General features: G+C 32.2%; 3 protein-coding genes, 1 long non-coding RNA gene and 2 other non-coding genes across 9 annotated transcripts in view; 4 read left to right on the forward strand and 2 right to left on the reverse strand.

Annotated features, from left to right (window-relative positions):
• Window positions 1–22,645: 22,645 nt before the first annotated feature.
• LOC118183822 (uncharacterized) lies at window positions 22,646–105,209 on the forward strand. The gene is made up of 6 exons (XM_035353432.2): window positions 22,646–22,724; window positions 29,638–31,912; window positions 39,080–39,261; window positions 40,599–40,762; window positions 45,181–45,355; window positions 104,600–105,209. The coding sequence occupies exons 2-5, from the start codon at window positions 29,685–29,687 to the stop codon at window positions 45,265–45,267; spliced, it is 2,661 nt and encodes an 886-aa protein (XP_035209323.1). The 5' UTR covers window positions 22,646–22,724; window positions 29,638–29,684; the 3' UTR covers window positions 45,268–45,355; window positions 104,600–105,209.
• TRNAR-ACG (transfer RNA arginine (anticodon ACG)) lies at window positions 48,808–48,880 on the forward strand. Its single transcript has one exon. It is a non-coding gene; the product is annotated as a tRNA-Arg (tRNA).
• Window positions 52,912–145,255, reverse strand: LOC118183821 (uncharacterized). Of its 3 annotated transcripts, none has more exons than XM_035353430.2 (12): window positions 145,025–145,255; window positions 102,465–102,548; window positions 89,192–89,380; window positions 83,793–84,092; window positions 79,035–79,220; window positions 75,441–75,530; window positions 70,269–70,457; window positions 64,848–67,538; window positions 62,223–62,408; window positions 60,830–61,141; window positions 56,775–57,230; window positions 52,912–53,358 (listed from the first exon to the last, which is right to left on the reverse strand). In XM_035353430.2, exons 1-12 carry the CDS (start codon window positions 145,095–145,097, stop codon window positions 53,243–53,245), a joined length of 4,872 nt encoding a protein of 1,623 aa, XP_035209321.2. In that variant the 5' UTR covers window positions 145,098–145,255; the 3' UTR covers window positions 52,912–53,242. The 3 variants fall into 3 exon arrangements, with proteins under 3 accessions (XP_035209321.2, XP_035209320.2, XP_035209322.2); XM_035353429.2 differs by having other exon boundaries at window positions 56,775–57,233; window positions 145,025–145,254; XM_035353431.2 differs by lacking the exon at window positions 89,192–89,380 and having other exon boundaries at window positions 56,775–57,233.
• Window positions 74,045–74,117, forward strand: TRNAA-AGC (transfer RNA alanine (anticodon AGC)). Its single transcript has one exon. It is a non-coding gene; the product is annotated as a tRNA-Ala (tRNA).
• On the forward strand, window positions 112,758–140,322 carry LOC118183823 (uncharacterized). Its single transcript, XR_004757294.2, has 3 exons — window positions 112,758–112,884; window positions 136,465–136,637; window positions 139,908–140,322. It is a non-coding gene; the product is annotated as an uncharacterized LOC118183823 (long non-coding RNA).
• A 79,968-nt stretch (window positions 145,256–225,223) lies between the features above and the next one.
• LOC118198349 (uncharacterized) overlaps window positions 225,224–288,358 on the reverse strand; it is a 212,911-nt gene continuing 149,776 nt past the window's right edge. The window contains exons 3-18 of one of the 2 annotated variants that reach the window (XM_085822107.1): window positions 287,596–287,640; window positions 287,114–287,308; window positions 283,777–283,821; window positions 281,631–281,819; window positions 276,242–276,298; window positions 273,488–273,673; window positions 271,000–271,476; window positions 269,435–269,626; window positions 255,223–267,267; window positions 247,724–247,912; window positions 238,668–243,095; window positions 236,249–236,320; window positions 234,861–234,899; window positions 231,973–232,152; window positions 231,674–231,790; window positions 225,224–227,876 (exon numbers count right to left, since the gene is read on the reverse strand). In XM_085822107.1, the coding sequence (XP_085678233.1) occupies window positions 227,698–227,876; window positions 231,674–231,790; window positions 231,973–232,152; window positions 234,861–234,899; window positions 236,249–236,320; window positions 238,668–243,095; window positions 247,724–247,912; window positions 255,223–267,267; window positions 269,435–269,626; window positions 271,000–271,476; window positions 273,488–273,673; window positions 276,242–276,298; window positions 281,631–281,819; window positions 283,777–283,821; window positions 287,114–287,308; window positions 287,596–287,640 (18,635 nt within the window). In that variant the 3' untranslated portion in view covers window positions 225,224–227,697. The remainder of the gene's footprint in view (window positions 227,877–231,673; window positions 231,791–231,972; window positions 232,153–234,860; window positions 234,900–236,248; window positions 236,321–238,667; window positions 243,096–247,723; window positions 247,913–255,222; window positions 267,268–269,434; window positions 269,627–270,999; window positions 271,477–273,487; window positions 273,674–276,241; window positions 276,299–281,630; window positions 281,820–283,776; window positions 283,822–287,113; window positions 287,309–287,595; window positions 287,641–288,358) is intronic. The other variant, XM_085822108.1, reaches the window with a different exon arrangement.

Below are 288,358 nucleotides of genomic sequence, written 5' to 3' on the forward strand. Positions count from 1 at the left end.
TTAAAAACAGCCCGCCGGTAGCCGATAATGCAATTAAAATCTGGTAGTTCGACTTAGATTTGAATACTGATGAAATTTCAGAAAACCTTCAGAAAATCCAGTTGCGTGTTCAAGGCAAAAATATCTGGATGTTCGAATCATATTTTACTAAAGTTTTTAATTCAATGCAGTGTGTCAAATACTCCAATGAAAAGGCTTATGTTAAAGGAAAAGATACAAAAAATAACATCGACTGCTCTTCAACTGAAAGGTTATACACATTTAAATTATGTCACAGAATGTCATACCATATCATAAGTAAAGAACAAAAGATGCCTCAGCCGAATTTTTTGAAGATTAAAGAATTCAGTCCAAAGAAGTATTTGCATATCAGCTAAAGATATTTTCAGTGTTGATGAAACTAGTCTTATCTTTCATTTCATGCTTTTAAAATACTTAGCCTGTAAAAACGTGCAGTATTATAGTCAAAATTGTTTCACCATTTTACTCAGACTAACTATTGATGAAACGGAAGGCGATAACTCTACTCATTAGAATCTTATAAAAATAAAGCTGTTTCAGAATTGTATGATACATAGCGGTGGTGTGGTGGTGGTGTATTTAATTATGGCAAAGCACACTAGGGCTATCTGCCAAAGGGGAGGGATGCCTTCGTGGAGGACTTTCTAAGGGAAACTGGCTCGTATACACGTTACACATGGGGGAAAACCACGAAAACACCCATGCACAACCAGCCCGTTCGCAGGATTCGAACCTCGGACCGAACTACCAGTGTTCAGCGACTTTACCGCTCGTCCGCTGGTGGGCCTGATATGTAGCGAATATGAAAGGGAGGATGATTGCGGATATGTTTGCAGAAGAAAGTCCTTAAACCTTCTAGGAGCTATAAGGCATTATTAAGGCATGAAGAAAAATTTTTTTTTCTTTTAGCCCAAAAAAGCCATTAGTCTCGAAACATTATTTTGAGTTATTTAACTTTAATGCATTGTTTCACTTTTTATTAGAGTCTATTGTCATTCGAAAAAATGTAAATTATTTATCTTCCAAATTTAAAAAGCAATAGATGCAGTTCTTGAGAATATTATTTTTTTACTTATGAATCTGAATCAGTTAAAAAAAATGCATTAAATTTATGATACAGCTAATTAAGAACATTTAAATATTTTTATAGAATTACGTTATGTACACAAACATTTTTATCCCAAATAATTATTAGTTTAAAAACACGATTTTGCGTTATTTCACTTTTCCAGTCAATTGTCATTCAGTAAAATATAACATAATTATCTTTCAAATTTAATCTGTCTGTTACTGATTAACAGACTGGGTTATTTAAAAACAATAGTTGCACGTTTTATAAGTTAATAATTTAATTAAAAATTTAAATTTTTAATCTGATTGATTTAAATAAAAATGCATTTAATACACTATCTATTTAATTAAAAGCAAATACTGTAAAATTACATTATTAGTCCAAAGGGATTTGAATCCCGAAGGACTATTAGTTTCGTTTTGGCATTTTGCGTCGGACTCATAAATGTCGGTTCACTTTTCAAACTGTTGCCACAAAATGTTAGAGTCCTGCATTATATTTGAAGAAATTAAATAATGAAAAATCTGCATAAATGTATGTATATTTCTCGTATTGTGATAAAACAACGGTACATAGAGTCATCGAATTTTGAATAACGTAATCCTCCAACGAATATGAGCATGTGGAAGACCAAATTTGAAATTTGAAATTTGTTTTATGATCGATTTCCTATTTTTTAAAACTTTGACGAATTTTTGATTAACAAACTCAAGGATTTCAAAGCGAGCAATGGCAACGTTGTGCAGAAAAAACATTTTTATCTCCAGCGCGTGAGTCTCTGTATCGGAAATTCTAAAGATATGCTCGTTTTAAAACTATTTTGCGATATTGCTGTTGCACCGGATCTTATGGTTTAAGTGCGAGGAACATGATATTTAATAAAGAAAGGTAACACACAAAATGTTAAAAAACGCCCCTTTGGACGTAATTTAAAATCTGAAACATTTCAGATTTTTTTTTTTTTTTTTTAAATATTTTTTTCACTTTTCCAATATCCAGAAGATATATAACGTTACCAAGTTAATCTAAATGCATTTTCATCTAATATCCCACAAAATGCTTTTATATTCTACCTGGTCCATCTCAAGGTATAATCTGAACTAATAAACTCTATTAAACTTTCAATGAGCCCTTTTGGGCGAGCGTTAAGATCTGAAACCGTTCAGTTTTTTAATTATTATTATCCTAGGTAATTTTTTCTTATAAATATATATAATATATATAACTTGTCTTAAGGCTTAAAAAGAAAAAAAAAAAAAAAAAAAAAAAAAAAAACAACAACAACAAGAGAGTTGTCAACGATACAAAAAATTTTTATTACAGGAAATAGAGTGGTTTTGCGTAATTAATGGGATTTTTGCTGTTGTATACATACTGATAATTCGTCAAACCTTGGCTCATAATTCGTTAATTTGAGCGCAACGCATGCAGCACTCAGGTTATCTGTCAATCTGTTTCTTGTGTCGCATTTGATATAATTCAAAGCTGAAAACAGCTCTTCACACGCCTAAGATGATCCAAACATCTCAGCGATGCGTTGTGGCATCTCAGCGATGCATTGTTTAATTTTGTTCTTATTTGGAAAGTCGTGAAAAAGGGAATTACTCCCAGACAACATAACCTCTTTGATTAAATCGCCATCGAGTGCGGTTTACCATATTTTGCCAGGCACAGTGAAATTTGAATGCTGTCCATTGTTAGATGGTTTGTTTTAGAAATATAATTGCAAAAACCAACTTTCTAGTAATTATAATTCCTCAATTTCTCTTCAATAAACACTTTCCGTTCAGCTTCATCAAGTTCGACGACAATCTTATGGTTGGTGTTAAAGTGCAGTCTGATACTAGATGTACGACACACAACACTTTCTCCGCACAGAATGCATAACGCTCTCCTATTGTGTTCAATAACTCCAAATGATTGTGTCCAGGTCTTTTGAAATGATCGTTCACTATCAATGTTTAATTTTGCCTTTTTTGCTGGAGTCATTTGTGAAGGTTCAAGACCTGGAGTATAAAAAAGCGCAAAATTTAAAAATGAAGTATTAAATATAAATAGATCATATACTAAAAAGAGGTAGCATTATTAGCCAATAGTAAGGAACTGGATTTTCACGAATCAACAATCTATGGCTGCAGATTCAACTATGAACAGGGGACAGCAGTAACCGTTAACCCGGACATCTCGTTGTTAAACTTCTAACTTTAGATTTCATATGCTCCTTTTCGGCTTTATTGAGTTTATTTTGACTGAGCGCATATGAATAAACTTGGTTTCCTACTAATCTTTCGTGTTTTGCTAAATTATCAAATTGCATGTTTTTACATTATATTTGTACATTCTGTTTAAGATATTAAATCAAAATTGTTCATGAGTTACCTCCAAATGCTTAGATCTGAAAACTGGAATCTATTTAATAATGAAAGTATAAAACTCACCGGCACTCTGTAATAAATTTGAATTCGTTTAGCAAACATTAGCTGCTTCAACTTTGTCGTATTCATGTAGCAAGTAATATGGATGGCCCAAAGAATTGAAATATCATAAATTGGGTCAGTAAATATGTACATCATTTCTATGACGATATATGAACATCTTATATCAAGGTTTCGGCTCTATGCCAGTGGCATCATGCGATAAGTAAGTAAGCGAAACATTCAAGAACAGAATAAAGCACTTATTTAAATGACATAGTATCAGTTTATTGTGATTATTGATTAAGGATGTAATATTTTAGTCGCGTGCCGACTGTTGATGCTCTGCGTGCCGACTGTGGTACGCGTACCATAGGTTCGCTATCACCTATCTAGACTCTTAAGGAACACCATGGTAAACTATTAGAGATGAGTAATATGTGTAGCACAAAAAGCTTTTCTTCACGTGTAATATGTAACTGATAAATAATTTAATGTTTCTGTATTTATGACAGAAAAAGAGTTGTGACTGGCTGATATAAAAGAATCACAACTCACGAGAGAAAACAAAATGGTAATTAAATTATTCTGAATTATTTTTACAGGAATGAGTATCACGTTTCATGGTAAGATGAACATTTTTAGAATTCTAACAGTAGCAAAAAGATAACATTACTCTTATCAAAGCTAGTTTGCGTGACTTTTATTTATTAGATTATAAGTGATAAGCAAGCAGTAAATTGTAATATTTTTTTTTCGATATCAGCTGTTGAGTAAAGTCCTTTCTGAACTTGAAGGTCATGAAATGGGCATTTATTGCTTCAGGTTAATAGGCTTTAATAATCTTATGTAAGGCCCAATTCATTTCAGGAATTAAGCCAAACGATAATAATGAAGAATTAAAATATTTCGTTCGTTGTAAAAACACTGGTAGCAAAAAGTTTATTATTTTTATTATTTGAAATCTTAATATTGAGGTTTAAGTCTTATCAAATAATGACGATATCCATTTCATTAATTTCAAAACTGTTAAATATGGCGGAAAAGTAGACTTTGGTCGATGATTTGGAATAAGCTATGTGTTTTTATTAAAGGTTTTTAAGTTTCTGTTAAACTAAAGGGAAGTACCACGCTTTATGCAAATCAAGCAGTTATAACAAGTTAGAAGAAAAAGGATCATCTGATGTCGGTTACAATTTTTTTCGTTTTCAGCTAACACCAGAAAGTAAGCTCAGTCGACTTCCGATTAACCAGGGTCATATTGGAGACGACGTCTACGGTTAACACTAAGTCATGGTTAATCCGATTAACAGTTAAACAAATGCAGGAAAGAGGAATGACCCATGCTAGAATTAAGATGCATTTTCAAGCAGTTTAATTTGGAGAATAAATTTATTATGTCAGTTAAATTAGCATTTAGAACACTTTTCAAAACAGAAAAAATAATGGTTTTGTTCTGCAGTACTTTTGTATTTCGATGTATACGAATCAATGGGAAACAGAAGCATAATGGCCGTACATTAAAACTATATTGGGATTTTAACAACATATTTTACAGTACGGTTTAACATTGTTTATATCTTCCAGATTACGCACAATTAAATTACGTACTGTTACTGTTTTACTGTTATGCACAAAATCAGTTCATAAATATGACATTACTGATATGATTCAACATGATTATTACTGTTTTCCTTCGCATATTCTTCTTCTTTTTGTATTTCCTAAGGGAATTTTGTCTTATTCTGATTGTTAATGACAGTAATTTTTTCATCATTCTGCAGTAAACAAGCTTTATTTTTGTAGAAAACTTGGTTAATCTGCCGCTGGTTAAACAACAGTTGACTATATATTGTTCTTTTTCAGCACTGGCCTATCTAAAATAAGGTACTGATTTGTTTCATTCATCGATAGTTAATTCCTTTTATTTTAATTTTTTGCGTGCACCTACTTGTCATAAAATCTTACTCCTAAAACAATTCTTCAAGCATGACTAAAAGGATTTATTTATTTGGTAGTTGAAACATTATTATCTAGGAGCTGTCCATTACTTTCTTTTGCGACCTTGTTCCGCCAATATGCAATTTTCAGCTTTTACATTGTTCCTTATGAAACAGTTCAACATGAAACTGCTTTTACTGTTTTGCAAAGAATTGTGTTTACAGGTAGTGACACATTTACGATTTCTTCTATCATACTTAATTATTTTAAAGTAAACTTTTAATTAGAAAACTGAAATATTTTTGTTTATCAATTAAATCAAACGACTACAAATGTCTCTTAATGAATCTGTTGACCTTCAGTGATTCATTTTTGCTGACTTTTCAGTGAAGTGACTCACCATTGTTGGCGTTTTCACAGAAATGAGGGAGCCATTTTAAAGTTGTATTAATTTTTTCTTAGTTTAATAAAAGTCTAACGGGAGAAATAAATCCTACTTGGATGGTACACTAAAGTGACGAGACGTTTATGATGCCAATATACGACGAAAGGTTTTGGCAACTCTTCCCTCCCCCAGGGAAAAAAAATTTTGAAATAGGATTTTGTTGTTTCAAGCAATTATTATTCTTATTTTTTTATTTAAGATACTCATATATTACAACGAAACCACCCCAAAAGACCTTATTTCAAAATTATCTGTCCAAAGAGTTTCTAATTTATGTGAAATTTATTTTCTTAGGTAGCATAATTATTGATAATATTAAACATTAATACTTCTTTACATATTTTTTTAGAAATTTTTTGTTTTAAGAAATATTCAAAAAAAAAAAAAAAAAAAAAAAAAAGAAAAGAAAAGAAAAAAAAAGAAAAAAGAAAAAGTATTAGCTTTTGCAAGTTAAGCTTTCTTGCCAGTATTTACATTCTACATTATTCAAACTATGAACAGTTTAAAACTCTTCAGACAATTTAATTTCGTTTCCCACTTTCGAACTGCCAAACTTGCTGAAACAGAAATTCAGAAATTCTTCCACAAATCAACCTTTTGTGAGGCATTTTCTGGAACTTATTCTAAGGCAGCACATTGCACTAAAATGCCGACCTGTTCTGCATAACTTTTACGATTTAAAATATGCTCGTTTCATCGCATACAAAAATATTAGAAAGTTACCATTTGCTTCAGTTGAGAAGTATTTACAAAACATCTTTGCTGAAAGAAACATTACACGTAGCAAAGAATATAAAGTACACGAATGGCTGCAATGGAGAAATTAAATAACACAATACAAGACGAAAAGAAAAAGATTTCATTTCCTGCATTTAAATGAATAGTTAAAATTTTTGTTTTACAGATTTAAGCCTGAAGTAAGAGACATGCTGAAAAATTGCATATGATGCAAGATATTCCTTTAGAGTGGAATACAAGTAATTATGATTTGCCATGATCTTAGGATTTTAAATTTATGTATTTAAATATGTTTTTTCATAAAGTAATTGAAATTGAATTCAGAAGAGCTTCCGTTAGCTAGTGACTGAGTAATGAAATCGTTGAACACTGAAGTTTGATATGGGTTCAAATTACGTTAAACGGGCTGGCAAAGCAAAGTATACCTTATAGAGACATTAGGTATTTTGGAAGCTGGAGACTTGAAAAATGAGCAACTCCTTCGCCGGGAATCGAACCAAGGACCTCTGGAATACGCGCCCAGCGTGCAGACCACCACACCACGAAGGCGTGCTAAAAAGGCGGAAGAAATACCTTATAACCTTATAAATTTGTTAAATAAAAAAAACTGCAGATAGAAAAAAGGTTAAAAAGGAAACATATTGCATATCTTAGCGCTATTCCAAGACTGTCTAGGTACTGGAGTTGTAAAATTCTTTATATAAAATGGATTCTAAAAACTTGAGAATATAAAGGTATGAAACTTTGATATTTCACAAAAAATGACGCAATCGCTTACTTATTTAATACAGATGCTCATAGAGTAGAAGATGTAGTGCACTGAATTGCACTGCATTCAACCGTGTTCAGAATTAAGAGAATTTGCATATTTTGGCAATGTTCTACGAAATATACTGAACGAAAGGTACGTACTACACTTTCAAACAAAAGATGCTAATTGTTAGTGTCGAATACGCAAGCGTGGGTGAAATATTTAGAAAAATAGTTGTTCTTCGTTCGCTCGCACTTTTCGGCGCCTTTTTTTTTAAACAAATTTGCTAAGATTGAAAAGCAGATGGTTAAAATGAGTAGCCACCGATGTTCTAAGAATGGAATCGGGTAGAGACGCGTTGGAAGAGGCTTGAAAATAACGCCTATCACAGTGTTCAGCTTATGGACATTAGATCCGTCGGGAGAAAGTCTGTGAGGAAGGTTTCCAAAAACCATGACTTTCAGTGAAGCTCGATATTTTCCTGTTTCAGGGAGGCGTAAATGGAGTGTAACAACTTTTCAGCTCTCTCCATGACCATTCAACGGACACAGAAAGCCGAATTCATTTTCAGTCAGGAAGCCAGCAGACTTCAAGGGTTATTGATTCCAGAGCGCTACCGAAAGAAGTCTGTTTGAAAGAAGACCTGCTGTTTGTGTACCTCTTCTTTCTGAGTATGATAAACCTCGCTTAGCATGGTGCAGTGAACACCGACTCACCAGCATTAGTGAGAGACTGTTCTCTTCAGAGACCTGATTCAGCTTAACTATAAATTCTGGATATACTCTCATTTAGAAGGAGCCAGGGATTTCTTACCTTCCTCCAGCAAAGAAAAGGACCAGTATGACAGCTGAGGAAGACATCATACTGGACGAGCGCATAGAATTTTATGCCTGACAAAAAAATCTGTGATTGCTTCGAATTATTGAGAAGTGAATTTACAGCCCTATGTCCCCCTTTTCAAAGCTCAGTTGGCCCTCAGTTTATTTTTATGGACGAAAATGCTTGTCTTCGCAGGCTTATCTCCTATATAATTTTCTGGAAAAGAATGATATTAACTGGATGGATTGACCAGATAGATTTCCAGACCTAAGCCTGATACTACATGCCTGCAATGCTGTTGGGAGTGTAACTGCAACTTCCCAGAGCCGTCCATGATCGTAACTGCAGAGGAGGTTAGATTGCCACAGTGTATCATAAACTGCCTAATTTAATGCTAAAATATGTTCCCTTTTTAATCTTTTTGCTATCTGCACTTGTTTTATTTATCAAATTTATACGCTATACTTTGCTTTGCCAGCCCGTTTGCCGGAATTTGAACCTAAATCAACCTTAAATGTTCAACGATTTCATTGCTCGGTCACCAGCTAGCATTAAAATCATAGGATCATGGTAGATCATAATTTACGATTATTCTTAGTTCTTTTTACCCGTATTTCTTTACCTGTTTACAAACCGGGAATGGTGCTAAGCATAATGTTATCAAGGTGATCAATATTAGGTTTTTTTTTTTTTTTTTGTGTGTGTGGGGGGGGTAACCGTGTTCTGTAAAACAAGACCAAGGAGCATTTGCAGTCATCCGAAATATATTGTTTTGAAATAACTTAGGATAACGACTGACAGAAAGAGATTGTATCATATTTTAATAAATAAGCTGAATATCCGAACAATATACTTAGATTACCTTGAAAATATTTCCGAGTTTTCATCTAGAAGCGCACTTAATGGGACTAAATATAAGTGGTAAATTATATTTAAGCGATTTTTCAATTTTTACATAGCAGAATTTAAAGTAATCGAAAGCCATCAAAAGATCATAGTCATTAGCTTGCATAGGCGACAATTAAAAAAAAATTCTTGTTTACCAAACTTTGTAGTCAGATTAAAATATGGAAAATTTTAAGAACTGAGTAACTTTGAGAATCATTTCAATTTTGATCTAAAACTATTGTTTGACATTTTAGCAATAATTTGCTGGAATTCGTTGAAAGAGTACTTAAAGGATACTTATGTCTGAACTATAAGAAAGTTTATAATTTGTGTCAGAGATAAAAACACAAAGAAGCTTGTATTAAATGGGAGATTTTCTCAAATTCTCTTCCTCTGATAAAGATCAACGATCATATTTAGTAGGATAATACAGTTGTTTTTATAATAGAATATAAACTGGTCAAAAGTATGCCAAAACAGTTTTTTTTTTTGATGAACCTGCCTGAAGTCTTAAAAATAGAAACTAAAAGTAACTTAGCTTTAATATCTTAAAGGGATTTCATTGCATATCTTGTTAAGTGAAGAAAAACACAATTATGAAACACTTTCTCGAAATGTTTAATTCATTTTGCGATTTGCATATTTAACAGCTAGAAAAGGATTTGTCTCGGTTTGATTCTCAGTGCTTGTTATCGTCAACAATACTTTTTAAGAAGCACTCAAGTGTGTGTTTTTTTATTGCTTCGCTCAATGAAGCGCAGATATCTGAAACTTTTTTTTAAATGATAATAAATACCACGAAAAAATTCCATAACTAAATGCTTTGAATTTCTATTTATCAATGCGAAAAATACAGATAAATTTAACATGACATTATGGCGTCCTTTTAGCGAGCTGTGTGCTTTGTATGCTGATCTTGCAACATTATTCACCAACTTGTGACTTACTTTGAAAGTTCAAAACTGTTCACACTGAGAAAATAAAATTGTTTGGTTCTGAAGGTGATTTAGTTTATTCCAAATTTAGAATTTTCCTGTTTCTTAGGTTACCAGGATGGTTTATTAAGAGCTCAATATTTCTCAGTTTGTTGGTAGCTGAAAATTAGCTTATTCATTCAAATGAAATCTGTTCATTTTATTATAATTTTTAACTTCATTATATAAAAAATTTCAGTTAAAAACAACTGTATCTTATGAAACCTCAAGAATGAAGATTCCCTTTGGAAGCACATATTTCAAACTTTTCTTAATATTCTCAGACAGGAATTCATTAATGCAGACGCATGCCTCTGTCTCCACTTTCAAGGTAACCTCCAAATAATTCTGTGATATTTAAAATATGCAAAATTTTAAATAATTGTTTTTAAGTTTTAATTTTATAAAATTAGAAGAAAGAACAATTTTTTTTCCTGCGGCGGTTTCTAGCCATTTTTAGGCTTTCACCACTACAAAGGTCGGAAGTGGTGGTCATTTTATTATGGTGGCAACCAAACAGGCGGCACCGTTAACTCATATGAACGGACAGACAGTTTATATCCACGTCTTCTCGAGAATTCGAGCCCGGGCCATTTGGAATCTCAGTAGGCTTCCCTAATCACTTTACCGTCTGGACGGCAAAACAAAATTTTCAATTTAAACAAAATTACATTTTTCTTTAAAAAAACTTGCATTTCAGTGCGTTATTTTCTTATACTCTAACTGCCGTATAATATTGTTATGTTAAAGCTTGATTCATAAACTAATTTATAGTGTTAGGGTAAATATTTTACCATATTTTTATGCATATGAATTGTAGACAGTATTTCCTTTTGGCGTTTTCGGAAATGAGATCCTATGAGCTGTGATATTCTGTGGTTATCTGCTCAGCATTAATGTCAGACGTATGGCTATTTACTGTACTTAGTTGCAGGTTCGTAGCTAGAGGGGGGCAAGGGGGCATCTGTCCCCGGGCGCAGAATAAGAGGGGCGCCAAATTGATGTTATGAAATTTTAGAATTAAATGTTTTCCATCCTTGGCAAGCAGTAGGGGGCGCGAAATCTTTAGTTGTCCCTAGGCCCTAGGCTAGCTACGACTCTGCTTAGTTGTTGCCTCTGCTTGGAGCTGGGTCAGTAAAACGTTTTTTGCTTTTTATTACTATGTATTACAAGGAGGTGATAGAAAAGAGCAAGCTTTTAAGTAATATTTCTTGAAATTCTTTAAAAAATTTGGGAAAACATAATTCAAATATAACTAAGAAATGTTTAAATATTAAATTTATTTTCAAATCAAGTTAATTGAAATCTTAACGATTTACAGCTTATTATATAATTATGAGTAGAATATAATTCAAAAGGAATACTAAAAGTACTCGAATATAACAAATGATTTGACATGGCTAGCTGATGACCTTACGCCAATTCCATGTGCTTCAAATAACAACGAGTTTTAAGCAAAAGACTGTCATTTGGAACTGGTTAAAGCTCCCTGTTATTTGGAAGTGGTCAATCTTTTGGAAATAATATCTAGATTTTATGACCCAATGTTAATTATAAACAATACTCATTTTTTATTATTTTATTCTCCCATACAATGGAAAAAGATTGCCTGCTCATGTACACATGTGCTCATGTTCTAATGCTTTGATGTGAAAATACCACATCGCTCGTAGTCATATGGTGTTTCAGATTCACAAATCAGTGACTTAACGATCACAAAATTTTGAAAAGCAGCATATCATTAGAATTTACGTAGTATGTTAAGTGTTGGTAATTATTTTTTTCTGGTCTTTTCCCAGTTTTTGACAGTAGTGTTATAAGGTATTTCTCCGACTTTCCTAGCGTGCCTTCGTGGTGTAGTGGTCAGCAAAATGAGCCGGTATTTCAGAGGTCCGTGGTTCGATTCCCGGCGAAGGCGTTGCTAATTTTTCATCTTGTCTGCTTTCAAAAATTACCTAATGTCTCTACAGTGTACAGAAAAAATGACAGTTTATTTGTCCTTTTAGCTTTTTTTTAAAATTGAACAATACTTTCTTTTCACTTCTGCCACATAAAATGTGAAACCAAAATCTTTAAAAGCAGCACATCTTTAGAATTCCAAAATTAGAGTGTTGAATGTTGCCATAACTTCTTTTTTATTTTCTTTGTATTGTTTATATTTATTATATTATCCCTTTAAATCTTTAAATATAATACATAATGAAAACACTTGGTGGCAGCCTTCTTTTATTTGAAAAGTGATTAGATATAGTGAAAATGACATAAGGGACACAAAATTGAGGATTGAGGCAAACTTCTGTTTTGTCAATTTAAGCCAAAATCTAATGTGAATCTCATCAATTTAAAAATTTTGAATATTGGAATTGAAAAGTTTTGGATTATATTTAAATACAGTTTTTTGTTAAAAACTATTATTAGTTTCAAGCAAAATACCACTTCTTCTTGTCCTTTAAAACCTGTTGTGGGCTTCATGTAAAGCAGCACTTCCGGTTGTCCAGTTTTAACCGAAATCTAATCAATTAGTTATATGAATGCTGAAAATTATACAGAAAATGGAAATTTTTGAAAGTTTCATATAAGAATTATCATGGAGAAACTATTGTCTCACAAATACACGCAACCATCATTTAAAATAATACAAATTATGTTGTGAATATTCTAATTCGTTATTATTCAATGAAAACTCACTATTGAAATTTTTGGCTGGACCGCTTTCTTTGCTTATTTATGTAGATTGGTGGCAGATAAAAAATTAAAATTCTTCGCTTCCTGGAAATGCACGTCTATTTGTCAGCAGCTTTCTTTTGAGCAGACTTACAGAAGTATTCATATAATTAGAAGCATAACAACAGGGATTAAATAAAAAATAAATATAAACACATTAAAATTTTGTGATCATAATTTATCATAATTTGCATACATTTTATTGGGTAATCAACGAGATGGTTGAGTTTTTTTTTAAACTGGTACAGTTCATCAATCATTGGGATTATCTTATAAGGTGCAGTTGCAAGTCATTTTCATAATTTTGTTATTAAAGCAATTAAAGGTGGTAAATTAGTGTCGAAATTAATTAGTAACAGCCAACTTAGCAATTTTGTTTCTAGATCTAACCATTTTTGAAACTCTAATGGTTTTTCCGCTTATCACTGAGGGATACACGCATACGCTGAGGATAACTGGTGCAGCCACAGACAAACACCGCTTCTCCTCCCCCCCCAAAAAATGAGTAAATGGCCAGATGTTGCAATTTAATGTATTTTTCGGGGGTGACCAAACTCACCGGTCATTTAGCTATCTCATCACGGAGATTGTTGCCCAGGATACAGGACGATTGATGTTATTCTAGCGAGAAAAGGGGAAAGATATGCACACAAACTATTAAGTCTTTCGCGGAATCCGAACTCGCACTTTGGAATTCAGACCAGCAGTCAGCTTCCACTAACCATTATACCATCCAGGAACATTAGACGTACAAAATAATGAAAATGAAAAGAAATTCAATGCGAGTATTTTATTTAAGTATTTTGTTTAGATATGTTCGTATTCTGTTCCGATGTTAAATACAAGTTATTTTCATTTATACCAAGCTTTCTCCGTTTAATAATAAGTGGCTAATTTTAGAGACAAAAAATGAAAAATTTGTATTTTACTTGTTAAGTACATTTTAACATTAACTGAAGAGACGATATAGAAATTATGAACCAGTTTGTTGTTTTTCAGCTCACGTGCTAATAATTTACTTCGATCACCGAAGTACGGTTTCTATCCTATAATTTAATTTTTCCAGATTACGCAAAAATATAGCACTCACTTCATTTTTAGCAAACTCCGAAGGAAAATATGTGGAATTCTGGGAATAATTTTAGAAGGTAATAAAATTTCGTGGTGTAATGGCCAGCACACTCGGCGCGTATTTGAGAGAGTCAGAGGTGTGAGTCCCGGCGAGGGCATTGCTCATTTTTCACGTCTCTCAGCATAAACAATCCTAATGTCTCTACAATGGCGCATGAACTAGAAAGGTGGTGGATGATCATTCTTCACCACCAGGATTTGGCGAATGGGTCCCCTAATCCCCAGTCGCCCTTTAAAAGGGGGGCATTTAAGGTATTTCTCCCACCATCTTAGCACGCCTTCGTGGTGTAATGGTCAGCATACTCGCCGCGTATGCGAGAGGTCCGAGTTCCGGCGTTGGTATTGCTCATTTTTCAAGTCTCCTGCTTCAAAATAACCTAATAGCGCTACAATTTTACTCCTTGAAGTAAAGAATATATGCTAGTCTACTCGAAATGCATAGCACTTTTTAAATAAAACTAACAGAAATCTAGCGTTGAATTTTACCTAATTTTGAATTTCGAATATTCCAGATATTCAATATAATAATAGCCTGCAGTTTAATGTGAGACAACTACAAACTACAAAACGTAATATTTGACAAACGTATCAGATTTGTGTTTTCATTACAAACATCGGAGTCCTTTTTACTAAAATTTTCAAACAAAATTGAATTAAAAAAATTCTTTCTGAAATTATAATCATTTGAAGCGATGTTAGAAGTTAAACTCAAAAGCGAAGACGAATTTGGCCACTTTGGTGGTAATTTTTAATTTTAGGCCATTATAAATTTCGGTTATTCAAATTTACAAAAATTTACTTTTGGATTATTATGTCGCGATTGCGTTCAAAACATTTCTGTGCGTTTATTAATACCTTTGTTCTCTTTTACTATACAAATTAATAAAGCAAGATAAGTTTTTAAGAACAAAAATAATATTTTAAAGAAATACAAAGAATTACCTATTAGTAGTTCATCAGAATGGAAAATTCCATTTATCAGGAAATATTTAACGTTGTTCCCCGTACAGGAAGAGAGACGTGGGAAAGCAAAATATAACTTTTTACAGCCTTTATAAGTAATCACAAGTAACACAAGTCATTGGTAGTAATAGGGAAAGATGGCTGAGCCTTGTTTGGAGAAGCCCGGAAGATAATCCTACTGATATCTTGACGTTCAAAAAACCTGAGAGATCTCGAGCTAAAGGAAGACCCCCCAACTATATGGTTAGATGACATTAAAAAAGACTTTAAAACTTACTTTAAGACTTTAAGACTTTAATAAAAAAAGTCTAATAGAAAGATGCTAGATGGAGAGCGTAGTTGAGGCAGCCAAGGCCTGTAAGTAGATGTACTTTTTCAGGAGAAGTTAACATTGTTAGCTAGATCTTAGTTGTTGACCCAAATTATAAAAGATCAAGAAATAACTCTTAAATGAGAGGGAGATTCTTATTATATTTCTTGTTATCTCTACACTTTAATCTGCAATCTCTACAAAGCCCTAAGACAGTCAAAATATGTCAAACTCACTACCTCGTGGAGGCCAAATGGTCATCAGTATACATTACTGTGAGCCGAAAAAGAAAACAAAATTCGTACTTAATAATGTATTAAAAAACGAATAAATATGAAAAATCTTACCTAATTCTGTGGTTCTTAAAAATATAAGAAACGCAAGAAAATCTGGGTAGTAGGTGGATACCAGTTGCTCCTTTCCCGCCACTGGAGCTGTTCTTGCAACCAGCTTCCGGCTGACTGGAGACATATTGCTCCCAAGAGCGATTTGCAGAACAGAGAACTACCTTGGATTTTCGCTGGTGACTTGCTCACTTTTATTCATGAGAAAATTTGTTCACACTGACACTGACACACGTACAAAGAAGATTGAAATTACGTAGGATGAAAATTCGGGGCTTTCTTTGAACCATATAAGCAAGTATTTGCGAACTCCCACTTTATTAAAATTTTACTTTAGATTTGTATCGTCCTGAATTTCTATTAATTCCGTTTGTAAATGGCATACATTTTCTCAATGGTAGCTGAAAAAGGGACAGAAAACATAAGTTCATCTTCGATAGATGTGATATCATGGAACAGACTTCAGAGACTAAAGCTTCTCGGGCCACCATAAAACAGGCTCCCTTGAATCTGTTTTGTACTTAGCATTAAATAGGAAGTCTTAGAAGACTGCTTTTAACACAGTAATAATTTGTGTTCTAAAGTTTTTACCTGATCGTGCTTGTTCGTAATAATTAAATCTTTTATCTGCAGTTTCAAATTCAAATCTGACAAATATTTCGTAATATCACTTGTAACAAAAGAATTTCTTAATCACAAAGAATCCTTCAATAAGTTGATATTTTGTTCCTCGATTTTAAAGTGTGATTAATATGATCTCTCAAGTTCCAGGATTTTTAGAGAAGTGAAAGAAGACAGCCCGCGCACTTTTATGTAATAGGGAACTCCAAAATATTTGCTTTCTAAATCTTCTAAGAAACAGAAAATTGTCATTAGTTTAAACCATGAGATCTTATGAAGTTGATTGCTTTTTTACCGGTTTCATAATATTATCTGTGTGAATAATGTTTGAATATAACTCTTTTTAGTGTATAATGCTAGTGCATAATTTGATGCTTTGGCTGTCATCTCCAACAATACATATCTTCCATAGACGGCAGCTTCGCTTTCTTCACCTAATTTAGTAAACATATCATTTTGTCGCTTCAGTCCTGCTTTCAGTTCATCCAACTTTTTTTCCTTATTTGTCGCTTGTACTAGTCGTATTTATATCTGTTTTGCTGATATAACTGTGTAGGTACACTGATGGTAGATTTACTCATTAAGCATAAAATTTTACTTTTCTATTCAATACAAAAAATACTGCAATTCGATTGCTTGTAAGAATCTGTGATGTGCATTGACAATTTTTCGTTTGCAACTACTTAGTTCGAATGAAACATAATACTCAAATGAAAACTGTGCAGAAACTAGTAAACGTATCAACGTAATAATTGAACTGCACTGATTGTATTGATTGCTGTAATGAACTGCATCGGCAATGAATCGAAATATCTGAATAGCACTCGACATAAATTTACTGTAGAATTTTTGGAAAGAGAATGTAAGTTTCGGATCTTGGCACAGGGGAGGGAACACAACTATAATCATATTGATAAAAAACTCACCAACATGCCGGATGTTACGCACTGGTTGCGCATAAAAAAGTCATCAGAAATTTGCATATAGGTAAATTATGCTAAAGGATTCCTATGACCCACAATTACAAAGTGAGCAATGATGTAAGCTCACTTATCTGACGAACACAGTATATATTTGGAAAAAGACCGTCTCGAGAGTCTTTTTGAGCTGCCGAGCTGTATATAAGTTTCGATATTCTTTGGAATTCCAGGTTTTATTAGTACGATAAATTTGTAGTTCTTATTATTTTCTCAGGCTGAAACGGCAGCAGCATATAAAAAGAGGTAAGGTCCGCGAGATTTACATCTTTACTCTAATGAATCAACTGAAGACAACAAATAGAAGTCACGATACTGATTGGTGACACACTATGAATATGTCGATATACAGGAAAGTAATTCTTTGCAATTTCCTGATCAATGCCATATATAAAATAGATTATTTCCTGGCAAAAGTTCAGAATTCACTTCCATGTTCAGGATAAGTTAAAAATATGGCTATACGTTCGATCGCAGTCTTATGACTAAGGGAAATAAAATAGTATTCCTAGAGAGATAAATCTTCAAGCTGAAAAATAATGTGCAACAATAGTAAACAGAATAATTTCATTTTTTGAAACTTCTGAGTGTCCCAAACGCTTGCAATCCCTACCGGCATTGCTGCACCAGTACTATTGTTAATTCTTCAAGGAGATTTCTCTTGTGGATGTTTCCCATCGTAAGCGGCAATTTTATCCATTTTCTATAGTCAAAAACAACAGTGCTGCACTGAAATTATGTCTTTTCAATCTTATGGCCTCAGGATTCATTCTGATAACGATAAGTTACTAGCCAAATCATTCTGAATAATAACTAGTAAAGGGTCAATTATTAGACAAGTGTAATTGCAGCTTGGATTGCAGACTGCAGTTGCAGATTGAAAATACATGTAATTATATTGCTACTGTAACTTGTTGCTGCAAGTTCAACTCAACCTTGGCAAACGGGATTAAGCTTGAGTATTTTGCTGTTATTTGAAACGAAACAATAAAGTTTAGAATTTAATATACCGTTCACCATTTTCTCCTGTTATATACTCAGATCACAGCTGTGTTTTTACGTTTCTTGGCTAAAATGTCAAATGATGTCTGCAGATGTGCCATATTTCTGACCCATTTTATATTTGAGTCAAAACTGAAAACAGTCAAATTATTGGCTTGATAGTTCATACATTTTGTCTGAATACGCAAATGCAACAAAATGACTAAATTCAATACACTCATGATTACAAGTGTATATTTACATTTGACACGAAAATAAAAAATACTAAGAGTTGACTTTTATGGAATCCAAAGCATGCAGCCATTAGTGATGTTAAATTTATTGGAGATAATAGTTCATTGACATCAAATCAAGTCCACAGACACTTTCTTTTAGTGGCATTTTTTTTCTAAATTCCGAACGAAAGTCATAGCTCTGAAATGTTTGAATTATGCGACGCATTCTGTTTTAAGTGTTAACCTTAGATTTGACCTTTTCTCTGCACTAAAGAGTTAACTAGAAGGAAAACACTAATACATATTCCTGACACGTTTAAGTTTTTAAGCAAAATGTCTGATGTCCGCATCGTAGTCAGATCCGTGACCAAAGCTCTGAATCATTGATGATGTATATTATTTAGAGCCTGAGGGATTCTCGAGAAGGAGACGTTTCATTTTTACTTGATTTTTATTGCTATGTTGTAGCTTATCTTTTTCCCTTTCGGTTGTCATATAAAATATAAGAATGAAGTTCAAAAATCAATGTCAAAACATGGCAACCAATAAATAAAATAAACATTAATGGAAAATAAAGAGTTGTTGACACTTGTAGCTATATATCATTTGTCACTGCGCAGGAATCTAGGCTTTTAGCTTGAACCAATGAATAAAGAAGACGCCATTTAGTTCTTTATTTCTGCGGTAGATATAGTTTTTTTATAATACAAGATAATGATTGCATAGAAGAAGGTCTTGGCATGACTGAAGGTTAAGATACTTAAAGTTCTATGTGACTATAAACTTACGAGAAATGAGATCAACAACAGCGAGCTATTTAAAAAACAGTAGAACATCTTTCATTTTTCGAAGTTATTAACTCATAATTATAATTGCGAATTAATAATGCAACTTTAATCTTCAAATTGCAACACTACTGAACAAATTCGAATAATATGCTTCAAATTTTTGCATCTTGTGAAGTGCCCGCCAAAACATCTTGTTTCTTTATAAAGAATCCTTAAATAGTAACTGATCAAAACTCATTCATTCGATTTAAAAACTGTAAAGCAAAGCAAAGCATTGTATTAACTTTTAATAAATTATTAGAATATACATCTTAACGTTATTAGTGTTAGAAAGGCCTGCTTTACAGAAGTTCCAGAAGGAAAGCTGGATCAGACGACAAAAAGATATGGAAACCTTGTCTTTTCACACAAATAGTTTAGAAGTTTTGAAACGTTAGAAATGCATTATTAATATTCTCATGCAGCTTTGCGTTGAACAAAAACCACCGGCCAAGTAGTGGGATCTAGCCGCAATTGTGGTTGACCATGTCCTTTAGAATTCTTCGGTAACGAATGACGATTGGCAATCGTTGCCAAAATTTCCGCCAGCGTCAACGTTATAATACGTAAGTACTAAATGTTATTCTACGTTCTGCGTGAAAGAGAATCGAAAGCTGTAGAAACTACAAAAGGCAGTTTTTGGTCTTTAATTGAAGTTTTTAACTCACAGACATAAAACAAAACTTTGATTGTTAATTTTCATATTATGAGTATTTTAAATTTTGAGGAAATATATGTTGAATCTTATAACAGTCTTAGATATTTAGTTAATTTGCTGAACAAAAACCTAAGAGACGTAATGAAATTAGAAACTCATGAACGGACGCATCAATTTTTAATAAATATTGTCATTCAAAAGTTAGGCAAAGAAACAAGAAAACAGTATTAAATGAGTTTAACGAATTACCCAGTTTTGGAGAGTTCATGGACTATTCAAAGAAACGGTCCTAGAAACGGTGTGTTAGAACATTTTCATGGTGCTCTATTATAGTCACTAAAAACTAAAACTTCTTGAATAAAAGCAGAAATTTCATGTTAAAATCAAAGAATTATTCCTATATATTATATAAAAAAATCCCATTTTGTTTATAATTGTTCTTTATTTTTAAAAATTACTCCTTTGAAAGGATTCCATATTCTTAAAAGTACATGCATTTTGTATAAATTGTTTACGTAAGGAAAATTACATTATTAAATTAAATTAGTGACAAACATAAGCTTGCTTTATAGAAATCGAAATATTATTGTCGCTTGTGCCAAGGAAAGCACAGTTGTTTATTGTCTGGGTCTGAAAAAAATAGTCACTTGGTTGGAAAAACTTCGTCAGAGTATATCTCGCCAACCTCGCAGTCAGGGACCTTCCCCTTTCTGACACTGTAGCTGCTCGTTATACGCAAAGAATAAATAATCCTAAGTCAGCAGAAGGAATGAGCAATCCGAATCCAACCGAAGTGGTACAGAGTTTCATTTTTTTAAAAATAAAATACCAAGAAAAACAGTTCTGACTGCTCAAATGGAATAGTGGTCTGTTAAATTGAAACAGTTCTGTCTACAGTACCGAAGGGCCGTCGTTAGAATCCAGGAGAAGGTATGGATATTTGTATATGCATAGTGGCTTTGTGGCATGGGGGCACTCTGAATATATGACGAGCTGAAAGTCCTCTCGTGTGGTTTGTGGTAAGAAAAGAAGAGTGGAAGATCTTCCGATCTACACCCCCAGGGTGCTCATCTTCAAAGTTGGGGTAGAACTGGGCAAAACCGTACTCTCATATATATGGTGCTCCAGGCTCTTACCAACGATAGGTGTAATCTTATACTCTTTGCTACGATGAATTTCGTGGGGTTCTTCTTCTGATTCAGAGAAGAGAGAGCAGTCACAATGATAACAACGATTCTACTCCCTAAATAGCCATCTTTAAGGTTTGATCACTGATACTGAAAGACAATGTTAGTGTAAGAGTGATGCTTGATAGTGCATCTTCTTCGGATTTGATGACCTTGCAGTTTGGTTCTGCTCTAGGCTTTGTTGAACAAAAGATAAAGATTCGTGTTAGTGGTTCTGAGTATCAAATGGAAAATAAATGATGCTCTTATTAGCAATTAATGATTCTTTTACTTCAATAATAGATTTTCTTGTCGTACCTAAAATTACATGCTTTGTTTTTGATCGGGTACTGATCCTGAAATTAAATATTTAAATATTCCAAATCGTTCTTCATTAGCCGATCCAAATTTTGATAGCTTGGAAATATAGATACGATTTTAATGCCTGAATTTTTCTATCAAATAATAAAAGATGATAGAAAACTTGGATCTGAAAAATTAAAGTTTATAAATACTGTATTTAGCTAGATTGGCGTGCATTTCCCTACTGAGTGAAATAGTCGGAACTGACAGTATAAAACTTTCTACTAGAGTCTACAACTTTTAATAAAGATAACATATGAGAAGCCAGACAGTTACATGATTCTAAACATGGAAGTTTACCAATCATCAAAGGTTGAAAAGCCAAGTTTTTGCAAGTTTTTTATATATCATTCACTTCAGTGGTCGAGATGTTAAGTGAACTTATATCTCCAGTAGTAATTTCAGGAGCTCGAAAAGGACAAATTCTCTTCGCCTTCAAAATCTCAGTGGTTATCAAACCTGAAGAGGCCTTTAAGATCTCCTTTCCCTTCAAAACAAGCTAGATACACAATATTGCTCACAACACAACTGTGGTAGTAAATATCCTGAAACTATAAGGCGACCCAAAATTAGTATAAAATAATACAGTATTAATCGTAAACAAAACTTTTAAGTCGAGAGAGGACATTTTCCCACCATTGCGGTAATTGTTTTCTCAGATTTTTATAAATCCTTCGGGATGAAAGAAGTTATTTAATTATTTATAGGCTGAAGATGTATTACAATTAAAAAAATAACTCCAAACGTACTTGAGTACGTACTCAAAACTGAAGAATATTAATAATTTTGGCTCATTTTCCATTAATAAATAAAAACGTTCTTCGAGATTTCTTACTTCACTACTTTCTTCACAATAAACATGAACATGTTTCAATTTAACAAGCGTTTTCCCTCTTTGCCAAATATTAAAATCAAAAACTTTAGCAAAATACGACATACACCGATTAGATTTTTCTAGTGTTGGCAGCGTAGCCTCACTAATAAAAAATCAGTCTTTCAGGTCTGGTTTTCTAGTGAGACTAATCCAGATGGGATTTAGGTCTAGTCATTCGGACGGAAATTTCTTGTTAAAGCTCAGTTTTGAGATGCAAATATATTATTACGAGAAACATGAGAGAATTGATTTCCTAAATTACTTTAAATCAGTTTATTTATAATAAACTATTATATTATGAATATAAAATATCCCCACGTGCGAAATCGACGCATGAAATAAAATTGCTCATGACTGTATTTAAAGCAAAACTTAATTTTAACCGCAGAAATAGTCATGTAAATAAAACAGAATATAATTCATTTTCTTAATTCGACTTCAGTTTCCATCAGAACATGAATTTAAAATACAGCATGAATAAATGAAGTAAGTTTCCTCTCATGGCATTTACAATTTTTGAACCTTGATTTGCTTATTCGTGTTTAACTGTATCAATGAAATACTTAGTATAAAAATAATGCATGAAAAACAGCATCTCGGAGTATTGTAAGTTGGTGAAATTTGTCCTTTAAGTCTAGATTCGGTAAGAGATGCCAAATCTGGTATTTAATATCTATTCTTTGATATTTACAGTGGCTAACATTTGCTTTCGTACACTTATAGTTTTGGAATTTACTTGCATAGCTCTTGTATTAAGTATTAAAACATAGATTTCAAATTATATATATATATATATATTCTCCATGTTAAATTTTGCTTGTCGCAAAATAAATATCATCAAAATATTTCTTATAATAAAAATAATTTGTTCTAAAAACATAATTCAGTAACTCACATAACAGTTTGGACGCTTGTAGTTTTGTTGAAATGCTTCGATAAGGAATGTTTCTTGTTATAATTCTTTGTTTTAGTTTGAAAACACAACACAAGATTTATCGTCTGCATTTTTAAATTTTTACTTGTTTGACAAAATATATTAACAGGTCCATATCTGAAGTCAAGATGTCAACATGCAACAAATTAACGAGTAAATGTATTAGACATTTAATAATTTATCTTTTTAAACATGGTAAAAGTATTTGAAATATGCAAAAAATCCTTTATGTAAAACGTTTAATTATTGTTGATGTAATCAAATGATGCATGTTCAAAACAGTGGAATTGTTGAAAATGCACCGAAGTCTGCATCACATTCCAAGCTAACATGAAAGATTCTCAGATTTATCCTGTAAAAAAAATAAGACTTAAAAAATTAGTAGTGTAAAACGTTCAGCAGATTTAGAACGTCTGCCTAAAAAAGTAATCCTAAAACTTTTAGAAGAGTCATTTAGGGCACATGGATGCAAAAGCGACCAGCAAGAAGGAAATTCTTCGTTAAGAAAATGAGGAAAATATATCTGGCATTCGGAAATTCTGTAGTAAAGAAGTTTTATCATATTGAAGGCACATTATATTTGCATAAAAGTCAAAACTGGGTCTGATAGGCGAATTAATATTTGAAAAAAATTGAATGAAAAATTGAATCTAAGAAATCTTTTGCCTAATGTTACGCACAGGGGTAGAAGTCTAATGGTCTGGGAATATTTCACTGCACTGGGAATGAAAAATTTAGTGTTTATCGAAAATAATATGGAATAGTATAAATATATAAATATTCCTAATGAAAATCTGAAAGAAAACTTGGAATGCAAAATACATTCAATGCCTATCAAAGTTACATTTCTAAACATACAGCCATAAGCGTTCGCTTTTAGTTATTATACACTTGTCCAGAAGAAAGCTTTTCCATATTCTCCAGACTTGAATGCTATGGAACATGGATGGAGTAAGTTGAAGAAATCAACAACAAAACATGGTACTTCTTCGAAAGCTCTACTAAAGTAACTCTTGCGGAAGAACGGAACAAAATGGAAAATTGACAAGCGAAAAAATTAGTTGAATACGTGGCCAAAGCTTACGAAAAGTGTAATTTTAGCTAAAGAATAATCAACAAAATATTGAACGTCCGCTATTCTTACGTTTTTATTTAAATATAAACTGTTTATACGGAGTATCCTAATACTTAACGTGAATTCATTTTCAGAACTTCTTAAAAAAATTATTATTTTTTTGCCAAGAACATATGGAATGATCCTTTTTAAAATAAGCAGGTTTTAAAATAGATGATGAACAGTACATGTGAGAGGAAAATGAAGTGATTCTGCTAACCTTTAATAAATAATATTTTTAAATAAAACTGAAAAGAAAAAACCCACAATTTTCCGAAAGTAAATGCGAGTCACTGTATTTAACATGGAAAACTTTGATATTTAATTTTTTGTTTCTTTTTGAGATGTTATAATACACCATATCAGCAAAAGTTCTTATACGGCCTTTAATTTCGTAACTGTTGATCATACACTCATACATCCCTTTTTAAAACCTCTTGAAGTGATACAGAAATTTATACATTCGTATTTTTTAATTAAAAAAGAGAAAGATAATTTTGTATAAAATATGAAATTTAGCTCTGCATACGCTTCCTTATATTAACGAAAAAGTTAGACTTATAAAAAATCTTATGCGGACACCCCATGATTTCCTTGCACGGCCTATTAAATTATACGCATTTTTTTGCTGTACTTCATTTAAACTTTTTTCTTCGATTTCATTGGAGATATATTTCTCAATCAATTGAGTTTTCACTTCGCGGCAAGGCAAAAGTACATAAAAACTCAAGGCATTTTCCTTAAAAATTTTAAAATATGGAAAAAACTCAGACACCAAATACACTTAAAAAGTTTAAAAAATTGGTTTGTAAAATAAAAACTAGAGTTTCTACGCAAAAAAAGCAATTCAGTCAGCGAACTAGAAGACAGATTTTTCGATGCACAAAATTGAAAGTTTGCTTTTGGTCCCACTAGGCTAAAAGGCGCTGAAGTTGGTACACAAACTGATTTAATTCACTATTTTCTAGTAAGAGTTTCAAATGTAAACAAATCGCGGCCTTGATAGGCTAAGCCGCCACTTTTAAAACAAAAAATACGAAATTTACCGACATATAAGAATAAAAAAATAAGCTCACCGATCCGGATAATAGAATGGACATATATACGTTTGGTGCGGCCGATTGCAACTAAAGGGTGGCGCACAAAAACATGTTATAGCAGCACCATATACCAAATTTCAGCATTCTAAGGCTACCTCGTTTTTGAGTTATGTGAGACACATACATATTTACATAAGTATACGTAGATATAGACGTCCCGAAAAAAATCTCTTCTGAATTCATTTTCAATCCATTTTGCAATTTCTTTTGAGAAAAAGAGTTCTTTATTCTAATCGTACGTACAGTTGTCACGCTATATTCGAGAGCGGTAAAAGGGATATTTTCGTTGAAATATGATACCCGAAAATTTTCACGATTACAATACATGCTTTACTTCGAACAAGAAAGTGAAAATGAAACACAAAACGTTGATTCCCGTTTGAAAAAAATTGAACGAGGTTTTTTATTTTTCACAAACTTTGGCCCTTTTGACCCCATTTCGGCTTGGATAAATAAGTCAGTTAAAAAATAAATTAGAATTATTCGAGATTGATTTTTTTCCGTTCAATGTCATTTAGTGATATTCTTTTTGATTCACTAATGCGTAACATTGTTTAATTTATTATATTATTCTTTTAGCCGAAAAGATTTTCGTATAAGTAATTGACTTTAATATTTATTTCTTTAGAATAATAATCTAATAATTATACATAAAAGTCATAAAACAGAAATATTTCTTGCTTGATTAATTATTAAATAAAATTATGAATTGGCTATGTGCCACTACTAAAGCCTGATACTGTTTTTTAAAACACGAATTCTATTCTATTACATTCTGTGAATAAGACCTTTTTGAAACAATTTATGTTTGTCAATATGTTTTACGACAATCTGTATAACAATGCTCTTCATTTGATCTAGTAACATCAGAAACAATTCTCTAAACTGGTATTTCATTTTTAGTTGCGAAAAAATTGCAAACATTTTTCTTTTCAATTTGTGCACGACCCCTGAATATGATATGAAACTTTAAAATTAAATATATCACTCAATTTTTGGGCCTTCTGGAGTCAAACGTTTTACGTTTTATCTCTTAGTATAAAGTTTAACATGTTAAAGAGAATCGGGAGACGTTACAAAGTTAGATTTGACAACCTTATAACGTATTTCTGCCGCCTTCGCGGTGTAATAGCCAGCACACTCTGCGCGTTTTCGAGAGGTCCCAGGTTCGAGTTCCGGTGAGAGCATTGCTCATTTTTCATGTCTTCTGCCTCGAAATAACCTAATGTCTCTACAACCTTTAACACGACTGAACTTTTTTAAATTTAATTTTTGCAATTAGATGCATGTCTAGGTTCAATAATTGCGATTATTAAGGACGTATAATAAATTTTGTGGACGCTCATTTCGTGCATTGGCAAAATGTTTCCAAAATTTCATTAACTGTACCCTTACCTGAAACTAATGAAAGTTTCTTATGCTTATTCTCTCCAATAAAAGCCTTTTTGCAGATTTTCAAACCGCAATTTGAATTATTAAATAAATTGTATGTAATCCTATTGAAATTACGAAATATATCCTGAGATTGGCAACTATTTTGTGAAATATGCCATATATTTTCAAAAATTTTCAGAAGGATAATTTTTCAGTTAGTGCTACTGAAACTGCTATTTGATAAATAATTATCAGCAATGATTATTAACATTTCTCAACTTGCTTTCATGAAAATATTGTCGACTTAAGAAAATCAATTTAAGTAAAAGTTTTGTTTGATTTTTAGGCAACCGATATCTATTGATAGGGATTCAAGGACAAGTGTTCTCTATTTTCAGTTTCCTTGAATTTATTACTTATTATACGTTTTTCTAAAGGTAAGATACGTTCCGAGATCGTATCTTACCTTTAGAAAAACGTATAATAAGTAATAAATTCAGGGAGTTTACTTTTTCTTCATTTGTTTGAGATTTCGATGATTATTTTACTGCGTATCCAGCAATGTTAAAATCCCATGTAGTTATTCACATTTTTATATATCATTTCGATCCAGTTAAAGTTTATATATACTGAGAGCTACAAAGCTAACCAAAAATTTAAAAATTTAATAATTCGAAACCTATACATAGTAGTACGATGTGGTGTTCGCAAAAATACACAGAAAGATATGGAATTTGTTTCCTAACAATAGTTTGTAAAGTGTAACCTCTCTAGTGATAAAATATTTAAAATATTATTGAGAGCATAACGGTTTGTAATCGATTGAATGCACACAGAATCAATGATAGCTTGATAAAATTTATTTTACCAAAAGAGACTTTACAGCTCTGGAACTTTCCACAAAAATACAGGTACAGCTCCTCTTAGCATGACAGAGCATATTCAGCAGTTACCATTTCAAACTACTAAGAACACAATGGAAAGTGTGTCTAAAAAGCGAAGCTCGCACAGTCACTCAAGCCTGAGAATTCAGCTATGAATTAAAAAACTGAAATTTGACGCTTTCTCCGGTCTTATATGGTTTTCGCCCGACCGTCGAGAAATTTTTAGCACCTTCCATTTCTCGAAATTATTTGAAGGCATATACGGTTAAAGTTACATACAGGGATCAATTACAGTTATTCAATTACAGTACCAATTACAATTATATAGGCAGTCGCCAAGTTTGGCAAGATTTGGAGATTGCTTGTCAAATATGGCAGCAAAATTTAGCCGCCGAAACCATCACCAGCTGCGCTATATATAGCGAATTTAGAGAGATATTAGACATTTACCTCAATGTTTAATAGACTAAACACTGTAATCTTATTTTTGCGACAGAGATTTGTCTCTTAAGTCTTTCCTTGTTACATTGTACAAAATATACTACTATTTCAATAAATTATTTACATATATACAAAATTCGTAACGATAATTTTTAAAAATATTTTATTTTCAGAGTAGTTACATTTTTTCCAGAGAGTTGGTGTTTCAGTTATGACAAATGTTCATGAAAGAGGGCAGGACACTTTGGAACGCAACTAGAATTACAAATTATAAATATTCATTACGATGACAGTCACTCTTGAGAATCTCCATCAGACATCGCGCGATTCCTTGCACAGTATCGAAGAGGATTCAGTTGTACTTTCTGTCACACGGTAGTGAATAACTTCTTTCAATTAGGAGGCAGTAACATCCGAAGATATATTTACACCTGTGACTTTAAGTAGTCTCATAACCAAAAGCAACAAATTGTGAGGTCTGTAGATCTTTGGTGGTAAGAACGACTAAGAATAAGTCATCATCGAATGCCGGTACCAATGATTAAGCAGAACCTGTATAGAGGCACTTAATTCCTCATTAATTTTACACTGTGGAGCATTTGCCTCTTTTCGAAGGAGAGAATAAACTTCTCGAATGTGATAGAAACAATTCGAAATGCAGCTGTGAACTTCAAATTAGAGGACTTGTACTGAAATGTAGTGAAGTCCCACTACGCTTTCATTTTTGGTTTATGCAAAGAGATTTCACAGTCACGTATGAATTCTCTCTCGCTCAGATGCGGCGGTTGTGTGCTTTACATTTCCATTATATAAGCAAAAAATACATTTCCAGTGAACTGATAAGGGACTCGTTTGATAGCATTATTTTCTATCTGTTGAATAGCCCAGGTTTAAAATCCACGACGTCTCTTAATATTGGTTGGTTTGCTTTTCTGATTATACTGTATTTGTAAGAAATGATCTGAGCATTTATCACATCATCGCGAACGAAATACCACTTTTCGGATGACCTATAGCGTCACTTGTCGCTGAAAAAAGCAATTAATCAGGTAGACTAGAAGATTTTAATTAATCAGGTTATAAAATCTTTCGTTATTAAAAAAAACTCGCGCTTTTCTGTGAATTTTTGTGAAAACCTCATCACGTTACGGTCTATTTTTTTATATCTTTTTTTCGAATCATTGAATTTTTAATTTTCTCCTACTTTCACCAGCCATATAGTTAGTTTATTTCTTTCTGTAAATGAATAATTTTCATTTTATGAGCTTTAAGTAAAAATACTTATTATGGGAATTAATTTATGAATTAAATCAATTTTAATTAAAATGATGCATTTCTTTAAATTTTTCAATAACAATATTATTTATTTATTTACTTTATTTTTAAAATTTTGACATGTTAGTGAGAATACATTTTTAAGAATCGATTTTGCTATTAAAATTATTACTCTTTATTTTTAAAATACTTAACTTTTCTATGGCATTTTTATTTCGATTTCAGATTATTCATTGCTTTGAGAAAAATCCTCATATTTTTTAGTTTTGTTTTTCAGGTTGTATGTAAATTTCAAAAACCCAGAGAGAAGAAACTTGTACTGAAATGAAGGTTTTGTTCCGTAGATTTGGATATTATTTACTATTTGTCTGCCTGCTACACATTCAGCAGTTTGAGTGTGAAAATGCAACAGAAGTTAGCAATGACACGCTACGAGACGTACTGCCAAATAAAAAATTAGTTGATAAGTTCAGATCTGCAACTTACGACTATGAAAAACATGACGCGGTTTCGAAACGTGATTTGAAGGACTTCGATGCACCAGATAAAATTCTTAAGACATTACCTTTTGACAGAAAGTCTGATAACCTGTATATGATAAATGATAAAGATTGGTTACCTCATAATAGTGTTATTGATAAGTCATCTAAGAGAGCTGGAAATATTGAAGTTTATCCACACAAATTCTTCAAAGAACCTATGAATTTGTATCCCTACTCAGCCGAGGACAAAGAAATGACAAATAGTATGCAACGACCCCAACCGAAGTTTGATGACATGAATTCGTTCAGAGAAATTCTCACTGTTCTTCCTACGGAACTACGAATAGATAAAATTGTAAATAACTGGTTGCCTGTCTATAGACCGTTGATGAGAAGTGAAGAACGAGCAGGCAAAGTTGATGCAGTAGTTAATTTAGATGATAAGCTTCAAATGCAAAGCAATTTAAAAAATGATTTAAAAGGTGCTCTAAATAACAATGGTATAAATAGTTTTGAAGTAACTCCAGTTACACCAAGACATTTTCTTAGTTTCAAAAGCATGGAATTGAATTATCCAAGCAACGCAAAAGGCAATGACCGCAAAGACAATAGTTTAAGGAACGGTCAGCCCATTGCCTACAAAGAGCAAAATTCTTTTACTCATGGAGAACAGCAGAAACCAGTTAGGCTTTCACAAAGAACAGCTAACGATCTTGATCGCAATACTAAGAGTTTAAAATCTTTCCATTCTAATAAAGAACCAAGAAATATTACAGAAATAGAAAGTCTTAAAATTTCCAGAAACATTGTACCAGCATCATCAACCATTCTTGACTCCATCTTTGCAGAAGACCCTTCAGTTAAATTCGTTGAAAAAGTTGGAAAAGAAAATTACGAGCTTCGCACTGATGACGCTAAATTAAACTCTTTTTTAAAACTTCCAAGTGTTAAATCTCCGACTGTGTACTTCTTTGATCCGCAGTCTTCCTCTAAAGACAATCCAGAAAGTAACAAAACCAATTTTAGAAAAATGGCAGTGAAGAAAGATATTGATAAATCAAATTATGTACTTAGAAATCTTAATATTAGTAATGAATTTAAAGCAGTTGTAGCTTTTAAAGATTATCCATCTAAGTTCCATAAAGAGTTCGTTCACTTCAATTTTGCCTCAAATGAGTCTACTGAAAGCTCAAATAATATACAGAAACTATATTCGAGATTTAATGATATAAATTCATTCCAAAATTTGCGTTCAGTTTTTCAGTTTGATCCAGTAGTGAATAACTTTTCAAAAATTCGGCTTCAGAACTTAAGACTGCCAAACCGAATTCGTTATTTGCATAAAAAATTTGGTATTGTAACTAATTTTAAAGGTAAACCACACATACATGGAACAGTAAGGGAAAATTTGAAAAATACGGAAGATAACGATATTGATAGTAATCTTCCCTTTAATTCTATAGCTGACGATAAAATTCAGGATTTGAAAGATAGAAAAATACATTATTTAGGCCCTTCAAAAGACAGTAATCGTAAAGAAAATTTAGAAAGTTTTCAGACGAATTCATATGGCATGCAAAATTCTTTACATTATAGTAGTCAGAATCAACCATTTCTTTCCAGTCACCCTAAGCGCAGCAATTTGAATAATATGCCTATTGCATATTCATACACAAAACCGAAAGATATCGGAAATTTTAAATACGTTTCAAATAATACCATAAGCTTCATCAGCTTACCGGAAAATATCAAATCTATCTTTAAAGAAAACCTTTCATCTAAACCTGTTGCAGTACCTGCAGGAGAAAGTTTTGAGCCAATTAACAAAGCGGACCACTTCGATTCGAATTCAGGGATTCCGCATGATAAAATTGACACTATGTCTCTTGGTAGATACTTCGCTGATCCCCATGTTAAACATCCTGTCTCCGACGACCATGCAATAGGTCACCTAGGTAATACCAAGAAAGTTCCGAGGGACGAAACTTCTGGTGAAAGTGAGAGCAGAGGGAACAAACTAGCCATGGGAAAATTAAGTTACATTGCCAACAATAAAATCTACAATAAAGCGTGAGTTACCTTCATTTAGTTTATTCACATATTTTTATACTTTTTATTTGCACAGAATGATAAAAAAACGTCAAGAATGAATTTTTTTTTTAAGATTTGAATTTTACTAGGCAAATAGGAGGGTGAATGAATAGAAACAAAGTTTGAATAAAAGGTAATGGCAATACTTCGATAGTTCTGAAACGACTTTAATATCATAGGCGCAGACATTTACAATTCCTTCCAACGAAAGTGCTTGCCATATTTAACACTTTCTGCCAAATCACGTTATCATGACTTCCAGTTTTGTTGATGCTCTTGAGACTTCCTAAGGTACAGATAACCTTCTGTCTACTTTAATGTTGAAATGGATCTCCAGCAGTGGCTCCTTCATTTTAGCGAAGTGACCATAGTTGCACCTACTCTTTATCGGATAAGTATGGAAATTTGTGACGCGCTGGCATCAAGACACTGCAAACTGTCATGGATGATGATGGGATTCTGCGTCCAACACTCAAGAAAAAGTGACGAATCCCATCCTTCTCCATGACAATGTGCACTGCCGTCACAGAATTCAAACTCTAGAATCCCGCTAACTTCATGGCTTTGAGTTCGTGTTACTGTTAAAAAGAATAGGAAGGTATCCGTGCTTTGGCTGTGGAACATCAACAGAAGAGGACATACCGATGGTGTACGATGCCTTCCAGAAATTTGGCAGAGGATTTTTGGTAAACATAGGCGATTAGATTTTAAATGTTTGCATCGATGGTAATAAAATTTTTTAACACTATCGAAGTGTTGCTACTGCTTTTTAACGAAGCATTGAGAAAAAAAAATTAATATCCCCAGTACCTCAATCCAAGCACCATTGATTCTGCTTGTTAAATCTCTAAATCTTTGGTCATGAAAGCACACGGAATGCCCTCTAAGCTACTGATCTAATAAGTGTAATGTAATGCAGTACCAGTTTGTAAAAATTTTAATGATTATTACAACTAAACCATTAATAGCATTTCATGCTGACACGAATAAAGTAGTTTTAGTAATTAGATCACTAAATTATTTTCCAGATTCTTCAGGGTTATTTTTAGGTTTTCTGTTTAAAATATATCCAAGACTTACTGTTAAGTATTTTTACAGTATCTCGAAATAATGAAAAGCCAATTTGTCAGGAGTTTGGTAATGGTTTAATTGCAATAATTATTACGATTATTGCAATTAAATCATTAGCAAACTTGCTTGTTGATAGGAATATAGTAGTTTTAGTAATTAAATAATAAATTTATTTTTCTGAAACAGAGTTCTTAACAGTTATTCCCACAACTTCCATTTAAAACAGATACTAGATTTATTATTAAATATTATTATATCATCTTCCCCCCCTTCTTCTATTTTTTAGAATATTAAATGTAATTTATGCCTACTGTGCCAGCTGTGAATATGTATTTATGTCATAAGCTGTATAAGGTATTTTCTCCCTTCTCTTCCTATGCCTTCGTGGTGTAATTGGAAGCGTACTCGACGCGTATTCGAGAAGCCCTGGGCTAGAGTCCCGGCAAGAATATTGCACATTTTCATGTTTCCTGCATTTCAAAAAAATAATAATAACTTCGTGACTCTACAGTGGCGCTCGAACTAAAAGGTGGTGGATGATAATTCATCACCATCAGGATTTGGAAATTAGGTCCTCTAATTTTATGTCGCTGTTTAAAAGAGAGAGTATATAAGGTACATTTCTCCCTTCTTTCCGCATGCCTTCGTGGCGTAATTGGAAGCACACTCAACGCTTATTCGAGAAGTCCAAAATTCGAGTTCAGGGAAGGACACTGCACACTTTTGATGTTTCCTACAACAGCTGAATTCAGAATTACAAAACCAGGCGTTACGAAAATGACGAGATCAAAAAAGAATTCTTTTTGTGTAACTAATAATAAACTAAAAAGACAACTGTTGTATAATCATCAAAGCTCTGGTCTTTCAAACTGATTATTGCATGTAATACTGTGTTACTATTTAATAGCTCTCATATAATAATAGTTTCAAACTCTTCCAAAAAGAAGACATCTCGAAAAAGAAGTTCAAAACATGGCCTGGTTAAAGTTATGAATACTTATAACCATTTTGTACACAGTTTATTCATAATAACAGGCTTTCTCTGCGTTTCAAAATACTTTATTTTGAGCATTTTTACTGACAAATAGAACTCATCAATTCAATGCAGAAGTTACTCTTTCTGTCTTATTTCGTCATATTTAGTAAATTCGAATTTTTTAAAACTTTTCTTTTGTATAGATAAATTACGTCCTTCCGATTTCTCAAGCGTTAGCAAGTGGTATACAAGTGTTTCAAAAAGTCTGCATGGTTAAACTGCGTGGTTAAATTTCTTTTGAGCGAGTGACTGCAGAAGCATATTTTCAGTTCCAGAAATGATATAAACATAGTAGAACTTCAAACACCTGAACTAACGCAAACCACTGCCCATTTGCTATTCCAAAATCCTAAATACGCTTTATTCGATAAATATTTATTTTCTGTAATGCAAGTGCAAGAATTTTATTTTTTCGCTTTGCTTTATGTTATTTCAACACAGACTATATAATTAAAACATATTAAGCTCAGAAATACAAATTTAAGTGTCAAAATAAAGCGACGCACATCTAAACACTCATAGAAAGTAATTGCCTGAAAATGAAATATTTCAATGAAATAATGAAATATTGAAATACAAATTTCTTGATATAAAAGGAAAATTAGTCTAACATCACCATATCTATAAATCTATTTTAAGAAGAAAAATGCTTCTTTTATGTCTAAAACTCATTGAAGCGGGCCTATATTCTTAATGAATAGGAACTGGAGAATTAAACTGAACTATTTGCATCTGAAGTGCAGTACTTTATAGTGACAACTTTCCTTCGGATGTTAATATTGCAGCATTTCTTCAAAAATGCATTATTTAGACCTTAAAAAGAATTTTAGCCATTGCTCTTGAAAATTAGTAGCTAGTTCATTTTAAGATGGGGAAGAAAAGAAGTAATTTTTAACTCTTTTATTAGAATACTTCAGAGAGATTATATAATATAGAGATCAGGAAGTCGTGGATCCATGAAAGATGTTCAAACTTACTTTTATGTTCTCCATATTATTCTATCACCATTTTTGTATTGTTCTTTCATGTTATTTAAATCAAATAAAAAGTTAAAATATGAATGAATTAGTGTTATAATATTAAGTAAGTAAATTAATAATAAACTTAATTATATTTGTCTTAGAAAGGAGAACAAGCGATTTCGATAATCGAAGAGCCTGATATCTGAAGTTCGGATTATCAGAATTTCAACTGGGATGTGTTCTCCCAGGCTATGGTAGTTTTAGTCATGTGACTCCTTTTAATAAAACTAGTCCAAGGAAACGTTTTCTTAGGAGTTCAGCTGTTTATAGCAGATAATTCCTTAACGATTTTATTTGGAAAATCCGAGTCTGTAATATGCAGTACAGGCGCTGAAATAATTTTCAAAATTATTATTCTCCGAATTTCTTTCTTCCGATTAAAAAAACGTCGAAAACGCACGAGTGAAGAGATGATGCTGAAAAAACATTCTGTAAAGTAAAGGAATTTTTGTATTTAGTATTTCTGTTAATAGGATTTTGAAAGTCATATATCTTCACTTTTCCCTGATAGAAAAGAGAGACATATTTTAGACATTTATATCGGAAAACTAACGTAAGGACGTAAGCTTATAGATGTTTTGTCCCTTGAGGAGTAAGTGCCAAATTTTTGCAAGGTTTTAGTGAGTACAATGTAAATAAAGCTGTTCGTATTATAAAACTTTATGTTATTTACTTCCTTTCTTAGATTAATAGGTAATTGGAAAACCTTCCTTATGATTTCCAGATCACAGTTCTACAGTTCCTTGTTTCGTTCGGGGTGTAGTCCTTAATTTAATATTAGAAATCGCACAATTACTGATTTTTCAACTGAATGTAACAGACATACATACATATGAAAAAAGTTGTATTATTGATGAATACAGATCGAAAGTAAAAGATAATATTTCGAGAATAATTAGATGTTAAAAAAAATCAAACATTATAACAACTGATTCAAGTGGTATTATTTTACTGGTCTTTATTGGTAGCTACTATCAGTAATACGCTTATGTAATTTTTTAAATGCTGGTAATATCGGTAATTGTAAAACAGGTAAAGTAATTCCCATCCTTAACTTTTCAAATAACAAAGAAACCCCTCTACATAAATTGATGCATTTCTACTGTTGATGCATTCTGCATTAATAAAAACTGTTGTATCATGTTACTATATATTGATGTGACCTTGTTAGATGATACTAAGAGTTTAGAAACAAATTCAGTGCTTTTCAAACGAATCTAGAATTATTTAAAAATGTGTGCTTTGCTGATTTGCAAAGAGTTAATTTAATAACCGTTAAAGAGTACAGAAAATTTACTTTTGCCCTTTTTATTTTATTGTATTTTATTTTATTTATTTATTTAAGAAAAAATATACTTTTTACAAACTTCGCGAAATCCAAGGTCTTAAATTACGAGTATTTTTAAAGAAATTATTTTTTAGCATGAAAAACAACAAGAAAGCATTTAAATAACAATTTTAAAAAGTACTTAGTGAAAGTTAGTAATTTCTTTATTCATTTATAAATCTAGTATTTCAGAATTTTGATCCTTGAACCTGAATAATAACTAACTCTTAATTCAAACTTTACTTAAAATACGTACTGATTATATTTATTAATATATTTAAAAAGTTGTTTAAAAATTTGTCATTTTCGTAGATATTTCGTTGAGCTGCCATTTCTGGGTCCTGGTTCAAATCCCGAAGAAGGCAGGTGCTTGTAAGTGTAAAGTGCCACTGCAACATAACCGACACGAAAAATACTGGCTGGGATTGAAGTGTATGGTCACTACGGTGGAGAATACCTGTAGGACTAATGGTGAAATTAAATGTTCCGCGTTCTTTGTCGAATCAGCTTGAAAATCTGAGAATTCTGCGTTAATTTACTCCATTAGATTTTTGTGACCAGTCTCTCTGATACTACATCACCTACGAATTATCTCTGAAAACAATGTTCTCAACTGTTAGGAACTTCACTTATTAAGATACTCCGGGTAAAGAGCTACACATAGGTACTCCCTACCCATGACAGGCTTTGCCAGCGGTCATCTAAATGAAATTCTTATGTCCCGCCCTTCTGTTCTACTAGAGTTGTTTTGCATTTAAAAACTTATCAAAGAAGCGGAATGGAATTGTACCGTTATATTCACAATAATTTGCAAATTTAAATCCGTTAATAAAGATGTGAAAATAAAGACAATAACGATGCTAGAACTAACGATATATTATTAGAAGTATTATAGTATACTCTCAAAAGCAACGGGACAGTCTTTCGCCATTCTACTCTTATAGCATTTTATTATTATTTTTATTCAAAATGTCAACCTTGTTTCTGAAAATAACTGCTGTTATTTCATAAATAAGTTTGCAGGTTAAATCAATTTAGAGGGCTTACAGTCCGTTAACTGTTAGGTTATTTATTTAATAAAATTTCACGCAATAGGAACATAAGGAAAAACTTCGTTTCCTAGTATATACAGAAATAGTCTGTATGAATTTATTTGCATTCACGTTTCTGAATTTTATTTATCTTATAACATTCATATTCTAAACTGCATACATGTTTTCACTGTAAGGTATTTTCTCCCTCCTTCCATGCATGCCTTCGTGGTGTAACGGTAGCACACAAGGCGTGTATTCGAGAGATCCAGATTCAAGGGCATTGCTCATTTATCATGGCTCTTGGATAAAAATAAGAAGTGGTAGTAAAAGGTAGTGGATGATTATTAGTAGTGGATGGCACCAGGATTTGGCGATTGGGTTCCCTAATTATCAGTCGCCCTTTAAAAGGAAGAGTATATAAAGTATTTTATCCTTGCTTTTTGCGTGCCTTCGTGGTGTAACGGTTACACATTTGGCGCGTATTAGAGAAGTCTAGGTTCGAATCCTGGGGAGGGCATTGCTCATTTTTCATGTCTCCCACTTCCACAAGTAACCTAATGACTCTACAGCACCGTAATGTTTCTCATAGTATATAAACATCATACACTAGGTTGGCTCCAAAATCGGTATGGCTAACACATCACGGGCAAAGATAAACGCTGTTGCTCTGCATTATTTTATTTCAGAACTGTAATTTTTTAAAGTAAAAGCAAAACACGATTTATTAAATAAAATATGCAATTTAATTATAATACTAAACAACTATTTTTCAAAATATATGATTTATTCCTCAATTGATGCTTACAGTATATATAGCAGTAGTAAATCCCCAGGTTCGAATACTGCGGTAGGCTTGGTTATTTGTTAGTGTATAATGTTTGTGCAACATGGGGGCATTTATAATACTGTCGAGTCATAAATCCTCCCTAGAAGTTTAGTTATAGGGGAAGAGGAGTGGCAAACCCTCTGATCCGTCCCCTGGCATGTTCCCCATCAAAAACTAGACAGGGCTAATCGATCGTTCCTTGTGATGCACCTTGGGTATCATTCAAAAACCACAATAGTAGTAAGTTACATTCATTTGTAAAAACACTAACCTTTGTAATACACAAAGATTAAATAAAACAGATAAGTTATAATTTTTATATTAAATTTTATTTATTTTGCGAAAATTGTTCAGATTTTTTACGTCTGTTATATTCTGTATTTAATAAGGTATAAGCTGCTGCACTGTTAATTATGTATTATTACTTACTAATAATCCTGTACATCGGCCTATAATCTCATGATAGTTATGCAATACCTTTATTATCACGAGTCGTTTAATGAGAAAGCTGATACCATTCGCTTCACTTGTAAGCGGCTCTAATGACTTGTCTTATTTGTCCATAAACCTAACTTTAATTGTTATTGATTCTTTTTCTTTCTATAAATAGTAAGTCCAATAATAATATATTAATAAAGAAATCTATGTTCCAACGCATATTTAAAATTGTTTTTCTAAGTTTTCAATTCAAAATAAGTATGAAAAAAAAATTCGACATTGAAACTTTTCTATAAGTGCGTTTTTAAAATGCATGTAAGATAAATTATGTAGGAGGAGAATGCTAAACACATACACACACATAAAGAATATAATATGTATTTTTTTCAAAGATTGCCACCTGATTTAAGCGTTCCGTGGTTTCTGTATATGAACTGCAGCAGAGATCGATGTATATTCACCAATACAACAAATGAAGCAGAATTAATAGACGAAGGATGGGTCTTACACAATTGTACTTCTAGCGGTTGCAGTGAAATGTATCCCAGACCTTCTTCGATTCGAAAAATTTTAGGTGAGTAACTGCAGACTTAACCAAGTATCATAGTAATTTTTTATGTTGTGCAAATATCTGAAGAATTTGAATAATTCGAGTTTATTTCAAAAAAATAAACTCATTGTAATATACATATTTACACATTCAAGATATTATTATATGATGAATCTAATTATCCTCTACATTCTTTGTGCAGATGTGTATTTCTTAATTTTACTTAAGGTGATAGGTATAAGCTGACGGCAAACTTAGTGCCTGATTGGTCCCTATTTTTTTACGGTGCAATCAATCAATAGCTTATCATGTCAGCTGGGCGGTGTATAATGGTTAGCGAAGGCTGCTTGCTAGCTCGAAACTACCGATGTGGTTAGGCTGCATGTGGGTGTCCCTCCTTTGCAATCTCGCGACCTTCATACCTTGTGGTACATCCCAGAGTCATATTGTCTGTGAGGAGTTAAATGACCGAGGAAGTTGGCCATTCCCGACGAATACTTTTGAGCAAGTGTGCAGCCGTAAGACGAATAAAAAATCTTTTCATGTCGTATGAATAGTTTGTTCCGGAAATTCCGAAACTGAATCTTCGAGTGGACTGTTCATTCCGTCAGCGTGGTGCTTCCGCCTTCATGCAGTCTGTGTAAGAGAAATATTAAATGATTCATTTGTTGCTAGGTGGAAAATCATGTTTTCCGATACAAATTGAGTGGCCACCCTAGAATTTTGTTCTTTCGTCAATTAAAACTCATTTGAGGGCGATTATTGCAAAAAGAAAAAAAAAATCCAGGCAACTGAAGAATAAACAGCTGTTGTTTTGGAGGCATTCACAAGAATAATAAAGCCTTATGCAGAAAATATGACATGTGTTTTATCCATATGTATTGCGACAATTATGATCTTCACATTCGTACACTGGATGTTTGATCATCAATCAGTGTCAGTCATCAGAAGTTATCCTCGGGTAGGCAATATATTTAGAGGATCATTTTGTAACAAACCACAAATTCCATTTTCGAGAAATGTATTTTAAGAATTCGAAAGGAGATTTTGTAAAATAATTTATTTCTGGTTTCAATAGAAATCGAGTCCGCAGCAAATTATTTTAAATAGCTAACGCAATGTAATTTTGTTTTTATTTTATTTATACATCGAGTTTAATTAGAAATTTTCTATAACATTATACTGTAAGAAAACTTTTTATTGTAAAAATTATATTGTTCTCGAAGTCAGATAAAGAATGCATTAGTAAACAATATTAACAAGCATTTTATGCTACGAAAGTTAAATATAACACATGCTTCCTGAATAATATTTACTCACATATTTACTTTAACTGTTGATATTGCTATGAATTTTTGCAGGTCTCTCTCTACTTATGCTCTTCTTCTCTGTGATAGTTATAGCAGGTTTTATCTTAATTTTCTATTACTGTCATCACATTCATTTACCTAAAAGTGATCCCAAACTGGGAATTTTATCAACCACTTTGCAAGAGAGTCCAAGTGAAGAACTATTAAAACTACTGGTAAATATGCCTTCTTTTAGAATTAATATTTTATGAAAATTTCTTATTTTGCAAAAGACGAATGTCATATAGCCTCAATTTAAAATATTTTATGTTTTTTACATTTCATTTAAATTTTATGTTGAATTCTAATAATTTATAGAATCCTCCTATTAAAATTATGAATTGAATTATAATCTTGGAAATAAATTATCAGATTTATTATTTTTAGAAATGAAATTATAAATCAAAAAGCACTGTTTTGTAGATAGGAAAACCGATTTCGAATTTCAAATTAAATGAAATGGTCTTAGATAAAATGTTTGAAATACATCAATAATAACCAATAAATCAACGAAATAAAAGCGAAGATCAGGCTGACAATAAATTTTGCCAAACGTATATTCCGGCGCACAACGCGCAGTTTTAATACAAAAAAAAAAAAAAAAAAAAAATGAGATCGATATTTAGGGGTGCGCGTTATACGCCGGATATAAAAAGGATAGATTTAAAAATAAGGAAAAGATGAGGATATAAAAAATAGATCGCTACGTGTACCGAAATGCTGTTTATTTAAAAGGCATGACATACCTTTTGAATTTAAAAATTTTCGTTTTCGGATAACATAAAAAGTTGTCATATTCGTCTTTCGTTATTATTCAGACAAATCACCGAATTCTGTTTCATCTTCACTATAATACTCTGGTCTATTACTCTGGTTCATAACTAAATAATCATTTTCCATTCCATCCATATTGCTAAATAATGGTTAATGAAGGCTGCTTGCTAGCTCGAAACTAAGGATGTGCTTAGTGGGTGTCCCTACTTTGCAATCTTGCGGGCGTCATACCTTTTGTAAATCCGTCATACCTTTTTCATACCGTTTGTATACATTTTGTAAATAGCTTTTGAATTATATCGGATTTAATTTCATTCAATGCTTTTATTATTCATTCACACACTACTTCTAGACTGGCATGACGTATTTGGCCTCTGTTTGTAAATGTTTTTTCATCTTCTAGCATCCACGTATTCCGCTGTCGTTTTAAATTTTCTTTGAATGATTTATTGATACACACATCTAAAGGCTGAGCTAATGGTTTTAATCTTTCTGGAGTAACTACCATGTATGTATTTCAGCAATTTCTCGTATAATTTTCGTATAATCCGTTAGATAGGATTTGAACATGTTCCAAACTAAAAGACTTTCTGGATTATTTAAGGCAACAGAAACGCTTTTGTCAAACAGTTCTTATCTACATTTTCACACCGTTCTCTTTCATCTCTACTTTCTACTGAATATGAATGAAAGTACCATTTGGGAAATTACATTTCGGTATCATCTTTCTTTTAAAAATAACCATGGTTTTTTTTATTTTGTACCATTCGTTAAGCAGAAAAACACTACGGTGAGGGCAGATTTTGTGAGCTGTTATTTTTATATGAACTAATTTTTGTTTCTTTCACATCAATTGTTTTATTTCCTATCAAATCAGACATTTATGGGGTTTATCCATATTTCCAGTATGTGAGAGTAAATATATATATATATATTTTTTTTTGCCTTCGGAAGCCAATAACCTATTTCTGGAAACATATCGATTTGTTGTCCAAATCTTTCTGAAGTGTTTGCGAAATTTTTGTTTTTTTCTCGTAGAGCTGAATTATTCCATGCCATGAATCGACTACGCCAACTCAAAGTTGATTTAAAATTTTCATTTGCATTTGCATTCCTTTTTACCTACTTTAAGAAAAATAAACGTACGCTTTTTATTGTTGTAATTAATCCATTCTGGCGATTGTCCGGAGCCCAGTTCGTAACACTTTCTTCTGGAATAGGATATTTCCTTACTTCTTTATGTAAAGCACATTTATTCTTTGGCATATTAATTATTGCGATTTCATTTTTATTCCACTCATGTATGGTGTTTTCACCAGCACCGAATATCCTTGTTGCAGCACGATTTCCATTTTCTTTAAGAAACTGAATGACGTTTTTTTGTATTTCAAACCAGCACTGTGTTTGTTTCGCAAGAGCCATATTTGCTTTTAAAAGAAACACTAGACCAGATGTGTTTCAACTACAGAAAGTGCGATTTACTTCGAAATCGATGCTTCAAATGACTACAGAAAGAGAAAACATCTGACTCTTAATTCCGCTAATTCATTAAGTTCGGAAGCGCATTCTTACCCCAAATTAAGTCCCCCCTTTTCGAAACCTATAATAACATTCTTGTGCACACCTACAATGAATACAACACACCCTCTTTACAAATTACTTACTCCTTAAATCCACACATATTGTTCCTCTTATCGCTTTGTCAGTTCAATGTACCATTGTTCAAAAGCATGGAAAAAATCTTCGAATGAAAGACTTCAAAAGATAAGAGAATCGCGCTTGTATCTTTCAGATTTCTTCATAAAGAAAAGGGTAAGCGTTATATAGCGAATGTACCTAAAAATTAAAAAATATGAGCTGAAATTATTTTTGCGCGTTATACACCAGTGCATGTTATATGCATGTTATATGGTAATTATAAAATTGGGAAACACTGGTTTAGTGTTTAAAATAAAGCTAGGAGTTTTTAATGTCATTTAGAGACAAAATGTACGGTGTATTAATATACATACCTACATAAAACGTTCAAAAATAGTGATTAAAAATTTTATTACATTAAATAATAATACATATATATTTAAAATAATTCAAAATAAGAGACAGAAATTTAGGAATACAATATTAAAATTATGCTTGGAAGGGTTCATTAAAGATGGTGCATACAAACTAATGTTTCTATGCATCTTTACTGCAAATATTTTAATTGTCAGAATATTCCTTATGCTTTATTTAATATTTACTGAATTTTCCTATTCATAATGTTGAATCTATCTTTGTAAAATTCACAGCACTATTTTGGAAAAGTTCATAACTGGAAATATTATGTCAAGGTTAAATACTTAAGGAAGTAAAATTTGTAGTCATCTTTTTCTCAGTATTGTGTATATGTATAGACTCACGTCTATTTAAATATTCAAATTTCTTATTCAGAATCTAGTTTTCAGTTGCTTGTCATTTTATTTTTCTCCAAATAAGAACTTATTTGACTTTAACTATTTCTAAGACAGGAAGATTGAATTTGCAGTTTCAAGGATTAGGATTATTTCGATCAATGGTTCTCAACCCTTTTTTCTCCATCATCATTGTTATAAGATCATTTCTCATACTCGAAAAATTTACATATATTTATTGTATTTAGTATGTATATTTATTATATTTAGTTAATACAACATATTATATTTAGTTAGGTTTAGATGAATTTTTCACGTTTGTTAGAAATGACAGAGTTAGAAATGACAGTTTAGAAATGACAGTTAAACAGCAAAAGACAAAATGTTGATAAATACTAAAACCTGAATAAAAGTGGTAAAATAAAAACAATTCTAAACTAAAATTAAATACTTAACAGCTAAATAGAAATCACCACCCGGGTGGAATTGCTCCCTGGTTGTGAACCCCCGATTTAGATTTCATTGTGAAAAACTCTAGAGCTATCTGCTTAAGAGAAGGACTGCTTTCGAGAAGATTTAGAAGAGTAACTCGTGAAAAAAAACACGAAGATTCCCATAAAACCAGTCTTTTCATCGGTATTTTGAACCCGAATCGAACTAATAGTGCTCAAAAGCTTTTCTGCTCGGTCGCTTGTGGCTTTAAGACAAGAAGTGAGAATTTTATTTACTTATATTATTAGCATTATATCACAGCAAAGTACCTAAGTATGTAAGCTATAACTTTAACAACTTTATTTTGCAGTAACTCTTAAGGTCTACTTTTAAATATGGTTATTTTCTCTTTTTGTATTAAAATATTAATGTGATTGTAACAAAGGTTTCTGAATCGCGTCATTTCAAAATGAATCCTTATCGTACATTTCTTACATAATGCTAATGATGCGTGCACTCACAGAATGGCAAAAGCGAAATATAAGCATTTCATCCAATAATAATTATAATATATTTGCTAAACAAAATCGTGATTAAGTAACGAAAACATCCTAACTTCGCTATTTTTAATCTGTTACTATCTTCATATTATTTTACCTTTTTTTTTCTCTCTAAAATATTGACTGCCAAATAGTTTTTATTCCAATTACATTACTTTAAATACGTTAAAAGTACACATGTAATTAATGAAGAATCGGTTCGCGTCTTGCGACAATTAAACTGCATATGTTTATTTCAAGAATGCTCTTTGAAATAAAAAGAATTCTGTAAACTGGCCATGATTCCGGCTTCAAAACAGGTAAGGGCAGACAGGTAAGGGTTTTTATTACGTTTTATGTACACTTTTTAGTGTTGCGTTTCAGTCATTTACATTAAATTTTCTCTGTCTCATATATTTCTGTTTCATATCATATATATCAAAATTGTTTTAATTGTAGAATCTGCACAGTGAGGATGAAGAAAATGTTTTCCACCCGAATGAAAAGTTTCATGTGAAAGACAATGTTGAGACTCCTGCAAAATGAACCCTTCGGGAGATAATAATGAAATCAATATGTGAATAAATAACATTTTTGCTAGAATGGCCTTTTATCCAGATCTCTTCTATATTCCGTAAGCGTAGCTCTTTTATTTATTTGTTAAACTTACTTTTGTGAATTTACCTTGATGTAAAATTTCAACTATTTTGTTAAATGGAGTTAAGAACCAACTTTTATATTTATGATCTTGTAGTATTTCCCACTGTGTGATTCTAAGTTACAATTAAAAGTGAAGAATCCTAAGAACTAGTAAGCGAATAATCGCTTGAGTTCCTGAGACAGTGAATAAACTTGGAAAGGGTTAAAAGCCCCTTTATTATTCAAATAAGATTTAACAGAACTCCGTCTTGGAGTTGTACAATAAAGCGGACACTCGGGCTTGAACTTCAGAAACTAAGAATTAAACTAAACTAATCTTAACTAAAGAGATATAGCCGAAGCTATCAAAATTCTAACAGAGTTGGCCCCTTATCGCTAACTGACTGCGAAGCTATCAAGGGCCTAAAGTACGGCAGAGCGTAATAATAGCTTACGAGAGAGTAGCCTAAGAAGGAGGGCACGTGCAGCCAGAATATCTGGTATCTCTCTCACTAAGACTGTTGAACTTCGCGGTTAAATACCGCTCTTCCTCATTAGCATTCAGACGTGATTCTAAAACTACGTTCTGGCCTGAAGTGGTAAGTTGAAATTAAGAAGCGATAGGAAAATAAGTTTAACTCAAAATTTAATTGTTAATAAAATCAACATAATCCTTACAATCTTTATCCTTTACGTTATGAGAACTGTGGCATTTCTAAGTGCTTGAGTTCAGAGGAAAACATTTAATAAAATTATCCTTTAGTAAAAATTTTCTTTTCAATAAAATCATAAATTATAAAAGTTTATAAACAAATTTGCCAGAGGTTGCTAAGGGAAATCTATGGAAGAAACAACAATACCAATTGGAAAGGAAGTACGTGAGTAGCTACACTAAGAAAAGCTACACGTGATGGTAGCGGAAGCAGGTATAGCAGGATCTGATAGAAAAAAAGTTTTTAATGAGTTGCGATCGCCAAGCATTCGTTGCGTACGAGAATCGAAATCGCGAAACGGACTCACCATTAAAGGAACAGCGAGGTGTAACTCAGCATGTAAGAAGAAAACGTTCTTGTTGTTCTTGTACGCATTTCAATACACCACCTTTCGCCACCATGAACCTTCGTTTCGATGAAGTGAGGCGATGCCTACTTCTTATACCGTATCTATGTATTTCGTAACTTTCCTTATTAAGACTACTCAGCTGGTTATTAAGACTGCCAGTCTTGTTACTGTGGAGTGCATGCCAAATAAAAAATAATAATAATAATAAAAAAAAAACCACCTTTGCATTCTTTTTATCAGATAGTTTATTTTAATGAGGCCTGGAAATTTACTTTTAATCGGGCCTGGAATCCGTATTTTGCCGTTTGTTCCAAGCTTTTATGGCTTCTAAATTCTGCTGTCCGTTGCAGACGTATCAGTTGCACCGGTACGTTGGCTAAGAGGGAAAGAAGCCTATCGTTGGCTAAGGTCAAGGACACCTTTTAGCTGACAGTCCAAATTTGCCCATTTCCATCCAGTTTTGACCAAGACCATTTCGAGGTACAGAATAAAAGACTCCCGTATCCCTCTTTTTTCAACTTTCAACCACTCAACTGGACTTTCGCTTAAATGGACTTTTGGTGCCACACTGCCGCCAAAGACACCTTTGCATTCTTTTACAAACAACTATGCTTTCTCAAAGATTGCCAGTTTTGGTTAATAGTATGTTCTACTTTTACTACAATCAAACCATTCGAGATTTCACTAAAAAAATAATTGTATTATAACTACAAAATTATACCATATAATATTCGTACATTTCTGTGTTATGTGAAACAATTAGTGATTTTCCTTTATGCAGTGCTTAATATTGATTATGCCATGCCAATGTTTCATATGGAATACATGAATCAATGTAAGTTCATCCATTTATTTATTGAAACGTAAGGCAGACTGAGACAATAAAGTAGATCTTTTGGTTGCTTTGTCTACAATATTTCAATAAAATCTTTCTCTTCAAACTTCCCAACGTTTAAATAGATTATTACATATTATGGTGTTGCTATATCCGTTGAAATTCGTCTCACTTTCGTCTTTCAACGGATAGACTGGCAAAAAGAAATTATCTTAGTTTTCTTTAAGTTTAAAATAAATTTGCAACAGATTCTTTTAAAATACCTTCTACTACGGCCTCTTCCCTCTCAGGTGGATAGCCGTAGTATATTTTACTTAATCGTTTGATTACTAAATTTTTGTTTTATGGTTAAAACTATATACTTGCATTCCTGAATTTCATTTAAGAAATTTCCGGTTAAGTCAAATACAGTTAGTTTAAGTTCTTTAAATTACATCTCTTTGCCCTGATTAAGCTAGGGTAAGCCTATGATTAATAATCGATATTAAGTAATGAAAAATTAAATAATTAAATTTATTCAAGCAGTTTACTGTTTTAAATATTATTTGATTCGACGCGAAAGGACCGCTAAAACTGTAACAGATAATGCTAAAAAAATAAAGTCACTTTTCATTACTATAACTAAGACACAGGTAAAAACATTGTTCGTGAAATAATTACGTATACTACTGAGATACTAAAAAGTTTAAAATCAGGAACTTCATATCCGACTTATATCATAGTCGAGAATAAATATGAATTACTTAAAAGTTTTACTTACATTATTTAATAAAAATGATAATAAAAAATTTGATAATTCAGTCTTACACCGACGGTCATGAAAAAATATGTGTGCATTTCAAGAGAATTTGGCGCTGGAGTCCCTCATCTTCAAGAAACAAAAAATAAAAAATATATAGTTGTGCCTATTTCGTTTAAAGAACGTACATTTTTTAACAAAGCATACATCGATATAAGTTTAAATTTTGATTTTCATATTGAACGGCTTATTCATATGCTAATGAAAATAATATTAATATTTATTTTCGAGTAATTCAGATATTTGGATTATGCCTCCACGAGTTTTATAACTAATTAGCTGAAGTATTTCTCATTTTTATAGTTAAAACTTACAATTAAATCTTTTTACTAGTTTAGAAACATTATTGAAGTAAAATATTAACAACTAACTAAATATCTGCGAATATTGTTTGTTTATTTATTTTTATTTTATTTATTTTTCGTTTGTCCATGTTTTAAAATAAGATAAACTTTACATACATGCAAAGTTAGATAATTAAAAAAAGATAAAGTAACTAACTCTAAGATAAGTCTTTCCATGATTATAAATTTCAAATATTATACATAATTACAAATTCTAAAAAACGATGTGGTTTTCCCCATGTGTAACGTGTATACGAGCCAGTTTCCCTTAGACAGTCCTCCACGAAGGCATCCCTCCCCTTAGGCAGATAGCCCTAGTGTGCTTTGCCATAATTAAATACACCTACACCAAAAAACGATGATGCAAGTAATTCTATCCAGTAAGCATAAAACGCAGCTTGTTGTGAGGGCCAGTGGCGCAACGGATAACGCGCCTGACTACGGATCAGGAGATTCCAGGTTCGAATCCTGGCTGGCTCCTGGTTGTCTTTTCGCGCAAGACAAGGACTCTTCTCTTTCTTTCTCTTCGTAAGTAACATTTTGCTTAGGGAGAAAAGAGAATTATTATTTCATTTATTTATTCTTCTGTTACAATTTTTTCTTCTTCTGTTGCATTTAATGCACTTAGCAATAATTTGCTGACTAAGAGGTGTTTGTTTAACTGCCGATAATAAGTCAGTTATGAATACATCAATTCGGTTACCCCATTATTTTAAATGTTAAGTTACATCTATTTTGGCTAACTACATTCATAGACGATTTCGCTAAAAATAGATACTAAAAAAGTGAAAGGGGACTTCAGTTATCAGAATTCTAAACATCCAGAGTTCCAGTTATCTGAAAGGCTTGTTCTTTTTTTTTTTTTTTTTTTTTTTTTTTTTTTTAAGAATAAATAAAACTGAAATTGTTGATTTATTTACATGTTCCAAACTCTTTTAATTAATAGAAAAAGATAATTAAATAGAACATACATTTTTTTATGGAGCTGTTAAATTAATTTGGATTATTGCATATGATGTGTAAATAAGTTTACAAATTTCGATGAAGCTGTTAAATTAATTTAGAGTTTTGTATACTATATGTAAATAAGTTTACAAATTTCGGCAAACATGTAGCCTATAAACATTAATCAGAAAAGAATTATTTTTTTCAATATATAGGATTATATGTTTTGTAGTCATAAAAATGCTCTTTCTCTAACGGAACATGGTGACATACGTGCTAATGTTGCTTTCTCATAGACATCAAATCGCTTTTTTTTTCCCCTTATGGATTTTTTACTTACAGAATTTCAAGTCAGGAACTTTTCACTCTCATCAGGTTTTAATGTGGGTTCAAATGAAGTTCCAGACCAGAGCTATTTTAATAGTTGTGTATCTGGATAACAGCTATGTATCGCTGTAATGTTTATTATATGGCTAAATTTTATTGTTATATATCACTAAAATAGGTATGACCTAGTTTAATTTGAAAATTTAAATGGAGGCAGGTTATGAATTTTATAAATGGGGAAATTAAGAACAGTTTCTTCTTAAACTGCTGTTAAATAAAAATCAGAAGAGGATTACTTACTTAGTTTTTCATTTGCTTAGTTTTTGAAGATTATGTAAATAAATTTGATTTCAATATATTATTTTGGTTGAAGCAGAAGAAAGTTACGTTTTTAAGCAAATAAAATAATTTAATTTCTTTCAAACTGTCAAGTAATTTATGTTTTTGTTTTGGTTTTGGGAAGCATAAATATTTTTTAAGCTGCGTATTCTTTGCAGATATAAAATATGATAAACTAGAAAATAAAAGATAAAAAAGTAAAATTTTGTTATTTGCATTACAATAAATAATAATGGGATTTACAAAGAAAATATAACCCAATTCTTTCGCATTTTTTGAATATTCGAATGGGTTGTAATTCTAGTTAATTCAGTTAGAGGAAGCTGTATAATATTTACAATAAATAATGATGGGATTTACAAATAAAATCTAACCCAGTTCTTCCGCATTTTTTGAATATTCGAATGGGTTGTGCTTCCAGTTAATTCAGTTATAGGGTTAAGAAGCACCAATAATGAGGATGATTACAGTAATACATTATTTTTACTGGAGATCATAGTAAAAATTATAGTATTGTATTCAGAGATATTATGTTAAAAACAAAGTTATAATTTTACACAAATCATCGTAACATCGGCTTCGTTAGTACACTAAGTTGTATTTGCCAATGCATAGTTGCTAGTCCTGAAAAAACATTTCTTTAAAACAGATAAATAATATTTGAAAATAAATAATTATGAAATTCAATAACCAAAAAATCTAATTTGGAATTTTTTTTCCAATTTTTTGATTTTTGGAATCGTATGGTTGGCGTGACAATACTGCAAATCCCTATAACTCTTAAATCAAAGCTGATGTGACTGTACGTAGAGTTAAGACATTCAACGACAGAGAGCAGTTTCAATTCAAAATTATGATGGAATAATCTTATAATCATAATAATGGAAGATAAATTACACTTATTACGATCTAGGAGATAAAAACTGTGAATTTAAGTTTATTGTGAACCACCAATAATGAGGATGATTACAGTGGTACATTGTACATTATTTTTATTGGAGGTCATAGTAAAAATTAAAGATTAAACCGCTAACATAAGTTCAAAAGGTTAAAAATTAGTATAAACTCAGTCTCTTTTTAACATCATGTTGTATTCTATTTCTTTAACTACTCATTATTATACGAAATAAATCATTCAGACTTGTAAGATGAAAAGATTTTATTTGAATACATACAATGATAATGAAAAACAAATAGGACTATATACATTTAAAAACATATTTTGTTTAATTAATGTCGAAAGAGGTTATATGAATTTACTTACTAAACTTTTCCTAATTTAATGACTTTCTTTCCATTATCAATTAATGAAATTTAATTTTACATGAAGGGATTATTAGAGTAAACCACAGATAGTTAACAGAAGTTGATATGTCTCTATGTGTGATAATAAATATTCATAAAAAATAAAAGTGTTAATAAGTTACAGAAATTAGAACTTTTCTAAAATAAACTATACATACTGTGTTTATAACCAGTACGCATTCTAAAAGCAAAACTAAGAGTTCTAAACAAATGCAAATTTGAAGCATGAACAATGTCATAAATTTTTATTTCTTAACGAATTTACCAATGCATAAAATACAAAATAATAAATTAATTTTAAGGCAAAGATGTCTGTAACAGACTAAATATGCACAATATATGAGCAGTTGATAAATGAGAAGGTTGATAAATGAGAAATCTGGAAGAAAACTATTGTAATCAAATTTAGGTGATTGTCACATTTGAATATGGATTATAATTATGAACATAAATAGTTTTCTTTTGTATTGAAAAAAATAATTATTCTTTTTAAGCATTTGAATTCGTGTTTTTATTCCTATTATGGATAAGTGTACAAAAATACCTCATGTTATGTTTCAGTTTTAGTTAAACCTACTGTCTCTACATATTTTTTTTTTTTTTCGATTTTTTTTTTAAATTGAAGAACTCGAATCTTGTGATTGTCTTTCTTTTACTAAATGTATTAATAGAATCAGAAATGTATTAACAAAATTTATTAGAACATCATAAAAGTAGATAAAGCATGTAGAACACTTGATTTACTGGAAACAGCAAGCGCAAGCAATGGCAAATCCGTTGTAGACAGGATGTAGCTAATATTTCTTTTACACATCGTAAGAAAATACTGAACAACTATAGTGATAACTTTTATGATAAGTATATTAGTTAATAAAAATCTGAAATTTTATGAGATCCTGATTTATAAGAAGCGAGATATGCTAATGTAATATTATGTCAACATATTAGAATATATTCTTACAAACCGAAATATATGTATAAAAATGTGACTTCTTACAATCTGAAATTCGTATTTAATTTTATAATAAATAAAAAAATTAATTAAAATAATTCTCGAATTCACGCTGTATAAATTTCATTAGGTAACAAATGCTCAATATATTTAATCCATGTTACTAATTTCATTCGTTAACATGGACTTTCATGAATTTATATATTTGTAAGGTTTTTAATTACTTAAAAATTTAACTTTCAGGATAACGGAACAGAATATGGAATCCGAAGTAAGCACTTAAAACATTCTAATCAATTAAGATAAAATGAGTCTTTATTTTAAAATATAAAATTTCAGAAGCGTTTTGCTTTCCTGCCTTTTCTTTTTAATAAAAGATAAAAATAGCACAGCATGTAAGAGTCATATAAATATATATAATAGACTTCTGACAGATAAACTTGAAATGAAGGTATTACATTTCTCCAATTCTTCTAAAGCAAGATTTAGATGCCATAGTATTTTTTCAAGTAAAGAAAGAACTATAAACAATAACGCATCTGCTATTGCATAATGAAACAGCTGCAAAAATTTGAACTATTGAACACAATGAAGGAAGGCATGAATAAATATAAAATGTAAAATAGTATCTTGTAAAACAAAGTATTTCACACATCTTTATTTGTAAACTGCTAAAAGGGTAGGGAACAGAAATAAGCCGTTCAACAATTGTCTCTTCGATAGTTAAAACCAAGGTGTCCAACCATTCATTATTTCTACAGATATAATACAATTTAAACGGCAGTTAATAAATTACCCAATCATCCAGCCTCGCTAACGGACATTTTAATTTCAGAATCACAGTTTTGTTCAGCGCGTGAAGCACGCTCTGAGAACAAGAAGAAGCAGTATCCAAACAAAGAATCTCTAAGAGATCCTTAGAGATTCTTTGATCCAAATGCCATATGTCTCATTTCAAATAGTCGTGTTTCTTATCAACAGGTGGCGTTACAGGCAATTCCGTCCGCCGAACAGATGCAATCACTGCACTTTTTACTTAAAACTGTTACCTTGTCATTTATTTTGTAATATTTTCCGTAGACATTGCAACCTGTACAAAGAAAGAAAAATTCTGTGGTTACGTAACTGCATTTGTAGCTTTATATTTTAAATATTTAATACATGTAAAGGCAGACTAGAAATAACAAAAGGCAACATTTTTAAAATAGTACAACATGAATATTCGATCAAGTGGAAAAAAAAGTAAATGGAGAAGTTTATGAAATACAGTAAAAATAAAAAAATAATAATAACTTTTACTACTTACATTTTGAATTTTTTTGGTAAAGATACAATTATCAATAATAAAAGGTACCTTGAAGCAATGACCTTAGAATTTCTCAAATGTAAGCCAATACTTTGACGCATTGCGTTTTTTTTATTAAGCTTTTGTTTAGTTAAACATAGCTAAATATCGTTTTGCTCATTCTATAGTGGTCGAAATTTTATTTCTTTAAATGCAACTACTGCAAATATTATTCGAATGTCAGGCAAGTATTGCCCAGTACATTCCGAAATTAGTTGTAGAGTTTAAAAGCTAGTGTACGTAAGAAGTACGTGAACTTATTTAATAAATAACATGATTACGTTGAAATTGTAAGGCACCTAAGTAGATTATACGTATTTATGAACCAAAATTCAAAATTTGAATTTATATTCGTTATTCGATTTAAGAGACTTGCTTTATTATTTATCTAACATTTTCATTCATACAGAGAATTAAATATTTATGAACATAGGACTGGATAATTATATCAAATGTTTGATTCATTCATTAATCAAAGCAGTTTGTAAGCAATTATTAAAAACACACTTCAAAGGAAATCTCTTCCAGGACTATTTGTTCAATTATTTACTTCTTGGGGGCTTCGTGTCCTGGTAAAATAGAAAGTTTTATCAATTCAGAGAAATAATATCTGTCGCAAGCCTTCAGCACAAGTTATTAAGTACACACACACACACACACACGAAAAAAAATACATGCATACGTATTAAATAATTAAATCTTGTATTTATCAAATAAGTTTCCACATGGAGTTAACAAGTCCCCCCCCCCTATCATTTAGCTTTGTCACTTTATAGCTCATTTTAAATATAATATTTTATGTTCGATAATGCTTTAATTTCTTAGACTAGCGTAATTTCTCAGTTTAAAATTATTTAAATCTACATACCGTGATCAGACTGTAATTTTTTTCTTTAATCCTATGATTTTCATGCTCTGAAATATTTCCTTTACTTCTATGACGTGTTAGACTATAATCTTAGTTTTGTTTTCCTTTCCTTTGTCACTATATGCAACTTTCGTAACGACTTGCTCTCTTTGGCAAACACATTCTGTACTAAAAGTTCATAAATTCAAAACTAAATGTTTAAACAAAATTAAAAGGAAAAAAAAAAAAAAAAAAAAAACATACAGAAAATGACTTATTATACCTTTCAATCAAGTTTATAGCGTTCTATTCTATGAACATCATTATTTGACGATAGCCATAGTAATGACTAAAAATCTTAACAAGGCTAAAGATGTTCTGAGAATGTTTTTAGCTGGCTTGCTGATGATGTTATAAAGAACTGAAAGGGCTATTGATGTACAGACATTTTCTGAGTGTATTTTTATGACACTATAATAGTCACAGCATTTTTGAAAGACGGTATTTGCGGTAAGGAAATATTTTGAGTGTTTTTTTAGAATTTTTTTTCTTTTAACACGAATATATTGTATTTATTTATTTTAGTGCAGAGAAATAGAAGATGATTATATTTTATTGATCATAGAAAATGATTAGATGAATTTTTCTCCATAGAATGAAGGGAATAAGTGCAACAACGCTTTTGTGATATTGCCCTGAACAAGCCCTGAACAATACTAGACTAGAATAATTTATTAATATTAGAAATTAACTTAATTTTGCTTTAAGATGCTTTTCAAAATTTAATTCGATTTACAACCAAGGGGACTATTGTTTGGAAAATATCGTTTGGGAAAATATCTTTTGGAAAAAAGGGGAGAATTCAGTAAACTGACGATCTTTTCATTACTGCTCTAAGGACATACAAAGGTATCCTATTAAATTTTCCAAGGAATATAAATAAAAATGTTTTTTAACCCGGAACATCTTTCTACAAACCATGGTTATTCACAAAATGCCTTACTAACAACACTGTGCCACATTTATAACTTTTACTGATAGTTTTGAAACCACATCCATTTATTTTTTATTTTAAAAATTAGTTTAAATAATTTATATTAAATTGCTATTTTAAAACTCAGTTTTTTTAGATTTAATTTCAACTGAATTATCTCAGAATTAGATAATTTTATTTATATATGCAACACACAGGTTTTAGTTTTTTATTATTTTTAACATGTTTTTCTTGAAATCTTTCACTAACTAAAGTTTTTGTTTAATATTTTTAAAATCTTCATTAATTTCTTTTGTAACCAGTTTCATTTAATGTTTCAGAAATGAAGGAACAGTAGGACAGTGATCTTCTTTTCCACATTCTAAGCGTTACTGTTTTCCATGTTAAAAATATTGTAAATGAAAGGGGACAGAAAATGGATTGAAATTTAGTGGTTTTTCTCATCAATTTAAATTGTTAATTCGATAGCCATTTTGGGAACAGCAAATGGTATGCTCAGCAGAAAGGCTCCGATAACAATAGAGCAAAGCGTCACTATATAAGGTTAAACTCAATTCTGCTGATACTATGCTACTCTAAACTTGGAAACCCAGCAAAGGAATTTTTTTTTAAGTTTCTAAAAGTCTCTCAAAATGCTGATTAAACACAACAGTCAAATAAAATAACTAAAATTTACTGCTGACTTTAGTTTGAAGTAAAATTAAACTTAACACAAATTTATTTCAGTTCCTAACAGGAATAGACAACACGTAAACACGAATTAAGTACAATTATTAATTTCTCTCTGCATCTAGTTCAGTAAATAAAAAAATATTATTTAAAATACAACAGCAAAAGGTAAATTCACCATTTTAGAGAATAACTGCACATGATGGGAATAACCAGAAGGATTAATTTAAGGTTATTTCTACCTTAAGTCTAATTTTTAGACTTAAGGGTCAATGCCATTTGAAACGTCTCTTTTTTGCATATTCTGTTCAATACAAATGAAACTGTAAGGGTATAGGACATATTTTAACGTAAGAAAGATATATTTATCAAAATAAACTTTGCTATCATTCTGAAAACAAGACTGATGGTTTTCGTTTCTAGTTAAAATATGCATTCATTAAGAATTTCTTTAGAAAATACTTTAAAAACAGGGGAAATTGTTTCTAAAGCTTCTTCAATGTTAAAATCTTTCAACGTGGTACGTATTATGCGAAAAAATTTAACATTATCGTAATAGGAAAACATTTGGAAGTTTGTGAAATAAACTTGGTGGGAAACCGTGTTTAACGAGTTTTACTCTATATTATACTGTAACTTCGTACCACATACCTGAGACCTTAAGATTGCCTCCTAGTTCAGCAGGCAAGTCTCCCAGAACGATATTAGGCATTGTCTCCAATTCATCATCAGGGGAAATCGTGGAGCCTGTTGTTGATTGCACTGTTGGAATGATGGGTAATACTGTGCTTATATTTGCATCTCCCGAAGGAGACAAGGCCACCTTTGATGGAGGCAGAGTAACTACTTCGTCCAAAATCTTTCTGACTCCACTGGAATTATCATGGATTCCTGATTTGTTCTTTGAAATGTTTTCTTTTTCGCTCGCAGTGTGGTTGAAGATAGGCTCTAAAGACTTGTTTGTTGTCATTGTTGTGGTTGTGGTAGGTGCAGAAGTAGTCCCACTGTCTTCTGTTGTTGCTAAGATGGGTGAAGGACTCGCAGTTGCTGCATCGGAGATGATGGTGGTGATTATTGCCGAAGAGGTGGTAGTAAGTTCCACATGAGCTGCTGAACGAGAAAAAACATTTTAGTTTATTTACTGAGCTAATGAAAGTGTTTTTCTGACATTATAATATACGTATTAACGGTTTTTAAAACATCATTTTCAATGAAGGGGGAAAGAGATCTACTGTTATGCGACAAAGTGTGGATAGATTTATTATTAGAGCACGTAGACACAGAAATTTAAGAATAAATAAAATTAAACAAATGGTTTGCTCAAGATCATAGAGAAGCTGAGAATATTAAGGAGAGAAATACAGAAATAGCTGTTTAAATAAATAGCCGAGAAGCTGATTGTGTGCTGGAAGTTATCTGTCTCTTGAAGGATAATTTTATGGAGGATATTCTGAACAAATTTAATTGATACTTTACATTAAACTTGAGGAAATTATGTAACTTTATACGAATTCTGTCTATTTCACTGAAGTTCAACGTAAAAGAAATCAACATTGATTAGGGCTCTAATCGTTCATTTGCTCATGGTAGGCAGCTTCTTGATGAGTAGAAGAAATGACCGATGCGGATTAAGTTAAAAATAATGTTTTTCGAAATGTTTCTGGATAAAAAGGGCTAACACAAAAATAATTTTTATATTAGAATACTCGTGTTATGAAAAGAACCTTTAACCATCAATTATTTTTGTGCCATATAAACGAAAGAAATATATTTCTTTCATGAAATTAATTAAACCGAAACCTTTAGAAACTGAATTTTTCTAAGATCTTTTGCTGCGGAGAAGCTTTAACGATATAAAATCAACTGTCGATTGATAAGGGGCGGGTAATCAGATTGCGGACTAAACAGGCCCCACCTTAAAAAAAGGTTAAATTTATTATTATGGAATATATATATTTTATTATAATTATTTTTTATTATGAAAAAAATACTATCACAAACTATTAGCGTAAAAACAAACCTCTGCAGGTAATTATGTAAAGAAAAAGAAAAATGGTTGCATTCCCAATATTGATAGCAGATGATGTTACAGTATTTGGAAACTGTCTTTATCAAAAAGAGAACATAATTAAAAATTACACGTAATCCTGAATATATAAATATCGTTATATCTGTTATTAAAAATAAATTTCTTATTTGTGAAAGAAATCAAGTATACAGTCATTAAAATCTGTTTCACACTAGCTCTTATCAAAATACGAGAGTTAGGCAAACTAAAAACATTGTTCTTTTTTGATTTGAAAAGTATTATTTTTGTTTTGAATATCGGTTTAATTTACATAACTAAATGAAATTATTTTGAATTTTTTAAATTAACTTGCTTGCTTCGTATAGCAAATTTATAAAAATAGCGATATAAATTATTAATTTTATTTTCTTGCTTCATATGGTTAAATTGCTTGAAAATACAGGTAAATTTATTAAAAGTATTTTTCTGTTAACTATGGACTATTCCTGTTTGCTATGATTTTAACCATCCTAACATAGTAGTGATCTGGGTTAACCATGGATGTCGTTCCCGGTTAATAGAGGGTTGACTTCATAATGAATGCTGTAAAAGCTGTACGTTTTAGCTATCAGGATATTTATTTATTGAAAGGAAGATCAGATAATTAGCAATCTCAATGTCAAGTAAAAATGAAGTTTAGATGCAGTGTTTATTGTTTTAAAATGAAGAATCTATGAGTATGCAAGTTCGACGCATAGCGCAGAGACTATAAAGTCCGCGTCATGCGGCCCCGATATTTGGTTATCAAGAGCTTTGATATTTGGAATGTATATTGTTCAGATGATGAAGGAATGCACCTCGAATTCCAAACATTTCAAAAAGCTATTTCGATTTCTTTCGTTTAACGTTGAAATAACTTTTTGTTGATAATTTTGCTAAACGAGTAAACCGAAATTCTTAGAATTTCACTGTTTAAACCATCGGGTATAATGAATAAAAATCTTTTTAAATGAAGTTTATATTGAAATTTTAATGTAAATTACCGATTTCGGCGAATTTTCAAAAATCCTCGATATTTTCAACTATTTTATGTCTATTTTTTAAAACTTCCATCATCCCAAAACGCATCAGCTATAAAGGTTTTGAAATTTTTACAGATTACATAGCAGAGATGATCAGATGTAATGTGAGTAAAACCCGCATGGTGAAATTCAGGGAAAGTTCGAGAGCGCAAAAAGATATTCCGGAAACATCTGATACTTTTATGCAAAGAAATTAGATAAATTAATTACATTCTTTTGAACATTACGTAATTTTAGTTTACCAAATTTCATACATATATTTTATTTGTATAAGAGCCGTACCACTAGCTCGCGAGGGCCTCGCTTGTCCACCTCTGTCATATAGCAAACTCCTAGTCCTCTTTTAAAACAAGATCGTTAAAAAGATTAATTAGTCAGTTTTTCTAGAAAACTTAAAATATTCTGAAATATAATTTAAGTAGAAGGAAAAGTTTCTATTCTTCCTTGGACATCATATGTTTCCTCTTCTGAGCATGACTTCGAAGATATGATGTCAGTATTCATGCACTATTATTTTTCGTATTTTTGCGTACGCCCAAAGGGGAGTTTTTTTAATGTTTTGTAGGTTACCTTTATTTATTATATATCATGTTCTTCGCACTTAAACCATAAAATTCAACTCAACAGCTATATCGCGAAAAAGTTTTAAAATGAGCATATCTTTAGAATTTCCGATGCAGTCTCGCTCGTTGCAGATAAAAAGTTTTTTTTTTTTCCCGTACAGTGTTGCTGTTGCTCGCCTTGAAATCGTTGAGTTTTTTAATAAAAAATTCGTTAAAATGCTACAAAATATGAAATCGATAATAAGACAAATTTCAAATTCCAAATGCCCATATTCGAGTCTAGATGTACGTTATTCAAAATTTGATGGCTCTAAGTACCGTTGTTTTTTTATCACAATGCGAGAAACATACATACATTTATGCAAATTCGTCATTATTTGATTTCTTTAAATATAACACAGGGCTCTTATAGGATCTAATGGTGGCAACAATTTGAAAAAAATGCATCGACATTTATAGTGAACCAACGGAAAATGTCAAAACGAAATTAATAATTCTTCTGGGCTGACGACCTATGGGTAAAAAAAGGCAAAGAGAGAGAAAGACGTTTCGAATTTACTGGCTATCAATTATAATTTTTTTCAATCTTATAAATTATTTACATGCATTTTTTCAGCATTTCATTTTAGAAGTTAATTTTTTTAATTTTATTGTCTGAAGTAATATTATAATCTCTTTTAAGACTTTCAAATTTCAAAATCCAGAAAGTTATCTGATATGAATTTTTGAAACTTTCTCGGGTTATAAAACAAATTCTTTTCCTCTTTTAAAGCAAGAATGATAAAAAATATTAATTAGAGTACGTTTAGAATTTTGTTTTCAAAAGCAGTTTGCGTGGCCAGCATTCTATTTGGCACTGATGGCTAAGCCATGAAGAGGCTAGTTCCTAAAATTTTCAGAAAAATTATGCGAGTATTTAGCATGTGCAAAATATGCGAAGAATTTCAGAAGGGAATAAACATTATTATAGTTCAGAAAAGTTACAATATTTAAGACATATCTTTAAATAAATGAATTACTAAAAAAACAAATAAAATGAAAGTAATTTTTTACCTTGTTCTTCAGACGACACAGGAGCACTATTACTCTCAGCAGCTTTTACAACTGTATTATCTTCAGGTAGTTTTACACTTTCTTCATTCTTTTCCGAACTAAAATCCTGGTTGTTTGAATTCTCTTCTATCTTTTCATTTTCCGATGTTGGTTGCTCTATTTTATGAACCTTATCACTTGGTCTTACAATAGGACCATGAGGTAAAGGTTTCCACTGATTGTCCATTGTGATAATAGGAGTTTGAATTTCTTGACTTGTTGGCTCAGGAACATCCATTCCGCGTGGTATTTCCTCGGAGTCTGATTTTATTCCTGTGAATAAAAAAAATTCAAATGATAATTAGTATGCTGATTCATCTTTATGCCTTAAAAATGAATCTCAGAATTGCAAACCTTTCAATAATCCAAATAGTTTAATAGGACTTAGCAACAAGAATATAAGCAAATATCTCTGTTTTGATGTATAATTAAGATGCACTCTTTAAGATTTAATAACTTCTATTGTTTTATTCTCGAAGTCAGTAATGTTTGTTAAGGTATTTATTACATCTAAACGCTTGTACTTTACAGCTTCAAATTTAAAGCTCCGATTTTTTTTTATTTATAAAAATAGCTCATGTACGTTCATGTTGTAGTAAAATTTTCAATTAATTCATCGCGATTTTTATTTTATATGGTACAATATGTTCTTTTTGTTTTTAATATTGATTTAATTTACGTAACCAGTATTCTCTGTATGAAACGGAGTAAAAATAGCTATAAATTGTTAATTGTATTTTTACATGTTAATTATAGCACGTGTTATTTGTCTTCTCCATAATTTTAACTGCCTTCAGATTAATCGTGATTTTGTGTTAAAAGTGGATACTGTCTTACTGATAAAAGTGGATACCGATTAACTGGGACTTTAAATTCGCTTTCCTCTCTCTGTGAGAAGAACGGCCACATTGTTAACATTGTATGTAAAATGAGAATATGATGAAAAAAGCATTGTTGTTTAGTTGCTCCTATTTGATAACTTAGAAAATGTAATTTTGTATGTGTGTGACATATATTTTTATCGCAGTTTTTTTCTGTTATGCTTTATTCGGAGCTGAAGTTTACCATTTGCTTACACTGGGAAATAATACTGTGGATAATAAGATTTAAATCTTTTCTGAGGTTATAGTTTTGGTATAAAATAGTAAAATAAAATATTTAGAAAAATTTAAGAGCATGTGTTTAATTTTATACTTTAAGTTTTTTTTTGCGCCACTTACTTTCGTCAGGAAGGAAAACAACTGTCAAAGGTTTAAGGTTAGAAGGCAATAAATGACACATAATTACTTTGTATAGCATAATGAGCTAATTATTTCAACCTGGTTCAAATCAATAGCATACGCTAAAATATTACCACAAGTAACTCTTGGACAACAATAGCCTGGTAAGTATTCTAGCATACAGGATGGATCAGGAGGTGAGGGACATTGTTGAACTTGGCACAATGGGTGTCCATAGAAGCAGCGACACATTTCACATGGATTACTCTTTACTATTATCTCACCGCTAGTGTAATAGCGACCATCTACGAAACAGACATCTGAAAAAAAATTTGAAACAATTAAATACAGATCTCTAGAATAATTAAACCTCTATTTATATTTCAAAAGTTGCAATTGGAAAAAGATAAACTCTGTTTTATTTTTAAATGCATTTTTAGGTATCAATATTAGCTTTGTCAATCTCTATTATTAAATACTGAAGTATCTATATGCATGCTTGTTAATTGCATTGTGGAGAAATTAGTAGCACCTAAAGTCCCGAAATATTGAACCTCCACCCGAACATGTGCACCTCTAAGACCGAATTTTTTATTTCGAATTTGTTTTTTATTCATTTCATATTTTGCGAGAATTTGAGGAATATTTGATTAACAAGTTCAGTTACTTAAGACGAACGTGTTGCTACTACTTAAAAAATGTATTTTTGTCCTCCACCCGTTAGTATATCGACATTAGGTAAAGCGTAAAATATTTGAACGTTCAAATTTGATCTGTCTGTTATTCATTAAGAAACGACTCAAAAGCAATAAACACAGATATCAATAGCATTTTTTAATCTGTTTGATCTGATTTATTTCAATAAAATGCATTTAATTCGTGATATATCTGATTAATAATTTTGTGGATATTTTTTGTAATTTATTAAAGACTTTTTAATGCTGTATGGTACATAATTGATATAGACACAATTCAATTTTATAGCATTTAACACTTTTCTCGAAAGACAAATCCTCTTTCGAGGTGTTATATTTGTATTAGAAGATTTTATATGCAATTGCTTTGCTTAGCTGAAAATATGCTAATAACTCGTAAGGAAATTATCAGTATTCATTATGCTTATAAAGTCCTATTTCTCATAATATTATCATTAGGCTCATTGCTCATTTCTTGATCTTTTCGACGTTTTTTGACAAAGATTCGACAAATTTCGTTGCAAAAACTATAGGAGTTTTGCTTTAGAAATAATATACATAATGATACTTTTGTGTCCCCGAGCATCAAGTTCTTCAATAAAAAAGGGAAAAAAAAAAAAACGAAATATTCGATATTTGAGTTAATATCAATACTCCCAGTAGTATATCATGAAAAGTAAAACAACATACAAAATATAAAATAAATACAGTTCAAAAGATCTGTATTAAAGAAATAAGCTGATATGCTTTCATTCTCTGCATTTAATTGTTAAATAATAAATTATTTTTATGCATTGACAAATGAAATCGTTTCCTAAATTACAGTCCTTTTCACAGCATTATTAAAATATATTAAAAGAAATCATATAATAAGCTGTAGTATGTAATACAACTGTTTAATTCCAGTTGCATGTGAAATCAAGAAATCTTTTGAGAGGAAAGATTGATAAAATTAGTGTAATCACAAAATGAATACTTTAGGTTAATTAATCAGTTATTAGATATACTTTTATAAAATTACATTAGATGGAGTTCTTAAAATCATTATAAATATTTTTCTTTGTTTTAGAATACATATTTTAGAGACTGGCTTCACAAGCGACTAGTATATTAAAAGTTATGTTTTCTAAGCATAGTAATAAAAAATACTTAACTTTCAGTGATTTTAAGAAGAATTGAAATAATACATTGAGATAAACAATGCGCATAAGGTATCTAGTTTCTTAAAAATAAATATTAAAAAATAGGCTCGAAGAAAGCAAACTTTCTTGAAATTGAAAGCGAGTTTTCAATATTACAATTTAATATTACAAGTTTTTGAATTTGGAGCACCTTTGCAGTTTTCTTAGCTTTGCTCGTATTTGATACAAACGCAAGATCTAAAGCTTAATTGGAGAGCATTGGAATGTTCAGCTTTGTAAATTACTGCAGGTGGTGTTGTGAGTACTTGCTTTGGATTTTAGATTCTAATATTTGGCACTATAGATTTTGATCACCAGTAAAGTTTCCAGTTCTGTTTTAATATTTTATCTCTGTTCTTTTGAAGTTTAGTTAAAATTCGGTTAATCCTAAACTCTTGCATCTAAACAGTAAGAATCTATCTAGTAGTTAGCCAAATAGATGTGTTGATTACCTTAAAGCTAGACAATGCTGTAATTTAAGAGTAAGTTTTATGTACCATACTATCGTATCGAATAGAAACTATTATCCAGCTTATTGCCTTTTACTGAATCATATCTAGCCGGGATTAATTTCCATGCATCTGTTTAAATGAATGCTTAAAAGCTTTATTACCGCTTTAGTCGAAATTCATTTCTATTAGTATTCCATAAAACTACTCAAAACCAGAAACAAAGTATTTTATACTTTCTTTGAACAATTTTAAATTTCTGAAACGTTAAATAAATCTCAAGTTGTTGAGTGTTTTATGGTAGAAACCTTTTAAAATGGCAAGACAACCATTTCAGTTTTGTTTTACTATAATAAATAACTAAACCTATTAGTATTCCATAAAATATGATATATTTATAAAAGGCATACAATATTTGTAAACTTGAGTTTTACCTGAAATTTCTTGGGAGTCTTCCTCTGAGTGGACTGACTTGATGGGAAGTGGGGGTGATGTTGGTCGAGTAGGAGCTGTAGGACGACTGGATTCAGTATCTGGAGAGCCAGTTCTTTTATTTGTCTCTTCGAAATGTGTTGGAATTCCATCGAAATTTGTAAAGCGGTTTTCAGCAAACTTAGAGACTACATTTTTATTTTCATATTCGGTTCTAGAGAGACTCTCTTCCTCGCTAAAACCATTTGATTCAGTTTGCTTCCCAGTTGTATAAACGGAAACAGAGTTTGTTGTAGAAGCCTGAAAAGTAGTTGGTATTTTTGTCGTGGTAATGTGTGGAGTTACTGTTTCCTCTGAAGCGTCTGCTTTCAAAGCATACTTAACTTCAGACGACCGACCGATAACATCATCTGAATTTTCAGCTTTAACAGAATTGAGGTTTTCAATGCTTACTTCTGTTGTTGTTTTTTCTTGATAAGTATTTGAAACTGAGCTGATTTCAGATAAAGTTTCAAAGGTTTCAGGTGTAGAATCTGTCATATTGTTCACAAAGTTATAGCTGTTTGTATATATTTCAGATTTTGTGGTATCGTCATTTCCAGAATGATGTATTTGAAAATTATCAATGGATGTAGATTTTATATCTTGGATGTTGGAAAACACTTTAGTTGTTGGTTCTCCATTTTGTTCACTTTCATAGTAATAATCTTCGTAATCTTCAGACAGTTCAGGATAACTTTCAGGAGCTAATCTGTGGAATTTGTGGTGAGGATCTCTAGGGCTAGGTTTTCTGCGAGAATCGGGTTCATGCCTAAATCCATAACTGGGATAAGGAGGAAACTTTCCAGGAGGTCTCCTGAAAGAATTCGTTGGACGATGATTTGAGATTTCAACAAATGTAGTTTGAGGTGCAGAAGGTGTTGATGGAGGTCTAGGACGAACAGGAGGTCTAAATCGAGTTGATGTCTTTTTGTGGTTGTTTATAACGACTGGTAGTTCGGTATTCGGAGTTTTTCTCCGATTAAACGATGGCCCATGATTGGAGAATATTATTTCCGGAGACTGAAAGTTGAAACTAGGAGAAGGTAGATTTTCTTTGGCTTGGGTTGTTGGGATTTGAGTAGTATCTGTTTCTTGAGACCCGATACTGGTATCAACTGTTGATTCTTCTACTATTAATTTTGGTGCTGCAAGGGCTATTGGCGGCAAAGTTCCCTGAGACAATCCTGTGTTTCCTGAAACTTTTTCCATGTGAGTAACAGTTTTCGTTGTTGGTAACCATGTTTCTGTTGAAGAATCTGATGTTTGAGTATTGTACAATTGAGTAATAGACCACAGTAAGTCTGTGATATCTTGAGGCAAGGGTTTTTTTGTTTTATACCCCGAAATTGCTTGCGTTGAACTTTGTAGTTTTTGTTTTTGATATATAGTTGCTTTAGAACTTGGTTGCGTGGTTTGTGAATATGGTTTGAATGTCTGAGTATTTGTTTCATCTACATAAATGGGGTAGTCTTTCTTTATTGTGGTTGCGTCATAAGGATCTGTTTCATATTTTATTGTTCCTGATGATGTGATGTATCGGCTTGTCTCATCTCGAAAATGTGTGGTTGGAGCCACATCGTCTTTACGAATTCCTGCTGAATCTGGTCTATATGGTCTGTATATTTGGGTAACTTTCTGTTTTGTTTTAAATGAGGGCATTGTAAATTCTGCTGCTGGTGGTTTTCGAGTTCTATCTGAAACCGTGCTGAAAATTGTGTACTTAGTTGGATTAAAAGAGGTATATCGATCAGTCTCAGTTCCAGTGAAGGTCGATGTATAATCTGGATTAGCGAATAGCTCAGTTTCAGTTATTCCATCATTTATAATGCCTTGTTTTGTGGTACTCGTCTTTAGAGTTTGTGTCGTTGGATGTTGAGATGGAAATGTTTGCGTTTTCTTTTTTGTTTTTAATCTAGAATGAGCTGTTGTAGTACTATCTATACCTTTTGTTGTTGTAGTAAGTCTTTCACCGTATGGTATTTCACTATAATCAGCAAACGGAGCAAAAGTCTCTTGTACATTTGGAGTTACATCTTCGTACAGCTCTACATAATCATAAGCATAAGTATCCTTTTCTTCATCACCGTAATCCACCCTGTCAGTTATCTGCTCATTATTGGTTGTTCCAGATGTCGTTGGTTTTGTATTTTGGCTAGTGAAATACGTAGAAACAGTGTCTTTATTTTTAATTTTAGTGCCTGAAGACTTTGGAGGAATTGTTTTATTTTTATTCTTTGCACTCGATAGTAAAGCAGTGGTAGATCTGGTACTCATATCCTCATATGAGTCTGTTTCTTCGGTGTTTTGTGATGATGCGGTTGGTTCAGCTCTCTCTTGATCCTCATTTTCTGTTGTAAGCACAAGGACTGCTATGTTTTCTTCTGGAATTACAGATATACTCTCGAGATTAGAATCATCCGACAGTTCGACAGTAATTTTTTGCTTTTCAATGTCTGCTTCAGTAGCTGTGTTGATTTCATCGCTATAAGTGGAAGTTTTCTGTTCAAAGTTGTGCGTTACCAACTCAGAATGATCTATTTCTGAAGGCTGCGAAGAAGTGCTATCAGTTCCTGATGGTGATAGTACAGTTACATCATAGTTGTCAGTACTATGTGAAATCGGAATTTGTGTGTTGTTCACATTCCTGTGATCTGAAAGGAAAAAATTACACAGATTCAGTATATTAATTTCATATACTTGTACGGCTTATGTTAATTAACCCATTTTATTATGATTTGGATCTATACTTTCACTTCTTATTTTCGTTAGCCTTCACCAGGGTGCAAATGAATAAGCGTGTTTAAGACGGAGCTCTAGAAAATTTTAGATACAGAGCTTTTGGCCGCTACACTCGCCAATTTTACCTCTTCCAAGTCCGATTAAGTTAATATTCCGGCATTAGCCATTTTGCTAGCCCCGAAGTTAGATCGCGCAATTAAATTTGCCACCTCTTAGTTAAGCCAATTATATTATAGACTCTCTCTGAATCCATTTAAATTTATAGATTCAGTTTTTCTGCTAATCATTACCACAAATGGTAGAATTTAATTTGTACGCACAAGTTGTGCATTTTATTAAGTTCAAGATTTAAACAAAATAGTTGTTTGAAACTTTCCTAGGGTTTTTATGATACTTTCACAGATGGAGCGATAAATTTCTTGTCGGTCTAAGCAGGAATTTAAGTTTGATTTACACAGGAGAGAACCCACATACTAAAAACGTTCTTATACACTGTGTGTTAATAGAAGTGGTAGTTGCTGTATCTATTTTAATTTAATTTACCTTAAACTAAACGACTAAAATTCTATTATAATCCTAGGAAAATATCTCTAATAACAATACTCTAATTTACAATCAAATATAATATTTAGAAATTATAAAAGCATAAAATGTCAACCAAATAAAAACGTAAAGAGCAACAAAGTATTAATTTGACAACAATTAATACTTTGTTGCTCTACAATACAAGTGGTACCATTTATATCCACCAGCTGTGACTTTAATGGAAATCTAGCCGAAAGAGAAATCTTGTGTGTCAGTAAATGCATCTCTAACGTCGGAATTTCTTAACTCATACACATTACTATGGGAGCAAAAATTAACTGAAGTTTAAAACATGAAAGAATACATTCACTAATAAGTTTATGAAAGATTATTGTTGTTTCATGCTCAATACATTAATGTAAAACATAAAAACAAAACGGTCGGGCAGTTCTGTACTACCATCTCATGTTATATTAGTTTAGTTTAGCATTAGTTTACTGCAGAAATTATAATAACATTCTTCAGAAACAGTAATAAACACTCTTAAGAAATGCTTACGCCTCCATTACGACAGAGTTTACGCCACTTTATTCACTTCAATCTAATTCTGTATTCTTGACACTTTTGAAAACTAACTGCAAAATTTTCTGTTATTTAATGCTTGTGATAATTGTATCTTTTCAAGCAGAGGCATGGATTAAAGCTTATTAATACTAGCATCATTATTTTTCCGTCTTGGTCTCTTAGTTCACTGCGATTCAGTTGCATACAAGAAATTAAGAGGACTTTTAAATTTAAAATAGTTCACTGAAACGTTAACCGATTTTCGAATCCGAAGGGCTGCTAATAGCTATTTCCTGGCGGCAGATCCGCGAAATAAGGGTGCCAGATTCAAAATGTACTTTGTTATGAGAATTTTCGGACCACAATGACTTGGATTAAAGGAATGCATTTTGTAACTGAGTTCGAAAATAATGTTTTAATAAATTCACAAATTTTTAAGATTTATTATTAAAATAATCAATCATCCGTCTTAAATTTATCTTGTGATAATAATTTCCCTTTGCTTCCCATGATTTCAAAGATTTACATTTTATGCCCAATTGTGCAGTTAGGTTTTCTTATTTTATAACACCCGAAAGAAGTATCTATTACTTTCATGCCAGGTAAATATCTCGATTGACTAAAATTGATACTCTGTCGGTATCAGGTGTTCCATTTATCTCTTAAACTACGTAATAGATTTAAATCAAACAATAATGTAATAGATTTAAATTAATATGTACTCTACCAGTGCGTTTTCATACTTTTCATACAAGATGATCAATAAATTGTTTTTTATTTGAACTAGTTTTGCTAAAAATGGCTGCGGAAGATTACAGAAAGATGTTCTAAATTAAAGAGAGCAATTTGATTTGGACAATGAAAAAAATTAAATGCGAAAAACCTGCAAAGGATGGAAATCATGATGGAAACTATACGAAAATCCAAAATAACATACGACAGAAGAAGAGAAGCAATAAATCTATTTGTAGCGTATATGCAACTACAAAAATGATGATAATTGTATTTTTATGCAATTATTCTTATTTTTTATGACACACGCACGGAACCTTTTCAGGCATAGTTCATGTTTAGCGGATGCCCTAGCAGTAGAACAAAGTAAAATTAAATTACAGAATTTTTAAAATAATTAGAAAAGAGAGAGAACAAATGTTAAAAATAATAAAAATATTCCCTTTGACTGGGAGGTAAAAAATTAGACAAGGGTTTCTTCCCTTTTGCAGTGATATCTTTGGAAGATTTTTTTAGATCCAAAAGTATATTAGCTTTGCTTGTAAAATTTTTTACGAGCGCAGTGACTTCGCCTAATTACTTACAAGGCAAAATAAATAACTAGATAATCGTGAGTATTCTTAACAAAGAATTCATCCCCTGTTTTCCTTTAAAAATTGACTGTGAAGTCGTGCTGTACCATTAGTCACAGTGGCAAGAACCGTAATAACCTTGAGACATAGGCGGAGTGCCAGTAAAAATATAAATGGGCCTATATTGAAGGTCACAAGGAATCCCAAACTGTTGGAAAGAGTATGAGTATTAATATGAAATAAACTCACCGCATCTGTATTCTGTGGGGCAGCAATGCCCTTCAGGAATGACGGGTGTACAACCAGGAACACTTGGTGAACATTCGAGACGCCGGCAGACAACTCCCACCTGGGTGCAGTAGCATGTCTGGCAATGGCCATTACTTGGAACAGCAACGCCTACGTCAAAATCGTAGCCTTCCACATTGCACGATGTTACTGAAGAAGAGAAAGGGAATTATTGTGGGTTTTTAATTAAGAAGTTTGTGAATGACAGTATTTGCCATTGCCGTGAAATGATGATTACTCTTATCATCAGTATCTCGCCAAAACAGCAAATCTGCAAAATCTTTATCTGAAGAAAACACTTGTCTCAGAAATATATTAAAAGTAATTAAAATCTAAAAGGGGTGAACTTTAGAGCTGTTTTAAAGTTGAATAGGGTTTACCAGCAGAGATTATCGATAGATATAGCTAAGGTGAAATAGTGAAACATTTTATAGCATATCAGATAACTATGCATTTAGACTAACATGGTAACGTTATATATGTTTTTCACATTAAAAAAATTCTACAAAAATTTTAATATTTTTATTTAGTATATCGTGAATGAAATTCATTTTTACTTAAATCAATCAGATTAAAAAGTAAAAAAAGATAATATTTTTAAGAACTGGGTCAGTTGCTTTTAAATAGTTTAGTTTGTTTCTTAGTAGCAGACAGATTAAATATTGATACGGATTTGGTATTTAAATAGCTAATGTTAGTTGAATTATAAATTAAATGGTTTTATTCCCCGCGCAGTGCAGCGCGTGATGAATATTAAAGGAAAGCTAAGCCGGAAAATTAAAAATACAAGAGCACGTGCATTTAACATTTAATAAATAAATATCTCTTGATTTCGAGAAAGTGCTAGAAAATTATCGCGCATTTAGAAAGCTTATTAACATTAGCTATTTAAATACCAAATCCGTATCAATATGAAAGAATAATATAGTACATTTTTCAAATGGCAATAGTCTCGAATGAAAAGTGAAACTAGCAAAACGCGTTTCGAGATTTTAAACAGCCCCGTTTGGGATTTTAAAAATAATGTTTAAAGTTTAAAATGTTTTACGTAATCTGTATTTAACTGTCACATATACAGCTGACATAAAAAGCATTTTTCTCTTTTGATGTAATGTAAAACATTGCAAAGCAAACTTAAAAATGCACATAGGTGACAAAAGAAAAATGTAATTTCATAGTTTGGCGGCATGCAGATCATATATAAAATCGCAAATCTTAAATATTTGCAGCAAAATTACGATTTTCGTTCCCCCTACAAAGAGAGAAATTATTGGGGTTTCTTTATTAACAAAAACTGTGAATTTTAAATTTTATCAAAAAGCATATTCAGTGAAAGACGATAGTGAGAATTTTGAAGAACACTCATATCTACGAGGGCTATCCAGAAAGTAGATTACGTTTTGGAATAAAAAAATAAACAAAGTATAGGAAACAAATTTTATTATATACAGATGAAAGCCACACTCAAATACTACTTTTCTACATAGTCACCATACAAATTAAGGCATTTATCGTAGCGATGTACGAGCTTGGAAATTCCTTCGTCGAAAAATTCGGCCGCCTGCGCCTTCAACCACTTCGTTACCTCTTCTTGCAGCTGTGCGTCGTCATCAAAACGCTGCATAGCCAGCCACTTCTTCATTGCTGGGAATAGGTGGAAGTCGCTCGGTGCCAGGTCGGGACTGTACGGCGGATGAGGAAACAACTCCCACTTAAAAGATTCAAGAACTTTACGAGTGACATTTGCCGTGTGGGGCCGGGCGTTGTCGTGAATCAACAAGATCTTAGAGCTCAACATTCCTCTGCGCTTGTTTTGAATTGCTCTTCTGAGTTTTTGGAGAGTTTGGCAATACCTTTGAGAGTTTATTGTAGTGCCTCTTTCCAGGAAGTCCACCAAAATTACACCTTTTCTGTCCCAAAAAACAGTCGCCATCATCTTCCTTGCCGACATTGTTTGCATGCATTTCTTGGGTTTTTGGGGAGAACTTGTGTGCCCCCACTGCATTGATTGCAATTTCGTTTCACAGTTCACATGTTTCACCCATGTTTCGTCACCAGTAACGATGCGATCGAGTAAAGAGTCACCATCCTTATGGTAAGCGTCCAAAAAGTTCAACGCTGCAGCCATTCGCTGATTTTTGTGGTCCTCTGTCAAGATTTTTGGAATCCATCTTGCACAAAACTTGTGGTAACCAAGCTTTTCGCTGATGATTTCGTGCAACAAACTTCGCGAAATTTGTGGAAAACTCAAAGAAAGTTCCGTTATTGTGAAATTTCGATTTTCACGGACTTTAGCATCGACTTTTTCGAGAAGTTCGGCGGTCACTATGCTGGGTCTCCCACTTCGATCTTCGTCGTGAACATTGGTTCGGCCATTTTGAAATCTTATGACCCACTGACGCACTCCACCTTCAGTGATAATGTTGTCCCCATACACTTCACGAAGCTGCCGATAGATTTCTATCGGTTTACAGTTTTTTGCAGTCAGAAACCTTATTACTGAGCGCACCTCGCAGGATTTTCAATTAACGCAGACATTTCAAACCGTCACAGTATCTGAACGGAGCACAGCACGAACCTCTCACTAGCACGGCTAGATGCAGACTGAGCTGCGCAACGCTCTGACCCCAAGATGGCCGCGCTAGCCCCGCCCCTAGCGGACACAGACGGAAACGTAATCTACTTCCTGGATGGCCCTCGTATGTTTCGAAATGTTAAAAAATTACATCTGAAAGGAAGCATTAATTGTCGCCTGTATTTCAGTTTGTAGTGTATACAGTTTTAGAATGATAAAGAAATAAAGGAATTTTCTTAAGCAAAACAGAATTATTCAACTACTTTAATAATTAAAGTAATTAGTTGGTAGTTGAGAGCAAAAAAGGCGGCTTCAGGGAGCAATACATCTTCAGCTTGAGATTCTTTTACTTGAGCAGACTTGTAAGAAGGAGTAATTTGTGTACGTTCTGAACATAATACAATATTTCTGACGAGTTGCCCTAATGATTACTTGCAGAAGTAACTAGTGACATGGATTTAAAAAAACAACTCAGTGAATCAAATATTAATAATTAAATTGTATATTTAATAACAGATTTAACTTTAAATAAAGAGATGGAGATTTATTATGGATTGTATTGACTTATTTAATTTAAACATAATATGGAAAGTTTATCTTCTTAATATCTAGAAACGTGTGTAAGTGCGATCCTTTAAGCACCAGTGGCACTATGGCAGCAAGAAATAATTAAAACAAAACGATATTGATGATCTTTCGTTTCGTTTTTCGGAGTCGAACTCAGGCTTTTCAAATACCGGACTCTTTGTATTGTAACTTATCAGTGGTCATGTATCGATATATTAAAACGCTGAACACTGGCAATTCGATTTTTTATGTAATATGAGTACGAGCTGGTTAGTAAAAGCCTCCACGAAGGCGACGATTATCTTCCCTTAGGCCTTAGGAATATAATGACTTTATCATAGTCAAATCAAGCAAGCAAAGCTTTGGTTTGCAGTTAAACTTTAATATAGGCTTTTGTTTCACCAAAAAAAGTGTGTTTGTTATAGAGACACAATTTGTTGTAGAGAAAATTCATAAGGATATTGAACTTATCAATTATTCATTGCAAAGCGCCAATGCAAATACAGCTGTCTAGTGACGTGAGGTAATTGTACATTGCACTTCATAAGATATGTCTCGTTAACCTTGTGAAAACTAAATTACAACTTACCACCGAGGGGGCGTAGCTCAGATGGTAGAGCGCTCGCTTAGCATGCGAGAGGTACTGGGATCGATACCCAGCGCCTCCAGTTCCCATTTTTTTTCTCAGAATCCTATTAAGCAATAAAATAATGTAACGAAAACGTATAAGTATGTTTTAAGTTTTTAGGAACGCATATCAAATTTGCAAATCCATTAAAATTAGGGTCTCAGAAGAACATCTGCGTTTGACGCCCTTTAACTTAGAGCTGCATAAATGTTCGAAGTTATTTTTTTATTTTACTAAGCAGCTATTGGGATTTTCTAATTCTTGGTTTTAAACTAATAATACAGTTAATCCTCGTTAACTCGAATCTCAAGAATTCATCCTAACTGGGGGCTCAATTTTTATTTTTGGAATAGTTTAACCATTTATTACCACATTAACCATTTATAGGATATAGTTACATAAGTATTATATATGTCGTCATAGAAAACACTCCACTATTATATAAATTAGTGCAATGTAACTTGAAAAATGCACTCACAGATAAGTTTTGGTGAAAACCTTCTGTATATTACGCTGTCGCAGACGAAAACGAAAATTCCTGTTAACTCCAAAGCCAACTACACAAGTCTTACCGAGTTGGTTTAGTGGAAGAGTATGTAGAAATTTTAAACCAATGCCGAATTGACTTGCCTTTCGGACTTGAAGCCCAGTTCCGAGGGAATCTTGCATTATTGTTTGTTTCTGGGAACCAAAGAGTGGGTTCTTTAATTTGTCTTCTCTATTGAGACAAGAAAAGTTTCTCGATATAATAATATTTTTGCAACTCTGTGATATATAAATTTAGTAATACTACATCTCTACTAAAGTTCTATTGAAGTTTTTTTTTAGTCTTCTTTCTTTCCTAACGAGAAATGTTGTTTTTAATTATGTTACCTTTTAATTCTGCACATCAATGGGACCCGTTTGTGAAGACACGAGAGTGGAAGACAAATATTATGTTAGATTTAAGTTTTATAAATAAGTAGTTATAAAATCACTAAGTTGAAATTTTAAGAACTAAATATCCCTCTACTGAACTGGTAGAGAAATTTATTCGATAATTTTCAAAACAGAACTTAAGAGATAAACTTTTTTTTTTGTCATAAAGTTGTGATGTTCACGTTTTAGTCTAATAATCATGAAAGGATAGGATAATTAACTTAAAGATAAAATCTTTCTTTATTTTATACGAGCAATATTTAATTTCTTTCGTAAAATTTTCTGAAACCCGTTTTTAACGGAACATGAATGTAGAAATTTTCATATAGGTTTTCTATGAAATGTTTAAAGATTCTCTAAACTTCATAGAAAAAAAATCATTAAAATTTACAAAAAAAAAAAAAAAAAAAAAAAAAAAAAAAAAAAAAAGTTATGTTTATCTAACCTTTACTAAGAGCAGAAGATGACCCTTTGATGGAATCCAAGGTATAGCTTCCATCATCGTTACTACTGTGTGAGCTATCAGCAGCTTTCTCTGAAAAACAGAAAAATGTTCATAAATTCAAAATGAGTTGATATAAAACTGTGAATAGATTTCATAGTAACTTAATTTATTGTATTTGTTGAATGAAGTTTTTCTGAATGTATTATATTGACTTAGGGTGTACCATTTTTGAAAGCCCCCCAACCCTTTCAGAATGCCATGCTTGAAATGTATTAATAAGTTGTCTAAAACCATTTAGAAATTTGACTCATAAAATTATACTTATGACTTTTTAAAAAAAAATCGCAAGCAAAACTGAATCTTAGCCTGGCGTAGATTTAAAGGAAAATTCTATATATGGCGTGCCCATAAAAAAAAAAAAAACCTTATACGGTTCTTATTTTGGCAATGCGAGTTGCAGTCATATACTTTCAGTTTACAAAAAGGTTTTAAATAAGCAAAAATTTAAGTTTGTTATTTGTAAAATAAAAAATGTTCTTTGTAAAAATTACGTAATTTAACTTTTTATATTACACCTTGATCTCTGTAATTATGTTCAGTAAATATTTATAAGTTTTACAAGTTTTCCGTGAAATGGGATGACCATTCCCAAATGTAAGCTCCGAGCTACTGATTAACTTATGGATATAATGAAAAAAAAACATTTCAGCAAAACTTTAAGAAACCCCAAGCAGCGCTTCTAGGTTTGACTTAGAAGTGCCAAAATGTATAATTTTGGAATAACATAATACATCTCAAACATAACGCTCATTTTACATGAAAACCTCTTATGTGGAACATAACTAGTATGTAATGCTAATAAACTATTCTGCAAAAACGGTCCCACTCTGAAATTGAACATGTTGCTTTCGCGATTTCCATTGCATACTGGAGAGAGATTTTTCTCTACATTTGTCACTTTAAAGCGATATCTTATAGAAGTGGAGATTGGCATTTTTTTACATTCAATGATTAATTACAGCATTTCATAAGACCACGAATTTTTTATATTCGATTCGAACAAATGAGTCACTGAATGACTTTGTAAGTGATATGTAATAAAACTACTTCTTATTTTTAGTTTATGTAATATGAAAAATACTGCCTAGAACGAAACGGTTTTCGGCTTTTTGTAGTTCTGTGTTATAAGATATGGCGATCTGAGTTTCAATAAACTGTGATAAATAACTTTTGATACTCTATAAGGAAGAAAATAGCTTTTTGATTGGAAATAATTTAATTGGGGATTCGTTTGAGACTGACTTTCAAAAAATATACGTATTTGAGAAGAATATTGATTTTATATTGATTCGGGAGAGGTTTTTATACTCTCTCAATGCGAAGAGAGTGAAAATTGCGTCATTAACTAGATCATTCTGCAGGAAGATTTATGGTGTTTTTGGAAAATCTCTATTAACAGAAAATCTAATTCGATCAATGATTATGGCTTCCGAAGATAAAATATTGTGGCTTTTTATCCCAAGATAGAAGATTGTGGCTTTTTATTACAACAATGGGAAGTAATAGAAGACATTTTTATTTCCTTTTATTTCAAATATCCAATGTGTTTCTTCACCCTGAATTCCTGATAAAAGATGAGACGAATCCGCAGATCTTAAAAATTCGCAAATAAACAGAAATCTAACTATACTGCGGTAACACAGCTAAGAGATCAAACTTATTTGCTGAAGTCATAGTTTATTAAAACTACGACATAGTTGTATAACTAAAATTTAACTTCTACTAGCCATTGATGCTTGCAAGATTTCAGTAACTCAGGTATTTACATAAGTACAACAGGCAACCAAGCTTTAATTATTAAATAACTCTCGAATCCAGCTAATTGAAGAGATTTTATCTGTATGCTCTAAAAGATATAATTTTAGCTCATTAAATCCACAGGCCGCTTAGATTGATGGCTCTTTATCTCAGGCTAAACTGATATGCTATCTCACTATACGTTCGTCCGATATTCAGACTCAGACATGTTTGCATTCTTGTTAAGGCCTATGGAAGTATTAGAAGGTGCAGCAAAATATTAACATGAAAATATGCTAATTAAACTAAACCTTATATATACAACAATAAATTCCATAGACCAATTTTCAAACATAATTATTTTTTACAAGCTCGATTCTGTCAGACTTTGATTAAATGTGATGATTTTGGCATGGGGCACACAGATATTGAAGCATAGGTGGTAGATCTGGAATGAAGTAGAAACTTGAAAGTCATATAGATGCAATGAGAAGCAGTCGTAGCAGATTTAAATCATATTTCTTTTATTGCAGTTAAATATTTTGCTGCCAGGAGTACTCGGCAAATTAATCATGCCTCTTTCAGAACAGTTTTGATTTTGTAGTGATATGAAGAGAAACAGAAAGTAGCGTCTTTCGCAAGCACAGAGGAAGAAACAAAAGTGCACAATTATCCTATAAAGTGCGCACACCAAGAGAAAGGTTTCGGTTCACGAAATTTTGAGTAGGTTCCGAATTAGCTACTTCGACTGCATTACATAACCGATGTGATACGGACTGATCTCGAAATGACGAAGTTCAGAAAAATTATTACTATTTTAAAATAGAGAGGGGAAATTAAAACTATCCAAATTAAAAATTAAGCATTAAAGGGCTATAGGGCTATTGCTGATAAAAATCATATTTTTATGTATATATAGTTTTCATCTATGTTTTTATCTTACATATGTATATATATTATTTATGTACATATGCATGCATCATTTTTTCATGCATTTCATATCATCTGCGTGCTGGAGTTAGTACGAAATGCGTGGGGTATTTAATTTTAAAAAATGCATCGACTCATAAATTTATCTATAGAATTTCTAGCATTTACTTTGGCATCGCTGCTAAACTTCGAGCTCCTCGACAAGCTAAATTTTATCTATTCCTTTGCCTACACATATGCAAATTTTCATTTCAATACATCAACTGGTGATTGAAAGATTGTATAGCAAACATACATATAGCATTTCAAGTTTATATGCTAGTCAATATAAGCATTTGAGGAAAACAGGTGGTTGTTCCTTGGTTTCAGAAATATGGAGGAAAGGAAACTGACAAAATATTTGTTTACTGTAAATATGGATGATTGAGATTACAATTAAATCATTAATTAATGAATTATGTTAAGAGAATCAATAAACAAATATAATTAAATTCGTGGTTTACAGTCTATCGTATTTCTCAATGATGGATTTAACTTTCATCTTTAATATCAGTATCATTTATTTATTTATTTATTTATTTACCATCGGATGAGCAGCTGCACCGCCTTTAAGACATTCAGCTTTTACGCTCAACTGATGGAATCATCTGCCAACTGTGTTGTTATATAAAATACAATAAAATTTTAGAATTTTGATAATTACATAATAAAAATGAAATATCAAGAAATAAATATATAAATATTACAATCAATAATATACATAAATAGATACAATAAATAAAAGTTAAAAGTTTAGGATAAGATAAATGCCTAAATCAGTATCATATATTATAAGAATTTAAACAGAACATAAGTCGTGAGACGTACCACATTGGTAATGGGATGGACAACAGGTGTAGCCACTTTGGTACCGCGCCACACAACCGTCGACATTCAGGTGACATTTTGGCCTCACACACATCTGCTGTCCACGAATGCAGTAGCAGTATTCACATTTAGTTGGGGATAGCATGGCCATACCTTCAGTATATTTGTATCCTTTGGAAAAGCAATCTGGAAAGTAAGAATGTAATTTGAGTTATGCAGGTTATTCTTAAAAGAAATTTTACAGTTTAAAAGTCATAGTTTGTTCACTACCCTAGCACGGTTTCTATGTACTGTAAAATAACTTGCGATAAAAATTGAGCTATGAATCTGGCAGTATTTCTGTACTTATCATCGAATTGTTTCTTAGTAAAAGCTATTTTGAATCAGTCATTAGAAAATTCTCCATGGCGTCATTCTTTCCCTTGGGCAATTTGCTCTCACAGCTCTTTGATATAATCAACGAAATAATAATAAAAAAAAAACAGTGTAAATTAATGTTTCTCCAAATGCAGTCTCCTCGAATGCTTAGAGTTATTTATTTAGGAGTACTTAGGCATAAAAAATGACAGAGGGCTTTAGATTTCAATAGGCAATAATTTTATAGTTATGGTAAGGTTAGTTATAATTTATTTAATAATTTTATACATGTTACATAAAGAAAATAATAATATGCTTTGCATATCATTACCAGCACCATATCTAGTAAAAAAGGCTTTTAATTATACATGTCAGCTTTTTACAAAGCAAAAAATGCTGAATTCATGACCATGGTAATTTATAATTTCTTTTAAAAAAATCCAGCTCTAATATTGATAAACCTTTTCATCAAGCTTCTCCTACATTTATTAAAGCGTTATTTCTACAGTTATATATATCTACCTTCGACGAGTGCCTGTATTGCATTCTTACTATTAGTATTATAGCTATTCTATGATATTAAGTTCCTTCGGTATTTTGAGGGCGATAAATGTTAAATAAACGGAAATGTTTTACTAATTAAATATTGATGTGCTATTTAAATGTAACTTTGTAATAATACTCAAATATTAACTATATTCATTTATATATGTATATCTTTGCATTAAATTCAAAGCATTTCAAAGTCATCTATGGAGAGAACATGCAGTCTAGCAATAAAAAATAAATTTAACAGTAGCAACAGTATAAAACTTTATAGTGGCTAATATAATGAATATAACTTTTTATTAAAGCTCGTAATGAAAAACAAAGAAAATTGAGGGCCTTAGACGTAAAATAGTTAATTAGCCCTAAGAACTGTATTTATTAGACTTGTTGACAAGTTTCTGTTTGAAAAACTCATCAAAGATAAATATTACTATTGAAAGATGCTGCTTAGAGCTAAGAGAGAGATCTTGTAATTGAAGCATTGGGTATATCGATATACATTTAACTGTTTATATTTAAGTGTTTCACAGAAAGATAGAGGGCATTACAAAAAGAGTTAAAAAAACAAGAAGCAGGGCTGGAAATGCTCGAGAAATATTTTTTTTAATACAAGAAGGAATAAGAAGTTAAGAAACTTTAAGAAACCAAAAAAAAAAAAAAAAAAAAATGTTTTAAATTAAAAATAAGTATTTACGATTATAAAATGACGAGGGAAAGCGGAAACCCTTTAATAAGGACTTCCTTAATAGTTATCGAAATGATTGCTTGATTTAGAAATTCATTTTGGATTAAGAAGATAGAAATAGGGAGAACAGTTTTGAATACATTACTTTCTACTTTTATGAAATAGAATTTTGATACTCTATACCAATTGATTTTATTCCTTTTATACAGCTATGGTGAAAACACGTAATTTAAGGTCCGGAGAGAGAAATGTGGTTCTACAGAAGCTATTCAGTAACCTTAAAAATGAAAGACCTAAGCATGGCGTTATAGTGGTTATCGGTAAACAACATTATGTGTCGGATAAAACTAAGGTTGCCAACAACTTTCCTGTTTTTGTCCTTTTTCAAGTTCAGAGAAAACACAAAATGTCCCTAAATTAAAATTGCCTAAGTTATCATTGCTTAATCAGACCAACTGATTACTCTAAATGATTATTTAAACTGCTAATTGATCATAATTCTACAGCAATCACATCAATGACTGAAATATATTTATCGTTCTCGCGACGTTTAATGTTGATATTCAGCTTAGCCGTTAACGAACTATAGAATAAAAATTTTTAGTGTAGATATTCTTAGTATTTTGACAAACTTAAGAATGAGTTTAAATCTCGATATGATGAGGAGAATTTTGGATCTCAAGTTTATCTGCATTTGAAAAAACTGGCTAATGCGAAATCTTAAAGATTATTCAAGACTAAATTTCAGTAAATACTTATTTAGAACACTTTAGTGAAAATTCTATATTTGGCAGATTGTCAACAGTCACTTAAATAATTCATTTCTAACACACTAAGTTATTGAAGTTTCGGAATTAAAAGAAAAGGTGGATTTGAATATGGATAACCTTTTTGTTTAAGTAACATTAATTTGTTTAAAATATTGTTTTAAAAAGAGCTGTATATGAATATTTTAAAAACAGTTTCGTGTACGTTTTAAATTCCTGCAACATCAGCATCCTGCAGAAGAATTTTTGGTGTCATGTCAACTAACTGAATCAATACATGAAATAGGTGTTTGTAAAAAATGATTTATATATTTATGTATTTTAATTTGAAAAAAAGTTGTTCAGAACAAAACTGGAAGGGTGCTCTCAATTCATGGTGTAAGATTTTCATTCATTCTCCATATTGCAACCGTCTCCGTATTGCTATTGTCCTTTATCAATAGGACAAAGGAAATAATTTGAAAATAAGATATCCTTTTTAGTACTTTTCCGTGACAAGTTAAAGATCCTTTCCTTAAGAAAGAATCTATGAAAAAAGTGTTTAAAAAAGAAATCTGTAATATTATACCTTGTTTAATTGAATTAATTGAAAATATGTTATTAGAGTATTTATTATTTTAAAAAAGCAAAAACTTCCTTTTTGTAGATGGTAGTGAAAAAGAATTACAACCAGTTCCTGATTAATCAGAAACGGATTAACCTATTTCTTATTAATCCATTTACATATTGACGAACGCATGAAAAACTTACTATCACAAATCATAAGCGTAAAATAAAACCTCTGACATGATGCAGAACTTTTTTTAGAATTTTTCGATATCAGGCACCTGAAGAAATCCGCAGTACCCTTGCCGGATACTCGAACTCCGGATCTGCCGAGTATGCTTTGAGCATGCTTCCAGTTACTCCACGAAGTCATGAGGAAAGAAGGGAGAAAATACCTTCTATACTCCTCCTTTTAAACAGCGAGTGGTGATCAGGGAACCCAATCGCCAAATCCTGGTGGTGACGAATTATGGTCTCCCACCTTTAGTTCTGGAGCCACTTGTACAGACGTTTTTAGAAATTTTCGATGTCAGGTAACTGAAGTAATCCACAGTGCTCTCGCGGGATTCGAACTCCGGACATCTCGAATACGCTACAAGCGTGCTTTCAGTTACACCACGAAGGCGTGCGGAAAGAAGGGAGAAAATAACTTATAAGGAAACGAAAAGTACGTGGGATACCAATCAGTGATAATAAATGATGTTATAGTATCTAGGAATAATATTTATCCACAACAGTACGTAATTTATTAGTATATAATTCGAAATAGATAAATGTTGTGCAGTAAATAAAGAAAAGCTCTAACTGACTTCCTCAAGTGAGTTCTATTTCAACTTGTGTGTTCAAGGTCTTTTGTGAGTATTGTTCTTTAATTGCAATTTATAACTTAGTTTCTTCATTTTTAGTAATATTTGTTCTCCAGTTATTTAAAATGTATTATTTTTCTATTGAATACTGATTTCATTTACGCAATAAAATGGATTTAACCTCCAAAATTAAACTGCTAAAAATTCAAGTAAATCATTAATGATATTTTTCTATGAGTTACTTATATTTACGGTAGTTTTTTAATCGCCTTCGGATTAACTATGTTTTTTAGTTAACCGTGACGTCGTCTTTAGTATTACCCAGGTGAATCAGGAGTCGATTTTATCTCTATACTACCACTTGTACTTAATAAACTGCATAGTATTTAGCTGTCAGTTGTATAACACATATTTGTTAATTTTATAATACCTCAGATCATTTAATGCAAAATATGCATTAAATGATCTGAGGCAAAAGGTTTTTAGCAAAAGAGAAGTCAGAAACATTTGCTAATATATTCTGAATACTGATTGACAGAGCTAGTTCAGTTGACAGAGGTACTCAAGGTGTCCTTTCGTAGACATTGATAGAAAAGATAATCTTTTTGAGCAGGAACAGAAAACTCATTAAGCAGTTATATTATTAAATTTCATAGTGGCAATAAAATTCTAAATTTTATTCTAAATTTAGAAATAAAGTTTTTTATTTTTAAAATATAGTAACGGTATATGCCTATAAACCTTTGTTTAAAAATAAACTTATTTTATAATATATAACTATAATATTAAACTTTAATTATAAATTATTACTATAACTATAAACTGTAAAATTAAGCTTAAATTAACCATTATCAAACTATAAATTAAACTAAGTTATTAAAGTATAAAATCAAAACTTTTATTTTCAAAATAGACTTATTTTTTTGTCTGCTCAAATCTACATCCAATCTGTAAATTTTTAATTAAGAACAGAACTCAAAAATATCTGTAGAGCAATTTTTATTGCGGCAGAAATGGAAGTGTATACAGAAAAGCAATACATACGTACATCCAGCTGAATTATTCTTGTCTTGTGAAAATTCATCTTCAACGTAATCCTGTTCTTGAGCCAAAGGTGGACGAAACTCGTTGTCAGATGTGGAATCAGAATTCCAAGCATACTGAGTGCTATCATGGTTGCTCCATTGGCTAGGTGCAGGTTTCCTGGTGGTTTTAATGGTAGATGTCTTTTCTGTGCGAGGATCCATTCCTATGAGTCCAAAGAAATTACCTTCATCTTGCCTTAAACGATATTTATAGCTTGACTCACTAGTTCTTTCTATTCTGTAATCGTTTACTGTTGAAGAACCTACCATGTGAAAAAAGGCATTCATAAATATCATGGTTTTTGAAAACGCTTCATGTTTAATAAAAGAAGAAAAAATGTTAGCCCTTAAAGTTTCTTCCACAGTTTCCACGAATAATACAGAAAGTAAATTATTGACAATTAGAAGTGAAAATAAATCATACAGTATCTGACAGGGCATGGCCATATATGTTCTATCTCCACAGATTTGGTCTAAGAGACAGCAACCATTGTATTTGTGGCAGTACTGGTGATTGCCCGCAGTCAGTGAACACGAATTAAAAAAGATCCGCTGTAATCAGTATGCCGGCATGGGTCAAGAATACAAATAAGAATAAATATGCGCTCAGATGCATTGGAGACTGTACTAATGTTGCTAAGGGTATTGCTGGCAGCCTGGAGTGACTTCTCGTTTACTTACCTCCGAAACCGTGCCGTCAGCAGCCCGCTCTCTACATATATTAATTTACGTAAAGTTTTGATTTTATTTTGTTTTAAATTTGATTTGTTTTTAATAATTCTTACTATTATGATTAATCCAACACTCATTTAATGCATTTCATGATTTGTAATGTATTTGTTCAGATTTCATCTTTACATCGGTACCTGTGTCTAAGCTCTTGGTAATGTTACATCTACAGCACCAATTGTTTTATGTATTTAATATGTATTTAATATGTGTTTAATTTAATTGTATAACTATGAGTAACCATTATAACTATGAATACATTGTACTTAACAATAACAGTACCCCCTTGCAAGCAACATCAACCTTGCAGTGCTCAAGATATGTGGTCAGCATTTTCTCCTTAGTCTCAACAGTCCCCCCTTGCACTTCTTTTCCATGTTCTAGTCATCATTTCAGTATTCGTCACTTAACACAAGGCTAAGCTCTAAATGTTATCAATTTCCGGTGAACACAGTACTAAACTGCTTTTTACTTCCTTTATATGAAGTAAAAAGGAAATTTTGCAATCGCGAAAAATTTCGGGCACTATATTTCAACGAAAATATCCACTTAGACCTCTATCGAATGCAATTTAAAGATGTTTTTGCGTGACATCTGTACGTAAGGACAGACTAAAGGACTCTTTCCTCCACAAAAAAAAAAAAAAAAAAAAATGTAAAACTGATTTAAAATGGATTCTGAAGAGATTTTTTCGTGGCTTCTGTGTTGACATATATATGTACGCACGGACATGTACATACATATGTATGTATACATACCTACATACATATACATACATATACATACCAACATACATATACATACGTATACATACCTACATATATATACATACATATACATACGTATACATACCTACATATATATACTACATATACATATATACATATGTGCGTACGTACTTATGTATGTATCTTGCATAACTCAAAAAGGAGTAGCCTCATAACGTTGAAATTTTGTATATAGGACTGCTATAACATGTATATGTGTAACTCCTATTTTAGTTGCAGTCGGCCGCACCAAAAGTATATAAATGTATGTACATATATATATCCACTCTATTACTCGGCTCAGTGAGCTCAGTTTTTTTTATTCTTATATGTTGGTAAATTGAGCATTTTTGCTTTAAAAGTGATTGAATTATGTTGATCTTATCTTCCGGTTAAGGTTTTTATGCCTTTACTAAATCTGTATGCAAGATTTGTACAATTATCAACAATTTAAGTCAACAGTTTAAAGCACTTAAACAACATCAACAAGTTGTTTAAGTGCTGCTATTTGTTTACATTTGAAACTCAGCAGAATAGTGGATTTGTTGCCAATCGACAGAAACTAAGCTGCGCAACAACAAAGATAACGCCTTCTTTTATTATTGCGAATTAAATAATGCTTAATTCATTCTGGGATTTATTGGAAGAAATAAGTGCTTAAGATTTCCTTTAAAATTTTTAATATAGATATTTTGAGTTTTTATATATTCTTACTATATCACGAAGTGAGAACTGAACTAAGTAAATGAGAAATACTGAATCAATTGTGAAAAAACTGTTTCTTTTTTTTATTGTTGTTTGTTTAATTTCTTTTATACATCATTTTAGATTTATTATAGTATTTGAATAGAACATGTGGCAACGATTAGATAATTCTTCAGATGATATAATTTTTGTACAGTCTGAGTTATAAAATGAATGAGATGTAACGCTGCTAAATGAACCTAGCGCCAGAGTGTCAAGAACAAATGCGTATAATTTAATATTCCATACAAGGAAGTCATATGGTGGACACACCCGATTTTTTTTTCTAAATTTCGTCGACGGGATCCAACAGGCTGAAGAGCACTTAACCCAGTAGGCCAGGTGTTGTTCTGTTGATGGCGAAAAGAAAGAAAGACTGAATGAATATTTCCCGGAAACCATAGATTTTTTTACTTGTTAATTTTCTATAATTTTATTCATATTTATGTTTTATTTAATGTTATCTTTGTCGTTTAAAGTTGAGTATATTTTTTATAAGGGATATACCTATTTGTTTTTGTTGGTTTTATGAATTTCTGCACACTTTTTTCACAAGCTAAACGGAAAGTAAATTGTTGAACATGTGATTCTATAACCTTATGATATATTTAATTTAATATGTAGACTATGTATACTATATAAGCTATAAATGTGATTCTCTTATACTATAAATATGTAATAAGCACATGACCTAGCTGAAAACTATATAAATTTCTTTGAAGAAAAATCTTAATGACGTTAATTTTTTATGATTTTACTTAGATTAATGCATGTTATGCTCATTTTTTTATCAAAAAAAAGAAAGATTATGTATTTAAAATCAAATACATAATCTTTCTTACCAGTGTAATCTTTGGATTATCTGGAAAATTAACTGTGTTAACTCACTCAGTTTTTTTGTCTGCAGATACTCTTTCAAATTAGGTACTCAACAGTGAACCTCTCATATTATCTTTATTTGTGTTACACAATCAAGGATTAAATATTATGTACTTACCTAATAACATAGACATTTAATGCAAAATATTTATTGAGTGAGACATAAGCTGATTGAAGGCACAGTCGTATCTCATTTGGTGTTTTTAAAGATGTTGTTGCAATTAAAATATAGGACATCAGCTATAATAGGATATAATTTTTTAACCCGCAGGAATAAATATATTTTTGCATTTTCCTGTAACAGCTGAGAAGAATTTTACTTAGCATGAAAGGAATTAGAAACGGCATTTAAAGATGTAAAATAATTTCTTCCTTCCAATGCTCATTAAAAACTAAGTAATAACTTAAAAGTTTTAAAAGTGAGCAATCAAACTAACCTAAATACAGTCTTCCGAAATTGGCTTTATTTGAATTTTTTAAGAAGCGGGACTTGAATTCCAGTGGATGTAGTTAAATTTTCGAATGATAATATAGGGTAAAAATATAGCCTAGTGAGTTTTTTTCTATTAACTTACGCGTAAACCAAAGGGGAATTCTGATTTACTTGTTTTTGTGTGCCGCAGAGCCCCTCCAATTATTCTCGCTAGTAATTTTTTTTTTTTTTTTTTGAATTCTCAGTTTTGAAAAATACTTTACGAGATGTTCTTAAATGATAATTTGTCTAACACTGAACATACTTACATTAAGCTTTAAAAAACACATTAAAAATGAAAATAATTTTTAAAAGTAAATTACATGCATTCTCATGTCCAGCTCTTAGTTCTTCCTCTAATTTTAGTACTTCATTGGTTAACCTTGTGCTTCAGACAATTTAATGTTGTCTTAGAATATGACACAGATTTACTAGATAACATGCAAGTAAGTAAAAAAAACAAAACAAAACAAAAATCTGTTGGCTTCCCAAAATACCATCCATTGAAGAAAATATCAAATTACTTAAAAGTATCTGCAATTCGAAAGTGGGGAATCGCACAATTTAACACTTCTTTATTTAATGGTAAGGACTGCGGGTTGGAGAACTGTGCAAATGCAAAATCTAACTATTTATATACTCTCTTTAGAGAAAAATTGCCAATTAATAAAATAATTATTGTATTAAATTATCAATTAAATATAAATAATTCTATATTTTACGTTTGAAATTAGCAGAGAAGTGTATAAATAATATTCATGTCTATCTAATTTAGTGTTGTTTTATCTAACACGGTAACATTAATCATCAAAGCAAGCGACTTTCATTTTGTAATAGTTCCCTAAATTTTCTCAAAAAAGAGTTGAATTTTTATGATAAAGAACATGGAAAAATATTCTAAATCGTTAAATTCATTCTTAAATATTTTAGCGAATTTTACTTCCAAAGGTATAGAATGTTTGGTTTTAATTCATTAAAGTATAATGAATGTTCTACTAATTGTAATGTTTTGCATCATCTGTCCATATAACTTTTTAATTGGAAGTACGCTTGTTGGTAATTATTGAAGTATATAAAACTCGTAATGAAATTTTCTAAAAACGCTATATTTTTAAATAACCTCAAAGCTTCTAGCATGGATGGTTAAATTAATTATAATGTCGCATGAAACAGAAATGTTAATTTGCGACAGGCTAAGTTGAATGTAGTTAAATTTCAAACTTTCAAGTTGCCCTTGAGTTGCTAATTTAAATTCGCTGCAATATCATTTTGTAAAGCCCCTGTATTAATTGAAAAGTGTATAAAATAGTGATTAATCAGTTATGCTCTGCCACCAGCATAAATTAGATAGCTGATTCTTTTATGTTTCTTAAAGACATCTAGAGACAGTGAGAGATGTCCTAAAAATGAGAAAAGAAAAGCATAGAGCATCTCGAAATTCAAAGTGAAGAATAAAATAGTAGTATATCAAATTCGAACTGGGTTAGTTAAATAAAATTTTACACCATAGAACAAAAATTCTAATAAACAAAATTAACTGTGAGCCATTTTACGATACATAAACGCTTTAAGAATTGTACAAAAACATAATTTGTATAGATTATAAGTATCGGTGTTTTAATTATTGATAAAAATATCAAATTTTATAACATTTCTATGACCCTGAATATTTTTCATGCAATCTCAAGAGAGTTAGGATTCCTAGTTTGAGAAACTGTGGTGAATGCTGTGTGGGATAGTCCACGTTAAAGCTAATGAGATTTGTACTCACTTTTACACTCAAGTTGGGGACAACATTTTCCTGGCTTTCTTATCACCTGACATCCAGGAGTAGGGATGACTGTAGTACAGGTGCGCAAGTAACAGAGGAGAATGCCTTTACTACATGTGCAATTGAGACAAGGCTCAGGACTTGAAACCGTCCTTCCATCCTCCACGGGTTTTCCATTAAACATACACCCTGAAATTATCCAGAAACTGTCATAAGATCAATTCAAAAACACTTCTTATCCACTTCATATGTAACATACATTTACGAACTCGCCTCTGGTGTTGACGTACAGTTCTACTTGATTCATCTGCTATGTTAGGAATTGATCGGATCCATTTGAATGGATCATAAAAGTATTTCTGCTTACCCCTAATAAATTTCACGGGTTCCACAGTATAATTATTAGATGATGTGCTTACAAAATAAAAATTTGGTGATTTGTAACAAGAATGTAACAATATTTAGATGATTTGTAAACAAGATAAAACATAAAGAAATATCTTAAATCATGGAATATTTGCAACCGCAATAAAGTTCACATAAAGTGATATGCGCATTATAACTATGGTGATGATTGTAGTTAGGAAAAATTGTCAAAATTTGTGGAGCAGTCATGAAGGAACCAAGTTTCTGTGGCCTTACTGAAATTTCATGAAATTTTCGCCGCCTGAGATTTATGCTAACAATTTCGTAAAATTCTTTGAGAGGAGGGTTTACTTTAACATTTTGAAAAAAGAAATCTGCCAGAAAGTAATAGCATAAAAATTAGCATGCAATTTTAAAAGCATTTCGTTAGACATTTCTAAAATGAACTGAAATTTGCATTTCGTGGTAGCTACGCCAGAATCTGAAAAATCCGTGGTTCCAGGAAACACAAGTATAAGCCCAACAGGTGCTTGGCTTTCATTAAATTCGAGTTACATTTTATGCATAAAAACTTTCATATATTCATCTCAAAACTAGCATCTGTTTCTTTTACCGTAATATAAAGTATCAAAAATGGATGCAAAAAAATATCGATGATTTGTAAACTAATCATATTCCAGCAGCAATATCTATTCTATGAGATCAAGATTTCCATTACAGAAGATGATACTTTCTCTAAAATGCTTCACTACACGCAAAGAGATTTTCTTTGTTAATTGTTTTTCTTTTAAATTTATAATAGGAATCGTTCAGCTCGAAACTGTGTACCAGAACTAAGAGATAATGACATTATGTCGAACTGGAAATTCATTTTATCTAATATTCTGTAACACAAGCAAAAATTGAATGGGTCATTCAAAAATTCAGGTTCTGGTATGAATTTTGAAATAGGGTTATTTTATAGTACGTTTTCTATGTCAATTCTGAAGAAAGGTGGAATACAAATTATTCAGAAATGGAAAATAACCTAGTAAATTTCAGCAAAAATAAAAAGAAATAATCGGAAAAAACAAATATGCGAATCTTCTCAACATTCGCTGGAAAATTTTAATTTTCGTGGAACATCAGAAAGTTTCTAAAATTCGTGAAACTAATCGAAAAAAACCAGAGCAGTTTCCCTTAATTATGATTAAAATTAGCAACAGATGCTGAAAAAGAATAATATTAAGGAGCTACTATTTCTTGCAACTGAAAAGGAATGCTTTCCAATTTTAATCCAAGGACTGCTTATATAAGCTTGATCATTAGTCTGATTTTCTAATTTTCAGGATTCGGTTGCTCTTTCTAATACTTAGTTATGTTTCAATGAGATTCATATTTAGAGAAAATATAATTTAGAATTATTATGAAACAAGGAAACCTTTTTTTTTTTGTTTTGTGCGCCAAAAAAATCTAATTTATATACTTCTTATCCCAAATATATATCAAAACATTTTAACCGTTATTTTATTCAGTCTTTACTTAACGTTTAATTTGATTCATGATCCTAATCATGATACAAATCCTTTAATGGTCAATGAGCTTCTTTGAAAATCGGTAGTTGTGATCTTTGTTCTCATATGAAAATTAGCTACAGTAATAACGGAAATTTCTTATTTATAACTGCAGAAAACTATTTAGCTTTTCGGTGCAGGAAGCATGAAAGATCAATCATGAATTCTGTGGAATTCTAGTCACGGATCTTCCACTTACAACAGCACGTACTGGGGAATGAGATAATTCTTTTTATTCTTCCTCATATGAGGTACGACTGGAGAAAGGCATGAGATCATGTCCACTAAATTCAGGGAGTAACAAATTATTGTCCATCCCATTTTAGTTCGCGAAGTATTGTAGAGACCATTAGACATTTTGGTCCAGGATGAAGAATTAAGTGTGCATTTGCAAGACTTCGAACCATGTATTTTCTAATTCTGAGCTAGACGTGAAAACCACTTACACCACAATACCAAGTACTGGAAATTCGCTTGATTCTCCATACTTTTAGTTGCTCTCTATTGCAAAATTTAAAAGTGAACTCGTGTATTGGAACCAGACTATTACAGCTTATCTACTAGTTACAAATTATTAAAGCAACTATGCTTAATTACATATGAATTTAGAAATTTTAAGTCGTAAATAGGAAGTCGATAAATAGACACTATTGCCGTTGGTAAGTTTAATTTAGTTATATTAAAAATAGCATATATTTGAGTTTTCTATTTAATTTTTTTATCAGAACCAAAATTTTTACAGTTAGTGATACCGAAATTAAGGGGAGCCTTTTACAACTTAAATTGATGGCATTTTAGTATCGAAAAAGTACGATAAATGCAATAAAATTGCTACTGTGGATAATTCAACAGTCATTTGCTACTTAATTAGCTACTAACTTGCTAATGGTGACTGCCAAATATAGAAGAATTATTCAAAAAATTATCACTCTAGTTCTACGTTTTTTATCTTATTGAATAAACCACGTTCATTTTCACAAACATAAAAAGCCTGTCAAATCATAATTGAGAAGAAAATGTACGTATTTGTTTTTGAAAAGTCCTTGTCCTTCAGAATAAATCTTCCGGAAAATGGTTGGATTGAAAGTTCTTTCACAAAAAGAAATGCGAGAGAAATATTTCTTAAACCACACTTTTACTGTGGACATAGGTTTGATTTATCACGACAAAACACAGCCATGCTTGACCATACGCACGTTTCTTTATATATGCCATTTAAATTTAGCGGAATTTAGGTTTATGGCGACGCGCGAAGCGTGACATTTGAAATTAAAGACAAATGACACAATGAACAGAATTGGGTGGAGTAAAATCCGCATTTTTGGAAGATTTCATTTTCTATCCGATACTTCCTGGAAATGTAGGTCAAGGAATTTAAGCACATAGAAATTAGCATATATGATAATCAATATAAATCATTCTTAGGCATGTAACTGGAGGTAATGTGTCAGTTGCTAAACTGTTATTTGCTATGCTATTCTTTTCCGATAATTAGATTGTTTAAAGTTGTAACATACAGATTTTCGAGTTTTATTGTCAGAGATAATTTTCAAACCGAAAACATTAGTAACGCTAATATAGGGCATAAGAAATTTTAGCTCAGTAAATAAAATAATTAAACACTCAGAATGTCTACAAAGTCTTAGAACTAATTTTCAATAAATTCTAGCGAACATGAACAAAAGACAGGTGGCAGCATTTATTACTAAAACATCTCAGTTCGATTTTTCTAAAATAATGTCTATTTACGAGCATAATTTAATCGTTTGCTTTGATTCATTGACAATCTACTGTCATAGATTTGAAAGTTGAGCGAAAAATAGTAAAATTTTGCTGTAAAGAACTGGAAATACAAGGAGACAACTGAAATGTTGGAATGTACAAGCATTAAGCAATTTAATGTTTTCTGTTGTTATGCACAATTTAATTATGAATATGATGATATTGATGACGAAACCAGCAGTTGTCGGCCTTATACTCAAAAAGATGAAATTATTAAAAAATATATATCTGTCGCTAAAAATTCGTCATCTGTCTCTGCAAATGGTAGCTGATTAGTTTTGTTGTTAACAAAGTTGTTAAATAAATAAAGTTAAAAGTACAAAGACTGATTTCTGCAGCACGACAATGCGACGTCACATTAACTTTCATTAGAACGTTACGAAAAAAAGTATTACAATTAACAACATTCCCGTCGTTCATCAGATTTGACATCTGCAGACTCATTTGCATAAACTGAAGTCTTGTTTCAAATCTTAAGAAATTTTAAAAGTATTGGAGAGATTCAAGAAATCCTAATCAGAGACAGAAACATCATTTCAAAAGATAAATTATACGAAAGAATCAAATTGCCGTATGAACGTGTCACGTGTTATATAGACTAAAGGATTGTACATTAAAGCTGGAATGCTGTTTTCTTCAGTTGTTGATTTTGCATTAACTTAGTTCCAAATCTTTGCAGACGCAGTGTGTAGATAAAAGAAATAAAATTATAGAATTAATGACAAAAAAGCACAAACTGAAGAGAAGTGAAATTTGCTTCAAGAAATAATAAGAAATCAATTACTAATTTTGCAATATTAAATATAAATTTCGTAGAATCATTTCTGAATTTTTTTACTAGAATTACTACCTATTCGTTTTACTTAAACATATAATAAAAATGTTTTCTTTTGAATCTGTAAAATAGCTTGATACCGAGATTTATATGAGCATCATAATTTTTTTTAAATTAGAAAATAGACTTTCTGATATACCATTTAAATTTGTCTTCTATTAATAATAAATTTGACTTTAAATTCCTCACGCCTGCTCTCATGAATTCTTTCAAATATAGGGTCATATTGTCAAATAAAATATACCGATGTTCACAATTCACTCAACAGTTTTATTAAATTCCTTTTAAATGTTACCTTTCCATTGAAAACACGCATCTTTCGTTCAATTTCTTTCTCTTTTTCGTTTTTTAAAGGAGAACGGTGTTTTATCTCTCATTTCTTTATTTTCTCTTTGGATGCAGGATGGCATCCACTTTTGTTTTCATTTGATAATGCAGATTTGCAAACAGAATTATTGAAAGTGAATTTTGAATTTCTACGAATATGCATTTCACAAGCACTGTTCAGGCTAATAGTTAATTGCTGTAATAAGTAAATATTCCCCTTTAAATAAAATAGTTACAAAACATCACTAGAACTTCACTATCTTGTTATGAAATACTTTCTATGCAACAAAAGCGTTCATCCAATGATTTGTAATCTATGCTTTATAATAATTCCCATGTAGATAAAAAGCAACAAATTATATATGATTTATATACGAAGTGTAAGATTAGCATGCAAGATTAACTTCAGTTATTAAGATTATGTGAGCTCGAATCTTGAAGCTGTTTTAAAAGAATAATAACAAAATGCACTTAATGTCATATATTCAGGCAAAACAAAATAAATGTTTTCTGTTAGAATGCAAGCATTAAGGAATAAATGACATAATATTTTCACATTTTTCAAATTTTCTGTTACTCACAATGGAAAGGCGTGGCTTCCAGAGAAACGCATTTTATACGAAAAAGGTAACATATATTCAGTGTTATATATTGTTATTACTAAACATTCTGAGGTGTTATATGAATAAAGAAAAATTCATTACCGTTGACTAACAAAATAAGAATCTGTTGTTATATAGGTCGAATTTCAGTCTGTGAATTTGTTAAATTATATATGCTTGCTATATTTTAATCTACAGAAATATGAAAGTTATTAGTATTTGTTACCATTACCTAGTAGTTCATAACATTAAACTGATTCACAACAACGAAATGACACGCTAGTGATAATGTAAAAAGCACCGCCAGCAAACAGTGGAAGGTTTTCAGTTCCGCTTAATATGTGCTAGTGTCTTTTATAAACATTGCTTTCTGCATCAAATGAAGCATGATTGTTGTGTACTTTAAACACGTAAATATGAAATTAAAAATTCAGTGTTTTTCATATTTTTAAATATAATTCTTCCAAGCAGTATAATTTCTGACTATTACCCATTTCCTGGAATATAGCAATTTCCATACTTAAGGTCGCATGCTTCTAAATATTCCCTTCAGGCTTTTTATCAAGAAGGAAAGAAAATAAAAAGTACCCAGGCTTTGCATCCGTTACATTCACGGTCTGATGTTCAGGTATTTGGTCCCGGTAAGTGCAAGTGACATCCGTACTTAGAGATTGGTTCCACTAGAACTACTCCTGCCGACCCTGGGGACTGTTCTACGAAGATTTTCCCGTGCTCGTGCTGTTGTTTACTCACGTCCATAACTTCTTAAACTTTGAATCTTCAAGGTCATCGTATGTGCTGTAATCGAGTGTGACACTTAATCATCACTTAAAGTCTTAGAGGATCACAGTGATCTGTAGTTAAGACAAAGAACATTTCAACCCCTCTCGGAACAATAGTTCGATACGCTCCAACACCTTTGTTTATGGGTTAATATAGTAAATTAATTACACTGTCTGTGAGAATTCTGTGAGAACACGTGACCTTCGTTACCTAAGAGTAAAGTACATGCTTTAGAAGAAATGATATATCCATAAGATTTTAGTAACCTGATAACTGTCTGAAAAGAAACTATAGATAGTTCCTGCATGTTAAGTGAAATATGGGCATTTTTACGAGAATGTCGGTTAACCATGAATAAAGACTACATGTAGAAGTTCTAATCTCATTAAAGCCATGATAGCATAGGTGAAAGCGCCCCGAGAGGCAAAAAGAAAAGGAAAGAAAAAAAGAAAAAGGAAAAGGGGAAAAAAAAGACAGATCATAAATACTGATAAAATCAAAATTGCAAATTTAATAAGTAAGCAAAATGAGTAGCGAATAATTGATTACTAAGGCCATTTTTATACATCGAAAAGCAAAGAAATTGTTCGAAGAATATTAAGTTCGCTCAAAAGAAATAGATTAATTGCTTATGAACTGAAAAGTGTTTGTACTATCATGAAACATTTAGTACTGTTTTATAGAGGATGTCTTCAAGTTCATGACTTCATCCTTTAGTTCGTTTTCGCGACGTCAGCGTCACGTAGCAGTTCTTGACAGCAGTCGAGTAATATAGTCGTTAATACAGTAGAGAAAAGATTTTAGGCACTTGAATATTAGAAAGCAAACTTTGTTACTATTGCACAACATCGTTTGCCTTGGCATTGGATTGATCTATCAACAGACCAAAACATGACTGTGGTGTACTGAACACCAGGAAGCCCGGATTTCTTGGAGGCCAGCATTTCTTGGGTGCCTATTTCTAGTGGAAATAATACTATATTGCGTAACTACGTTTTGCAATAATCAAGGATTGAGTTTTTGTTCTGCTCCTTCTTTCTGCTCTTGTTCTGGGCGGGGAAGATCTTAAACAAAGCATAACAGCTGCTGTGACTGTTGATATAAACATGATAAGATGTGTTTGAAAGAACATGACAATCGTAGTTCTATCCATAATGTTGTAGAGTCATTTTTTGGGGGGGGGGGGAAGATATGCAAAATGTGCAGTGCCCTCGCCGGGAATCGATCCTGGACCTCTCTAATACGCGTCGAGTGTGCTATCTTTACACAACGAAGCCATGGTAGAAGAAAGGAGAAACCACCTAATAATGTTTTAAAAGAATCCCATAGTAATGTTTTAAAAGAATCACATGGAATTGTAACTTGGCCCCGTAAACTTTAGAATATAATCTTCTAAAAATGCATTTCACCTTAGCTATAAAACTACTGTTTCTGTGAAATTTTAAAAGTGTTTATTTCTTTTAATCTAATCCTGTGCAGCAAATAAAAAGTCATTAATAAATAAGCAGTCAATAAATGTTAAAGAGAAATTGCACGATGCATTTGTAACACGCGTTAGATAAATCCTTGTGTAAGGAAATCATTCATAGATACAATCGATGAGTAGTATACGATGGGAATTAGAAGCATCTAAAATTGAGCAATGGCACCATAATATGGTTCCTAATTCTAGATATATTTGCCTAATTCATTACAATTCATTGCCAAATGCAGCAGTATATGACCTAAACCTTGCTCAAGAGGAAAAAATAAATAAAAGAATTAGGGAAAAGTGACCAGGGTCAGGACGTCCGAGTTATGCAACTACTTCAAAGCAAGTGAGAATGGCAGAAGGCATCATGCTCGCGAACAGATACATAACGTTTCATCAAAATACACTTATGACTTGACAGAGTTAGAGTTGTGTGCTGACAATTATGGTCAGACACTTGAATAACATTGGAAGCTGAAGTATAAGCTGGGATATGTTTCTCTTGAATCAATGAGGTATAACTAGGTTTGTGTCACAGTCAGACAAACGTATGAACACGAGGAGTACTTACTATTGAAATAAAGTATTTCTATGCTATTTTTATTGCATTTAACGAATTGCTTATTGTTCAACCTTCATATGCTAATAAATACATTTTAAACAGGAAATTCTCACGACCATTAATAAGATACAGACGGAATATTTATTACATATTTATGAGATTTTAAGGAATATCTTGGTTAAGAAAAAAAAAGAAAGGGGGGAAGATTAACTTTGTTTTTCAAAAAACGGGAAGCCGAGCATAGTGGATTAAATTAATATTCTTTAATCACTTTAAGTATGAATAAGAAGAGTAAAACATATAGTATCTTGCTTTTGTTAACGGAAAGAAGAATTCCATTTTAATCTCTTTGCTATTATTAAATGGCGTTGAATCTGTATATATGTATGTAATGATTTAGAAGTTTGTTGATATGGAAATGCATAAAGAAGCGCTGCAATAAAAATTTTAGCAGGCCTGCCAATTTAGCATTTTTTATTATTACTGAGTAGCACATACGTAACTTCAGCTACACAAAGCTATGGGTGAAATTTACTCGCCTGTTTCTCATTACATTTGTGTTTTTTCTTTATTTTCATAAAATTGAACTTCGAATGAATAAAATAAGTGCAGAAACGCACAGCAAGCAAGTTCGCAGGATGACTATGAGAGACCGACTGTGAAGTATTCGGGGGGGGGGGGAGTATCTCCGCTTAAAATGATTTAGTTTCCGTTTAGCTTTATTTTTATTGGTTAATATTAAGTTTTGATTTGAAATTTTCATTGGCGAAAGAATTATGAAGAATCATATCATGTAGATTAATTTTGAGCTGACGCAGTTGTTAAAAGCGGTCACTATTTTTAAGGTGGAAGGCAGAAAAAACCAAATTAAAATAGAGAGTTAAAGGACTATTACAAATTAAAGTTAAAATTTTGATTTACGTATTTATTTGTTTTACACATATGTTTGTTTCTATGAGGAACTGTAGATAAACGGCGGCTCCTAGAGCCATCAGACTTTGAATACACTTAGTCCTTCAACCAAACATTTGCAGCTTGTGCACATGTGCCAACTTATAGCCTGAACTTTTAAAATTTATTTTAAGTTTTGTGCAAATTTAACGAAATTTCTACTTATAATTCTTCTATGTGGGAGCAATTAGCTATCATTCAAGAAAGCGTTAATGTATTTATGTTTTGTACTTGATCAGAAAACTCGACAATTTACAAGAAACATTAAAGAAAATGTGTTTCACTACCCGGAATAAAATAATTTTATCTTTCACGTTCAGTGAGTTGCCATTCGGAAAAGCAATTTTCTTTTAAGTTTAATCTATGTGTTACTGATTACCAAACTAAGGGATTTAAAAGCAGTAAGTGCAGTCCTTCATCTTTATTAAGTACTAGCTGGGCCAGTGAAATTAGACTAGCTGGAATCATCAAAATCGTTATACATATTTTTAATAATAACTACTTTGGGTGGCTAGCCGCACAAGCGGTTAGTATGTATAAAGGAACAAAATTACATTTAATTCTTATTTTAGAAAAGATACAATTTCCTTTCTCTGGCTCTTAAAGTGACTATGTTGAATATTGAGACTAAAGACCCCTCTTCTTTAAAAGCAAATTAAAAGAAAAAATATGCTTAAATTTTTTAATCTTTTCTTCTGACAAGAATTTTGTATTTTATTTAAATTAAGTAATAGAGGAATACTGATAAGATCCTTAAATAAAATAATTTAAACGAAAACAGGTTTGGTTTAATACCGACGAAGCATAAAATATCTCTCATATCTTTCGATATCAGATATGAGAGATATTTTATGCTTCGTCGGTATTAAACCAAATATAATTACATTATCTCAATCAGGGACTCTCAACAAGTAGGGAATTTCTCTTTGAGGGAATTTCATAGTTCTATGAGATGGAAATGCCGTAAGCCTTTTATTTAGGCTATTAAATATTTAGTTTTACTCTATGAATACAAAAATTACTTTTATTCAAGTTTGGGTATTAACCAATATTTTCTATCTATTTTGTAGTTTCAAATACAAAATACATAGAAAATATATTAAAAATATACTAAAAATAATCTAAACCTAAATTAATCTATTTGTACTATTCAAGTTTTGAATAGGGAAAGGATCATTCAGTAATGGTGAAAGGGCCAAACAGACTGAGAACCGGTTATCTAAATAAACTCATTTATTATTAATACGATACAAAACTCATTAATTGTTCTGTTACTATCAGAGAAAATGAAGTAAAGATCAAAAGTAAAAATGTATTTAAACGAAGAAAGCAAGAACAAGAGTTAAATATAATTAAATAGATGCAGCAAAATTTTCTATACTTGATTATGGAGCTGTGAAAAGAACTGCCGTATGTAAAAGCACTAAACATAGTCAGAGAAGATCAGAAAAGTATTTTGCTCTTTGCGTTTGTATTTTTTGCTTTCGTCTGTTATCTAGGGGTATTTCAAAAATAAGATGCACAGACACTCTTTCGAAATGATAATTCTTTCTGTATCTTCTGTGATAACGTAATAACTAGCCAATATTCCATTTCATTATTTTTATTTTGGCTTGGTTGTTAGGATAATTTGTGAATGTTACTCTTCATTTATATACTTCATGCTGACACTGTAACCTAATATCTTCTTCTGTTTTGTTTGCTATTACAAACATATGTTAACAGTTATATATTACATACAGTTACATATATACAATATTTAAACGCATATTTACAATAAATACGCTATATGCAGTTAACTGGGCTCCAGTCATTAAGTAAACTATTACTACTATTACTAAATAAATTTGTAAGGATTATGTTAATTTTTCTAAAAATTAAATTTTGAGTTAAAGTTATTTTTCTATCGCTTCTTAATTTCAATTTACAACGTCCGGCCAGAACGTATTTTTAGAACCACGTTTGAATGCAAATTCAAGGAGTAGTATTTAACCGCGAAGTTCTACTGTCTTAGTTAGAGCGACCCAGTGATTCTGGCTAGCACGTGTCCGCCTTTTTAGACTATTCTCTCTTAAGCTATTATTACGCTCGGCCGTACTTTAGGCCTTTGATAGCTTCGCAGTTAATTAGCATTAAGGGGCCAACTCTGTTAGAATTTTGATAGCTTCGACTATATCTTTTTTTTAGTTAAGATTAGTTTACTTCTTAGTCTCTTAACTACAAGCCCGAGTGTCGGCTTTATTATACAATTCTAAGACGAAGTTCTGTTACACCTTATTGGAATAATAAAGGGCTATTTCACCCTTCTTACTTGTTGTTTTCTATATCACGAACTCAAGCGATTATTCGCTTACCCCTTCTTAAGATTCTTCAAATTCAACTATAACTTAACAGTACACAGTACAGAATCTTACAAATTATTGAGTGAATTTCTTATTTATTAGCTGAAGTTGTTGAAATCTCTGTTAGCCTAATTATTAGCAATTGAAATTGCATATTTTATTTCGTTAAATATTTGAATTATGGACAGTCTGTATACCTTAAAAGCTAATATTTATTCATTCTTAGTTGTAAAAAAAAAGACATACTTTTAAATAAACGTATATAAATTTAAGTTTGTATCTTTTGGCTGGGTTATTAAAGCTTAATTAGACTGATAATAATGACGAAAATTAGTAGATGAAAATTAGTCGCACCAAGAGAATGTTAAACAAGTTCAAATAGATAACTAATTAGGTTTAACCTTACATAGTAAGATTATTGTGTAAAAATATATTTCTATAGGTTTCTTATGGGTAATAATTATATTGCATAAAAATAGCTTACTGTTTAATAACCAAATGTTCAAAATTAAATATAGAAATAAGTAGAGAACATTCAGTGATTACAAAAAACTATTGCCCACAATAAACTACAAAGTATATTACCACACGAAAGAAGAACAAAGGTACAATTAAGTGGATTCGATTCATTAACTAAATTATTTTTTTCCTCTTCGGTAATTTGCTCATATTTTTTGAAAAAATTTCGGAAGATTTTACTTTTAACGCATAAAAGCATTTTATTGTTAAATGATTAAATATAGAAAATAAATTATACGTTAATTTTTTTCTGTTCGATAGTGTAAAGAAAATTGTTTTATTTTTCAAAACTAATTTGGAAATACTGATTTTGACTCGATTTTAATAAACTTTGTTTTTACACTTTTACTAAAGAATTTTAACATAAAACACAATCATTCTGAAATAGTTACTATATATATTTTTTAAAGAGAAAGCTTAGCTCAAAGGGCCTACGATAGTTCATAAAACACACTACATGGACAGGCTAAATGGATTATATGGGAGATGAAAAAATTCAGTTCTAGGTTTTCTCAGATTTTTACTAATACAGTAATTTAGATATTCTAAAATCAGAAAAAGTAATAATGCTGTAATACAGATATATTAAAATTTCAAAAATTATACTAGCTATTAAAAATATACAGCGACCGATGAAATAGTAGCAATATTTTTTATGCTAAAATCCGTATCCATTCAATTCGATTCAATTATTATTTAAACCTTATTTTGAAATCTAGAATCATGTATGCCAAACAGTGACACATAAGGTCAAACAGTTTTGTTAAAGAAACTGAGAATTCGTAATGAAAAATTTTGATAAATTTCTCAAACTTTGATTCCTAACTTATAAAATTAAATCTATTTATATGCCTAAGCGGTGTCATTTGAATGTTTTGTTGAGTTTTGTAGAAAACATTTTATACCTTTGAAAATTTAATAACTTAGAATAATTATAAAAATGTGCCACAAAATTAGCATTCAGATGTACAAATAAATGAAAAACTACAACCGAAGTTAATGATAATTAAATTTATGATCAATTTTGATATAGCAGTAATACGCTGTTGATCTTATTAGTTACGGAAAGCCATTTAAATGTGTTTTTTTTTTCAATCTATAAAGTTACCCAATTATAGTGAAATTTGTTACTTTAAATCTTGAAAAACACTCCGACGGAAATTTATAAATGAAAACTTACGCGGGGAATTCGCCATTGCAAGGACAGGTCTTCCATATCTGGCATCTTTTCTGTGATTTGGACTGCTCAGGCCATTTCTAAAACCTGTGAGAAAAAACAAGAAATTGAAAACTAAAAACTGTTGTAAGAAGATAGAAAAATACACGCTTATCCTTTCAGTTCTAGAATAAGGTATTTATTATCCATTTCCAAAATTTTAATAAAAAATTATTATTAAATAATAATTTTAATATATACTTATTAAAATAACTTAATAAATACGGTTTTCAAAGGTATCAGAAATCACTACGTATTACTGAAGAAAACTCAATTAAAATTCAAGGAAACCATTCCCGCATGTGGCTTCAATGTATGAATTTGCTGGAAAGCTTTAATATAATTAAGCCAATTTTAACAAGCTTCATTACCTAAGTATGACGAGTGTTTATATTAGTCCTAAGATGTATTAAATTTCCCAGCGTCATGCAGGAATGTAAACCGGCGTCATATAATCTAAACCGCGTAGTATTCATAGCTTGTAGTTATAAGCCTTTATTAGTTCTTTTAATTTGATCAAGTTTATTATCTTAAACAAAAGTTGTTCATGATTAATAAATTTAATTATGATTAACTCAAACTTTAAATAGAATGAATAGGGGAGATGAATCATGTGTTCAGAAAGGACAACGCCCAATTCTTGATAATGCAAGTGTGTTTATTAATATTTAAGCTTTCTGATTATTGTCTACCAACGTACGCTAAATAGTATTATAACATACAAAGGTAAACAAAATAAAGGGAAACACCTAACTGAAAAAAAAACCGCAAAACTTCATTTTTTTATGCAGGCCTATATATTACTTTGTCTGTGCTGTGTAAAATGTAGGTGGGTTAAAAAAGTCAGCAGCTGCTGTAATCATGATAAATCACCTGCTATGTAACGACAGACCTTGGTCTTCCTAATTTTTGCACCACTTAAGTAATAGCTTAAATTGGATGATATAAAATATTACTGTAATAAAAAAGTACAAGTAAAGATTTATTTAAGTACGAGTGTGCAAAATATAGCTTACATAAATTTTCAGAAATTATTCTGACTTTCGTGGATTCAGCTAATGAGCAATTCGTTGAGGCAGAGACTTTGCACTTAATAATTGTCATTTAAAAATCAAAAATAATATTGAATATGTTCATAAAACATTTGGAACTTTATCAAGCAATTTTGAAAGATCATTTGGACTTTTATCATCTATCATTTGAACAAGTTCATTATTATTTAAATTAAGCAGCTATACATAATTTCAGTCTTCAATAGAATTACCTTTTCCCATTTTCTCACCAGAATGCTAATCAGTTAGTATTTAAAGTGAGGATTCTGGATTGTAATTCAGAACTTGTTCTGGCCTGTGCGGGTACGCTACGTTTAGTTCCTGCCAGCTCTGGTAAGTTGTAATTATTCGGCTTTGCGTTATCTCTGCCGACATTTGAATTTGATACTTCGGTTAGAATTACTGAGCCAGCTAAGATTAAAATGTAATTCTGTAGTCTTTGACTACTGTTCTACGTTTTAAATTGAAACTGACTGCTTCTACTTAGTTGCATCGCCACGAGATGTAGTTGATTTTGTAAGCACAAGAACGTGGATTTATGTTCCAAGTTCTCTTAAAATAAAAAAAGGCTTAGTTAAACCTTTATCTGACATTTTAGTTATTTTCAGACATAGCGATAGCTCACTTCACGTCTGTTAGGAGTTTTGAACTGATTGACTGTTACCAGACCAAATAATACGCCATAGTATTTTAAAAACTTTATGAAAAGTTTAGTTTATGAAAGTTTTATGAAAACCCCATAGTTTATGAAGAAAATTCAAAATGTTCTTCATAAACAAACTGCTGAAATAGGCCAGGTGATGATTTCTCAAAGTGATTCGCTCTTAAAGCGCTATATTACCGGTAATGCAACATGCATTTTTTGGTACAGAAATGACTCAACAATCAAGTGAATGACACTCAAAACGCAAAGCAAAACCGAAAAAAACCACATCAAAATCGATTAAAAATTATAAGTAAGTCAGATTTTAATGTAGTTTCTTAATATGATGAAGCTGGTTTGATTATGTAATGTTAGCTCAGCTAATGTTGTGTATTTTATTTCAGATTATCACGGTGCTGTGTGAATTATGATTTTCTGCAGACTAGCGAAATGAGAAACAAAGAATATTATTTGAATGTTCTGCAGCATTTGCATGAAGCGATTCGTACAAAACGACCTGAACTGTGGGAAGATAACCCTTGGGTTCTACGCCACGATATGTCTGCTCACGATGATATTTCAGTCTGCGAATGTTTGGCCAAAAAGCTGACTTTGCAAGTTCTGTATTCATCCGACATGGCACCGCCTGTCTAACTTTCTCTTACTTCCATGGAAGAAAATAGTTGGAATAAATACATTGCAGTTTGAGGGGATTAATTTGAAGGGAATGTAATTAAAATCGATTAAATATAATGAAATCTTGTCTTATGCATATTACGATGCTTATTGAACGCAATAGTGCAAACCGCTCATTACTAGGATGAATGTCAAAAAATAATTGTATGAACAAACAGATATTTCTGAAGAACTGAGTATGTTGCTTTATGCGTGCTTTCGTTCCAGCTGTAAAGTATAGAAATCGGTTTAAGTGGTTTTGATGAATTTTATCATTTTCAGGGTTCATTCTCATGATTAGTTTAATATTTTTACATATAATAAAAGAAAGAGTCTGTCTCTCTGTGTGTGTGTTTTTCGTTTGCGCTGCGCGTAAACTAATAGACCCATGGCTACGAAATTTGGTACATAGGTGCATCTAGACAAGAGCCAGTGCACCTCGAAGCGATTTTTTCGAAATTCGAATCAGAATTTTTTAAATTTTTTTCTTTTGTGACGAAATTCGAATTAGAAATTTTTTTATTTTATGTTTTGTGACGAAATCGCGTTATTTTGAGACATAATGGGCTATAGGAAAGCGAGATTTTTCTCTACGCACTCCATTTTCACATCATCATGAAACGTAGGCACTTAGCTATTTTACGAACTTAAAATAAATTTCGTGTTTCAATAAATCGGTTAAATACGAATTTATTTAACAAAGGGAACTTAACACCTTTTTAACAGGATTTTCTAAAAAAAGTTTATTTTTAAAAATGTGCAGTTTGTTTTTCTTTGATTTTGGGACACTTTAAACTTTCATCCTTGCGACTGCTTTTACAAAAAGAATTTTGGAAAAATGATATTTTGTATTTTTAAAATAAATTTTAAATGAAGCTTCCGAGTACACTTTTCACATCTCACATCTTTAAAAATGTGATTTTGGCAACAATTTTCCTGTCTTATTGTTGTTGATAGATTTTTGATGAAATCGCATCATTTTGAATAGTTTCATTCTTTTAGAAATATGGATTTGGCAACAATTTTTCATGGTATTTCTTATGTCACTAATTTTAAGAGATTGGCATATTTTATTGTCAGTGATATATATATATATATATATATATATAATACATTTTTATTGATTTTTTGATAAAGCTGTTCTGCAGAGTAAAATTCTGCGCGGAATTTTATGTTTTTTGAGTTTCTTTCATGTTATGTTTCGCTTATTTCACTGTTTGTAAGATATTGAAAAGTTTTGCATGATTTTTTTTATTCAACGGAAAGTTGGTTAATTTTTTATTAGGATAATTAATATTTGTATTAAGGGACATAGCTTATTTCATTGTATTTTTTTCTCTTGAAAATATAAGATAAAATATCATTAATTATACTAGAAGAGAAACACGCTAATGTGACAATCAAAATCGTAAAAAACAACCTTATATTTAGCGTAGGTATAATGAAACACTCAATCGATTTCGAGGGCAGCTAAAGGTCCCTCCTCATCAGGAGAAAGAAATACATAGAAAAGTCCTTCCTAATGCCTTTAAATTCTGGTTGTTTGGTCCGACTTCAAATCCTGATTAAGGGGTTGCTCCGTGGTTTTCCTATGTGTAACGATAATACGAACCCAATTCCCTTATAATGTCTTTCATGAACGTAATCCTTCCGACCGATTGCCCTCATATGCTTAAACAATGAACCTCGTGATTCTGAAAGTAATTAACTAAAATTTGGTGGTTTTTCTTAAACGTTCGATGTTTTTAATTATCATTTAGTAGCAAACAATGATAGGTTTTTAATTGAAAAGGTGCAGTTCTTCATTATTACAAGCCCATGTTTCCAAGTGAGGGAAAGATCATATTTTTAAATTAAAGCAGAAATTTAAAGAGTTGAAAGTAAACTTATGCCATCCGGTAAATTAGAAACTATTGAAAAAGTGTTAAGTCACTTGTATTTCGTTGTTATGCTGATAAAAAGCAATAATTCTCCTACGTTCAAAGACGGTAATATTTTCCCTCTTTTCTTTTTCAGCTTCGTTAGACAAAGAAATTTAAAATAAAATATATAAAAGCTGTTTCTAAACTACTCAGTTTTAGTTATAAACGCTGAGATGTAAAAAATATTTTTTGAGCTATCATAGAACTCTCGGCTGTGCAATACTAAAAATAAAATCATGGGTATGCTATATGAGAATTCTATTAGGACTTTAACAGCATTTCAAGGAACAAAGTGAGCCCACGGACATTTACCCGACACGGACACTTACAGACAGGACATTTAGCCAATACAGAGAGTTAGCCGTCAGGACATTTAGCTACGGGACATTTAACTGTCAATAAATTTAGTCAACAGGACAATTAAGCCGGCAGTGATGTTTAGCTGACACGTACCCAATGATTATTTAAACTTAGTATCAATTACAAAATTTCTCGACTTCTCCATAAATTCAATATTTAAGTAATTTCTTTCACCTATCAGTAAAATTCCTTTTTCGATTCTAGAGATCTCACATGTGCGTTTAATTCTTGTGTAATTTAGCACAGTTTGATATATATCGTGTTATTTAGTGTATTGGCCAAACTGAAAAAAGCGTTGAAATTTCTCGTCAGGGAATATGAATTAATTTTCGAAGGAAAAAAATATTTTTTTAGCTAAATACGACGGTCGCTCGGTTGCATTTTAATATGGGATCTGCAAAAATTGTCCGTAAAGCTTCTTCATTTAATCAACTGGGTTCCTTTGAGCACAATCACATAATTGCTATTTTACTCAACACATCATGCTACATTCCTTCCCTTATAAAATAGTTTTCTCTTCCCACTACTGAAATTTCCTTTCCCTATCATGGAAAATCTGAATAATGCAATAAAAATTATTGTTATTCTTGAATTATACTTTTTATAGAAACACTGGCGGTTGAGGGTTAGTTTAGCAAATATATTTTATTTTGCTATTACAAACAGACAGGTTATTAAAAAGACAAGCAAAGGTTTAAATTATTTTTGATCTCTATAATAGGCAGTTCATGCCACTTTAATAGAGTTGCTTATTTTTATCTTAAGACTGGTAAAATGAATTGCCTGTTGACGATGATGTGACGATGATTCTTAAGTATCTCTTGTCAGTCACCAGAATCTTGAAAATTCTTTTTTTCATTATTTTTTAATAACAAAATAAAATAGAGCTGCTAATCTAACACTCCAATATTTCCTTTAAAAGCATATTTCAAGAATAATAGTCAATTTTACATCTGTATTCAGATTTAGAACATTCTTCACATTTTCTAGCAACGGATTTATAAAGGTATAGCCTAAAAAGCAATTTTTATTGGAAGAAACTGGTTGTATATTAAGTAAAATGGTAACTCTATTTCTGTTAGGCTCAGCAGCGGTCGAGTCGCTGACCACTAGTAGTTCGGACTGAATTTTCGAAATCCCGTGAACGGAGTTGCTATATGGATGTTTTCGTGAAAAACGTTACAGTTTTCCTTAGAAATGTCCTCCACGAAGGTATTCTTTCCCTTAAGCAGATAGCCCTATGGCTTTGCAGTAATTACACAAACCAAACGAAACCAAACCTACTTCTGTTCAGTAGCCGCAGGCCACGAGGCACGAATTCCTGGGCCAAAACCCTATCCCAGGCTAATAAATATATGATACATAACGTGTAAATAGCATTTCAGGAAAAAAAGTAGTTCCAGTGTGGCGAGGAGTAGGGCAAATCACTGCACTTCCTGACAAGGAAAGGAAATTTTATTAGTAGGAGGAGGAAACGACTTTATACGGGAAAGAATGTAACATGATGTGTTGAGTAAAGTAGTAATGAAATGTGAAAGTATTAGAATCGGCTTAAGGTCTGTCGGCTAACTGTCCTTGTCGGCTAAAGGTCCATGTCGTTTAAGTGTCCGTGTCGGCTAACTGATGTTGGTTAAGTGTCTCGTGGGCTAAATGTTCTTTTGGCTAACTGGTGTCGGTCAAGTGTGTCGTCGGTTAAGTGTCCGCGACCACATTTTAGCATATCGTCAGTTGGGCCACGCCGTTGGATCCATCTTCATTGCTTGATTCTTATATCAAGTCCTTGGCCAAATGTAATAAACGGCTTTTTAGATTGAACGTGTGGTGCTTGTTTGAAGGGGACGGGAGTGCTAAAAAGGAGCTGAAGGGCAGACGTTTGAGAAAGAAACAACACATGCAATGATTTTATTTTAAGAGCAGCAATTTTCATTCAAAATTAATTTATTTTCAGTAATAAATGTTAAAATAAGATATTATTATTGCCAAAAATATTTTCTTTTTACTGGGCTGTTAAACGTAGATTCAACTTGAGTCTTACAGTTTAAACGTGCTGTTATTTATTTTATTCATATCAGTGCAGTAATGAGCAAAGTAATACTTGATATATTCATAATATTTTCAAATAACAATAATAATATTAATAATGATATATAAATACATTTTTTGTTACAATCCCAGTTGAAAACTTTCATAATACTCGTATTTAGGTCACAATTAAAGTTCGTTTTAGGTTAAGCTATTATGTTTGATGTATTAAACTACTTTTCGATTTTTTAATTTTAGGTGGATCAAAGAGGACGCCTAAAAGCATCTATGTATGCAAGAAAAATAAAGAATATATAAAAGGTTAAATTAGCAACTTTAATTCCCTTTTCTATTCTAAAAATAGTAATTTCTCTGCATTGCATCATTTAGAGATTAATCCATGTCATATGACTCTTATATAATTCTGATGATGTAAATGGAACTCAAACTCAAACAGCCAGTAGTAAGTTTACAGCACTGTTAACTATCCAAACAAAATGTATTGAAAACCAAAATTAACTCAGTCTAAATTAAGATTTCACCCTGAACATAACGCACTTGCTTTCTGCGATTTTGCCTGTCTGGACTGCAGTCTATCTGCTCCTTCTTTTTTACCGCAAATTTATCTAAACATTTCTTTTTGGAAAAGGCCAACTTATTTGTGGCCGCAACATATTTGCTGAAATAAAAGATGAAGATACAATCTCCAATTTCCTATTCATTATGGATCAACACTTCTGCGCCATCAAATTCCTGCTGGTGCCTTCTGAGTTTGATTTTATCACATATATATGCATTAAATTCATTATACCTCATTTTTTTTGTAATGTGGATGCCTAATTTTATAGTAAAATAAATGATTAGTTTTGTTATGAGCTCATTTCTTTGAGGCAGAAATTAAATCCGAACACTAACCTGAACCACAACAATTACACCTAAGGCTTAAAGTAGACTTCGCTGCAGTAAACAATATAATTTATTGCTTCATTAAAATTACATGAAAGGATATGCTCGTTAAGATACATAATAAATATAAACTTTATGATTTCCAATCAATGACCTTTAGTGAGCATTTTTTTATTTGCGTGTTTTCACAATAACTCTGAAATGTTATGCGGCAAGATTACACATTCTTTACGTAATGAAGTGCATAAAACATCCGTTCTGCAGATTAGCTAAGTTCATGGTTCATTTAATTCACTTTCAAAGAATTCTTCTTCACTTCCTCTATTTGTTTTACAGTTTTTCTCTTATTATTTGTGTTCCCTTGGAAAGATTCAGTCATGGAATGGCGTTATTCCGCGACTTTTAAGAAGACTTACTCCATGGAAGGCGTTTAAAATTTCTAAAATTCATTGAAGCAAGAAGATAAGGCACGATATAAACAAATAAAAATCATATGATCCCTTCAACGAAAAGGATTTGTTGAACATCTATTCATCCATTAAGTTGGCCTTCGTTTCAATGCCAGCTACATAAACATTATGCGCTTTATTTTTCGGATTATTACTGGTACATCTGGCAACTGCAGTAGTTATTAATTTTAGCCTAATTGAAGATAAACTGAAGTTTTCTAAATTTCGAAATGCTATATTATAATCATATTTTGATTACAGCTCTTCGTTAAGATATTAGATTTTTAAGACCAAAAAAATGTTTAGTATACATTGTTTCGAATTTAAGTAGGCTGTACAACAAGAAAAAGCGTTTTTACCCTTGAAAAAGATTCTTAATTCTTAATTCTGTAGACGCGTAAGTGCTTTTAGAGAAATAACTAATCAAAATAAACAAAATAACGGAAGTATTTCATAGAAAATCATACAATGTTTAACATTTACTGCACATAATACAGGCACCTTTTCAATCTGTAAAGCTAGTTTGCTGTGAAAAATGGTAAGCGCTTGCAAACAAAATCATGTTATTAAATTTTCTCTTAGTCATAATATATTTGAAACCGTGGATATATTTGAAAAGTTTTGTCTACATGCAGAATTTTATAGCACACTTCGTTCGTGTTTTTGGTAGTTTAGAATTTTAAAAGGGAAATATAAATGTTCTGAAGCGAGTGGGTGAGTGGTTAAATGGCCCATTAAAATTACTACAGCAGTTCTGCTTTTTGCAAAATTGGTGCACTTTAATCTCCTCTTTTTTAAATTTATACTTGAAAGTATTATCATCGCAGAAAGTTTAACTATTAGCAAGAGTTATATTTATTATATTAATGTAGCTAATAGTCTTTTTCTGGACATGATACATAGTCTTCTTCTGAATTTAATATGTAATAATTTAGAATGCATTAAATAATAAATTTATAGATTCTTCCACTGGTTGTTATCTCAATCTCAGTCGTGTAGCTACCTGTTATTCAAGCTAAATTTTCATAGCGTTCAAAGTGAATGACATAAAAAAAAATAATTAAAATGGGTTGGATCAATCAATTTAAAGGTAACTGATTAATAACACCATTAAATAAATCTTGGCAAGTTTCTTTTTAAACGGAAGCATAAACAGGTAATTTAAGTCATGGACACCTGCGTATTTATTACACAGTGATATAAATTTCCCTTCTGTATAATAAACTATAATAGCAACAATTATAATAAGATAACAAAAATTTAGCAGTCTGTTTTCTAGGAATCTGTGCAGAAGTTAAAAAATGTGTGAGCAAATTTTTATCTTCATCAAAAATTTATAGATTATTATATGATTATAAAAGTTCCTATAATGTTGAAATAATAACCTTCATTAAAACATTTTTTTAAAACAATGGCATAAATTTTTTAGATGTCTCTCAATTATTTTCAAAGAAAAATCATAAAACAATGTTGTAGGCAAGGTGTGAGCAAGCATCCTAAAATTTGTGTAAGGAATAAATTAAATATATTTCTGAAATTAATTCTTTAAAATCTTATCATTAATTTCTTAAAACTTTCTTCCAAACTGCAGAATTTTGATTCATTATAGGAAAGGCTTTAAAAATACGAAATTCACTAAACTGATTATAAGAAATAATTGTTTTATTTGACAGCCTCTAAAGGTTTCTGAAGATTACGAAAGACAAATGTACACTAATTTGCAAGCTCCAATAAAAAGTGCAAAATGTTGCAATTGTTGTTTTAAAAGCCCAAAATGTTGCAATTTTGGAAAAATTTGAATCAAAAATGAATTTATACCATTTCGAAGCTTTTCAAGAAAAAGAATGCGTTTCAAATAAAATTTTCTTTTCAACGAAACATAACGGAAATGCTTATTTAAGCATTAAACGTTGAACCTCATGCCTTAAATAGAATACCGAATTATCTAGTATTTTGAGTAAATTAAATTTATTTCATATACTTTTACGAACTTTTAGTGCTTAATTAACCATACTAAAAACTTCTTGAAAGAGATGTAATAATTATAGCAGTTTAGCAATATTTATGAGTAATTACGCTTTAAATTTTAATAATAGTTTGTTTTAATTTCTATTGTATTTTCATCAGTTCGCCACAGTACTAGCCCTAAAAAGTACAAAATTAATCTTAAGTATGAGTCTAGTGGAGTTCGGCTGTTATTCTGCCGCTTGCCAAGAAACTGACGCAGAGTAAGTTTGAAGGAGCTACGGAGAGGTTTGGCTTTGCTCGATAAGTTGTTAAGAAAGCTATTAAGAAAGTCAGCTGTTGTGTTTTTGAGTTAGGATGTTGTAATCTATCGCAATCTCAGCAGAAAAGGTAAGTAGCCTGTTGTCGCAATCTTTAATGAGAAGTCAGCAGTAGGATTTAGTTTATCATTTTAAGTTTCTAACGCCATAAGACGTAGCTAATAAAATTGCTGTTATATTTTAAGTTTGAGTTCTTTCTAATATTTAATAACTAAACAGAACCAAGGGTGATAACTTGCCAAGTTACTGTTAACTTTTATAAATAGCTGTTAGGCGTAAGGGCAAATTTAGTTATTTAGCACCATAGAAACTGTAAGATATGAACTTACTTTTATTATTATATTGTAGGCTAGATATTAATACGAGCCCTTACTATAGTAAATCCCTTTTATATCCTTTCAAATGCTCAATAGAAATAAAGAAACATAAAATCAAAATTTTTAAAAAATGCACCGAAGTACACCAATGCAAGAACAACAAATTCAAAAAGAAGAAAAAAATAAAAACGCAATTCGTTATGCCGCTTGAAAAATTATATAATGTTGAACGCTTTAATATCAGTTATCGAAATTATGAATGTTAATTAGATAAAGAACAAGTCATTACTAATCTTAAAAGAAAACCAAACAAGAGCTACTCTTGTTGGCAGTCGCTAAAACTGTAAAGTCTCCATTCAAAGTACTAACTATAAAGGCATGGACAAGCATATAAATGATTAGATGGTTTACCGAGAAGTGTAGTAGCATCGATCTTATGACCTTTATGCAGCTGTTACCGAGTAATTTCTGTTACTTTTGTTAAACAATGACGATTTAATAATATATAAAAATGGTGTTTCATCGCAAATAATACATACCCACGCAATTTGGTAAACACATTAATCAGAATTACACCTGAATGTTTGTTTTGTGGGCTCGCTATTGGAGGGATTTTTTTTTTTTTGTTTCTAATTTAAACAAGCATATAGATCAAGAATACGTACACATCTAAAAGTATTTTTCGCGTTATATTGAAGTTCATGCATGATATGTATGATCCAAATCATTTTATTTTTGAGATAATGTGGATAGGTGTAATTTGTGCGAGAGGCACTTTTGATGTTTTATTTTTTTTCTAATTATACTTAAGAAATCGAACATTGGAGTACAAGAAGAACGAATGTATAATTTTAAAAACAAAGGCGAAAACTAAGGTAATGTCGTTTAACTTTTTCTGTCTTTCTTAGATAACTTTTAGGAATGCTTTAAATGTTTGGTCGAATGCCGACGGTTTAGGCTATCCATGGTCGGATGAACATGACTGCCGCCTTTCTTTTGCTGACAGCAATTTATCTGTTTGTAAATATACAGGTAACACTATCGTTTATGGTGGCTTACGTTTATAGGATTGCCACTGCATATCGTCGACGAGGCGTAGAATCTAAACTAACTCTGATATGCGACAAGATAAAAGTAAATTTTGATAATGAATAATGTGTTGAAAAATTAGCGTATATTATAATAAGCTTTGAAATGGCGTTGTGTAGAGTTGACAACAGAATATCATCGGCATAGATCGTACTGTCATAGAACTGACATAGCGAAGAATCGACATTGGCACAGGATCGACACGAGCATAGGATAGATATAGCAAAAGATCGACACCTAGTCAACATGTCACAGGATGGACAAAGCATAGAATAATAGACAAGGCATATTAGTTAGAAATGAAGCATAAGCAAATAGAAAAAAATTATTAAATATAATTAGGATATCCACATTGGATCGAACATCAGCGAAATAGGCATCAAGATACTATCGAAAGCAGATTTGAGCTGCCATGTCAATCATATGTCGGTAGAGAGGCAGTCAATCTTGTGTGTATTCTAACTTATCATTTTTAGTAGGTATCCAACAATTCGGCATTTACAGGGGTTGGAGCGAAGTCCAGCTATTAGTGTAACAGGTATATATATATATATATAGTATCGAACGACGGGCTCTTGCCTTTTCTCAGCACTGACCACTCCTAAGGCCGGAAGTGGTTACCTCCATGCCTTCTCCGGGATTCGAGCCCGGGCCCTTCGGTATCGCAGTCGGCTTCCCTAAGCCACTATACCGTCTGGGCGGCCTAGTGTAACAGGTATAGAATTTAAGAGAAACAGATAACTAGCTGTAGCTCTGGCCAATTCTGCTTATTACAGATAGTTCTTTTTATGGCATTTATATTACATACATGAAAAATTTATGCGGAATTTCTGAACGATGAATTTGGTATTTATGGCAAAGCGTTTGTAAGTTATAATAAAAATAATGCCTAAAAACTTAATAGAAATGTCATTATAATAAAAGTACATAGCTATTCGTTTCCGATGATGATGAATCTCTGTTAAGTGGAATTCTGAAAATCGAAACTCTACTGCTTATTCGCTAAAACAACTAATCACGACTTTAGATGCACGAAAAATTATTTCTTGCGAATTATGCATGTAATTATTTTTTATAAAAAGAAACCAGTGCGCATGTTTACGTCTTATCTATATTATACTTAAACATCTACGAAAACAAATTAATATTCCTTTTAATAACAATAACATATTCTTGTTCAAAGAACTTGCAATATCGAGTTTCGTTGTCTTGTTTTAGTTGTCTCGCAATCAGTTTCCAGTAGAGATAAAAATGGAACTGACGTCATCATACCAAAATGTTTGAAGTTCGTATTTCTTCTTTGTGCCATCTATCTGAATAAATCCTACAGGTAGAAAAGAATATTTATATTTTATCTCCAACTCAGTTTCAGCACTTCTTGTTAAAAATAGAGAATAATACATACGTCAGTATCAGAAAATCCAAAAAAATATGTTATTTTTATAGGCATCAATTATCCCATTCACATGAGAATCATTTCTTTAGGCTCATACACATACGTTTCTTTTATAGTTTAAAGAAAATACGGCGAAGAAAGAAGCTCAGATTAATCATTATAAATATTGCTATTATATTTTATCCACTGAATTTACTTACGGCTAAAATTTTATTATTAGTATTATTGCAATTCAATTCCCAATTAATCGGTGTAATACTAGGAACGACGTCCATGATTAACTGAAAACCACGTTCAGTACGAAGGCAGTTAAAAACGCGGAAAAAAGGAATAACACATTACTATTAATAATTTACTTGCATTTTCAAAACGTTTAATCTATAGAATAAGCTCATTTAGTTGCGTGAATATAACATAAAAAGAACTCTGAAAAACATGGGAATAAACGTAATTAGAAATGAAGTAATTAAATTATGTAAAACTAGCACATAATCTGATATCACTATTATTATCTCATAAACTTTCTTTCTTTTTTTTTTTTTTTTTTTCCTCTCTATAGACAGAATAACCTTAACATTTATTAGTCGTGTCCAGTTACAGTTAATCTGCAGTGTCCAGTTAATCTGCAGTCCAGCGAGTACAGAGCTGTGTTATTACTTCATTTTCTATTCCATTACTACTTCGCTAGCAATAAAATATAGATTTTATGAAACGCAAAACTGCATAATGCTTTTGGGAGCACCTACCTATAGCTCACACTTATATCTTTGTTAACAGATTCGTTCAATGTGAGCTTTCGAATATATATTCTCTACGAGATAAAGAATTTGAAAAATAATTCCTTCTCAAACAAAGTCTGGGAGTAGCTATAGAATGACTGCTCGAAAGATCTTTAAAATTATCAAATTTGTGTTTTTGAGAAAAAATGTATTAATTATTTTAAATTTAGAATTCAGGTGTTTTAAATTGAATCCTAAATTCAAAATTACCTACGTAAAGAAATATAAAACGAAATGACGTATGACTCCAAACAGCTGTTTTCGCTAAATAATAGCGTAATTTTTCTTTGAGCCACAAATTATTAACAAAAGAAATTCCACTCAAATAATTACAGAGATGCTTTCTCATATCGTATTTGGTTCAGTTAGTCTAGATTGAATTGCTCCAGTCACATAGTTGAGTCGAAATCACCGGAGCTGATGAATGGTTCCAGCCAATAAAGTACCTCTGCACTTGCAGAATGCTCTGAGTTCCTTCTGAGTAGGAGCTTCAGTCCTGGAAAGGCCGCGTCTGAGTCCCAATCATTTTTCTTCCCCTTTTTCTGTCTTAGGAACACAGAGCTTACTTAAGCCAATCAGCGGTGTTCCAATCTATTACTAATACTTGAAGAATTTATTTTTTCGCTGTACCCCTGCAGTATAATTTGCAACAGCATTTTATGTACACTTCAGGAGAAAATATGAAATTATAATTATGATTTAGTGTATCACAATTACATTTACAAATACAGAACAGCATAATTCCATGCCAATTACAAATACAGGTTATTTATTACAACCTTCAGTGTAGCAGTTCACTGCGAAGGAAACCACTTTTTGGCATCTGTACGCAGCAGGTAATACCGTAGATCCTATGTTCAAAGCTTTGTAGAGGCTCATTTCTTTTATATAACTAAGTTATTACAATTACACCACTTAACAACTGTTCAGCAGAAATATGCTTCCTAAATGAAAGTCACTAAATCTTCAGAGAAGATTAGAAAATGGTTTATTGATTAGGTAAGCAAGGAGATTATTTTTCTTGGAGGGATGTGTTAGTGGAAGATTTTCTCTAAGAGAAACAGTCTGTTATTTACTTTACATATCAGGAAAACTGAAAAAAGGGAAAGAAAAGAAAAAAAAAAAAAAAAAAAAGAAATATGCTGCCGAATCATTCATTGGGTTTGGTATCCGATTTGTTGGGAGTGGTACCGAAATACCACTATTCAGCCATCTTATCCTATCGGACATTGGTAGATTTGAAATGAACTAAGAATTTACATCTGAAAGCAACACTAAATGAAGGCCGAATTATTTCAGTTACCTGGATTAGTACCTTCATTTCCACATCAAATAAAAGCGAATTCCTTAATAAAATATTGAACATAAATTCTCATATTCATTAAAATCCCATTTCATCCTTACGAAAGATTTGTTATAAAATATTTATTTGTGCATTAAGATGCGAAAATGTTTTTGCATTAAAATGCAAAAATGTCGTGGGAAAGTAGATACCTTGAGTAAAAATTATCATGTTAGCTAGCTAACCGGGATAATGGTTAGCGACGCTGACTGCTTTACCGAAATGTCCGCATTCGAACCCAGGTAAAATCAGATAATTGTTAATGTATATTGTCTGTGTGGTATGTGGGCATTCAAAATATGAGGCGAGCCGAAAGTCCTCTCGAGAGGTTGATAATAGGGAAAGAGGGGATGGGAGACCCTCGGACCCGTTCCCCTGGGATGCTGTTCTTTTAAATTGGGGCAGAACTAAGCGAAGTGGTACTATCACCTGTATGGTGCTCAAGGCTTTTGCCAAAGAGGGGCGCAATATTGCACTCCTTGTCACGATAAACTTTGTCGCTTTGTTTTGACGTTATTGTCAGAAAAGTGATAAATAAGTCACAACCATAACAAAGTGTCATGTTAACTCAATAAACTTGTACAACAGAAGTTAATATCTAAAGAATCAAGTCTCTTATTAAAATTTTCGAGAAAAGGCTTTAAATTATGACTTGAGCTTTTAAGGCGTAAAATTGAAAAATTAGTTCATTTTCTTTATCTTTCACATATATTTAGAAAATTTTTTAAAAATCTTAATTTGTTTCAAGTATAATGAATGTATAATTAAATTTATTCCAAACATATAATTATATATTCATAACGAATTGCTCATTAGTAGGTCGGTGTGAGAATTATGATTATCGTGCATTGAATGGCACTGGAGTTATTTCTTACGGTTATCGGCATTAACGATTCAGATATCTATAAAAGTATTAGTTAGATACAAACATACATTTTTTTAAGACTTACTTCTTACTTAGGTTGCTTTTAAGTCCCGCAGTTTATTATTAAATGCAGAGTTTTATATATAAATCATGGACCTTATAGCATGGAATAACAGCATCTTTTGAAAATGGTAATTGACAGTTGGCATGATTGATAATGCAACTAAAGTAATAGGGTAACGCAATCTAACATAATTCAAACAATGAAAAACTAGAACTAGAAATCGAAGGTTTTCAACATTAGTAGAACCTAATTCTGCGCAGCATTCAAATTTACTGTGAAGATGGGAGTTTGAAATTTACCATACCATAAAAGTTATATTAACGCCACAAAAAAAAAAAAAAAAAAAAAAAAAGACAGTCAAAAGATATGAAAAAAACTCAACGTAACAAATTTAAAATACAGTTCCTTATCAGCATTTTTATTTTTTGAAGAATAATTTTCGATGTTCTAAATTAATTTTACAAATTTAAAACACTTTTTTTTTCGATTCCTTAGTGAAAACTTCTGTAACATTGAAAAAAATTATATTACATTCTGGAATTTATTTGGTTACCTATTATAAAGTATTTCTCTCGCCTTCTTAGTATACCTTCGTTGTGTAATGGCCAGCACACTTGGCGCGTATCGAGAGGTCCGAGGGCCGAGTCCCGGCGAGGTCATTGCTCATTTTTCACGTCTACTGCTTCGAAATAACCTAATATTTCTACACTACAAGCAAAAGGTTAATTTTCTGTTCTGCTTTATTTATCACTAAACCTAGTCACCTTGTTAAATTTCGTTCTCTAAGAAGGTTTATGCAATTTGTTCATGCATCTGTAAAGTTAACGCTCTTATTGTATTATAAGAACAGTCATCACTTTCATGGAAACCACTAAAATTTAAACATAAAAAACCGGCAGAATCTTTGAAAGATTTTCCTCGTATCGCAGGTTATTCCTAGCACCTTCATGCTCTAATGCGTCTACAGATACAAGTATTTCATAGAATAAGTAGCACATTATTGACTGTGACTTATCTCAAAGCATAATTATTAGTAAAATTATTTAACAGCATGCACTCATTCGGAAATTAAAAAGGTTGAAAAGACAAATTCATATGCTGTGATAAAAAACAGGTAAAAAGTCAGTTCGTAAACTGAAATTTAATGATATCATTTCAATGTGAAAATAAATTTTAATTAATTGTTAGAAAAATGTTTAAATTTTAGTAATATATCTTTATATTTATAAGCGGCTAAAGTGTGTGTCGCCGATAATTTATTGTTGCCACTCGGAAAAATGAGCGCGGAAATTAACGTTTCCGCAGTTTTTAATTAATATCTCGATCGATTAAAGTTGTACGAAAATGAGAACGATATCGATGGATTCGGAGAATTTTTTGGAATCTGAGGGTACGCGTCTCGAATTTCAACTCGGCGCCGTTCCGTAGATATTCGAGAAAGAAGAATTTGGCAAGTAGCCAAATCCTTCTAATAGGGAAAACCTAAGAAATAAAGTGGAAAATGGAAAGAAAGTGGGAAAAATTAGTTTTTAATTAATATCTCGGCTAATTAAAGTCCCCAAAAGACGCGAATGGTCAAAATGGTGTGCCACGAACCTGCGCAATCCAACAGTGTGCTTCGCTAGGCCCGGGAGCTAGTCGTTTCGGAGGAGATGATGTTACTTCACCCCATATATATATGGGGCTTAAGTGTCTGTTTGTCGCCGGTAGTTTATTGGTTGCTTTCGTAACTGTACTAGCCAATGGGGTGAAGTTGCCATGGCACAGGGTTGACGTTTCAATTTCCTGTAAAACTTGCCTTTGCTATGACCATCAATAAGTCTCAGGGCCAAACGCTTAAACGTGATGGCATTTTTTTTACCTGAGCCTGCATTTGGACACGGTTAACTTTATGTTGCCTGTTCAAGAGTTCGTGAAAGAACGGACGTAAAATTAAAAATAATGGATGGGCCTCTGCAAGGCGAGCTTAAAAGTGATATAAAGATCTACACAAGAAATGTTGTGTGCAAAGAGATCTTTGACATTTGAATTAACATTTTATTATTTAAATCACCTTTATTGATTGAGCTAGCGGTGGCTCTTAAGAAATGTACCGCAACCCCGTGGGGCAGTAAGCAAAGGGGCGTTCTCGCCGCCTGCCCTGGGTAATTCAGTTTATATTAGCAGACGCCTTTTCAAAAACTTGCACAAATTATTTTAATTACAATTTATAATATCCAGAACAGCGGTCATTTCGTATGACCGCCAGGCTTTCTAGTACATATATAAACGGCCTAAGTGTTTGTCGTCGATAGTTTATTGGCTGCTTGCGTAACTATAAATTGTTTTATTCCCTGTGCAGTGCAGCGCGTGACGAATATTATGAAAATGCTAAGCCTTAAAAATTAAAAATACAAGAGTACGTGCATTTAACATTTAATAAATAAATTTAACATCTGTATATAATAGATTCCGGAAATATGCAACCGGCAAAAATCGGCAACGATGAAAAAACAAATAAAATGAAATAAATAAATATCTTTATTATATGCGGCTTAAGTGTCTGTTTGTCGCCGATAGTTTATTGGTTACTTGCGTAACTGTACATGGTTGCCGTTTCAATTGAGACGTAGACAATTTTCTGTAAAAATTGCTTTTGCTATGGCCATTCATAAGTCTCAGGGCCAAACGCTTAAGCGTGTTGGCATTTTTTTTTATCTGAGCCTGCATTTGAACACGGTCAACTTTATGTTGCCTGTTCAAGAGTTCGTGAAAGAACGGACATAAAATTAAATATAATGGTCCTCTGCAAGGCGAGCTTAAAAATGATGGAAAGATCTACACAAGAAATATTGTGAACAAAGAGATCTTTGACATGTGAATTAACATTTTATTATTTAAATCACCTTTATTTATTGAGCTAGTGTTGGCTCTTAAGAAATGTACCGCCAGTGGTTTCCTTCACTGCACTCTACTTTAAGCAATTAAGCAAGTAGAAGGAGGAAACCCGGGGGGGGCAGTAAGTAAAGGGGCGTTCTCGCCGCCTGCCCTGGGTAATTTAGTTTGAATTAGCAGACATCTTTGCACAAATCATTTTAATTAAAATTTATAATATCTAGAACAGCGGTCATTTCGTATGACCGCCGGGCTTTCTAGTGCAAAATAAACTACTTGGAGTCACATGCTTCGGCAAAACTTGTTAAACATTATGTTTTTTTTTAACCTTTTTTTAAGTTGTAATTACGGTCATTGGAGTTGTAAGTCATTCCTTTATAATTATTTTGTACAGATGTACAGCTGTATTTAATTTCTGCTTCGGCGTATTTTCTCTTCTTATGAATGACTTAAATACAGAAACACTATAAACACCATGTACCGTTTTGAGGTTTACGTTTAGAGTCTTCTTTCCATGTAGAAGTAATGACTGACGGTGTCTCCCGATTAATAATATTGTTTATCTAATACGTAGAAATTTTAATACCATGCATTTTCCAATATTTTTTAATTATGGAACAGTAATATCTCTCTTCGGAAAGTGCAAAAACATACCCTGCCATCTACAGCTAGTTTGCATGCGATATTTTGAAAGAATAAATTTAAAAGAAGCAGACGATATTTTTTATGTTAAATACCCGAAATTTTTATTTTATTTTGTAATTATTTATTTTAACCAAAACATTTGGATTAATTCGTTATGGAAATTGTCCTAAAAATATGTAAACACCCTCTGTAATGAGATGACTTGCTAATAAGCATAAAACCCTCCAGCTGAAGATAAAATTAATTTGATTATTTCGAGTTTACTATGTAAGAAACTATGTTCGACTATGTAAGAAAAGGAATTATTTAAAAAAATTCAAGAATAAATATACCCTTTTTTTAACCTACTGTTTTCAAAGTGTTAATGTACTATTTCATGTTCACACCAAAGTGAAGCGAGGTTAAATATCCTAATGAAATTCAGGAAAATTTTAAAATATAGAAATTGAAGTATTCATTCTATCATAACATTCATAGTCGCTTTCCACCAGTAGTTGTGGAATTTTTTAATAAAATTCATTTTTAGGGAGCATCATTTTAAGTCCTATAATGCAGTTCACGATAAAAAATAATACATTTTTATAGCACTTTAATAGATTTAGTTCTACTAATTGTAGTAATCCTATAAAATTAGAGGACTTAGCTCAAAAGAAACACATGATAATATGAGTTTTACGTTCAATAACTTAAAATTTTTGTGAAAGCAGGAGCACTGTGTATAGTAGCATGAACGTAGTGTTTTTCCCTATTTTTGTTATTTTATACTTAAGAGTTTCAGCAGAAATGCCAAGATAAAAATTAGTTATTCATCAAAAATGAAATTATTAGCAAACGAGAAAAGGAACTGAAATACAATTTATTGTCAGATGTCGACAAACTGCCAATAACTTCTGAAAAAGCTTTGCATTTATTAGTTAAAGGGGCAAAAGGACTATTAATTTCGTTTTGGCATTTTACATCGATTCACGATAAGCGTTGTTTCACTTTTCAAATTGTTGCCACCAAATATTATCGCCCTGTATTATGTTTAAAGAAATTAAATAATGAAGAATCTGCATAAATGTATGTATGTTTCTCGCTTTGTGATAAAACAACGGTATCTAGAGCCATCAAAATTCGAATAACTTAATCATTTATAGAACATGGGCATGTGGAAGACCAAATTTGAAATTTGGAATTTGTTTTATTATCGATTTCATAAACTGTAAAACTTTAACGAATTTTTGATTAACAAACTCAAGGATTTCAAAGCGAGCAATGACAACACTCTACGGGGGGGGGGCGTTTTTTCTCTAGCGTGCGGAACCGTGTATCGGAAATTCTAAAGATATGCTTATTTAAAAATAATTTTGCGCCATTGCTATTGAACTTAATTTATGGTTTAAATGCAAAGAACATGGTATTTAATTAATAAAAGTAACACACAAAACGTTAAAAAACGCCCATTTGGACGTAATTTAAAATCTGAAACCGTTCAGATTTAAATTTTTTTATTTTTATTTATTTATTATTATTATTTATTTATTTTTTTTTTGCGTGTATGCATACTTCAAATGTACGACTCTCATTCTGATCATTCTGATAGCAGCTGCAACATTTTCTGTCAGTTAATGTTCTACCAAATTTTATCAAACGATCACAGAAACTTAGCATAATCCATAGTTAATATTCTATTTTATTTATAGTAGTATTTTGATACACAGATTTTTCTGGTCTTTTATTTGTCTAAAGAGCGTTTCTTACCAAATTAAATCTTGGTAAAATTATTGTGCCAGAGTTTTAAATTGAGGAGAGAACTTGATTGTCTGCAGAAACTTTTATAAGTTTACTTCTAAACTGCTTTCGATTCCGATTGAATTTCTTCTGATCAATGACGTCGGAATAGCTAGATGAGATCTTTCTAAATTATAATATTTGAATTTTTGAGAGTAATGATCGCTTTGGTTCTATTCAGTACTTTTAATTTATAACTTTAATATTTCTGTCCTTCTATAAATTTTCATTCTATAAATGCATTCTATAAATTACAAGACACACTGTGGTAACTGTAGCGTTTCGAGCACACTGCAGTAACTGCAATATTGTAAGAAATGTTTATTTTCGTTAACTCTATAACATTTTACTGGTGTTATCTCTAAGTTTAGTAAGTTTCACTCTAAGCTTTCAGAAAGTTCTAAAGTTTTCAATATTCTTGAAAACCATTCGTGGTTTTTTAAACATTCATAGTCTTTGGCTTATCATTCATTGACACATGGAAACAAATAAAAGCATTAGTTTTTATTTCATTTTACATGCCATTTCGGGAAAATTTATTATTGATGAGTTATTTTATTAAACGTATAGCTACTAAAATATTCAGTTGCTATACACTTTAGATTGTCTATAAAGATGACGATTTATTGTAAAATGTTTCATTTCTTTATTATTATATATTATAAAAAGCAGTATATTTTACTTCTGTTTTCGTACTTTGTTTTAAAAAAAATTATAAATTTATTTTTTATTTAAAATTATAATTTTTAACTTAAATAGATAAATTAGATTTAATTTTAGATTTTTAAATTTAGATAATGTATTTTTTAATGAAAAATTCATGAAAATTTCGTAAGTCTCTTCCTATGCTCAAAAGTTTATAGGTTTACTTGATCATTGACTTATAATCATTTCACAATTCTTTTAAAAATTAATGTAATTATACATTTCATTCTATGTGGTTATGTTTATCATAGTTTGACATATTTGCATAAGCTTCAGAGTTCCTATGTATTTCCAAACAAAATGGCATGTCTACTAATGCCAACTAAACATGCTTCACGGAATATTACTCAACACATTGGAGATTTCAGTTTTAAATTCATTCAACTTAAGTGGTGTTCCTTTTGAACAGCGACATAGACTATTTTTTTTTCAAATTTTGAACACATGCGATCTCTCCGTGAACCACAGATGTACCACACGGAGCTTACAGTAGTAGGTTAAATAAAATATTAAATATTACATGCATAAGTAAACCGAACAAATAAAAACAGAGAACTGTAGTCTGGACTCGCCAAAAACACATAAGTTCATTGGCAAGTCACATCGAACATTTTGAAATCCTTCTGCAAGCATAGTAAAAGCCATAATAATAGCAAGCATAATAAAAGCCGTAATAAAAAACATAGGCAATTGGCTAAGAAAACAGGTATCTCTTTCAGTCAATAGTTTGACATCAGAGATTTTTCACAGATCGATTCGATCTGTGAAACTATCAAGTCTCTTCTAATCCACTGATAAAGGAAACAAGCACGCTTCTGCCAATCTATCGACCTGAGAAAGGATTATAAGTCTCAGCTTATTTCCACCTATAAATCAAGGAAACAATCAATTCTCTACTAATCCATCTGTCGGAAAATTATGCTGTCAATCTATCGGTGTCGGAAACGATCAGTCTGTTCCAGACTTCGATGGCAAATCATAAGAGGAGGCTACCTCTCTAAAATTTGTAAATTCCATTCTTAATTAGCTGCTTGATATAGGTAGTTGGACTGGTGAACATGGCTCATACGAATGTAAGTAAGAGGTAGCAGATATAATAAGGAAAACCATGCAAAATGAAGGAAGTGAAAACAATCCTTTATACTGCTTTAAGTAATGTTTTATAAAATATTTTGTAGCGCGCAGTAGCAAACGTTCTAGTTCGTTTAAGAATATGTGTCGAAAAGGCTGGAGCTTGAATTGGGTTCTAAAATCTCGTTAAAGAAAATCTAGGAAAAAATATGTAATAACATTATTTTCAGCAAAACTAGTTAAAAATTTATAAAATTATAATGAGTTAAAAGTAATGAGTGCTGTGTTGAGTATCTTGTAGGAACTTAAAAGCTTAAATTAATAATTAAATATTTAAATTATGAAAAAAGGACATACGTTTATTCAATAACATACATAAAGAAACGCACAATTGTATATGGATTAAATGTATAACTTTATTTTTTAGCCTTACCAACGATGTTATCAATATAAACATGCACAAATAATTATTACCTTTAACTACTTTTCATGTCACTCTTTCCGAAGTAAATAGACAAAGTTTTAAGATTAAATAATAAAACTAAAAATTCTGTTTCACCGTGTTATGTTTCCGTTCTAGTCTCTTAAGGAAACGTAAAGAAGTCTTATTCTGCAGCACGTATCCACCTTAAACTTTATTGTGACAATGTTCTTGAATTTTCTGAATTATTCATGGCTCCTTAAGAGGAAATCGAAGTTTAGCTTCGAATTTTGATGCAAATACAAGCATTCAGTGCACGTGCTCAAGACATGTTCTTAAAAGCTTTTAGGAAATTGAAAAAGGTATGGAAATATATGAAAATTTAGTTTTCTCGCCATACAGTCGAATATAATTTCATCAGAAATCTGATAGTTAAGAATATTTTTAATTTAGACATTTCTCTAACGAGGTTGCAAACTGACGAGGTTACGAATTAATAACAAGTTACCAATAAATTATTTATAAAACTATTTCATCACTAATTTTAACAGTATTTTAAAGCTTAAAGTGTGTAGCTTTATTTCTTAAAATTTAAAATTTTGGAAGTACATGTTCTCTCTTATGAAACGTCATTTTTCATTTCCTTTTCTTTCTAAAAATTCGCTCTCTCTTTCAAACAACAACAACAACAAAAAAAAAAAAAAAAAAAAAAAAAAAAAAATCTGATGTGTACACCACATGACTTCCTTGTACGGAATTGAATTATACGCAGTTTTCATTCATTTCATTTAAACATATTGAATTAATAGCTAACGAATTTTAAGTTTAGTTGGACTGAGGTCTCTAAAGAGGTAAGTTATCTATATTAAATCTACTTCGTGGATAGCGCATAGACCACAATAGAATATATGCACTCTTTAAAGTTCACTATATTTATATACCATAGCGACACTTCCGCGCTAGGTAAAGTTAATGACATTACATCTCATTCATTTTATAACTCAGAGTGCACAAAAATTATATCATCTAAAGAATTACCACAAGTTCTATTCAAATACTATCATAAATCTAAAACGATATATAAAAGAAATTAAACAAATAAAATAGAAACAGTTTTTCGCAGACGATTCAGCGCCCCTTACCTAATGCGCATGCGCTACTGATTAATTCAGTTCCCACTTCGCGGTAAGGCAAAAATACGTATAAATTCAAAATATTTTCATTAAAATTTTGAAAGATATAGAAAAATCTAAAACACCAAGTACAGTTAAAACAATTAAAAAAACAATTTTTACAATTAAAATTACAGTTTCAACGCAAAAATAAGCTAATAAATTGAATGATAATTGCATAATGAATTAAGCATAATTTAATTCGAAGTTTCAAATGTAAACAAACATGGCGACCATAGTAATCACAAATTAGGCTTAGCCGCACTTAAAAAACTTTTAAATTGTTTATAATTTCGATAATTTCACAATTATTTCATGCAGGTTAACTAAAGGCATAAAAATCTTAAACAGAACAACATAATTCAGTCATTTTTAAACCAAAAAAATGCACGATTTACAAACATATAAGAATAAAGAATCTGAGATCATTGAGCCGAGTAACAGAGTGGATATATATATACATATCAAATATTGTATGATCTTAAATTCACTTAGTGCGAAATCGAGTTATTCTACTACTTGCGCAATTGCTGCAAAGTAAGTTAATAATATTACTAAAGAAAAATTGATTATATTATCTCCTAAGATTAATTTTAGTAGAATTATCTTAAAAGAGTGAATCCATACATAGTAAGTTCAATTTCGAAAATTGTTTTAAAGTAACTTGAATGTAAATTGTTAAAAATGTTTAACGGGGACTTGAATTAAATCATGAATAACAAAATTTCAATTGTAAAAAGAAATAAATTAAAAGCAAGTAATTAAATTAAATGCAAATAATCATTGCCATTGATCGGAAATTAGTTAACTTTTCAAGGGGAACAAACCAACCCCCGTTCAATGAACAATAATTAAGAAATAAATACGAAGGTGTTTCGTCCTTTACTCGAGTAATAAGGCGATGCCAAACCGGCAATTCAAGCTAGGCCAAAAGAGCAGACGTTAAATACTCACTCTTAAATCATTTAACTGATAAGGATATGATAATTTGTTCCTAAACCTGAGAAGGCGGTATAAGTTGGATGACTATCAGTTGAAGGATTTGTACATAGTGTAATTACAAAGCTGTATATAATGTAAAAAGCTAATTGTCTTCAGACTTATGCTGTTACTAAAAAAATGGGCCTATTTCATAATCTTTAGTCTGTCAAATAGCTCTTTGACAGTGAAAATTCCTTTTTTTTCTTTTCCTAATTTCTTCCTCGTTACGACACGACAATTAACCAGAAATTAATTAATTTCCATTCACTAGTATTTTCAAAAAATTTTAACAGACGGTTTCACTCAAATAAAAACTCTACAGCATACGTCCCTCAAGAATTCCTAGTCCCTCCCACTACCATAAATTTCTTCACACAAGTCTTACCGACTGATATAATTCAAAGCCCCGCTGCCAATAAAGAATTTCGGAAACACAACCCTTCTGAGTAAGACGCGAAAAAAACACTTTGCCCACTTCCCACTAGAAAGAACGTAAGTTAATTAATGCTTTTTCTGGCCTTTTATATCTTCATGTACATTTCCTTTTCTTATTATATATTTTTTAAATTTAAATTTTTGTTTTTTATTTTTTGATTTGTTTTTGCAAAGATTGCATTATCTATGCTATTAATATCTCTTATATTTTGTAATTTTCTAATGTTTATTTCAATTACTTTGAGTTCTAATTCATAATGCCAATTTCCAATGTTTAATTTTTACAAATAGTTTTGAATTAAAATGCATAAACACGAGGGTGTCGGGGGACAATTACTCGAGTAATATCAATTTAACTGCAGAAATTGCTTTTCACTCAAAATTTAATTATCTAAAGTGCTTAATCGGAATGAGATCTTTGGTGCTCTGCATTGGTTCTTGATCCCTTCTATTCACGGAAATATTTGGCCTAGCTTGAATTGCCGGTTTGGCATCGCCTTATTGCTTGAGTAAAGGACAAAACACCTTCGTATTTATTACTTAATTATTGTTCATTGAACGGGGGTTGGTTCGATCAATGGCAATGATTACTTGCATTTAATTTAATTACTTGCTTTTAATTTATTTCTTTTTACAATTGAAACTTTGTTATTCATGATTTAATACAAGTCCCCGTTAAACATTTTTAACAATTTACATTCAAGTTACTTTAAAACAATTTTCGAAATTGAACTTACTAACTATGGATTCACTCTTTTAAGATAATTCTACTAAAATTAATCTTAGGAGATAATATAATCAATTTTTCTTTAGTAAATAAATTATATATATATATATATAAATTGATATATATATGTATATATATATATATATATACATATATTTATATACTTTTGATGCCGCCGATTGCAACCAAAATACGAGGTGCACATCTACATGTTATAGCGTACAAAATTTCAACGTTCTGAGGCTAGTCGTTTTTGAGTTATGCGAGATATGTACGTACGCACAGACGCCACGAAAAATTCTCTTCAGAATTCATTTTAAATCAGTTTTATAATTTTTTTGGGGAGTCTTATTTTGTCCTTACGTACGGATGCCACGCAAAAACATCGTTAAATTGCATTCGATAGGAGTCAAAATGGATATTTTCGTTGAGATATGATGCCTGAAATTTTTCGAGATTACAATACTTCCTTTTTACTTCCTACAAAGAAATGAAAAAGCAATTTTACTTGTATTATTATAGCCAATATCTCCCAATTTAAAGTCAATTACATAAGTGAAAAACAAATTTAACTAGGATGCAAATGTATTAACAGTTTCATATTCCATATTTCGATTCTTATTTATATCTCAAAAAGGTCTTTGGTCAGATATTTTGGACAGTTAGGTTAGCGTTATATTTGTTACTCACTTATATATGTTATTCACTTATACTCACTTATATATGTCAATATTTTACCTTGATAATTATGAAATTTAAAAGATTTTAAATTTATATTGCATTTATAATTGAGTCCTCGTGCATAACAATTCTCAAAATATATCTATTCAACGGAAAATAATTTAACTTTTGAATTTTTAAGTTTGTTCTTTTAAACCGCCTAACAAACTGAGCAGCTCAAATGACAAAGCGCCCTTTTATTAATTTAGAATTTTTATTTTATGTAAGTTATAGGAGCGTTAGTTCAGAAGGGCTATCAGTCTCGAAACAGCACTTTGCGTCGATTCACTCTAAACGGCGTAGCACTTTTTTAATTGTTGGCACCAAATATTATTGCCCCGTATATATTTCATTTCTTTGGTTACGACCCTCTTTAGCGACCTCTTAAGTGGTGCGCTTCTCGGCCAAGGGCATTCATTATGTTAAAAGAAATTACATAATGAAGAATCTTCATGAATGTATGTATGTTTCTCTTATTGTGATTAAAGCGTCGGCACCTAGACCAATCAAATTTGAATAATGTAATTCTCCACCCGAACACGGCATCTTGAAGCCCGAATATTGAATTTAGAATTTGTTTTATTATCTAATTCATATGCTGTAAAACTTTAACGAATTTTTATTAACAAACTCAACAACATCAAAACGAGCAATTTATATCCCTAGCGAGCGAGACTGTCTATCGGAAACTTCTAAAGATATGCTGTTTTTAAATATTTTGTGAATTTTTTGTGGAAACATGGTATTTAATAAATAAAGGTAACACACAAAACGTAACATTAAGAAAAGCCCCTTTGGGCGTAATATAAAATCTGAAAGCTTTCAGATTTTTCTTAGATTTATAATAATATATTTAACTGATATACGAGTAAAGATTCACTCATTGTTATTGTGATTACTGAAAAATACTTCTAATATCAAGTATTTTAAAACCTCGCACAGAATCATTTGTCTTTAATTTGTTTGCTAACTTTATGAAATATTTTAAAATTTCTAATACTTTTATTTTATCTTAATTCTTTTTGAAGTGGATTTTTCCCTTTCAGGCTTTATATTTAAATGAAAATTTGCTGATAAGACTCAGTCTCTGAAACTACTTCCACGATATAAGGAAGTTGAAGGATAGGATGAAATCATACAATTTCAAAATACGCATGTTAATAAAAATAGCATCAAAACGTTATATATCAAATTAAGTACTTCACACTTTTATTTATATATTTCTGAGAGACTGGCTGTTTAAAGATTTGTAAAATTAAAATGCGTGCATTCAAAAGAATTTTGTTATAAATAATAAAATGAATAAATTTGATAAACTATCACTTACTTCACTTTCGAAATCACCAGCAAGATGATCATACATAATTTAACTACTGAATAGAGAAGTCTATTTTTAGATTTTATAAACTAAAACATTGCTTTTAGCATGCATAAACACAAAACTGTATGTGTTTATGAAGCTCAAAACATTTTATTCATTTATGGGCATGTTTTTAATTTGTTCAATTATTCGATTTCTGCATTTTGAAGGAACAATTAAAAACCTGCACTTAACTGAGAACGGCACCAGTAAGAGTAAAGTTTGTTTTACAATTACTATTATTACCTGTACTAAAAATTGCGTTTCGATATTATCAGTGGTATCTTTACTTAAAAAGGATCTTTATTTAAAAAAGTAGCAATATAATGAACAGTGTGAAAAATTAATTATAAAACGTTTTGAAAAAAGACAACGAAAAACGGTGAAATATTGCTAAAACCTATAGTCGAAAATTTTTGGAAAGAGAAATTGTTAACAATAGATTCATAAACTATAGATAAAAATTTAATGTGTATGCTAGGAAATTTTAACGAACTTAACTGCTGTATAAGACAAAGCAGAAGATTCTTGGAAATGGAAGCCTGGAACAGAAGATTTTTTGATTACATTTTCTTAAAAGAGTATCTCCTCTAAATTATAAACGAACAATCATTTTCCAGGAAAATTAATGTGTAAATCATGAACATTATTTATAAATAGATAAGAAGCGAAATAAATACATTACAGAATGATAAATATTTATCGATATTTAATCCAGTTTCGAATCATTAGTTTAAATTTAGCCTAAAATCTTCGTGTAACCAAAAGCATCTTTTTTGTAAGTTCAGAATGTGATCACAATTATTATAACAATAAGTAACTTTTATATTTTTGGAATGCATTTTATAGAAGTCAGTAAATAATATAATAGAAGTGAGTAAATAGTGCATAGAGTGAATAAAAAGTGCAGTTAACTTAATTTATGAAAAAAGGTTTTCTGAAGTTAGAAATTGAGTGAGAATGTGCTGAATATTGTACTTATATTCATATAATTTTATATATGGCAACCCGATATAAAAGAATATTCTTTTACTCAAATAAGATTACTTAATTATTAGGTTTTCGAGGTCGAAACATTGTTCGTTTTTCATTTCTTTATCAAACCAACACCAAATAAATCTAATTATTATATAAGTGATCCCGGTTAAAAATACCCAATGATCTAACTTTCCTTTAACGATCATACTTTTCCTGCTGACCGTCGAAAATAAACGAATACCTGGCTATATGATCTTAATCGAGAAAAATAAAGAAAGAATTGATTTGTTTGTGAAGACGAAAGTGGCATTGTCAGTCAAGGCACGTTTCAAGATGAAAGGCGAAGCAGTTCAAGGTACGAATACTATTGTTTATTCCGGTCACAGAACAAGAAAAAGTTCTAATTTCATCCATTGTGTCCGTCATTAACGGGATGGACAGTTGTATTGCTTTTTGGTTAATCCACGTCATTCATGGTTGCTAGATATAAGGACATTGTCCTGGCGTAGAAAAAAGATTCAAGTTCTTTCTTAAAAATTAGAGAGTAACAGTGAAGGTAGCGTGTTTTGAAAAATAAGAGTTATATCAAATACTGTTGAAAAGCCTGCCAGGTGTTATATGTACAGTAGTTCAGTCCGTAGTATTATCTTTGATTTATAAAAATAGATGTTTCAGTTCTAGTTTCAAAGCTTTTGAGAGATGATATAATCAACTTAACGATTTAACAGAGATGTCATTCGTGATTAGCTCAAAATCTCAAAATATAGAAAAGAGGAAGGACTTTATTATAATTAACAGAAAAATACTATTAATAATTTACCTCTATTTTCCAGTCCACTTGGTTGCTCAAATTAAGTCAGTATTTAGAAGAAGACAAGCATAAAAGACACACCAAAAGTAGTGGAAGAACAAACATTATTAGAAATGAATAAACTAATTTAAAAATGGCATAAAAGAACAATATTTACAATAAAACTTGAACAAGTTTTACTTAAACTAGGAAAATTTGAATAAGTGTCATCAAGTTGAAACTTGGGTAAAACTTGATTAGAACTACTTATTGTTTTCTTGTTCTGTGTCTGCATATTTCGCTTTACGTGCAGTTAAATTACGTACTGTTCGGATAAAACATCTCCGAAATACTATGACCTTATCTACACTCTCATGTAATTTTTCATTTTTATTTTCAATAAACACGTTTGTTTTACGCTGAAGGTTTGTGAGAGTGACATTTCCGTTGTATCCCAATAAATAAACTTAAATCTTTTAAAATAGAGCTCAGATAATGTGTAAGTCGGTTAATGCACTTCCTTTAATTGGGAGTAATAGGTGCATAATCACTGAACGACTATAGGTGCATAATCAAATTCTAACGAGTTTCGCTTTACCTAAAATTAATCTACAGATCAATGTTGATTTACACAGAACTGAATCTTTATAAACACAATTTAATTAAAAAATATCGTTAAATTGAAAATGTGTCTTACATACATCCAAACTACAGCACATGAAATCATAGCCTGCACATTTAAACATAAAAATGTTACGAAAATTTGTATTATAGAACTAAAACAACAAAAAAGGAAGTTTGCAGACAGAAATTTTGGAAAGTTTACTATTACGTCACTTGGAGTCAAACAAGAGATTATCGAAAACTGATTCGATTTCATAGCAGTTACGCAGCAGAACATGACAGCAACGACTTTATTCCTTACAAATGTATACAACTGCATAAAATTATTTAACAAAAAGTACGTAGTAAATAGGTGATGTAATTCACTGCACCAAAAATAACAAATACGATGATTGTACCATTCACGTACACAGCCATACACCCCTATAATCATTTATGGTAACTGCATGTGTTTGAAGTATATACTAATTTATGGTATTCTTTAATAATGCATGTACAGCAGTACCACCTAACTCTGTAATAACAGAGCCAATTAGAGTATATGCTGACTCTATAGGTGTCTCAGTACATTTGATTTAGAAATGCAGCTTGAAACAATAATAATTACCTACACATAATTTATTTAGATATATATCTATTTTCTCGCAATAAAAATTAATTTAAAATTGTTAAGAGAATTTTGTAGAAATCGAAGAGAAAAAAATTAAATAATGGCCCTAGAAATCGTTAATTCACTGTGAACCACACGGCATCTTATTGATTATCAATTGCAGACAATGATCTCTGTGATCGAATATATTGGAATTCCTCTTAAGTGTTATTTTTGGTGGCCCTTTCAATAGTAATTTTCATTGAGATGAATTTTTTTTTTTGAAAAATTAAAATAAAAACATAGTCCAAAAATATGTATTATCTATGAATGAAGTTCAAAATTATTAAATGAAAATAATTTTAACGTTTCATTAATTTTTAAGGAATAGTCATAAGGTAGTCTTTTAGTTTAATAAAATTAATAAATGAAACATATTACAAGGTCTTTTTGTTGCTGCTAATTTATAGTTCGATATTATCCCCATGTATCAGGTTAATAACTTTTATTTTGCTACTGCGAGAAAATTTAATTTCTCGCGCTTTCTGACACTGAATGTTTTCCAAAGGAAAAGAGAAAAAAAATTAAAAACTTTTTATGATATATTTCATCTGACAAAGTATTTTTTATTTTTATTGTATGCACTTTCTGACTCAAAATTAAAAGATACTGAAATGATTTTTAATTAAATAAAGATTTAAAAAATAAAATTTGATGATTTTAGGAGTAAATATTAATTTTTGATTTATCTGTCATATTTCCTTAAATTTTCAAGAGATCGAATTGGATATGAAACACAAAAAAGAAATTTTTTACAAGATAAGTTTTTGTAAATAGCAAAATAGTAACTTCAAAGCTTTATATTACAGAATTCTGTAACTGGAATCATGTTCTAAAAATTAGCAAAAACGTTATTGAGTTCTTAATTTAGGTTATGAAAAACCGTTGTGTTTTGTTTAGGTTTTATTACTTTGTAATACATTTTTCTATTGTTCTTTATTTATCCTTGCTCAATCATAAATAAAAATATTAGAAAATATTAGCATTCCTTAAAACGTACATATTTTAAGCCACATTTCAGACAAATTTACTCACAATGACATTAGTTACGGAAACCTTATCTTTCTTTATGTATAACACAAATATTTTTTGTATTATTTGGTTTAGATAATCCTCTTCGAAAGCGTCTTTCCATACGCAAATAGTTTCAAAAGTCGTGTTCCAATTTGTAATAAGTTGTTCACTAAAAACATATTTTCCGCCACAAATCCATTTGAACCATATGCAAACGACAAATAAAAAAAATTGTTCTTCAAAGACAAATTCCTACGCATGCAGCTTAACTGCAATTTTTATTCTTATAGGCATTTCTAAAGAGAATGAAATTCATAGATGTTATGACTTTCCTGTTACCAATATCAGAATAAGTCCCATCATGGCAGCAGGAGAGCAGAATTGCGTCTGTCTTTGACATGGGCCTTGCCCAACTCCGTTCTAATTTTCAGAGTGAACTTCTGGCGCACCATACAGCAATGTATATTGAGTCCTTTCATGCCGCAAATACACTTTACACTTACAAACATTCATGACTTCTCTGGGACTCGAATTCAAGACCATTTATATGGTAACCAGCCCTATCAACCATAATGCCGAGCAGGAAGACGAAATTCATAAATTAATAAATTATTGCCTGTAGAGAGATTTTGCGATCAAATCATCATAAAATATTCAAATCCTGACCAAATACGCTTAATTTATTCTATCTATATACTTTGTTGAAAGTAAATAATCACTATTTTCTGGTCTTTATGGAGGAGATGACCAAATTTCATGTCAGTAAGTATTTTGCTGTTTAAAAATCAATGTATTAAGTAATTTATTTTTACCTGTAAAAAATCAAATATTTATTTATTTGTTTGTTTCTTTCGATTAGGGTTATTACATTTTAAAATCATAGAGTGAAATCGAAAGAAACCATAGCTGCCTTTAAAATAATGGATTCATCAATGATCGAATGGTAAGATGAGTCAAAGCTGGTAATTGGACCAGCATTCAGATTTTGAAGAATTCACAAGGTTCTTCACTAAGGTATTCGTCCTCTGTTAGGTAAGTAGCTGTAGAGTGTTTTGCCTTAGTCCAAATAATCCTAATCCAAAATCTTTAAAATAATGCAAAAGCTTTAAATTCGACGAAAGTATAATATATTAATTTTAAAAAATATAATCAATTACTTTTCTTTGCTCCAAATGTGTACCCACTTTATTAAGCTGGATAGGGAAGTTTGAGTGAACAGTGGAGAAACAGGGAAATGTGGATTGCAATGCATTATTTGACTATAAAAAGCACATTAAGCTTGTATCTGACTAAGGTGTATTTTAGTAGAGATCTTTTTTAAGGGATGCTAGCTCGTATTCTCATTGTGCATGAAGGAAAACACGAAAATAAGAGTACCCATGCCCTATCCGTTCTCCGAGATTTGAATCTCTATAATATATATATAATATATATAAGTTTAAATAAATAGTGAGCTTGCCTTTATCCTTGCTTAAAGAATAATAGCTTACTATTTTCACACAAAACTAATATCACAAAAGCATCCTAACACATCTCACCTAACTTTAAATCATTTAACAATTCTAAATACAATCTAGATTATTTCCTGTGTACGTCGGAACTGTACACATTTTTAGTGTCATTCAGTAAGATTTTGGGTATATGTCATTGAGACAGGGAGTCGCCAATGTATTTGTCTTTTCTACGGTTCCGATGACCAACATAAACAAAACAAAACAAAACAACAAAACAAAAAATTACTGCTGAAGTAACAATTAACCCAAAATGGAATTATTTGAGTTTTCTTTTATTCTTTTATCAATTAGCATCCACAGCGCATTAAAAATTGTTTTGAAACTGTTGTATGCACAAAAACTGAATACTGAATACTTAAAAACTGAATAACTGATTACTGAAGAAAGGGATCATAGTTTGGCGATATTTTATTCATATCATTGCATATCCTTCCTATCATTGGATTAAACAAAAATAATTATTTCTTAGAAGTCAGCGAGCCAAAGAGCAGCAGCCTGATCATGCCTTCTTTAAAGTATCATAAGTAATATGGTTATTAAATCATGACTCAAAAACTTATGACTGTGTATCAAGAAGGGATTTGAAATTTGATCGGATTTGAAAGCGCTGCTTAAAATTTGTTCAAAAGTTTTTCATTTCTTAACATGAAAGCCCTAAGGAAAATATTAAAGAAATAATCCAAAGGCCATTTATTTAGGATAACAGTGCTAACATTCCAAAATATTTTCAAGGTTTTGAATTACAAAATTAAGCAAGCACAGAATAGAAAGGCAGAATCAATGTTCGGTAAGTAAATATAAAACTATTAATTTTACATTCCTCTAGTCTAGATTTTAACATCCTGGTTCTTCCGAAATGCTATGTTTTAAGTTATTTACTTGTGAAATTTAAAAATCGAAAGAATATTAATAACATTCAAGAGTTTTTCTCTGGATTTGTTGTATTTTACATTTTACGAAACGTAAGTAACAAATGGATTGTTCTATAACGAGTTAACGGGAGTTTATATTCACAGTCCTTATTTGTATAGCTTAAGAAACTGTATGTTAGAATTATCTTACGATAGGCATTAAATAAGTTATATAAATAGGTTGATTAAAGAGATTAATAACAATAAAAGAAAAATTATTGCAACGCCATCTTCGGGACATAACAGACTCGGAAGTAATGATTGTAGGTTAAGGTTTTTATAAACTTTCGATTAACGGACTGGGGTTATAATTATTATCTTAAGTTAAAAATTGTAAAAGACCTCAAGCAAATGTACTTCTAGATGCCATATGGATCATTTTAGCGGATTAATGCAAAAAGAATCGTTTTCAGACAGTAAATGAAGATACAAAGTTTTATTGCCTTTACTATCTAAATTTAGCCACAACTAAAGATACAATTTTGCTCCCATTTTTATCATTTTCTTAATTTTATGTCGTGTCTTAATATGACTTATTTTTCGCAAGGATATTATACATTATATATTAAATAATGCAGTTAAATCTCTTATTTTTACTTTATAATGATTTTTCTTGCAAATATCTGTAACTACACCAGAAGTTTCACTTAGTACATTAGAAAGGTTTAAAAAAAGGCCTTAAGATTAGTTACCGTATAAGGTATTTCTCCCACATTCGCGGTGTAGCCTTCGTGGTGTAGTGGTCTGCACGCTCAGCGCGCGATTGAGAGGTCCGCGGTTCGATTCCCGGCGAAGGCGTTGCTAATTTGTCATCTCTCTGGATTCGAAAAAAAAAAAAAAATCCTAATGTCTCTACAACCGGAGTTGTAAAATCCACCACAGTAGCCTTCATGCTTCACTTAAGAAATAACAGTGGACTACGTAGTAACGTAGAAAGAAATTTTATTATAGGAGAAACGGTTAACAGTTAATGATCCTTTTTTTTTAAATATTATCAATTTTACCCAAGACGTCCGAAAATGTAACATGCTATTATAATAGAAAACATTTAATGCTAGAAAATAATTTGAATCACAAAAATATGTTCAAAATATTTCAAATTATAGAAATCCTTTAGCGTTTATAGTGTCTGTATTAGTCTATGTAAAGAATTAAAAAACAATATTGAGCCAGAAACCTTGAGGGCTCTGACGCAAGTCAAATTAATTCTGAATATTCAAAGAATTAATAGATTTATAGCTATGATTTGCCTATTAACGGTATAAGATATTTCTACCGCCTTCTTAGCATGCCTTCGTAATGTAGTGGTCAGCATGCTCGGAGCGTATTCTAGAGGCCCGTGGTTCGAATCTTGGCGAGGGCATTGCTCATTTTTCCTTTCTCCCGCTTGGAAATAATCTAATGTCTCTACAGTGGCTCCCGAACTAAAAAAAAGGTGGTGGATGCTGATTCTCCACCACAGGATTTGCTGACTCGGTCCCCTAATCCCCCGTCGCCCTTTAAAAGGAAGAGTATATAAGGTATTTCTCCCGCCTTCTTAGCATGCCTTCGTGGTCAGCAAGCTCGGCTCGTATTCGAGAGATCCGTGGTTCGAATCCCGGCGAGGGCATTGCTCATTTTCATCCCTCTTCATGTCTCTACAGATGATTCCCAATCTTATTATATATATATAACATTCTATTGGAAATTTAAGAACAATAAAAGTTAATAATGTAGAGATGGATTGCTTTAAAACAAAAAAGTGCGCAATTTTGATCACAAATCCAATGAAACAGAATTCAAGGGCTCATGTTAAATTTGTTGTTTCCATTGAATCGAATGAACTTCTTGAATTTCCATAAACATAAAGAGAGTGACAAAAAATATTTGCTTTTCAGGAGCCCTTGGATACTATGGACTCTATCGGAACGAACAGGATGATCAGCTTGCAAAGAAAAATACTCAATTGATTCAAACCAACATTACTGAAACAGTTTTCTTTACAATTAAGTTGCTTTCAAGCAATTTCTGTCTTTAAAAAATAATAATATTTCAGCATCAAATGAAAAATTTAATTTTGATTGAAGCATACGTCCTCAATTCGTCTCGTCTAAACATGTAAAGACTCTCTGTAACCATGACTGCCTTGTCTTGTTTCTCTTTCGCTTCAAAAGTTCCACAATCATTTTGACAATTAATGGACTTTTATAAAATAAATAGACCTTAAGTACACGTCAATTTCGCTCATTATTGATAGTTAGGTTGTCTCTTTAATAATGAAGTTTATTAATTCAACAGCATTTTCAAATGTATAAGCCGTTATCTTTTTTAATTCTGTGTTAATTTAGTTGCGTTTTCAAATGAATAAGCAATCATCTTTTCAAATTACCATGAGATACCAAGATTTTATCATTTACTATATAAAATTCTAGAGGAATTCTATAAATGGTATTATTTAATTTGTTATTCCCGTTTAGCTATATAATAAACTATTATTTCCCATTTTGGGCATCATTATCATATTCATTTGAAATAAAAACTGATTGCATGAAAATCAGTTTTTAACTGTATTTTATTTTGAAATAGTTAAAATAATATTATAACATTTTGATGAAATTTTATCAAATTCCTTTGCTTGCACAAAATTTAAACAGCAAATATTAATGAAAAACTTAATACTCAGGTAGAAAACTTCAAAACAGAGCATTGCTTTTAACTATTAAAATATTTATGTAACTGAACTGACAAAACGCGAGAATTTTAATTAATCTTTTTGCCGTTTAAAAACAGGATTTCGAAAATTGTTCGGATTTCGAACGATTTTTCATTCCAGAATGGTCTGAAATCTCGAATTGTATTGATCCTCTCTAAATTTTCTTTCTAGCTTAAGAACAGAAAAAACTTCTTCGGCCTAAAGCAATAATAGGTATTCTGGCAATGCAAATTATTTGAATCCATCAAAAAAATCAAACCGAATATTTTATATTTAAAAAAATACATTATTAATCGTGAAAATTATGTTGATATCTGAATTAAAAAATAAAAACTGAACTATTTTTATAATGATAAATATATAGTGTTAACTGCACAGGAAAGATGTAAATTGCACAAGAAGCGTGAAGATTCCACATTCTGTGAACTGAACTTACTAAAAAGCAAACAAATAGAAATAATATAATTATTTCTTTTCTTTGCTTGAATAAATGTATTGTTAACATTTAGTAACTAAAGTCTTACTTTTTAACATTTTTAAAAATAAGTAAAGAGAAACGTATATTTAGATGATTGCACTCTGAAACTTGTCAAACTTGTCGGAAAACTGTTATTATTACCAGGTTTTGTTTTAGATACAGACGACTGAAAATATTTAAACAAATTTTGTAGCTAAGGTATTTACTAAGAGGCTTTATGAAATTTTTAATAGCTTCCGTAACTGTGTAGATGTTAAGAAAAGAAATACGTAAATTCGAATAGTTCCATTTTCCGCAGTCAACGCATTACTATAACATGAAAGATTAGTTTCAGATTTGATTAGATAAATTCCAGATTTAGTGAAATGACAACTAGCGGAATCGGCAAACAGCACAATGTGATGTGAAAAATAGATAGATTAGATGATAAACGTTTCTAACATGAATCTTCACAAAAAATTCACTGCTTTCAAATAATAATGAGTTCATTGCTTGGAAACCATAAAACATAATAGATAAATAATCTGTTAATTATCATGCTGCCATCAAAAGAATCAAAATATTACTAAGAAACAGAATGTTGTTATCAAATTAATGAGCAATCTATTGTTACATTTTTGTCTTTCGCTTAGCTGCGAAGAACAGAACACTTTCTTGTTTCGCCAGGAGAAATTTTCTTCGCCAGATACAAACTCCATTACCACTTTTAAGTTTTAAAAATAAAGCTGACATAAAAGGACCTCTGGGACAGCGGTAAACAACAGAAGTAGCCTTGACATTGTACAAGGAAGATCAGAAAGAAAAATCCCTTGCCACTGAAGCTGACTTATAGTTGAAGTTATTTAAGCAGATTTTGAAATGGCAGTTACATTAACAAAGCTTTTAGAATTTTATCTATTAATTTTAATTCGCGCTAATTAATTTCCTTGTCTCAAAGTAGTAAAGAATGGCGTTTCAACAATATTTTTGCCTGTAAGAGAATGAGGAAATAACTATGAAAGTAGATAACATGCCTTTCCATTGACAGCAAACTGATCAATTAACAAATACGTTTGTTAACATATATGTACAAATAAGTATTAACGTAAAACATGTAACATATATAAAAAAAACCCTTTAAAAGTACGTACAAAGCAGTTCCAGAGCCTTAGGGCTAACATTTCACAACGGAAATATTTGAATGGAGTACATCAGAATGTAGCATTAACACACTAACGATTTTCATTAGTGAAGGACAACTTCGTGATACACGCGAAGATGTCAATAATGAACTCAAGAGCGGCTGTCGCTGAAAAATCGTCACTTATCTTTGCGAATGAGAGCTGATGATCTTAACTTCAATGACGAAATTTCTCACAAAATTGTCGTGGGATATCTTGAAAAAGGAAAAAAAAATTTCTCATTTTCTGCTACACGACAATGCAACGTTACACAGCTCCATTATCGTCAAGCAATTTTTAGCAAATAAACGTAACACCATCCCCTGCAGACTACTTTCCCTTCAGATTCTGAAAATCGTAACAAACACTGAAACAGTATTCCGAAAGATTAAGTTTTACGAAGGAAACGAGCAACTGTATAAAATGCTAAGGGTTATATACAGACTTACAAGGGTTGTTTATTGATAACTAAGAAATAGAACGTCGTTTTCTTGAATTTTGTATGAACTATTCAGTTTCGCTTCTTTGTATCTATGCATATGATCCAATGATAAATAATTCAAATATTTGAAGAGCTATTAAAGATAATGTGACTTTATTATAGAATTCTAATAAAATAAAAAGCGCCTCATGCGAAAGGAATACAAAAGTAACTCACTAAGTTTATGGCAAAAATGAAAATAAAATTCTGTGTTTCTCTTCCAAGGAAGTTTTCCTGTATTGTGTATTTGTTAAATTCCCTGGAAGCTGAATTATCGTTTGCTTTAAAAATAAAGTTTTGAAATAAATTCAATATACAGTAAATGTTTAATCAATCTAACTGAAAAAAATTGCAGATTCTCGTGTATTTGTTCTAAGCTTAGAATAATAATTATAATTTGATACGCATAGTATTATAATTTGCAATATGCAATATTTCAGAGTCAGTATAATATAAGTTTTTTCTCTTATTCTCTTCCTCTCCTCCATATAAAAACACACAATAAAGATAAAAAACAATAAACGCTTATTTCAAAGTTTCTAATAGAAATTTTAATCTTAATTAACATCTTCAGATGTATCAAAGTATGTATGGACAAGAAACTGCTTGCAAAGATTTATGAAACACAATCATGGCTTTTATCAATACTTAATAAACTTGTTTTCATTATTTTCATTATTTATTATACAACGAATATTTTCTCCAAATGGCAAAAATGGCAATGCTTTCTATTTTGCTATGACATGTAATCCGTATACTGGAAATATCAAACACCTCAGAAGATTGTTTCTGAGAAAAATAAACGATGATTGACGTTAGATTTATTAAGTGAGAATGCATTTAATGATTTAAGAGCTATTGCTTTCTTCAATTGCAGCTGAAGATGATGCTTAGAAAGATTTTAAAGAAAGATCTTCAGTTCTACGGTATAAAAATAAATTTTAATCAAATAATATTTCTTGAAATAAAACGTAAACTGAAGTTAGATTTATTTAAGTGAGAACGCATTTAGTGATTTAAGAGTTATTGCTTTCTTCAACTGCAGCTGAAGATGATGATTAGAAATGTTTTAAAGAAGCAGCTTCAGTTCCAAGGTATAAAAATAAATTTTAATTAAATAATATTTCTTGCAATAAAACGTAAACTCAAATACCAATTTTAACAAGTAAGCTGAAGTAAATTAGATTTCTTCACATTGTTAAAATGTTAATAAGAAAAGATTTTGGAAGTATAGGAAGATATAGTGAGTTAGGTACAAATAATTGTTTCAAATAATAAGTGTTATTTACATAATACTTGATTATCTGACAACATTTTCTCTTATTCAGAAAAAATATTCTTCACAATGTATAGAATAGGCATTTTACAGTTGCATACACAAATTATTGCAGCTAGTTATAGCTTTACGGCAAAATAAAAAATTTCCCAGTGAATTAAAAGAATGAAAATAATGTTTAATCTAACAATACTTAGCTGAAGTAAAAAAAGTTCGGGTTTTCTCACGTAATTGCAAAATTCTATAAAACTTAAAATGGTTTAAAAATATAAATTTAGCATAAATTTAACGTAAGTTTTTGCGGTTATTACTATCATCAGCCTGAATAACTGAGACTTAAAATTCCTAACCTAATTGTAATAAATGTTACCAGTTCATTTGTCTAGATAGTAGTTTACCTATTAGAAGCACTAAATAAGTTGTATTAATAAGTGCTGATATGCAATAAAAAAGAGAATGGATGCAATATAAAATTTCATATGAAAAGAAAAACTTGAAACTTTTATATTAGTTGCCATTGAATATTTATAAAAGACTGTCTCCAATCAAAACTTAAAATATTAATTTTCAAAACAATTACTCAATGCTAATATTCAAGTAATTATTTACAGGAATTTTTTTTTATCAAAAATCAATTTAGAGTAATTTTGAAAATTATTTTGATTGTTTATTTGAATTTGAAAAACCTCTCATTTTGAATAACGATAAAAATCTGAATTTTGCAGCAATTAGTCATCAAACTACTGTACACTTTATATTTGATTAATCCTGTTAAATATTACAGTTCATTAGAGCACGAATAATAGGGAGAAAATAAAGGCTCTTTAATAATAATCAAACTTCATAACAACAGCGAAAGAAACTTAATTAACTAATAAGTCCGCCCGGAAGTTAAAATATTCCTTACCATTATTTGCCTGCGCTCGGCTAAGATCGGTGTAAGCCAGCAATAGGATGATGAGACCCCCGAATCGTGCCATCCAGAACGGTCGTTGAACGTCTTTTAACTGCTTGCTGAGATGGAAGATGAGAAACACCGTCCCATGGATCCTGAATTCCGCTTTTCTCTCCCTCTCTCTTTCCCGTTCCACTTGTGCTCGTTCGATGCAGCGAAGATACACAAAACCGAAGGCGCTTCCACGACAGTAGGTGCTCTTATATAGGCAGGGTCAATTTCTTCGGTTCTTTCCAACAGGTGTGGGGAGGGACTGCTGCCGTTATGCGCCGATGAGTCTCTCATCCGCTACATCATGGTGCGCCTGCTGAATGCCAAGGAATTTTCGAATTCCCGCCTCAACTTGGGTGATGACACCAGGAGTGAGCGTGAAGGTGACGGTGTTGATATTCTATATTTCACAGTGAATATGTTTGTGAAAAAAAGCAATAGGTTATATTAGGAAAAAAAGGGGGGGGAGTACGCTTCGAATAGGATTTTTTTGATTACTTAAATTACTTCGAATAGAATTATTTTGATTACTTAGATTAGTGTTAATTTGATTAGCATTTTTAGTTAATTGCCTTATAATTTAATTTCGAGAAACATACGAAACGGAACATCCAGAACATTGTTAATTAACAATGTTCACTAACTAAAACGTTACTTCTAGTCTTCTGGTTATATATGGGGCATTCAAATCTTGCGAAAGATTCGAAATTCGAAAACTAGAACTTTCGCGGCTTTTTTTACCGTCATTAGAATTGGATGGTTAAGGTATTAAATTTAAATCACATAATCAATAACAATAAAAACTGTCTTACGAATTTTCGTTACGTTTGACTTCTCAACTAAAAGTATCATAAATAAATTAAGCCCAAAATAAAATATTTAAACACCGAACCTGACAGTTTCAAAAATTGAAATTAACACAAACTAAAATTCTATCAGCTTGTGGACAGTTAACAAGCTTCTCACTCAAATTTAAAGCAAACTAAATAAATTATAGTATGAGCAAAGCCTATTTTAGTGTTTGATACTCCTGTGTAATTGCAGCATTATAACAAATAGTTTTTGTATATCGGCTAGTGTAGATAGCAGAATTACAAGGCAGAGAAAGCAGTCAGTCTAAGCTCCCGGTGGCTGTTTACTAAACTTTGAAACTTAACTTTTATTCATTCTTTAATTAATTTGCTTTATGTTGGAAAGTCAACTGTTCAAAAGGTTTGATCGAAGTAAAACCCTACAAAATTTTTCAAATCTTAGCTTTACCCTTAGATTACTACTACGTGGTAGCCCTAGGGACTACAATCTTAATTTTCTGAAGATCATTTAATGTTCCATGTTTAGTGTTAATTTACATTTTTCTTTAAATAATTATCTTTCCATCTACTACACTTGATTTAATTAAAAAAAGAACACTGTATAAAAATGTTAAAAAATGGAACGGTTCAGATTTCATCTCTCATCCAAAAGAGCTGTTTTAAAGCATAATTTGGTTTATCAGTAGGTATTATCAACAGATATGGCCCTGGTGGAACAGCGAAACATTTTTTAGGATACTAGATGAATATTAATTTAGACCAGGGGTTTCCCTCCACCTGTGGTTCTATGAAATTTTAAAAGAGATAAGTAATGGCCAAGGGGTCGATTGGGGATCTCCAGGCGAATATGTATCAGCAAACGATTGACATAATCAAGATCTCATTGATTACAGAAAATTTATTAATAAAGCTGAATCTACCTCATAGAGAATGGAAGAAAAAATAGAAAATAAATATAAGGGGTAAATACACAGAAAGTATTTAATATATTTCAATCAATAATATTTTTGAGAAACATATCAGGTTTTTAAACAATAAGTGCAATATAAAAAAGTAAAACTGAAAAACACAATCAAGAAATAGGAAGAAAAAGAAGACAAAAGTGATGAACCACAGCAAAATCTTCAACTCGTGCCGACTGTTCTTTCACACATGCCAGTCATTGAAAGGCGTTAAGACGAGTTATGCTCAGATGGCAATTATGTTTTCAATATGTAAATGTACCCTTTACATTTGACAAGAAGCCTGAATGTTAATTTCTGCTCAGTCTCTCACAGATATTAAAATTACGTTATATGATCTATATATCTATATTATATAAAAATGTAAGAACGTCAATACATGAAAATAGTTGAGAATCTCTGATTTAGAGTAACATGAGAACTTTATGTATCTCCTTTATACTTGAAAGGTTAAAAAATATATAACGTAACGCTATAAAAGTATTTAATGCTTTAAATTAGATATTATGTTAATTATAAATTAAATGCATTTTCATTTAAATAAGTCAGAGTAAAAAATAAAAAATGAGCGTTTTTTTAACTTTTTGTGTGTTACCTTTATTTATTAAATATCATGTTTTTTGCACCTAAACCATAAAATTCAGTTGAACAGCAGTGCAGCAAAATAATTTTTAAATTAGCATATCTTTAGAATTTCCCACACAGTTCCGCGCGCTGGAGATAAAAAGTTTTCTTTTTAACCCGTAGAGTTTTGCCATTGCTCGCTTTTAAATCGTTGAGATTGTTAATCAAAAATTCGTTAAAGTTTTACAAAATATGAAATCGATAACAAATTAAATTCCAAATTTCAAATTTAGGTTTTCAGATGTCCATATTCGCAGTAGGATTACGTCATTCAAAATTGGATGGCTCTAAGTACCGTAGTTATCACAATGCGAGAAACATACATACATTTATGCAGATTCTTCATTATTTAATTTCTTTACATATAATACAGGGTGATAGTATTTGGTGGCAGCGATCTGAAAAATGAAACGCCGTTTATAGGGTTCTGACGTAAAATCGCAAAACGAAAACATTAGTCCTTCAGGGACAAAGCACCTTTGGGCTAAAAATCATGTTTCAAGACTAAAAATTACTGTTACGTTATTGAAATAAAATTATTGTTATTTTATTTTTTTATATAAAATTGTGTTCCGTCTTTTCCGTAGATATGTGGCGCTCTTGATGCGCGCCGATGAAAAATACTACCACTTGACGCTTGAACATGAAGAATGACGCATGTCATACTCTTTTGATGCTTGATTATGTTTTCATGGCCGCTATAGGCGGAAGTAATATACTATATCATTAAGTTTATCGTTAATAAATGTTATTTCTGTGTTCTGTGAAATCTTGAAGTTTTGATTTTAAATTCTAATGCTCTCCCTACCTGTTTCCTGAAAACGAAATTAAATTGAGAAATTATGGCTCATGAAGATACGCCATACATTTTTTGGTGTCTGAAACCCGCGAAAAGGGGAATTACCTTTTGAAAGGTAAGAATTTTGATTTATTTGTTCTTGGTATCGATCTTTGAAAAGAAACGTGCTATTATACGTAGTAAAGTTACTACACTTCTAAATAAACTTGAGAAATTATTATCGGAAGAATTAAGTAAAGAACATCTAGAAGATCTAAATTCATCATATGAATTGTTAATTGAATACCATGAGAAACTTAAAAGTCTTGACTCAAAGATCGATGCTCTCATAATTGATGAAAAAGAATATGATAACGAACTACTTGTATGTCAAAAGTATGATGAAAAAATTATAACGTTTAAAGCTAAGATTGTTAGTAAAGTAAAGAAAATTAACAGTAATGAACTTGTTGAAAGAAGTATACTTACAACTAGTAATGGTATTAGTAGTACTCTGAATGGTAATAATGTTGTTACAAGTAGTGCTTCAGTAAAGTTACCTAAATTAAATATTGAAAAATTTGCTGGTGATCTCAGTAAATGGCTCGAATTCTTTAATTCGTATGATAATGCTATTCATTCTAATCCATGTTTATCTAAAATAGATAAGTTTACATATTTGAAAAGTTTATTATCTGGTTCAGCATATAATTGTGTTTCTGGTTATGCTTTATCTGAAGAAAATTGTGATCTATGCATTAAAAGTTTAAAAGAGAGGTTTGGTCGAAAAGATGTATTATATCAAAATTCATGCAGATGTTGTTACAGTTAGAACCAGTTAAAAGTTCTTCAAATGTTTTTAAGTTAAGAAAGCTCTATAATCAGTTACAAATCTGCGTTAGAAATTTAAGTAGTTTAGATGTTACTAGCGGTTCACATGGACAGTTATTGAACCCAATAATTCTTAAATTGTTACCTGAAGATTTAGCTCTTGAATTCCATAGAAAAAGAACATCTAACCAAAATATAGAAGTAAGTGAATTAATAGAGTTCATTAAAATCGAAACTGAATGCCGAGAAGCAAGTATTTTGATTAATTTCTCAAAAGGTAATAAATACACAGGGGTTAATCCTAAACAAGGGTTCAAAAATTATAAAGTCAAATCACAAGCTTCTGCTTTTAACACATCGGTAAAAATGTTTTGCATATTCTGCAAATCAAACAAACATACATCTGCCGGATGTTTGAAATTTTCCGACGAACAAAAACGAAACAAATTAAAACGGGAAGGTCGCTGTCACAGATGCTTTCTAAAATCACATTTGTCATCGAATTGTCGGTCAAAAATACAACCATGAGAAAATTGTAACGAGAAAAATCATGATAAACTTTTCTGCCGTTTGAAATCGAAAGAAATGGAAGATGTTAAATCCGCAGATACGCAAAATAAAACTTTAGTATCTACTTCCCACTGTAACACTCTAAAACCTGAAAATAGTGTGCTTTTACAGACATGTTCTGTTATTTCTCAAAGCAAAAATAAATCGAGAATCGTAAGATTATTAATTGATTCAGGTAGTGAACGAAACTTCATCACCCACAAGTTAGCACGCGATTTAGAATTGCAAGTCATTAGAAAAGAATCTCTAACAATTTATTCGTTTGGAAATCAGCGCGGTAACTCGCAAGAATTTGATGTATATAGTCTAAAAATAAAAAATAAAAACGATGATCGCTGCCTTGTTGTAGAAGCTATCGGGATAGAATTAATATCATCAATAGAATTCCAGGCACCATAAACATGTCAAAACATTAAAGAATTTATGACTAAAAAGGGTTTGGAACTTTCGGATACAAGTCCCGTTAATGAGAAAATAAATATTCTGCTTGGCGCGGAGCATTTCTGGTATATACAAACAGGAAGTAATTCAATGATAAATGATGGTTTGTTTATAGTACCGACGATATTTGTATACACAGTGATGGTTAAAGTAAAAAATAATAATACTCGAATTAATGCGTTGTTTTTATCTGCCGTTGAAGGAAACACATTTGATTTGCAGTCACTTTGGAAATTGGATTCGATAGGAATTGAAAATGAAAACAAAACATTTTCGAAAACTGATTTGGATACTATTAAGCATTTTAACGACAGTTTAAAATTTAATAACGGCAAGTACGAAACAAAACTCTTTTGGAAGGACAATAAATCACAACTCGCTGATAAGTTTTTCGTTGCTAAACAACGATTTCTAGGACTAAAGCATAAATTAAAGGAAAATAATTTCCTATATAATGAATATGATAATATAATTAGAGATTAATTTGAAAGGGGGATTGTTGAACAATGTAAGTTTGTTGAAAATAAACCTAAGTGCTATTATATGCCTCATAGGCCCGTTATACGTGAAGGGAAAGTAGCAACAAGAATAAGAATAGTTTATGATGCCTCCTCTAAGTCTGAAGGAGCTAAATCGTTAAATGAATGTTTGATATCAGGTCCTAATTTAAATCCTAACTTGTTGGATATAATTTTAAAATTTCGCGTACATAAAATTGCATTTTGTGCAGACATAGAGAAGGCTTTTCACCAAATTCAAAATAATAGTGAAGATAGAAATTTTTTAAGGTTCTTGTGGTTTGATCATTCTTACGACGATAGTGACAATAGTTTAGGCTTTAAGGTTTTCCGAATGTGCCGAGTGGAATGACAAGTCCGTTTATTTTGTCCGCCACTATCAAACATCATATTAAGGGTTATGAAAAGAAATATAGCAAAGCTGTTGACATGTTAAATAAGTCCTTATATGTTGATGACCTTATCCATGGAGCAGACTCCGTTGAAGAAGTTTTCTCATTATCAAACGATGCAGTTAAAATTCTTCAAGACGCTGGTATGAACTTAAGAAAATTTGAATCAAATTCCGTATCTTTAAAAATCATTGGCAAGATATTGGTTTAATTAATAAGGAAGATAATTTGGATATGAAAACGTTAAAGGTGCTGGGATTTAATTTGGGATTTGGATGAGGACACATTGAAATTTGATGTACAAGAACTTTTACAACCAGTTGACTGGAAACACGTTACGAAGCGAAAGGTATTACAGATTGTGGCAAAAATTTATGACCCATTTGGCTTCATTGCACCTTTTGTTATCAGAATAAAATTCTTATTACAAGAGTTATGGGAATTGGGTATTGATTGGGACAGAATTTTGCCCAGCTATTTGAGTGAAAAATTTAAAACTTGGTACTTTGAAATTGAAGTTATTCTCAACTTGTGTATTCCTAGAAAATACATATTAAATGATGAATGTGTTAATTTCGATAAAATAGAGCTTTTTGTCTTTTGTGACGCCAGCCTCAAGGGATATGGAGCTGTTGCATATTTTCGTGATCCTGATTCTTGCTATACGTCATTTGTTCTTTCAAAGAGCCGTGTATTCCCACTTAAAAAATTAACCTTGCCTCGTTTAGAACTTTTGGGAGCCATTATTGCCGCAAGAATAGTTAAATATTTAAGGAAATTATTTAATATCCAAGAAGATAATGTATTTTATTTTAGTGACTCTGAAATTGTTCTTCACTGGATCAGGGGTACCGCTGATAAATGGAAACCCTTTGTTGCTAATTGTGTACGTGAAATACAAGATGTTGTATCACCTTCGCAATGGAAATACTGTAAGGGAAATGACAATCCGGCTGCCATAGTTTCACGTGGATTAAGAGCTTCTGATCTAGTGGGAAATAAACTTTGGTTCAATGGACCAGTGTGGTTAAAAGAGAAAAATTTACCTTCATCATCTTTTGATCCTTTGATCGAGCCTATGGTGGAAGAGGTACAGGTAGAACAGCGTCAAACTACTGTATGTTCTGTTATTAGTCAAGAGGCTGAATGTGAATTGACATCCTGGTTTTCATCCTGGAAAAAATTGAAACGCGTAACTGCATGGTGTTTAAGATTCTGCCACAATATTAAACCTACATCTTTAAAACTCAAGGGTTTCTTAACAGTTCAAGAATTGGATAAGGCAAGCAATTTGATTTTTAAAATCATGCAAAATTCCGAAGTTAGAGAAGAAATTAGACTTTTGAAAGCAGGGAAGAAATTGAATCTCAGCAGTAAAATCCTGAAATTAAATCCTTTTCTTGATAGAGAAGAAATCCTTAGAGTCGGTGGTAGACTCTGTAACTCGAATCTTTCAGAAAACACAAAGTATCCAATCATTCTTCCCAAAAGTCACCAAGTTACTGAATTGATAGTCAAACACTTTCACGAAGTGAACCTTCACGGAGCAGCCACATTAACATTATCTGCTCTGCGACAGAAATATCGGATCGTTAATGGCCGAGAAATTGTAAGAAAAATAATTTGGAAATGTATAAAATGTTTTAAAAATCGAACAAGCATATCCAGTCATATAATGGGCGACATACCTGCTTCTCGCGTATTGCCGAATAGAAAATTCTCGAATACAGGACTAGATTTTGCAGGCCCCTTTTTAATTAAAGCTAGAAAAGGAAGAGGGGGAACGAGATATAAATGTTATGTTTGCCTTTACATATGCTTCACCACAAAGGCCATTCACCTAGAAGTAGTCAGTGATTTAACAACTGAAGCATTCCTAGCATCTCTGAAAAGATTTGTGTCGCGCAGAGGTAAACCCAAAAAAATCTTTTCAGATACAGGAACCAACTTTGTTGGGGCTGATCGAGAATTAAGAAGATACATAGCTACAATTTCCTCTGAGGAAGCATTTCAAAACTACCTGAGCGGTGAAAATATTCAATGGATCTTCAATCCTCCTGCTGCCCCTCACTTTGGAGGCCTTTGGGAGGCTGGAGTGAAACAAATGAAGAGTCACTTAAAGCGGACTATTGGGACCCAGGTTCTGACATGCGAAGAATTTCACACCTTAATTACACAAATCGACGCGTGTTTGAATTCCAGGCCAATAGTTTCCATCTCATCTGACCCTGAAGATTTTAATCCTTTAACACCTGGACATTTCCTAATTGGGACTACATTAACAGCAATTCCTGAACCTGATCTTGCAAATAATAAGCTAACCCCTGCTGAAAGATGGAAATTGACACAGCAAATTTTCCAGAGCTTTTGGAAACGTTGGTCTACAGATTATCTTTCACAATTACAAGGGCGTACCAAATGGTTGAGGGATAAACCAAATTTAGCTCTCAATGACTTAGTCTTGATAAAGGACGAAAATTTGACTCCATTAAAGTGGCGACTTGGAAGAGTAATTGAACTATATCCTGGTGCTGATGGAAAAGTTCGTGTTGTGAAACTAAAAACTTTATTGGGCGAAATGAAGCGTCCTATACATAAACTTTCCCGCTTACCATTGAGTGAATAAGACTCTAAAAAAAACTATTAACTGTATATTCATAATTTGTGTCTTTACTTTTATTAATTCAATTATGTTTCAGATTCAGAGAATGGACCACAATTGTGGATTGTGGTAATTTAGCAGTTTCATTATTTTGTTTTCCTTCTAGAGATTGTAAGTATGTTTTATTTGTAAACTTTTGTGCTAAATTTAATGTTTTTATTCAATTTAAATTTGTCATTATGCATTTTTATTTTATATGGTATACTGTTGAATGTTTGGGAAATTTGTTTAAATTTAAAATTGAAGATCTTTATAACAATGTTGTAATGAACCAATGTTCATCGGGGCGGAGTATGTTCCGTCTTTTCGGTAAATAGGTGGCGCTCTTGATGCGCGCCGATGAAAAATATTACCACTTGACGCTTGAACATGAAGAATGACGCATGTCATACTCTTTTGATGCTTGATTATGTTTTCATGGCCGTTATAGGCGGAAGTAATATACTATAATGTAATAATGACTATAATGTAATAATATACTATAATGTAATGAAGTAATATGGCCGCTATAGGCGGAAGTAATATGGCCGCTATAGGCGGAAGTAATATACTATAAAAGTTTATCGTTAATAAATGTTATTTCTGTGTTCTGTGAAATCTTGAAGTTTTGATTTTAAATTCTAATGCTCTCCCTATCTGTTTCCTGAAAACGAAATTAAATTGAGAAATTATGACTCATGAAGATACACCATACAAATTGTATTTAGAAAGTAAACCTTAAGATTCAGATTTTTTAATTACGTAATCAAATTTTTAAGTTTCATTTGTAATAGTCTTAATAAACGTGTTACGTGTTTCAAAAAATAATCTTTAAGTTTGTTTTCATTAAACACTGATTTCAACATTCGCTTTAATTAGAAGTTTTTATTGCTATTGAGAAAAAGCCTTATTTTTTTCACTCTTCTTCCTGTTCTTATACGAATGACTTGGAATTCCAGAATTTTTAGGATTTGGTTGATAAAATTCGGTTTCATCTCTCCTCTTGTTATAGCTTTTAAAGAAAAATTTATAATTGTGTGATTTGATTATATCGGCATAATGAAATAGAAAGAGTTACAATAAAAAAAATAATAAACCGTCATTATTTCAGCAAAATTTTCGGTGACATTATCCAACAGGCTTTCAAAATAATCATTGCATATTATTTATCTCAGAAATACGTTAATTAATTTAACTTAAAATAACTGCATTGTTTTTAAAAAATTAAAATGTAATTTGAATTTTCCCGTTATTTTTTAAATATCATGAAATATTCATAAATTTGATTTTAAATTTCAATACTTGGGTTACCGGTAATATGAACGCATAATGGGGAATTAAATATGTGAAAGTAGAATAATCTTGGTTGATTTTTTGAAGTTTTTCTTAGAGGATCGTGTTATACTTTTTTAAGAGATAGGAAAAAAATTAACACTTTTAACGCAAGTCCCACGTAATGTGACTTGAAACGTATTTATATAAATGACGCAATTCTAATCTGATTTTCCACCCATCAGATACAGCGAATTTCGTTTTATAATAATTTAAAGTACTTCAAATTTGAATGAATAACATACCAATATTGCGAATTCGAAGAGTTATTTGCAAATATTGCGAAGATGAATATTGAGTTGAGAAGTCAGCTCAGAACATTAAGAAGTTTATGCTATTCTACAATCAAATTAGCTTTATGAAAACATATCTCAGAAAAATCAAATATTCTAAACTGTTAAAGAAAGTGGAGGACTTAAGTACTGAAAAGAGAGTTGTAATAAGATTGTGAAAGCTTTATTTTAGATCGCATATTATTTATACCTTAAATATTTTTGTACTTTTTGCATATTTTATAAGCAATACAATTACCAAAATACAAATTAAGCTTAAAGAGAAAACCATAACAATCAGTGCAATAAGCAATTAATCCCTCGAATGTCCACTTGTGTGCCGATTCGTAATTTGACAGGAGACTTAATTGGTATTATTTAATGCGCAAGACCAGAGTCATCGGAATTAGTTAATCGTTGAAAGTTGGCTTCACTGTTGTACGTATTTAAATGTTTGAAGTTCTGAAAACACTCAGATGGTGACAGTTAAATTTCATGAAATTTTAGTTGTATTACAAGACTTAGTTTTTAATAAATTTTTTGGTTAAACTTTACCTCTTTTGTGTTTTCTTGAGCTTTAGACTTCTATAACGTTCGTAACTGAAAATCCATCTAGACAGGAAAAGGTTAAGCAGTCATAGCTAATTAGGTTTAACTTTACTAATGGAGAAACCTATACTATTCAGCGGTTTACAGTAGAATCGTAGTCATAATAGCAGAGAGTTTCAAAAGAAGTACATGTTTAGATTGATTAAGTTGTAATCTTCCAAGGGAAAAGACATAAAGATACTGTTTTTGAATTGCCAATAAAAGTCTATTTTTCTAGTTAAATTTCTTGTTTGACGTGAGATATGCAGAATAATTTGCAGTGTGCATATTGTTCTAAAGTTTCAATACCAGGTATACGTACTGAAATTCAGGTAGATATTTTAAGTAAATAACTTGACTGTCAGTATGCAACTGAAAAGGTAAAGGATTGGGCTTCTCTGTCACCATAACTATACTCGTTGATATCTTAAAAGGCAAATGTGGCTTATATATGTAAGGAAATGTCCAAGGGCGGATAAAAGACTGATGCGCTTACTTTGGGATGAAGAAATAAATTCTTAATGAGTTAGTGTACTTATTTCAGGCCTCTTATTATCCGCTTGTTTAGAACTGCAAGGTTACGTTGTAAGGATCCTAAGTTTTACTAACGTTTATTTTATTTTAAATCTTTACTATCACTTCTTATTTTCTACTTCCGGCCAGAATTAAAAGCTTTAACTTATTTATGCAAATTTGTCTTGCTAACGCCAAGTACTGAAGTTGTGGCTTTTTGCCAAGCAAGTGAGAGGAAGGAGTTATTAGAAGTAGGCCGCTTGCCATAGTAGTTTTACTCGGTTGCTGGTTGCCTTCAAGGCCAGAGGTTTAGTCCTCTTGATAATTTCAAACGTATCGTAGTTTTAGCAGCTCTCTGTACTACATACGAATTTTGTTAAATAACGGCCAATCTTAAAGTTAGGCACTTGTATATTAATCCAAAGTTAGTTTTAGTTAGAGTTTTAGTTAGTAGTTTTATATTCTTACGTTCAGACCACAAGTGATTGGTCTCTGTATTCCGAAGTTCCGGAAATCTCTGTAAAGATAGAAAAATAAAGGGTTTCGTATACCCTTCCTGTGTGTATTGTCTACTTCACAATTTATTGAACATAGCTTGAGTAAGCTCCCTGTACCGAGTCAGAACAGTTCATGTTTCTAAGGCAAGAAAAGAGGAACACAAGTCCTGATAGTGGCGCCCGACGAAGAAGAATAACCATGGCCGAGTTTCAAGAAGAACCTGTGGTGCCTGCAGAAGGGGCTCAGAATCCAGAAATGCCAGCTGCCGCCTTGGAAGGATTTGGGTACATCGTCCAGACCATGCGCGCATCGATGAAACCAGAAGCAACCTTCAATGGAAACTCACCGGTAACAGTTTTTTGGAAAAATTGGATGACCACTTCATGCTGTATCCAGTCCATAAATTCCAGAAAGTCACCTTAATTACCAGCGCTTTGAGGGGCCAAGCGCTTAATTGGTTCAAATGTATAGGCAGAAACCTATTGGGTCAAGCGGGAAGCCCCACCTATACTTACGAAAATTTCAAGACTGCAATAGTAAAAGCCTTCCCTGTCGTAAGAAATCGTTCAAAATTAGAAACGGAACTCTTCAGCATATATCAGCAACGAATTGGAAATCTCTCAAGCTTTATTTTAAGAAAAATTCACGCCTTTAAACTCTTCTATGGAAGCCGTCCGGATCCTGAGATAATCCAAGTGATTTTTCCGAGGTTACTTCCCCAAGTACAAGACTTTATTGAATTAAGGAATCCGACTACACTGGAAAAGTTATTTGAGCTAGCAATCCAGTTTGAATGTAGAAGAAAGGCGGACATTGAAAGAAGACGCCAGTATGAGCAACGAAGCCAATTTGGTGCGCCAAGACCACAGCAAAGGCTAGAACACGGCTACGGAAGCAAATCGAATCAGTGGGCAAGGAAACCTCAGTATCCAAAAACAACCGGTGAACGTCGACAGTCAATAGTAAGCCAGAAAAAAAAATCTGAAGGCCAGCGGAAAAAGAAGGAAGCCATGGAAAGGAAGAAAGAAAATTTAACTAAAACGGATTTCTGCTGACGGGAGGGTGCAGAAATCTGAAGGCCAAGAATACCCCTCTTCCTTCATGTTAAATACAGTTATTGTGAAAAATTTGACTCTCCAAAGATTGAAGTTTTGGTGAACAACATCCCAGCCACCGCACTCGTGGATACAGCCGCGCAGTGTTCTTGTGTGGCAGAAGATTTTTTTAGGAAGTACTTCTGTAGATACCGAATATATAAATCGGATAATACGACAGTGTTAGCTGCGCAGGGAGAAAGATACAAGTGCATAGGTAAAATAATATTATATATTCGCATTAAGGACGAGAAAGTAAAGATCATGTTTTTTATCGTAAAAAATTTACAAGCGCATGCCATTTTAGGGATAGATTTTCTTTCAGAGGCAGAAGCAACCCTGGATTTCAACCAAGCGTCCCTTAAACTGACCATGCAACCAGTTTGAGAAGAAAAAAGAGAACCACCGACGTTAAATCTCAACCACCTGCCTAAGGGAGAAAAACATAAAATTCGACAAGTGGTAAGTGAATTTGCTTCGTTATTTAGTGATATTCCCGGATTTACTCAAGTTACTAACCATAGTATCGACACAGGAGATTCACTGCCAGTTCGCCACAAACCGTATCGGTACGATAAGAATAAAGAAAAAATTATAGAGTGGCACATTCGAGATATGTTACGTAAAAAGATCATAACGCCCATCTCAAGTAGTTATGCTAGCCCGGTTGTGTTATGTAAGAAAAATAATGACTATCCAGTAACACATCCGAAAAGGTGGCGTTTTGCAATTGACTATCGTAAATTAAACTCCATGACTAAATATCCGGTATATCCGTTACCTATTATTGAAGAAATTTTATGGAACATAACTTCTACGAAATATATGACTACGTTAGACTTAACGACTGGTTATTTTCAAATAGGTCTTAAACCAGAAGATGTGCCTAAGACTGCTTTTATAACCAAGTCTGGCACTTACGCATTCTTGCGTATGCCGTTTAGCCTTTCAGGGGCACCGGCAACATTTCAGCGATGTATGGACATTGTGCTAAGGCCTGTTCTAGGAAAAACCACATTTATCTATTTAGACGATATCATTATTACTAGTGGTAATCTGGACCAACATGTACAGGATTTAAGACAGGTGTTTTGATTATTAAATGAGGCCGGTCTAAAAGTTAATGTCGAAAAGTTCAAATTTGCAGTCCCTGAATTAAAATACTTAGGTTACAAAATAATCTCAGAAAGAAAAGATATCTCAGAAAGGAATCGAGACGGACGAATCAAAAATAATCGCTGTGCAAAAGTCGCCAAATACGGCGAAGAAGCTTTCTTCTTTTCTAGGACTTTGTTCATATTATAGGTCCTTTATAAAAGATTTTGCAGCTATTGATGAACCATGGTTAAAATTAAAAAGGAAAAAGGCAAGATTCTCGTGGACGGCCGAAGCCAATAGTGCTTTCGAAAAATTAAAGCAAGCATTAACGCAAGCCCCTGTTTTGAAATTTCCTGAAAACGACGAGAATTTAGAAATTTCAACGGATGCTTCGGATTATGCGGTAGGAGCTGTACTATCGCAAAATCAGCAGCCCGTGGCATTTTTTAGTAGAACTTTAAATCAAACACAAAGAAATTATTCCGCGACCGAGAGAGAGGCACTTGCAGTTCTGTTAACAGTGCAAAAGTTCCGAGTCTGTTTTTGAAGGGCGCCAATAACAGTTTATTCTGATCATGCGGCGGTAACTAGATTGTATTCAGGGAAAAACTTATCCCCAAGGTTAATAAGATGGGCACTCAAGTTACAAGAGTATAATATGGTAATTAAGCACACCCCTGGAAGGAAAATATCGTATCCAGAATAATGCCCTATCCAGAATAAAAATAGAAGAAGAAGGTAATAGTGTAAAGGTGGCAATGCTCACAGCATGTACGATACATTCCCGAGAAACTGTAATAACCGAACTGGGTAAGGATCCTGAATTTAAAAATATTCATGATTATTTAAAGGATCCTGAAAATTTTAGACACCAAAATATTGTGGCGATAAGAAATAGGACGGCCCATTACGAACTAATAGATGGTCTATTATTTTATACAAAAACTACGAATTCCAACAACGAATTTTGACCTGTTATCCATCTAGTCTTAGATTAAATATACTACAGGAGTTACACGACTCCCCTTTAGCTTCTCATGCTGGTATTCGAAAAACCATCCAACGCGTACGCGAAGCAGTTTATTTTCCTGAGCTGCAAAAGTTAACAAGGGCGTATGTCCAGTCCCGCCCAACATGTCAAGCAGTTAATTATATTAATTTCCGCCCGGTCGGGTTTCTAAATAGCATTAAATCGGAATTTCCAAATGAAATAATCGGCATCGATTTATTGGGCCCCTTTGCCAAAAAGTCAGTTAAATAAACATCGTTATCTCCTTGTTATGGTTGATCATTTTAGTAAGTGGACCGAAATTGTTCCCTTAAAACGAGCCTCCGCGAAATTAGTTACTGATTCTATTTTAAATAAATATATTTTAAAATACGGGGCGCCCCTAAAAGTTATATCTGTAATGGTCCTCAATTTGTAAGTAATATATTTGAAGACATGTGCCAAAAACTGGGCATACGTCATTTAAAAATGGTCCCGTATCGGCCGCAATCAAATATAGCGGAACGGGTCAATAGAAATATAGTGAAAATTATCCGTAGTTATGTTAAAAATTTTCATAAAAGCTGGGATAACTATGTCAATGAATTAGCTTTCGCACTTAGGACCGCAAAACATGATACGACGGGCAAAACTCCTGCTGAGTTATTTTTAGGCAGAAAGATTATAACGCCGTTAGATAAATTATTTTATGTTCAACAAAGAGCCCCAGAATTTAAAATGGGCGATATAGAAAAATTAATTAAAGAAGCAAAAAAGAACACTGAAGTAGCACAAAGAAAACAGAAGCTCTATTATGATATGAAACGACGGGGAGTAACTTATAAAGTAGGGGATGAAGTGTTAAAAATTAAGCATTCACTTTCTTCAGCACCAGAAGATGAAACTGCCAAATTTTATCCACGATTTGAAAGACCATATGTCATAGAAAAAGTAACTCATGCTGTAGTGGTGTTAAAAGCCAGGAATGGTGAAACCTGCACCGCAAACGTTGACCAGATAAAACCATTTTATAATCGTAATAAAATGCCAATATTTCAAGAAGCACGGCAAGCACAATCTCCAGAGGTGGAACAACGACAATCACAAGGGCAAGCCATTAGTAGACAGGAGCAATTGAAAAGAAAGTTTCCCCGTTGAAAAACTGAAGGTAACAAGAAAAAGAAGCCGTCCCACCGACCAGAAAAGAGAGGGCACGACCACCCCCAGAATGAAGAAGGGAGAAGTACGACTAATGCAAAGAGAGCCAGGAGAAATGGCAGCAACTATAACACGGCTCCAAAACGGAAGATCTACCCATCGGATAGGAGTCTACGCAGCAAATATCGACGAATTGATGAAGGAAGACCAGCTGCAGATGCAAAGAAGCAAGAAAAATTGGAACAGCCAGCAACGAGATCCAGGCAACAACGAGAGAGAGTTTTCCCGGTTCCGCCAAGACCACCTGTGATCAAACGGCCGAGACCACAAGCAGATGCTAAAAAGAAGGTCTTCAAGGGTGATTGAACTGGAAGAAAAAGAAAGCTCATGGAGGCCAGGACTGGGCAGAAAAAAGGATGTCTGAATATCACAAAGATAAGTAAAACTTTATGTTACTTTGAAACCTTAAGTTAATTTTTCATTCTTACTGCAAGTGGCAGAATTCAAGAAGTTTTACCTCATGTGAGGCCTACCTTTATCGCCAAAAAGGCGAGAAATGGGTTGTTACCTATTTTGGTATTATGTTTTTCAATTACTCGCGAGTAAAACTAAAATTAATGTATAATGGGAATGTGTAAATACTTGAATATTGTAAAAGCATTGATAATCTTTGAGAGAGTTAAATTAAGAAAATTGTAAAAATTATTGTATAAAATTTTATTTAAAAGATTCTGGCAAGAAAGAAGTGTTAATCTGAAAGACTTTTGAAATGTAGTATTTCAATGTAAAAGAATTGGCACTTGATTGGAAAAGAATAGAAGTTAACAATGTACTACTAATGTATGTTTTAAAATGCGTAAAATTAACGGCATGTTAATATGTCCTTATATACAATGTGAACTGTCATCTTAAAAGTTAAGAAATACTGTGATATGTTAAAAGTGAAAATATTAGAGTAATGCCAAAAATTTTAACTTATTGGTGTGACTGTAAAAAGAGCAAATTATTGTGAATATGTGTTAAAGGTTGAATGAATTTAGTTAGGCTACACTTCAGAGTTAGCCACTTTTCAGAATAGTACCTCAGGGTTTAGAGATGAATATAAGGTGTGTTCTGAGGTCTTGTTATGTTGAATTTTAACACGTTAGAGTTTTGATTGCAGGCGGTAGTGTTGAACACTTGTACATAGACACGCTCGTGTTTGGTGTTTTTCTTTACAACACATGTCAGAGAGCACAGGGAGATAATTAAATAACGTCATGAATGAAATAAGAATTTTAAAAGAAAATATAAATATTCATGTTACTTGCCATTTGATTGTGTAACATTTCATTAACTCTGGAAGGAACCAGATTTCAACTAAGAAACTCCTGTTTATAGATGCAGTACAGATGAAAATTACTTGTCCATGGAGTTGATAATGTAAGAACGAATTTTTAATTTCTAGTTTCTAGAGAGAAATGTTTGTAAAAGATTGGCCTCGCGTTAGATTCTAGAGCTAAAAGTTTTCAACAAGGTCGCTTTAGACCTCAGTTTCAAACTAATTAACTCTGGCGGGAAGTATGTAAGGATCCTAAGTTTTACTAACGTTTATTTTATTTTAAATCTTTACTATCACTTCTTATTTTCTACTTCCAGCCAGAATTAAAAGCTTTAACTTATTTATGCAAATTTGTCTTGCTAACGCCAAGTACTTAAGTTGTGGCTTTTTGCCAAGCAAGTGAGAGGAAGGAGTTATTAGAAGCAGGCAGCTTGCCATAGTAGTTTTACTCGGTTGCTGGTTGCCTTCAAGGCCAGAGGTTTAGTCCTCTTGATAATTTCAAACGTATCGTAGTTTTAGCAGCTCTCTGTACTACATACGAATTTTGTTAAATAACGGCCAATCTTAAAGTTAGGCACTTGTATATTAATCCAAAGTTAGTTTTAGTTAGAGTTTTAGTTAGTAGTTTTATATTCTTACGTTCAGACCACAAGTGATTGGTCTCTGTATTCCGAAGTTCCGGAAATCTCTGTAAAGACAGAAAAATAAAGGGTTTCGTATACCCTTCCTGTGTGTATTGTCTACTTCACAATTTATTGAACATAGCTTGAGTAAGCTCCCTGTTCCGAGTCAGGACAGTTCATGTTTCCAAGGCAAGTAAAGAGGAACACAAGTCCTGATAACGTCTAGAAACTTATCTCTATCTAGCACTCTGCTACTAAGCTTTGAGATGCTAGGAATTGCAAGTAAAAGCTTGTGCCGAAAATGACAAATAGAGTTGTGATAAACCGTCTTTTTCGTATTTTAGCGTTATTAATACATCGAAATCTTAAAAATTAGTCTTTCTTGATTTATAAAGATTGTTATCACTGGTAACAAATTATTATATGAAAAATTCTGTTTATACACATACAGGTACAAGCGAGTGAAACACCAGAATTTCACCATTGTCCTACAGTATAGCCTACTGCGCTAACTGTGCAGCTTTGCCCTAATTTTGATGATGAACACTCTGGGGGACGGTATGAGGTTTCTCTATCACCAAACCACTGGACAATACTTTCAGTTCTCCAATATTTTGAGTGCCTGTCGCGCAGACACTATACATTTCGAAACATCGATTCCCTCTCCGGCATTTGAATCCGATTGAATCGGTACGGCCATTAGCTTCACCAAATGTTAAACTCAACAGGAACAGTTGTTTCTTTTTTCCGCTATTAGTCGTTTCTGTCTATATAAAAAGTGTCAAACATTTAATTATCATAATCGCATTTTAGTCTCCTTTCCATTGTAAATTTTAAGATTTGATATCAGACGATTTGGGTATTAGACTAGTAGCTAAAGTAATGAAACTTGATCCTCTCTCTTTCTTATAACCTATACAGGAAAGTTATTTCCTGAATCAACCCGAGCCTAGACTTTCTTACTTTTAAAATAATAGCAAAAGAAAATTCCTCGTAAACTGATAGTTTTTCTTTAAGTTCTATTCCTAGCGAAATAGGATGGTTTCTTGGAGCTCCTCATGATTGCTTTCATGAATAACTTAAATAAAACCACATCTGTTGACACAGAGCTTTGATAAAATCGAGTCTATTCCTGTAAAGAAACACAGAATGCTTTTCCGGGTTTGTCACAAGCAACAACAAAATTATAAATTTAGAATCATAAAATTTGGAAGCCCCAAAGAAGTGCACGAGGATTATGTATTAAAATTACCAGTTTTAATGCAGTAGAAACTTGATCATATAATGATCGTTTTTTTCCAGGAATCAAATGCCATTACAGGTTCATAAATTCTTTTTAAGTAACATTTATCCCCGAAGTGATCATTCTCCGAAGTATCATTTTCCCACTTTAAGCGTTTGTAAGTCATGCTTACAGTGCCACATGGATCGTTTGAAAACGAATTTTGGAAGTTAAGTACACATTTATTATTTGTATAGCGTTATCTTGTCTGGCAACGTGCATTGCAATATCTTAGCGACATTTATTCCTGGTTCTGGATTATTGACGTCATTTCAAAATATTATTTCTTTGAGCATGGTAATTAATTTCTGTTAGATTTCAATGGTTAATTCCTTTTTAACTAGTAAAGATGTCAGGATCAGTTTTCAGTTTCCATCTATACACAGTGCGGTGGAAGAAGACGGAGAAGATAACGATGGGCAAGACAATGTGCTGAATTTCGCCAAGACATAAAAAAAAGTTGAATTACGAAAAGAAAGACATGAAATCAAAACTGTATTTTCAGTTGAAGCGTAATTCCCCAGGAAGCAAATTACAAAGCGCGATTTTGGTTTCTTAAAACGGTACTTTTCCGTTACGCACCTTCCACATTTCTTGTCCCTGTAAAAGAGAAGTCAAATACGAGACGCAATGATAGCAAATATGAATGTATATATGTACGTGTATAAACAAGAATAATTAAACATACGCATATTATTACAATAATTAAAATTAATATTTGATGTGTAATATTATAACTGCTTTTTATTTGAAATAAATATACTAATAATATATAAGAGTTTCCTTTTTTTCCTTTCTGACTTCATCATTGGTTTTTTACCTTTCTTTAAAAAAATAGAAAGATATTCCACTGTATGTTTTGCGCACTTACTTTCACAAATTATAGAATTATGTTATATCAAATTTATTTAGACAACTTGAACCAAAAATTCCTATTTTTATTGCTTAATTAAGAGCTTTTTTTCGAAAGCTTTCGGAAATTAAAATAAATAATTTCTCCTATACACTACCATCTACTTTCGGTGTAAATCTAATCGTTATAATGTAATTCTGTAATAACATACAGACTGAAAGCCTCTATGTATATATTTGCTCTTAATTTTCAGTGAATATAACATATTTTGTAATTTACCACCCATTTTATTCTGTTCAAAAAACGCAGCACCTCACATACGGCGTTTACAAATCAGAAATTCTTTTAAGATGAGTTATATTTATTTAAAAGTATAGCTCAGTTTTATGAGTCGATTGCAGCTTTTAAAAAAAGATGCGAAACACTATAGTTTTTTATATTTTTCATGTTTTTATTTTTGAAAAGTTTAAAAAATATATTAATATTGAACGCTTCCTCGAAGTGTTAGAATGTAATTTGGAGTTTTCAGATAAGAAGATACTTTCTCCGATTTATTTTGAGGATCTGTAAACACTAAAGAAAGGCTTAGTTAAAACTAATCAAATTTCTTATAATTTTATTCTTCATTCATGACAGGCGTATGCTCTGCCTCGCACACGGCCAAACTCGCTGATTGTTGGTAGCTCGGTCTGGGGTTCAAATCCTGGCGAACGGGCTGGCTGCATGGGCATTCTTCTGGTTTTCTCCATGCGTAACTATATACTAGCCAGTTTTGCTTAAGAAAGTTCTCCACGTAGGCATCCCTGACCGTAAGAAAAGAACGCTCGAGTCTTTTGCTATAATTTTTAAATAAACCAAAGCAAGACATAGACTCTGTTCTAATGATTGTATAAAGACACATCTCATGAAATCCGTAAATCTATAGTTAATCAATTTTGGATTTTATACTTCATGGATTTTATAGTTTAGCGTTTCAAAATAAGTTTCTCCATCTTATTTAAAATTTAAAATAGTTTCATAACTTATTATAGAAATTCCCTTTCTGTGGTGGGTCCTTTACTGAAGTATGTCAGCTGTTTTTTGACCCAAAATGTTTTATGTATGAGGTTAACATTGAGGATATTAAGGAAGCTTATTCCAATAACTGAAACAAATATAGCAAAGGAAATTAAGCTTCCGTTCAAAATACGTTTATAAGCATTAACCTAGAATAAAAGAGATCAAATAATTCGAATTTTAGCTTCCAGAATTGATCAAGTTACGCTTCACAAGCAAGTACATAATGTGTACGAAATGTAATGGACTATTAAGTGAAGAAAATAAGATTTGTTCTTCTGGGTAACTCTGTTGATCTGTTTGAGCATTAGTTTTTTTTTTTTTTTTTTTTTTCTTTCAAATCAAGGCTAAAGATTGCTTTTGCCAGCTAGAAAAAATAGCACGAAAACGAATATACTATTTTAAGTTTTTTAATTTTTTTAAAATGTTCTTTGTTTTAGAGCTGTAGTTGACTTTTGCTTGTTGAAAAAATATTGCTTTATAGTTTTGGTAAAATGTATAATATTATTGAGTATTAAAAAACATCAATAATTTAAAATTTCATATTCTTCTGTTAAGAGATTAGCTGGTCCACATATCGAACCATTCCATCTTGGTCAGTGCTGTTCATAGTATTATCTAATAGACGCTGTCCTCTTGGGAGGAAGGTGTTGGCAATCTGTTGATGTAAATCTAGAAGAGGCAAGTACAAGAAGGTATTTCAAAAAGTGAGAGCATAGTTTTAGATACAGAAATTATTATTGAAGGAATTAAAGGGTTTTGAACAGTCACTTTGTATTGGACATTGGCAATAATTTACAGATGTTGCAGAGTGCAGTGAAGATATTGATTTAATATACGTAAAGTTCTGATCAGATTTTCATGAAAACTATATCATGAGGCAATCCAATACTTCTGAAATTTGGTATTTAAAACATATGTGGGATTGAGAAAAACATATTACATTTATAAGCATTAAATGTATTTTTGGAATTATGTCAAATGCAGTGATAATAACCACATTATGAAGCAATTAGATTAAGTACTAAATTTTGTGCCCGTTTTACATTTGTGTTGAATCATTTTTTAAGAAAAAGGATTGCTACCACATTTTCCAGCTATGTATTATTTTTAAAGAAATACTATAGTAATATAAATAGTACAACGAATATAAGAAAAGGTACGGTGGCACTTAACACTCTAATGGGAATTCTAAAGATATGCTGATTTTTTAAAGATTTGTGACTATTTTGTTAAATTTTGTGCTGCGTAAATGTAAAGAAAATTATGTTTAATAAGCAAAGCTAAAAAGACAAATAAAAGGGCTGTCATCTTATTACAAAACTAAACATTCATATCATGTATTGAAAAAAGAGTGGGAAAATATATGGCAACATTTAGTAATCTTGTAAGGATCTTAAGTTTTACTAACGTTTATTTTATTTTAAATCTTTACTATCACTTCTTATTTTCTACTTCCGGCCAAAATTATAAGCGTTAACGTATTTATGCAAAGTTTGTCTGGCGAACGCCACGTATTTAAGTTGTGGCTTTTTGCCAAGCGAGAGAGAGGAAGCAGTTAGTCGAAGCAGGCCGCTTACCTTAGAAGTTTTACTCAGTTGCTGGTTGCTTTCCAGGCCAGAGGTTTAATCCTCTTGATAACTTTAAACGTATTGTAGTGTTAGCAGTTCTCTGTACTACATACGGCTTCCTGTTAATATAAGGCCAATCTACCACGTTTATTATTTTAAAGTTAAATTAGAGTTTAGTTATATTTTTATATTCCTACGTTTAGACCACAAGTAGTGGGTCTTTGTATTCCGAAGTACGGAAATTATTGTAAATAGAGAAAAATAAAGGGTTTTGTATACCCTTCTTGTGTATCCTGTCTACTTCCCACAGTTATTGAACATAGCTTTAGTAAGCTCTCTGTTCCGAGTCAGGTCCTTGCATGTTCCTGAAGAAAGTAAGACGGAACATTGAACCTGATAGTGGCGCCCAACGAAGAAGAATAACCATGGCCGAGTTTCAAGAAGAACCTGAACTGCCTGCAGAAGCGGCTCAGAATCCAGAAATGCCAACTGCCGCCCTGGAAGGATTTGGGTACATCGTCCAGACCATGCGCGCTTCGATGAAACCAGAAGCAACATTTAATGGAAACTCACCGGTAACCAGTTTTTTGGAAAAACTGGATGACCACTTCATGCTCTACCCCGTGCACGAATTTCAAAAAGTTACCTTAGCTACCAGCGCTTTGAGGGGCCAAGCGCTTAACTGGTTCAAGTGTATAGGCAGAAGTCTCTTGGGTCAAGCAGGAAGTCCCACCTATACTTACGAGAATTTCAAGACTGCCCTAGTAAAAGCCTTCCCTGTTGTAAGGGATCGTGCGAAATTAGAAACGGAACTTTTTAGTATATATCAGCAAAGAATCGAAAATCTCTCAAGCTTTATTTTAAGAATTATTCACGTCTTCAAACTCTTGTATGGAAACCGTCCGGATCCTGAGATAATTCAAGTGATTTTGCCGAGGTTACTGCCCCAAGTGCAAGACTTAATTGAATTAAGAAATCCGACTACACTGGAAAAGTTATTTGAGCTAGCAATCCAGTTTGAAAGTAGAAGAACGGCGGACATTGAAAGAAGACGCCAATATCAACAGCGAAACCAATTTGGTGCGCCAAGACTACAGCAAACTCAAGCACACGGCTACGGAAGCAAAGCGAATCAGTGGGCAAGGAAACCCGAGCATTCAAAAACAGCCGGCGAACGTCGACAGTTCAATAGCAATCCAGGAAAAAAGTCTCAAGGCCAGTGGAAAAAGAAGGAAAGCACGGAAATGAAAAATAATTTAAACTAAAACGGATTTCTGCTGACGGGAGGGTGCGGAAATCCGAAGGCCACGAAAACCCCTCTTCCTTCAAGTTAAATACAGTAATGGTAAAAAATTGGCTCTTCCGAAGATTGAAGTGTTGGTGAATAATATCCCAGACACCGCACTCCTGGATACAGGCGCGCAGTGTTCCTGTGTGGCAGAAGATTTTTTTAGGAAGTATTTTCGTAAATATCGTATATATAATTCGGATAATACGACAGTGTTAGCGGCGAGAGGAGAAAAATGTAAGCGTATAGGTAAATTACCGCTGCATGTCCGTATCAAGGACGAACAAATAAAGGTTATGTTTTTCATAGTAAAGAATCTGCAAGCACATATTATTTTAGGAATAGATTTTCTTTCAGAGGCACAAGCAACGCTGGATTTTAATGAAGCGTCCCTTAAGCTGACGATGAAACCAGTTCGTGGAGAAAAGGCTGAACCGCCGATGTTAAATCTTGACCACATGCCTAATGACGAGCAACGAAGAATCCGACAAGTGGTAAGTGAATTTGCTTCGTTATTTAGTGATATTCCAGGATTTACTCAGGTTACTAACCATAGTATTGACACCGGAGATTCAATGCCAGTTCGCCACAAAGCATACCGGTATGATAAGAATAAGGAAAAAATTATAGAATGGCATATCACCGATATGCTACGTAAAAAGATCATAACGCCCATCTCAAGTAGTTATGCTAGCCCGGTGATTTTATGTAAGAAAAATAATGACTATCCTTTGACACATCCAAAAAGGTGGAGATTCGCAATTGACTACCGTAAATTAAACTCCATAACTAAATATCCGGTATATCCGTTACCTATTATTGAAGAAATTCTAAGGAACATAACATCCACCAAATATATGACGACTTTAGACTTAACGACTGGTTATTTTCAAATAGGGGTTAGGCCTGAGGACGTGCCTAAGACTGCTTTTATAACCAAGTCTGGCACTTATGCATTTTTGCGTATGCCGTTTGGCCTTTCAGGGGCACCGGCAACATTTCAGCGATGTATGGACATTGTGTTAAGGCCTGTTCTTGGAAAGTCCACATTTATCTATTTAGATGATATCATTATTACTAGTGATAATCTCGACCAACATGTACAGGATTTAAGACAGGTGTTTGCTTTATTAAATGAGGCCGGTCTAAAAGTTAATGTCGAAAAGTGCAAATTTGCAGCCCCTGAATTAAAATATTTAGGTTACAAAATATCTCAGAAAGGAATCGAGACAGACGAATCAAAAATAATCGCTGTACAAAAGTATCCGACTCCGAGCACGGCAAAGAAGCTCTCTTCTTTTCTAGGACTTTGTTCATATTATAGGTCCTTTATAAAAGATTTTGCAGCTATTGTTGAGCCATTGTTAAAATTAAAAAGGAAAAAGGCAAGATTCTCGTGGACGGCCAAAGCCAATAGTGCTTTCGAAAAATTAAAACAAGCATTAACGCAAGCCCCTGTGTTGAAATTTCCTGAAAAAGATGAGAATTTAGAAATTTCAGCGGATGCTTCGGATTATGCGGTAGGAGCGGTATTTTCGCAAAATCAACAGCCCGTGGCATTTTTTAGCCGAACTTTAAATCAAACACAAAGAAACTATTCCGCGACACAGAGAGAGGCACTTGCAGTTCTGTTAGCAGTGCAAAAGTTCCGAGTCTATTTTGGAAAGGCGCCAATAACAGTGTACTCTGATCATGCGGCGGTAACTAGATTGTACTCAGGGAAAAACTTATCCCCAAGGTTAATAAGATGGGCACTCAAGCTACAAGAATATAATCTGGTAATCAAGCATACCCCCGGAAAGGAAAATATCGTAGCAGATGCCCTATCCAGAATTAAAGTAGATGAAGGAGGTAATACTGTAAAGGTGGCAATGCTCACAGCATGTACAATAAATTCCCGAGAAACTGTAATAACCGAACTGGGTAAGGATCCTGAGTTTGGAAGCATTTATGAGTATTTAAAGGATCCTGAAAATTTTAGCCACCAAGATATTGTGGCGATAAGAAATAGGGCGGCCCATTACGAACTAATAGATGGTCTATTATTCTATACAAAAACTACGAATTCCAACAACGAATTTCGACCTGTTATCCCAGCTAGTCTTAGATTAAATATCCTGCAGGAGCTCCATGACAGCCCTTTAGCTTCTCATGCTGGTATTCGAAAAACTATCCAACGCGTACGCGAGGCAGTCTATTTTCCTGAACTGCAATAGTTAACAAGGGCGTATGTCCAGTCCTGCCCAACATGTCAAGCAGTTAATTATATTAATTTCCGCCCGGCCGGTTTTCTGAATAGTATTAAATCCGAATTTCCAAATGAAATAATTGGCATCGATTTATTGGGCCCTTTCCCAAAAAGTCAGTTAAATAAACATCGTTATCTCCTTGTTATGGTTGATCATTTTAGTAAGTGGACCGAAATTGTTCCCTTAAAACGAGCCTCCGCGAAATTAGTTACTGATTCTATTTTAAATAAATATATTTTAAAATACGGTGCGCCCCTAAAAGTTATATCGGATAATGGTCCTCAATTTGTAAGTAATGTATTTGAAGACATGTGCAAAAAACTGGGCATACGTCATTTAAAAATGGTCCCGTATCGGCCGCAATGAAATATAGCGGAACGGGTCAATAGAAATATAGTGAAAATTATCCGTAGTTATGTTAAAAATTTTCATAAAAGCTGGGATAACTATGTCAATGAATTTGCTTTCGCCCTTAGGACCGCAAAACGTGATACAACGGGCAAAACTCCTGCTGAGTTATTTTTAGGCAGAAAGATTATAACGCCGTTAGATAAATTATTTTATGTGCAACAAAGAGCCCCAGAATTTAAAATGGGTGATATAGAAAAACTAATTAAAGAAGCAAAAAAGAATACTGAAGTAGCACAGAAAAAACAAAAGCTATATTATGACTTGAAACGACGGGGAGTAACTTATAAAGTAGGGGATGAAGTATTAAAAATTAAGCATTCACTTTCTTCAGCACCAGAAGATAAAACTGCCAAATTTTTTCCACGATTTGAAGGACCATATGTCATAGAAAAAATAACTCACGCTGTAGTAGTGTTAAAAGATAGAAATGGTGAAACCTGCTGCGCAAACATTGATCAAATCAAACCCTACTATGATCGTAATAAAATGCAAATTTTCAAAGATCTTTTGCAGGATCCGGCACGGCAGACACTGCAGGCACAAGCTCCAGAGTTGGAACAACGACAAGTACAAGGGCAAACCATTAAGAGGCAAGAGCAAGTGAAAAGAAAGTTTCCCCGCGGGAAAATTGAAGGTAGCAAGAAAAAGAAGCCGTTCCACCGTCCAGAAAAGAGAGCTCACGAACACCCCCAGAATGAAGAAGGGAGAAGGACGACGTATGCAAAGAGAGCCAGGAGAAATGACGGCAACTATAACCCGGCTCTAAAACGGAAGATCTATTCATCCGACAGGACTCTCCGCAGCAAATGTTGCCGAGCTGCGGAAGGGTCACCAGCGGCGGAGGAAAAGTTACAAGGAAAATTTGAACGGCCAGCAACGAGGTTCAAGCAGGAACACGAAAGAAGTTACCCGGTTCCGCCAAGACCAGCTGCCATCAAACGGCCAAGACTACAGGCAGAGGCGAAAAAGAAGGTATTCAAGGGTGACCGAACTGAAAAAAAAAAAGAAAGCTTCTAGAGGAAGGCACTGAAGGGCGAGCCCGCACACGAAGGAGGATAAATCAAACAAGAATCTACGCTACTTTCCAGGACTGGGCTCAGAAAAGAATGTCCGAATATCACAAAGATAAGTAAAATTTTATGTTACTTTGCAAACTTAAGTTAATCTTTCATTCTTACTGCAAGTGGCAGATTTCAAGAAGTTTTACCTCATGCGAGGTCTACTTTCATCGCCAAAATGGCGAGAAATGAGTTGTTACCGATTTTGGTATTATGTTTTTCAATTACTCGCGCGTAAAACTAAAGTTGATGTATAATAGCGATGTGTAAATACTTAAATATTGTAAAAGTTATTGTATAAGTTTTATTTAAAACTTTCTGGCAAGAAAGAAGTTTTAGTCTGAAAGACTTTTTGAAATGTAGTATTTCAATGTAGAAAGAATTGGCACTTGCTTTGAAAAGAATAGAAGTTAACAATGTACTACTAATGTATGTTGTCAAATGCGTAAAATTAACGGCATGTTAATATGTTCTTATATACAATGTGAACTGTTATTTCAAATGTTAAGAAATTCCGTGATATGGTAAAAGTGAAAGTAATGTTAAAAATTTGTTATTCGTGTGACTGTAAATAAAAAGACCAAATCATGGTGAATATGTGTTAAAGGTTGAATGAATGTAGCTAGGCTCTCTGACGCTACACTTCAGAGTTAGCCACTTTCAGAATAGTACCTCAGGGTTTAGAGTTGAAGTTAGGGTGTGTTACGAGGTCTTGGCATGTTGAATTTTTAACACGTTAGTGCTTTGATTGTAGGAGGAAGTGTTGAACACGTAGACATAAACACATTCGTGTTTGGTGTTCTTTTACAACACATGTCAGAGAGCACGGGAGAGATAATTAAAATAGTCATGAATGAAATAAGAATGTTAAGAGAAATATAATTATACATGTTACTTGCCATTTCATTGTGTAACATTTCATTAAACTAGTTTTCCTTCCAGATCTCTGGAAGGAACCAGATTTGAATAAAAGCTCCTGTTTAGATGCAGTACAGACGAAAAAATTGCGTGTTCTGGGAGCTGCTATTGTAAAAACATATTTCCTTCTTTTAAATTTCTAGTTTCTAGCGAAAAATGTTTGTAAAAGATTGGCCTCGCGTTAGATTCTAGAGCTAAAAGTTTTCAACAAGTTCGTTTTAGACCTCAGTTTCAAACTAGTTAACTCTGGCGGGAAGTATGTAAGGATCTTAAGTTTCACTAACGTTTATTTTATTTTAAATCTTTACTATCACTTCTTATTTTCTACTTCCGGCCAGAATTATAGGCGTTAACGTATTTATGCAAAGTTTGTCTGGCGAACACCAAGTATTTAAGTTGTGGCTTTTTGCCAAGCGAGAGAGAAGAAGCAGTTAGTCGAAGCAGGCCGCTTACCTTAGAAGTTTTACTCAGTTGCTGGTTGCCTTCCAGGCCAGAGGTTTAATCCTCTTGATAACTTTAAACGTATTGTAGTGTTAGCAGTTCTCTGTACTACATACGGCTTCCTGTTAATATAAGGCCAATCTACCACGTTTATTATTTTAAAGTTAAATTATAGTTATATTTTTATATTCCTACGTTTAGACCACAAGTAGTGGGTCTTTGTATTCCGAAGTACGGAAATTATTGTAAATAGAGAAAAATAAAGGGTTTTGTATACCCTTCTTGTGTATCCTGTCTACTTCCCACAGTTATTGAACATAGCTTTAGTAAGCTCTCTGTTCCGAGTCAGGTCCTTGCATGTTCCCGAAGAAAGTAAGACGGAACATTGAACCTGATAATCTATCTGGAATTTTAAAGATAATCTGCATTTAAAAATTTTGGGATTGTTAAGTCATTAATTTGTGAGCCCGAAACACTGTATAAGCTGAGGATGGATGCGATATCGATTTCGATCAATTGGATATTTTCAGATGAACATTAGAAAGATATATATATGAACTCGTATAGTTACCAATTTCCATTTAATGGAAAAACAGAATAATAAACACGGGCAGTGTTAATAATTAACATTGAGCAATACTTGATTTTATTTGCTACAACCAACCAATTCTATATCTTAAATAGCAGTCAGCTTAATTTTAAAGTGTAGCTTGATACTTAAAGCTCGTTGTTATATAAGACACAGAATTGGAGGGAGGTCAGGTGCAAGCCACATCAGACTTTTTAATAATATATTTAAAAAACACAAAAATGCTAAGTTAAACTGTAATGTGTTAATTTCACTTTTAGATTTCAATTTAGGCTGCTTGATGCAGTTATTTTATTGGGGCAATTATTATGATCTCGTTTAGCCGAAAACAGCTGCATTTATTTATTTTTTATAACATCCAAATGTTATAAAAATAATAACATTAATATTAAATACTTTTTTAGAAGAGTTTATCATTAAACTCTTCTAAAACATTCATCCTTAATATTACGAGTAGTGGTCACGATAAATTTCATACTAAATTATAACGTATTTATCGTTTTGGCATATAAGACATTGTTGCCATATCGGTATACCTTTTATTAATCATATCTCAACAAGCCTCAGGTTTATCAGCTTTAATTCAATGCAGTCCGGAAACGGAAATCGTCATCCTTCGACCTTTTACCTGTCGAATGACACCACCATCCATCCGATCATGTCACATCCAGAATGGACGATTGGCTCCCACGTGACCGGAATCTCTTAACACACCTTCATGGCTGACTGATGCAAGACTTGAATAACAATTACTGTGGGCTGGTAACTGTCTAGGGGACAGATAGATAGGCGCTACTGTGAAAGTGTCTTCTGAAATGGATGAATAGTCTTGCAGGAGCAGTGACCGACCCTCTGATCTGTATACGATTTTCTCTCCATTTTATTTATTACAGAATACTTTTTTTAGGCAATCGGAACACTTCATTTCTTTGTTATCACGCGTATAATAAGACAGGCGTTTAAGACTTCATTTTTACATACTGGTACAACTGGGTTTTCTGGAATGAGGAATTAACAGTGGTTTGCCTTGCCCTCAAACTTTGAGAAACTTCAGCTAACGATGTCCTCACAGCGATTTATAAAATCTAATATGAGCGATTTAAGATAAAATGGTAAAAAAGAAAAAAAATAATGCTATAGTTAATTGAGTTGACAAAGTGCATTATTATTCCGTTTGTGCTGTACATTTCGTTTTCCATTAACATAATTTGCTAAGAGCTTATTAAAAACATGCATAATAAATTTTGCGAAACAATAAAATATGATATTTAATTAATTTACTTCTTGCTAATGTTCATATAATAGTCTTGATATAAGACTAAGGAACTAAAAGTTAAGAAATAAATATGGATTATTCAATTTTTTAAGCTATTGTATAGCAAATTATTAAACTCGTACAAGAAATTCCACCGCTTTTTAGTTTTCGATATGATACTTCCACAAATTTTAAGTAGTTAGAATGAAAAATATAAATATTCTTAATGTAATGAAGCAAAAAAAGTGCACTGTATATAAAATGTTTCAGGTAATTAAATAAAAATGATTAAATGAAACCTGATAATTTTGAATGTAATTCTTTTATCATATTACCAATTGCCTTTTGAGTTGAAACAAATGTAAGGAATTTCCCACGCATGCTCTTCAGGTGTAAGTATATTAGGTGAAGTGTAGTAGAAGGGCTTGAATGTAGACAAGGGCGCAGTTCATTTTTCATGCTTCTAAGACTTTGAGAAACTTATCATTAATTATTTGCATGAATTACTCACAATATTAATTAGAAGATATTAGGAGATTAATCAATCATTTTAATAATTTGATAAGGTTTGTATTGTTTGTATGTGTATTTTTATGATGTACGTTAAAAGTTACAAAACCTATTCCCAGCAAAATACGGGAAATATATTGCTGTCGTTAAAATTGCTACATCATAAAGGAAAGCAGTCATTAGAATCGTAAACACTTATATTAAAATGCGAGAATGAAATGATTAACAGTTTAGGTAATTTTGAATCATACAGTACGCAGAAATCAGACCCCCGAGATCCCATCTGGCAACAATATAATTATTTTATATCATATTATGTATGCTATGGTATGTTGCTACGCCCTTTCATGTAGTTAAGTTACGTTATGTTTAAATATGTAATTGTTATGATATGCTATGTCATATCATGTTGCAGTGCTGTGTCATGTTATGTCTACGCTACGCTATGATATGTCACCATGCAATGTTCACCTGTCGCATAGGTTATGCCACACTGCGAATTGTATGTTGTAAATATGTAACCTCAATATGTTATATAGCTATGTCTTATCTATGTTATGTCGCTATACCATGTCCACGTGTCGTGTAAGTTACATTACGTTGTGTATTTACTGTTATAAATATGTTATACACTAGATGGAGCGGGTGCCGATTAGTCTTTGAAAGACGTCCGGCCCTGCTGTCACCTGTCACCTGTTAGAAAAAGAGGGGATTCATTAGAAACAATGACATCATGCTAATGACATATATATGAGTGTCACTAAACGGGGAATTATAGATAATGATTCTCGTGTATCAAGGGGAAGCCGAAACAACTACCGCCTTGCTGAAAACCCGTACCATTGCAGACGTCGTTGTACTTTAAGCGCGAATATTTAGTGCTGTGCAGTACACAGAGAATTTCCTGATCTAGGGTACATAGTATTTCTAAATTATCTGAAAGCATATAAATTATAGAATCAGTACAATAATAACAGTAAAATTCGTAAATAGTTACTTTATTGTGTACAGCACTGAATAATTCATAAGTATCGTAGCATAAAGTAAATGCAGTCGAAAACCTGCTGCGTTGAAATGCATTAATTAACCATTTTATGTCTGCCATATTAACTCATTAAGCAATAAACTGTAAATCCCTCAGGATTCCAATTTATAAACCCATTTGTAAACGAGTTTTCATTTCATTCGTTTCAGGAGTATCATCAAATGAAACTCGCAATTGCATCCTGCGGGTTACTTCCGATGGAGGTTAATACACTCGTTGTTTCGTGATCTGAATTAGTCATGCGTGACCTTCAGACTTGCAGTATCATTTGGACATTGTTTTAAGATTCCGAGGTTGTGGTTTTGAAAAGAATTTAGAGAATGGAATTCAAAATTAGTTCTAACCTTAACTGAAAAACTTAATATTGTTACGAATTTTGTATTTAGTTATCTATTTTAGTAGAATTATAATTAAAATTGTTTCATTTCCCCTTGCAATGCAACGCGTAATAAATTTTAAGAGGCCGAAAAACTAAGCCGAAAAAGTAAAAATATAAGAACACGTGCATTTAACATTGATTAAATGCATATCTCTTTTATTTGTATTGAAACTGAAAAAAAAATTATTCCCTATTGTTTTAGCTGTAACTGTACTTCCATCCTCTTGCTGAATTCCAGAAATCTTCCAGCAGAAATTCCAGGAAGAACCAGCAGAAAAGAAATTACTAGAACTCTCTCGCGACCGATTGAAAAGCCGGAGAGAGACATCTCAGCTCAGTAGCTGTTTAATTAGCTGCTGTTGTTATTGTTTAGAGTTCAGCGAGATACCGGATTAGCTTTCTCTTCGCACTGCGTTCTATTTTCACATTTTTAGTATTTTAAAGTATAGCTACTGATTATATTGCCTGATACCGTGATATTGTACGAATATCTCCGAGGGAAAATCCAGCATTCTGTTTTATTTCTTGTGATAAGAATAAATTTTATTAACCTTTTATCGGACTCGTGCATTCAATCTATTACGAACCCGTGCGCACGCAACAATATGCAATTTATTATAGAAACTCACTAGAATTCCTGCATTTCTTGTCCGCCGTTTTTGGTCTTGTATGAAATTCTGTATGAATGAACTAATTATTTCTGAACCTATTGTTTACAACATTAATCGCTTGTAAATCACATTATTAATGCATTATTTTCTGCGTAAACCATTTGGGGAAAGTATTTGAAGCAAAGTACGTAATTATCATTTGCGTTACCCTTAGATTATGAACTTGGCAGAAGGTAATGCAGAAACGCTCTGCAAGTAGCCATTGGCTTCCACATCTAAATTAGTAAAGCAATTTACAAATATTATTTCTTTCAGGAATATGCAATTATTTTATTTTTGTATTTTTATTAGTTTATATCTGTTCGTTTTCGAAAGTTTCAGAACTAGTTTTCAATCCCTGTTTACAAATTATATGGAGGAAGGAAATGAAGACAGAAAGAGCTAAAGACTGACCAAGACTAAAATCGCGAAAGCATTTTTAAGTCTAGAATGCTGTGCCAATTCTGTTTAAAATGAGTAGTAACTTATGTATTAAATTTTTTTCTCACATTCATCCTTTCATCATCCCAAGTCATGAAAAATCGAAACGTATCGAGGTTCCACTATATGTTGCACTGGTGGCAATAATTGGTTCATATTGAAGCTAATATATTAACATGAGACAAATATTGTAGTTTTACTATGCATACAGAAACTCGAACTCTAGTGTAACGCTAGTCTTAAATACATGATGTAGATATCGTAAATACACTACGGACAGTAAAAATTGCTACACAATAAGGTCAAGAGACAGCAAACCTGAAATTTGCAAGAAAGTAGAATATGCTAGGATATGCCAATGGGTAACATTGCACTGCATGCCCTCATAATATCTTGTTCTGCTGTTCTGCTGTTAGGAATAGCTCAACCCTATCACGAAAACTAATCTTTAAACTGGGTGCAGCACCGAATATCCCCACATGCGATACCATAATATCAACTTTATGAATCGTCAGGAGGACGACTGTTGTTTTGGCTCCCCCTGACCCTATATCACATCACAAGAATAAATGGCTAGGATGGCCCGTTTAACGTCCGCTTCTGTCAAATCCCGCTGTTGATTACAGTGTTCACAATGGCCATATCTATGCATGGAAGCATCAAGAGAAATAAACTTTGGATGCTTGCATTCTTCATCGCCAAGCCGGCACCAGCGCCTAAAATTGCCCCAAAAGTTCGTAGAACTACCAACAACAAAACAAATACAAAAACCGATTTTTATCACGTAGAAGCGCTTGAACACAAGTAATCGCTTCATCGGATCGTGATCTGAATCTGATCAAATGGCGGCTGCGGAATGTTGCTTCTGTGTGCAGGTCCTTGCCTAGCAGCAGATGCACCTTGTGTCAGTTGCGGCTTGATGCAACCAACCGATAAGTTCAGCACACTGAAAACAATTGAAGGTTTGTTCTTTGACCAGGTAGTCATTTGTGATCACCTCTTCTCTGTCATTAACACCATCCCAGGATTCGTCTACTCTTGGGGTCGAGTGGATGGCTTCTCACCAGGTTTCTTCCAGGGGACACAACACTTTTGTACCCATTTGTCTCAACCACGGACAAACGGTTTGTTCCATTTGGACTCAACCACGAGCAAATGGGTTATAATAAAGAATCCATGTATCACCTACCAGAAAATTCAAAGGCGACTCTTTATAGGCAGCCAAGAACTTATAGCATTGCTCTCTATCATTTCGAAAGTTTTCGCGATTCAGCAGGTACAGACCTTCCTCGTTTTATAACTTTTGAAAAGACATAGCTTATTCTGCTCTTTGTTCAACAAAGTTGCTACAATTTGCATTGAAATTGATTCGCCATTTAAATAAAGTGTGATAAGCAGTAGGCATGATTTTGTCGATGGTACAGCTAACTGTTCGGCTCGACAGGGTTGCATCTTTTATCGAAATATCACGCATTTAAAATGATATTGACCCACTTGATACCCGTACTAGGGAGTACGGGTAAGAGAGTCTTCACACATCAAACCATCAAGCTTACTACTTTTGATCCGTTAACATCGAAGCCTTTCACAAATTTGGTGGTTGAACGTCATTTCAATCCATTTTCCTGTGAACAAACTAAGACAGTGACATTTTAACTATAGGTCGCGGCTCCATCTGGATTCGGACAAATTTATAGTGGGGGCGTAAAAATAAAAACCTAAAACAATCTAAATTGATGGCATGTAACCGACGATTGAAGCTGTGATTGGGGTTGCAAAATTGCTTTTTAGGTTGTTTGAATTTTTATAAGTTCGCAATGTCATAACGTTTGAATACCACAGCACTAACAGAAAACATACTCTTTCGTTTGCATTACGACTTTCCAACTTTGAAACTATCTTTATGCGGATTTCTACAAACCCTTTGGACAATTTGGGAGGAGGTCATTGAGTATATTTACTGTTTACTTCCATTTCCAGTATTCTGACCAGTGGCTTGTGGGTCAGCCATAGCTCCGAAGCCTTCATCGACAAGTCAACAGGACAAACGTCTTCTTAATACATTCAGTATTCATCCCTTGCTTTGGCCGCTATGTTCACCAGATCTCTCAACAAGAGGAAACTTCTGGTCAATGTTTGCCGACAGACAGGTTCGACAAATCCCACCAACAGTGCAATAGAAGAGCTCTGATACAGAATTGAAGTCGCAAGAGCTGCAATACCCCTGACTGTAGTCCAAAATCCATTCGACTTTTCATATTCAGCTGTATAACGCTGTCAAAATACTGATTTCCAATGGTTCTATATCTCAAAATTTTAATGTTGAATAGTGCAATGACGAATTTTGTAAATTTTAGACGCTAATTTAATTACTTATTGACAAGAGGCCAAAGACATTCTTAAGAGACCTTAACAAAATACGTTAGTAAATGGGCATGCTGGAAATATTTGAATTTCGGTTTGAAAAAAACGGAAAACGCAATTCAGATCGGTATAGAATTTTAAACATTAAAAAACAAAATCGAACAAAGCGAAGTGAAAGAGAATTTTATTTTTGGTGGAAAATTACAGTGAAACATTTCGTGGAGGCCGTGCTCTTAGATGACTATAACTGAAAGAGAATACTATCACTGAGAAAACTCAAAACAGTGATCCTCGTCGATAATCATAAGAGATTACCACCTACACAATGTCATGAGTAGTCTCTTTACGGAAGTTTGATTGTATTTTAATAAAGGAGGATAAATGAAGGTTATCTGATAATGAATTGTTTTTAAAAAATGCTATATTTAAAAAGCATTTATACGGATGAAAAAAAATTGAGAGAGTCAAATAATAAATCTGAGATTTGATACGAAATTCACTGAAATCTTTTCTTAACCCTTGCAACGTTAATAACTTAATTACACTTGTGCTTGCAAGTTTCAAAAGTATTTCATGACTTAACTGGTAGTAAGCTTGCTGTCATTTACTTGCATCTAAAACTTAAAAATACTTACTTTTTAAATAAAATGTTATCATAATATTGCTGTTATAACGAATTAATTAAAATTATTGTTTCAAAGACTTAATTATCAAATGCGGGTTTTGTTAATATTAGAAGCGTTAGTTATGTAAAGCTGACTTGTATTTGTCAGACTTGGTGAAGGTAGCTATTAAGTAAAAGATGTCTCACGTGGGTTGATAAATAGGCAATTTCATAAATATTGCCAGTTCATGAGGCATAATGTTTTAAACTATTTTCGAATTCAAATTATAACCGTATTGATTAAAACAGAAGTAATGCAGTTTTTATTAATTTACAAGTAAATCTTTATTTTGTTTTTTAACAATCTGCCTAATCGATATTATTTTAAATACATTTAATTTATTATGAATCTAAATCCCGTGAAAATTCGCAGTATTCTAATGACTAATTCTATGCAGAGTAGTTTAGATTGTTCTCTTCTATTTCTTTCTGGCCCCGCATGGTCATCGAATTAATCTTTTCACTGTAAGTAACAGCATCTACGAATTTGGAAGGGATTCCAACAATAAGTTCTTTATTCTGTTCATAGCCCAATGATTTAGCATCTCCTACAAAAGAGAAAAACTTGGAAGATCATGTAATAAAACAAAGAGAAATGAACTATTTTTAGGTGCACAAGGAAAATTGAGAGAAAACTCTCTTTCATTGAGTGAATTCGAGCAATAATTGATATTATCTTAAGGGAAGATTACGTTTAAATAATAGCTGTGGTCAAATTTATGCTTCTTTTCACAAATTAGTACAATAGAAGAGCACATACTTATTCTTAAAAAATAACATCTGATATATCACTTTATGGAAAATAATCAAATTTTATGTTTTATTCAAATCACTTACAGAAGTATCAAGAAAATTACGAAATAGTAGAAGAATATTCTTTTCAAAAATAAAGCCGAAAATATACATATTAAAATCTCAGTCATATTTGGAAAACTCAATCGAAAAACATATTTTGGAATCAAGGAAGCAAATCAACAATATTTGACCATGTAATCTCAGTATTGAGAAAGTAAAGAATAATGCAATTAAAATTATTTATAAATTTTTTCTTATTCTATATTTTCAATCTTTTTATACGAACGTGTTCACTAAGAAGAAATTTTAACTAAGATAAGATTTTGTTTAACAAAGATAATGACTAAACGTTTAGATAATCCACTATTATAGTTTTAATTACATTTTCTGCTAATACGTTTTCAGGAAAGATAATAAAATAAGTAGAATGCGAATATCTTCATGAATACAACTCTATAGGGTAAATATCTTTTAACTTTATTTCCAGCTTTCAACTTGATGATGTGGTCTCTGCATCCCGGCCATTTTTACCGTTTTGTTCCGATTACTCGGTAAAAATTTAAAAGTGACGAATATACATGAAGTAAAAATAATGCAATTTCAGGTAAAACGGCGATTTAGCAATTAAAGTATCACTTCCGTTACACTCGATGTTTCTAATCTAATACAAGTATTTTGTATGTAAGTACATTTAATGTTATCTAGCATGTGGCTTAATGAATTTAGAGGTTTTGTTCTTTCGTTCAGATTTTTTTCCAGAATTTATAACAGCATGCATTCTATGAGATCTAGAAATTTTTATTTTTTTTAGATAATTCGTAAAGACATTAGGTTGATTGGGGGGAAGGAAAGATAAAAAATATGCAACGCCTTCGCCGGGAATAGAACCGCGGACTTCTCAATTATGCGCTGAGCGTGCAGACCACTAAACCACGAAGGCAGGAAAAGCCCCTTTTATACTCCCGCTTTTAAAGGGCGACTGGGGTTTTTAGGGAACTCAATCGCCAAATCCTGGGTGAGAAGAATCATCATCCAATACCCTTTTAGTCGGGCGCCACTGTAAAGACATTAGATTAATTGAAAGCCGGAAAGAGGAAAAATATGCAACGCCTTCGCCGGGAAGCGAACGGCGGACCTCTCAATTACGCGCTGAGCTTGCAAACTACTGCAGCATTAGGGTTGTCTAAGAAGGCGGCAGAAACACCTTATAAGTTTGCTTCAATTAGTGGTGGTAACATTGGAATTTACACAGGTTACGATATTGTTGTAGCATGTTGAGTCTAGGCTGCGAGTCGTCATTTGAGATTATGTTGTATTCTACAGGGGGATTATAATTAAAGTTTCTATTTCAAAAAGCTCTAACTGTAAAACTACAAGTCAGAATGACTTCATATTTTTCCAGAACAATCCTATGGCATTTTGTTTAGCGAAGGAAGAAAACAGTTCAAAATTTTGTCGATGGGTGGCGCTGTCAGTGTTCACATTGCTGTTGTGGATGTATAGCCGAAAGGAAATAATAGACTCCAAGGGTTTAAGACAATTTTTACTAGCGAAAAGACAAAAATACGTTGTTACAGAGAAAGCAGTGATAGAGAGAAGAGAAGCTTCACGAAACAAACACCTTACGGATGATTAACGCATAAGTTGTTCCATAACGTCTCCTTGTTCCACTGCTAACTCGAAGCGCAAAGCGGCATGTTCCACAACAGGTCGGAGTATATCTGTGCTGATGGCAATGAATCTGCTGCCTGATGCTTGCCTTCAAGTCGGACGGATTCTCAATCCACTATAAACAACATTTTTCAGATATCCAAAAAGCCAAAAGTCACACACGTGTTTAAGTCGGAAGAACGGGGGGGCCATGCTGTTGGAAAATGTCGGCGTATGATTTTGTCATCTTCGAAATGAGCAATCAACAGCTGCTTTACAAGAGTAGCAATGTGCGGAGGAGCGCCATCTTGCTTGAATATTGTGCGATCTACACATTGACGTTGCTGAAGTGTCGGAAGTACATGGTTACGCAAAAGTACCTCATACCTCTTGAAAATAACTGTGCAGGTAACGGGAACTCATAAGTGTGATCTCCTCGAAGAACAGACTGACGCTGCGTTATTTCGACAAACGCTGCGTTATTTCGTACCACACAGTGACCTTTTCAGAGTGAAAAGGTAATGACTGCAGCGGGAATGGATTCTTGGTCACCCATATCCTGCAATTTTGCGTATTTACAGCAAATGGAAATGAACTTCATCAGACCACTGAATGTTCCATTCATTATCCTTAAGACCATTCATTATCCACTCCCTTCCGGGCAAGAAATTGTAGTGTTAACGATTCACGTGTTTCCAGTTCAGCAGGTAGCAACTGTTGCACATGAGATATCTTGCACGGTTAACAGCGCAAGATGTTCTGCAGGACTTTACGCACCGTGCTCATAGGCATATCCAACACTCGGCCAATTCCTCCCGGTGCATTGCTGATTTCTGCTGTCAGTTCTTGTTACGGTGTGGCTACATTTTCCACTGTCGCCGTCGAAACTGCTTTTGGTCCTCTACCTCGTTTCACGTCAAATGAACCGGTCTCTTCGAATTTATCTATCATTTTCTGCAGGCCATATGTGGTCATTGAGGAGGATTTTATGTCTTTATTTATTATTGATTTTATGTCTGCTAACGCACAGTCACTATTCTGACAGGAAAGCTTCATTGTTTTTCGTCAGAATTATGATGAAGCACTCAGGTAAAATAATATATGTGTGTCGCTTTTTATCTTAGCCATGTCTGCAGTGCGCATGTTACGTCTTAGTAATTTGCATACCAACAGTAATGTGAACCCTGACAGCGCCATCTATAGGTATATTTTGAAATTATCTTTTTCCTTCTCCAAACGAAATTCCATTGTCTCACGATTGTTCTAGTAAAATATCAAGTCATTCTGACCTGTAGTTTTAAAGTTAGAGCGTTTTGAAATTGCAACTTTAATTATAATCGTCCTGTATATTATATTAATTTCTATATTTGCAAAAATAAATTGTGTATTTACTGATGAATTAAAAAGGTTTATCCATTTCTGAAAAAAAATTGTGATTGTACTGACAAGGTGAAATTTAAACTGCGCTTATAAAAATTTTTAAAGAAAGTTCACGCTACTGATAAATAGCTTTTTAGTAATAAGATATGTTTGTTCAGTTTAATTATTAAGAATTTCATTGAATTTTCTGTTGCTTTTGTTAATAACTTCTTTATTTAAAATTTTCAATCATAGGTCCTTATCCTAGATGGTTTTATTCTCTGTTATAAGTATTTTCTCAAAATTGTCCGCCTTTAAGCAAAACCTAATTTGATAAGCCTACACTTAATAAAAATATTTATTGCAACCCTCGCACGCAAGCCATTTAAGGAAATAAATTCAAAGCTACATTTTCAGTCATTACATTTTTTCTCTATAAGTGTACACATGGGGTTAATTTATAATAAAATAACATCACCGCAATTTTTGTTTCTACCATTTGGCTTTGCCAAATATAAGATTTTATATTCCGTATTTTTAACTACTGGGAAATTAATTCTTAGCCCAGTGTAAGTGTTTTAGGTGTTAATCTGATTTATTCACATACACAAACAGACACCATACATACACACATATATATAGAGAGAGAAACAAAAAGTAAGAAATTTACAACCCATTTTGCATAAAGACCCCCAAAAAGCGAAATTCAGTACCAATAAGTTTCAAAATACCCTTTAAATATACAAAATAAGAATTAAAGAAATGTGAAATTAAAACCTAAAGATATAAATACCTGAAAAAACATACCAATACCAGAAAAATAAATAAAGAAGAAGAATTCAATTAAATCCGATGTAAAGTTATCAAGAGGAGGATACGTCAGACTCACTTACAACCACCCCTTCCACTTGAAATCCATTGGGTTTCTGTATTCAAAATTAGCATACCTGGACCTCTGGAATGCGCGCTCAATATGATATTGTTACATCAAGAAGGCATGCTGGAAGGAGGGAGAAAATACCCTATAAGATAATCGGAAAATGGTGTGATATAAATTTCAGATTTAGAAAATATTAATACTGCCGCTAATAGCAAATTTATATTTGCTACCAAGAACAAATTAATAATAAGCCTGGACCCAGGCTTTCTTATCTCAGCTTATCTAATCATTATATCTTATCTCGTTCATTTGCGTTTAGAAATATTAATTTAGAAAATATTAATACTGCCGCTAATAGCAAATTTATATTTGCTACCAAGAACAAATTAGTAATAAGCCTGGACCCAGGCTTTCTTACCTTAGATTATCTAATCATTATATCTTATCTCGTTCATTTGCGTTTTTGCAGCTGAGGATGATGGTTCGGTAAAACCATCGAAACTAGTCCCGTGAAAATTTGAAAATATAACGCTGATTTTTATTGTTTGACTTTTAAATTAATAATATGTAGCCTATTTCTGTTTAGTGAAATGCGACGATCTGAAGAGTGGTGGAAGAGAAATAAATCAAAGTTTACGTTGCACCAGAGTACAGAAGTTATTTACTTTATGCATGATCAGGACTTCGAGAGACGGTAGAGAATTTGATGTTTTAAGCTCAAAAGTGAACTTAGCAGGATATTCAATAGACTCCATTAACGAGAGAACTTTATTTAAATCTTCTTCAAGTTATTTTGATCTTTTCAAGTCTCATTTTAAACTATGTTCAAGTCGGCTCTTGATCAATTAAGCTAGTTAAGAGGGTCAATTAAGTACTTACGCAGATTTTTCGCCTCTTATTATTGACAAACGGTTAAAAACTTCTCATCTGAACGCAATAAAAAATCTTCTCTCGTTTTGAGTGATTATAGAAGAATTGCTTTAAGAATTGCTTTAAGAATTGCATAAGAATTGCTTTCTTTCAATCGATAAGTTATAAAATTGCGTGTATTTTACAGAAGTTTAACTTTGATGTCGTTTCTGTGCTGCTAATCAAACTCTCATTTCCGCACTTAAAGACTCCGCTCCGAATATAAGCTCCTGAGGTATATACAGTTTTCCTTGCCAGTGTCGTATAATATACATTCTCAAAGTAAATGCACCATTATCATTCTATTTGCCTCATTAAATATTTGGAATTTAAGAACTTCGATGTAAATAGTAAATGCAGTATAAATTTTCAAGAAATTAAATGTGTGAAAAACATTTACTTCGACTTTTCCGAAGATTTTGAATTGGTTCTAGTTCTATTAAATTTACGATAAAAAAGTTGTAGTAGTATCAACGAGTAAATTCGATTAATTTTACAATTTCAAATTAAATGCATCTTTTTACTACTTTCATTTTTACCTTTACGAGCAACTCTAAATTTCGTGAAGTAGAAAGTTTCGCATTTCTAATGATGTTTTGAGACAGACTTTAGTTAATATATTTTTGTTCAAAACTTTAGATATAATGCTATTTGATTTGGTGTTCCCTATTAAAAAGTTAAGACATAATATTCATGCAATTTTTCAACGCACTAGTACATTTGAAACTTCATGAATCAAGATGAACACTCTGAACTACATCTCTCTAACTACACTCTGATCTACTACTTTATTCAAAAGACGTCACATATCTTTCCATAATGCCAGCTGGCAATCTTTGTTTATTGTTTCATTAGAGATATACGTGCTTCATCTAAACGTCTTATTAATGCCTCAAGACCTGTCTTAGGATTTGCACAGTAGCTAATACAGCTCGATACTGCAAGCAATTATTATCTCTGCTCTCTGAAGGGGGATATAACCGGTATCAAACTTCATTATAACTTTATTATATTACATTGTTTGTACAAGCTAATATCACATGATTGCTAATATGATGTTTAAGAGTCAAAGAAGAAAAGAAGCAAAGGAAAGAGGCATCAATGAATTAACCAGTTTTTCTTCACGCTCATTTCTGTCCAATGTAACTGAATATAGAAAAGAGAAGTGGCGATTATGAAATCTTATGTGTATTTGTAGGCTACAGGAAAGACCTCGAACTCTGTGGTTGATGATCCTAATTATTTTGCCAGGTGATCTTGACAGCTCAAGATGCTCAAGCTCATACTCCAACCTCATGATCCTAAATATGTTGCTAAGCGATCTCGGCAGAGAGTATTGGATATAACTTTGTTTCTGTACTTGTATTTCTTTTTTAAATTCCTTTCACTCTCACTTCTAGAAGTCAACCTATTCTTCTTTGTCACTATCTCACTCGCTATAAAATTTTTATTTACTATAATAATGTCCTCAAAACATGATTAATGATGTTAGAAGTGTTGGAAAACTATTAGTGTATTGGTGTTAGGAAAACTAGTTCATTCATCCTTTAAAAAGGCATGTTAGGCTGTACATTATTAGAACTGCATTTTCAGCCGTTTTTTGAGAATAACGTTAGCCCTTACTTTCAACGATCTGTAGACAGGAGAAAACGCATATTCGAATCTACAATATATGCTTCTTTCCTTGCTTAACTTATACATTTAGGAAGTATTTTTTGCTTCATTACATAGTTGTACAGTGTGTAATATTGTTGCGTGCTTACGGGCTCGTAATAGACTGAATGCACCAGTGCAATAAATGGCTAATAAAATTTATTCTTATCTAAAGAAATACAACAGAACGCTGGATTTTTCCTCAGAGATATTAGTACAATATCACCCAATATAACCAGTAGCTATACTACAGTCTACTAAAATGTTAAACAAAATGCAATCCATAGACCAGAGAAAGCTAATACGATCAACAATAAAACCAGCAGCTAACTAAACAACTCGCAAAACAGTAACTAAGGAAGTGAGCTGAGATCTTCTATCTCTGGCTTTTTACAGCTTTTTAAATCGGCTGCGCGAGATAGTTCCAACAGTTTTTGGAGAGCAAAGCGAGTAGAATTACGGTTACAGGTAACATAGTAGTCAATTACATTTACTCAAATATAAATCACCGAGATAAACTTGTATTCAATGTTAAATGCACGTACTCTTGTACTTTTACTTTTCCTGCGTAGCTTTCTCTTAAAATTTGTCACGTGCTGCATTGCACGGAGAAATAAAGCAATTTTAATTGTAATTCTACTAAAAATATCTAACCAAATACAAAATTCGTAACAATGTATTTTAGTGCACAGAATGCTATACTATCACGTTATATAGTGGTCGCAAGGTCTTATTTCCATATTTTAGTAATGAAACAGGGTCGTAATTATAAATGTCAGGAAATGTATTAGTTTATGTAGCCATTCACTGTTACCTGGGCAAGCTTTTCCCCATTTTTAAAACAAAAATGATAAAAAAAAGTACTAATTGAGCGATTTTCTACATTTAAAAAAACATATTGCAGTCTCAAGTAGACGGAAAAAAATCGTTTTGAGTTTGCCATATTAGCGCACTTAATGACAAATTGGGGATTCACTGCAACACTGTTATTACATCCATTTTCTGAAACTAAATGTTCAAAGTGAGTGCAATATTGAAAGATAATGAAGTTCAAATAATTTAACTTCATTCCCTGAATGACGTTCAGTTGTTTTTCATAATTTTCATATAATTTATTCCTTGTGTTGTAACAATGATTAAAAATTTCATCAAACGTCTAATTGAGATTAAAAAACAAAAATTTAAATACAATTAAAAAATTCTGAAAGGCTTCACATTTTATATTACCCCAAACAGGCCTTTTTTTAACGTTTTGTGTGTTATCTTTGGTTATAATGTTCTTCGCACTTAAACCATAAAATTCAATTCAACAGCAATACCACAAAATATTTAAAAGAGCATGTCTTTAGAATTTTAGAATTTCCGATACAAAGTATCGCGCGCTGGTGATAAATTTTTTTTAATTAATTTATTTTAAGTGTTGCCATTGCTCGCTTTGAAAGCGTTGGGTTTGTTAATCAAAAACTCGTAAATGCTTTACAAAATATGAAATAAATAATAAAACAAATTCCAGATTCCGAATTTGAGACTCCAGATGCCCATATTCGGGTTGAGACTTACGTTATTCAAAATTTGAGGGCTCTAGGTACTATTGTTTTATCACAGTAGGAAAAACGTACTACATTTATGCAGATTTTTCATTATTTAATTTCTTTAAATAATGTACAGGGTTCTGATATTTTGTGGCAACAATTTAAAAAGTGATTCGTCGTTTATATTAAATCAACGAAAAATGCCAAAACGAAATTAATAGCCATTCTGAGCCAATTGTCCCTTTGAGCTAAAAGGATTGATATACAATAAGCTTTTATTTAAAATGGATGCAACAATTAATGCACTAAAAGGAAAAAAAATAATTTATCATATAGTTTAATTCAAATAATAGATTAAATTTTTCTATATACAGAATTCATCTAAAATTTTTTATAGCGAATAATGAAAACGTGGAACACCTAAATAACGAAACCTATTAATTTAATTGCATTGTCAAATGTGTAAGCCATTATCTTTCGAAATTTTTAGTATAGGCGTCCCATGATATTCGCTATTTTTTTAGTACATTAATTATCATATCCTTTTAAATAAAAACTTATTGTAAACATCAGTTTTAGTATATTAAGATTTTACATCATTAAATTCTGTATTCGTTATGCATAGCCTCCTGCTGAAGGTTGACCAAAATTCTTCAGTAAAATCGAAACAATCAATCTTGAATAGTTTTAAGGTTCTAAATAAATGAAATTGTGTATAGGTGCATATTTCAAGACGAATTATCTGACCATAGTTTATGTGTGGTTGATCATCAGTTTCACAGTAAAACATCCTATTCATTATTCGCAGGTATAAAACTATTCGATAAGAGATATACTTTTAATATGATATAATAAAATCGGCGTCACCAGCAAAAAAATTGTCTTGCGAGTATCGGTCGGTTCTAATATTGAAAATGAATTAACATGCGTAGTCTCACGATGCATGTTTTAATTTATTATCGGTGTGAATTACTTTTTAAGGTTTCATATTTAATTTCGTTTTCTTTATTTTCCAGAAATTATAAGGTTGGGCAGCGGGTATTTGGGTCTCATTAACAAAGGTAAAATTTCGAAGAGAATCATAACAAAGAGACATTAGGTTGATGGGAATATATAGGGAAGAATTGAGTAAGAGAACTTCAAATGCAAAACAAAATTACATAATTTAGTTATTAGGAATAATATCGATTATTTTTTTGTGAGTTTGGCCCATCTTTTAGAAAATACTTCAGTTCCTTTTTGAAGAATTCTTTCGAGTTTCTTTTAAAATACCACCTATTCACTTTGTGGTAAAAGTTCAGATTTAAATTATTTCAAACATATGAATCAATAATTTAGCTATTTTTTAAACTAACCTTTCGATTATAAAGTTTGTTTTGGCTGATATGTCATTTTTATGTTAATTATTTTCGGTATATTTTATTTTTTCCATCTACCTTCACTTAATACAAATTAATTTCAATTTAAATAACATCAAAGAAACTGTAACTTGGAAAACATATTGTGGCAGTCACCTGGTATCTTGTGAACCCAAGAAGATACGCCGTCCTCGTTTGCAGATCGATAGAATGGTGAATGAGTTTTGTATCTGGTTAGCGGTTATAGTTATGATCCTATTTGACAGAGAGGAGTTAAATAGTCTAAATTTACATTTGCACTCTATGGTTGTAAATATTTCTGTTCTTGACACCCTGTTAAAGAGCGGTGGATATTATTTATTAATTTTATTTTGGAAACTACCAGAAGTAGTCTATTAAACCTTTTAGCTAATTTTTACTTCTCGACCTTTTTATTAAGCCTCAGTTGTAGAGACATTAGGTAAGTTTTGGAGGCTGGAGAGATGGAAAATGAGCAAACGACTTCACCGGGAATCGAACCATGGACCTCTGGAATACTGTCCCAGTGTGCAGAACCACTACACCACGAAGGCACGCTAGGAAAGTGGGAGAATTACCTTATACAGTTTTACTTCTGCGTAAACGCAGATTCATCACATCAAGAAAAGTTAAGCAATTGATTAGCGAATTAGCTTTAACTTTACATCATATTCTCGTATACGCATAGTAAAATGTTCTTTGGATGGAATTTAGCTTTTTCTGTCATAGTTGGCTTCTAGTTCAAGTAGTCTTTTTGAGTTAAATTACGACAAGAAGTTTTAATACGTCTTAATAAAGATTCTGTTTCACTTTTTCCTAAAAGAAACCAGCAAGTTGCTTTCTTTATAGGCGAATTTTAGCTGTAGTTTCATGTGGAACCCAAACACCAATGAGAATATATTTTTCTTGAACATTTCAAGTTATCTGTTGCTAAATTTTTATTTGAATTTCGAGTGAAGTATCATTCAGAATGTATCGTAGATGTGATAAATTTGCTCTGTCTAAATTATTCATCTATTTTAGAAAAGGACTGATTAAAACTCATTTGTTGCTAAGAGTTCAGATAAGGAATATTAATTTGCAAGAATTAAAAAATGTACTATATCTTGTTTAAGGAGAAACGTTCTCAGATCACAGAATTTCAAGAAAAAACTAAGATATTTTAACAAAATCAGATAGGTAAAATAGTTGAATTTTCTTCTGCTATTCATTATTTGTTGCATTGTGAGTGTGTGCTTGTGTAAATCTGAGAAGATTGTATCAGTTATGAAGGCTTCGTTTTAAACTGAAGTTAGTTATTTTCTGTTAGTATACTGGAAATTACTTTCTACTTCATTTAACGTTATGAACTTTGGTACTGTGAAAAGCGAAGGAAGTTTAGAAATTTTCATAATTATACATCTATGTATTTTGCGCTTTCCGAAAGTTCGTTTTATGCAACTTCTCATTTACGAAAGACTTTTATTAGCAGAAAATAAAGATAAATTTCGCTTTTACGAAAAGGAAGCGAAAAGTGGAAATACTTTCTGCAATGATTGCAAAAACGAACTACTTTTCATTATGAAAGACCACGCAGTCTTAAGACAGGTCTTTGATTGCTCACGAAAATCTCTATGATAGAATAAAAAGAGGAAAACGAAGAGGCAAATTTACTGTTGTACTTCCACACGACAAACTAAGACATTCGATATTAAAGCAAGTAGGTATTGTTATAGTTGCAGGCATAGAGCTATAACGTTTCCAAATCACGATAAAATGTTACTCCTATGCGATGACTTCCTGCATCTTCGGTTACCCAATTTTTGACGACTCAAACTAACACATTATCTTACTTTTAAAGCTTCCAGAGTGTTCACTACCTTTCTGATCCTGGAAAGTGAAAATATCTTGCTTTACGGTGGCTTAATTACAAGAAGACATTTCCTTTTCTTTTCTCTCTTCTGTGGTTAAAAAATATTTGTCAGTTTACTCGGTATCATTAATAGTTTCGGTGCAGGTTTTTTTTTTTTTTTTTTACTGTTTATTTTAGATTTTTGTTTCCTGCATCTGGCTGATAATTGAATAAATACGTTATGTTGGTCATGCATTTATCATACTCTTGGTTTTATTGTCAGCTATTATTTTGAACCTTATTGTTTATTTGGGATCATATGATATGCAAACGTTTGAGCCTGGGAGCTCTAAATAGTTACTCATGTAATTTGAAATAGGAAAATGTTTCTCAGGCACATTTTGAAACATTTTCCCTCGTAGACACTGTATTTTCATATAATGGCGAAAAATTGAACTTCCGTATGGTAACTAATTGAATTTTTACTATACCAGATTTATTTACAAATAAAGAGAATAAAACAAAATTCCTGAAAATTTTACGTCTAAAACAAATTTACGATTTAAAGTTAAAAATAAATTAAGAAAATATATTAAAAATTAAAAAATACGTTATAAAAATTAAGAAAATAAAGCTATTGTTTATAATTCAGGATATGTTGCATGTGAAACATCTTTTATTAATTATAAGAAAACTGCAAATGTTAAAAAATGTTATCAGCTGAACGTATTATAAAATAATATATTTGAATTTCTATCATTGCGGCAAAATAAAAAAAAAATAATAAAATAAAGCTTTAAATTGTTAAGAAAAATTATTTTTAAACATCTCAGTTTATTAATCAACTACAGATTTATTACATAAAACTTTTAATGATTTTATTCTTTAAAGAATGCTAACACTTTGAGAATCGGTTATGAGCGAGGACACGTGGAAGATAAATGAAAAATCTTAATGTTCGTGTAATTGCAGCATTTAATTCTTTAGATTCTTCTCTCGTCCATCGTATTCCGAGGAATGATCGAATCCATTTACTTTATTTTGCCATAACGAAATTTTACTCAACAACTGGAAACAGTACACTTCTTGAGAAATGTAAGAATAAAATTAGCAAAATACTGCTTCGAACTCATTATTGCCAGTATATAAAAATGCCTGTAAATATCACCTTTCAAATGAGCTAATACCTAAATTTCAGTTACAGAAAGTTTCTGGGTTTTAAAACAGGGTTAAAAAAAAAAAAACAGCCCATTTTAAAACCCGAACTAGGAATATAAGTGTTGTCTTCGTCTTTTGTAACCTACTCAATTCCTTATCAACCGGGGTAATAATGGGAAAAACGCTTACGGATAACTCGAAATTACGGCTAATAAAAGAGCAGATTAAAAAAACAGGAAAAGTCAATAATAAGTATCATAACGAGCATGAAAATAATATTCTTAATATATTGCATTTTCAAGCTGTTTAATGCTATTAAGTAAATTAAATCAATATTCAAAACAAAACACACGTAAAAAAATGACAAATGTTTTTGTTTGTATGACTCCCGTATTACAGTAACAGTCAGTGTTAAACTGAAGATTAACAGCTGTACACCATTCAATTTTATCACTTTTCAATTAATTTTTAATGCATGATTAAATATCTATATATTTCGCATAACGCAAAATAAAATTAAATAACGCTGTGTATATGAGAATCTACCAAATATTATGATATAATTTGTTGTCATTGCTATTATCCAAGGCATTTCTTATTTCCTTTCGTACCTTTCTTTAAATAATTTTGATTTTTTCTTGTTTGTGATAGCAGTTTTTCTCTCGTTGTGCAAATTACTAACTTGACTCTTCTTTGCTCAAACCTAAATAATCCCCAACGACTGTGTTTTATTTCGTACTATGAAGTATTGTCGTCTTTCAAGTCCGTATTCAATGGTAGAATTTTACATTAAGTACGTAAATCAAAAGTACAAGATTCAGGAAGAGAATGAAGTTAAAAGGTAAGTATAATAAAAAATGTTGAACGATATTTTCTTCCTTTCTTTTTTTTCGCATACCGAAAAAGACTTCTGAAAATTATCTCACTTATTCGCATTCCTAGAATAAGAAATAGTCTTTAATTTTGTTTACTCTATTTCGAATTTCAACTTAATTTATTCTGTAAGACAACGGAATGGATAGTTCAATTGATTAAAGATAATCAACTCGAGGACTAACTGCCTGTAGGGAGGGCTGCTTTCGTGGGCATTTTAATTTTAAGGAAACTGCTCCGCATCCACATTATACATGGCGAAAACCACCAAACATGTCATGTCAGCCCGTTCGCCGGAATACGAATCCAGGCCGAATGCCGTTTGGCCGCTGGTGGGCTCCACTGTAACGGCAGGTGAAAAAGTTCTTATTTGATGACAATATATTACATACATTTTCTTATAATGACCATTCATAGTAGCCTTTACATTGAAAACTCGAACTTTTATTATAACAAACGTCGACTGTATTTAATTTATAACCCAATTTCTAGGGAGTTAATTGAATGCACTTGAAGTAACATCAATGAATGTAAATACAAATCATCTGTATTATTAAATTAAGGCAATTTTAATAATAAATGCTCAGAAAACTAACAGTCTCGTAAAGATTACTACAGTGAAGGGTAGTAAAATTTTAATTTATCCGCAAAATCTAGCATCTTACGAATATTTTCCTATAAACTTTCAAAGTCTGTTTGTAAGGCTGTTGATTCTAAGAATCGTACCTCACTATCCGTTTTATTGCTTCCTCTAATTTGGATTTTCCTCTCTCGACATCATTAATTCTTTGCAGTATTTAACTTCATTCAAAATTAGGTATTTATATAAACTAATTTTTGCTAATGTATAAAGGATCTTTCTTCTGGAAACACTCAAATGTTTAGAATTTATATCGAAAATAATATTAAAAAAATCATTGCTGATTAAAGCTGATGCGCATTTTAAAATGATTCGCTATTCATCAAAACCATTTTCTTAATTTAGCAATTTTATACCTTCTCTTTTACTTCCTTGTACGAAGTAAAGGAAAATGTTGTAATTACGAAAAATTTCGAGCGTCATATTTCAACGAAAGTATCCATTTTGACCTCTATCGCAGTGCTCCGCAACCGGTGTGCCATGAGTAGGATATAGGTGTGCCGCAATCAAATACATGTATTTGACATTTTGCAATTTTTTATCATGTATTTAATACACAATGACAATTTTTTTTCCTTAATAATGTCTATTTTAAATGATTTTATATATTTCACTGTTGTGTGGTTGTGTGTGTGATTGTAAGTGTGTCAGCATTTGAATTTTTTCGGCACTTCCTTGATAACTCGGAACTCTTTGGTGTGCCACGAAATTCCAGAAAGATTTTTTGTGCGTCGCAGGTGAGAAAAGGTTGCGGAGCACTGCTCTATCGAATGCAATTTTACGATGTTTTTGCTTGAAATCTGTACGTAAGGGTAGAATAAAGGACTTTTCCCTCTAAACGAATTATAAAAACTGATTTAAAATGGATTTAGAAGAGATTTTTTCATGGCGTCTGTACGTACGTACATATGGATCTCGCATAACTCAAAAACGAGTATCCTCAGAAAGTTGAAATTTCGTACATAGGCCTGGTATAACATGTAGTTGTGCTCCTCTTTTTTGGTTGCAATTGACCACACCCAAAGTATATGTATAAATATGTATGTGAATTTTAATTTGTAGTCGTGATGGCTCAGAGGAAAGACGAACAGATCACAACGACACAAATGAGTCTTGAAGAAGTCCCAATCTTTATTTTCACACATATTAAGACTTCTTAGTAGATATTTATCCAATCAATTCTATGTACACTGATTTTAAAACTAAGACCTAGGCATTTTAGATAAGACAGCATAAGCTGCGTAATGCTCTTTGCAAGGTGGAAGCTAGGGAAGGAAATGACGTAGTTATCGTGCCAAGAGTATTTACACCAAGTCTGATGTATAAGTACAGCTAATCTGTGATTTGTTAAATTTAGATTTTTATAATAACATGGAAGGATCTAGAATTTGAGGGAGCAGATGAATTTAGGGGGAAGGAACCCCAAATCTAGAATGTTAATTTTGAAATCGCCAATTATTCTTAAAGCAGCTATCGTATATTTATATATACCCACTTTGTTACTCGGTTTAGTAAGCTGAGTTTTTTTATGTGCATTTTTACTTTAAAAATGATTGAGTTATGTTATTCTTATCATCCAGTTAAGGTTTTTATGCTTTTAGTTAATCTGTGCGTAATAACTTGTAGAATTATCAGCAATTTAAAAGTTGTTTAAATGCGGCTAAGCCTATTTTTTTCCCATAGCAGCCACATTTGCTTACGTTTGAAACTTAGCAGAATAGTGAATTAAGTCGGTTTCTTCACCTTCAGTGTCTTTTTGCCGAGTGAGACCAAAAGTAAACTTTCAGTTTTGTGCACCGAAAAATCTGCCTTTTTACCCGCTCGCCGAATTGCTAATTTTTGAATAGAAACTCTAATTACAATTGTAAAAATTTTGTTTTTTAATTGCTTTAACTGTGTTTGGTGTTTTATATTTTTCAATTTTTAATAAAGATGTTTTGAGGTTTTATGTATATTTGCTTTGTAACGAATTAAGAATTGAATTAATTGAATGAGAAATATATCTCTAATGAAATTCGATGAAATAAATTTAAGTGGAATGCAGAAAAAAATGCGCATAATTTAATATGTCGTACAAGGATGTCGTGTGGTGTACACATCAGATTGTTTTAGAATTGGCTCAAACGGCTATCTTTTAGAAATTTCAAAAGCCGAATAAAAAAGATTTAGAAGAAAGAAATTCATACTATTTCAAATTATTTGCGCAGTTAATCCCTAACTTAACCTTGGTTTTTAATAATTTGCTCTTGAAGTTGATCACCACAGATAAGAAAATTTGAAACTTTTTTATAATACATGATTTCCTCAGTGTCCTACTGTCAAATATCACAAAATTAATAAAATCTTTTGTAAAATGATATGATTTTAATAGTTATTAATTAAATGGATGCTAACATTTATTGCTGTTTATGATATTAATAATATAAGGTGAAATATTTTATTACTTTCAAGAAGTTTTTAAAAGAATATTATACGCAAGGTACTAAAATTTAAAAGCCCGAGTTTAAGGACTTTTTTATGAGTTTACTTTCTTTAGCCTAAGGCTATTTCACCAAGAGAGAACATTTCGAAGCTTGGTTATTTCAAAAATTTGGAGATTTAGAAATGGCAAGGAAAGTAATAATTTTAACGGAATTGTACTCACCGTTCTGCAGCGAAAACCAGATAAGACGAGAATATGATTTTTGTTTTTTGTCGTCATGCTCTTGCGCATTTCAAAGATGTTGTTCGCACATTATAGATAAGGACAGAACATTTACTTTATTTCTGTCAATATGAGGCAATTTAATGCTGATGGTATTCCATAAAGCTAATTACTTTAGCAATATTGCAATACATCCTTTTGATACTTTTATATTTATTTATTTCTGCATTTAACTGTGATAAAGGTGTGTTTAAATGATTCCTATGAGTTACGCGAAAACACTAAACAGATAAAACAATCAAATAAAGTGCTGTGCTCTGAAAATTTCAGATTGCATTTTAACATCTTGAAAAAAATTACTTTTAAAGTTAAATAGACAAATAAAACTGTCAAAAAAAGGAAATTACAATTTAATTTTGGTATGGTGATCAGTTTACATCTGAAACGACTTTAAGCTGCGTTAATTACTATTATATTAAGACCTACCAGTTTAAAATAGTTTAAAAATTAGCACCCAAAGGAATTTAAAATATAGAATATAAAATCTTATATTTAAAATAAATTATATAACACGGAAAAGCCAAAAATGAAAAAACAATTGATACGCATCATTTAATTGTAAAATAACGCCACAGGGAGAACTATTCACGTACTTAATAAAGACTTAATTGGGTTCAAGACATAGCTGTGTGTTTATTTCATTTAATCGCCTGCGCAGAAGGCTTGTAACAAATATTCCGCTCAAATGAAAATATTATATATTTTATTTCAGAAAGTAAAATCCTTGAACTACAAACAGTGAATAATAAAACATTTCCTGAGACATAACTGAAACTGATAAAAATTAGCAGATTACATGAAATGATCCACTGCAAGAAGATTGTAGGAATAAATATGTCTGGAATGACTGGTCATAAAGTCGGTTTCAGATTATCAAGGCTTTCAGATTATGCTTGTAGTAGACAGATGGCACGTTTTAATAAAAATATATTTGACTTAAATTTTATAATAATTTACAAATAAGTTGTTATTTCCAACTAATAAGAATTATAATATTTAGGAACGGGACCTTAAAAGAATACAGATTCAAAAATTCGAATTTTCGTGCAGTTTTCATGCAGGGGAGCTTTCGAATTCTAACCTAAAAAAGGATGTTATGTGTTGCAGATAGAACGGAAAAATTAGCGTATACTTAATTAAAAATAGATCGATGAAATGAAATTTTATTTTGCTTTGAGAGACTATGGATCCCTATACTGCGTGCTACACTCCTTACATTTTGCATAGTATGTAATATTCAGTAGTTCTTGTTTATTTATATTATCTGTTTAAATAAGCCTCCTTACTCTACACTAGTTTTGACTTCAAAAAATTCTTGAGAATAATAATATCTTTGAACTGTTATTCAAAGATTCTTGGAATCATAAAATCTTTGAACTGATATTTAAGTAGGTTTTGACAAATCATTCTGAGAGAATGAACTTCGAGGTTCAAGAGTTTAAATTATTAACTTCATTTAATAAAAAGTTTACAACATTTTTAACAAAACAGATGAATATTTCAAACTGTGTTGAGTTATATTTGTGCTCTTTTAAAAGTAAATTTTAAATTTTATTTAAATTAAAAAATGCTGTTATACTAAGTTACTTTTTTTCTCTTTCTTGTTACTATTCTTATCGAGAGTTCCGAAAGATTCGCGAGCCTATTCAGATTTAGATTCTGAAAATTTATGATCTCATCTCTGGTTATATTACTAATGATAGATTAAAATGGAAGAGAAGCTGTATTATATGCAATCTGTTAAAGAATTAAAATAATTTCAAGCAAACATAACTTGTTAAATATTTTTGAAGGATTAAAGATTCACCTAATAAATATTAAAAAAAAATTCCAACTTTGACCATTCGAGCATTTTGTTCACTATTTGACAACTGCTGGAATGTGTTGCAGTTCTCTAATAGCTGATTGTCAGTATGACTTTGGATATGCAATTTGTTGATGCTGGTTCTTCCTCTATAGTATACTACTATATTGCAGTTTGTTCGGAATATACTGTTTTCGCTCGATAGGCATCCGTTCTGCGATATAATAGTAATTTTCTTCGCTCATGAATAAGCTAGTTATAAGTACTAGTGAATGAGCTAGTTGAAATTACTTAAAAGCTATTTATAAGATTTTTTAGACATGCTGTGAACAATCGAATATCAGCTAGTGTATTCCAGTGAGCTTGAGTATATATGCATATAGCTCAGGTCATTAAGCAGAAATTGGCGATTTAAGATAATAAGATAATCAAAAGAATTTTGTCTCACGGAAGTTTTATTTCTTAAATATGATACACAGTTTAAAAAAGGAAATATTTCATTATCTTCATGTAAATATAATAACGAGTTAATTTACGGTTGGGGGTACGAAGTAGTCTTTTTCTATTGTCCGCGATAATTAAAGGTTATTAAGGATGAATATTCTCGTTATATTTTCACTTGTAAGCGTTGTAAGGAGAAGAAACTCAAAAGGAGTTCTCTTTACAATTTTAAACAACATGATATGTTACTTATACTATGATGCACACATAAGGTTCATTGACATTGCATACACTTCTTTTCTGTCTTTAGCTGCTGAAAATAATTTCTATGGGTTATTCGAAAAAACAGTTTTACACAAAATAGTTCCTCCTTGTAAATTCGAGTAAAAGTTGGTATACGGTACTAAAATAATATTTAATGTTGATAAAATGTACATGTCTTCTATATTTTATATGATACAGCTTCTAGTAAGAATTTGAAGGTATTATTATGAATTTAAATTACCTTAATGTGAAAATTTTCTACCGTTATTATAGAAAAACTTAGATTCATGGAGAATTAGATATAAAAGAGAAGCTGGTTTTTGAATCATGTTAAACAACCGAACTGATAAAAAATCTTTGATGTTAAGGTGTCTGACTGCATTGAGCGGAGTTAATATTTTAGGCTAAATTTTACAATCGTCAATAAAGTACCATTTATAGACTCTGATTAGGTGGAATGTCTAAGTTTACGTTTAAAAGGGAAAAAAATTCAAAGCAGCAAAACTTTAGCTCATCAGAATGACATTACACAGAGCGAACAATGTTTATTGATGTCAAAAACTATGTTAAAAATAAGAGACAAAAATCTTTCTTTACAGAAAGAAAGTTCCCAAATGTCACCTCAATTTTTGACACATGACTCTGTACCTGTTTTCTAGCTAAAGAGAAAGCAGATGGCATTCTAATTTCCATAAGCAGAGCAAGGTCTTTAGCGTGGACGTTTACAATGCACCAAATATTGACACGCTTGGGTTGTGAGCTCACTTTCCTGGAAGGTACGTTAGAAGAATGCGGTTTGTAATCTTCGCTGAATCCCCATAAGCTGTTCTATTTTTATTTTATTTTCTGAATATTTGCATTCAGGGAACAGAGAATAATAAAAATGTCAAAGGAGTATTTGTTGATCTCTTTGTGAAATATTTCTTTTGATAGACCATTAAAATTCTTGAGTCAAAAACAAAATCCTACTTTAACAGCTCATGATTCCACTGCGCTATCCGTAAAATTCCGTACTTATGAATAATCATAACTTTGTTATACTTATGAATACTCATAACTCTGTTATACTTATGGATACTCATGTTCCGTACTTGTGAGTACTCTCATACTCATGTTCCGTACATGAGTATGAATACTCATGTACGGGTATTCGCGAGTACGGAACATGAGCATTTAATTCATGAATATTCATGTTCCGTACTTGTGAGTACTCTCATATACTTATGAATATTCATACTCTGTATTTATGTGTTAGTTATGAACATAATTATTGGCATGAATAAAAGGGGAATAATACTAAGTTCTCATTTAGACGTTTTTCAGTAATTCATATTCTTTAAATAGTTTTCACATAATTTTATTTCTAGCCCTTGAATAAGTCAGGGGTAACCAATCAAAAAAATTCCTTTTTAGAAATTTTACAAGACATGTTTGTAAATTGTGCGTATTTTTCTATAACATATCAGTAGCAATTATTAAACCAATCTTAGGCATTAAGTTTTAGAATCGTAATAAATCAAATTTCTGATTTCCGTTCATTGAGAAGCAGTTGAATTCTTGATGGATTACGACTTCAAGAAGATAAATTCTAAAATAATTTTATTTTTAAATTTACTTTATCGAAGAATACATTTAGCAATATTTCCAAGATTAATATTTTGCTCATTTAGAGTTATACTAATTATTATGAATTGCATTCTGTGAAACATGTGAGAGCTTTTTAATTTCTTTGATTAGGAATTTCCCATGCTTCCTAAACTAACAATAAAATTAGTATGTAAGTGCTTGATCTATAATTATTATTTCAACCCAAGTCCTCCAACTCCACGCTGAAAAGCTCAGTGAATTAGCTCAGTTTTTGCATCAGTTTTATTTGAGGATACGACTTAGATGATTTTATATCATCTGACCTCGATGCTTTAACATGAAATCTGGCATTTGAATCTTAGAGAAAAAATTTTTCTGTCTGGTGACTATGGAAGCAAAAATACAAGTAGGATGGAATAAGATATATTATTATGAAAATTTTAACAACTGCCTTAAACTCGATTAAATATATTTTATAACTCTGTTTGCATTCTTAACATCTGCAGAGTGCTGAAGATTGTTATTTGATGGTGGTGTCACATAATGCAGCACTCATGCTAATTTCCCAGTCATTCTAACGCTACTGTGAGTTTTGTCTGCTGTCATTGCCGTAACAGCTTTGTTATCTGGACATAAAACATAACGTTATGCGTTTGTAATGTGTAAAGTTAAAATAACTTAAACTATGCGGGTCATTCGATGCTAAAACATTTTAAAACAGTTTTTTTTTTTTTTTTGTTTTTTTTTTTGTTGTTGTTGTTAAATATTTGGAAAAGTTTGTTAAGCAGTTTTGGTTTTGTTTCTTCGTCAGTGGAGTCTGAAATATCCCCCCTCTAGGTTGCTGCCATCTGCTGAAAACATTATTAAAAACACAGAAATCTTTCCGAAGTAACTTTATAGACAGATTAAAAACGCACTGCACAGTATAATAGTAATAAAAACAGTAATGACAACATTATTTTGTTTTTTGGTTGAAAGACTTCTGAAATAAAATCGAAATTTTCAGCGAGTGCTGCCATCTATTGAAAGAGGAAAGTTATCTTTTTTAATGACAAACGCAATAAATATGTCTGTACGGTATAAATGAACAATATTTTCATAAGTTGCTTAGGCAGACACAGGGCGATCTTCGACTTTCCCGCTTGGAACGGTCTTTGACTTTGCCAACCCTGTCGATACACAAGCAAATTGTTAAAAAGTCATCAAAATGACATATGATGAAAAAAAATTCAAAGTTTGCGTTTAATTTTGAGGTAAATCTTTAATTAATATATTTTACAATTATATTTCTGTTTTGCTTGTTTCACTGTTTGCTAAACCGTCAATGACATCATATATGTCTACTTCATTGCTCCAGGTGGTATCATGTGGATAATACAAAATGATTTATTAAATGAAAAACAACAAATAATAGTAATAAATATATCCTACAAAAATCTAACAAACATAGGCCGATCGAAATTTTTTGTTATTGCTTCGTATCAAAGTTAATAGATCACAACTCCGATTTAGGGAAAGAATTCAGGGAAAGATTGTTCACTAGATAAACAAACTAAGCATTCATTAGTTTTCCGTCTGAATCTTTCTTTTTAAACTATATAACTAGTTATAGCTATAGATTCAGTAGCAAGGTAAAATTTGGAACTGCTTTGTCCCTAAACGTTGTATTATCAGAGAAAATAAAGAAACATGACATGCATAAATTTGCTTCTCACAAAATGGTTGCAATACCTGTTTATATATGAGCTCTAAAAAGTAAACAAATCCCCATTCTAGCCCTTTCTGGCCACTTTCTACTCTCTGGCATGTTTAATGTTTCAAATATGGATTTTTTTCTTGATACTGAATCCATTGCTATGCTTATGCATAAAGCTTGAAGAGAAAACAAAATAGGTATAGAAAGTATTTATTTCTCATTTTGCCAAACTATTTTATTCGTTAATGTAATTTAGGATTTCCATTTATTTCGCTGATTATATGATGCAATAAAGAAGAAATTAAGCATTCATACTGAATCTTCATGATCAATTTTCATTACAGATCAATCACGTCATTTTAAGGATTAGAAAGCTACATTAACGTCTCTAACGTTTAATTCCACCTGAAAAATATACTCAACACAATAAATGCATTCCAAATTTTAGTGCTGCCATCTCTCGATACAAATGTGACGTATTCGGGTTCTTTCGCAGTCATTTTTTGATTTCAAAAGCGCAGGATCGTATATTATAAACACTATTTTACATTTTTTAAAGGTTAATTATGGAATGTCAATATTTAATATAAAGCATTATTATCCTACACAAATATTAAATATCTGTAAAATTTTAAGAAAATTTGTAAAATGTGTGAAATATTCTACAGGAAAAACCCTTGTATTTATATTTAAAAGACTCATACAGTAATAAATTACATGCTTTTATCTGGACAATGCCATGCGTTTTTAAGAGTTTATTAAAAAATAAAATCTTTGCAAATTGCCGAAATTTTTTTATGAGATTTTCAGCAAATTCACAATATTGTTATCATTATAACAAAAAACTCCCTACATCTATAACTTTTTTTTTTGAACAGCTTTATCTGTTTTGCTTTTTTTAATGAATGTATTAATTTTTCTGGCAGTATTTAGTGTAGTGAGTGACGTTTCGATTCATTTATTCGATTCCATGTCGAACTTACTAAACCCTTCGATTTCCTAGTCTTTGGTGTGATTTAATTAATTAGCGGCAAAGCCCTTCAAAGCTATCTGCCTAAAGATTAGCATGCCTTCGAGGAGGACTTTATAGGGAAAACTGGCTCATTTACAAGTTACAGACAAACCCACTCGCCAGGATTGGAAATCCAAACCAAACTATCAGCGTCCAGGAACTTCACTGCTCGGCCGCTGGTGGACCTCGATTGCATATTCACTAGGTTTTATATATATATATATATGTAGTGCCGATCGCTTGGAGCTGTGATGAAAACCAGATGCCGTGACGCAGAAACCAGACTCTCTACGAGCTGCGAAGGCGCCAAGCAAAAATGAGGGGAATTACCGTTTTGAGATGATAGACGATTGACGTGAAAGCAGAGACGCTGCTTCTGTTCAAAAAGAACTTTGACGAATCATTACTTGTTTAATTCTCTTAAATGTTAAATTTATGTAATAATCGTTTGTCTAATTAAAATGTCTTTCGTTAATTAATTTCTTCATCGTTTAAAATCCCCACAAAAATTTTCTCAGAAGTGGGATAGCAATTAAGCACTCGAAGGAACTGTAGTTTTACCTGCTTTCCTGGATTACTACCGGTTTTGAAGAATAACTGTTGCTGTGATGGAATGTTTTACGATGTATAATCAACTATGTTTCGAACAAAAACCTCATCAAACTCCTAGGAATGTATGCTGATTTATCTGAACTGAAACTGCGTAATAGTGAGTAAATAGTGTGCGGCTCTATTAAAGACTGGAATTAATTTTAATAATACTGGATGTCAAGTATCAAGACGTGAATTGTGGCCAAAAATCCATCGGACATAATCTGTTTGTACTCGCCTCTTGTCGACAGCATTTGTGATCCATTGGATGGTATGGAAGTAATTTGTTTCGTTTCTGTTTCCGGATTATAGAGCCAGGAACATCGTGGATTACCATTATATGAAGTGAGTGATTTTCTCAATTTTATTAACTATGTTTCTAATTGATGTGCCGGGAATGGAAGATGTCCTGAAAAGTGAAAAAGCGCATAATATAAAATTATTACACAAAATAATATTTAACGATGTGGGCGACAGAAATAATCGAAAAAGGTTAAGACAATTTAGTGGTTTCTCTTTAGAAGAGAACAGTAAAGAACTTAATGAAAAACTCGAAAAAATCAAACAAGATTTTCAGGCTTATGAATTAATTTCCATTGCCAATGTTTTATGCATTGATAGCTCTGGCACACAAGATGACTTAGCAACCCGAATTGTTTCTTATCTGAATAATTTAGAATTGCTTAAAAATAATGTAATTTTAGAAGAAAGTGAAAACGAAAGTGATTTAGAGGGTGGGGATAAAAATGAAGTAGATGATAATGTTCGAGATGAAACGAAACTAAGAAACAATTCTGGTGCCACAGTGAGACAATAACTGATAGTCCCAATGTGCTAATGATAATATTCTTAGTACAATTGAAAACAAGTCGAATGTATTTCATAACTGTAGTATAAATGTTACTATTGAAGACATCAAATCTTTTGTTGCTCAATTTGATGGCCAAAGCCACGAAAATGTCAGTAGTTGGGTCAAAAGTTTTGAAGATGCAGCTACCATTCTTCAGTTAAATGATTTACAAAAACTGATTTTTGCTAAACGCCTGATGACAGGCAAAGCAAAACTATTTGTTCTTAGTGAACCAAAGTTGAACTCGTGGCAAATTTTTAAGAATGCTATTCTTGATGAATTCCGGTGCAGCTGCAATTCGGCCGAACTGCATGAGTTATTATCAAAACAAAAAATGAAGAGCAATGAAACATTTGATGAGTATTTTTTAAATATGAAAAGAATTGCTAAAAATGGTCTAATTGAAGATGTTGCTTTAATACGATATGTTATAGATGGTATACCAGGCTCCGCGTTTAAAAAATCTTGCTTGTATGGGTCACAAACATTAACTGATTTTAAGAACAAATTGAAGCTTTATCAACAGATATGTGATGATGAAGAAAAGTCGCGAACGTCTAAAACAAAATATGAAAGTAAACAAAAAATTGAATCTAGGCATAAATATGACTCAAAAAATTCTGTTAACCAAACAAAGCGTAACGTAACCGATAGTCGAGGAACAGTTCCTGAAATTAAACGTAATTTTTCCTGTTTCAACTGCGGTGAAAGCGGTCATATTTCCAAACAATGTGTTCATAAAGATAAGGGAGTCAAGTGTTTTAAATGTAAAGAATTTGGGAACACCGGTATCAAACATACAGAGAAACACCTGGATGAATACTATTTCATTCCCAAACTTCGGCAGAAGATAGAAAATGTTATCGCGAATTGTGTTCATTGCATCTTAATAAATCGTAAAGCTGGGAAAAAGGAAGGATTTTTACATCCGCGATTCAAGGAGGACATTCCGTTGCATACTTATCATATAGATCACTTGGGTCCTCTGGAAAGTACCCATAAAAACTACAAGCACCTATTAGTAGTGGTCGACGCCTTTACTAAATTTACTTGGATTTATCCAACAAAATCTACGACCTCAGCCGAGGTGATAGCGAAGTTAGAGAATTAGAAGGTCATTTTTGGAAGCCCTTGTCAGATCATTTCTGATAGAGGAACGGCTTTCACATCCAGTGAGTTTTCTGACTACTGTGCTAAAGAAGATATTAAACATCATCTAATCACCACAGGCCTGCCGAGAGCAAATGGACAAGTCGAACGAATCAACCAAGTCATTATATCAGTATTAGCGAAACTGTCCTTAAAGAAACCAACCGAATGGTATAAACATACACACGAAGTTCAGAGAACGCTTAACTCAACATATCAAAGAAGCATTAACACCACTCCGTTTGAATTACTCTTCGGTACTAAAATGAACAGTAAGGGCACCGATCAGCTCAAAGAACTGATAGAAAGTGAGTTTCAATCTCAATTCGAGTCTCAAAGAGAATTACGAAAGCAAGCCAAGAGGCAAATTTTCCAAGTCCAACAGGAAAATAAAAAGACATATAATGCCAAAAGAAGACAAGCGCAGCCGTACAAAGTTGGTGACTTAGTGGCAATCAAAAGGACTCAATTCGGACCACACTTAAAATTAAGAGCGAAGTATTTCGGACCTTATAAGATCAAGAAAGTTAACGGTGGTAACACCTATGACGTAATAAAGGAAGGATGCCATGAGGGGCCCATATGCACTACCACATGTGCCGAATTCCTCAAGAAATGGACGGCACCTTAAAATTTTTCACGAACACTTATTTCTGTTATTGTATATTCTTGCTTGTTGCTTTTTTTTTGTATTTTGCAGTGTCCTGGAGGGCCAGTCCACCCTCGGATGGCCGAAATGTAGTGCCGATCGCTTGGAGCTGTGATGAAAACCAGATGCCGTGACGTCATTCTCTCTACGAGCTGCGAAGGCGCCAAGCAAAAATGAGGGGAATTACCGTTTTGAGATGATAGACGATTGACGTGAAAGCAGAGACGCTGCTTCTGTTCAAAAAGAACTTTGACGAATCATTACTTGTTTAATTCTCTTAAATGTTAAATTTATGTAATAATCGTTTGTCTAATTAAAATGTCTTTCGTTAATTAATTTCTTCATCGTTTAAAATCCCCACATATATATATATTACAATTTAAAATATCTGATAAGGCTCGAAATCCTCTGTTAAACGTTTTAACAGCCATATATACTCCCAGTTTAATAGCTTGTGATTCCACAAATACGTCCTTTGGTAGGCTTAACAATATTAATGGCGTTCTTGTGTGCATTCTTCCAACTGACGCAACTCACTGATATTTACATCAACCATCTGGTCCAACTGAGCACTGACCATGCATAGGCTATTTTGCACTAGAGAGTTGTGGGAAAAAATGCTTCAATTACTACACTCTGCGTTACATATTAATTATTCATATTGCTTCTGACTGCAGTTACACAGGAATTTTGAAGTTAGTCAATATGCTATCAAAATGTTGACATCCGTGAGTGAGTGACATTGACCCATCCACCAAGACCTTTATGTTTTGCCTTCAATTTTCTATCCTTGGAACCATATATACATCGCAATGCATGCATCTGTTATATACAGAAGCATTATTTTCTATCCTATGCGTACACTATTTACACCATAAGTATCTCTTATGTCATAAATCACTTTCCGAATCATCTTTTAGTTTTTTGGAGGGGCTTCGATTCACTCTGTGTAAGAACCTGTTGTTTTAGCATTATTTTCGATTTCTTCGCAGCCCGCTTCGTAAGTCTATTTCTTACACATTTAAATTTACAAGCAACGCTTCGATTATTTTATCATCTGTCACTAGACTTTTAACTCAAGTAGTATTAAAAGTTATTAAAGAATAAGATAAATCTAATTACGATATACTAAACTGTTTCGAATCAACGTTTTCAACATGTAAACGATAGCAATACTGTATTTTATTTAGAACATATTTATTGCTATTATTTATTACTATTATATAGGACATATTTATTTTATTTAGGAAATATTTATTATATTTATTACTATTATGTAGGACATATTTATTACTATTATTTGTTGTTTTTCATTTTAAATTACTTATAATACAGTATTGCTGTAAACGATAGCAATACTGTATTATAAGTAATTTAATGCTGCCACAGAGATTACAGATAAGATTATTTTAATTCCCTCTCTTTGAAAGCAACAAGCTTTTAAATTTAATTTTTTCTTAAATAAATTTCAAGAAAAACGATGTTTATGTTCATTTTTACACATTTTTCTGCCATTTAAATGCGAACTTCCGGTGATTTAAATTCCCGTTTCGGGTTTTAGCGTCTCTATGAAATTCTTAATATTTAAGCTTCTAATTAACGTAAAAATAAAAGCAAATATTTTTTGGAAGTAAATAATCTATCCAGTGATTTATTTAAAAATATGAATTTTGGGGCAATTGAATGTCTTTTTAAAGTGTCTGGATAATTTAAAGGTGCTTCATAATGTCCGAAATTTGCTAATTGAAGCGAGTGATGTTAGGGAAAAAAAAGTGGACTTTTTATTTTAAGATAAATTGAAAATGAGGGGGAATATTTTGAATAATGAGCAATAAATACATAAATAAAAACTGAAATGCGATTTCATTGTAATTCTTGAAAAGGTTTTAAGCAATAGTGTTTTCTATTGTAGGCCAGGCAGAAAGGGAAAATTTGAATGAAACAAGTTATATTACCATGCAACCTTACCCCTGTCCCCCCTTACACACACACACGATCAAAGGAATGTGTATTCTAGAAGAATACCTCACTGAAATCAAAACCTAAAAATAAAGATTTAGTTAAAATGAGGGGAAAAAAACGAAAAGAGAGGGAAAGAAGATTCTCCAAATCATGCATCGTTGACAAAGAAATAAGAAAAACTGTAATCTGGGAAATTCAGATTACACTTGAAAACTGCAGGAACTAAATGTTCAATTGCAAGAAGGCTACTATCAAGTTAGTTTACCATTCAGCTGGAAAACAAGCATATTAATGTAAAATTAAATAAAAAAGCAGTTTTAAACTTCCTCAGATTTTAAACAAAATTCAGTTGATGATCTGGTATAGGTTCCTTCTCTTCAGAAGAAAAGTATTTTATTAGGTTTTAAAATTTTTTTATTACGCGTTTCCTTTTTTCTTTGCTTTATTTAGTCTACCTTCAATAAATCCTGCTATATAATTGTTACTATCGATATAGTGCAATGTCTTTAATTTGTAAAATCTGAATTAAGCATTCGTTTCTTCTCTTCTACTCAAATCTACCGTAATCTGAAAATTTCAGCTTAGAGTTTAATACTTCGAAGATTCCAGCATTAGGACAAAAGTTAAAAGATCATTTCAAAATTAAAACCAATCTTTAGGTTTTCTAGTTCATGTTTAAAGCTAAATAGTTATACTCAGCCTGTAAGGATCCTAACGTTTTACTAACGTTTATTTTATTTTAAATTTTACTATCACTTCTTATTTTCTACTTCCGGCCAGAATTAAAAGCTTTTAACTTATTTATGCAAATTTGTCTTGCTAACGCCAAGTACTTAAGTTGTGGCTTATTACCAAGCAAGAGAGAGGAAGGAGTTATTAGAAGCAGGCCGCTTGCCATAGTAGTTTTAGTCGGTTGCTGGTTGCCTTCAAGGCCAGAGGTTTAATCCTCGTGATAATTTTAAACGTATCGTAGTGTTAGCAGTTCTCTGTACTACATACGGCTTTTTGTTAATATACGGCCAATCTTGGAGTTAGGCACTTGTTTATTAATCCAAAGTTACTTTAGTTAGATTTTTAGTTAATGTTTTTTATATTCTTACGTTCAGACCACAAGTGATTGGTCAGACCACAAGTGATTGGTATTCCGAAGTTCCGGAAATCTCTGTAAAGATAGAAAAATAAAGGGTTTCGTATACCCTTCCTATGTGTATTGTCTACTTCACAATTTATTGAACATAGCTTTAGTAAGCTCCCTGTTTCGTATACCCTTCCTATGTGTATTGTTTACTTCACAATTTATTGAACATAGCTTTAGTAAGCTCCCTGTTCCGAGTCAGGACAGTTAATGTTTCCAAAGAAAGTAAGGAGGAACACCAATCCTGATAGTGGCGCCCAACGAAGAAGAATAACCATGGCCGAGTTTCAAGAAGAACCTGTGGTGCCTGCAGAAGGGGCTCAGAATCCAGAAATGCCAGCTGCCGCCTTGGAAGGATTTGGGTACATCGTCCAGACCATGCGCGCATCGATGAAACCAGAAGCAACCTTCAATGGAAACTCACCGGTGACAGTTTTTTGGAAAAACTGGATGACCACTTCATGCTGTATCCAGTCCATAAACTCCAGAAAGTCACCTTAATTACCAGCGCTTTGAGGGGCCAAGCGCTTAATTGGTTCAAATATATAGGCAGAAGCCTCTTGTGTCAAGCGGGAAGTCCCACCTATACTTACGACGACAAGTGGTAAGTGAATTTGCTTCGTTATTTAGTAATATTTCCGGATTTACTCAAATTACTAACCATAGTATCGACACCGGAGATTCACTGCCAGTTCGCCACAAACCATATCGATATGATAAGAATAAAGAAAAAATTATAGAGTGGCACATTCGAGATATGTTACGTAAAAAGATCATAACGCCCATCTCAAGTAGTTATGCTAGCCCGGTTGTGTTATGTAAGAAAAATAATGACTATCCGGTAACATATCCGAAAAGGTTGCGTTTTGCAATTGACTATCGTAAATTAAACTCCATGACTAAATATCCGGTATATCCGTTACCTATTATTGAAGAAATTCTAAGGAACATAACTTCTACCAAATATATGACTACTTTAGACTTAACGACTGGTTATTTTCAAATAGGGGTTAAACCGGAAGATGTGCCTAAGACTGCTTTTATAACCAAGTCTGGCACTTATGCATTCTTGCGTATGCCGTTTGGCCTTTCAGGGGCACCGGCAATATTTCAGCGATGTATGGACATTGTGCTAAGGCCTGTTCTTGAAAAGACCACATTTATCTATTTAGACAATATCATTATTACTAGTGATAATCTGGACCAACATGTACAGGATTTAAGACAGGTGTTTTCATTATTAAATGAGGCCGGTCTAAAAGTTAATGTCGAAAAGTGCAAATCTGCAGCCCCTGAATTAAAATACTTAGGTTACAAAATATCTCAGAAAGGAATCGAGACAGACGAATCAAAAATAATCGCTGTGCAAAAGTATCCGCCGCCAAATACGGCGAAGAAGCTCTCTTTTTTTCTAGGACATTGTTCATATTATAGGTCCTTTATAAAAGATTTTGCAGCTATTGATGAACCATGGTTAAAATTAAAAAGGAAAAAGGCAAGATTCTCGTGGACGGCCGAAGCCAATAGTGCTTTCGAAAAATTAAAGCAAGCATTAACGCAAGCCCCTGTTTTGAAATTTCCTGAAAATGATGAGAATTTAGAAATTTCAGCGGATGCTTCGGATTATGCGGTAGGAGCGGTACTTTCGCAAAATCAGCAGCCCGTGGCATTTTTTAGTCGAACTTTAAATCAAACACAAAGAAATTATTCCGCGACCGAGAGAGAGGCACTTGCAGTTCTGTTAGCAGTGCAAAAGTCCCGAGTCTATTTTGGAAGGGCGCCAATAACAGTTTATTCTGATCATGCGGCGGTAACTAGATTGTACTCAAGGAAAAACTTATCCCCAAGGTTAATAAGATGGGCAATCAAGTTCCAAGAATATAATCTGGTAATTAAGCACAGCCCCGGAAAGGAAAATATCGTAGCAGATGCCCTATCCAGAATAAAAATAGATGAAGAAGGTAATACTGTAAAGGTGGCAATGCTCACAGCATGTATGATACATTCCCGAGAAACTGTAATAACCGAACTGGGTAAGGATCCTGAATTTAAAAACATTTATGAGTATTTAAAGGATCCTGAAAATTTTAGCCACCAAGATATTGTGGCGATAAGAAATAGGGCGGCCCATTACAAACTAATAGATGGTGTATTATTTTATACAAAAACTACGAATTCCAACAACGAATTTCGACCTGTTATCCCAGCTAGTCTTAGATTAAATATACTCCAGGAGTTACACGACTGCCCATTAGCTTTTCATGCTGGCATTCGAAAAACCGTCCAACGCATACGCGAAGCAGTTTATTTTCCTGAACTGCAAAAGTTAACAAAGGCGTATGTCCAATCCTGCCCAACATGTCAAGCAGTTAATTATATTAATTTCCGCCCGGCCGGGTTTCTAAATAGCATTAAATCGGAATTTCCAAATGAAATAATTGGCATTGATTTATTGGGCCCTTTCCCAAAACGTCAGTTAAATAAACGTCGGCATCTCCTTGTAATGGTTGATCATTTTAGTAAGTGGACCGAAATTGTTCCCTTAAAACGGGCCTCCGCGAAATAAGTTACTGATTCTATTTTAAATAAATATATTTTAAAATACGGGGCGCCCCTAAAAGTTATATCGGATAATGGTCCTCAATTTGTAAGTAATATATTTGAAGACATGTGCCAAAAACTGGGCATACGTCATTTAAAAATGGTCCCGTATCGGCCGCAATCAAATATAGCGACACGGGTCAATAGAAATATAGTGAAAATTATCCGTAGTTATGTTAAAAATTTTCATAAAAGCTGGGATAACTATGTCAATGAATTTGCTTTCGCCCTTATGACCGCAAAACATGATACAACGGGCAAAACTCCTGCTGAGTTATTTTTAGGCAGAAAGATTATAACGCCGTTAGATAAATTATTTTATGTTCAACAAAGAGCCCCAGAATTTAAAATGGGTGATATAGAAAAATTAATTAAAGAAGCAAAAAAGAACACTGAAGTAGCACAAAGAAAACAGAAGCTCTATTATGACATGAAACGACGGGGAGTAACTTATAAAGTAGGAGATGAAGTGTTAAAAATTAAGCATTCACTTTCTTCAGCACCAGAAGATAAAACCGCCAAATTTTTTCCACGATTTGAAGGACCATATGTCATAGAAAAAATAACTCAGGCTGTAGTGGTGTTAAAAGCCAGGAATGGTGAAACATGCTCCGCAAACATTGACCAAATAAAACCGTACTATGACCGTAATAAAATGCAAATATTTACAGATCTTTTGCAGGATCCGGCACGGCAGGCACAAGCTCCAGAGGTGGAACAACGTCAAGCACAAGGACAAGCCATTAGGAGGCAGGAGCAATTGAAAAGAAAGTTTCCCCGTTGGAAAACTGAAGGTAACAAGAAAAAGAAGCCGTTCCACCGACCAGAAAAGAGAGGGCACGACCACCCCCAGAATGAAGAAGGGAGAAGTACGACTAATGCAAAGAGAGCCAGGAGAAATGACAGCAACTATAACACGGCTCCCAAACGGAAGATCTACCCATAGGATAGGAGTCTACGCAGCAAATGTCGACGAATTGATGAAGGAAGACCAGCTGCAGATGCAAGGAAGCAAGAAAAATTTGAACAGCCAGCAACGAGATCCAAGCAACAACGAGAGAGAGTTGTCCCGGTTCCGCCAAGACCAGATGCGATCAAACGGCCGAGACCACAAGCAGATGCTAAAAAGAAGGTCTTCAAGGGTGACCGAACTGGAAGAAAAAGAAAGCTCGTGGAGGAAGGAACCGAAGGGCGAACCCGCACAAGAAGGAAGATAAACCAGACGGTTGTCTTCGCCACTTTCCAGGACTGGGCAGAAAAAAGGATGTCTGAATATCACAAAGATAAGTAAAACTTTATGTTACTTTGAAACCTTAAGTTAATTTTTCATTCTTACTGCAAGTGGCAGAATTCAAGATTTACCTCATGTGAGGCCTACCTTTTACGCCAAAAAGGCGAGAAATGAGTTGTTACCTATTTTGGTATTGTTTTTCAATTACTCGCGAGTAAAACTAAAATTATTGTATAATAGGAATGTGTAAATACTTGAATATTGTAAAAGCATTGATAATCTTTGAGAAAGGTACCTTAAGAAAATTGTAAAAATTATTGTATAAAATTTTATTTAAAAGATTCTGGCAAGAAAGAAGTTTTAGCCTGAAAGACTTTTGAAATGTAGTATTTCAATGTAGAAGAATTGGCACTAGCTTGGAAAAGAATAGAAGTTTACAATGTACTACTAATGTATGTTTTAAAATGCGTAAAATTAACGGAATGTTAATATGTCCTTATATACAATGTGAACTGTTATCTTAAAAGTTAAGATATACTGTGATATGTTAAAAGTGAAAATATTAGAGTAATGCCAAAAATTTTTTTTAACTTATTGGTGTGACTGTAAAAAGAGCAAATTATTGTAAATATGTGTTAAAGGTTGAATGAATGTAGTTAGGCTCTCTGACGCTACACTTCAGAGTTAGCCATTTTTCAGAATAGTACCTCAGGGCTTAGAGATGAATATAAGGTGTGTTCTGAGGTCTTGTTATGTTGAATTTTAACACGTTTGTGTTTTGATTGCAGGCGGTAGTGTTGAACACTTGTACATAGACACGTTCGTGTTTGGTGTTTTCCTTTACAACACATGTCAGAGAGCACGGAGAGATAATTAAATAACGTCATGAATTAAATAAGAATGTTAAAAGAAAATATAAGTATTCATGTTACTTGCCATTTAATTGTGTAACATTTCATTAAACTAGTTTTCCTTCCAGATCTCTGGAAGGAACCAGATTTCAACTAAGAACTCCTGTTTAGATGCAGTACAGATGAAAAATCTTCTCCATGGAGTTGATAATGTAAAATCGATTTTTTTAAAAATTTCTAGTTTCTAGTGAGAAATGTTTGTAAAAGATTGGCCTCGCCTTAGGTTCTAGAGCTAAAAGTTTTCAACAAGGTCGTTTTAGACCTCAGTTTCAAACTAATTAACTCTGGCGGGAAGTATGTAAGGATCCTAAGTTTTACTAACGTTTATTTTATTTTAAATCTTTACTATCACTTCTTATTTTCTACTTCCGACCAGAATTAAAAGCTTTTAACTTATTTATGCAAATTTGTTTTGCTAACGCCAAGTACTTAAGTTGTGGCTTTTTGCCAAGCAAGAGAGAGGAAGGAGTTATTAGAAGCAGGCCGCTTGCCATAGTAGTTTTAGTCGGTTGCTGGTTGCCTTCAAGGCCAGAGGTTTAATCCTCGTGATAATTTTAAACGTATCGTAGTGTTAGCAGTTCTCTGTTCTACATACGGCTTTTTGTTAATATACGGCCAATCTTGGAGTTAGGCACTTGTTTATTAATCCAAAATTACTTTAGTTAGATTTTTAGTTAATATTTTTTATATTCTTACGTTCAGACCACAAGTGGTTGGTCTCTGCATTCCGAAGTTCCGGAAATCATTGTAAAGAGAGAAAATAAAGGGTTTCGTATACCCTTCCTATGTGTATTGTTTACTTCACAATTTATTGAACATAGCTTTAGTAAGCTCCCTGTTCCGATCAGGACAGTTAATGTTTCCAAAGAAAGTAAGGAGGAACACCAATCCTGATAAGCCTACTAGTTTAAAAAGTAATGTCCTTAAGAACTCAAGATATAGCACATTAAATTGTCTGTATAAAATGAGCCAAGGATAGTGTTAAATGGCGGCGAATATCGTCTTTTATAATATCATTTCAACGAAAATTATCGCATAATGGAAACATATGTGCTCATTTAATAAAGAAAAGCGTTAATTATGCAAGATAAACTTATCGCTTTATTACACTGGATCACTTGTGTCAGAGACTTGCAGCAAATGTTTTCCTGAAGTGGCAATTTCTCTATTTCAGCAACAGTCGAAATCTTCGAAATGAAAATAATAAGCAATAAATGAATAAAATAAAATACATTACGCACAGGAGGGTGTTTTTGTGCGTTATTTATTTTGTGCGTTACCTTTATTTATAAAATATCTTATTCTTCGCTCTTAAATCATAAAATTCAATTCAACAGCAATATCGCAAAATAATATTTAAATGAGCATATCTTTAGAATTTCCGTCTCGGGCTTTGAAGATAAAAATGTTTTTTTTTCCTCAAGGTATTGCCATTGCTCGTTTTGAAATCGTTGAGTTTGTTAATCAATAATTCGTTAAGTGTTACAAAATAGGAAATCGATAATAAAACAAAACCCAAACTCCAAATTAGGGCTTCCAGATGTCCATATTCGGGGGAGAATTACGTTACTCAAAATTGGATGGCTCTAGGTACCGTTGTTTTATCACAATGCTAGAAACATACGTAAATCTATGCAGATTCTTCATTATTTAATTTTTTTAAATATAACACAGGGCGATAATATTTGGCGGCAGCAATTTAAAAAAGTGAAACGTATATTTAAAGTTTTTGACGCAAAATCCCAAATCGAAATTAATAGACCTTCTGGGCTAACTCTCTTTGGGCTAATAAAGAAATTGCTGCTTAAATAAAGTAGCTGACAATTTTAATAAAACTTATTTTTTGAAAAAATGATAAAAATGAATGAAAAGTTGAAGAATTTGTTTGCTTTTAATTTTTAGAAATAGTTATAACTTCAAAAAGAAGTTCATAACTCTATTCAGATTAATACTTTTGCATTGGACTATTACTTTTAAAGTTATATTAAAAAATGGGGTGCTTTAAACTTTTGGCCAATGCTGTATGTCTGATAAATATGAAAACTGAAAAGTCGATTAACCTCACTGCATTCATCTCTGATTCTTATTTAGTTAATTTTTCTGTATAAATACTAAAAATTTATTTTTTTAATGTAATTTAAATACATAAATTTCAGTTATTTAATGTTCTAATTACATACGTTTTTAAATATAAGAAAATCGCTGGAAAGAAATTATTCATTACCTTTCGCAAATTTTGTTAAATTAATAATTCTTAAGAAATGGAAAATTTGTCGCTGATGTGTTTTTATTTTTTTTCTTCATTAAAGTATTCATTCGTCAAGGCAGTTTTATTAGTTTATTTCTCATATAATTCTTTTTCTTTGTGAGTGATGGAAATATTGTTTCAGTTTCTGCTGACGAGTGAGAAGCACATCACAGCACTAATATTGCTTAATTTGGAAACATTTTCTGCTAGTATTTTTCATTTCATAAAACTTCTCTAGAAAATACTCAGATTTTAGTGCATATACAAACTTTAGTAAATATCACACTCTATCGATGTATTCATAGCTAATTTCCGCACTAACATTTTGGAAAATTTAAAGCAAATGAAATTATAATGTAAAAATGTCTGACCTGTACATTAAAGAATTCAGCATCTCTAAACCTTTTACCAAATCTTTGAAATTTGCTCATTTAAAAACTTAGTCAAAGCTCAACACAAATGAATAAGTACTTAATCTTCAATTGTGTTAATATCGTTTTTTGAAATTTGACACTTATCTATTTTCATTTACACTCTTAAACTAAAATCAGAAGATTCCATTTTCGGCTTATACATTTTATATGCCTAAAAACTGAACACGGTTGGGTAGATTTATCTCTTCAGTTGGTTAATACGTAATATTTTGATTTTTCATAAAATATTTCGCTATCATTTTCATTTTTTTATTTTTTTCATAAATTAGAAGACGAAAGTGACACTTCCACAGAATTAGAAAGCTAAATTTAGATTTATTACTTTGGGTGATATCAGTGTTAAGAAGAGAAAATGTGTATTTGTTAATTAAGAGATTTTGTAAAGCAGTTAAAACTGATTTGGCTTATTAAATACCATCTTTTACTTCCCTCAACATGAGGTATAAATTTATATGCATATAGCATTATATATATAGCATTTATACGCATATACTATTATATGTTATATATGCCGATAATGAATCGTGACATATATTTGAATCCATAGCTGTACTTTATGACGGAAGAAGCTTAGTTTCATTCATCAGGTGACATAAATTTCTAAAATACAAGGTTCACTAAAAATATGAACTTAATTCTCGACATACCACTTAACAAATAGAAAATCGATATTTGGTTCATCATGTCAAAAATTAAGTTTCATGAATAAATAATTTTTCTGTCAACTGACATCAGAAGAAAAAATATGCTGCTTTTCTTCAGTAAGCTCCATGCCATACCTTACTCGTATTGGTTTATGAATTACCTTACTCGTATTGGTTTATGAATTACCTTACTCGTATTGGTTTATGAATTATTTACGGAAATGTGAGCAAAGGTTTATGACTACGATGTTCCCTGGACTTATCCATATGCGATTTGTGGGAAAATTTAAAGTATACGTCAACGACCCATATACTCTGGATGAACTCAACAAAAACATCACGAACATTATCCACAACATGATGTTTGAAGATCTGCAAGCAATATTAGCCATGAATAAAATCAACACACTTCCTCATCTATCTTGCTAATCCTCGGACCTTTGCATTTGCGGAGCACAAGGAAATCCTGACCACTACGTTACGGACTTTTTACTAACCGAAATATTCCATAACAGAATGCCTTTCACCTACATCAGTCCATTCAGACGGTTTATATTGAGAACTCCAGCCCTACGACAGAGAATGTACAACATCATTAATCTACTAATGTCATCAGGACTAGATATTGTGGCTACGAACTAAGTAAGGTCTCTGTCAATCTTCTACATAAAACGCTTCCGTAGTGTTTGTACGAGCAAATGTATGATATACTCCGCCATCAGCGACAGTGCCAATGAGTGCCACTAGAGTCAGAATTCCAGCAGTAATAAAAAGAGTAATTAATTAAATATTCAAGCAATAACGTGTATACGTATTCAAGCTTATACGAATTTATGTATTCAAAACTATATGAATTTATGTATTCAGGGTAAACTATGATGCATAGGTACTTTATGTATTCAAGAATTATTGTATATATACATAAGTGTCAACAACTGTACTCAGATACTAATATAATGAACGTATATAAGTTAATATAATCAAGCAGTCAAGTGTTTTTGTTGCAATCAAGTATTCAAGCATGTAACTAGTATTAAAGTTTATAAACAGTATTCATGTAACATAATCATGTATCTATTATATCAACGCATGTAAGCACTCAAATAACGCAAGTTCCCAAATACTGAATGTAAACAGGTTTAATGTATTCAAGCTCCCAAGTACGTAACTAATGTATCACTTTACCTCACTCATGCATCCACTGTATAAATGTATTTAATTTTGACGGATATTTAATGTAGAACTACAAGTATTTTATAATATATAAGAATAATTATTAGTAATATTTGGTGTACTTAAGAGTTATGGAAGAGTGCGCCCAAGAGCATTACAAATGCATTTTAACAGCTAATGCTTGTTTAGTCATGTATCCAATGTATTAATGTATTTAATTGAAGAATCATATTTAATGCAGTATTGCAAGTATTTGTTGTATCCTGGGACTCGAGGGAGCTGCCGGTTCAAGATAGTGGAGGGAGTGGAACATACAGTGGCTCCCAAAAGTGTTCGCACACTTCAATGATTTTCATTGAAATAGGGCTCTACCCATTAATTAAAAGTAAACTTTCTGAATGAGATTTTAATAATACGATCTATAATCTATTCGTAACAAAATTATATGAAATATTTTTAAAATATAGCGAAACTTTATTTTTAAGAAATTAATAATAAAAAAATGGCAAACATTTTATCTCACAAAAGTCTTCGTACACTTAAAAAACTCTTGACATATTAGTAAATATTTTCATTTTCGTTAAATTAATATTTAGTAGGATATTCTTTAGCATCCACTACAGCTTTTAAGCGTCTGGGAATAGATTTTACCAGTTTTTTTTATTTCTGTATCAATGTTCATTCATTCTTCCATCATGACTAATTTGAGTTTGCTTTTCGTTTTGATGTCGTGTTTTCATACAGTAGCTCCAGTGTTTTTCCAAATGTGTTCTATGGGGGTTTAAATCTGGCGATTGAGGTGGTGTTTTCGAAACCTGTGGACAATTACAGAGACACCACAGGTGAAAGTTGAGAGACGTATGCTTAGGATCGTTATCATGATTAAAAATAAAGTTGTTTCCAATACCCAGATTTTGGGCTGATAATTTTAAATTGTCTGCTGTTACAGTATTTAAGTAAAGAGAATGATTTATTATGCCATCAATAAATACCAAATTACCTAGTCCTGATGCTGTCATGCACCCCCACACAAGAACATCTCCACCGCCATGCTTAACTGTTCCAACTAAGTTCTTAGAATGCAGTTCCTCATTTTTCCTTCTCCATACAGTTATCCGACCATCGGAACCAAAAATGTTAAATTTGCCTTCGTCAGCAAATAGGATATTATTCCAATACGTTTCGGGTGTATTTATCATTGATTTTGCGAATGAAAGCCTAAGCTTTCTGTTTTTCTCACTAACAAAAATATTTTTATGGGCAGAACGCCCTTGTAATCCAGCTTCTCTGAGAAATCGTCGAACAATTTCAGGTGAAATTGAAGTAGAAAACTTTGCATTAAATTCTGCAGAAACTTTTACAGCACTTAAACGTCGGTTTTTCACAAATTTCCTAATAATAAATCTCTCATCGCGTTTAGTTAACTTTCTCGGTCGACCTTTTCTTACCTGGTTTTCAATGCGATTTTCTTCTTTAAAGCGTTTTATCACATACTACACTGAAGAATGGGAAAAATTAACTAATTTAGCGATATTTCGAATTGACTTTTCACTACTATGGTGAAAAATTATCAATTTTCAAATGCTGTTTGTAATTTCCTTACGACTGCGACCCATTTTTCAATAATAAATAAAATATTATGAAGTAAACAATAAAAAAATTAAAGAAAAATATTTTTTAAATGCCACCACAATGAAAAAATTAAAAAATCTGATGTGTACACCACATGACTTCCTTGTACGGAATATTAAATTATACGCATTTTTTCTTGCATTTCATTTAAACTTATTGGATTGAATTAAATCTACTTCGCCGACAGCGCATAAACCACAATAGAATACATGCATTCTTTAAAATTCACTCTAGTATTTGTTTACCATTGCGACACTCTGGCGCTAGAGTCACTTAACAGTATTATATTATAACTCATAATGCACAAAATTTATATCATTTAAAGAAAAGAATTATCTAATAGTTGCCACATGTTCTATTCAAATACTATAATAAAGCTAGAATGATGTATAAAAGAAGTTAAGCAAACAAAACAAAAAAGAAACAGTTTTTCACAGACGATTGAGTATTTCTCATTCAATTAATTCAGTTCTCACTTTGCGAGAAGGCAAAAATACATAAAAACTCAAAATATCTATATTAAAAATTACGAAGTAAATCTTAAACACTTATTTCCTCGAAAAAATTCCAGATAGGATTAAGCATGATTTAACTGGCAATAATAAATGAAGGCGTTATCTTTGTTGTTGCGAACCTAAGTTTCTCTAGATTGGCAAAAAATCTACTAGTCTGCTGTTTCAAATGTAAACAATCAATGGCCGCCATTAAAAAAAAAGGCTTAGCGGCACTTAAACAACTTTAAAATTGTTGATAATTCTAAAAATATTGTATACAGATTCACTAAAGGCATAAAAACCTTAACCGGAAGATAAAAACAATATAATTCAATCATTTTTAAAGCAAAAAAAATGTACAATTTACAAACATATAAGAGTAAAGAAACTGAGATCACTGAGCCGGGTAACAGAGTGGATATATATATAAATATATTTATATACGTGTGGTGCGGCCGATTGCCACCAAAATACGAGGTGCACATCTACATGTTATAGCAGTCCTATATACAAATTTTCAACTTTCTGAGGCTACTCGTTTTTGAGTTATGCGAGATACGTACGTACATACGTTCGTACAGACGCCACAAAAGATTCTCTTCAGAATTAATTTTAAAGCGGTTTTATAATTTTTTGGAGGAAACGAGTCTTTTATTCTGTCCTTACGTACAGGTATCACGCAAAAACATCGTTAAATTGCATTCGATAGCGTTCAAAATGGATATTTGCGTTGAAAGATGCTGCCTGAAACTTTTCGCGATTACAATACTTCCTTTTAACTTCGTACAAGGAAGTAAAAAGCGGCAAACGAGAATTCTAATTTTGATTTCATCCAAAAATATTTCAGTGTACAAAGACTTTTGTGAGATGAAATGTTTGTCATTTTTATTATTAATCTCTTAAAAATAAAGTTTCGCTATATTTAAAAAAAATATTTCAGGTAATTTTGTTACGAATAGATTATAGATCTTATTATTAAAATCTCATTCAGAAAGTTTACATTTAATTAATGAATAGAGCCCTATTTCAATGAAAACCATAAGTGTACGAACACTTTTGGGAGCTACTATATACCTGCTTGCCTTTGTTAGACACCAACTGTTCCCGTCCTCCGTCACCTATTGTCAGAAGTGGGATCGTTTTCGTGGTTAGTAGTGAAAAGAGCAGTAAATGTTCTGCATGTGCATGTAAAAGGTTTAATAAACGAAAGACACTTTTAGCGAAATTAAAGAATTCACTTTATTTCAATATACAACTCCTATGCAATTAAATTAATGACACACAAATAATAATAATAATAGTAATTAGAAAAGTAATAGTTCTTCATATATGTACATACGTACGTTCTTTTTTTAATTTTAAGTAACACTTTCATCAATCGATATGTGAAACAGCGAGTTGATATTTATATCTAAGATAGTAAAAAAATAATATCAAAAGCTGTCAAACGTATCGATTAAGTCCAAGGTCTGCTGTTCCCGACACTCATAATTCAAAGACATATACTTGAACTAATAAAAACAACAACAATAAAACAGGACGGTATTGGTAATAGGCCTACTTTATTCTCTCATCCTTTCTGCATATAGACTTAAAAACTCAGAAAATACAAGCTAAACGAGAGCCTTTTTGGTTCCATTGGTCCACAAAATGGTGACGATTTCGTCTTCAGCACATAAAAAACAACAACACTTACAATGAACACTGGACTTCTGTAAGTTTCCTTCTTCCATAAGCTTCATTCCTGATGATGCGTATGAAAGAAGATCAACGTAGAATGCTAATAAAGTCTAAAATTGCATATATATTAATTTTTAGACAGAGAAGTTCCATATTAAACTTTAAACAGCCAAATTATTCATTCATAAACGCACTTTTTCCCTTCTTCCAATGATTGTCTCATTTATTTGAGTCGAAAGCAACATATATTGAATACCAAATAAATTAAGAAGAATCTTTCATCAAGATTATGTTTGAACGTTCCACGAAAGACGTTAAAATATACTTTTTTGGGCCAATGAAACCAAAGTAACGTTCAAAAGTATAATCAGATATCCTGACTTAGTTGGAAATAATGGCATTTTTATCTTTTTTAAATTTTTAAAGCGAGATATAGTATTTTTTATGATTCTTTCCTCCAAGATAAAACCGGAAGTTCATTTATACGTACATTCAAAATAGAGTATTAAGAAGTAATAGATTGGCATACTTTAGTCAATGATACAAATTAAAATCGACGCAAACATATTTTTCTTCTGCTTAAAAATTCATGGATGAAATAAGAATGACTTAGTATTTAATAAACCGAAATAATTAGTTAAGATTACCTGACAAAATAGCATTAAATGCTTTATTTAGTTTATGGGGTTTTGTAGAATCCATTAACCGGAAAAACATTCTTAAAAATAAATATCAGTTTACTCTCATCTGTTTCCCAAACCTATGAATGGCGATGATTCCTGTCGTTTGCAGTGTTTCATTCCCATTTACAAATTATCGCCTACTTGCATTTCCTCATTACTATCTAAAGCATTAAAGCTCAGTTTATATTTAATTCCTTTTATACAGCAGTTCAGAATTCACCAATGTAATATTAACTTCTATTTGTTAAAAAATACATCATAAAAATTACTGCGATAAATCCACCTTAATCTCATTATTTCCAAGTAAAGCCATCGGACATCTTTGGCGAATCCACATTTAAATACCACAACATTTACAGCAAACGGGTATGGCACCTTTGTTTTGCCTAGTAGTAACCAAAACCAAATCTAATAACCAGAATCAAAAACTAGCACACACATATACACAAAATATTCAAACAGGACACTGACACCAAAGCAAAATAGGCAAGAATACTTGCGACTTTACGTAATTTTCACTTCACTCTTATAAATTAACGCAATTTAATGACGCATTAAAGACTTCCATAAATGATATGCCTAATAAAAATTACAGCACCAATCTTAAGTCATTTAATAACCTTTCAATGACAAAGAAAGTAAAAAAGAGTATTCAACAAGACACTTACACATCACAGAATTAAAGTCTGTACATGGAATTCGTTTTAATAATTCCATTTAGACACAAACTATTAAACATGCTACTTTAACTGCCGTTTAGAAGATTCATTTTTTACTGGCAAAGAACATGAACTATAAATAAAGACGAAACATCTGACTATCAGCAGAGCTTGAAACTAGCCACTGCGGGGCCGGAATGCTAATAACTTTCTCAGTGAAAGTGGCATTCCTGGTCTGTAACATTTTGATTAAATACTACTATTACACTTATTATTTTGAAGCATTATCAGAAATTATATCCGCCATACCAAAGAATTTGCATAGTTACTGCAAGTAAGAAGTAAAGCGTATTTGCTGAATGAAGTGGATGACAAGTGAAAGAATATATGGAATGTTTCATCAGAGTACAGTTCTCTCGTAGTTCTGCAGTTATTATATATTGTTCCGGATTTACCCTTGGCAGTTTGAGTGTCATCATGGACCATACAAAAAGGTAATGGATACATGATGAATGCATGATGAATACTGATGAAGCACCGAGAACAGCGCAGGAACTAAGAAAAAAGTTCGTCAACAACAATTATCAGTTTTAATTTCATCATTTGTTGACAACGTCGCATTGTTTGCTTTCCGAAGATGAAGGAAAGATTTATTTGCTTCGTCCGTTATCTCCGGCTCCTGAAAAAACTATTGTTCATTTTGAGCATAAGGGGAGCTTGTGGTTTGCACTTCTGAGGATCGCATCTCATGATGCCTCCGTCTTGGCACATACAGTGGAGGCAAGGTCCACTTGCTGATGTCACAGTGGATCCCACTTCGTAAAATGTGCCATTTACTTGGCAACCTAAAAAAATATATATATATTAATTCTAAATTAACTAAATGATCACTGCAATTATTTTGTTTGTAGCAAAGCACTGTTTACTACTGCCACAGAAGCAGTCATTTTATGGTTTTCTTTTCTGTTATTTATTATGGTTTTTAAGATTCGGCTTTCTGTTTCCTCTTCTGCTTAATAAGTTAAGTTTTAAGAATGCACCTATGCAAAATGACGAGTTCACTTGCAGAAGATGTTCTAAGTAAGATATATCATATTGCAGTTCTTCTTAAAGAACATGTTAGAGTTGTACTGAATAGGATGATGATATGTCTGAATATTCTTCTCCATACTTTTGGAGGAGAATACTTTGAAAAAACTATGCTTTCAAAAAAGTGTTTCAGATGTAGACCAATATGCACGTAATTCGGTTTTAATAATTAACTTAAGGTCTAGAACAATTTTAAAATATTTCTAACTGAAAGAGTACACATTTTAATCCTCTTTGAAGTCTTGAATAATTTGTCTAAGAAAAGGTTTTTACACACATCTAAGTTTATTATCATTAGTTTTTCTAGATCTGGAGTTAATTGCCCTAATTGTAGAATTTTTACTTTCATTCTAAAGCTTGCCTTTAAGACTCATTAAAAATATATTAATTTTGATTGATATTTAAGCATTTAGGTTGAAAATGAACTAAAAATAACCTAAAGCAACAGTTCTTATTAACGTTTTCCTTGAAAGCAAATTGTTTTCTTGATAATTCGAATGATGTGAATGTAATTAAAGTACCCTCCTCAAAACAGCAAACTTGCAGTCACAATTTAGATTTAATATTACATAAATACTGACTAGAAATATTTCTAAAGTTTTAAAGGCAGAAACCTTTACTTAAAAAATTTTTTAAAAAATTAATTCAAGCTACAAACATATAACAAAAATATTCATTCTAAATGAATGGATGTTATTTATTAACTCAAAAAAATCTATAACGAATGCGACGGTATGGTTAAACAAATCTAATATGACTTCAGCCTGAATTTATAATTTTCTGTGAAACTTAAAATTCCAAGGTCAGGATTGAATATTTTTTACCGTAATAAAAAGCATTATCAGAATTAAAAATATTCAAAAAAATATTCAAAGTGTTTGGAAAACAAAGAGATCTTGCAATAGAATATTTATACACAACTCAAAAACTTGTATTCAGTTTCTGATGCTAGTTGACTGTAAATAAGAACATATACAACAGTATTTGGTATGAATATTTTGAACGAAATTCTGAAGTGAAGAAAGAACATATTATCAAGTAGAACTACATATTTGAATTTTTGAAATTAAGATAGTATGAACGCTGTAAGATATTTTCCATTTTCTTCCCATGTGTTTTCGGTGTATAATTGGAAGTCCTTCTTACTAGCAGTTTAGGAGGTTCAGAGTTCGAAAACTGGCTAAGGTACTGAGGGTTTTCTACCTACGAAACCTTAAAATGACTCCACAAGTGGTGACCGAACTAAAATATGTTGTACAATAACTCGGAGACTGAGAATTGAGTCCGTACCTCCCCAGTCGCCCTTTAAGTGACGGAGAATGTAAGGGATTTTTCTTCTTCCTTGCTGCGTTACTTCATAGTTTAACCGGAAAGTACATCCGGATAGCAATTGGAAGATCAACAGTTCGAGTCCCGGCGATAGGCATTGCACAGTTTCAGGTCTCCTTCTCCGAAATATATATTTAATAACTCTACAAGTGACGCCCGAATTGAAGAAAAATGGTGGAAAATCATTCGCCACTGCCTGGATTTGTCTGTTGTGTATATGCCCGTTAAGTGGGGCAGGGATCACTCATTACGCGTGCCTCTGTGGCATGCGGCCAGCAATCGGGATGTCCGGAGTTCAAACCCTGGAAAGGCACTGCTCCTTTTTCATATTTCCTGCTCCAAAATTACAAAACCGCTTTACAGCATTTGTAGAAAGGTAACATAATGATTTTAAAGAATTACAAACAAATGAAAAAGATTTAAATTCTAAATGAATGGATGTTATTTATTAACTCAAAAAAATCTATAACGAATGCGACAGTATGGTTAAACAAATCTAATATGACTTCAGCCTGAATTTATAATTTTCTGTGAAACTTAAAATTCCAAGGTCAGGATTGAATATTTTTACCGTAATAAAAAGCATTATCAGAATTAAAAATTTGAAATTACATGTTATTATGATAAAGGGATAGTTTTTAGATAGTCTTTCATATCACTTCAGATAGCAAGTCACAAACTCCTATGTTTGAAATGCTTGATTTTTGGCCAGTTTTTGTTGGAAATGCAGAAAATTATTAACTAGTCAGTTAAAGTAAAATGAATGGTAATGCATATGCACTTCAACACTATTGGCATTCCTTGAAGCACTGGGAGAATATCTCTTTTCATGTCTATCGCAGATTGACCAGTCGTTATTTTGGATAGCTTAAGTTGTATGAAAACTTCGAATCCCCAGAAAAACGTCTTGATAAGAAACAGCAGCTCTGTCTTAAAAAGAGAAAACTGACAAATAAGGTGATTGTGGCAATCAGGCTTCTTCAGTGAAACTCTCTTTCCTCGAACTATGATTCCACTCCAAATGGTTGAATGATGCTTTAATTTTATATGCAGTGCAAGACGAGCTAGGTTGTTCCATATAATATCACTTCATACACTTCTTCCATAAAGATTAAACTGTTGTCCTGCAATAGCCAAAGTTCAAATTGTTGAAATATTCATGCTCGCAACAACAATTTTCTATGAATGTTTTTGAACAGAGAAGTATATGTTCCATCTCACTGAAGAATGCAAAGTTTTGCATCCAAAAACTTTGCAGCATGATATAACAAAATTTGAGAATTTAATATAACTGTAATGATTAGCTCCGGCAAAGAATCGACCTTCAGACGAATGTCTTACCATCGCAACAATGAATCAGTTGGCAAGCCTTTTTATAAATTATTCTTCTACGTTATAGTCCCGATTAAATTTCATATAATATAGAAACAGGTATGATAAAAATACAAAATTCGAATAAAAGCAAATATCAAGGGAAATTCTATTAGTAATGCGAATTATAAACCTGACAGCTGAATTCGATGAGTAGAGTTTAATTTAGCCTTAACAGGATATAAGTCATTTTAAAAATTGAATCGTGGAAATTAAACTCTGTTTATACGCTGCGAAGCCAAATACCTCCTGAATGTATTAAATAAGTTAAAGAAGGTTCAGTTATTTTCTTAAAATAACTAATAAGTCAGTTGTAAAATCAATATTATATGATAGACGAGAAGAAAAGAACCAAGAAAACTTATAAAAGACTTTTTGAACATAATATTTGAGGAAAAAAATTTCTTTTACCCATGCATTATTTCCAAAGATAAATGTTATACATAAATGCAAACAAAACGCGCTACGACAGAAGGAACTAAATAAAGAATATGGATAAAATATATATTAAGAGGGCCAACAATTAGACTGACAAACCAAGACTGATACTGAACAGACTCTTGGTGGAAAGAGGCCTATAGATGTATTATATCGAAACTGACTTGGAGCAAAATGCTGAAAGATGACTGACACAGAATTAAATGGCATGGCTGAAGCCAAGCGAGAAAAGCCACAGGGCATGCAGGGCAAGACATATTGATGATGATGATGATGATGATGATGATGATGAGCATAATTATTACTTAGCAAATTAAATAATTCAAATCACAAGGGTAACTACGGAATTAGATATAAAATATTAACTGAATAAAATTAATTTAATTTCCTTTAATTTAGTCAAAGCCGCATATACCTTTAACTTCTATAGCAGGTCTTATCTCTCTTTTCTCAATTCGTCTTTGGATTATGATTGGCTGAACACCCTTCCTTCTGCTGAGACTGCTGATATTCCTTGATGTCATATAAACAGCTAGAAAAATTTTAAAATATTTTTTTAGAAGAAAAATGACCGTTTTTTACTGTAATAAAATGAACAATCCAGACAGACTTCTCACCATATGTGTTTCGCAACTAAATACAATAGTACAAAATAAATGAAAAAAAATTGAATATGCTAAGGTTTAGAAGCAAGAGTACTGATTGAAAACTTACGACAGTCATATCTTGGACAACAGTACCCAGCAATCATTGTTCTGTGGCAGTTGGGTGCTGGTGGAGGGCAAGACTGCTGCAAGCAGATAATATCTCCTCTGAAGCAGAAGCAGAATTCACATGGATCAGCTCGAGGAATCTGTTCTGCAGATTCGTAGATTCTTCCTTCAAATATGCAGGCTAAATTAAAAGGTAAACAGATTAATTTTATAGCTATATGCTGTTTGTTTAGCTTAGCAGAAAATATGGTTTGAGTTATATAACTGATTTGTTCATATCAGAATTATGTAAATGATCGACTGGATATTGAAAGCTATACGAGAAGTGAGAATTTATCTTCTAAAACTTTATCTAAATATAATGAGTAATGTAAATATTATGAGTCATTTTAGCTAAATATTATGAGTAAGAGTCAGAAATTGCTATTTTGTCTCGAAATTAGTATGGTTGTGTTACGAAATGCACGTAATAGCTATGTTTTAGTTACCATTTTAATTTACAAAGTTAAAAGAAAGAAAGCTCTCTCATTTAAAGCTTTAACTTAGATTATTTAATATAGAATTTCAAGGCGGTAGCTTGTCAATAGTCGCAATGTCTGATTAAAAATTAAAAGACATCAACTAAACATCATAAATATTATAAAAAATTAGCCTAATGAAATCTTTGCAGGTGAAAATGTATCATAATAAAATAAAATAAGCTGATCATAAATATTTACCGTTCTATATATCAGTTCATAGCATCTTTTCCGAATATAACTCTGTTTTTTTTTGGCATGTAACGGAGTTATTTTTTTTTTTTTAATCTGTACAGTTTGACTTTGCTTGGTAGCATAAACTAGCACCAAACTTTTAACAGACGTCAAGCTAGTTATTGCTCTATCTGAAAACAACTACTTGAGTCTTCAAAAGGTTTAAACAAAAGTTTCTATTAAATCAGAGCTTGGATATAAAGACACTTCTCGTGCTCAAATAAGCCACCACAACTTGGGGCGATGAAACTTAAAATAACTTTTAATCAAATTAAAACTACGACCAGTGGTCGAAGACTACACCAAATGATTTAACGCGACGGAGGTTCAAACTTCTCAGCGTTGTAATAATTTAAATGTCGCAACGCATGATGCAAAACCGTAAACTACGATCTCATCTGAACTAACAAAACTTAGTAACGTGCCCTCTAGAGGCAGAAACACACTCTGACTTACAATCCGAACAATTTCAGCTTAAATACTCTGAAACTAAATTTACATTCTGATAGGGAAACGGAAGAGAGAAGTAACAGTATAGCTCTAAATGATAAAATAACGGGTTACGTAAAATTATAATAACCTTAATAATCTTTGCATATAACTCTTGTATTTCTAACGCGATTTAGCAAGTATATGTCTGGAATAAATATGCAAATATATTTTTATTCTGTGTATACAAACTACAGAAGATCTCTTAGAGTATTTAAAAAAATATTATAGTAATATTTACTTTATATTACAGAAAATTATTTCAAGGTTAAATAATTTTAAAAGTAATTTGAAAAATAAATTTAAATTTGAAAAATAATAAAACTTCATAAAATAATCAGTCTTGTATTACCGGAAAGGCAACAATATTATAATCTGAAAATAATCTTTAATAAATAATGAATTTATTTATGCTAAAATACTGTTTTAAGAGCAATGCTAAGTAGATTAGGAATAAATGAAGATAATTTGTATAATAAATTAAATTCAACTGTTTTATTAAATATATATAGAGTTAATTTCCTGTTCTGCGACAATTCCATATAAAATAATACCGAAGGAGATAGATCACTCTTGAAACACCATAGTTTTTACATGGATAATAATATTTCTCGACAGAGTGTAATGTCATTACTTTTTGTATCATAAAGTCGTAGTTTCTAGTTACATTAAACAAACAACAAGTAAGAAAAAACATAAACCGACATGAGAAGTTTAAATATAATATTTTAACAAAAATTAAATGATTAATTAAAAAATTAATAAATAAAAATAATAAATAAAATTAATAAACACTGCAGCGAATTAAAAATTAGAAACGAAAGCAAACCAAAATATATTAGTAGTTTTTCGTAGGCATTCATCATATTCAAATAATATTTGGATATAAAGTTTAAATGTTTTTGATTTCTTCGGTTCTAAATTATTTATGCGAAATATTTTCAATTCTCATTCTTGTAAATAAAATAAGTACGCATTTCCACACCTAAAATTTGTGCAGCCTTGCTGCCTGGACTTAAATTCGTTAATTAATTTATTAATCAAAAGTAATTGTAAGGCATATTTTATTTTTATAACAATTATCTTAATTTCAAAACCCATTCCTATCAATTCTTGTTCCCACTTACAACTCCCTACCAGAATAAGTTTTTAGAATCCACTTTGATTGCAAATCAGTTAGAAGTATTTAAGGAAAGTTCAACTAACTTCTATAGAGAGTGCTAGGAATCCTTTATAGAGCGTGTTTGCCTTCGGTCACTCGTCAAGTCACTTTACAAGCTGATAAGCTGGGCCGTATTATTACGCGCCTTTTAATATTAGCCGGCTGGTTGAAATTAAAGGACCAATTACGTTAAATAATTTTGATTAGCTTAAGTCTCACTTAGTTAATTCTAGTTTAGTTTCTTATTTCTTATTCTGAATTAAATCCCGAGTAGAGGCTTCCTGAAGGGGCAGACTGTTATTCTTATTTGACTAAAATAAAAGGGTATTTTAACCCCTCTCAAGTCTACATCTTTTAGTTGTTTGAACTCAGCGATAAGTCGCTTCATAGTTCACTAGGTTCCTCGACGTTTCATCTTAGACATCAGGAGTGAGCAACCCTACATAATAATATATACAAAATATATTTATATATATTTTTACTTACATCCTTCGTCTAGTAAGAAATCATCTTCTGGTTCCGGAACTAAATGGGGGAAAAATTTAAAGTTATCAAACACAATGCATTGGAATTCTTAAGGTTTTACGGTAAAATTATGAATTACAAGAAAATTATAAGTAACCCTAATTACACAAAATAATGTAATAAAATATTATGTTTAAATCACATAAAATATATATAGGATAAAAAAGGGCTATAGCTCGCGAAGTATTAATAGGAATTAATAGGAATTATTCATAAATACAGTATATCAGATCAGAAGGTTTGTGCATTGTACATATATGTTTGAGAAATTTAAATACGTTCTAACTAATTAAGTATCGAAGTGTTTTTACGATGTTTGATTAAATCCTTGGAATTCATTTTTATCAAACTTATTGAAAGTAATAGGTGATAGTTATAATCAGCGTATAATATTATTTATTAATTGTATTCAATATATCCCATTATTTTTGTAAACATCTGCTTCTCTGAAAAGAATATTTCAGAAGTCACAAGAAGACATGCGCTCAATGGAATGTGCTTTGCTATTCAAACTGAAATATTCTATTACGTATCCTTAGCTGCTTTTGAAAAATAGCAAAATTGAGAAGTCATTGTTGATATCACAGACTTGAAGATTGTTGTTCCGACTAGAAGATTAGAAGCAATACTTCGGTAGAGTAGTTAGGTGATATTGATATTGCATCTCAGAGATAGCATAACATTTAGGTTTAAAATTCAAGTTAATATAACACTATTCATAAGATTAATACCTCTTCTGAGAAATAAATCTAATTCCTTCTCGTGAAAACAAATTATTTATTTTCGAAGGAAACTGCTTAAGTAATTTACCAGTAGGTACTTTTGAAGAATAATTTTGGATCATTATCAAGCACGCAGAAAATTCAGCTCATTTTCGGATATTTATTGAGCTTATTGCACCCCGAAAAACTCATCTTTTAAAATAAATTTATAAGAAATATTTTTAAATCTTCTGGATTGATTCATAACATATCAGTCCATTTGTGAGCTTAATATTACAGTTTATTATAGTCTCGTTTTCAATCAAACATCTAAATCGTTTCAATCGTTTTCTAGAACTTTCTAGAACTTTGCAAGCTCTTAAATATTTACGAATAATTAACTTAGCCAGTTTCCAAAAATTCAGAACTATTTTTAACAACTCTTGGTAACTGTTTTCTTACTGCCTTCCCAGATGCGAACTCGTTTTAAGACTTTTCGTCTTACGTAAAATTTCTTCAGTTACTTTAATATTTTACAGCAGGAAAATAAATTTTAAACGCAAGAATTTGTAGAGTTATGTCGTTTAAAAAAACTGTATTTCTGAAATAATTTTCTTTTATTGAAGAGCACAGATTTATGGAGCATACCTGTGGAATACACAAGGTCATCCGTAACCTCAGCAGAATCGTCGAAGGGCAGCCGTTTTCTCATTTCTATTCCTGAAATTTTAGAATAGAATTTTAAATCTGAATGACTTCCTGATTAGGAAGCTTTATTAAAATTGTACGTATAACATGCAATCAAATATCGATCTACATAACCTTTGCATGTCGATTTAAGAGCAAAAGTAGTTTAAAAGTAACTAGTGCAAGTGGAAGTTTCGAAACGCATTCTTCGTTAGTTGTTACATTTGCAGCCTGCGTATATCATATTTCAGATTATGGACATTATTTACTACTTAAATGTTTATTTTGTTTAAGATGAATCATCAAGCTCAGGCAAGAAAAAAACGTGAATTTTTTTTATTTTGTATTAATCAGCTATATCATGGTTATATAATTGATTAGTAGAAAACAAAAATTTACGATTCACAGGTATTCGTTCATGTTTTTTTAATTATTTTTATTGATTTGCCCTTCCCATTGTAAGAAAAGAAAACGGAAATGATATTACCATGTAAACCAAATATTTTTTAAGAACTGGAATAAAAATCGGAAAATCAACAATGAATGTTAGTGTATTGGGAAATTTTACAGGCATCTGTGTAACTCCACAAAAGCTTATTTAATAGAAATGAGAAAATTCTGTTACAAGAAGTATTACAATTAACAATATAATTTGTTCCTAATTAATTGAATTAATTAAATGTTCAGTCATTTCCCTTCGGCTTCACATAGAATCTAGTGAAAATACAAGAGCAATGTTAACAAAAACAAATAACAGGCGCACTCGCTAAACTGAGCCAGAAACATTAAAACACCGACAGAAAAGTTTATGCGCATGAGGACAGAGAAATAATTTTGAATGCTGGTTTATGTAATGAAATGCCAAGTCCCGAGTAAATGGCTTTAAAATACAGGTAAATTGTAACAATATTTTTTCTCTTAATTATGATATAAGTTTTCTTTTCTTTCTTGTTTTTACAGTCCTCGGGTAAAACACCGGCGTTGTTACCTTTATTACCCCGGTAAATCGACCAATGGCTGTATAGATATTCAATTAACAGAGTTTCATTTTGTTATTCATAATTATTTATTGCGATATCTCAGTTTTCACTTCTTATGTAAAGATCGATATTTATTGCATTCACGCTTTGCAGTACCAATGGGTAAAAAAAATCTTAGATAAATTTCTTATCATTTATGAAGATTTTGATGTAAGTTTGATGATTTTCATATTTCGTGAGGGAAATATTAAGCTTTATCCAGTTCATAGGTACTCACGGAATTCTCTTATTTGCAATTACCTTTCAGAAATGCATATTAAGAGAACATTTTATGAAAAAACTTTTGCTCGTTCTCAAAACGCTGATCAGAATGATCGAACATGTTTCCGAATTTTTTTTATTAAAATAAATAATAATAATAATAAATAAAAATATCTCACTACATTTCTACTACTGCAGTTTTGTACATCAAGTAGTAATTTAAATCACAATTACATTCAATACTTGGGTTCACCAGCGGCCGAGCGGTAACGTCGCTGAACACTGGTAGTTCGGTTCGAGGCTCGAATTCCGCGAACGGGCTGGCTGCATGGGTGTTTTCGTGGTTTTCCCCATGTGTAACGTGTATACGAGCCAGTTTCCCTTAAAAATTCCTCCACGAAGGCTTCCTTCCCTTTAGGCAGTTAGGCCCTCGATAGTTAGCCCTTTAGGCCCTCGATTGCTTTGCCGTTAATCTAATAAACCAGATAAATCATTAAATATTTGCTTATTATTCCACAAACAAGAAACCAAGGCACATTACCTGTTACCTTAAGTAACTCTCTGAATTTTCTCATAAACAGGAAGTACTTTTTGAACTTTTCTCTAGCTAACTTTTTAAATTCGCATTAGTACCCTATAAACTGTAATGAACTACGTTTACTTTACATTAAAAATCAGGCTATGCTTCAACGATAGTACAAACAAGTTTATATTTTATAAAATAAAATTTTCCTTTATTCCTATATATTATATTTTATTTATTAATATAAATAGTTTACGTTCGTTTTTCTTCACTATTTAGCAGTTTAGTTTTCTTATTTGAAAATATTTTTCTTTTCAGTTTCGCATTCAATTGCAATTTCAGTTTCGCCTTTTAAATTAGTATGGTTATTTCTGAAGTTTGAGTAGAATCGTTGAGTAAATATACTGTATGCTCCAAAATCTCTGCATATTTCAATAAAAGTCATTATTTGAAAAATACATAAATACACCTGTAAATTTTTATTTAAAGAATGAAAAAAAAAAGTATAAAATATTTTCGAAATAAAATCAAGGTATACAATCAATAAAATACGTCTTAAATGAAACTAAAAGTAACTGTTTCATAAACACACTTGTTATGATTAAAATGAACTAACCTGCCGTTGTTTCCTGTTCTTTATCTAAAGTAGGAGCAGTTACAGTGAAGGGAGTAGGCGTTGTTTCGATAGCCTTGTATGCTTTGGTTAAAAGTCCAGTCACATCTTGTCTTGCCTGCTCAGTAACTTCATGTACTGTTGTTGCCTTTGACTGAACTGTCGTTGATTGAGCGGTAATATCAGCAGCAATGTCTAGCTTTGTAGTCACTGAAGACATATTTTGCACCAATGATTCTTCCTCAAGAGTTGTATCCTTTATGGTTGGCACTGATGTCGTACGTTCTATGGCAATCTTAGTAGCACCTTTTGTAATATCTGATAATTTTTCCGTTACAATGTCTTCAACAAAAGTGGATGACACAGTAATGTCACTGACTTTTGCAGACATCTCTCTACCAGAAGTTGTGCTTTCAGTTATTTCTGTCTGAGTTGGAACGTCTGTTTTTTCCGTAGAAGCAAGTGCTTTTTCGATGGTTGACGATTCTACTTTTGAAATAAAAGGTGTTGTTGAACGAATGTCGCTCGTGATGGTGTCAGATTTCTCAGTTAGAGTAGCTCCAGAAGTTTGTTCACTAGCTTTAGCAGTGATTGTTTCAAAAGCATCTTTTGATGATATTGTTTCTAAAGATTCGTCAGCTATTTTTCTTGTTGCATTAAGATCATCTAAGAAAGTTGTGAATGATATGGCTGGTATCGAAGTTTTCAAATAAGGAGAGGAAGTTGTTTCCTCTGCTGCACTAGTAACATCCTTGAATTTACGATGAGTTGTTATAATCAGAGTTTCGTTATCAGAAGCAAAAGTAATATCGACTATATCCTCTGGCAAAGTTGTTAAATTAGCAACATATATTTTGTCTTCAGTCTGAGTTTCAGATGTTTTAGGTGAAATGGCGTGATCATACGTTGTAAATTGTTCACTTACTGATACAGATATTTCTTTTTCCACTTCTGTTGTTTCTACTGTCGATTTCTCTTTAAAAGTTGTTTCTTCAGTTGGTACTGAAGATGCTCCTATTGAAGCGGCTATCGATGTTCTTTCATCACTTGTTGAAATTTCTTTATCTGGTACTGTAAAGTCATATGTTGAAGTTGGGAACGTGTCTTTTGCAAGATGCACGGTTGTTGATTCATCTATTACATCTATAGAAGTTTTTGCTTCTATTAACGATATATCAGTCTTCGTTAGATCCCCTTCCTCTTCGTAGATTGTTATAGCAGGGGTTAAGATTGTAGTTGAAGACTTAGAGCTTAGTTCTTCTTGCTCCTGAATTTCTGTCTGGTTAGTTAAATCTATATCATACGGGCTGACAGACGGTAATGAATCATCAACAGATTTAAGCGCTGGTTTTCTTGTTGTGAAAATAATCTTTGTAGATGTTTCAAACAGTGGAGATGTTTCAGATACAGTGGCAGCTGACGATGTTAAATTTCTTAATTCTTCTTTTTTATTTACATCAGTGACATTTAATGTTGATATGTCATGTTCAGTTGCAAGTATCGTTTCGGTTTCAATGCTCTCCGTTGTAACATCAGTAAAACGTGTAGATACAAATGTGAATACTTTGTCAGTAGCTGAAACGTGGTCAAAAGTAGTAGAAGGTTCAACTGAACCTGTTGTCTGAATTTCAGTATCTCTTCCGATTGTTGGTGATGCCGTTTTAGGTATTACTGACTGTTTAATTGTTTCCAGATTTTGTTTCTCTGTAGTTGTGGAAGAAACAGTAGTTTTCTCTGATATTTTTGTTTCCGTAGAGATATCAGAAAGTTCTTCTTCGGTTATTTCACTGTCAGACACAGTGGGCAGTCTTTCTTTAGATAAACTTTGTATCGTTTGATTTATTTGTGCAGTTTCTGTAACAGAGTCTATTTCTTGAGGTATTAGGGAAGGAATATACATTGGCACTTTTGATGATTCAGCAGTAAGAGTAGAAGCATGAGTTGAAGAACCTGCAGGTGTGCTTTTTTCATCTCGAGCAGCACTGAAAACATCGCCTGTTGGCAAAATACCATCAAAACCTCCAGTTTCGTTTATCTGCGTCTGAGGTTTTTCAGATAAATTTTCAGATATTGTAGGTTTTCGAATGTCGTGCTCACTTGTAACTGAAACATGATCAATTTCTTTATCTGTTGAGGTTGCTAAATCTACTGTAGTTAATGTTGTCGATATGAATGGATGCAAAGTGCTTAAAGTAGAAGTTACATCCGACACTTCAGATTGCATCTGATCAGTGATATTTCTTTTCACGGAGTCAAATGCTTCACTAGATAAAGTAGGAACAGTTGTACCACTTGAAGTGCTAGCAATTGCATCAGTCGATACAGATTCTGCTTTAACAGTTACTTTTTTGAAGTCATGCGTAGATTCTGTACCTTTGAATAGCTCTTCAGTTTCATCACTCTTGGTTGCTGTTGTAACATCTTTTAAAGATGGTTTTGAAGTAGTTTCTGCTTCCATGACTGTCTCACTTTTAAAGCTTTTTGCTGTAATGAATTCTTCTGCAGGTACTCTAGACGTACTTGTTACGAAATCGTCGAATTTTGGCAATTTTGACGGAAGAGCTGTTGACAGAGGAGTAATTTCTTCACCGGCCATTTCCTTCGTGCTTTCCTTCTGTAATATAGATTCAAATGTTTCAGATGGGATGGAATGTGTATGATCAGATATTGTTGTGGATATAATTCTGTCTTCTGCTTCCACAACTGGAAACCTAACTTCTTTATCTTTTGCTTCATCAGTTATCACTGAAACACTCGTTGTTTTGAGGATTTCTCTTTCTGTAGTTAAATCGCTTGCAGCTGAAACATCTGTTGCTTGGTGAAGGATTTCTTTTTCTGTTGTTGCTTCAGTTTCTGCTGAAACACTTGTTGTTTTGGACAGGATTTCTTTTCCTGTTGTTGTATCGCTCTCAGCTGTTGTTTTAAGAAGGATATCTTTTTCTGTTGTTTTATAGGTCACAGTTGAAACATCTTTTGGTTTAAGATGGATTTCTTCTTCTGTTGTTGCTTCGGTTACTGCTAAAATATCCGTTGTTTTGAGAATAATTTCTTTTTCCATCGCTGTGTCAGCTGTAGTTGGAACGCCGGTTGGTTTGAGACGGATTTCTTCTTCTGTTGTTGCTTCGGTTACTGCTGAAATATTCGTTGTTTGGAGAATAATTTCTTTTTCCATTGCTGTGTCAGCTGTAGTTGGAACGCCGGTTGGTTTGAGAGGGATTTCTTTTTCTGTTGCTGCATCGGTTACTGATGAAATAACCGTTGTTCTGAGAATAGCTTCTTTTTCTGTTATTGTCTCAGCTACAGCTGCAATACCTGTTGTTTTGAGAAGAGTTTCTTTTTCTCCTGTTTCGTCGGTTATAGCTGGAATTTCTGTTACTTTGAGAGTGGTTTTTGGAACTTCATCTCTTTCTGTAATTTGCGTAGTTGAAATAGTGCTAGATTTTACATCATAAATTTCTATCGATTTATTTGTAGTATCTTCTGAACGTTTTGTAGACACTATTACTGTAGCGCTAGCTAATTCTGTTTCAGTTCCCTGTTCTTCAGAATATCCAGTTGTTTCTGTACTTTTATATGTGACGTATGAGTCACTCATTTCGATTGTTGTAACTGATAGCTTTGTTGGTTCTTGGGAAATATTACCAATTTCAGTGCCAGTAACTGTCAGAATTTCAGGTTCTTTTTCTTTTGTAGGTTCGACCGTAGTGCTGTGGGGATAAGCTTTCTCTTCTGTAACAACAGTTTCTCCGGAAAATGTAACCACTTTGCTTTTCTCTGACGTATCTGTGTCCGAGTAAGCTGTAGTTTGGGTTGTAGAGACTTTATCCATTATAATTTTCGTTTCCTGTTCTGCAACAAGACTTGATGTTTCATCCGCTTTGGGACCTTCCGTTGCAAGGTCCACAGCATGTGGTAGTTTTTCACTTTGCGTAACATCAAATTCAGGAACAGTAGATGTCAGCTCGATTGTTGTTTTGACTTCACTTTCAGAAATCGTTGCAGTGGAAGCAATTGTTGAAGTGTCATCTAGAATGAATCTAGGTGTTCCCGGTCTTATATCCGATGTTGTGGAATGCTCTTCGACAGCTGACTGTGTAGCAGTTGCGTAAGGTTCTTGAGTACTGTATTTCGTGCTTTCAGTGACTGCTGATCTTTCACTAGTTTTACTTGAGGTGTCTAGGAATGTATCAGTAGGAACATGAGTAGTAATAGATACATCTCTGTCATCTGTGACAGTAGTATAGTCTTTTCTTTCAAGTGTGGCCTCAGGTAATGGCTGATCACTAGGTTTTGTTATTAATACAGTTGATGCAATGGATGCTGGTGTTGAAGAAAACATGAAGCTGATTGGTATTGGAGTAGTAAAATCTTTCTGAGTGACTTTAAGGGTGCTAGTAATTGCAACCGTTTCGGCTTTTTCTCCATCAGTTGCTGAAAGACATAAAAACGAATTTAAAATAAAGGAATATGCATGCATCAATAAATATCTGAAATTTAGTAATTTTTAATGATTTTTAGAATGATATAAGATTTTTAGAATGATATAAAGGTTACCTGTCGTACATTTTACTTATTCATAGTTGCAAACTTATTAGGTATTTATTTCAGAGCAGGAAAGGCAAAAAATGGGCATTCTCTTCAATGGGATTCGAACTCCGGACTTTTGATTACCAGTTGGACGTGCTTTCTAGTTACACCACGAAAGTATGGTTAATAAGGGAGAAAACTTACAGTCTCTCCACTCTTAAAGAGCGGCTGGTGAGGAAGGGACCCAATCGACAAATCCTGGTGGTGACGAAACTAAAGAAAATGGTTATTACCCGCTATTGTTCTTTAATTCGGGCGTCACTTGTAGAGACATTAAGTTTACATTTCAGAGTTGGAGATGAGAAAAATGTGCAAATCCTAACCAGAATTCGAACTGTGGAACTCCCGATCGTTAGCTGAATGTGCTTTCCAGTTCACTACGAGGGCATGCGGTAAGGAGGAAAAGAAGGTTACACATTGTGTGTTTAATATACTGTTGTAACCTACGTAGAATTTAAAAATGAAAGAAAATCTTAGGAATGTTAACAGTCTTAATATACTTAATAACATTCTTAATGTAATATTTAGTATTTTTAGATACCAGATCTCATATATTACAGTAATTATCTTTTCTCTCTCTCTTTCAAAATTCCTAATAGTCTTTCATTTAATTCTTAACAATTCGAAAATTTCTGAGCGTTTCTAATAGTTCTTCCTTAATTCCTAATAGCAAAAGTTTATTCTAAAGATTTAGGATATTTAGTTTATTTCCTTACGGTGTTATAGACTGAGAATAAATCAATGCCGTTATTGATAAACTAAGACTCTGAAGCAGTGGCGTACTGAGGAGGAGTAGCTGACCACCCAGGCTTCTGATTGGAGGGGGCAGCTCCGAAGAACGGTACGTTTTTAAGTATATGTGCTTATACGTAGGAATATAAAAAAGGATTACCTTGAAATGTGGTCGGCAAAGAAAATGTAAAAGTTTATTAAAAAATGGACTTCCAAGAATCACTCCCTAACTTATATTTGGCACTGAAGACTTTTTTTACGGTGCGTGTTTCAATTGCTTCTTGCGACAGAAGCTTTTAAACACTGAAGCTGATTCAAAACTATCTTCAATCAAAAATTAGCCGAGTAATATTTAACGGTTTGGCAATCCTTTTCTATAGAAAATTCAGTAACTATAAACATTAATTTTGATGAAGCTATAAAAATGCTGAGAAGTCAAAGTTTTAAAAAAAAATTTTTTAGCTTTTTTTATTGGCAAAGAAAGCTATAAACAATTTTTAAAACATCAAAAAGTTATATATTAATAAGTTTTTAAAAAATATATGTTTGTCTGCCAGACGTAAGTTGTTTTTTCCTTCATGTTTACAAAACGTACATTTTTTTACTCTTCAGTCCTAAGAATTTTTTATTTTCTGAATCATTTTACTATTTAATTTTAAATAAATAAATGTTAATTATATATTTGTGTTGTAATTTTGTATAGTGATTATCCCAACAAGGAGGGGGCAGGGAGATTCCTGCCGAATGTCGATAACCATGAATCTGTCACTACTCTGAGGTGCATTTGCATTCATCAGAGAAAACAAATTTCGTTCTTTACAATTGCTTGAAGGAACGTCTAATTTTACGCTCAACATATAATGTGTTATTAGCAACTAAAAAATCATTTAATAATATACAATATTGCCCATATTATCATAGTGGGATAAATTCCTATTGCATGTAGCTACGAATAAGATATAACATGTTATTAGATAGAAAAGGCATTAAAAATAATATTGCCCATACTATTATAGGATGGGAAATTCCCGCTACTATATACAGGAATCACTTCGTGAAAATAACAGGAAAAAATTAATTATTGTCTAAAGTGAAATTCATTCATTCAGAGTGAACTCACTCTTATTCAACTTAAATGGAACTAACACGTAACTAGCAAAACCTGACTATTAAAATTGACGCTCTGAAGAAACAACAAGATTTTATTACAAGTTTGACAAAAACAAAAACAGGTATAATTAATGTGCATTGACAAAGGAGTGTGGTTTCCTTTTTACTCCCACAGCAGTAAAATTATTTCCTTGAAAATAAAAATAAGTTTATTTTGATAGTATGACGGAAAATAAATATATTTCCACGGATATTAAAAGAACGGATTAATGTGCATGACGAGCGTACCTAACCACACCAATTAATCAAATCGCAAGTTTCATTATTAGGTACAAATACTTTGTAGCTGGGTTACAGTTTTAGACTTCGTAGTTAATATTAGCATTAATCTGCGGACAAGAAAGTATTGGAATAGATCGTAGTTCCCAAGCGAAATCTTTAAACACTTGAATTGATAGAACTCAAATTTCAAGAAGTTACTTGCAGAACAGGACAAAATAAATCTTGTTCCCACAATATTTGAACTCACAATTTCTTCACAGACTAGTTCTCCATACTTTTGAACTTGTTGTTACTTAGGGCTGTTCACAGCGATTCACAAATCGTTGGGAACATCAGCTGCAGTTAGATTAACATCAGCTGCATGGGCCACAATTTGTTTTTTTACGCCAATGTTTCCAAATGTTTTCATTAATGTGTTTATCCCCAATGGGCGTCATCGCGATCTAATAAGTGCGCTGGAAATATACGATTTAATAATTAATTGAATGCTAGATAGCTCATGATAAACTCAAAAGTTCTCAAATCATATACAAAACAAATCATATACATCAACAGCTTGTGAATGTCAAATTCGCCATCCGTACATTAGATTACTAACAGTATATAATTCAAAATCAATGACGTAAATGTAACGTCAGTAACTAAAATACGTGAGCTCTTAGGACGGACTGTTATGATCTTGATTAAGAGTTGGAGAGTTGGAGCCCAGTAGTAGAGCCGAGTGTTTAAAGCCGCTGAAAACTAGCAATTAGACTCAAGTTCGAATCTCGAAGAATGGGAGCCAACCAACCACAGATCAGAAGGTTGCTGGCTCCAGAACTGTGACTTACGTAGTAAAAATATAGGGATGATATCTTAAATGGAACATGCAATAACAAGAATAATTCATTTCATGTACAAAGGTTTAATAATAGGTCGATAATCTAAAGGTCAGATACTACAGATTTTACTAAACAATGAATAATAATGCGATGGAATTTGCAGGCAAGTAAAAGGAGAATCCATTTGAACTATATAACAGAGATACAAAAAGTTGCTTGTTTTGTATATGGTTTATTTATTTAACATACGTTGTATGATCCGATATTCTCTTTCCAAACTATTCTTTCTGAAATAAGAACGAAACTAAATATTAGCGATAACAAATGTAGTGATTGTCTCCTTCTTTGGATGCTTCCTAGTTGTAATAAAGTGTGATAGAAATGCGTAAAAGAAGTATGAACCTAAAATATATATAAATATAATACATATCCTAAGTCGCGCTTTCGAAACACGAAAAACGCAAGTTGAATTTCGTCAATCGGCCCAGTAGAACGGGAGTTACAGAACTGGTCTTTCTTTTGCGCAGTGAACATAATACATGCATACATGGACACAAAGACATATGCATACAGAGATTTCTGAATCCAGTTCCAGAATAACAGAAGTATCAAAATTTATTTAAACATATAACTCTAATATTTATATACTAGTATGTAAATTGTTGGGGGGGCTAACACGCTATTTTTACGTTAATTCTTTCTTTTAACTTTTGTGTCTTTTATCAAGCCAGTATTAGAATGTAGCTTAGGTGGACTTTAAATGGTTAAGGTATTTTTAGTTTAGGGAGGAAGCTGCGAAAAAGAAAGAGAAGTCGAAAAGTTGTTTACTTCTTGAACCGTTCCATCTGTGTGTTTGCTTTGCTAAATATTAGTTGTATTTTAAAAGCATAATTTTAATAAATATATTCCAGTTAATCTTGCTTTTTTTGGAGCTACTTTGTTCCTTTGTGCTTTTAGACTTTTAGACTTACGTGCAATTAAATGCAAAGACGAAAATTCTCGGAAGCATAGGAAGATTAAACACGATGTAGGGCCCACCAGCGGCCGAGCGGTAAAGTCGCTGAACACTGGTATTTCGGTCCGAGGTTCGAATCCCGCGAACGGGCTGGCTTCATGGGTGTTTTCGTGGTTTTCCCCATGTGTAACGTGTATACGAGCCAGTTTCCCTTAGAAAGTCCTCCACGAAGGCATCCCTCCCCCTTAGGCAGATAGCCCTAGTGTGCTTTGCCATAATTAAATACACCAACACCAACAAACACGATGTACTTTATTAGGTGATTAAAATTAACCTTAAACGTAATGAAAGAGCTATTACTTTATTCTCTTATGCATTGCTCGGACAATATAGAATTTGCAAAATATTATAAATTATTTTTAAAATTACTCAAAAAGTAACACAAAAGGAAAAATGACGATTATTTTGAATGGAAACATTTTTCAGACATTAATTTATTTGTTACCGAAACTGCGATATATTTACACAGTTGTGTCTGCTTAGGTTAAATTTTGTAAATTAATGACACTTACGACAGTCGTAGGAACTCGGACAACATTCATCGATACTGGTTGTCTTTGGAATACATCCTGCTTTAGGTAGTTTGCAGATGACTTTGAAGCAGATAACATCACCTGAAGCGCAATGGCACTTCTCGCAAGGTTCAACGCTGTCTATAGCTTCTCCATCTCCGTACATAGTTCCATTAACCAAACATCCACCTATGAAAATGGAATATATTAAGTAATACAAACTAACAATTGTTATACAAGCAGATTTTTATAAAGAGGATCAAATGAAGTTTTTTGAATTCTTTACAAGGAATCGTAAAAAGATTTACAAATGTTAGTATTTTTGCATTTAGAAGTCTCAAATGATCCGAAACAGAAATTAAGAAATAATTGGAACGAATGTAGGGTAACTATATACACACTTCCTTCTCGTATTCTGAAAATAGATTCTCAAGTCCCCGACATCCACTAACTCATTCGTCACTCCATTTTCCATTTTGGGTACGAAGGTGTTACTTTTACCACTCACAAGCACGTAAGTTAATTAAATAATTTATAATTTTCTGGCCATTTATGTATATTAACACACTTCCTTTTGTACAATTAATTGTACCTTCTTATTTTCTATAAATATTTTTTCATATTTAATAATTTTTTGCAAAGATTGCATTCTGTTTATTATGTTTATAAAGATTACTTTGCGTTAACATGATTGATTGATGTTAGTAAATTAAATGCAAAGACGTGAAAATAAAGCGAGTGTGTCGGAGAGGCACTTAACTCAAGTAAGAAAAATACTACTACTACTACTCACTCTAACAATAATATCTCACGATATTAAAAAATGTTTAAACTTAACGGAACTGCCATTTTCATAATGAATTGTATGTAGTAAATTAACTTAAATTCATCTCAATTAAAATCTACCTATTTAACTTACCTAATACCAGATTGGCATCATAATTCTTACTTGAGTAAAAGACGAAACACTTTCGCATTTATTAATTATTGTCAATTGATGAAAGGTTGGTTTGTTCACCTTGAAAAGTCAACCAATTTCTGATGAATGACGATAATTACTTGATTAATTATTACTCTTTAATTTTTTAGTTTCCATTTTCCATTTTTCATGATTCATAGCTGATGTTTCATTTTAACAAAATCTTCAATATTCATTTTAAAATATTTATAAGTTACTTCATTTAACTTAAATTCTACTACCTTTCTCAAAGGAGATAATATACTCGATAATCCATTAGTAAATAAATTTATATTTTATTACTTTGCAGCTTTTGTGCAAGTATTACGAATAATTAATTTACTGAAACAGGAGATATTATAGACCAAATATTATGGAGGTAAGAATAAAAGAGATGTCATCCTCACGCTACGCCTGAACACAGTGCTACACAGCTTTGGTCTCCAAAGCGGCTGTGCTTTGTTTATATCCATTCAATCCAACCATCGCATACATTCACTTTGCGTTTATTTATCTTAACTGAGAAAAGAAATTACCCCTTCAAATCCTGTAATCCTTTTTAACTGTTTCAAAAAACGATGCAATATTAGTATATGCAGAGTAAAGCAAACAAGATTGTAATTAGATGACAATGGGGTTAATGTTTAAATTTGAAACGTATAGTTGTTATGTATTGTATTATTGATAGTACTATTAAATTACGTAACATTACTAAGAGAGCTACTGAACGCTCTGCCAAAATATATTCACTAGAAAATTTGAATTTTTATAATGAATGTATCTAAAAACGTGTTTGAAACTTGATTTCTAAATGTAAATATAAAATTATGCATGTTACAATATTTGCAATTAGGCACATAGGTCGAGTTAAGATTTTTTAAATAAAGGAAAGCATGCAAGGGCTATATGCCTAAGGGAGGAAGCTTTCGTGGAGGAATTTCGTACGAAGACTGACCTTTTAATGCGTTTTAAAAATAATGTAGTTTTCATTCAATTCAAATTTACACATATTTCTTATGTAAAACTTCTGATATATGCTAAATTACTGTAAATTACTTTACTCGAAAAAATAGAGTGAATGCACAGAAATTAAAGATTTGCACATGCCGAATATGAAATATATACGAGTATTTATGCATATCCTTGTAAAAAGCATGCATTTGCCTTTAACAAAATACGTAAATATTTTTTAAATTATTTATAAATGTATTTGGAAATGAAGGATTTATTCCTTCATAAACTCATGTGAATGTTCCTGTGCGAAAAATCTAGTTATTAAATATATCTAAATTTCTTCTATATATAATTTCTTTATATATAATCTAAATGTATAATAATCTTCATACTTAATTGTAAACATAAAGTGAAATTCTGTTGACAAATATATTTATAAAATTATTTAAGCAAGAATTGTTCGTACTAGAAAACAATCGTTTAGATTAACAATCTTTTAAATAGGGTTAAACAGGCAGCTAAAGAAGGCTAGTCAGTGGGGCCTTCTTCAGCTGCCTGTTTAACCCTATTTTCTATTAAAAGGCGTTGCAAAGAACAGTCAATGAGATGGAAGGAGTAAAGTAGAATTTTTAGAATGTGTGTTGTTGAAATTAATGGGAAAAATTGATAAGTAGTAAAAGAATTATTTCCCAGCATTTAATAATAACTCAGTTACAAATTTTAAATAATATTAAAAAAACATATTATCGTTTATCCCTTTTAGAAGTACTCATAGAAAGTTAAGTACATGGAAATCAGCAACAATATTTAACGAATTTTACAATATAAATAGAAAAGAAATAGTACCTGAATTTAATATTAATATTACAGTAAACTTTAATTTAAATTTTTGTAATCGTTATCTTAATAAAATCGAATTATCTTAAAATTTCGTTTTAATGTAATTAACGAAAATTTGTGAAAATATTTCATTAAAATTAAGGGGTGTTGGAAGACAAACATCTTCAAAAAATGGTGATTTGGAATTTTTGCATTTTCAAATTCTTTACGCTTTTAGCTTTCCAAAAATATCATACTTTAACCTTTATAAAAATTTAGAACTTTAAAAAATCTAGTTTTAATTTATCATCGAGTGCTTTGATAAATGAGGACTTTTACATAACAACGCGTTTTTATCTAAATGCAATTTATTTATACTCGATGTACTTTTTCTCAGCAACTACTGCTCACAGGTAAAGGTATGTAGTTTTTTTAATGGCTTATTTATCATGTTTCCTAATATTTACTGAAATCAGCTTTTTGTGATAAACTGAGAAATAAAATTCACAAATTTCTTTTGGGGGAAGAAAAGAGCTAAATGCCTAATACAATATTTTATAAATTACTCTAAAACTCAAAATGTTTCAAATCTGATTTCAGTATAATCAGATAGGTGTACTTTAATTACACAAAATATTTCAAACTTTAATTAGCATTTTTTTCTGTTTAACTAGTTCCGCTATGAGAAATAGCTTTTTCTGCTGAAAGCTTCTTCCTCGCTTACCTCAAATTAAAACTTAAGTTTCGTGAAGATTGAATTAATATGCATCACGTAACCCAAATCGTGGCAATCCAAAAGACTATCGTATTTGACTCATTTCTTAAACAGTTGGAACTCTTAATCTGTAACTAATTATTCAAGAAATATTTATTATTATTTATATTATTTCTTATATATATTATTATAAATATATATATTATTTATTATTATTTATTATTATTTTATATTATTATTTATATATATTGTTACGAATTTGGTATTTAAAAAGCTAATGTTAGTTCAATTATAAATTAAATGGTTTTATTTCTCGCGCTGTGCAGCGCGTGACGAATATTAAAAGAAAGCTAAGCCGGAAAAATTAAAAATACAAGAGCGCGTGTGTTAAATAAATAAATATCTCTTTTTGATTTCGAGAAAGTGCTGGAAAATTCTAGCGCGTGATTTTAAAATCTTAAAAAAGGAGGAAAACATCTCAGTTTGGAGTAGTCGCTTAGTTTGTTGTTGTTTAGAAAACTGCTGTTGTTGATTATAGCGAATTCGCGGATTAGCGTTCTTTAGCTGTTTTGAATTACGTTCTATTGTACATTTGAGTAGTTAAAAGATAACTACTGTGAGATATTGTAATACTGCATGATAATTTGAGAAAATTTAAGCATTTTTGTTGTGATAATAAAAAGTTTTGTTCATTTTTCATCGGACTTGTGCATTCACTTCATAACGAACCCGTACGCACGCAACAATTTTTGGTGTCAGAAGTGGGATTTGAATGCCAATAACAAGAGCGATGGAAGAGCAATTAAGGCATTTAATATCAGCCTTTGCCTCATTTAAAGAAGAAATGAAATTGGGCCAGGAATCCGCTAAGGAAGAAATGAAATTGGGCCAGGAATCCGTTAAGGACGAAATGAAAGCCGTTCAAGCCGGTCAGGAAGAAATGAAAAGAGAAATTACCTGCATAATAGAAAATAAATTTGAAGCTATGGAAGGCAGAATTGACACAGTTGAAAATAAAGTTGGACAAATTGAAGAAAAAGTTTCTTCTGTAAAAGATCAAATTGACGAAAGAGTTTCTTCGGTGAAAGAAGAAATAGAAGAAAGAGTTTCTTCTGTAAAAGAACATATAGAAGGAAGAGTTTGTGCCGTCCAACACCAAATCGAACAACAAATTGATGATAGGGTTTCTGCAGTAGCCAAAGAAGTGGATATTTTAAAGAAATTCGTAGCGACGGCAGGGAACAATAGTGATGGTTTTAAATTTTTACCCATGCCTGCTCGTCCCTCTCTGAAGTTATCCACTTATGATGGGAAGACCTCCTGGCAAGTGTATAAAACACAATTTTCTATAGTGGCGGATGCGAATGGATGGGATTCCCAAACTAAGGCCTGCCATCTCGCCGCTTCTTTAAGAGCCGACGCAGCGGATATCCTTCAGACTCTTCCCGAAAACAAAAGGTTAGATTTCGAAGCTCTCTCCGGCGCCTTGGAGCTGCGCTTTGGGGAGAAGTGTTTAAAAGACTACAGCAGGCTCCAATTAAAATCTCGTCAACAGAAGCCTACCGAAACACTTCAGGAGCTCGCCACGGATGTTGAAAGGCTGTCCCACCTCGCCTTTTCGGAGTGCCCGACAGAAACAAGAGAAATCCTGTCGCTGCAATATTTCATCGACGGCATCCGGGACCCTGAAATACAGAAAGCTCTTCGAATGGCAGATGTAAAGGACATAAAAAGCGCTCTGTTGTACGCCATGAAGTTCGAGGCAGCCCAGCAAGCAACTAATAGAGATCGCTACCCAGTTAGAGCTGTGCGAGTCCATGAGCCAGTGGATCAACTGATGGCTCGTTTAGATGATTTATCCAGACAAGTCGATACTTTGATACGGAGTAGCAGTGAGAACAAAGTGGCTGTAAGGTGTTGGAGATGTGGTAGTGAAGGTCACCTAAGACGGAATTGCAGAACGCCCCAGGGTACGGAATATAAAGCAGATGATTTTACCAGACAAGTCAGTGGCTTGAGACGGAACAGAAGTGAGAAGAAACTAGTTCTAAAGTGCTGGAATTGCGGAGTTGAAGGCCACATACGAAGAAACTGCAAAACACCCCGAGGTACGGAAAATAAGACCATTTCCCAGCAACGACGCAGTAAACAAATTAGTGACCATATCGAGGAACGGAGGTTGCCAGATAATGAAAAACCTTGTTTTAAAGCGCTTAAAATTTATACAGTGAGTGGCAACAGTAACGGAATGTCTATTAATGGGAATATCGATGGAGTTCCTTGCGATATGATCATTGACACAGGAGCTAATGTTACCATCATTAGGAAAGATTTAGCTGAACAGTTTAAAGATAAACTTATTTGGACGCCATCCTGTGTTACCCTTCAGACTGCGTCTGGTGATAAGATCGACATAACTGGGAAGTTAAACGTAAACATCACGTTTGGAAGTGCCGCCTACCATCACACGGCTTATGTGGCGGATATCACAGATCCATGCATACTCGGATTGGACTTTTTAAGGAAATACAATTTTTCCTTAGACTTCAAAAACAACAAACTGCTTTCAGCATCTGGTGACATGACTATCCATCCTCAGAAGAGATCCTCACTTGGAAATGCCGACGCCTTGTCCGAAAGACCCAGCTCGGGAAGCCGCCGAAATCATGCTAGGGTCGAAAAGAAACGCAAGACTACCAGCTCTTCTCCAGCCCAGATGCTCTTCGGTCGAGACCTTCGTCTGCCTAGTGACCGCCTGTTTGATCGCCGTACGGATGCGCCTTCATCGCCTGAGGAACACATCCAAGATGTCCAGGCCCGTTTTGAAGTGATGCCCCGTTTCGCACGAAAGCGCGTGAACTTGGCGACGGAGAAACTGAAGACCGGATACAACACGAGAGCTACTGAACATAGATCCAACGAAGGAGACAAGGTGAGGTTGTGGAACCCGATTCAACGAAAAGGACTCAGTCCTAAACTACAGTCACCTTCGGATGGTCCATGTACAGTGCGGAACAGACTGAATGACGTCTCCGTAAGTCTTCGAACTCTAAACCTAAAGTCGGTCATTACGACAGGTTAGCTCATTACTATGGCCATAGTACATAATGTAAATAATTGTAAATAGTATAAGACCATGGTCCATTTTGTTTTTAAATGTGTATTTGATTTGTATTTGATAGCATTTGATTTGTTTTATGTATTGCATTTATTGTTCATGTTGTTTATTATTGTAATGTAATGCTTATTAATGCATTTATGCCACAGTTGTAAGTTTAGCTTCCTGTCCAGGGATTGTACTGCCCGGGACGTGCAGTCCTTGGGAAGGGGGCAGTGTTACGAATTTGGTATTTAAAAAGCTAATGTTAGTTCAATTATAAATTAAATGGTTTTATTTCTCGCGCTGTGCAGCGCGTGACGAATATTAAAAGAAAGCTAAGCCGGAAAAATTAAAAATACAAGAGCGCGTGTGTTAAATAAATAAATATCTCTTTTTGATTTCGAGAAAGTGCTGGAAAATTCTAGCGCGTGATTTTAAAATCTTAAAAAAGGAGGAAAACATCTCAGTTTGGCGTAGTTGCTTAGTTTGCTGTTGTTTAGAAAACTGCTGTTGTTGATTATAGCGAATTCGGGGATTAGCGTTCTTTAGCTGTTTTGAATTACGTTCTATTGTACATTTGAGTAGTTAAAAGATAACTACTGTGAGATATTGTAATACTGCATGATAATTTGAGAAAATTTAAGCATTTTTGTTGTGATAATAAAAAGTTTTGTTCATTTTTCATCGGACTTGTGCATTCACTTCATAACGAACCCGTACGCACGCAACAATATGCATCACGTAACCCAAAACGTGGCAATCCAAAAGACTATCGTATTTGACTCATTTCTTAAACAGTTGGAACTCTTAATCTGCAACTAATTATTCAAGAAATATTTAGATGTGCAATATTTTTTAAACACCGTATATTTCATTTCTTTATGTAGCTCAATTCCTTTTAATGACATATATTTTGCGGAATGAATCAAAAGTTATAAATCCAATGAACTTACTTTCCGTTACAGTCTCTCCTTCTTCTATTTCAGTTAAACCTTTTGTAGATGGTCCTTCTGAGGTTTCTGTTGTTACGGCAACACCTATCGCCTCTGTCTCAACTGCCTCTGGATAAGGCGTGGTTGCTGTTGATGATGTTGATTCCGTAACTAAAGATGTAGGTTCTGTTACTTTGACTGTACTCTCAAAACGTCTTGAATCAGTGGTGGATATAATAGGCACATCTGCGCCAGTCTCTCGTTTCTCAGCTTCCTCTGAAGTAGACAAAATCTTTTCGTCAGTTGATGTTTCATCTTCGACTGAAATTTTAGAGACTAAAGGAAATGCTGTTTCTGTTGTGGATATCCTATCAGTCGAAGAACGTAGAGTTTGTTCCGACACCTTTTCTTCATGTATTGATGTTACAGTAGTGGGTATTTTTTCTTTTTCTGGAATGACTTCAAAAATGGTTGTAATGTTTTCTTCTTCAGAAACACTTTCAGTTGTTTTTTCTGTTATACGAGTTAATGGTGTACTGACCATCATTTCTGTCGTTTCTACTCCAGTAATAGACGGTTTTTCAGAAATAAAAATACCTGTACTTCTAAAATGATCACTGGCAGAAGATGTTTTAAGCGCTAATGTAGTTTCAGAATCAACTGTTTTCGAGCTTTCTTCTGCCTCAGAAGTTTGTTCCGTCTTCCAAATCATTGTTACATCATCTGCAGCTTTGACATCTGGCTTTGTTTCAGAAGTGGTCTTCATAAGGATAGCTGTTGATTCAGTTATAATTTCTGTTGAAACAGGCAGTTTTACAGAAGTACCTTCAGCATCAACAGATACTTCTTTAGAAACGGTACGTGATGTGAATTCTGACACATCTGTCTCCTCTTTCTCAGAAAATATTCCGGCTGGAGTAGTGACTTCATGCAAAATCTGCATTTCAGTTGATGAAATACTTGTCATTTCTGGGTAAGTACCTGTAACTGATACTGTGGCTTCAACTGCTTTTGTTTCAGCTGTAATAAATTTTTCTGTTACTTCATCACTTACAAATTTTGTGCTTTTACTTATGTCGGGCACTTTGGTTGTTTCTTCAGCTGCTAGGACTTCAGTAGATATTTTTGTTACTGAAGATTTTGCTTGTTCTCCTATTTCTGTACTTCCAAACGTGGAAATTTCGGATATTCCTTCTGTTAAAATCTTAAGTGTTGCCGACGAGCTAAATTCATCAAACGTCATATTTACCTTTTCAGCTTCCATTTCGGTATGCGATGTAGTAATTTTTTCTGGTTGTGAAGATTCTGTAATGTCTTCTAAACTTGTCTTACGAGTAGCATCGTCTTTAGTGGTAATTTCTTGCTTCAAGGTTGAAGTTGAAAAGTCTCCAATATCCGTACTTATAGTTTTGTCAGCTGTTGTAGATTTTCCAGTTAATCCTAAAATCTCTAATGAAGTACTGACTGCAGGACTCGATTCTATTGTTCCGTTTTCTAGCGATAATGTCGACGCTACTTCTTCTTTAATTAATTTCGTTTCAGGCGTTACAGTCTCACCTTTTTTGGTATCTCTTTCACTTAAAACGTCAACTGATTTTGTAGTGGTAGAAGATTCATGGACTGTTGTTTCAGAATAGGTAGTAGTTGCGATTACTGACGTTACGTCTTTTATATCTTTTAGTGAGACGGCTGAAATTGAATCGAGTGAAGTCTGATCTTGAGAAGTTACTTCAGATACCGTTTCCGTAGGTGTATGCACAGTGGATGTAGATGAGGTCTCCTCGAAAACAACGTTCGTTGAACTTACAATTGATGTAATGTCTGCTGTAAATCTTTCGGTTGCAATTGCGAGCTTCGATAAAGTTTGCATTTTGTCTAATTCCATTTGGGTTTCATTTATTTCTTCAGCAGATATTGTAGAAATCTGACTAGGAAATGCTTCTGATATTGTAGATATAGATTTGAAATCAGACGGCGTCTCCTCAGTATATGTAGTTATATTGGAATCTAAAGTAGTAGGATGAAGCGTATCCAGTTTTGTAGCTACATCTATATCCGTATCAGTTTCAGGGGATGAAATGAATTCCTTTGATGTTGAAGTAAACTGAGTGACGACTTCTGTTTGTTCGGAAGTTGCTTCAAGCTTTTCAGTTGAAACGTCAGCTTCTGCTATGATATGTCGAGTGGAAGGTAATGTAGCTAGAGTAGTTCTGTAATCTTGTTTTGCTTTTTCTGTTATACTGCTTGTTTCTTTAAATATAGTTTCGTCTGTTTTCGTTGTTTCTGATGTACCTTCAGTTGAAAATGATCTCGTGCTTTCTTCAGATGGGGAAGGTGTTGCAGACGATAATGAAAAATCTGAGATAGTGCTTTCTTCTGTTTTTGTTTGGGAACCTTCAGTTATAGTACTCATAGCAATAGTAGAATGTGCAAGCATAGCATCCGCAGCAAAAGTTCGGTTACTTAGTATAGTCTCTTCGGATATGACAGAAACTTCTGCTGTTTCTTTTTCGATTGCATCTCCAGTTGCAGAAATTTCAGTAAGTGTTGTTAAACGTGTTTTTATCAACTCTTCTTCATTAGCAGCCCGAATTGTTTCAGCAGATATAGATATCTCAGTCGTCGGTTTTTCAGTCTTTTTCGTTTCTTCAGGTTGAGTAAATCCTACTGTTGTCACTTCAGTTATTTCTGAACCCGTAGTTTTTCTAACGATGTATTCCTCTTGCGAGGTTGTAGGTAATTTTAATGTTGTTGTTTCATGTTTTGATGTATGAATAGTCTCTGCACTTGTTTCGGTTGCAATGGATGTGGAAATTTTGGATGGTTCTGATGGTTCCTCAACTTTAGTAATTTTCACTTCTTCCGCCGCTGGACTTTCACTAACCGGAGGTTTTGAAGATTCGATAAGTTCCGTGCTTATCGCAGTAGATTCATATTCAGTTTCCAATGGCAAAATTGATGAAGTTTCAATATCTAAATCTTCCGAGAAGGGCGCAAACTGAGATGATAGTTTTAATTTAAACTCTTCTAGTTCCTCATCAAGCGTTGTTTCTGTTTTCTCTGTTTCCGCTTCCATTTGTTCTGTCGAAGCGGTAAATACAGTTGTTGTTTCCTGCTTTTTGTCTTCAGTTTGTGGAGCTTTCGTTGTTGACACAGTTTTATGGCTTTCTGCAGCTTCTGTTACATGAGCAGTTGTAGGACTTGGAGTTTTAATATCATCAGCTGTCGTTGTGTGTACAGTTGGTGCGTCTTCATCCTGAGCTGCAATCTTAGTAGGTTGTAAAGTTGACATTTCAGTTTCAAAGAAATCTGAAATTGTTTCTTTCATGATTTCTTTTGTAGATTCGATTCCGATATCTTCCATTGTTTGTACAGAGGAGACTTTTGTATCTGTACTTTCCGTAAAGATTAATTTGCTTGTTATATCTTCGTCTTCCGAAATGGAATGTGCATCCGGAATGGCTGTTTCTGGCATTTCGGATGGAATTGATTTTATTGTAGGTAGAATATCAGTTGCTGTCGTTGGTTGTTCAGTGGCTGATTTAGTTTTCGCCTGTTCTGTAATATCGATTTCAGGCAATGTGAAATTCGATGTCACATCCTGCACTTCGCCACCTTTTGTTGCTAGGGGTGTTTCAGTATATGCCACTTCTGAAGTTATTTTTGATTTTTGTGTCGATTCTACAATTTCTGTCATTGTCTGAATCGATGATGTTTCAAATTCTTCCCTGTCTTTCTCCATCGTTACTATCAAAGTAACATCCTCAATTGGAGGATATTTTGTTGTAGTCTTTATGATATCTGAACTTTTTGAATCCTCAGTTTTGGTTGTTGATCGCGATACTTCTCCTTCAGCCACTGTTGTCACAGGAGTTGAAACTTTGGTTTCTGGTACCTTTGAGGATACTTCTGTTGCAAATTTCGATGATAATGGCTCAATATCCGTTGATACTGTGTCATCAAAGAGTTCAGTTCTCATACGTTCTGTGAAAGTCTCTCCTGTTGTAATCTTAGGTGTCAGAACTTTGGCTTGAACATCTGTTGTACTAGTGACTGGCGTGCCGTCTTCAGCAGTTGTACTATAGACCTTTGTTGTCAATTTAGAAGTAGACTCATCTTCCACGATTTCTGTTGCATCTGTTGTTGGTATTTCGGAACCTGTTGCATTAGCAGTTGGAGATGTTACAATTTTAAAGTCTTCTGAAACAGTTTCTGCTTTAGTAATTAATTCGGGTAGAGATTGTTTTTCCGTTACTGCTGCTTGCGTAATTGATGCTATTGTTCCTGAATCATCTAGTGAAGCAAATGCCGTGGTCTTGGACGTCACCCCGGCCATATATTTAGTTGTTTCTAGAGCTTCAGAATCTATTTCTGTATGCTTTAAAGTCATAGGATGTTCAATTTCAAATTCAGGTGTGCTCTTAGGAGTTTCAGAAGATTTTATTGTTTGCGATAAAGTTGTTATTTTTGTAATCTGCTCTATATCTTCCGTAATAGTTTTAAATGTTGTTTCTTCCAATAAAGCAGATTCTGTTACTTTTTGAAATGGTACTTCAGTTATTTCGGATAGAGCTATTTTGGGTGCTTCTGTAAATATGTCGCTTTTTGTAGTTAATTTAAATGCCGCATCTTCAGCTTCAGATTTTTGTGTTATTTTGGATAGCGTTTTTAGTGTAGTTAACTCATGTATCTCGTCGTCAACTTCTGGAGATGTTGATGGCAATTTATGCGTTACTTCTATTTTCAACGCTTCTGTAGAAAACGCAGTACTTACTGTTGGCTGCTTTGTAAATGTTTCACTTTCAGTGCTCGAAGTAGTTTCTGAAGAAATAACTTCCACAGTTGTAAATTTAGGCAATTTAGTATCAGTTTCTGCTGTCTCTTTAGTTTGATTTTTAATTTCAGATTTCCAAGTTTCTTCATCAGGTGTTACTGGTAATTCAGTTATTATTTTAATTTCAGGCTTAGTTGTCTCTTCCGTATCGGCAGGACGGAAAGTAGTTAATTTAACTTCTGCTTCATGCGTATATATTTCTTCTGAAAGTTTGGTTGTGGCTGTTCTTAATTCATGAGTTATGTCTTCCACAACGGCTCTAGTTGTTTCTCCTGAAGCCTCATCTAGTCTTGTTAATACAGACGTAGGCTCTTCAGAAGTACTTTGTGTAATTGATTTAATATCCACAGCATCTGTGCTTGTCATTTCACTGACAGATCTTGTTTCTTCTAAAGGTACCACAGTTGCTTTTTTGGAGGATGGTTTAAATGTTGATGAAATAATTTCAGGGCCTTCCGCTTTCACTTCTGACGTTAAGTGAGATGAAGATTCAACACTTGTAGATGTTATGGTTACAGATTCAGCGGCTTCCGTAGTTAATTTAGATATATCTTGTACAAATGTGGGTTTTTTAGTAGTTCTTGAAGCAAGGAATTGAGCTCCCACACTCTCTGTGCTTGGTTCTTCTGCATCAAATTCAGAAATGGTAGGTGCTTTTGTAGTTTCTGAAAGGAATGTTCCAACTATCTCGCTTTCAGTGCTTATAGCATCATCACCAATATCTTTTATTATTTCTTTCGGTAACACTGTAGCTTCTGTTGTTAATTCAGATATAGATTCTGTAATTGCAGATGTTTTCATTGTGTGAGTAGCTGATGTCTCTTTGCCCGAAAAGCCAATGGCATTCGTTGTTGGTTTGCTTGTGACTTCAACAGTTGAAGTTTGTGGGACAATTGTTTCATCTTCAAGAGATTTTATGCTTAGTTCTTCACTAACGGTCTTTGATGTTTCTGTTGTAGATTTTACGTCTTGGATTATTAATTCTGAGGTTGTTTTCATAGTAACAGATTCACTGCCAGTCTGTGGACGGAATGATTCAGTAATTACATTTTCGGTACTTATGTCTTCGCTAACTGCTTTCGTTAGCTCTGAAGATTTTATTTCTTTAGATGTTAAAGTAGATGTAAATTCAAGGATTTCTGGAGCTTTAGTAGCTTCTGTTTCTAGCACACTGGAAGAGCTTTCTTCTTCTGAAACGGATTTTGTCGTTTCTGCTGCAAGAGAGCTAACTTCTGTAGTTAACTTAACCGTGGATTCAACAGTAAGAGGTTCTTTGGATGTTTGAGAAATAATAGACTTAGTTTTGGATGTTGTGTAAGTCACATCTACGCTTGCCACTGCTGCTGGTTCTTCAATCGATTTTTCAGGTGGTTTAGTCGCTTCAGCTTCCTTTGTTTCAATATCCACACTGTGTATGCTTGTTTCCTCACTAATAACTTTCGTTGTTTCCGTTACAGCTGCAGACGATTCCGTTGTGAACTTGGTTGTTGATTTTGAAACCGAAGGTTTCTTAGTAGTTTGTGGAGCAATCGATTCAGCTTCAATAGTTTCTGCACTTACATCTAAGCTAATAATTTGTGTTGATTCTTTTGTAGGTTCTGCTTCTTTTAATGTTAGTTTTGTTGTAGATTTCACAGTAGCAGATTCGAATTCTGAAGTTTGGGTAGTTATATCTTTGCTAGAAGTTTCTGTTTTGCTTTCTAAAGATTCTGTTTCTTCAATGGTTAATTTCGTCGTAGACTCCACAACAACAGGTTGTTCAGAAGCTTTTGATGTAGACAGTTCAAATTCCGCAGTTTCGGTGCTTATATGTTTGCTAGAAAGTTCTGTTGTACTTTCGGAAGGTTCTGTTTTTTCAGTTCCTAATTTAGATGCAATGTCAAAACTAGGAGGTTTAGTAGCTTCAGTATGTAATATTTCAATATCTACACTAGAAGTAGCTACCTCTTCAGATTTTGTTTCTCCTCCTAAAGGTGCAGCCACTTCTGTTGCTAATTTAGTTGTGGATTCAACATGCTCAGGTTCTTTGGCAGTATGCGGTACAATTGTTTCAGTTTTTGCAGTTTCAGTACTTACTTCTTCACTAATATGTTTTATTGTTTCTTCCGTAACTTCCGTTTTTTGAACTGTTACTTTCGAGGTAGATTCAACAATAATAGGTACTTCGGTTGTTTTGGGAGTAAATGACTGAGTCTCGATAGCTTCTGGACTTAAATCTGTACTAATGACTTGTGTTGCCTCTTCTGAAGATGGTACTAGTTTTGTTGTCAATTTAAAAGTAGACTCAAAGACTGCAGATGATTTTGTAGCTTCGGTTTTCAATATTTCAGAGACTAGAGTGCTTGGTTCTTCGGTAACAACTTTTGTTGTTTCTCCGAAACCTGTAGCCTTTTCGGTGGTTAATTTGGTTGTTGATTCAACAGCTATAGCCTCTTTGGCAGTCTGTGGAGCAACTGATTCAGCTGTGAGAGTTTTTGTACGTACTTCTCCACTAACCAGTTCTGCCGCTTCTGTGGTAGATTTTGCTTCGTCGATAGTCACTTTCGATGTAAGTTCTACAATTGAAGGTTTTCTGGAAGTTTGAGTAGTAAATGAATCAACAACCATACTGTCTGTGATTAGATCTTTGCTATCACTTTCCGTTAATTCTTCTGGTGATTTTGCTTTCTCGGTTACTAATTTAGATGTAGCGTCTTCGATTACGGGAGCTTTAGTAGCTTCAGCTTTTACTGTTTCTGTAACCACACTGACAGTTCTTCCATCCTCTTTCATGGACTTCGTTGTTTCTTCTAAATGTACGTCCGCTTCAGTTGTTAATTTAACTGTAGATTCAATAACTATTGGTTCCTTGACAGTTTGAGAGGCAAGTGATGTATCTTCACTTATTTTCGTGATTATTCCATCAGCTTCGTTTGTTGATTCGTCAGTTGTTAATTTTGATGTAATTTCTGTAACAGTGGATTCTTTAGTTTGAGGAGTAACTGATTCAGTCTCAAAACTTTCGGTAATAAGATCTTTACTAAAATATGTCGTACCTTCTGAAAGTTCTGTTTCTTCGATTGTCAATTTAGATGATATATCTAGCACAGTAGGCTTAGTTGTTTCAGCAACTTTCATTTCAGTATCCGCACTGACAGTGCTTATTTCTTCACTTATATCTTTTGATGTTATTGCCATAGACGAAGATTTTTCTGTTGTTACTATAGCTGATGTTGCAACAGCTGTGATAGTTTGAGGTGAAAGCGTTCTCGTGCTTACATCTTCGGTAATTTTTGTTGTTTCTTGTGTAGGTGTTTTTTGTTCGGTTGTTAATCTCGATGTTAATTCCGTAACGGCATGCTCAGTAGATGATTCAAATCCTTCGATAGTAATGAGAGGTTTCGTCACTTCTTTTGAAGATTCTATTGTTTGAGTTGCCAATTTAGATGTATAATCAAGAAGTGAGGGAACTTCAGTAGTTTCACTTTCCTTAATTTCAGTACCCACACTGAAAGTGCTTGCTTCTTCACTTACAAATTGTGTTGTTTGTCCTAAAGGTTCAGCTGCTTTTGTTGTTAATTTAGTTGTCATTTCAAAAACTGTAGTTTTCTTGGCAGTTTGAGGAACGACTGACTCAGTATCGGAAACCTTTTCGCTTACTACTTCACTAACAAAACTTGTTGATTCTTTTGAAGATTCTGTTTCTTTCGGTGCTAATTCCGACGTAGTCTCTATAATAGCAGTATCTTGGGTAGAATGTAAAGTAAATGGTTTAGCCTCTAAATCCAGACTAACAGCTTTCGTTCCTTCTTCTAAAGATTCTGCAGTGTCAGTTGTTAATTCAGATGTAAAGTCAAGAATTTTTGGCATTTCAGTAGTTTCCGCTTCCAGTGTTTCAATATCTGCACTGTGACTACTTGTTTCTTCACTTTCAGCTTTCGTTATTTCTCTTACAGTTTCAGTTGATTCCGTAGTCATCTTAGTTGCTAATTTAGAAACAGATTCTTTGCTAGTTTGTGGAGTAACTATTTTAGCTTCAATAGTTTCTGTACTAACAACTTTTGTTGGTTCTTTTGTAGATTCTGCTTCTTCAGTTGTTAATTTTGACGTAGCAGGTTCTTTGGTTACTCTGGTAGTGAATGATTCCATGTACGCACTTTCAGTGTCTGTGTCTTTACTAACAGCTTCCGGAGCTTCGTCTGAAGATGTTACATCTCCAGTTGTTAGTTTAAATGTAGAGTCAAGGTTGATAGGAATAGTAGCTTCAGTGTCTGCAAAGTCAGTGCTTTCTTCTTGACTAACTGATTTTGTTGTTTCTCTAGCAGGCGAAGCCGCTTCTGTTGTTATGGATTTAACAAACACATGCTCTTTCGTAGTTGGAAGAGGAATTGTTTCATCTTCAGAAATTTCTGTGCTTGTTTTCTTGGTGGTAATTTTCGTTGTTTTCTCTGTAGATTCTCCTCCTATTGTTGATTTCAAATCAGATTCTAAACTTCCAGGCTCTTTTGCAGCTTGTGAAGTAAATAATTCAATTTTCACGCTTTCCGTACTTTCGCTTATAGATTTTGTTGCTTCTTCTGATATCATCTCAGCTGTTGATTTAGGAGTAGAACTCATAATCTCTAATTCTGTAGCAGTTTCGGGAACGATTGATTCAGGTTCTAATGTTTCAAGGCTTAGTTTCTCTGTAACTTTGATAGTTGTTTCATGTGATACTGCGTCGGTTGTCAATATTTTAGATGTGGAACTAAAAATTGTGGGTACTGTTGTCAGTTCAGCAACTATTGTTCCAGCCTGTGTAATCTCCGTAATAACTTCACTGCTAGTAACCTTTGTTGTTTCTATTGAAGGTATTATTTTTTCTGTACTTAATTTAGATGTTAATTCTAAAGTTTCAGGTTCTTTGGTAGTTTGTGAAGTAACTGCTTCAATCTTCAATCCTTCCGGGCTGAATTCCTCGATAATAGGTTTTGTTGTCTTTTCAGATGGTTGTGTACTTTCTGTTTTAAATTCGGATGTATAACCTATGACTGAAGTAGTTTCTATAGCTCGTGCATCTGATGTTTTGGCCACCACACTTTCAGTGCTTACCCTTTCTGTGACAACGTTTGTAACTTCTTCTGGTGATACTTCAGCTTGTATGGTTACATTCGGCGCAGAAATTTCTTTGGCAATCTCGGGTGCTAATGACTGAACTTCCATAATTTCAGTACTTAATTCTTCTCTTATAGTTTGCGTTACTTGTTTCGTAGATTTTTCCTCTGCTATTGTTAATTCAGATGCTGATTCTGTAACCGAAGTTTCTGAAGTCAGTACTTCATCTTTCATCTTTTCAGTACTGAGTTTTACACTAACAGATTCTGTTATCCCTTCTGAAGCTGTTGGAATAGCTGTTGTTGATTTAAGTGTATGATCAAATAGAGATGGGGCTTTTGCATCTTGTATAATCAAAGCACTTTCAGTGCTGACTTCACCTTTATCTTTTATTATTTTGTCTGAAATTTCTTCTAATTTAGTTGTTGATTTTGATTTTTCAATTTCTGATCCATTAGCAATTTGCGAATCTGATGCTACCGCCTTCACATCTTCGGTGCTTAATTCATCACTAATAGCTTTCGATGTTCCTTCCGATGGTGTAACTTGTGTTACATCTTTAGGCGCAGATTCTAAAACTGTAGTGGCTTCTGCTAATAACGTTTCAGTGTCCACCTTCTCAGTGCTTACGCTGTCTGTGATAGTTTTAGTGATTTCTTCTACAGACACGGAAGTTTCTCTAGTCGTTTTAGGCGTAGATCCTGTGATTGCAGTGTCTTTAGCAGTTTGGGGCGCTAACGACTGAATGCTCACAATTTCAGTACTTAATTCTTCGCTGATAGCTTGTGTTACTTCTGTTGTGGGTTCAATTTCTACAGTTGTTAATTTAGAAGCTAATTCTGTAATAGCATGGTCTTTTAAAGTTTCTGAAGTTAAACCCTCAACTTTCATCTTTTCAGTTTTGAGTTCTTCACTGACAGATTCTGATATATTTTCAACTGTTGACATTTCCGTTGCTAATTTAGGAGTGGAATCAAATCCGGCAGGACCTTCTGTAGTTTGTGCAGCCAAAGTTTCAACTGTAGCACTTTCGATGCCAACTTTCTCTTTCTCTTCAATAGTGATATCTGAAGTTTTTACTGTTTCAGTTATTGACTTTGATGTAGATTCCTCAAAAGCATGTTCTTTGGCAGTTTGTTGAGTAACCGATTCGACCTCCTTGGGTTTAGTGGTCATTCCTTCACTGACAAGTTTTGTAACTTCTGACGGTCCTGCATCTTTGACCGTTAATCCTGATGCAGATTCTGTGTATCTGATTGTCTGGGAGGTTACTGCAGTTGACATTTCAATTTCCAAACTCTGTGTTCTTTCAGTCCCGTTTTCTTGCACAACTCCTGTAATTTCAACTGTGCTCTTGGATGTCACAGCTTCTTCAGTAGTTGACTTCATTGATGTAATATCCTCTGCAACTGAAGTTGCTTTTGCTCCATCAGCTTTAATTTCGATTTCGCTGTCAGTAGCTAATTCTTCCGATGGTCGTGAAGTTGCTTCAATAAATATACCTTCTGAGCTTTCCTTTAACGTTGTCGTTAAACTAATAGCTGTCGGTGTAACTATTTCTTCTTCTTTGATTATTATAGAAGTCTTTGGAGATTCTGTAAGAGTTGAAGGAGTTGCTGTTGAGAATCTCACCGTGGAAGCAACTGTCGTCTCTTCTTTCATTCCTGTCACTACATTACCATCTTCAAGTGTAACTATTTCAACGGATTCAGTAGCTTTTGATGGCTTTTCTATGTCTGTAAATTTAGAGGCTTCGGTTGATTCTGTTGATTTAACACCCGTCATTACTGGAACTTCGGACACCACAGTTGCAATTTTAGCTTCGGAAACTTCAGTTTTACTTTCTGTCGAAGTGAATGACATAACAGTTGGCGTAAAATCCACTTCTCCGACTTCTTTCTGGCTCGTTTCTTTGGTCGGACTAGATATACTTGAAGAAAGTGTTGTAAATTTAATCGCAGATTCTGTGATGCTCTCTTCTTTAAATGTTATTTCCTCTTGTTCTTGCTTCGAAGTAACTGCCTTCTCCGTGATCGTTGTCTTTCCTTTATCAGCGGCTTTAAGTACATCAGAAATAGTTATTTGTTCTTGTTCTTGCTGAATTACTGTAGGTATGTGAGTAAATTGATCACTTGCAGTAGTTATATCAGCTGGTGTATCTGGAAATAAAATTTTAATATTAGATATTAGGAGATTTTTAAAACAAATAATAAGGATTTATTTGAATTTTCTATTTCTGCATAAAATATGCACTGAAACATTTCTAATGTTATAGTCGAGAGAATTCTTGAATGTTAAATAAATGCATGTCTTACGGGAATTTTGCATGGATTTTATTGCAACATTATACACAGTACAAATTAGGAACTGATTTTCGTTATAAAGATCTTACACAAAAAGGAAGTTATAACCCGTGATCGCTGCAACAACATTTGATACGCTCTAATCAGCTGAAGAGTTTTCGTTGCTCGTTGTAACGATCGTTAATTATTGAGCTTATCGTTGTAATTGAATTATCACTATAACAAGTGGTCGTTATGACGAACATAAATTGTAATGACAAATGAAAAGTAAAATTTTAAAAACTGATAATGTGTGATTTATAATAAATTTGTCTCGAAACTTCTACCTTTTCATCACATTTGCGAGTAATTTGTTTAAAACAATTTCAGATTTAGAATATATCTTCTAAAATATTCTATTATGTTTTCACGCGAATACAATATGCACTGAAGAAAAGTGTTTTAATGGAATATATTTCACAAGAAATCAAACACATAGTGAAAAGAGCAATTCGACAAGAAATAATAATACTCAGTAATTGAAACTACGAATTTTCATATCGTTGCTAATTAATTTTTCTACATCTCATAAAGAGTTCATATATGGGATGCAGCATTCAGCGTTACCTTTGAATAGTTTGTATTAAGATCAAACATTTAAAGTTAATCTATTACACACAGGGTATTGTTAAAAGAACGCTAAAATTAATGGAACTCTTTCGGTAAACACAGTATTCACCAGATAAATCAGTATTTGTGAAGAAAAAATATTTGAAACATTTTAGCCACTGAAAGGAAAATAAACTGTCTCTCAGATCGAATTTTGTCGCTATAGTATTCAGTTATTTTATAACCGAAAATTCAATTAATCTTGGTTAACGAGAAAACTATTTGTCTTCATACAATTTAAAAGATGACTAGTATACAGAATGCAGTTAGAGCATAGTGTAAGATAAATATTTTCTCTGTTAATTAGTTTTCGAAATGCTTTAAAAAACTTTATTTTAAAAGGAAATTGACGTTAGTTCCATGCATAATGTCGAATGTTTAATTATAAATGATAAGCTCTAAAATATATTCAACAAAGTTCTCATAACCTACGAATAAACTCTAAAAATAATTTCTTAACGATATGGCTTAATTAGTAGGAAATATCTACATTTACGTAGTAGCGAACAAGTTTTCGCTTGCAGCTACAATCTAAAGAAAATCCTCATGCTGCATTTTGTTGTAACAATATTTTTTTAAAATTTGATCCCCATGAAAACAAATGATATCAAGGGGTACTATTTAAAAGGATATTTCGAATACTTCAAATTTTGTGCTAGTTGTTGATAACATAAACAAATCCCTGCTTGCAAAGTAAGAAGTTTGGAACATTTTAATAGTGGCATATAATTATTTACACTTGACCCACAATAGACGTCCATGAAACTTTTACTGCCCGTTGATGTAGTCGACAAGAATGTAGTATTGCCAGCGATGTGAACTCACAATATATCTTAGCAATGCCTGCTGTGTTGAAATAGATCAATCTACTGTTTAAATAATCTTTGAAACAGCCTAGAAACATATGTACGAAATGATTCTTCCATATTAGAAGTTAAATCATAATTAGAAAGCCTTAAATTCGGGTTGATAGAATTTCATAGCTTCTTTGAGAGAAACTATTCACGCGAGAAACTATTCTGCTGGTCATGGCACATACAAGTAACGTTGATGAGATAAGATAACAGAGGTTAAACATCCAATTAACGCGCAACAGAAATGACAAGAAATAATTGCCTTTCATGGTGTAATACAGAAGTGGTTGCCAGGATTGAAGCTCCAACCCATATGGAAAAGTTTTTAATCTAATGCTAAATATTACATGCCAGTTTGATAAAAGTCATTCTTGCGAGCAAAGTAATGCAAAATTTATTTACTTTTATTGCATTGCAAATACGCTAACACCTAAGCCCTTTGCTATCAATTAAACGTTATTCCTGAAAGATAAATTAAATCACAAATGCATCAGAAATAAATGACTTGGCGATGGACATACCACAAACGTATTTCGGACAGCATTCCTCTGGATCTCTTGTCACTTTGCAGTTAGTACCTGGTGGTGATAACATGCATTCTACATGGTCGCATTTTATTACACTGTTCACACACCTGCAGTTTAGCCTGCAAGGATCTATAGATGGAACTTCCTCTCTATTCTGATAAATAACGTCATTCTGACGGCATATACCTGTGAAAGTAAAATTTCATTATTATAATATTCCCATATGCTATTCTCGAAAAAAAAAAAACAAAGGCATTAATCAGGACGTCAGAGCTGAAAAATAATTTCCATCATAATATAAGTAACACAGAGTTTTAGTAATTTAGTAAATATATTGCAACCGAACTGATTCGGTACATCAAGTGTGAAATAATTATATGAAGGAAAATAATTGGTAAAATATGTCACCAAATTTCCAATAAAGGAAAAAAAAAGAGATATATGAGCCTCGAAGCTAAATAAAGTAAAAATGATAAATTTTTAAATTTAAAAGTGTCCCAATAAAATTATTTTTTTAAAATTTCCTTTAATTATATGAACACTGCTTATGAACTTAATTGAGTTACACTAGCTGCAACGGAATGCTTTTCAGATTAAATTTTATTTACTTTTCCCATTCTTAGAGTATAAACAGTTTATTATCAACAGTAGTTTTAGATGGAAATAATTTTATGATAATCATTTAAATTATTTGTGCTTAAAATTTTATACTATTACTCACTTGTAACATTTTCTAAGTAACCTTGATTTTAAAAATAATTTATTTCAACGAAATGTTAACTTTTTTTTATTACAATGGGTAATAAATAAGAAGGGTAAGTTTGGACTTCTTTGATTTGTGCTAAATTTTGTAATGAGGATTGCACCAAAGAAAAATAATGTCCAAATAAAATTATTGAAAGTTTACTCAATAATAATAGAAAGACTGTTTATGAGTGTTCTAAATGTATACTAATGTAGAAACATTAGTGAAAGTTTTGTATAAACATTACAAAGAAAAGTAAATGGGAGCCAGCTCACGTGGGTGGTCTCAAATGAGAACATCCGAAAAAAGTATGTAATCTCTTAACTTTTCTTAATAATTTTACTTTTGGTTTAAATTATTGGTAATATAACAGGCATATAAAGGCAAAATACTAAACGCAACTAAACCTGACAGATAAAGGTTTAGTAAAAAATCACTTTTTTTAACTTTCAACTAACTGGTTTGTGCATTAATACGTCATATTAAAATTTTAAGTTTGAGGAATTTTATAACTTTATCTAAAGTAAAAATTTATTTTTATATCCTGCGGAAATAATTTCTATACTTTTCTTATGAGGCCTGTATTTTGAGCTTTAAATCTTTGATTTCAAATAAATCTTTTTTCCTGAAAATTTATCATGATCCTAATTTATGCATGAATTATATAAAAATTTAAAAATCTAATTCGATGATAATTATTGTGCTGCATAATTTTATTTTATAAAACATTATTTAGATGTGAGTATGTATTCAGTTTCATTTAGTGCTTTTAAGTGTTACACATGGAAAAAAAATGTTATATTTAACTTCTTACCTTCGCCAGGTATTCCTGGTCTGTAGAAGATTGGTCGACCTGTAGTGGCATTTGCTATGGTAACAGAACTGAACATCTCATCAGGTACTTCTGTTATTTTGGGTTCTCTTAGTCTGGACACAAAGTCTGCGGGATGAAGCGTGGCATTTTCAGTAATAACTGTTTCCGTAAACAGTTCTGACAGTGAAGTAACTTCAGCAGTTGTCGTTTCAGCAGCCGCATCTTCCACTCTTTTGGCTGACTCTGCAGTAATCGTCTTGGCATCGGATATAGTGGAAAGAACGACACTGAGAGTCTGTGTGTCCAAATCTCTTTCCGTAAACAATGTATGATCTTGGATTTTGATAGCAGGAGTGGTGAGTCCAGCAGTAGAGGTGAATTTGTGTTCCAGGTCTACGGGTGTCGTTACATTTCTCAGCAAGTCTTCGGTTGCTACCATATGTGTTGTAGCCCATTCTGGAATTTCCGTTCCAGAAGCTAAATAATAACAAAACAAAATATTATTGAAATGTAATAGTGTATTATTTTTGTATATGCAATGTATATTTTGTAGATGGAATATATTCTAAACCATATATTTTCAGTTACGAAACTCATTGGCTATTATGCGGTAAGTCCATTACTTCCTGGAGACTATCTCGGTTATGATTCATGATAGTTGAAAGCGTCGTATCTAAGAGGATTTTTTACTTTTCTTGTTCGTAATGTAAATATAAGACTATCTGCTATAGGAAGTTCTTCTGGAAGCATTACTCATAGTTTTAAAAACTACAGTGTTCTTTAAAGTACTTTATTGTGAGAAGGTACCTGCTTTATCCCAAGAAGGCTAACAATGAAAAGAAAACAGTAGCTTACTTTACGAAAGATCTTTCTTTAAGAAAACCTCTATACCTTTCAGATGCGAAAATGTTTCATTATTCAGAAATTCTAAAAAACCAAAATTTCTCTCAGCAGATAGATGTTTTAAAAGTAAAGGTAAAATAATACTTTTCAAATGTATGCAGGGCTGGTAATGCCACTTGAAAGGAAAGTTTAAAGTATCCTGTTTATTAAAGTCAGTTCATTAGTTGAAAGTCAGTAAATTAATTAGTTTAAAGTCATGTATAATGTTTAAGCGGAGTAAACAGTTTTTCACCCATTCACTTGTCTTATAAAAACTTTTCTCAACCAAACAAATTTACAAGCAGGAGTTTGTATACTTTTGTTTAGATATAATGGATACAAAAGTAAGTAAGTTTTTCTTGGCTTTCAGCAAAATAAATTCTACGTAATTTCATGCAAGAAAACTAATTTCATGCAAGAAAACTAAGATTTGATGACCTAGGGTTAATTTAATCTCAATTCACTGAGCACCAGAATTATCTTTAGGAAACAAAGCCTGATAGCAGTGTTGAGTGCATAGCCTTTCTTACAGCGGTTTTATAGTTGCAGGATCCCTCCCCAATGACCTCTAGTCTGTCTTCAAGGTAAATACGGAATCACTTTATTTTTATATGGTATTAATTCCTAGTGGGATAGTAAACAGAAGAAGTATACTTCACCAATTAATGCTAAGGACAGAAATGGTAAAAATATTGTGAAGCAAACCTCTGCTCAATTAATTTACTTGCTTTAGGCAAATATATAAAATAAATTAAACAAGGGAATTTTTTAATTTACTTTTCCAGTGTGTGATTTACTTCATTTGTAGCAAAATAAACAATTTTCTTTTCATAATTTTAAGATTTCAACTAATAACGTGGTTTTCAATTTTTTTTTTTTTTTTTTTTTGTGTGTGTGTGTGTGTGTGTGTGTGTTTGTGTAACATTCTAGCTTTTATAAGCAATTTCTTGTCTTCTTACAATTTTAAAGTACAGTAAGGCCCACTTAACGCTGTAACGCTCTTTTATTTGAATTGTGGGATTCCCCGAAATTGCACGCAGTGTTAGGCTTCCCGATATCCGAAGCAGTTTATCTGTCTTCTTTCCTGTGGTGTTATACGAACGTATTTTTATCGTTTCAGACATTTGTTGACGTTATTGTAAGTATAAATTTATATAATATAACGATTGATATAGTGACAAATATGATTTTTAGGTTATATCATGGGTGATAATAAAAAAAAACGAAAATAAAGCAACATGAAAAAGCATTTTACTAGAAACTGAAATGTAAGTGATTAGATTAGATACTGAAATGTAAACATATTGACTTCAAATTTTATTTATTTTTATATTTATATTCCTTTATTATGTTTCTATATTTGTAAGGAATAATTTTTTTGTTATAAAAAACATAATTAATAAATTTAATGGTAAAATACCTGACCCATTTTCTACCCATCTTCTCCTAATCCCATTATTTACATGATGAGATAACCTCGTTTAACGCTATTTCATATTACGCGCTACTTTGATGGAACGTATATCCCGCGTTAAGCGGGGTCTTACTGTATCACTTATTTCTAAATATAATTTTTTCATAATATCCAAAACTCCTCTTTACTTACGACAGTCATATTTATCTGGACAGCACTGTCCTTCAGGTGTAGCTTGTGGCACGCAGTTATCTGCTGGAGCTTTACATTCTTGTACAGCACAAACAACTTCATGTTTCATGCAGTAACAGTTCTCACACTCATCTAAGGATGGTACTTGTTCCCCATCTTTGTAAAGAACTCCACCAACTTTGCATCCTATTTTTTAAAAAAAATATCATCTTTAAATTAAAAATAACAAGATAAATGTCATGATTTAATTTTAAGCTGATGATTAATTTTGAAACTGATTTTTAACTTTGTATGAAAATAAATACTATATAATTGAAAAAAGGAAAAACGCTGTAAACTGCATTTATATATATAATACTGATTTTGAAAATTACTTTTTAAATTTCTAATAATTCTAAAGGATTACAGGATGCCTCGTCTAACGAATATAACCCATTTCATGCTGGCTTTTGTTGTACGGGACGCTATTTCCCATAGGTACTATGGGAATAATTTAATCCATTTCTGAGCCTGATCTAAATTCGGAAAATTTCGTAGAATGATCTCCCTGTACTTCAGATGCTTCTAAATGGATCTCTTATCGGGATTAGATCTCTTACCAATTTTCATTAATACTGATGAAATATGTTTATTTAACTGATACTTTGCTCATTGTTTTTCACATAGACACTTTGTATGTACGAGCCATTAAAACAGAAAGTAAAATGAAGTTAGTTTCACGTTTAGAGTGTGACGAAATTCATCAGCAGCTCATAATGCCGGTCAAATGGCGTAAAGTTAGTTTCTTTTGGAAGTGGTATTTTGAGGTTCAAGTGCGTGTTAGCGATGCGGAATACTAATGTATTATTACTTTATGATGCAGATTGACCTCTTTTATGGTTCTGCTGCTTATTTAATTATTTCTTTTAGTGTTCCAGATGATTCTCTTCTGCAATCTTTGTTCTCTTTTTTCATAATATTGTTCCACATGATACATTTCTAAAATCTTGGAGATCTTGAAATATTCTTACATTTATTCTATGCATAGACACAAATCGTGTCCCAGCAACTAGCTGACGATTGCTTTTTTTAACCAAAAAGATATTCAACTAAAAGTCCACAGAGATACAGTATGTACCTATTTGGGAATATATTTGCTTTACTTAGAAAATGTGCGCAGAAAAAATTTGTGCCGTTAAAATAATATTTAAATAAAGTTACGTATTCTTGGTCTTAAACTCCAGCTCGATGCAATCAAAGACAGGACGGAACATCTATGCGCTTTAGTTACGACTTGTTTAGAGATGCTTAGTTTGTGATGCTTACAAACAACGCCAAAACTAGATATGGAATTTCTTCCCTGGCAAAAGTAAAAATTCCTTAAAAAATAAAACGTTATGATTGTCTCAGCTTTAAAGAACGTAAAATTAAATTAATTAAATTTATTAAGGCATGTTATTGTTCTGCATCTAAGAAGCAAATGAAGAGCATAATATTCTGCTTTACAGTGCTTTAAAAATGGAATTTTGTGAAACAAAAGAAAAAGTATAAAGTTAATTTTAAACGAAATTCAGCATTCTAATGCAATTGTCCTCTTAATGCCATATACCATGCTTATTTCTTTCTAAATGTGCGAATGAAATTCTAACATATAGTAAAATTCGTTCTAAATGTGTGTAATAAAAGTAATAAAAATGTAGCAATGTAATGTAATGTTAAATATTTTTATTATTGTCCTTCATTTAAAGAATAAGATATGCTATATATCAGCGATTCTCAACCGGTGGTGGTAAGTAAGTGAAAAATGTGGTACGCAAAGAAACAAAGTATTTTTAACGATTAAATTAAAAAATCTCCTGAAGAAATAGAACCATTGATATAAATTTCTTGTGATCGACACTTGTTTGCTTTTGGCTTAATCCCCTCCCCCCCAAAAAAAATTAATGACCTTTCAAATGAAGCTATCAAATTTTTATTGCCTTTTTGCACAACCTATTTGTGTGAACAAGGATTTTCTTCCATGTTATATTTGAAAAATATATACAGAACAAAATTTAAAAAGGATCCTAATTTACAGTTAAAGCTAAGTGAAATAAGACCAGACATAAAGAAATGATCCCGCTTAAACAGGCTCAAATTTCACACTAAATTTTAGAATTAAAGTGTTATAATTTAAATTTTGATAATTAAAATGGTAACCAATTTTTAATCTAATATTTTTATGCGTGTATATTAAATACAAATAGCCAATAGGTTTTGCAAATGGCAAATATATCTTTTTTTAATATTTCTATTGAAAAATAATCATTGTAAAATGTAGTGGTGATACTAAAGTTTTTCAATTGTGTATAGGATATACTCAAAAGGTTGAAAACCGCTGCTCTAGATTAATACAAGCTTATTGGTACATTTTTAAACCTAAAAATAAATCCCACATTAAATGAAAAAGTTATAAAGTACTTTATGACCTTACGGAGGTCTATATTTTGATTTTAAAAGCATTATCTTATATTAAAAAAGTCGAAAAGAAAAAACATAGGTGACGTGGATGCCCTCAGCTGATCAATGTTAACATTTACAGAATGTTAAGTGTTTTCAGACTTTCTTTATATGTAGTATACTATTTAAATTTGTGGTATAAATTCATTAAGACATCTGTATTTGTTCCGGATAACCACATAAGTTTCCATTTCTGTTTAACATTCTGCTGTATTCATTTCCTTCTACGGGAATAAGAATCCTTGAAATATCATATTTAAGGAAATTTTTAAATACCTTCGTACTCTTCGGGTTCCATGACTCCTGGTGGGATTGTGGTAGCAGCATCTTCAGCTAGAAGAAAATGAAAAATATAAGAACTTGGGGAAGAAAATTACTTTTATATGGGGAAAAAGCTTTACTTTCAAACTTAATCGTTTAAAATGAGTTCAAAATCATTTATCCGGATAAGATTCCTATTTTTTAAATTATAGAACTCTTATATTATGGGTTAAAACTGCAAAAATTACTTAAAATGGGCGGTGCAGTATATGCCTATATTCTATCTGTATATTGATAAGATACGTACTTTGAAAGTCATTTTTAATTAGTTACGGATACTTATTTTATGCTTAATGAAAAGAACATTTAATATAGAAGTTTTAATAATATAATTATAGGCAGATTTATATTTGAGTATAGTATAGACTAGATGTCTTCCTAGGAAAGCGTTAGACTGTGCCTGAGTATTAAAAATCAAACTAGAGGAAATAATCATTCTCTAGAGGAGTAATTATGAACAGTTACAAATGATTATAACAACGGAACTGCAAATGAAGCGAATAAAATCAATTTATGTTTAATACATCTTAATCCTTAATATATCTTAATTTATTTTTACTATATCGATCTTAATATTCTTAATACATATTGTTTTTTTATTTTGTTAGTTATGTGATTATGCTCACTGGTTACGCTTGTTAGGATCTGGTTAGTTAATTAATCATGGATAGACACATGCTTCATACCTTAACCGCAACAATTTTAATATACGTTATTGTATTAGGAATTACTATGCCTGTCTGACTGCACTTCAACTGATTCTTGATCAAGGATTTACAGCCCACGCATTCCACTTATAAACTCTCAAAAGAGTTCAAGGAGTTAATATATTTTCCGTTACGTCCCCACTCTAGGAGTGGGTAAATTGCACGTCTGCTGCTTTCCTGAATGTGGTAACCGTTTCTGAGTCTCCCGCTCCAGAATCGAGCCCTGATTCCTCGTTATCTTTTGCGACCATGGCACGTACATAACTTCCCATCGACACTTGAAAGGTACGTTCTTTGATTAGTCAGAGACAGTGGGTTATATTTTGTACCTTTGATTCATTGACTACTTACAAATACTTTGGTGTATTATATTTTCTGCTGTATCAAATATTACGAACTAAGTGTTATAGAAGGTTTCCGCAATATGACTTTCCGTCATATGACTCGTGCCAAATGTTTATGATTTAGATAATCATAAACGTTTCACTTAACTTTTTATTTTCCATAACCCATGAGAAAGCGTGAAGAATGAAACCGAAACACGGGATAATTCCTCGAGTCTGAGATCAGCATTTATAATTTAAATATTTATATACAAACAATAGAAAAACAAGGTGTCCGTTAACTGTGATATAAAATAAGATTGTTCAAATTAATTATCATTAAAAATAATTTCAAATAAATAAATATTGCAAGCAAGCATATTTATTTACCTATATTTTTTATTGTCATATTTTCAGAAACTGATATTATATTTTATTAAAACACTCAAAATTAATTAATTTTCAAAAAAAAAAAAAAAAAAAAAAAACATGCACTAGGGTTTTGCTGTCAAATATAAAGAGTGTGAGAAAATGAAAAATATAAGAACTTGGGGAAGAAAATTTTGAATTCCAATATTTATGCATAATTACTGAAAAATCATTTCGTAGCTCAATATTAAGTACATTTTTTCTGCTTTTGTTGCATCATAGTTCCGCAAAATTCTAGGGTATTTTAACATCACACTCATTCAGTTCTCTACGCCATTATTAGTTTGTCAAGCAAAGCCCTAAAATCCCGCAAGAAGTCATTGAGGAATCGTGAAGGACATGATTTGAATAAATAAAATTGAATTCGAACAGGAAACCCGCAGCGAAATTAAACCTTAACTTAATTTTAGAGAAATTGATTAGATGTGCCTACATTTTAAACAGAGCAAGCTTTGTTTAATCATGGTTTTGTTCTGGACGAGAACTTAATTTTAGTTTTAAATGAAATAAACTATAGCTTTGCATTTTAATACGTTACATCTGATAATAACAAATAGCTGTGATAAAAAGTTCGGGTTTATTTTGTTTAAATTAAGAGCGATTTACATAGCTCTTAGTTTCTCGATATGTACCGCCGAACTGCATTTGCAGCTAAAACTTCTAGCAGAGAGGAGGAAATTCTTCCTCTGCTGAAAATAAGGCTTGAAATTTAAACAGAATAAAGAAATTTTCAAACAAGAACTTAATTAGTTTTGAATCATGAAGTATTTTACGTAAACGCCATAAAATATCTTTATTATCTCTCTCTTGTGTATTTTTATAATAATTTTTATGTAAAGACGCTGGAGTTTTAAGACGTTCTCTTAAAGCAAAACCGCACAGAAACCCTTAACTGGAATCCTGTAAAATTAGAACTCATGGCTATGCATTTCAGTTAAGATTATATAAATCATATTAGGAAGAGAATTCCTTAAGAAGTCCTATCATAACTTTCCAGTTACCATGTTTTGAATTACCCACATTATTTACAGGAAGAAATCATTCAAACTGATATCAGTAATGGCTAAAATTTAAAATAAAAAGGGATTTTTTATAACATGAAGCTTCAGTCAGTCAACAGTGAAATCTATTTTCATCCTCCTTTTCCACAAATCAGGGAGAGAGTTTTCTTCAGACACATCCACTGATCAAAGGACTGTCATCTTCTCCATCGTAACGACTACACCTTAAACAAAATGCCATAAAAGCGAAGGAGAGGAGAGCATGGAGGAGTAGGAAATAATAATCCGATGACTATCGATTTGCAGGGATGAATTGCGGAAGTCAAGATAGCAGTGAACTTTGAGGAATGGCCCGAGGGCTATACGAAAATGAATAAATGATTATCCTTAGTTGCACCGTCTATAATCGAGTTCGGTTGCTCAGTTTGGCCCTAATGGTAGATAGCGGAATCGACAGATAAGAGTCATGAAACAGAGATATCATCTAACTCGTCTTTTCTTCAGCTTCCCTTCCCTTTCAACCTTGTTATGCTTTCCGGAATCATGATATGATAACGGTTACAGTTTCACTCAAAGAATTTAGTGTTATATTTCCAAGTACTTTTCTTCTTCTAACACATTTCGATAAAAATAATCGATACCGGTAACTGAGGAGAGCAAGAGCCATTGGAAAATTCAAGAACATGAAATTAATTTTAATTACTTTTATTATATTTTTTTTCAGTATCGTATAAAATGCATTTTCCCTTTGTAATTTGCACATTAATTATTTAGAGACATTTTTATATTTTCTCCTGGAAACTTATAGAAAAATAATTGCTTTTCAAAATGGCCACTAGTCATCTTTGTTTTAGGAGGGTATTTTTCGGAGAATTATGGTGAATACTGAATATGAATACTCTTGAAGTTAAATTATCTCCGATAATTAAAAATTTGAAAAATATATTACAAAGTGTTGCAGTAATAAACCTTACGTAAATAACATCATAATATTATACTGCGTTGTAATGCAAGTGCGATAAAAAATATATCATTTGAAGTAGATGCATATTTTTAGGAAAATAAATTAGAAATTGAATTCAAAACAAGTTTTCGAATCACGAAAAAGATATTGTTAAATTTTAGAGTTTTGGCTTTCAGCTGGACTTAGTTAAATTTTAGAATTTTGACTTTTATTTAGACATTAACGACTAAGTCATCAAGCGTTACCCGTATACTGAGCTAACTGTCTGAAACTGATAACATCATTATACTAAATATTTCTATAATATGAATGATTTCTATGTTCTGAATGATTACACAGTTATTAGATAATTTTCAATAAATTAAAAGTATTTTTTGCTGCATGTTTTAGTAAATTATGCTTATATTTTTGTAACTTTTGTAGTTGTTTTAGTAACTTCTAACCCTGCTTCATAAAAGGAGAACTTAAATTTAAAGTATTCAAAACTAAATCACAAGTATATAGCCTTCAGATAACTTTCACTTTTAAAGCCCATCAACTGTTTACTATGTCTGACTTTTTACCGAAATCTCTTTCCGTATATTCATACAACAATACCAATTGAATGCTTTATAGCATTCAATAATAATATTTTTTATAATAATAATTTTTTTTAATTATGGCTAACTCATCGGCGTGATACAAAATAAATAATGCGTTTAAATCTTAATTTTACAAAGCCAAACATCTCAAGGATTCCCAGAGAGCATGGTAATTCTTTGCTGTTTACATACATTATGCATGGAATTAAAAAAATATGTTGCTGTTATAGCATTGCCTGTTAAATGCATGTAAAAAGAAAAAAACTTGTACAAACCTGTTTAGGGTACGTTTCACATTTTTTAGAATCTTGTTGTTGTTTTTATGTTGTTACCAGAGTCATTAACCACTCCGCCGTTGGGAGGCAATGTTATCGTCAATTAATTAAATAATAGAGGGTAAAGGATAATAATTGTGATTTTTTCCCATTTCCTTTAAATTACATATTTTGGCAATAACTATAATTTTTTTTCAAGTACAGGAAATGCTATATTAAATGCTGCATACATATTATAGCGTAGTTAATATTTAAAGAATACAGGAGTTTAGAACATGTTTTATGAAAACTGCATACGATTATTTTTATGCATGAGTCTCTAGCATGCGATTCTTTGATTAATAGGAGGATTATTATTACACATATCTCAAAGATTATCGGGTGCAATTCTATAAAATACGGAATGGTGGATGATTTAACATTTTGAAAGAAGAAGGCCACTTAAACCTGTAGAAATGTTTTCAGAGAAAGCTGAAATGCAGAACTGTTAGTTAATATATTGAAGTTTGTTCACAATTTTGAATAAAACGGTATTTTTTTATATATGGTGATATTTTGATTACGCTATAATTTAAATATGTACCATATGAATGCAAATATAGTTAGAAAAAATTTAAAAATATATATATATTAATTGCAAGAATGTCTTCTGGAAAACATACTTCTAGATAGATTAATAATGCTGTAATACTAGTAAGCTAAGCTTTCAAAATAAAACAGTCTGCAACTTCATTCCATTAAAGTTGATTTTTATTTTGTCATTCACGCCACAGATGGCAGCACTCTAAATTTCAGCTTCTTGGGTACTTCAAAAGTTCCAACTAACTTCAACAAAACCACTTTATTTTATTACTCTTTCTAATAAATTTTGAACATTTTATTAAACCAAACGAATTTGAGGAGGAAAATTCCCAAAGGAAAATATACCTTTCATTTCTTTTCATGCGAATTCTGCCAGCACATAATTCTTTATTTACTTTGAAATTGACATACATTCTATATATTTACAGATTAACCTTTAACAGTTAACAGTAGTTACGTGAAGAAAACATTTCAATACTTACTACAATTATACCGAGATGGACAGCACATGCCAGCTTTATACTGCGGGAAACAACCGTCTACTTTCAATTCGCATTCTTGAGTTGTACACACTGAAGTATTTCTTATACAATAGCAGACTTCGCAGGGCTTCATTGGGTCCATCGGTATTCTAGCACCTTCATCGTAGTATTTGTCATCCAAGAAACAACCTAAAGTTGACGGAGAATAATTAAAACAATTTTTTATAAAATTATTTTGCAATGTTAGAATTGCTTTCTATTTAAATAATGCCTTGCCATTCATTTATTGTTTCATAAAATTAAGTAAGTAATTTGTTTTTGTTTTGTCGTGAACTTGCTTCTTTATCAAATTTTAAAGTTAGTTCGACTGTATTTTTAATTACATATAAATTTTGATAAATTTATATATAAATATAATTTCATTAAACTATATAAATTTATATTGTAATGTCTTGTGCCCCAATAAAAGTGTAATGGCAAAAACAAGCATTGGTAAATTCTAAAAATGAAGTTATTTTTCCTCAAAAGGAAATAATATGTCTCAATTATATGTTGCAGAAACAGAAATGCGGCTGTAGAGATGAAATTCAGACGGTCAAATTTAAAAAATGAGTTTTATGTCCTAAAATTTTACTTAAGTCATTTAATTGTTACTCCTGCATTAAATAAAAATAATGATAACAAAAACATATATCGCAAAAGATATTCATTACGTATTTTATATTTTTCAAAAACTGAGAAACTGAATTAAATAAAGAACTTAGGATGCATTAATTTTCATAAATTTCTTTAGCTTGTTATTTCAGAGAAAAGAAATCTAGAGATATATTAGGTCTAGAATCTAATATATTTGATATAAAAATGAATTTTTAACCAGTGCTGTTCATTTAACAAACCCAAAAAAGTTTAAAAAATTAAGCAGTGATGTGTATTTTTAACTAAGAAATATTTTTCAACACGTCATCTTCATTCTTGATACATTTTCCAGATAACGAATCCGTTTATCTTAATATTACCGAAATTCTTCTATCCTTACCTAACTCAGTGCACCTACTCGGGCCGGATTGAAATCTCATAGAATGAGCTAGTTGTATGTAAATGATTTTCCTTATGTGCAATGAGAATACGAAATAGTTTTCCTCGGAACACGAAACATCACAAAGATCGTTTTTACTTGTTTTGTCATAATCAAACCAAATCCAACCAAAGCAAAACTTCGTAAGAACATTGATTCTTTAGAAATATCAGAAATCAGCTGTTGCTACATGAAGATTAAAGCAATTAAACATTCCGGTTGCCATGAACATTTAAAACAATGCATCAGTAACAGAGTCATTTCTTCAGATGTTGAAAACCATACTTTTGAAAAAGAAAATAAAACTAGATATCTAACCTATTTCTGTGAAATTAAGTAAAATTTTCGATCCCATACGTAGCAATACTGTGTGATTTCCTAAAAGAGGCTATAAAACGTTTCATGATACAGTTTGAAAATAGAAGCGTGGTTAGCAAACAAGTAAGACGGCGTGAATATTTAAAATAATGGTTTGATGGTCCAACAGTAAGGAATTCCATTCATTTCGTTATGTTTATATGTTTAGAGATTCTTAACCATAATTTGACCTTTTAAAACTTTACAGTGTTAAAGAAATGTGTTGAGTTAAATACTAGCCTTTACGTTCTGAGGAAAATCTATATTTCTGTGACAAGAAATGCATTTGGTACTTCAAACTCTTTATTCTTGCCGCTTTTGTTGTTCTGATTTAGCGTCGCATTCATTCACATTAAACCACCCATGATAGCTGTTCAGGCGGTGCATGCGGTGCATTATAGTGGATTCTAATGCATAATTGTTTTTTTATTCATTCAAAAACGAAATGCGCTGCGATATTTATTTCTGTGAATTTGGAGTAAGCTGGGAAGTAATTGAACATGGGACAATAAAATTATTAAAAATGTGTTTTTCCTCAATGCTTGTTTTTGCTGATATCTTTCTACCGTTGCTGGAAAATCCATTCATCAAAAAGTAATGGAGAAGCTCTTGTACGGCCTTCCCACTGTCAACAACGAGTTTAACGGTGTTTTCAACTCAGTGATTTTTATGACGTGAATACAGATTTATTTAACATATGAATGAACTTCTTACCGCGCACTTCTGTCTCTGGCTTCTCTGTGCTGGAACGAGGATACGCTGGAAAGCAAAAATAAACAAGATTTAAAATATGATTTGTTACCTTACAAGCCTTGAATGCATCTATGCATTTATAACCATACATTGCGTATGAATGCCATTCGTTTACACAGAAAACTGAAAAACGGATCGTTCTACAGTCACGTAATATACATCATGCTAGTGCAATACAGAAATGAAGAGAGCCAGCAAATTAAATAATTAAATATCTAACAACAACATACTTTATACACTTTATTTAACAACATGAAAATGAATCAAATTTTACATATAATGTTGATTTAAAAAATGTAATAAATTTTACATATAACATTTCATTGATCCATTCAGTTTCTTTTTGTTCATTTCTTTTCTTACATTCCCTCTTTCATTATTTCAAAACGTTTCATTAAATGTAATGTAATAATTGTATTATTTAAAGTATATTTTAAATTTTCTTTGAAAGCCACGACAAGGAGTTATCTAAATGCTTTCTTTTGTGAGGGCTACACGTCTCGATAGCCTTATTCTATTTGAAGAAACAATCAAAGGAGTTAAAACAGTAGTCCCATTCACATTTCACATTAATGAAGATATTTCACTTGAAGTTTGTTCTTCACAGTCTATTGTCTTCTGCAGGAAAATTTTTGATTTCTGATAAGATATTTTAGGTTATTGTCTAATTAGAACCATTTAGGAAGGTTTTGTAAAAAGAAAGAAAACATTTAGCAGGGTTTTGTAGAAAGAAAGGAGGAAGGTTTTATAGAAAGAAAGAAAACATTTAAACACATATTTAGATTGCAAGAATTCTCATTTAGGGATGCCTGTCCAGTTTCATTTCCCTATTCTACCGACACAAAGAAGTAAAATGTTACTCAGTAAGATGTTAGTTGCACCTTGGTTCAGTTTGGGATGCATTTATTAACAATTATGCCATCAATATGTGAATCATACGCATCTCATAAAATACAGAACGTACATATTAGAGCGTTTCCATAAAGAAGATTATATCATTTAACTTTGGATATGGAGCACAACACGCATGTGATCCTAACACAATCAAAAGGGAATATATATATCTCGCAATTTATTTAAGTCTGAGTACATAACATTAATTGTTATTGAGACTCTGTATAATGTAACTGAATATCTTTCTGAAAATCAGTGGGGCAGTGGCGTTTTAATATTTGTCTTGTGTTGACTGTTAAGTTTGTAAGAAGTAGTAAAATAAGAAATAATAATGATCATTTGAAATTATAGAGGCTAAAAATTATTTTGCAGGACAAAAAGTAAATCAATTTCTTCTGCCGTTTTAGGTGAAGAGAGTTAGAACCACTGTAGTTTCTGGGAATGCCAATGATATTAAAAGAAATACAGAATTTTTTTTATTCTGAAGAGAAATGTCAAATATATAATTATATTAGCAATTCATGGTATATTACTCGTATAATTTTAATTGGACAACACATTTCATTTGTACTTAAATTATAATTTAACAAGCTTAACTGAGATAATTAGAGAGCTTGAAAAATCATATTTAAGTTCTACAATTTGTGAATAACATATGGAGTGTTTTAAGGGTTGGTTATCCTTTCATTACCAGTTATGAGACTGCGATCTGACAAAAAAAAAAAAAAAAAAAAAAAAAACGGTGATTTAATTCAGTTTGTTTGCCAATTCAATTTCAAATTATTTCAGACTTACAAATTTAAAGATGATAATGGTAGATAAAGTAAGGTCATTATCATAGTGAACTTGCATATCCTAAAGCAACTTGTCTTAGATATTATCATAAGTATAGAAATAACATGGTCAACATCTATTACAAATAGTACCATCTCCTTGTTTATTATTTTTAAAGTCCTATGTGAGGGTAGATGAACTTCAGTATTAAAGAAGTTTGAAACTAGTTATTAAAAGAGAGGAGTATAAGTTTAGTAATTTTTTATATAAATGCAATGCCTATGAATATTTATATGACAATAAATACTACATAATTATTTTAACGCTACTCTATAATTATCTACTTAGCAATCTGAGGTAGATTATTGGACAGTCATTAATCTGATAATTGATAATTTAGTAATCAATTTAATTATTTGTATACGAAATAAAATAATTAGCAAGAATAAACAAACAGAGCGGATTTAAAGAAAAAAATAACAGTGATCATTTGAGTGTTTGTATTATCATAATGTGTAGATAATAAATATTTCGCTCTTTTTAAAATGGAAAACAATAAAAAAGAAAAAGAATTAAAGAAAAAATTAAAGCATTCAAAGGCAAAGAATAGGCATACGTTATACATATATTTTTTTTGTTTGTTCTCTTATACTAACATACATTTTTCTTGGTTAGTTATTTTTGGTTTTATGGGTGCCCCTTTAAGATCATAAGATCACTTCGTGATCAGGTGGGTGGGGAGCACTCCAGCAATCTCAATACATATAATTATAGAACATAAAATGTAATATTGGCAATATATAATAGTAGAAAGTTAAAGCCTGAAATCATTTAGCTACGTAGCATAATTCATGAATAATGAATTTAGCCACAAATTAGCAAATACATTTATATTTCAATCCTAAACAGAACATAAAAATTTTGATTTCATTCTCCGAAGAATTTTATTCTCATTATATATTTCTCATTATACGTTTTTCAAATGTATTGTTATATAAATCTGCATATTTACCAGTTTGAATTCACCAGAAGCCGTGGAGACCTAAGAATTAGAAAATTAGTAATACCATCGATACAGTTAAAGGGAAGAGAAGCCTTCATTCAAACAGGTCGTGTGAAGAACTAGAAAGAATAGAATCTCTAGAAATAGAATAGGTTCACTAGAAAGATAATGAAGATCTCTAGAATTTTGGACAAGGTGGTAAGTGGATAAAGTTTTGGTTCAGATCGAATGGCGCAACGGCAAGCACAAGTATGGGTCTCCAGATTTGACTTCTCTCGACTATTTTGTTTTCGCGTTAGTTTTAGAGATCGTATGTGGACGATTGTCAAACTGAGGACTACTGTAAACTGAGACGTCCTAGTATTTCACAGTCCATCTTGATACTTGTCATAGAATCATTTCTAACAATGCATTCAAGCAGAAAGAGGGTATTTATTTCAGTGTTCACTGATGTCTGAAATATATGTACTACATTAAATGCTTGTATGTATATTTTCAGTTCCCAACCACATAAAATTAATACAAACATTAATTGTCTTTTTGTTGTCATTTAAAGTTGGTAGATGAGCTACTCTGTACTTAATGACGACCATGTTAAAGCTAATAAAACTGACTCTGCTGACTTACCTTCCGGACACCAGAATTGAGGACAACAATCTCCCACGTGCATGACAGATTTACAGTTGGCACCCAAAGGCTTGACCATCGGACATACCCTAAGATAGCACATTAAGGTACTGCCGACGCACGTGCAGTTGAGACAAGGTTCATTAGTGTGAATGTTCTCGCCACTGGAATAATGTTTGTTGAAGTAGTAGCAACCTAAAATAAAATCATAATTATCCTCATTATTTCAATAATTTGAACACTATTTTTCTTAAATCTTAGAAATACTGTTTTCCAACAGTCATCCCATTATTTGCATATTTTACTTTTTTATTACGTTAGTGATGAAGGAACAAATACATTAGCTAGAACGACTCAGAAAAGTATTTACAAACATTCTTTAAAATTTTCATTATGTATAAAAAATTAAACTACGATTTATGTATACAAGGTAGGCCATAAATTTGTTAAAAATGGCAATTCTGTTTTACACAAATGCTTACCTTTTTCATTAGCATATCTACCCACTGATGTTTCTTGTACAGGAGCTAAAATTAAAAATAACACAATGAGTAATGAACACCTAATAATATTTATATGAACATATCAGAAATAAAAGCAGCCCTGAAAGAAATACTGATATGATATTACATTTGAATTGCGTATAAGTTGCAAAATAGAAATACAAATAGAATGATTAATAATATTTGCTATATACAAAATTATTCCATTTCTTTACAGATTACAATAATTGCCTGAAAATTATTGGTACAATATCGTGCTATATCATATAATATGCGCTTTACCTTATTATACTCCAGCATTTTCATTTGTGGAAAGCTTGGAACAAAGTTATATTATCAGCTTATATAATAATAAAACACCAAGATGTTTTGAAGCTTGAGAAAGAAATGTTAAGTGTTAGATTTTCAGGATAGTGCATTAGGTGAACCGAAGGATCATGGCTAGGCGAAACCTGGATTTTACCTCACTAGTCCGCGTTTTCCATTGAAACTCATGTAAAAACATTGGTTTGCGATGGAAAAATTCAGAATCTTATCCACCTGAAGTAAATAATGAATGCAACATATATTTGCAATGGTTCCAATGGTATGTTGGTCGTGAAGATCACTTATATTTGAGTTGTAGTATTAATGACGTTACACAGATAATCTACAGCGCTTTTCAGAATCTATGGCAACTGATAATTGAAAATAAAATATTTAAGGTAATATATTATTGTGCGTCATTTTTTACTTTATACAT

Source organism: Stegodyphus dumicola, chromosome 8 (genome assembly GCF_044657685.1).
Source record: "Stegodyphus dumicola isolate Sdum_Otavi_A_Nest chromosome 8, ASM4465768v1".
In the NCBI taxonomy this organism is placed as follows: domain Eukaryota; kingdom Metazoa; phylum Arthropoda; class Arachnida; order Araneae; family Eresidae; genus Stegodyphus; species Stegodyphus dumicola.

Excerpts from the sequence above, each read along its gene's own strand:
- LOC118183821 (XM_035353429.2), bottom strand. The coding sequence starts at position 145,097 with ATGGCACGATTCGGGGGTCTCATCATCCTATTGCTGGCTTACACCGAT. Across the intron at positions 84,093-89,191 it reads TCCCCAACTTGAGTGTAAAA|GTTCTTCAACAGTAAACGAT; the intron begins GTGAGTACAAAT and ends TTCACATGGTAG. Across the intron at positions 53,359-56,774 it reads AGGCAATCTTAAGGTCTCAG|GTTGCAATGTCTACGGAAAA; the intron begins GTATGTGGTACG and ends TTCTTTGTACAG.
- LOC118183822 (XM_035353432.2), top strand. The coding sequence starts at position 29,685 with ATGAAGGTTTTGTTCCGTAGATTTGGATATTATTTACTATTTGTCTGC. Across the intron at positions 31,913-39,079 it reads AATAAAATCTACAATAAAGC|ATTGCCACCTGATTTAAGCG; the intron begins GTGAGTTACCTT and ends TTTTTTTCAAAG. Across the intron at positions 40,763-45,180 it reads AAGAACTATTAAAACTACTG|AATCTGCACAGTGAGGATGA; the intron begins GTAAATATGCCT and ends TTTTAATTGTAG.